Here is a 259,874-nt window from a genome sequence, read left to right on the forward strand (position 1 = left end):
AAGCAATGGGATTTGGATGCATGCAAAGTTAAAAATTTCAACAGATCTGCTGTAAAGGAGTAATGTGATCTGCAGCACTATTCACAGGTATGCCAGATATTGCTTCTTAATGCACTTTTATGTAATTTGTTGCCATGGAAGAATTTTATGCTAGTCTGATGAAGGAAAGTTTTGCCTTTATTATCTTCTAAAAGGACAGTGTCACGCTGGAAACAATTACTTAAGAAGACAATAATTTTATCTAAATATTATAATGATTTCAGGCAAATAGAAGAATGAGACATAGATGAACTCAGTTTTATGTCCAGAGTTTGTAACTTTTGAACGGGACTTTTGGACTAACACTGTCATAAAAGTTTTAAACTCTTCAGTCTCCCATGCTCAGGATACTTCAGCCCCAACCGGCTCTGAAAGGCAGTTATATGGTAATACTGCAGAAATGTGAGAAGTATTTTCTGAAATATTTCATGCTGGCCATTCAAGATGAAAAATGGTAGCTAAAGTAAAAGAAGCACTATGGACTGCCAATCTGCAGTAGTTCCCAAAACTACATGTGAACTCCTAAGAAAGTAAAACTTAGAAATAAAACACTGCTTGCCCACTTGTTTATTTCTTAGATCCTGCAACTATCTTGCAAACGTATTGCTTCATTTACATCAAATACAATAGAGTCATAGAGGGACATATTTTGTAAAAATTGGTGAATAAGTAATGGAAAAATGTCCAAATGTCACTGCAGACACAAGCTGTAGTCTGAGCTAGGCAGCTATTGCTTCCATTTGGCCTGCTGGCTTGCACATTAGCAAACTTGCTAGCCCATCACATGCTTAGCTTGGAGCCAGCCACAGCATGGTGCTCCGTTCCCAGCTGGTGATGAAGAACATTGGAAGGGGCTTAAAATCCTGTACAGTCTTGTGCTATGGTGTGCTGGTGCACGGTAGCTGAAGGATAGCAAGATTCAAGATTCTTGCAGGAAAACAATCTGGATAAACCATTTTCCACTAATCCTGTTTTTCAGAGAACCTCTATTGAAAGATCTTGTTGGTTGTGTGCACAGTTTATGTGTGTGACAAGGATGAGCAACAAATAATAGTGTTGCCAATAATATTTTGTGTAAAACATTACAGAATAGTGAGTTTCTAAATTTCATCACTTACACCCCAGATTCCTATACCTGCAGTTTAGAGTCCTGGAAACTGGATTTGTTTGGGATTAAATTGACAACACTGACTCACCTGCAGTTACTGGTGAGCAAAATTCAAATCACTTGAGAGGAAGACAAAATCTCAGAAGGTATAGACCTACTTTGTGATTCATGCACCCTGTAAAAGAAGCTGCAGTGGTAGAAAACAAAGTACTCTTCATGTTTTGGCTGTTCCACAAACCAGCATCACATTCCACAAAAGTAGTACTAAATAAAATGGAACACGGACCAAAAGGTGACCTGTCATCTTCCCTTTATATTTTCCTCTGAGACAATGTCTATGCAAATACTGAAAGGTTTAAAACTTGTTGTCTTAACGTAAAATCTCACATACAAGTAAGTAAAAAGTGTAGCAAACAAACAAAGGAATGAATCTCCCAAGTCCAAACAAGTAAGAAAAGCCTGGGTTCCTTTAGTGTCTGAATGTAAGTAAACTGTCTTTTCAGTTTTGGGTCAACAGAGTTCTCCTCTTTGAAGATATCTCTTCTAAAATGAAAGGCAGCAGACAAATGGTTTATTTGGACTGGTTGGGGACTTTCTTGGTAATATTCCTAAAAGGAAAGGGATCAAAATTTCTATAAGAAAACAGATCTGGTTGCTACAGAAATGTTTGGATAAACTGATTTAAGCCTTGTATACTAATTTCAGGAAGTCTCACACTCAACCTTTTGCATTTTAGTCTTTAAGTCATGCTTCAATAGTGGTTATTTGGATGTTAGATTGCATTATCAAGGGGATTATAAAAGCTTTTTGAAACCAGCATGTTCTACTTTACACTGTAATAACCTCATCAATGCTGTACCAATCATCACTATATTAATTTTTGCCATGGAAACTAATTTAGCTTGTATGGAGGATTCATAATAGCATTTTCCTTTGGTTGGTTTTCTTTCTAAAATGGTGAGTTGCAATGTGACAAAAAAGAACCCCTGTGAAGGACTTGAACCTTTAATACTCTGGAAGCTCTAGCTTTATTAGTGTTATTATGTGTGTTATGAAAGAACAAATCTTTCCTTTTTTTTTTCAATATGGTTACATGAGAGTGAGTTAATTTTCTCTTCTTCATGAGGGTTTGTGTAATACGAATATCTGCCTCTATTAAAAAGGCCTCAAGTCACAAACCTTTTGTTTTTGAAAATCCAAATATACAGAAAAATATTACTCATTGAGATTTCTTAAGTAAAAAATCCAGGTGTGAAATTAGAATCAGAGTCTTAATTAGGAACATGAGTCTTGTCTCCAAACATTTGCAAATACTCAGATTTGTGGGTTTGAATTGGGGTTCACATCTAGATATAAAAATTGTCCCCACTTAATAAAGGCTTCTAGATTATTTGGGCAAATGTGTATCTCTTTTGCAAACCGTGGCAGAGGAGATTTACTTTGCCCAGGTGGTTGTCATTACAATGGACTGGATCAGTCAGAAACATAGCATCATCTTAGATTATGATGTGCTGTGACCATCTCTTCAAAGAATATACAATATTGATTGAGGCTTTATGATACTAGTCTATTTCCATGTCAGTTTCACATTACATGTCTTTCTCTTCCATGATATAGGACATCTCACTTCTTTTTTTCATAGAATCATAGAATGTCCTGATTTGGAAGTGACTGACAAGGATCATTGAGTCCAGCTGCTGTCACTGCATATAACATGGTGACTATTCCCTGTAACCCCATTATCCCTTGTGTATTTCAGGAGTGACCTATGAAATACACTGACCAGCTTGCCCAGCACATGTGAGTGAACTCCATCAGGTCCCATGGACCTAAGTATATCCAATTTCTTTAAATGTTCTGCTACTTCTTCCCTGAAGCTAAGCCTTCCCTGCTCCAGACTTTCCTTCTCAGGAACCCTGGATTCCCAAAGCTTGTTCTTACCAGGAGAGATCAAAGCAAAGAAAGTATCGAGGACCTCTTCCATGTCCTTTGACATCAAGGAGCTGTAAAATTGTTATTTGACCATAGTTGATCAGCTCATATTTTTAACAGAATCGTAAAGTCATGGAATGTCCTGAGCAGGAAGGGACCCACAAGGATAATCGAGTCCAACTCCTGTCACTGCACAGGACAACTGCCAAAACTCACACCATGCATCTGAGGGTGTTGTCCAGTCTCTTCTTGAACACTGTCAGACTTGGGCCTATAATGAGCTCTCTGGGGAACCTGTTCCAGTGCTCTACCACACTCTGGGTGAAGAACCTTTCCCTAATGTTCAGATTAAGCCCCCTTTGGCACATCTTCCTGCCATTCCCTCAGGTTCTATCATTGGTCACTTAAGAGAAGAGATCGGTGCCTGCCCCTTCCTTCCCCTCCCCTGTTATGAGGAAACTGTAGCCACAATGAGGTTTCCCCTCAGTCTCCTCTTCCCCAGGCTGAACAAATCAAGTGACTTCAGCCACTTCTCATATGGCTTTACCTCTAAACCCTTCACCAACTTTGTGGTCCTACCGTGCACACTCTCCAGCATCTTCACATCCTTTTTATCATGTGGCACCCAGAACTGCATACAGTGCTTCAGGTGAGACCGCATCAGTTTTTGCTCACAATAAGGAGCTCACGTTAGCAGCTTCAGTTTCTGTTTTTCCAAATGAGAGTGAATGAGACTTTAATCAACATCAACAATGCTTTGTACAAACTTAAATTTAAGTGATGTACAAAGAACTAGTGATCTGGCTCTTAGTAGGATAACATAACAACCAAAGTGTTCTATGGAGATCATGATTTATTTGAAGGAAAACATGATCAGTCAAAGACTGCAGCTTCTGTGCCAAACCCATATTCTAATGAACCCAGATAGAAACATTATAAGGTTAAAAAAGGGCTGTGTTTGATGGTACCTTCCTTTTAAGGCAGTATACTCCCCATAATTTGGAAAGACTTTATTAAAACATCGTTTATCTTTTAAGAGCAAAGTGAAAAGTATTTTGTGTTTGATAATTACCCTTGCTCTCCAATACTTAGCAGGGCTTGTCCAAAAAAAAAAAAAAAATTGAAAGGCTTGTGGCTAATTTGGTTGTACTTGCTACATATAGAAAATAAGACCATAGCTTTCTAAGAACCCTGAAACTAACCTTGTGCTTAGAAATTTCAGTTCCCAGACAAAATGGTAAGAATAAGAGCAGTAGTTACATTTTGGGTGCAACTTTGATACAACATGGAATAGGATACTAAAAACCTGCAAACTAACTTTTAGTGTAGGTGTTTTGATATCAAGCTTCAAGAAGAAACCTGAGAGAGGAGGTATCTTCTATCTAGGCTAGAGTATCTGCCTGCTAATTGTGTTGCTGTTTTGGAAACTTTTTCAGGCAGTGAGTGAAAGGAGCTTCTCAAACGAAGACTCTCACATTCAGACTACTGTGTATTTGTGTGATTTTTGTTTTGACAGTAAATGTTAGCTCCTGACATGAAATTCATCTTTCCCAAGGTTGTGCTCCTCTGTACATCTACCTCACCCATTCCTGTGGATCACTATTCAGCATCTGCAGTGGCATTTTGGTGCTGCATGGTCAGCCCAGCACAGATGATCTGTGATGATGGTTGCTTTGTCCCCTGAAAGATCTTTATTTTTATAAATGTTATTTTGCTATATCACGCACAATATGGCACATTGATGGTGCAGAAGAAACCCATTTAAAAGTTGTGTATTTATATCATCAATAGCGAGACAGTCTTTCATACCCATGTAGCAAACTAGATATTGCTTCCACTATGTAAATGTTTTATCTAGTTTGAAGTTTTCTCTTTTGCTATTTCAAAATTGTGCTTGATAATCAACCTAAAGATGTGCTGTATCTGGTAATGCATTTTGTTAGGCCCTTGTACCAAAGGTTGTCGTCTTATGTACAGCTAAGAAGACTAAATTATTTGATAGTTTTCAACCATATGTTGCTGTTTAAACTTTACCTCATGAAGGCGTACCTATCAATTCAGTGTTTTCTACTGTTCATAATGACTCCCTACCTCTTCAAAAACAAGGTTTCTAAAGCCAATAAGCAATGACTATTTGAGCCTCAAGGAAAAACTTTTACCATACAACACTTCATAATTGTCTAAACATATTTTTGAGGATTTCAGCAGCCATTAAGTTAAAGCAATTTTCACATTATGAAAAATGTGTCTAGATCAAGCTCCTTGCTTTGTCTGGGAGCAACGTGGCTGGAGGACAGAATGATATTAAGTTCCAGGCTTTTTTGTTTGGTTATTTCTTTGCCAAAGGCAGTGGAATAAGAGTTGCTCAGGACACTGCCCTGACTGACTCTATCAAACATGCCATCATGGAACAGTCTTTTAATCAGATATCATGTTATCCATATATTTTTGTCAGATTCAAAATTTCAAGAGAGCTAACAAAATTGAAGTCTATTGACAGCTCTAAATGTGTCCCTCAGATTACAGAAGAGAAAGAACACAATAAACCACCTACCCTACCTCTCTAATATTTATGTATCTGAACAGTTCTGCCACTATACTATCAAATTCAGATCATTTCAGATCTTGATTGCATTCCTGACTTTGTCAAAGAATGGGGATCTGACAGGTTGTTGTACTCTTAGGAGAAATGGTGTGAGAATTCAGAAGTGATTTTTCTTTAAAAATGTTATGATTGAGCTCTTGTGGTTTTTTTTTTTTGTTTTTTTTTTTTTTAGTAAGTACAGGAGTAGTTTTATAGATTATCACAGTGATTCATTCTTTATCACTACAAATAACAAGTAAAAACAAGATGTCAAATCAATTTCTATAATGTTAGTCATAGCATTGTTTACAAAATAGAACTCGTATAGCTTATTCTGTTGAATGCCTTAGTTTGAGTTATTTGACTAGATTTGGTTGTTGAACCAAAAAGCTTCTTTGTCTTTATACCAATAGTTGATAACAGATCAAAGAGTCCTGCCAGTATCTGTTCCATCCCTGCCTCTGAGTCCTTTAGCTTATGCTGCTGAAGTATCACATACTCAGCAAGATACCATTAAGTGAATTTTAGATACAACTGATGTTTTGTGTGTTTGTTAGGAGGAATTATTAATTAACAGGTTGATGCTTTCGGTGTTTATTAAATAGCAGGCTATTTTGACTCTTTCCCTAGTTGAAGGACACACAGTAACACAGTGGCTGCACTTCATTTTACTCAAATATTGACATCTCCCATTAAACTTATCTGTTTAAGATTTCTGTTGGTCTAATGCGCTTACCAAGGCCTCTGAAAAAAATTGACCTTTTTGTCCCCTGTGTTCTCATGCTTAGTGCAAGATAATAGATACCTGTAACATAGTCCATATTTGCAGTACATGCTAGAGAAAGATCACCTGCACTGTGGGATAGTCTTCTGAAGTTTTTGATGTAGAGTTTCTAATTAAGTACTCACCAAGTGATTGATGTGGCTGTGATCTGGATAACAACACAGGAAAAAAACAAGCCTTCCTTTTAATTAATTCTGGGTTTATTAACTGCATCGGTGTCTATCACATATGCAAACAATGTTAATCTCTTGATATGTGAATGATGAGATTACATTGTAGTTTTATTGTTAGAAAATACTGAATGTTTTTAGCACAGAAGTCTGCTGCAGTTCCAAAAGTTTCACCAGGTTTCCATGAAAGTGTTCTTATTATAGGAAACAGTTTTACTAGCTCTCTGGAGCAAACAGTACAGTACAGATACTACTCAGAGTTCTAGCTCCTCCTTTGACATCCACCTCTGACAGTCTTCAGAGTATGCCACCATCATACGACTATAGAAAACACCATGCCTGTGATGATCCAAAACACCATGGTAGTTTTTGAATATCTGCAACTCTAAGCCCACAATCCTTCTTCCCACTGCAGCCTTCCCCTCTACCTCATGTAGCCAGGCCCTGAAAAATGAAATACAGGTAGCTGTGCATTAGTTCTGTGGACCGCATCTTTATTTAATCTATCTATCTATACTCTTTGGAATGACATCAGAGAAAGTGAATGAAGACTAACAGAATACCTTTCTATGAAAATTATTTTCTAGAAGACTCTATGCAAATGAAAGAAACAACCTCATTTTGTATAACAATTTTGCAAAACACATACTTGATGTTTCATATATTTCTTACTATTTTCAAATGATACTTACCCTAGTAGATATGTGCCTCCAACAACCCCAGATATCATTAGAAATAACATTTAATTATAACAAAGCTAAAAATATATCTCTTTCTTTCTCCTAAAATCTGTTTTGCTTGAGCCTGTTACTAAAATCGATTATCTTTTTCAGTTCTAGAAGTTATGTGAATGCCCCTTTCTTCTTTTGTGCACCATTAGTATGCTACTTTAGTTGCATATTCTGCTTTCTTGAACAGTTTTCATCCTGCTGTTTCTGTGGAGCTCTGATTTTGGGACAAGACATCTGAGTACAATGCACAAATTACAGTAATTATTTTTAAGACTAACAGGAACACAGCCCTCAGCTAATGGTTTAAACAGCTGTGGAAGGTGTCTCATTCTCCCTGGAAGCCTCAGCAATGGAAAGAGTTTGCAGCACTTCAGCTTACACCTAATGTTATGAGTTGTGTCTTGATACACAATTATACTTTTACAGCCCTCCTCTGAGAGAGTGTGCATATCTGCTTGAGGATATAAATTCTGTGGTCTCTTTAGCTGTCTCTGTAGGACAGGGAGAAATGAAAAAGGTATAAAGGAACACAAAAGCACAAAGTAAATTCAGCACTACTTGAAATCCCTAAGTCAGGATTGGCTTTTCCCAAAGTAGATGCTTCATTTTAATCAAGGCATTTGGACTTAATACAGGGTTTCTTTGTTTTGTTTTGTTTTGTTTTGTTTTGTTTTTATTTTGTTTTATGTAAATGAGAAATAATTCATGAGGAAAAAAAATAGCTAGATAAAATAATATGTGTTCTCCCCTGCTGGCCCAGGAGTAAACACATGATTTCCAGATGTTCTGTGTTGAAAAATGCTGATGATTTTGTTTTGTAACATTGTGGTAATGTTGATTTTTTTTGAGTCTCCTCCTGCTTTGAGAATAGAAGACATAAAATAAATTCTTTGCTCCAAAATTAATTTTGGCATATATGTTTCAAGTCAGAAATAAGCTAGCTTTTTTCATTTTTTCACCCCAATTAAGAAAAGCAATATATAGACATTCAGAAACAAAGCTTTTCATAGCAGAAGTGTTTCTACTCTCTCTTTTTTTTTTTTTTTTTTTTTTTTTCCTACTGAAACATATGGGTGACTTTATATGACAGAACTACCTCAGTTTTTTTCCTTAGCTGCATTAATCCAGTTCACCATTTTTGAAACTGTAATCCACACTTGTTGAAATAAATGAAATTACTTGCTGGCAAAATTTCATGCAAGCATGAGGAAAAAAGCTTTCCCAGAAAACTTATGTATGTGCCAGTGTTTCTATTAGCTCATATAGGTTCTCCTCAGGCACACATCACTAAAGAAGACATTAGAAATTATTTGTCTGGCTTAATTTGTCAGTATCTTTTTCTTTGTCACTATCCCATTTATGGTCACCCAGAAAACTCATGTAAAATTTCAACATTGATGTGTTCTGTTTTTGTTCAGAGCACTGTTACAAGGCCACAGGATCCAAAAAAACTCCTTACATCAAAGTCAGAACACAACGTTTTTTTCTTTTTCCCACAGACTGTAATCCAGTATACAATGCTATGCCTAGTTTTCAGACAACTTGCTTGGTTAATTTCTTTCAGCAAACTCTTTCCTCCTTCTTATTCTAAGAGTATAATTTCAAGATAGGGCAAAATAAAAACACTAGGTTCAAACTTCAGAACAGATTGTAACTCAGACGTATCTTTATCTCATGTCTACTATAATTAAGCACTTTAGTTCCATAACAGAAGTTTGGCAAGAAAACAGCTGAGAACATGTGAAGGCAGTCTTTAGGGATTTTTTTTTTTTTTTCTGCTTCTAAGTTGAGAACTGTTTTAGAACCATTCCTATCATAAATCAGATTATTTGGAGAGGTTGTTTTTAGTTTGCAGCTGCTTACAGCTTTTAAATTGGCATACCAGAGATGTGGCAGAGTAATGTAGAGCAGTCATGATGAAGAGGACAAAACTTGCTCATCCAGTGTATTCCTTTGTGAAGTTTTGTTCTAAGGAGATAATATTTACACTGAAATATTAATTAAGCTTATGCTATTTTTTCAATATTATACAAGACAATTTTATACAATATTTTTGCATATTTAAAAATTTTTATGTTTTACCACATAAATGGAAATCATGTACTTTATTTATAAAATCTACTAATAATATCTTCTAATGTTATTGCTGAGAATGGGTGATACTTAAGTATATCTAACATTTATTGTAATATAATCAGTAGTTTAATGACGGTAGTTTGCGTTAGCACCACAAAGATGTTTGTAAATTACGTAGAACTCTTCATTGCTGTGTTACTTGGTTATATTTCTTTAATATTTGTCCTGCTCTTCTTTAATAGAAGTTAAACCTCTCCTACTTACTGGTCTTAAATCTTGGCAATTTTCCACAATAAACATATGAGTTCCAGGTGTTCACAAAATCTACAGAAAATGACTGCCAATTCTGTTTGTGCCATTGTTGTTTGAGAGATCTTTTTCTCCTTAGAGAACTCTCTTCTTCCAAGGATTTACAACATGGTCATAAAATGTTGTTTCAAGCTACATTTTGCCATATAAGTGTCATCTCAGGAACACAGTGTGTTTTTCACAAAATATAGGACTATTTGGATTATCTTACTCTCCATTTAAAAGCTTATCTTTAGAATGCATCTTTACTACTTTTTCATTCCTGAAACAGAGGATAATTTTTCAAAAATACCTAAGTGACTTGTGACTTTCAAGCATCAAATTCTTTTCACTTAAATATTTAGACAGTCTTACAAGTGGCTATTTCAAAATTCTGTATATGTTTTCACTTGAAATCAAAAATTAGTATCTAGACTGCTGTCCATACACAAATAGCAGCTAGTATGACTAACTACCTAGCAGACAACTTTAGTTAAACTCAAAAGATGGCAATTTTTGCATTTTGCTTCAGTCATGGAAAAATATAAATCTTTCAAGGTAGTTGCCTGTATTGCTGTAAAGTTAACAAGGCCAAGGGAGGAATAGAGAGAGTAAGAGGAGAAAAGTGGGGAGAGAGAGAAATTATGCCATCTTAATAAACAGAGTGGGCAGTATGAATTCCATTGTGAAGTTGTCTTTATACTATCTACAGAAACGGCCTATTTGAATTGTTTGGAATACATGTGTATTCTCTTTCTAATGTCTGGTGGAACAGTGCTTTCTCAACAAAAAAACAGAAATCGTACTTTTTGAGAATGAAACCAATAGTTAATGTGAAATGTCTCAGCTACATTTCCTAAGTGGTAAAAATAAAGTGGGCTGACTGAACTGATTTTGACAAGTAATCATTTTGGTTTGTAAAAATGTTTAATGTGAACTTTGTGGCACTTATCAAGAGGCTTTGCCCCCCTTTTGTCTTTTTAATCACAGTACAAAAAATATTTTTTCCCAGAAGAACTGGTTTCTAGTTAGAAACACATTTTGTCCAGGAAATGTAGGCATCCACAACCCGTTTAGTTCTCATTTTCACTGCATTAGCAGTCAGAAGGAAAAATTTTCCTTCAAGCCCCAGCGGTTCAGACTGACAATCCTTTCATCTGGAAATAAATGTCTCTGGTCACATAGGCAATCCTGAGCTATAGGCACAATGGGCTTGCTTCTGTGGGAGTTCCTCATGATAAAAAATTGAAATGGAGACCCTTAATTTGTTCACATGAATTTGGGTAACCATGCAGCATTTAAAATACATCATATGCTTCTGGCTGACACATTTTTAAAATATATCTGCTTTTCTCCTGTTAGGTAATGAGGTCAAACCTCTACCTGTTTCCACATCCCTAGGTTTAAGCAAATCACAGCCTGCTCTTCTTTTATCAAACCATTTAGAGATCAAAAGAAAATTCTATTCTTCTACTTTATAATTTTAGGGGAAACAATTTTTTGTGTCCAAACACCAATAAGTTTGCTCTAAAATGCACAGCAAAAGGAATAGATTTTCCCCTGTTATTAACTCTTTCTAAAATAGGTACCTACTAGTAATAACTGCATGTAATTTAGAATGTACAAAACATGACTTGACATGCAGAACCCTTGTGTATGAACATCCACTTACTGTGGGCATTCCATATCTGACAACAGAAGTGGTTTACATATACATGTCATAGATGAGAGTGGAATTTCCACTTTTAGGCTACAGAGCTGAATGGTCTGTCTTTGAACTCAAATGGGTTTTCCTTGTATTTCCATTGGCAAAACTATTGCAATGCATGTGTTAAAAGTGCCCTCATTTTCAGTTTATACAACTTTTAAAGATGACATTTTCACTAACTCTTACAAAATGTTAGCTAGCTATTTTGGCAGATGCAATAATTTCAGAGAGCTGTTGTTGCATTAACTTGTTATCACTATAATACCAGTGACCCCACTTTTAGCTTTATTCCAGGGAAGCTGATCAAGATGAGTCATCTCGTTTACAACTAGTGCCCTTGTGGTCAAGCATGCGAATGACAATCTCACTCTACATGGCAGCATAGTGTCACAGCTAGAAGATACTCACTGTAGCTGAGACTTCTAAGTGTAAGGAAATGGTGAGACTAGTGTCCTCTCTCTTTCCTATGCACAAGCTTCCGCACAGTGTTTGAGGGGCTCTGGGTTACTGTGCACTGCACAATTACAGTATATGTATGAAACTGTATGACTCACCTTATGTAAAGGAGAAATCACTAGGGATAGGAATAATTTATCCTAGCCATGCTCCATCTTCTGTAACCATTAATAACGAGAAACCTTGGTGCTAGGTGACAGTGACTGGAGGCAACACCTCCCTCTTGGCTGATCTGCATAACTAGGACAGCAGTGCTTCCTACCTCTACTGGTTCTTGGCAGAGCGATGATGAGCCAAAGAAGTCATAGAAGGAGACTAGAAAAATAAGTTTTACAAGGAAGTCACTCAGCTGTTCAGTTAAGCTGGCTACACTGGCATTTTCTGTCAGTTTTAATATTTTTGTTTAGTATTTTAAAATGCTTCCATCAGTTTTGAAATATTAAAAATTCGTGGTTTTACCCCAGAGATCTCTTTATATTTTCCATTTTTTATATAGTCTGACTTTTCCATCACATGTTCCTAAATTTTTAAATGACCTTTGTTGATATTTTCACGTGTTTTGGTTTTGATCCTATTTTTGTTTTGTTTGTTTTTACCTGCTGTTTTGAATCTCAATATAAGGATATAATTCAGGACACATTTTTATTTTTATCATATATCAAATGTACAACCATTTGAAAAAAAAGTCTTCCAATTCAGGTACATCACTTTGTTTCCAATTATTGTTTAATTGATGTTGGATCCTCATGCTTCTTGAGATTTGTATTCAGAATAAGTGGGAAATCAGACAGTATTCTATTATTCTGTGTTGTATCACCTAAGTTTTTAATGCCTTCCTATACATAAGGATTTGAGGCTCTAGGTGACTTGTCTAAACTCTGATTGTCATATAGCATTTCAGGAGCAAGACTTAAATTTTCAGTCGTATGTTCCTCCTCCGACAATTAAGGTTCCTGGGCTTTTCTAGTTTTATGAATTTTAAGGAATAATACAGAGTAATCAACATCAATAGTGAAAAGTTAATCACATCAAAGAAAGAGATGACATGAGAATAACCATAAGTCTTACAGATGGATCACCATTTGAAAAACGCCACTACATCCCTGTAGCACCCCTTAAGTTCATCAGTATTTTGTATAAAATGGAAGATTTCTAAAAGGAACAATTGAGAAACATAGTTTCTTAAACACTGGGAGAAGCTGATTCAGTGTTCTTCAGCACACAGAGGGTCTGCTGTGAACCTTAGTCTTTCTCTTTCATCTTAGGTAGCTATCTTAACTATGAACCTATTGGAAAAAAAAAGGGGACAGCACACTAAGATTATAGATGGGTGATATGATCTAAAGAGTATACTGCATTAATGAACTGAAGAAAACTATACAGAACACTGAATACTTTGTCAAGATTATTTCTTCTTGAGTACCTAACTGCGATATAAACAAGAACCTGACTCTCAGAAATCTGGTTTTTGTGCTCCTCGATATAAAAAGGAAAAAAAAAAAAAAAAGCTGACTTATTTTCTGAGAAAACTTCATCTAGAAAATAATCAATATCGCATGATATATTAACTAGCTCACTCTTGCAGAGCCTTTTACACCAGTGTGAAAGGATCTGTTTCCAAGAAGTATAAAACTGTTTTTGTTACCCAGACAACAATTGTAAGGGAAGATTAAAGAAGATTAGGTTAGTCTTCAAGTCCTCATTAAATTGTCTAAAAGATTAAAAGTGATTAGTCAAATACATATCTCGGAAATATTTACTAAAGGAGATTTTTTTAAAAAAAGGTATTTGGTTGTAATATCTCATGTTCTTCATAGAAAAGCCTCTCTTTTTACTTTACTTCTCATACCAACAACAATAACAGAATATTCTGCTGTTGCTGTATTGTGTTTTACTGGATGCTTTCAGGATCTCTTGCTCCCCACAAAGGACATATACTAAAAATAGAGAACATGCATGGCAAACTTATTGATTCCATATGAAAATCCTATTATTTTTAGTCAATTCATGGGCAAATACAACTCCAAATGTGTTATTCAAATTCATGTGGCAAATCGTTTAGACTTTAAGTGTTTCATGCACCACAGACCAGGCTTTTGCTTATCAGAGTGATTTGTCTAAGAACGTCTGTTTGTTTTTTTTTTTTTCCTTTTTTTTTGTCACAAGCATGAACCTGAGAACTCCGAGTCTAGCTGAAACAAAACAAACAAAAAAATGACAAAACAAAGCTAACAGACAAAACAAAACTAACCAACAAAACCCCAAAACCAAAACAAAACAGAACACACACACACACACAAAAAATCCCCAGTCATTCTAGAAAGATTTTATGAGGACTCTCTTAATTTCTCATCTTTCTTCTAATATGCTCCTACAATAACCCTGACAGTGATATTACAGAAAATCTATGTGCCCTGAGAATGCAACTGCAGAATAAAAAACTACAAAGAGTGTATTTGGAAATTAAACAGGTACAATGCAATTATCTTCTTCAGAATTTGTGAATTTGTAATGGAAAAACAGGTCGTTTATAAGAATACTAAAGAATTGCCCTAGCACCCAGCATTTATAGTCCTTGGTTTTGCCATGTTTACTGTTTCCAGTTGTAAGAGGAGGGTTGTGTGAAGTTGATAGGAGGACTTTTAAAAGTTTCCTGATGTCTGATCTTTAGACCTTGAGCCTTTTTCTTTTTGTAGCCAGACTGGAACACTCTTTCTGTTTCTGCAGGAAGTGCCACTGATTTAACACTCAGTGGCTGTTCCATACATATCAATTAAAACTTTCAGTTATGTCTTTAATCTTCCATTTGCTACTTCATTTCAGTTCTCACAATCAAGAGTATGCCCATGAAATTGTTTGAGACTGGCATTGCTTGCCTACATTCTGATAAAAATTAAATTATTACCTCCTATTTTTCTACCTGAGTAATAAGAGATAAAAACTTGGATAACACACGGTTTTGGAACATAACTGGTTGCAATGGAGCATCGATTTTGTAGAGCGTTGTGAATATTTCTGTATATCAAAAATTGATAAGTTTGTGGAGAAACTATATTAGAAACATCGCAGTACAAAGTGATATGCCCATTTTGGGGCAGCTCTATCTTCATATACTGGACCCCATACCCCACAGACTGTAGTTTGGCCAGTGCTATGCTGTTTTATACAGTCAATGTGATAAAAAGTCAAACTGATTGCCCAGAAATAAACCAGAGAGACAGTTCCAGGACAGAGTTCAGGGGCCAGAAACATGAATCCTTAGCCAGTGGGGATAAATACATAGAAAGTTAAATACATATATTTTTTTTTTCTCCTTGATATTGAAATCAATTTAAAATAGTAATTTGTTTTATAGAAATAAATTTTATCATATGGTAACAACAGCAACTTTCTATTAGTATCAGATTAAGAACAACAAAGTTGTTAATAGTGACATGCTCCCTACTACTTCAACTCTTCAGAAATTTGCAGATGTTTATACAAAATCTCAACTGTTGGAACATGTGTGAATTCATTATAACAACAACGCAGTTATATAGCTGTTAAAATTAGATGTAACTACTATCAATATATCTATATCTCTGATGATAGATGATAAAAAAGATATTTCTGTAGCTTTTCATGCAGTGATCTAAGAATATGTTAGAAAAGAGGTGTCACAATGACTTTGTTCTGCAGAAAAAAAAAAATTAAGTATGTTTACATAGTGCTATATAGTGTTCTGCTGAGAAAAACTTTTACTTTTTCTAGATAAAAATACTATTAATAGCTCAGATCCCAGAAGCAATGCAATAATACTAATGCAGAAAACTGCCTAGACTAATGCTTCCAGCTTCTCAGTAGAACCAATCGTTCTGCTGACCTGGTTTAATCCGTTTCCAGTTATAGGAATTAACTGTTCACAGAGTCCACTGAGCACAGAAACATCATCTGAAGTTCATGTTTTCTGTAGGCAAAATCAAATACTTTGGTAGGTCTATAAATAGGACACCTTGTCTATGGCCTCTTCCTTTCCCTGTCCCTGTGAAATATGCACAGATTATAGTGAGGCAGCTAAGAATTCACCTTACATTTTCTAATCTGCCTTTCAGCTTTGTTGATAAAAGCACTGCGGTGGAAGAAGAGAGTGCACCAAAAGCATTCACCTAGCATGACAGTGTGGAGCTTGAATGGTAAAGCATATGAAACTAGTGGAGCACTGTGAAGAGGGTTCCTCAAAGAAAATGACTGAACTATCTGATCTTTTTATTTGGTCTGCATCAACTGAGAAGCTAGTGTCTCTGAAATGCAGAGAGCAGTCTCATTGACTACTTGTGACAATCCATACTTTAAGGATCACTATGCAGGCTGTCTGTCAAAGCTGTTTTACAATTTTAAGAGTTCATTTACTTTCAAGGCTTAACACCATACTGATATTAAAGTCCTAATAATTCTTGTGAACTTATCAAAGTAAAATAAAACATGTTTATTTTTTTCAACTTTGAACTGTGAATTATATCTGGACTTGTATGTTTGCATTGTCATCCTCTGTACTAAACAGTATTTGGTAGATTGAGTAAGAAGTTTTAACATTATATGGTATATAGAATAAATGGTTTATTAAGGTTCTCGGGTTTCAGCTTAAGCAGTCTCTCACTCAGCATATCAAGCACAGGATAATTATTTTGAAACAACTTGTTTGATTTTTTTTTTTTTTCCTTTGACTGATATTTCTACACCACTTATCTTAAAATGGAATCTCTGGCTTTCCCTGGATTTGTATAGAATCCTCCTCATTACAAGCAAATAACCTTTATTTATCTTTTTTTTTTTTTTTTTTTTTTTAACTGTCAGTGTAAGATAGATTTGTATACAACACTTTTCAGTATTGAAGCCAATGGATTTTATGCCATCAGAAAATATGACCTATTATACAAGCAGCATGAGAGGGCTTAGATAGTTTCTGGGTGGATTCATTGTGCAACTTGAAAATGCAGATTGTTGAAATGCAGACCCAACAGCCACTCCTTATTTGAGGGTGCTTCTTTTACAGAGAGTCTGAAAAATAACCCTGTTGGGAATGCTATGAAACTAGGACAAAAAAGAAAAGCTTTGTTTTATCTTCCCTTGCTCCTTGGGATATCTGGTAAATCTTTCGGCTTCTCTTTTGTGCTGCAGTCAGAGCAAAGATTACAGCCTGTGTGCTTGTCTGGTGCTGCTTTTAGTCCCAGTCTGGGAAAATCACGTAACAAAATATTCCACTGCCTGATTTCATGGCTCTCATGATCACAGTCTAATTTTCTTTTAACACTAAATAGGTTGTGCAAGATAATTGCGGTAGGAGCTGATGAGTTTAGTGTTTAGTCATTACCTCAGAATTCCACCAGTCAGAGTAAGATTTCAAAGACAGCTGAACTGGCTATTCTAGATGAATCTAAATCAACACACATATTAAAAGAAAAACAAATTAAATGTCTGGAACAAATCTGTGGATTCAACCTGGAAATGACAGAAAGAAAAATTAAACTTAATTTTTTAAGTGTGCATGGTTTGATGTGATGCAGTACAGCAGAAAAGTATAAGCAAGGGAAAATTCAGTCCTATGTGCATGAAGACCAAATATTAATTTTTTTGTGATAAAACATTTTTTCAAAGAGGACACAGGCATCAAAATGTGAAATTTCCATTTGACTCAAAGGTAGATGCTGAAATTAAAATACCTTTGGAAAATAACAGCATAGGCCAGCTTAACATATCTTCACTTTTTTGAAAATTGTGGCTTGCAAGTATTACATATATATTTTTAAAAAGGATGGTTGGTGCCACAAAATCTTGAAACAAATCCGGAGCACTGAGTAGTAGCATGTCATTCTTTGAAGCACGGATGGTGGCATCAATTCCTGTTATAATACAAAGGTCCGTGTACATTGCCCAATTGGCTTGAATTTTCTGCACTTCTATTTGTATGCAATGAATTGCATAATAACACCTTTGATCGGAACTGCAGATACCTAGATATTCTTGTCCTTAATATTTTCTGGTTTATTCTTTTGAGTGTTTAATTCTGTTGTCGAATCCATAAAGCTAAACAAGTGTCACTGAACCTGTCATGGTAATACAGACTACAAAACTGGAGAGCAATTTGTCAAAAATCTCCCACCTCAGTAGTGTATAGCTTTATTTTCATGTGTCAAACACCGGTGTTGATTTGCCCTATAAATTCTTGATGTCACTGCTTATACTACTGTGAGTAAAGGATTTGGATTTTTTTACCCTAGAGGGCACGCATTATTAGCTTGCATGTGCAGCCAAGGATTTGTTGCATCTCCATAGTAACATCCTTGAATACATAGTTGCAAATAAGACCAACATATATAGGTGAACTTGCAGAATTTTCAGAGATTCATGAAAAATAATGTGACTTTTTTTTTTTTTTTTTTTTTTCTATGGAAGCTACAAATGAAGGAACGGAATTACGATAGTTCAGTTAAATGTGGGAGGGATAGGGTAACTTCACCAATTCTTATATCATGGAGCAACAGTTACAGGAGTCACTCAAATGAACTACGCAAATATAAGATTGCTGGACTGGAGAAATCCCCCTCAGCTGCAAAATTGTTTCAAGTGTTGCAAGCACTGAAAGAAAAGCTGGGGGTGTGAAGGAAGCAGAGAAGATTCTCATAATCAACTTCAACAACGTCCGTTGTGAAAAGTTTAGAAACCAACGATGTTTGCAAAAAATCCTTGTAAACGTTCAAAACAGATTCCCATAGTGTGTATTCCTTTTTCACAAAACTTAGGTTAGAAGCAATTGCTGTTTCCACAGTTTAGGAATAACTTTCCACTGGAGTACAAATTCAGACACTATCGGACAAAGTCACAAACAGGTTCCGGTACATCCTTTGCAAATGCACAAGATAAATGTGGCTTCAGGCAGGAAGAAATGTCAACTTTTACATATCATTCAAAATGGGGCAAAAAAATATAGCTTTCTTTACATGTCTATTTAGGTTACATTGAAATTTCACCTTTACACTGTTTTCTCCTTTGTTTTCAAATGAAATACACAACTGTCTTTGAAAGCTAGACCTAGCAAAACATTGCTTAGCCATTCAAAAGTGATAAGGTGGTAGGACCTCTTGCCAATGGTAGCAAATGTGCAAGTAAAGAAAATATTTCATTTTAATCAATAATGTTGGATTTGTAACCCTGCAGTTGTCCCAAGATGATTAATTCTGAGTAACTTTAAGACTTCTAGAATCATCAGTTCACTGCACCATAAAATAAGCCACTTACAAGGCAGATTCTCAGTGTATTAGTTTAACAGACCATAATATAACCACAACTTCTTTTCCAAAATTGTTACTTTGTAATTATTGAGATAACATTGAATATAGCTGAAAATGAATTTTACCACCATTAAGTGAATATTCACATGGAGTCTTTTTTAATTAATTCACAATTCTTTCTGCTGATCCCTGACTCTGCATTGTCAATTAGTAAATAGAGTATAAAGGCACAAACCAGTTAGAATTAAACTTTGGCAACACTGAATTAACAAGTAATGCTGTTTTACAAGCCTAGGCTGACCAAAAATGTGCTTAAAAATGATGCTATTGTGTGTAATTTTTACTACTACACATTAATCAAAAGAAACTCACAGTTATATAGACTACAAAACTCTAGGAAGGATCAGAATTAGTTAGTGCTTTTGTAATCTGTGTATGACTACTTTGTAGGTCCAATGCTTTTATAAGTCTGTTTCTGTCAAGAAAGCAATTAAAAATTGAGGAGTATTATTTGTTCTTGTTTTTTTTCTGTATTTTGATGCTTCACAAAGTACACTCTTACAGAATCACAACAGCAATAGTAAGCTTGAAACTTAATATCCCTGGGGCAATTTTTCTTCTGGTTAAATAACACAAAAGACTATGAATTAGATGCCTGCTTGCCAATGCACAAGACCAAAGTAACTCACCATGGGAGCTTCTCTTATGAAATAGTGAGTGAGATGCTTCAGCATGCTACAACATCTCAGTCTTAGCAGATACTGAAGATTATCTTTCATTTAATGTCACCTAAATCATCATAAAGTTGGTTGCAAAAGAAAAAAAAATGCTATCCCTTACTCTTTCCTCTTTTTAAAGTTATCTGGTAGTGAATAACTAAATGGCATACTTTGGAATGTGGGTTACCGAGCGCACAAGTGTTAGCAACCGAAGATCATGGATTTTGGCATATGCCAGTATCTCTTCATTTATTGTGCTAGTACCAGTACAACATTGTAATAGTTTCAGTATTCAGTTTTTATTGTGAAACTCAGAACCTCTTAAATGAAACAGGAAAATAAAAATCAGACTGAATACAGTCTTTTAACTACTTTTTTGTTTTCAAAGACAATTTATTTTTATCTGCTAAACTTCTGGAAAGAGGGCTAGTTCAAGCCATTATTGATGGGCCCATCAAAGCCTAGAATTTTTGTCACAATCAGGAAAAGGATATAAAATACTGTTCCTTCATCTGCTTTCACATTAGTTTAACAACATTTTCCACTTCTGTGTTCAGTGGTATGTCAGGCCAATCAGTCCAAATGTGAAATTAAGCATTTCTGAATGAGGCTCTTTCCACACAAACCCCTGCATATGCCTCTCCTGATATATCAACACACCATCTGAATTTCATCAGATGTAATGCATTTACATCTCTGCCTCCCTCGATGTTAAATTGTTTGTTAGAAAATAGTCCTCAAAGACAACAAAGTATCACCAGTTTCTCCCAGCCTGAAGGCTAATAGCTCACGCTGAATGATATGGGAAGATTCTGACTGCTTAATTATAAAGCAGTAAGGAGAAGCAGGCTGAGAAAGTGCTTTTCTTTAGCTTGGTATTTCTGCCACCCAAAGTTTTCTTAGGATAATCCATACATATCCACACATTTTATTAATCATGTACTTTTTTTTTCTTTTAGTTATGAATATGTGCACACAAGACACTCACTCCTTTCATTTTTGTAGTAAGGCACTGAGGAGAACTTAACTGTAACAATCTCCTACTGAGTCCATTGAAAAGATGTTTGCAGTCATGTAAAAAAAATATATTTTATTCAAATGCACAGCATTGTTTCCCTAACTTAATCATGACTTTAAGACAGTAAATGAAAACTATAATTAAATATTTCACTAAGTCTGCCCATCTTTTTTTTTTTATCTGCTACCTTTAAATTTCTGCTATGTTTGATTATTTTAATGAGTATTAGAAAACTTTTTCTTTCTAAATAAAGACTTTTTCTAACAAAGAAAAACATTCTTCATCACCTCCAAATGCTTTCATTTTCTTCCCTGACATGTTTGACAAGCCCAAGTATATCTTTAATCAATCTGTCTGGTCAGTGCCACTGGCTTTAGAATTAATTTGGCCTGCCACTTAGAAAGACAGCTTGAAATTGCCTTATTCTATTTACAAGAATGCAAAATAAAACCACTTAAAAATTATAAACAAATCCTTGGAGTTTAAGAAGAGGTTAATTTTGCAAAAACTTCTGTGATGTACCATAGGAAAGGAGCAATTCCAGTCTTTTTAAAGATATAACTGTGACATTTCTATAACTTTTTTGCATTTAGGATAGTAAGCACCTTGCTTTTCATTCAGTAGGTGGCACTTCCGCCATTCCGCATACTGTGTTTATACATGTCTTATTTGTCAGACCAAACCAACTGATGTAACTGTCAGATGTACTATGTAACATGACAATGTAGAGAATTAGTATGAGCCCAAAGTTGTGATTGCCCTTTGAAAAGAAAAAAAGAAAAAAAAAACAAAAGGAAGAATATCAAGTGGTTTGGCAAGGGCTTGTGGTTGCATAGACAAATATAGTACCAGCAGAGGAATATTTTTGCCCCACAATTCAATGTGTTTCTCTTACACAGTTCTATTGTTACTATTGAGAAGGATGTACAAATGACATGAACAGGAGGTATGCATAAGATACAGATATGTACAAAATTCCAGCGAATCCACATAATTGTGTATATACACATTTTTTCTATTCTGCCATATATTGAATGGTCCGCTTCTAACATTACCAATCCTGCCCTCTCTGCCTTTTTGGAATCTTTGAGGATTGCCAGATGCTACAGATTTCAAAAAGGTCTGGGCAGACCAACTTTTTGACCTTTTTCATATAAAAGTGTCACCTGATGTTTCTGTTCTTCCTGCCTACCCTGATCTGTAGTAATTGAAGGGTTGTTCAGTTTTGAATTTTCAAGGAATGAAACTCCTGTGAAACTGCTTTTCCCCTTTTTGGATGACAGTCAAATAAAAAAATATACAATACATTTTTCCTTCTTTTTCTTATCTTCGTGGAAACATTTTATCTCTGGCTTCCAGAGGGAAAAGAAAAAAAGAAAAATTAACCTAAATTAGTGGTCATATTGTATAAAGCAAAAAAAAAATACTGCATTACAATAAATAAGGAGGTGAATTCTGTGTGGTATGTGTATGCAGCATTCTATGGGTAAATACCCACAGTAAGTATACTAAAACTGACAGTTTTATTCAGGCTTGTATTAGTGTAGCTGACAATAGAACTTGGCCCTTAGCAGGAGTCAAAGAAAAAGTTGAGAATATATTTGTGTGTGACCTTTTGCTTTTGGCTTTGAGTAGCTACTATTTTATTGGTGTGATTTACACTCCTAAGAGGCCTTCAGAAAAAAGCTACATACATTGAACACACATTTTCACAGCAGCCATATTCTGTAAATATTTATGCAAATGCAGAATAAAGCTGGATATTTTTCTCTTGAATCAACCTCAAGGTCTGTTGTTTTGTTTTGTATTGTTTTTTCACAACCCTGATCCCTTGTGAACAGTTCATAGCAGCTGTGTTAGGAATAAAGCCAAAAATATGTCTGACTGTGGTTTGTAAAGGGTGCACACAGAAAAGCACTCAGGCTTACAGTTTCATTCAGTTTAGGATTTGATTATGCATCAGTGACCACTAGTTCAGTACACTGCTTCATTCAAATTGAGCAACGTAAAATAAATTATAACAGTGCCTCATATCTGTTCTGGTACCAAGATATGATAGCCTGATCTGTGAGCAAAAGGACGACAGTAATACCAGATCTTTCATTTTGATTCATACCAAAAATCTGCCTAGCCAACTATTCTGTCTCTGACAAGCACTTAAGCCATAGGACAGAATATAAAAACTGGAAGTGTATAATGTGATATTTCTTCCATCATGTGCATTTAGTAACCAATAATCTCAAGGCTTCCTGAGCTATTCATACATTCATCTCATCATGCTGAGACACTTCAGAAATTCCTCCCTGGAAATCTATATGTTCCTGCTATCCCCTTTGCTAGGACCCATACTGCTTTCTCTCCTACCCTCTCATTTTTTTAGTAGAATCTATACTTCTGTTTGTCCCTTTGGTGATTGTGATTCTGCAGTTTTAGGCAGCACTACTTCCAGAGATGTATAATCTTGTCTATGTTTATTTTTGACTTAGAGTGGATAGTAGCATGCAGCTGGCAAGATGGATCCTCATAGGTGATAACTGTGGATAGCAGATAAAATTTAGTTTCTTCTCTATTGTGAAGAGAAATCATGGCCCACAATGTAAGACGCAACATAAATTCATAGTTTTCACTTGCTGGAGCAATCCATTTAGATCCAAACAAGGATCCAAATCTTCTCTGTTTCTTAGGTATCAGCTTTAACTAATGATTCGAGAACTTTCTAAAAGATATGGCTACCCATCAATTCCAAAAGCCTTAGACAGTGTTTTGCATTTTCTTTCCATGTTGTGGAGCCAGATAATATAGTTTTCCCAAATAAATTTTGCAGTGAGTGGGAGGTTGAGCCAAAGAAAAGCAAGGTCATCCTGCAGCCTCCTCCAATCTTAATTTACTTTGTCACAGAAATAGTTAAGTCAAGGATCCTTTCTTTGTGAGATAAAGGATTTTAGCTCCTAGAAAAGGCAAATCATTCCAAGGTATGTGGAAGTTAAGACAACAGGATGCCCAGAAAAATGTGGTGGGATACAAGTAATGCTTTGCAGTGGCCAAAAGCCACAGTGGGAAGCTGATTTATTCTGAATCTGGGTAGTTGGAATCAGAAGAATCTTATCCAGATGTCTTTGTGTACAGGTACCTACAGTTCATAAAAATGAAACTTTTCTGCAGTGTAGGGCAGAAGATATCCTTGACACTGGCTGTCCTGTCCTTCACACAACAAATGTTACTGTGCAGTTATGTAAAACACTGATATGACCACTGAATTTTCCATGTTCACTAGCTGATGCTGTATAAGGAATCAGTATAGTCCAGTTGTAATTCGAGCGGTGGAGCACACTCTTGACCTTAACTTTTATGCACCTTACAATGAAGTCTTCCCAGACCTTTGAAAACAAAGAATTGTGAACTAATCTATTTTATTCTTTCATTTACTTCTTATTTATGTTTTCTTTTTGTATGTTTGTTTGTTTTTCCTCTGTTTTGCAGTCTTTTCAAACCAATTATTTACAGTGATGTTCAAGATTATTTCTGTCAAATAATTTAATGTTCCTGATTGGTACATTAGAAACTAGATTAAAAGAGTGTAAACGGCTGAAAATTGAAACTAATGGAAATTATGACCTTATCTTCCCACTAAACTATATTAGGTCACAAAAAACTGTGTTTAAAACAGTAGTGTGGCTTGTATGACACCAGCTCCCTTTTCATTATAGAAACAGTGTCAAATTTACAAATGACAAATTGACAAATTGGCAATTCTTACTCACTTGGAACCAGACTCTATTACACAGCTTCACAGGGTGAACAGATGAAGTGAAGTAGTGGGATTGTTCCTGGTATAGGGGAGTGCTGGGACTGTTAACATGGGAGCAGAGTCTCTTGTGTGTTAGTACTTCATACTACTGTTTTCATTGCTGGTAAATGTAATATACCTATGTAAAATAATCCTTTTTATTTCATGGAACATAAAAGAACTGTACTTGTGTTGTTTTCCTAAACCTATGCATAAGGAGAGCCCAAGTAAATGGATAAATGATTGTTGCACATGACTATGTAACTACACAATGCTTCAGAGCTCATTTGGTTGCATGTAGTAGAAGAGCTTCCATGCACTTAATTGAACATGAGACTGTGAGCTTTACCGTACAATATTACCTGTAGGTCCTGGACACTTTAGGTACCCGCCAAATTTTGATTAGTGATGGTATCATATATTTTCTCTGTGTCTCTTTGTTTTTGTTCATGTACTTTAAAAATTCAGGCTTCATCCTTATGAATGTATTGCAAGGTATTCCCTCAAGAGAAGGAGTCTGAGTTGGAAAATAAAATATATTCTATCATCATCTGGTAGCTGGTTCCACACAGTGGAGGGTGGTGGTGATAGTGACATTTTGTATAGACAAAAAGAATTTCTGTACAGGTGCAGGATTGTGTTGCAGTCTATCAGCAAATCCACCAGGTCTTGGGAAATTATTTGCATACTTGATTTTTGACACTATTGTCCAGTCAGTTCATTTGTCCTGTAAAACTACTGTTGTTGCAGACTATATTACACTCTCCTATTTCACTGTTCTTTTTAGGAACTGATTTATTTTGAGGAAAAGACATTCATCTGTTTTATGGAAAAGTATTCCAAAATGACATTCTTTATCCTTCTTGGTCATGAGCCTGGTGGTATTATTGCAATAAACATGCTAATCTTTCAGAACTGTGCACTAAAATGGAAAATTAAATATAACACAAACTAATTTCCATTAGTTATTGTTTAGAAAGTATGATATTTTTTGAGATTTAGGGGGTGTTCTCTTGCTCCTTCAAGGTTACACAGTGATTTTACCAGCTCCTCTTTGACCACTTGATCTAGATCTACTTGTTTGGATGGCAGATCTGCATATGTTCTGAAACCTGTTACCTTCAACTTCATCACCAGATCATAGATGTGCATGAAAAATTATAAAACAGGTGAATTGTATAGATATAGTTCTTTTTAACCTAAACACTTCCTGGTGGTAGGGTAGATAAATAATATCAACCAAGCAGATTCAGGCAGAATGCAGTTAGAAACTAGAAGATAAAAATAAGTAGAAGTAAAAGTAGTAGAGTATAAAAATAAATGCTAGCTAAGTTCTTCTTCATTATTTTGGTTACTATACAGAAACTGTTGTTTATCACTCCAAGCTTTATCCAGAGCAGCTAAAGTATGGATCTTAAAGTGGAATGTCGCACTGAAGACAAATGCTTTCTGTAATTAAAGCCAGAACTAGAACTTGAATAATACATGTTTAGAAACAACAAATTTGGCAAGGTAGCCAAGTTTTCAGTCCTTTCATATTGTGAAGTACCCTGGTAAATTTGTGAACAAAATCTGCTTCCAGCTTTTTGGAAGGAACATTTCACATCACTGCATATCAAGATGGGTTTAACATTCCAGTTCTGAAAGTAATTCTGGTTTTTGAAAGTAAGGACCAAGTCAGTTCCTATTAGCAATTCTGCAACAATATAATAATCTTTATTTTGTCTTCTTAGTTTGAAATGATCTCATATGTCACAGCAATAGGATATGAATTAGATATTTCTGGGGATACAATATGCTCTGACACATGCAGGGAGAAACCTTGTACCAGAGCCTTGTGAGAATGATGAATATTAACATGCTGATCTCCTTATGCAATAGAAATTGCATTATTAGAGTCCTTGTGAAATGCAGAGTCTTAGCTAGTTATTCATAATTAAAATCTTCATACCGTCTCCCTTTATTGCAGTTGTTACTGCAGAACTTAGAAAAGTTATTTCATCATTCAGTTAGGGCACTGGCCCTAATTACCAGCAAAAGAGTCTGAGTGAAATGCTCTGTTTTTATACCACAACTGATGCTGTTGTACTTGTGGGGGAAGAATTAGTGCTACTGTGGGTCAGCTGCCAGGTTCCTGTTATTGTTGCTTAAGCTAGTGGTGCAATCATTCAGAGATTATACTACATCTCAGTGTAGATCTAGCTGGTTAACCTGGTAGATCAAGAGATTCTCAGAAGAATCTCTTCTCAAATGACTCATTGAAAGATGTATATGTCCCTTTCTCTCTATAATGTGGCAGCAGACTTTCCCTCTGATGCTTCCTGTAAATCAGTGTTCTTGTCAAGGAGATGGACTTCCTTTGTAAGTGGTCAGTACAGATGTTATCATTTTCCCTACTGTATGTTCTTGTATTTCTTTGTAGATCTTCCACCAAAAAAAAGAGATGTTATCTAGTGCTCTTTTTTTCTTTCAAATTTCAAAAGACATTGTATACAATTCTTATCCTAAAGGTACTGAAGTTATTAACAAATGTCCCACTGCCTTGTTCCTGAGAGACCATAAAAGTAATTTTATATTTGCTAGCAGTCAACATAAAGCACTGGTAAATCTATTTTTATAACAGACCATCTTTCATTCTATTTTGTATTTACATTCTTGTTGTATGACTTCCAGTTATCTACCTATGCAAGATTCTGAATCAAAGAATTAAGTTATCTTAGAATTAAGCAGTTTCTTCTTCTCTCTTTAAAAAGGGACAAGAATTATTTCTCTGAATGCATGTTCTTGTGTTGTTGGCTAGCAAACATCACTGAGACCACTTTAATTAAGAAAATTCCATTTTATGAAATTAACTGATGAGCCAGTTTGATTTACAATTGTCTCATGACTAATTCTTTTAGTAAGTTTTAAACACAACTAAAATTAAATTTTACAGTCCATGTTAGAAATTATTGTTCAGCATAAATCCTGAATTATAGTCAGAATATTTTAGAATCTGCTTTCCTTGTATGTGGATATCAATGTAAATCCTACGAATAATACCTACATTTAATAAATACTGAGTGACAGCAAACTGTATTTCATGTTTTTATACCTCTTATTTGAAACAATTAACACAGCATAAAATTCTAATGGCTGACTTCTTGAAAAATTACTGCCCGTTCAACAAATATGTATTTTTACATTAATATTCCCCTGAGAAGGAAGGAGAAAATAAGTACACTTCATATAAGTGTACCTGAAAGTTTGTAATTATATAGAGTTATTGAATACTAAAAGTGGTAGGAGTCTTTGCTTTATTGCTGAAGGTTTGGTGTCAAACTGTGATAATGGAAGTAGGAAAGGATTGTCACTTACACAACTCCATTATATATGTGTACAGTAAATATAACTTCTTATAAACATAACAATTTATGATACTAAATTTTAAAAAATCAAACAAGTCAAAGCTAGGTTTGCTCTGTAGCCTCACTTTTTCTCCCACTCCAGTTTTTTATTTTATTTTCTTTTGCACGTATGCACTAGGAATCTGCTACTAGTTACATCATGGCATAATCTTTTCCTAAAGAACTTCTGCATCATTCAAAGTACAGCCTTGATATGTAAGGGCAGAAATTTTGTATTAGGAAATAATATACTTGCTTTGGTTTATTTTAATTATTTGACTTCACAGCCTAAGAACTTTTTTTTACATAATTATTTTGATTATTTTAATAGTAGCTTAGTATTTATTTCTTTGATATGTTGTGTGGAATTTAAATAAATGGAGCCCACAGTTTTTCAATAAGTTTTCAGAGAGGTACAATCTTGAAGAAATGATTGCAATTCTCCATTTGAAAGGGTGTTTCAAGAAGTCTTCAATAAGTTATTGAAGGTCAAGAAAATTCTTGAACTGTCTATTGATATTGCCATGTATGTTTTGAGGAATAAACATGTAGGATTTCTACAATTAATAACCAAACAAAATATTGTTTAATCACCCAGTTAGTTATTTACAACAACAGATTTCACTTTTATTCAGGGAAAAAAAAAAAAAAAAAAAAGTCAATTATTTTTCAGCACTTCTTAAAACAAATACATTAGTAGAATTTTTACACATATCATGAAACACAGAGTGAAACTTTTGTCATGGCATCCAGTCAAAAAATAGTTTATATTCTACATCCTTTACATTTTCTTGCCAATTAATCCGTTCAAATATGCTTTTAATGTCAGTGTTTATTTTTCTGGAACACAGGAAGAAGCTGTGTATATATCACAAATTCACACAGTATCACAGAATTTGTGAGTCTGGAAGACACCTATTTAGATTGCCTTGTCCACCCCTCCTGCTTGAGCAGAGTCAGCTATAGCAGGCAGATCAGGGTCATGTCTAGTCAGATTTTGAGTTTCTCCAAGGACAGAAACTCCCTAAGCTCTCTGATTAATCTTTTCAGTGTTCAACTACCCTTGCTGTCATGGGTTGATCTTGGCTGGATGCCAGGTGCCCACCAAGCGGCTCTATCACTTCCCATCTCAGCAGGACAAGGTGGGGAGAAAATAAGAAAAAACAAACCAAACCCAAAATCAAACAAAACACTTGTGACTGAAGATAAAGGCAGTTTAATTAAACAAAAACAAAGGCTGTATACAGCAGCAAAGGAAAACAAAATATTTTTTTTCTCTATTTCCCATCAGCAGGCAATGTCCAGGCACTTGCCAGGAGGTGAGGCTTCAGTACATGTAGCAATTACCTTGGAAGACAAACGTTGTAGTAACGAATGCCATGTCTCCTCCTCCTGTCTCAGCATTTATTGTTGAGCAGATGTCATATGGTATGGAATATTCATTCGGTCAGTTTGGGTCAGCTGTCCCAGCTCTGTCTCCTTCTTCCCTGAAGCTAAGTCTTCCCTGCTCCAGACTCCTGTGGCAGGAACAGAATAGCAAGCAGAATTGCAACCCTGGACTTCAGTGGGGCAAACTTTGGCCTTTTCAAACAATTGCTAGGGGAAATCCCATGGGCAAGGCTGCTTGAAGGTAAAGGGGCCCAAGAGAGTTGGTTAGTGTTCAGGGACTGCTTCTTCCAAGCTCAAGATCAGAGCATCCTGACACGTAGGAAGTCAAGGAAGGAGCCAGGAGACCTGCTTGGTTAAACAGGGAACTGCTGGGTAAGCTCAAGTGGAAGAGGAGAGTTTATAGATCATGGAAGGAGGGGGTGGCCACTTGTGGAGAATATAAGGCTGTTGTCAGAGGGTGCAGGGAGGCAACTAGGAAAGCTAGTTAGAATTAAACCTGGCGAGAGGGGTCAAGGACAACAGGAAGAGCTTTTTCTAATACGTGGCAGATAAAACTAACACCAGAGGCAATGTAGGCCCACTGATGAACGAGGTGGGTGCCCTGGTGACAGAAGATACAGAGAAGGCAGAGTTACTGAATGCCTTCTTTGTCTCTGTCTACTGTGCCAGAAGCTGTCCTGAGGAGCCCCATACTGCTGAGGCCCCAGAAAAAGTCAGGACAATGGAGGAGTTTGCCTCGGTTGATGAGGACTGGGTTAGGGAGCAGTTAGGCAATCTGGACATCCATAAATCCATGGGTCCAGATGGGATGCACCAGCGGGTACTGAGGGAGCTGGCTGAGGTCATTGCTGGACCACTCTCCATCATCTTTGCCAAGTCTTGGGAAATAGGAGAGGTACCTGATGACTGGAGGAAAGCAAATGTCACTTCAGTCTTCAAAAAGGGCAAGAAGGAGGGCCTGGGTAACTATAAACTAGTCAGCCTCACCTCCATCCCTGGGAAAGTGATGGAACAACTTATCCTTGGTGCAATCTCAAGGCATATCAAAGAAAAAACGGTCATTAAGGGAAGTCAACATGGCTTCACCAAGGCGAAGTTGTGCTTGACTAACCTCATAGCCTTTTATGAGGACATAACAAGGTGGAGAGATGATGGCAGAGTGGTGGATGTGGTCTACCTTGACTTCAATAAAGCATCTGACTCAGTCTCCCACAGCATCCTTACAGCTAAACTGATGGAGTGCAGTCTGGACAATCGGATAGTGAGGTGGACTGCGAAATGGCTGAAGGAGAGAAGCCAGAGAGTCATGGTCAATGGGGGAGAGTCTAGTTGGAGGCCTGTATGTAGTGGAGTGCCTCAAGGATCAGTACTGGGGCCAGTATTATTCAATATATTCATCAATGATTTGGATGAGGGAATAGAGTGCACTGTCAGCAAGTTTGCTGATGACACCAAGCTGGGAGGAGTGGCTGACATGCCAGAAGGCTGTGCTGCCATCCAGCGATACCTGGACAGGCTGGAGAGTTGGGCAGAGAAAAATTTAATGAAATATAACAAGGGCAAGTGTAGAGTCTTGCATCTGGGTAGGAACAATCCCATGTTCTAGTATAAGTTGGGGAATGACCTATTAGAAAGCAGAGTAGGGGAAAGGGACCTGGGGGTCCTGGTGGACAGCGGGATGACCATAAGCCAGCACTGTGCCCTTGTGGCCAAGAATGCCAATGGCATCCTGGGGTGTACTAGAAGGGGTGTGGTTAGTAGGTCTGGAGAGGTTTTCCTTCCCCTCTACTCTGCCCTGGTGAGACCACACCTGGAATGTGCTGTCCAGTTCTGGGCCCCTCAGTTCAAGAAGGACAGGGAACTGCTGGAGAGAGTCCAGTGCAGGGCAACAAAGATGATTAAGGAAGTGGAATATCTCCCTTAGGAGGAAAGGGTGAGGGAGCTAGGTCTCTTTAGCTTGGAGGAGGGGAGACTGAGGGGTGACCTTATTGGTGTTTATAAATATGTAAAGCATGAGTGTCACAAGGATGAAGCCAGACTCTTCTCGGTGATAGCCAATGGGAGGACAAGTGGAAATGGGTTCAAACTGGAACACAAGAGGTTCCACTTACATTTGAGAAGAAACTTCTTCTCATTGAGGGTAACAGAACATTGGAACAGGCTGCTCAGGGGGGTTGTGGAGTCTCCTACTCTGGAGACATTCAAAACCTGCCTGGACACCTTCCTGTGTAACCTCATCTAGGCGTTCCTGCTCTGGTAGGGGGATTGGACTAGATGATCTTTTGAGGTCCCTTCCAATCCCTAGCATTCTGTGATTCTGTGAGTTTATTTCTCAGGAACCCTGGATTCCCAAAGCTTGTTCTTACCAGGAGAGATCAAAGCAAAGAAGGTATCATGGAGCATTTCCATGTCCTTTGACATAAAGGATATATAAAATTGCTATTTGACCATAGTTGATCAGCTCATATTTTTAACAGAATCACAGAATCATGGAATGTCAGGAGTTGGAAGGGACCCACAAAGATCATCAAATCCAATTCCTGTCCCTGTATTGGACAGCCCCACTGTTCACACCATGGATCTGAGGACATTGTCCAGTCTCTTCTTGAATACTGACAGGCTTGTGGCCATGACTACCTCCCTGGGAAGCCTGTTGCAGTGCTCCACCACGCCTAAGGTTCTATCATTGCTCACTAAAGAGGAGAGATCAGTGTCTGCCCTTCTTCCTCCCCTTGTGAGGAAGTTGCAGCCTACAATGAAGTTTCCCCTCAGTCTCCTCTTCTCCAGGCTGAACAAACCAAGTGACTTCAGCCGCTCCCCATAGAGCTTCCTCTCCCAACCCTTCACCAACTTCACAGCGTTCTTCCGGACACTCTCCAGCAGCTTTATATATTTTTTATCCTGCAGTGCCCAGAACTGCACACAGTGCTCCAGGTGAAGCTGCACCAGTGCAGAGGAGAGTGGGACAATCACCTCCCTTGCCCAGCTGGCAATGCTGTGCTTGATGCACCCCAGGACATGGTTGGCCCTCTTGGCTGCCGGGGCACACTGCTGGCTCATATTCATATAGTAGCATCTCTGGGAAGTTACGGGGGGTGAAAAAATACACAGGAGGGAAGAAGACTATCAGTTAAAAGAATCATCAGATAAACCTGCTGGCATCAAATGGAGATTTTGCCTTCTTCAGTACAACAGAGTAATACTTACTATTTTAAATGAGGTTTCCTACGGATTTTCACTCTGAATCATTTTCTAAATATTTATTTCTTTTATTTGATCTTTGCCTGTCACTTATTTTCAAAAGCCTAAGGAAGTGCACTTAGGTTATTTCTGAGAGTAAGTGGGGAAAAACAAAAAGGTCCTTGCAATATTAAAAAAACGACCTATTTTAGAAGAACTCCTCTGAAAAAAAGCTGGGTCTTGCAAGTAGAAATATGACACACGAATGGCACTTAAAAAAAATCTTACAGTGGAGGTAATTTGGTTTAATTTGAATGAGTTACAACCATTTAAAATCACATATTGAATTGTGAATCTGTCTCTCCATAGGCTGAGTGCACCAGCAGAAAGTCCTGCAGCATCCACCTATGTGTGAATTATATATGGATTAAGTATTTCTGTTTTAACAGTATCAGGAAGGAAAAAGTCTGCAAAACTATTTCACTTTTCTGCTGGGAAGCAACAAGAGTAGGGGCTAGCCACTGAGAGGACATCAAGGTGAGGACTTGTGCAAGGTCAGCAGGACAAACCTGGAAAAGGTGGCCAGATCCAACCACAAGTCCAGATCATAATATGGTACCATGATCATGAAATGGGTGTGAGGTCAAGCTGCAGAGTCACTCTATAGTGGCAAGGCTAGGGTCAGATTCAGTGATGACTGGACAGAGCTGTGGTGAGAGGGATGGATATGATGTCCAGGGATGGATGGGATGTCAGTGTGCAGGTGGGGGTCAGGATCAGGCCCAGTGAGGGGAACTAGGGTCAGACATAGCCTGTGATGGTCAAGTGGGATGATGGTGACAGGAACAGGCTGAGCCTATGCCAGGACATTAGCCTGTGGATCTGGACTGGTTCAGCAGGGCCAATGCTGGGTAGGGCAGGGCTGTGGGGAGCTGGAGACCAGCCCTGCTGCAGCACTACTGGGGCATGGATTGACAGAACTGCGAGGTGGTGCTGGGCTGGGAAAGGAGAGGCCATGGGGAGGCTCTCAGGGCTGGTAAAGCTTGTTGGTGCTCTCTGGACCCAGAAAATTTTTCCTTTTTTGGATTTCTGTAAAACTTGTGATATGTAATATTGGTCAGCATTTTTGTTAATGACATGGATGATGGAGCAAAGTGCACCTCAAGCAAGTTTGCAGACAATAATAAATTGGGATGATAGATCTGATGGTCATCCAGCTGCTCAGAGGAACCTCATCAAACTGGAGAAGGCATCAGAGAGGAGTCTGAAGAAGTTCAACAAAATTCTGTCCCCAAGGAGGAATAGCCCCAAGGACCAGAAACGGGTTTTCCTGAGCTTAGACACTTATACTCCTTGGCAGTTGCTAAGCAAAAATTAAGTTGATGGCTACATTTTGGGTGAAGTCCTAAAGTGTACCTCTGAGGCCTCAAGCAATCTCAAAACATTGCTCCTGCACCAAATAATTTTAATTTCCAGTCAAAAAAGGCTCCTTTCCCATAGGAAGTGAGTAATGAAATATATTGCTAGTCAAAGCCTGCCTGGATGCCTTGTCAAGTTTTATTACTGATTGGAATCATGGAGTCAATTAAATCAGTTCCATGGCAATAAAATATTATGGAATACATATTTTTAAAGATGTTTTGATGCTCAGAGATATAACAAGCCTTCAAAAGCATTATCTTTGTCCTACCAACAATACTTCTTTTTGGATCAACTAGTGCTGTCATTATACATAATGCAATGTGAGTGCAATCCCAGTTGCAATGTGTGCCATCTGATTGCAATAGCTCATTTGCTGTAATCAAGAACAGAATTAGTTATATGGCACAAAGAATGATAAGATCATAGTGAGATCTATAAAGAAAAGTTTATTAGCCATTCTCTGGCTATTGCTGTAATTTTGATCTTTAATGGAAATACAGTTCTAGTAACTCCTGTGAATTATGTTCTTTTTCAATTAGCAAGGATGCAAAATCAGAACCATGAGGTATATTTTGTTAGATCTGTGTTTGTAAATAGCTGAGACTCCTTCTTGGCATAAGCAATAATCAGCAAGAATCTACATTATTATCCGAATTCAGATTGTTTTCCTTTTAAAAGGGTATTATTTTTCTTCTTTAGGCCACCATTGCATTTTACAAATCAGGAACAATCAAAACTGATGTTGCAAAAAGCTGTTCATCTGAATATTCCCAGATGATTTTCATTTAGAAGTTTATCTTAAAATTACCAAATATTTACATTAAATAAAGCTGGTGAATGTATGTATCCTATTATCATTGGATGTTTCATTCAGTAATTTCTAGAACTACAGGAAAAAATTTAGTATGGCCAGGATCAATAGTTGAAGCACATGTGAATTGTTGGAAGTATCACATATTGCATTTTGTCCAAAAGGAGTAGATGGTAAGTGATAGGAAGAGGACAGCTATTATTTAGGGTCTAGAAATGTTTGGCTTCATACTTTGTTTGGGAAATTCAGGTTGTGGTGTAACAAGTATTAGTGACAGCCTGTATGAAAGTTAAATTTTAAAGAGATGGTAGCAACACCCAAGCAGATGCAAAATATAGTCACACAAATGTGAGAAACAGCAGATGCAATCTACACGGCACCATGCATACTGAATTCTTCTCTGTGCCCAAAAGCAGAAGCCAAATAGATACATGTAACTTGTGTAAAGCTAGGACTTGATTTCTGATGAGACTAGTGCCCTATAAAATGTTTTGCATGGCCTTATTCAAATGTGCTGCAACCTATTGAACAGAATCTCCTAAAATCTACTAGAAGACTTCTAAAGCATACAAATTAGTGATAGGTCAATAGTTTTCCTCTCTATAACTGTACTCCCACTCAGACTTTTCCCTGAGTATTGAGTTGAACTGAAGCAGTGCTACTGGATTCACAAATTAGTCCAGATGGCATTTGTTCTAAAATTCAGAAAGCTGTAAATCTTTCCTCCTTTTACTCACACACTTCTACAGACCTCTGTAGAGAATTGCCAACCCCTCACATGTACATCACCAGAAAAGGGGACAGAGTGCTGTATGTTATTTAATGCTCTATGTAATTTAGGAGATCTAAACATACAAAGTTATTTTGGTTTGAAGCATTTTTAAACTATAGCACTTCACATCCCAGTACCTTAGTTCCTTTCATTTCTTCTTTTTGTATGTCCAATGTTTTGAAATAAAACTTATTCAAATAAAGTATGGCTGCCCTTATCTTTTTAGATTGAGTGTAACCACTACTATCTGTATAAGGATTTTCTTAATAAATTTAAAGATATCAAGAGTGGATATTTTGTTTTCTACACAATTTTAAAACAAAATTATAGATATGTATATGTAGATAAGCATGCAAAAATGTACAATATCAGTAAAGTTTATGGTCTTCATCATCATAGCTTCCAAAACACTGAAGAAGAGTTTCATGAAAACTAACCTATTGAATCCTTGTCAAAAATAGTCAGCAATAAAGTAAGGGGGAACAAATAGATGCCAGAAGGAAATTCCTTAAAACAAGTGTTCATTTTGTATTCTGCTGTCCAGCTGGAAAAATGAAGAAGAAAACTAAACTAGATAGAAACACATTGTGAAAGAATCAGTACAAAAACCCAATGGAAAACAACCCCTATCTGAGTATCTTAATTGGTTAAGATTTAAAATCTTTCAGGAATGATTGCTTCCATTTTTGTTTACTAAGGGAATTGTGTAATAAATCAGAATGAAGTGGCAGTTTATTTCTAAGCAGTGTTGATGATCACATTATTGTGTGGTAAGAGCTGTAGAATGAGTTTGTAACAGAAGGTGAGCTTAAGCATGGCTTGTTCTGAAAATGTCATTTTGCCTACTCTCACAATAAACAAAACCACTAGTGTGTTGGGTTTGTATGGCAAGGTTTTTGTAGTGGAGAGGCTACAGGGGTGGCTTCTGTGAGAGGCTGCTAGAAGTTTCCTCTGTGTCTGATAGAATCAATGCCAGCCAGCTCCAAGACAGACCCACCACTGGCTGAGCCCATCAGCGATGCTGGTAGAGCCTCTGGGATATCATATTTGAGAAGCTGAAAAAAAAACCAAAAGGTGCAGCTTCAGCTGAACATGAGCAAGAACATGTGAGAGAAACAACTCTGCAGACACCAGGTCAGTGAAGAAGGAGAGGCAGGAGATGTTCCAGGAACTGGAGCAGGGATTCCCCTGCAGCCTGTCATGCAGACGATGGTGAGGCCAGCTGTCCCCTGCAAGCCATAGAGAGGTCCACAGTGGAGCAGAGATCCAACTCAGCCTGCATAGCATATCCACACCAGAGCAGGTGGATGTGCTGTGGATGAAACTGTGATCTAGTGGAGAGCCCGTGTTGGAGCAGGCTCCTAGCAGGACCTGCAGCCCCATGGAGAGAGGAGCCCACACTATAGCAGGTTTGCTTGCAGGACTTGTGACCCTGTGGGGGACCCAGGCTGGAGCAGTCTGTTCCTGAAGGAATGCACCCTGTGGAAAGGACCCATACTGGAGCAGTTTGTGAAGAACAGAAGCCTGTGAGAAGGACCCATGTTGGAGAAGGTCATGGAGGATTGTCTCTTGTGAGAGGGACCCCACGGTGGATCAGAGGAATAGTGTGAGGGGGAAGTAGCAGTAGAGACAGCATGTGATGATCTGACCACAACCCTAATTCTTCATCTCCCTGTGACACTTGTAGAGAAGGAGGTAGAGAATTTGGGAGTGAAGTTGAGACTGGGAAGAAGGGAGGGGTTGGGCAAAGTTGTTTTTAAGATTTGGTTTTATTTCTCACTATCCCACTCTGATTTGATTGGTAATAAATTAAACTGATTTCCCCAAGTTAAGTCTGTTTTCCCATTTCCAGTAAGTGGTGAGTGATCTCTCCTTATCTTGACCCATGAACTTTCTGTTATATTTTTCTATCTCCTGTCCACCAGAGGAGGAGAGTGATAGAGCAGCTTTGGTGTGCACTTGGCATCCAGCCAGGGTCAACCCACCACAACTAGAAATCAAGTCAAGAGGAAGAACAGAATTTTCAGAAAAGATGAGTCAGGTTATGCTAATACTGGTGTTAATCAGAGATATTAAAGGATTAGACGTCAGTATTCTTGATACTCATCATGTCAGAAAGAAAATTGAAGTTGAATAGAAAGCCTAGTGAACACTATAAAAATCTGTCAGTTTCTAGATTTCAGTTATACCACCTGTGTGTGTGTGTGTATTTAGTTTGATAAGGGTTTCTTTTCCAAGGAAACTGTTTAAAAATAAAAACAGGATAGACGTGCCTCAGTGGTAACTCAGCAACCCAGCTAGCCAGTGGCACTGGGAGGCGCTCTTCAGCAAGATATCTCAACCCAGGCCAATTTCTGTGGTGCATAGTACTTGCCTCTGTCAATGTGTACACTGTGGATGTTGGAAGGAACATCCCTGCCTATCTCTTATAGACTTATTTTCCATTATCTTGTTTAACGCCTGCTTGAATCTGGTGATACTTCCTCTACAACTGTATTTAGGAATAAACTCCAGAAGTTAGTTAGATGCTATTTAAAAAAGTATTTTCCTTTAACTCTTTTAAACTGATTTGCTTCTCATTTCAATTATTGGACTTTAGTTACTGTAGAATTCAGTGAATGTCACACACCTTATCTGTTTTCATGATTTTGTAAACCCTGATTTTATTCCACTTGACATTTTGCCCTAATTAAGAATGTCAATATTTTCAGTCTCACAATGCAGTTGTTCCATCCTCTGATTATTTTAGTTTTGATTCTGTACATTTTTAATTGCCCTATGTCCTTCATGAGATGTGGAAATCAAAACCACACCGACTACTTAAAATGTTAATGCAGCAAGGTCCTCTATAGGGCAAAATCATGTGCTCTGTCTTGTTCTCCTGACCCTTCTCAGCGATGCACAATATTTTATGGTTTTGGTGTATGGAGGGGAGGCTTGGGGGAGGTTGTTTTGTTTTGGTTGGTTGGTTTGTTGGTGGGTTTGTTTGTTCATTTGTTTTTCATCTGCTGCTGAACATGGAGCCAAGTTTTTCAGAGATGTGTCAACATACAGGGACTTGGCAATTAATGTCCTTTGTACATTTAATTTTGGTAGGTTATTAAGAATCCATTATCAAGGCAATATTGCACATGCTTTGGAACTGACAGGTTTCCAGATTTGGAAAAACTGTCAGTGACTTTAAACTGGAGTATTGGAAAGGTTTACATGCTAATTATGTCCTGACTTATTCTCTTACATTGTACCAGTTTTCATATCACTGACATTGAACATAAACAGATTTTTTTTTTACTGCTGACTATACTGCTCTAAAAATGTTCTGAAATTATAATAGTCTACCAAAGAAGTTGTACCGTACACTTGTATATTTAAACTGGATATTATGTCCTGATTTTTTCCACTTAATTTATTCATTTCACCTGGGACAGTGACATTACCAAATATTTGTACAACTTGGAGTGCTCAGCCGTGGTAGTGTATTTTTAGTGGTAGTTGTTACTTGGTATGCTATATCATACTTACATGTTTAGAATCTTCTGAAAGGGAATTTCATGCTGATGGTAACAATTTCCTACAAATAATGTTGTATAAATAGAAGACAAGAGTAGTCTAATTACCTTACTTCTCATTTTTTTCTACCAATTAGTTTAAAACTCTCACTGATATCTTTGTCCAAAGTTTCCCATCTCCACTTCAGAACTGCTTCAGTTTAACTCCCTGTGGGTTTTTTTTAACTTCCCATGAATCTATCTTTATCAACTCCTCCTCTTTCATAAGTTCTAAAACTACTGTTAATCTTCATCCAAAATCACATGTGTTCTCTCTTCACAGAATCACAGAATGTTAGGTATTGGAAGGGACCTCAAAAGATCATCTAGTCCAATCCCCCTGCCAGAGCAGGAACACCTAGATGAGGTTACACAGGAATGTGTCCAGGCAGGTTTTGAATGTCTCCAGAGAAGGAGACTGCACAACCCCCCCGGGCAGCCTGTTCCAGTGTTCTGTCACCTTCATTGTGAAGAAGTTTCTTCTCATATTTAGGTGGAACCTCCTATGTTCTAGGTTGTATCCATTGCCCCTTGTCTTATCATTCATTGGCTGTCACTGAGAAGAGTCTGGCTCCATCCTCGTCACACTCACACTTTGCATATTTATAAACATTAATGTGGTCACCCCTCAGTCTCCTCTTCTCCAGGCTAAAGAGACCCAGCTCCTTCAGCCTTTCCTCATAAGGGAGATGCTCCACTCTCTTCATCATCTTTGTTGCTCTGCGTTGGACTCTCTCCAGCAGTTCCCTGTCCTTCTTGAACTGAGGGGCCCAGAATTGGACACAATATTCCAGATGTGGTCTCAAAAGAAGAAACGATACGAAAAATAATCTTTTGTAAGATCTTGTCCTTTATTTGCTCACAGGAGCACACAGTCTACCAATTTGTCTCCAGCCATTACAACTGTTCCTTAAACCTGTGCAGCATCAGAAGGCAATTCAATGGTTCTTCAACCTATTCCTGTGATTTTTCTCTCTAAATTTGATCTAATCTATAAGCCTGTAGTTAGTGAATATCTCTATGACAACAACTTGCAGATCAGCTTCTCTTCTCCTTCATCTTCTTATCTAATCTAAACCATCTATTTGTCTCTCTCACTTTCTCTGTTTCTTGATTGGCATTGACAGTACCACCATCCAGCTTATCACTCAACTTTAAGCCCTGCTGCTGATGATAACACACATATCTATGTGCCCTCTTCATTTTGGCCCCCAACAACAAGAGATCTAGGTAGCACAGCTTCACTGTCATTGAGTAGAGAGCAGAGGACTTTCAGCTAGGTTGCAAACAGCAGATTTTCATGCAACAGACCTAAAAGAATTTAGTATCTGTTTATAATGACATATTTTATTGCAGTAATTTTGGAGGATAGAAATCTGGCTGTCTATGTGGATGAGTTGGAGGGAACTAAAGCACATTTTTGCAAATTGAGTACTATGGTCATTTCTGACAGCTCCCTTAATGAAAAATTAGAGGTTGTTTAAAACCAAGCAGATTGCCGAGCTTGTCAGTCCTGACAAGTTTAATGAGACAAGGAGATGAATTTTGATCAAGAGGAAGCTGGCCTTAACTAAAAACTTCTCTTCAACCCCTCAGCTTTTTGCCATGTGGAAGGTTCACCCTCTTAGGAACACTATTTCACCAGCCTCTTAGTCAATGACTGAGAAATTTCTTTTTCAAGGAGATGACTTCTTTTTTTCATTTGCACAGCTGCAAAAGCTGTCTGAAACAGGATGTTTCAGAGGTGTTCCAACTAGGAGTTGACAACTAGGTACAAAAAAGTTTGTCACTGAAAATTTGGGTTTATTCTACAATAGCGTATTGATCTGTGTGCCACCAGTAAGGTCCACATGTTACAGTGGTGCAGCTTCCCTGATAATAACATTAATCTGGTGCTATGAGACGATGAAACTGTGGCACCTGTACTGTTCTCAAAATACATGCAGATACTAATATTTGTAGAGAGAATACAAAATAATGAATATTTCTTCCAGGATTATTCTCTCTCTGAAGATCTAGGGCCCCATTGTTACGTGACAATTGTCACTCTCCAAATCTGCCTCTTTGGTTTGACTCCATGTTGGGGTACTTGTTGACCTGCTTTCTCCAATGGACTCCATTTGCATTTCTTTATTTTTAGATACTAGAGAGATGGATTTTTTTCAATCAGTGCTTTGCCATACAATATAATAAATTTAATTTTCACAGATAGAATCTTTGTTTTATTATTTACTGGGACGGAAGGAAGGACTGAAGGTTTTGAAGGGCTGGAGAAGCACTAAATTATTGCTGCAGTTCCAATTCCTCCTCATTTTCTATCTGAGCCATTTCATGCAGAAACCAGGATAAGGTTTTGCTTCTGGAACTCGATTTATCCAAGTAGCAGTTCATGACAATCAGAATAAACATCATACATAGTTATGTGTTCAGGTCATTGTTCGAATAGGTGTCTTGCTTATCATGGAACATTTAATAATTATTTGGGTTTTTTACACTATTGTTCCAAACCAAATAACACCATTTAGATTATTGCAGCTGTCATTTCAAACAAAGGAAACCAAAGATACAGACTAAACTTTCTGCCATTGTGCAATCAGAACAGAAGGATCTATTTGTTAAAGATGTATCTTTTTTAATACAATAATTGAGGCTTTATAATGCAAATACACCCATGTGGCACAGAACTGTAGTATTTTTATCGTATATATAAATTTATTTTTCCATCAAAGCTCCTTCTTTATGAATGTCATCTCAGGATGTCTCAGAGATGTTATCTCACAGTAGCTGATTTTCATTTTCTAGCATTAGTGATGTGTTTATGCATGGAGGGTGTACTAAGAGTATTTTTGTCAAGACACATATTTATGTCTCTGGTTTCCTGTGTTTTACATAACAGTAATAAGACTTCTTGCACAGGTTTTCTTTTTAAATAATAAGATACAGAATGTTTGACAAGCTTACCAGTTTCATCAGGAAATTAAACCCATGTTCCTTTTGATTCTTAAAATATAGCATCTTCCACTTTTGAGGGTTTAATCCTCAGAATCTGACACAGCTAAAATAGGTATCAAAAAAGTTTTACTAAGTTAAAAACCAGGACAATGTTCTGACTCCATATATGTGGAGTTAGTGAGCAGACACTGGTAATTAGCTGCTCCAGAGAGTCAGGGACCACCACTAACTATACAGTTGGGACTTGCAGCAGGCATGTATTATATAATCCATATGGGCTTGGCAGGTTGCCACCATGAAGAGGCCCCTTGAATATTTTCCTCTTTTCACTTCTTTAAGTAATGTTTAACTGTAGATACACGTGGACAAATTACTGAGTAAGAAAAACAGTGCAAACAAAGAACACATTTTAAAAATTGGAATAATGATAGTGAATCTATTGAAATTCTTACAGCTGAGGACAACTGAAAAGAGTTTTTGATTGCAATAATTTCAGTATTGCCAAAGGAAATCAATATATTATTTGGGCTTGTTTATTTAGACAAATTGTCCAGTTTCTTAAATGATACCAGTTTTGGATTCTTACAATCCCAATAAATAATATAAAATAATTTACTGAATTTGAGTTCTAAGAGAATCTACTAGATCTCGTGATCAGAATGATCACAACAGATATAAATAAGATACTATAGATTTATAACAGTGAAGATGTACTCAGGAAAATTGGAAAAAAAAAGTGGTTTTCATGCCAAGAACACTAACTGCTGAATCCTTTAATGTCTGTGAAGTCACCACCAGAACACTGGAAAATATAGAAATACTTTTGTAGAGGTTATAGTAGAAATTCATTCTTTCCAAACTTAAACAGGAAATGGGGAAACAGAAGCCACTGTGGTTAGAGGATATAAAAGTTACTATAAGCAATAAGCAGAAGCCTTTTAAGTAACACAAAGAATCTGGAAAGGGAAAATATTGGGAGTCATTAAAAAGTTAAAAGACAGAGGGCCAAAATGAAGCAGTGAGTGTAGAATTACAAGACTTATTTCAACCACCTATGAAGGTTTCTTCAAGTAAAGTATATTTGCAGTGAGCAGAAGGAAAGTAAAATAGGCAGGAAAGCAGAAAAAAACTACTAATAAAATAGCTCAAGAAAATCGAGCAAAAGAGGAAAAGAAATGGCAGGCTTGTTCTGTCATTTTGTTTCACAAAAGAGAGCATAAAGCAATTAGATGTATTTAAAATTAGGATCACTTGATCAGTACATTCAGTGAATTGGCTCACGGAGGTGCCAAGGAAAACAATTTACAACATAAAAAACTAAGCAATAGAGTTTTTATTATTAAAAAAAAAATCTATTCAGACCTCCAAATTAGATATTAGTGGACTGCATCAGAGAGGCCTGTAGACAATTCCTGGCAAAACCTCTCACTCCATAAGAGCAGCAGGAATGATTCTCAGTACAGGGCAAGACATATTACTGATCCTGCAAAATAAGGAATGAAAGCATATATTTCTAAGTTGTCATTGACTGGCCGATTATTTGTTAAATACTTGCATTTATACAAAGAGCCTGCCTAAAACAAAATATAACAAAAATCTCCTTTTTGTCACATGATCTGGCAATACTGCACTTAATAAATGTGCTCTGACATGTGTGAGGACTCTAGCAAAACTGAAGGTGCAGACAGCTTGTGCTGTGTGAATTCCCCTTCTCTTTCAAATTAAGTAATTTGCTAAAACATTTTGTGCAATTTAATTTTGTGCCCACAGAGCGTACACCAGAAATGTTTTACACTTAAGCAGTTAATGAAACTTTATTAGCGAGAGTACTCCAGTTCTGACTACCTTGCTATTAAGAAACTATGCCTTTTACCTGTTTGTGTTTTTCAGATTTAATCTTCCCATGTTTTCTGTTTTAAAGTTTTTTCAGTATATTCTTATACTGAAAGTCTCCTAATATGATTGAAATGATTGGTTACTCCTAAATAGTTCACTATCAAATCCCAGAAGCTGAAAGCTGATTCTTTTGTTTGTTTAATTACTTCCATGACCAATGACACTGGTGACTGGTGTATGTACCTTTCACATGCAACTTTTAGACCACAAGCATCTGACAGATATTATAATGTGCTTTGTAAAAACTTAGTGAATTCTATACATTTCAGTGGAAACCAAACAAGAGTGTGTTTATCTACCAAATGTTATTACAGTTGACCAAGTTTTGGACTATGAATGGATGAAGCCATTTATCTTGTCATGTGTAATTCTATGCACAGGAGCAAGCACTTCAATTTCAATGTTTTCTTACTACAACTGAAGACAAACTGTTACTTCATATAAGCACACTCCCTTCTGTTAGGGTTACAGGGGAAACTATTTATCCTTTCTTTCCTTGTAAATGTTTGCCAGGAGGGCAAATAAAAGCTTTGATATGCAAGAATTGTAGACCCTAGAATCATAGAATGTCCTGAGTTGGAAGGAATCGACAAGGATCATCGAGTCCAACTCTGTCCCTGCATAGGACAACCCCCAAAATTCACACCATGCATCTGAGGGTGTTGGCCAGTCTCTTCTTGAGTACTGACAGGCTTGAGGCCATGACGACCTCCTTGGGGAGTCTGTTCCAGTGCTCCAGCACCCTCTGGGTGAAGAACCTTTTCCTAATGTCCAACCTAACCCTCCTCTGGCACATCTTCCTGCCATTCCCTCGGGTTCTGTCACTGGTCACTAAAGAGAAGAGTTCGGTGCCTGCCCTTCCTCTTCTCCTTGTGAGGAAGATGTAGACTGTGATGAGGTCTCCTCTTAGTCTCTTCTTCTCCATGACTTCCCCTCCAAACCCTTCACCAACTTTGTAGCCCTCTTCTGGACACTCTTCAGTAGCTTAATATCTTTTTCATATTGTGGCACCCAGAACTGCACACAGTGCTCCAGGTGAGGCTGTACAATTGCAGAGTATAGCAGGACAATCACCTCCCTTGCCTGGCTGGCAATGCACCCCAGGACATGGGTGGCCCTCTTGGCTGCCAGGGCACACTGTTGGCTCATGTTCAACTTGCTGTCAACCAGAACCCCCAGATCCTTCTTCATGGAGCTGCTTTCCAGCATCTTATCCCCCAGTCTGTATCTACAACCAGGGTTGCGGTGTCCCAGGTGCAAAATCCGACACTTGCCCTTGTTGAACTTGATGCGGCTGATGATTGCCCAGTTCTCCAATTTGTTCAGATCCCTCTGCAGGGTTTCTCTGCCCTCAAGAGTGTAGATGGCTCCCCCCAATTTTGTGTCATCAACAAACTTACTAAACAATCCCTCAAGTCCTGAGTCTAAGTTATCTATGAAGACATTGAAGAACACTGGCCCTCAGATGGATCCTTGCAGAACCCAGCTAGTGACTGGTCACCAGCCTGACATAACCCCATTTATGACAACCCTTTGAGCACGGCTTATCAGCCAATTCCTCACCCACTGCACTGAGTGTTTACCCAGCTGTATGCTGCACATCTTGACCTTTTGAATGTACTCGGACATTTTCCAAACAAACGTATAGCTATATCTTGTCTAAGTCTACTAAATTGTGAGACACATCCCCAGAAGAGACATTCACTATAAGCATGTCATGTCCTGTTTTTAAAAACAGAATTAATTCCATATAGTTTCATGGACCAAATAATATTTTACTTAAAATAAGACCTTTTTTGGAGTAAATATTAATTAAGTATGATTTTTATGTTTTCACAATCTGGATCTTGTGATAAAACGGAAAAAAAAATCCAGTCAATAAAGTAATCTGATTGATAAGAAATATGTATTTTCTTAAATTCCTTAAATGTATCATTTTAAGTGGTGATCACCTGATATGCAGAGCAGAAAAATTATGTTTAACTGCCAGAAAAATATTTTTTGCTCTCACAGAGTGATTCAAATTATTTTTCTACTTTGATTAGAAGGCACAGATAATTCTCAAAATACTTCAAAACTTTTTTTTTTTTTTTTCCTCTCTGTTGTATTCTTATGTGTCAGTGTCTGATCCCAAGGATTAGCCAAGGCTGGTTTAAACACATTTTGAAAAGCCCAGCAGTGGGGTTGTGTCCTGTCATGAAAAAGGGGCTCATGTTCAGTGAAGGTCCTAGAAATTCAGGCTCCCAGGATAGAGCTGAAACTTACAGGGCAGGGACCAGCAGTGCAGGTCTGTGGCCTGGCCCACAGTTCTGCATCATGCACTTCTTCCTTTGCAGCCTGGAAGGGACATTAATGACATGTGGTGAGTGTAGTAGGTTATGAGCACTCACATGGTCTAATGTGCAGACGCTGTAGATCTCTGACTTCAAATGCTTAAAAGCAAAAATGAGCTTTCTGGCCCCAAGTCTGTCTGTAGTGCAGTGGCCTGTACTATGAGTTAGTGCAAAGCAGGTGCCTGGAGTGTATACTAGTAGCATATTGACTTCTGCAAGGTTAAACATGATGCGTGAAGGGATGGAGATAAACTTGCTACATTACAGCTGTTTAGATGCCAGCTGATAACATAGCAGTTGATAACAAAGTGGATTTCCTGTGATGTGGATTCTATGACTTCTGCTAGGAAATAAATGAAACAAATTAATTCCATCTAATAGCACATGCTACAGTAAGTAAAACTGCAATTATTGCTAACTGATATAAGTACAGTTGACTTTCTGTGTTTCTGATTCCCTGTTTTATTGCATTCAGATCTGTTGATTTTGGATTGAACATCCACTGTGCTTATGGTAAACACAACATTTGCACAGAAATACTTTAATTAGGCAGAATATATTCAGAATATGTTAGAAATAGGTAGCCGAGTGATCCGTCTTTGTGCTGAAAGATTTCTCTCTTGTGTCTTGAACCGTGAGAAATTTGATCATGTCACCACATGTTTCCACCTACAGGACATAGCACAGTGTGTTCTCAGTCCTGACTCATATCTGTGTGGTTGAACTGGAGCTATTTCTCATTAACAGCTGAGGTATTACGTCTTTACTGTTCTTCGAATATCTTCATTGCCATGTGAAGAAAAATTGCATGTCTGACCTGAGGGAAACTATCATCCTCTCTTTCTCTTTATTAGCCTTCTCTGATGGATGATTTGACTCCCTAAAATAATGTATTACCATATCTGAGATGGCAAGACAGGGAACTCCTCTGCCCTAGATGGTAAATTGCTAACCATTTGGTAGTGGCTTCATATAATCCTAGGAAAACAGTAATAACATTTTTTTTCTCCAAATTGTCATCCAGTGTTCTTCATGTCAAATGTATTTTGTTCAAATTAGCCAGCATTTTCCAGCAGGAAAAAAAAAAATAAAAATTCACAGAAGGTCTTCTTGTGTTTCCTGGAAGACGGTGCCAGATGCTTTCGCTAATAGAGTATTGCAGCTAACATAAAACTTTCATCAACCTATTGGTTGGGGTAACATTTCTACCCTGTAACTGTTTGCTAGTTTTATCCAATCCATCAAAGAAACATTTGTATGCTACATGGTGCTGCTTGCCGTAACTCAATCATATAAGTGAAATACACCACCAAAGTGATCAAAACAGGTAGTGGATCTGATTCATAAACCTGATTTTTTTTTTCTAAACATTGCAGAACTGTAATATTTCATATTTCCATAGCACTTTCCATGCTGTGGGATGTGAGGGCTAAAATTTCCCATCCAGGAAGGCAGAAACCACAGGTTAAATGAAGAATCAGAGGTGAAGTTTTCTTTAAAGCAGTTTCCTTTTAGATTGGAGAAGACTGTTTATTACTTTGTGTTAAAAAAAAAAATCACTGGATGATAGCCTAATTACCATTTTAATAACTGATAATTATAATGTTTCACTAGTCTTGGGAGCAGTAGAGTCTGGATCATTATGTGTGGAAAGGTACAATTTCCTGTAAAATACTACTTGATTTGAAAATTGTCTAGAAAGCAGTTTTTTAATATTCTTACATAATAAAACAAATTCTGGTTGACTTGTACAGCTTTTTTCTGCTTTTGTTAACATGTGGTACCACCTCTGAAAGCTTAGAAAAAATGTTTTGCATTTTACTCTGCTCCAAACAGATTTATCACTCTCCAGCATCTCCAGAAGATTTTATTCTGAGTAGCTGCAGCTTTCTGTCCAGCTGATCTTTCTTCTAGATCTACCCCCTTTCTTTTTTCTTCTTGTCTCTGGAAACAGAATAATTAACAAAAACTATACACAAATGAGAGGTCATCTACTAACACATGACTTCTATAAGGTCTTAATACCTCTGCAGAGTATTTATTTGACCTAAGATAAATTTGGTACCTTGTCTATTATTTTACTAAGATGCTAAGTTCTTTTGTAGGCCACTACAGATGATCATAATGAATTGAGCTCATTCTGTTCCCACGCTCAGTCAGAAGTGACTTGCAGCTTATCATCCATTTCAGCAACAGGTGCCAAAGCACTCTCTTAGAGAAGCAGAGCTTCCTGGCTAAAAGTCAACAGCATGTTCAAGTGTTCTACAACAAGGGGGGAAATAAGTAAATAAAAATAAGAAGAAAACAAAAAAGATAGTTCATTTTGAAAATATATATAATCCAGTCCCATAACCTATCTCTGACTTTCATCACTTCAAGACTTTTTGTTTGTTTGTTTGTTTTTTGGGGTTTTTTGTGTTTTTTTTTGTTGTTGTTGTTGTTTGTTTTTTTTTTTTTCCCAAAAATACCCTCTCCCAAACAAACAAAAAAATTCTTCACTGGTCTTTTCTATTTTAAATTACTATTATTCTGCAATAAGATACGTTCCCTAGTACATTTCAAAGTACATTTCAACAAGTCTAATAGCATATAATAATAAAAGAACAGGACGTCTGATTACTGGGTCAACATGTTATTGCATAAAAACTTTTAAATATTCTTTTGTATTTGAAGTGGGTAGAATCTACCCACAGCTTTAAGCATTCCCATGTGACATCTTTGTCAAAATTAGAAAAGTTTCTGTTTATTTATGTTAGTTTATTATTCAGCTAGGCAGACATCTGGAGTGTTAGTACGTGTGGTATGTTTCCACCTCCTTTTAACAGCTCTGAATCTCAAAACCAGCATATTACACAAGATGAAAGGACTAGCATCCTTCAGATCAGTGAAGCGCCATATCTATATCATGGACATGGCATTTATTGCTCTCCTGAAGCTTACCTAGCTTATGTGCAAAGACAGCACACTAATATACTGTCTCCTAGGTCAGCATCAAGTAAAAAGTATCAGAGTAAAATTTTCCAAGCCTGGTGAATATGTGTATACAATTCTGGGACAATAGAACAGCCACTTTATTCTCTAAATATACAAATAATCCTTATTTCTGCAATTATTCACTAATTCTACCAGACTATTTGCTGAGTAATCCTGCCAAGGGTTCACAAACCTGAAATGCACATTCAGCTGAGTAGAAATACTTTCTCAGAAATACTTCCTCTTTTTAACCATCCCTACTGCTTGGAATACTTGCAGCAACATGAGTAGAGATGTTGAGAAAAATAATGAGAGCAGATAGATTATACAACCTGCTGACACATACACAATTTTTCTTTCTTGTTGTATAAATTCCCTGTTACTCAGTCTCAAGAATAAATGACCACTGATTTCCATTCAACATCATCTCCTCTCTAACATGCTGCTGCTACTTTGTCTTTTTCATATCCAGCAACTGAATAGGAATTTTGTGGTTTTCATTCCAAAGCAAAATAGAGAAGAAAATCCTTGGAGCACATAGATTCCTTAAAGACAAAAAAATGGACATTGTTTTGAAAGCATGACTGCTTTTGAGAACATGAGAGCTCAAACTTTATTCTGAAAATTAGTGGTGGTGACCGGTTTTTATTTGTTTGTTTTCACATTGCAAGTATTCTTCTCCTGATCCTCTTTCTTTTAGATTATATTTAGTCTTGTCAGTGGTCTCCACCACTTAAATTCCAATATAATTCCTTCTCTCTCCAGAGGCTATAAAAATGAAAGTAATCTAGCTTCAGAAAGATTTTTTTAATGGAATTTAGACTAAAGTGGAAAAAAAAAGAAAGGAACAGCTCGATGGTCTCTCCTCAGCACAGAAGTATTTCATTCTAAAGACCGTGCTGATGGGAAAAAAGCCATACTACAGACTTGATAACTGTAATTTCTGTTTGAGCAAAGACATATGTAACTAAGACAGAGACAAGATCTCTCTATTTCACTCCATCTGTGATTCAAACTCATTGCTGATTCTGAGGACCATGCAAAAACCTTCACATTTTTTAGTCACTATCTGTGGCACGCAGGATCATAAAAGATTAAATTTCTGCTAAAAAAAAAAAAAAAAAGGGAGGAGAAGAGACTGATGCTGATATTGGCTGTTCTTTTCCTAATTTATTTTTTCTCTATTTAATTTCAAGTGTGTGGATTTTACTAATGGCAATCATACATATGGCTCCAGACTGTTGACTTCAGTGTATTATTTAGTATTCTTACACTCAAGGAAAATCAAATCAAAGTATAACAAAAAGCATTTGTATGACATAGAAAACCTGCATAACTTAAAATTAGGGGCTAAAATTCAGCTATATATAATCACAAAACATTGAATAATTCCCCACCATCAAGGCATAAGGGAAGAAACTTATATTTGAATGGGAATTTTCTGTCATTTTGTAACATGTCCAAAGAAAGTTTTCACTCTTTTTTTCTTTTTTTCCCATTTAAAGTGGAAGAGAACAAAGTGTGTCTGGTAGGGAAGCACGGAGAACTTTATTCTTAGTGATAAGCAAGTCTTTGTTTTCTCTCAGTTCTCAGCCTGTGCACCTGACTAACTGGTGGGACTAACTGATGAGGTCTTAAAAAAAATAGATTTTGAACTTTGGAAGATACTAAAATTTTAAAGTTTTTTTTTGTTTGTTTTAAATTGTTAAATATATTTTAAACCTAGCCCAGTAACACACAGGTAGCTAGTGAAAGGTATTCCCTGAGTCTGTGTAAGGGCAAGTAAAATATGCATATATTTCTATTGTTCATAAGTTGAGTCAAATCACATTAATATTCTAGAGTTACCTTCAAAGAGGAGAAAGAGCTATAATGGAAGGTGTAAATCTAACTGGGTCTGTCTGAAGAAGCTTGGCTCTGTTGTGTGTCCAGATCAACAATGATACTATGGGAAGTTAAATGAAATGAGGTGAAGCATTTGAATAAAGGTTAGTGATCTTGTGAGGAAAGAAAATTATGTCTGGCAAGCTTTTAAAATTCTTCGCTAGGTGAGCTCCTTGCTAGTGAGGGACCTGAGTGCAGAGAGACTGGAAGTCAGAGCCTGGATGCAAACAAGACTGAAAGGAGAAACCTGCTCTGGGGACAGCAGCAGAAGTGACAGTAAGTGTATTTCATTAGAATTCCAGAAACTGTTGCTGAGCATCACTACTGATGGCTGTTATGCCATGATGTTTCCATTAACATTCCTTCCATAATGTGTTGGAAGGACTTCTGAGGAAGATTCTTGGTAACTAAAGCTCCAAGTGGAAAATCCTGTGGAGGAAAACTCAAAGCAGTAACTGCATATTTCGCCTTTGTTCTGTGTGGTGCCACTGCAAGATATGTAGCATAGCTTGAATCAGATTTAGTAATTACAGTTTACCGAGGATAAAATACATTGCAGAAAACAAATTTGCAATTCTCCTCTCAAGAAAACACATATGTATGTTCACACACACTTAGACTCTTCAGGAATTTTAAAACACTTACTCTCTTCCTTCCACTCCCCGTTCTTTCACTCCCTCTTTGACTTCTGTGGTCCAAACAATGCCATTATGCCAGTTTCCAGTAAGTATGACAAACTGTTCTAATTAAGTCATTTAAAACAACAGTTTTATTGCAAACACATGTGAAACCAAATGTGTTCCTAAATTACTTTTCTACTGTTCCTTTGTGCGAATTAGATAGCTTCAATCATTGTAAGTGTGATTTAGGAAAGCTGGAGTTGTTGGAACCCACTGTATTGTGACAAGAGGATGCATTCTTTGTTTATAGAAATATATGTGCTGGTAATATGTGTTGATGAGGAATATATTCAGCTTGTTGAAGTTTAATTCAACTAACATGAAAATTGTACATAATACTGCTTAAAATATTTCAGCCTAAGGAAGTAGATAACCTGTGACTTTCAGATGTAATAGACCTTGCCTTCTTAACTCAAGAACTAAAAAGATTTAGTCAATTGGTATTTATGGCATGACAAAGCTATTTAACTATTACTCTAAAGACTTACTAATGCTTTCCTTTTGTTATTTTTTTAACATTTGAAATTTAACTGTTTAAATTTGAGACAATATGTTTAAATCTGCTGAGTAAATATTTAACTTCTGTAAGTACAGTGTTTGGTGCCTGAACTTAAGATTCTAGACATAGAAAGCAAAAGTTTTGTCTAAACAAAATCTTATTTAAGTATGAAGTGGAAGATCAGGAGTAGGTCTGCAAAAGATATTTACCCCCAGCATGGCAGAAATTAACGAAAGGCAGCTAACTCTGCTGTAGGAACTGCTGGCTTGAGTTCAGCATTCAAACTGCCTACTCAGTATTTAGAGACAGGTTAGCACTTTTGAGGTTGTTTCTCAACAGTTCATCTGCTAAATTAGGACATATTTAGTCTTCATCTCTACTTGCCTCTGTAAATTCAGAGATTTGCTCCAGGACACACTTCTGACAAAATCTGAACTTTTTCGGAAGAAAGGCAGACATGCAAGATGCTTATCCCACTTTCATTCACCCAGACATACGAAATGCCTCTTTGATTAAAACTCTCTCCTGGCCTAAGGATACTTAAACCCAATCTGTCCTTCTAGGGCAGCTGTTGGAAGCCAGGACTTGAGTGACTGATCCTTGGGCTAGGTTTTAAAAGAGTTTACAGAATCACAGAATCACAGAATGGCTGTGGTTGGAAGAGACCTCTGGAGATCAACTAGTCCAACCCACCTGCTGAGGCAGGTACGCCTAGAGTAGATCGTACAGCAATGTGTCCAGGTGGGTTTTGAATGTCTCCAGAGAAGGACACTCCATAACCTCTCTGGGCAGCCTGTTCCAGTGCTCTGTCGCTCTCAAGGTAAAGAAATTTGTCCTCATATTCAGATGGAAGCTTCTGTGTTTCAGTCTGTGCCCACTGTCCCTCATCCTATCACTGGGCACCATTGAAAGGAGTCTGGTCCCATCCTCTTGACATGCACCCATGAAATATTTATAAACATTGATGAGATCCCCTCTCACTCTTCTCTTCTCCGGGCTGAACAGATCCAACTCTCTCAGTCTTTCCTCAGAACCCTAATCATCTTCATAGCCTGCTGCTCGACTCCTTCCTTCCCTCCCTTGTCCTTGCAGTATTTCAGATGTGGCCTCATCAGGGCAGAGTAGAGGGGGAGGGCAACCTCCCCCTACCTGCTGGTCACACTCTTCTTTATGGTCCCCCAGATACCATTGGCCTTCTTGGCCACAAGGACACACTGTTGATTAATGGTCAACCTGTTATCGACCAGAACTCCCGAGTACTCTGCAGTGCTGCTTTCCAGCAGGTCCTCCCATAGCCTGTACCGGTGCCTGGGTTTGTTACAGCAATTACATTCTCAAATGCCTAGCTGAAATGGGTCTAATTTTGTATGGTATACACAGAGCAGGCAAGGTTCCTGCTCTAAAATCTGTATGTCAGTGAATGGAGTACATTAGTGACAGGAAAGAAGAAGCAAACTTATTTGCTATATGTTCTTACTTCAAAGTGATCCACAGTCCTATTACTTGCAGCTTCAGAAATGGCAGTTCTTGCTTTCCCCTACCTGCTCAATCAGAGCTCATGAGTCTTTTTCCCTTCCCTCCTCAGCACTCACATCAGAGCCTGCAGCATTCTCTCCTGCTTCAAGCCTCGAAGTGCCAAAGTACTTTGACAGATCTCCATTGGAGGGCCCCAGGGCTTACCTGCAAACTTCTAGCTGCTGATTGCAGAAAAACAGAATAAGGATTCAGCAGAGGCCTTCAGATTCTCTTATCTGGGTTTCAAGCACTCTCTGGATGCTGGCACTTACTGCCACTTTAGCCTTGGCCACTGAGGTCACTTTAAGGCAGCTTTTAATCTGCAACATCACGTCCTTACTGTCTGTCCCCACAATGACCAAATTATACTTCCTTTTCCTGGCAAGAATTTTTAAAAAATCTCAGATACCAGTTTTACCTGTTAAAAATTTATCAGATGACAGACAACAAGAACATGTCTAAAAAGACAAATACATAGTCTTAAGAAGAACTATATATTCTTGCACTTGTCAAAAATAAGAATGTCTTTAGAAAGGTTGAGAATGACTAGTACTTGAAGTGTCTTTTTCCGGTCTTTTCGTAATACACAACACTACTCAATATACCTGCAATATATGTAATACATTCACAAAATAACCTTTACCTGTTAATTCAATTTTCTTAGTTTTTGTGTCTCTAAATCCTGGGTATGGCTTAAATATACTTGCTTGAATCATCTGTGTAAGTCCTAGCTCATCAAGGATAGTATTTCTAAGATTAGAAATGGGTGGTGGAGGATCCTTGCAAATAAATGCTTTCATCATGATGCATGTGTGACTCTCAGTCCTGGATTTCATCTCTAGACATCAAATATAATTATTTCCACAAGTTTCAAAGATCAGTTAATATGCAGGGTCCTCCTGCACAATGGTACATACAATTTGTTTTGCCACCTCTGTGTGAACTGACACAAACTGCAGCTGCAAGAACTGCTTCAGCAGCAGCAGCTCATCTCCAGCAGCTTTCTCTCCTAGAGACTACGGGAGTATCCACTCTGTGGTACAACTCACATCTTGTGACTGTTGTGCCTTGCCGGAGCATTGTTGGGCTTGCCCAAAACATCAACAAAATTAGGTACCATAACACTATGACTAATAGATCTCTTATGGAAGAAGAGGCAAACAAGGTTAAAAGGATGATACAGGTTCTGCAGTCCTTACAACAAGAAAACAAGGGAGATACGATTATAAAATACTTGCTATTAATTCTTGCCTATAAGAGAGCAGTAGTATGTGAACATCCATACCAGACTGCAGGTACAATCTAGCTGACAATATTACAACCATTAATAGCACACACCAATAAATGCTGTGGGAAAGGATTAATAAAGCCTGAAAAAAGATGGCAGATGGGAACGAGCTACCAGAAGCAGAACAATTTATCTGATTTGCAGCTAGTCTTTGGCTCATATCTATGAAAGGAGGAGATCAAGAACCAGCCATAGTTTTTCTGTCTATACCAGCCCATTACTGAGTATCTTTGCCATGTGCATGGATATACAATAAAATAAGTAAATGCTTGTATCAGACTGCCTGAGAAATGTTGAATGAATTGCATGTGCAGTGCATCACCAGTTCCTCATGTGCAGTACACTTGACCTGTATCCTTGGGACATAAGGTTTACTGTCTGTTTGGCCCTCAAACATGAGAGTTTTTGTGGCTTGAAACAGAAGAAAGACTGAGAACCACTGCCACTGATATCCTTGAATAAGGAATGCTCCACAAAGATGCAGATTCAAGTCTCCTCAGACAATGATATCATATGCTCTGAAGAACTTTTTATCATCTAACAGCAGACCTGAAACTTAATCTGTACATGAAAGCCAACAGCTTATATGATATACTTTAGTATCCTAACAGGGTTTCACCTTTACAGACTTTAAGGCAACTTTGCTCCATCGAAACAGATTCCAAAGACATTCCTGATCTTTTCTCATCTGATTACCCTTTGATATGGGTAGTGTGCAGAGTGCAGGTCAGAAAGTTATTCTGTTGATGGTTGTTTGTCCTCAGCTTCTATCTTTCACCCTTGTGCAATAATAGACCTGTCCAATGATGCTGCTAAACCTCTGTCTAACTCCTGAAAAGAATGTGAAGAAACAAAAGTTTGAGCATTGTGATATCAGCTCCAACGTATCTGACCTGTGGAAGGTCAGCAGTCACTGTGAGTTGCAGGAGGACTCTTCTGTGTTTCACAGAGAAAAAGCACCTACCTAACCCTGCTCCCAGAATAACAGCTTTGGTCTGACCATAAGGAAATACTAAGGACATGGCTGTATCCCATGAGAATAACCAACAGGAGTTTTCCCATCTGCTGGAGAACCACTCAAGAAGGTATGGCATTGTGACTTTCTTTCCAAGAGCAACACAGAACTATCAGGATTTAAAACATTGCTAGACATAGTGACCTGTTGCACGTTTTGTCTATGAATGATCAGAGAATTCACTCAAGATGTTGAAGACTGTAAAACCTTCCTGACTAAATTCAGGTATACACCTTTACAGAAGTGTCCTAAGAAATCAGAGGAGGACATTAGACAGAGAAAAATTCAAGATTTATAAAGTCATAAGGAAGAGAGAGTAGTATGATTTTACAGCCTGAAGAGTAGGGCAATGATCTGCTTCTCACTGTTAAAAAACTGCTCTGTAGGTTATTCAATACTTGATATAATAAATTCACAGATTGCCAATAATTTTGATTTAAAGTATATACTTTTATTCAACAAAGCTGTTAAAGATTGTAGCTTAGTTGTTGTGGTTGTATGAACACAATTTTTAGTGTAGAATCAAATTCATACCTGTGGTCAATCCTACTTTTTTTTAATATGTGCACCTGTCACAACATGTTACCTTATCTCGAATGAAGATAATGTACAAAAAGTCAAAAAAATAATTACCATATGGATACACAAAGCATCAAGGTTTTTTTATCCTTTTTAAGGACTGAAAATTCCATATGAATGACAATCAAAGCAAAAGGAACAAAAACAGATCAATAAAATAATTTTGGGAAAAAATAGTACTGTTGTAAGAGCTAAAAAAAAATGATTCTGTGTTTGATGCAAGAAAATTTTATACACTTACTGAGTAAACCTTTTCAGGTCTTGACTGCGTCAGGAGTAAGCTACACACAAACTGGAATAAACCATGAGTACTTGGGACATTTTCCAAAGAATTACATGCCAGGACATTGAAAGTTTGAAAGTATCCTATCTTGCCACACAACTAAGCCAACATTTTTTCCTCTCAAGTCACCATTTTGTATCTAAAAGAAATGGAAGTGTAAGAATGGAAGCGCGTCTGGTCTCATCCAAAAGTGAATGAGTGATGTTGAATTGTTTAGGTCCTCATATGGTTCCTATCACTTAATATAGAGAGTGTCCACCAAATATTTAAGAATATTGATTGGATTTAAAGAATTTCTTCTCACTTTAGAGACTATTCCTCTCAATTTTTGAACCTATCAGAGTATGGCAATAGTATTGAAAATATTTGACAAATGACAAAAATAAACAGTTTAGTGTCATGCTGTTCCATTTCTTATTATTAAGTTTTAAGAATAAAATATTTTTTAAAACATGTTTCCTCCTTGCATGAATATTTCAAAAGCCATGTCTTTAAAAAACAAATTCACCAAGTGCTGGATTGTTCACCCACTAATAGGGAATGTAGTCCAATGGTTAAAGCATAATTATGATAAAAAATATTTTAACAATTCCTAAGTAAAAGCAACAGTAAATCTAAGAACTCAAAACTGATTCTCATGGCTTATCATGTGTAACTTTTGTAAGAAGAAAAAGTAAACAGAAATAGAGTTACCAAGCCTTCTAATGCCTGATTTGTCATCGGTGCAGAAAAATAAAGCTGAGTCACCTTATTGCAAATGACACATAAGAGAGCCACAGTAGTTAATTCTGCACAGACCCTTTTTGTAACATGATTTGAAATCCTTGCCTTTCTATCTGTATGTGTATTAAGTCTTGTCAAAGGCAATGCCAAATCAAAGAGATTATTTTTTATATTTACCTCTGATTATTGCACAGCTTATACTCATACTCCTTAGCTTAGTGGGTGCAAAGACTCAGAATCTATGACATGCAAAAAACATTTCAGCTGTAATAAACTGCTGCTCAGCAGCAACGGACCTGAAGTATTCAGAAAGTCTACAAACTTCAAAAGGCATCACATAAAAGCCAAGGTTTGATAAAAAATTCAACATTCCAGAATAAATGATCATTGGAGACGATCCTGGAAAAGGGGTTCATTTTTCTCCATTTCTTGAATAAACATCCACAGTAATTACATCCTTCCTGTTGCAGAAAACAGAAGTGAATGTTATAAATCTTGAACAAGGCAGAAGTTACAAGTTTCTGTTTCTCACTCTACTGATTGAAATTACATAGATCATTTACTCCCTTATGCAGCCTGCACAACAGTAAAATGACTTCTGTCTTGTCTTGGAGGTGCTCTGTGAAAACAGAGCATTATCTAAGTATGTGCCTTCTACAAATCTAGAGAAAGGATGCTCCATCTGATGGACCTTGAGACCTCAAGTAACACTTTGGCTCCTACACACACAGGATTTAGCATAAAAACCCAATTTTTAAAGGAATCTCTGTACCTTGAATAGTTGCTGTATGCGGTAGCAAATTATTAAGAAACCATTAAATGTTTGGATCCCCAAATCACAAATGCAAGTAATAATTTCATCAAGTTTGTAAAATTTGGATATACATGTGAATTTAAGGGAAGGCATAATCTCATGGAAATTTGTGAATGGGACTCCCTTGATCTCACACAGAAAGAAGAGATGCTTTCCATAGCAGGCTAAGGCAGGCCAAACTAGCTGGCTGAACAAGCTGGCTGATTGAACGAGTTGGCTTGATTGTCCATTTTATCAGATTACACAGATTTAGGATTGTATTTGCTTTCAGTGTCACCAGTTTAAACAATTTCTAAAGCAGAAGGTCAGTGCTGTACAGTATCTATGGAAACTTTAATCAACATTTCACTCCAAACAATTTGCAAATTTGATAAAAGTTTTAAGAAGTTTCAAGAATCCTTTGTAGCTCTTTCTTTATTATTTGCTTGCTTGTTTGTTTTTAAATAAAATACTGACAAAGTTGTTGAAGTCACAAATTTACAAAGGTACATTATACTAAATGGGGCTTATCAGGTCTGTCAGACACACTACTGATGCATTATTTTTCAAGTACAGAGAAAAGAATAGAAATTATCAGAGAGACACAAATGAACATGTTTATATTAAGCCTTATGATCTTTGCCATTTTATCTGTAGATGAAATCTGAGTTGGTGAAATAAACTTCAAAATGATGCTAATGACACAAACAAGTTATCTCAAAAGGTTAAGCTCCTGAGCAAAGGCAAAAGCCAAAGAAAATTCAGATTGTTCTTCCTTCACTAATCTCCGGATTCTAGAGCGACCTAAATTTGCTATCCCAATACAAAATAACGCATATTTTAAACAAGGAACAAAGAATAGAATTATGCCTACCTTTCAAACTGTAAATGATACGAGGGAATTTCTTTTCATTCACTGTGCTTATGTTTATTAAGGTTCTTTTCAGACTAGAATCATTCTGTGTAAAATCTCCTAAAGCAAGAATATTGAATGCTAATTAAATATGGTAATTTACTAAATATGGTACTTGACACCTGTAAAAAAAAAAAGTAATTTATGCATAGTTATTGGCTAGATATCTGTATTCAGCAATATAATTTAGATTGACTCTATGGGTTGCGACCTCAGGAAATCTCCAGAACAAATTCAAAGCTGAGGTAAGAAAGAACAGCCACTTTGTTTGAATGACTGGTGGATGAGACATTCAGATATCCACTGAAAATATTACTTCCTTGAAAATACCTGGCATCACTTCTCAAAGAAGCATTAGACAAAATGTACATACCAGTATGCGTCACTGTGCAACTGACATTTCAAAGAAAAGTCATAGGTCCTGAGAAACTGCTGGAAATGATGTGACTGATTCCAGGTATATATATATATATATATATATAGGTTGTGGGAATTTTCAAGAAAAAATGTTTCATAGAAAATATTGTTTAAAATTAAAACAAAAAACCCACAAACAAACAAACAAAAAAAACAAAAAAAAGGATAGTGGAACAACATTAATATCCAAATTAGTAAGAGATAACACAAACACTACATAATAATTAATGACTACTGAATAATCAATTATGATTACCTGCATTTAGGAGTGGAATATGGGAATGCTTCTCTGTGGACAGAAGATTCTGACTGATGCTCCTGGGTGCTTGGGTCTGTAACTTTATGAGCCCAGTTCAGTGAGGCATGGATAGAACCAGCCTTTTCTCACGCCATCACTTGGAGAACAGTCAGTACCTCAAGGGACTACTTGGCACTCACACAATCCAGTCGTATGTTCATCTTTCAGTAATGGATCCTCTCTATTTATGTTCCTGGCTTCTTTCTCTTAGTTTGTACCATGGCTTTTAATGTAATTTGAATCTGGGGAGCAGGGGAGGAAGTGGCAGAGATTCATTGCCTGTCAATAGATAATTCATCAATCTAAAATGAAAGCCATGCATGCGCAGATGTTCACCTTTGCTCTACAGTGTATGACACAAAAAAATAGTTTTTTAATTGCAGTAGATAGCATGGGATTTGAGATAGAGGCTGTATAAACCCACTGCAGGCCTGCAACTCAGAGAATTGCATTTTTTCACCTTTGTATTCTTGCTACTGTACTGCAGTCCTTTTCTATATTTGGGTTACTCATATAATCTGGCATTTATCTTGCGCAGACTATTCCAATTGAGGTGCTTTAGGAAAAAATCCAGACAGTGTTTTTCTTGTGTGCTCCAGATGTTTGCAATAACATACTACTGAAGTGAATGCCAGTGGTAAAGGTTATTCTTTCACAGGAAATACTTTGCATCTGACAACAATCAATAGCTCCTTAGGGAAAAAAAAGGCACCTATTTGTTAGCAGACAGTTAACCAGTAAACAAAAAAGTAATCTTGGTAAAATCAGACTAAAGATAACTTCCAGTAACTGATTTTGAAAAACAAGCATAAGAAATTACAAATATAAACTATTGCTTTAGGATTACTACAGAAACATATTCAGCCACCATTTTCCTTTCTGTCCTACAACCTGTTTGCTTTTCAGTTTCGAAGACTAAAAAAGAAACTTCTACTCTTTCCAAGCACTTATGCATTATGTATTTGTCACAGAAAAAATATAGTTTATCTCCCATTATTCCTATATTTTAAAAACATTTTGATGGACGTTTGCAAGAGAGATGTAATAAACATTTGTTTTGTTGAACTGTTTACTGTGAGAGTAAATACATTTTTGCATCTTTCAAGGATGTATATGCATATAGGTCAGTTTTCTTCTTCTCCCGTATTAAAGTAATAGATTTTTTTCCTTGCCTATCCAGTGGATTGCTGTCAAGTCAAAGCACTGCAAAGAGAATGATCTCCACAATGTTAGAAGCCATTTTATAATATGAATGGACCAAATTCATGTAACTGAGACAAAGCTCATAATGCCATATCACCTGTAGCTGCTTGTATTCTGCCTGAATTTGGTTTTATTTGCCTGTCTTGCTAGATCCAAAGGTTTCACTCTGTTGAATTTTACACTGAAAACTGAATCTTTTGTTGAATTAAAACAAGTCACATATATAACAGATACTCATATTTTTTAGTCATATGCTTCATTTGTTTATCTACGTACTCAAGGACTAGTTTGCAGAAAATAAATTATTGAAATTATTTCTTTTGTTTACTTTTCAGAGCTTAGCATTTTTGGAGACATATCACTACTTTAATTTTGATGGGAAAAAGTAATTTGACAGGAAAAAGCAAATCAGTGCCTGGGGAATACACAAAACGAAGGATGGTTCATTTGCTATGGTTGTTTTACGCCTCACCAGTGAAGTCTGATAGAACACACAAGTGGTTCAAAGAGGACTTCCATCTTGGTAGTATTCCTTATTTCCCTGTGAAGTGGTAATAAATCTTGGGAGTTGGCATTCCAATACAGAGACATTATACAGATTATTCTTAGAACTGTGTTAACTAATGTGACGCTCCATCCTGGGCAGATTAATGGAACTGAACATGAGTTATATATTAGAGACATTTTATTCACATTTAATAGAGAAATTTTTGCATATATTTTTTAAGTTAGGCTAAAATAACGAAGTTTTTTTGTTGTTATTTTTGTTTTGGTTTTGTTTGTTTGTTTGGGTTTTTTTTTTGTTTGTTTGTTTGTTTTTTTTTTACAGTATCACTCAAGAGAGGATTTGCTAGACAAGGAAAGTAACTTTTATCGTCACCTTGATTATACACATTACAAACGACATGCAATGAAAATAGATTTGCATTCCATAAAATGCTGCTCTGGAGAATAACATAGTCTAAGTTGTCTGTCCAGTCTCTTAAAAACTTAGCTCCATGCTTGTAGCTCTTCTCTATGAATAATCAGCGCTGTACCACCTTTACTGGTATGTAAATTCTTATAAGAAATATGTGTTGATTGTGCACTTGACTGAAAGCACAATATGACTAGTTTCATACCATACATATGGTATGCCTGATTTTTAAAAAATACCAAGAAGAAGAAGGTTGGAGAACTAAGACAAGAACTTGGAAAGTGTGCCTTTGCCTTAATTCTTACTTCCATTATATTTGCTAGTTAATGTTTGGAAAAGAGACAACTTAACTCAGAATTATGTAGTTTATTTCATGAGATCCTGAGTTTCTTTTTAAGGGAATAACTTGGTTTTGAAAGAAGTGAAATAACAAAATGGCACTTAATTATAGAACACTTCAGAAAGTGCTTTTAATTTTTTCCTTAAACTGAAGAGTCTTTCAGTCTCTACCCAAATGAACTACAGTTTGGAGTGTAAGCAGCTAGTGTGATGTCCTCAGAATAACTGTTAAAGAATTCTTTAGGAATTAAGAAAAACACATCATACTTGCTTAAATTATAGAAGCATTTTGGAAAGAGATTAGCCCACTATTCTTTCAGCACAGAAAAGATAATAGATGAAAACAAACACCTGGAATGTTAGTTAGTGGCATTGTGCTATAGCTTAATTCATAGCTATTATTTAACTTACGATTAATTTTGAAGATTTCAATGAATATTTTAATGAGCACATGTCAAATATGCAAGCCTGTTGCAGTTGAATTAAGATTTCTCCCACAATGTAATTTGGGAAGAAAAACACAGGTTTACTTTTTCACTGCTTCCCTATCTTGTATGTGCAATATTTACTTTAGGGATGTATTGGGTTTGCACGGCAAGATTTTCGTAGAGGAAGGACTAAAGGGGTGGCTACTGTGAGAAGCTGCTAGAAGTTTCCCCTCTGTCTAATAGAGGCAATGCTCCAAGACACATCCACCGCTGGCCATGGCCAAGCCCATCAGCAATGGTGATAGCACCTCTGGGACAACATATTAAACAAGAAAAAAATCCTGTGCAAATGCAACCATAGAGAGGAGTGAGAATGAGAGCAACAGCCCTGGAGACACCAAGGTCAGTGAAAAGGAGGGGGAGAAGGTGCTCCAGGTGCTGGAGCAGAGATTCCCCTGCAGTCTGTGGTGCAGACCACGATGAGGACGGCTGTCCCCTGCAGCCTATGTAGGTCCACAGTGGAGGAGGTCGATGCTTGAAGGAGGCTGTGACCTTGTGGGAAGCCTGTACAGGAGTAGGCTCCTGGCGGGAACTGTGGCCCCGTGTAGAGAGGAGCCCAGCCTGGAGCAGGTTTGCTGGCTAGACTTGTGATTGCATGGGAGACTCACACTGGAGCAGTCTGTCCCTGAAGGACTGCAGCCCCTGGAAGGGACCCCACACTAGAGCAGGGGAAGAGTGTGAGGAGTCCTCCCTCTGAAGGGAAAGGAGCTGCAGAGACAACATGTGATGAACTGACCACAACCCTAATTCCCCATCCCCATGTGCTGCTCAGAGGGAGGAGGTAGAGAAAATGAGGAGTCAAGTTGAGATCTGCAAGAAGTGGGGGGGAGGGGACGGCAGTGTTTTTAAGATTTGGTTTTATTTCTCATTATCCTACTCTGATTTGTTCAATAAGAAATTAAACTGATTTCCCGAAGTTGAACCTCTTTTACCATTGCTGATAATTGGTGAGTGATCTTGCCCTGTCCTTAACTCAACCCATAAACCTTTCATTATATTTTCTCTCTCCTGTCCAGCTCAGGAGGGGAATGATAGGGTGGCTTGGTAGCACCTGAAGTCCAGCCAGGGACAACTCATAAATTCAAAAAAGGGATACATAATAATTTTATCATTCCCAAAATCAGTTAGTTTAGTTTAGTAAATTCCTTAACTTCGTTTGGAAAGTTTGAAAATTTTAAAAATAAATCAGAATATTCAGATTAAAGATGTTTTGTTTGACCTAGAAGAATTTATCAACTTTTACCCTTGATAGATAAAACAAACCCCAAACAAAATACTTTCAATGGGCAACAGCAAAATAATTTTTAATTCTTCTATCTGAAATACTAATAACTGGGGAAAGTGGGATGTAGTTCTACATATATAATTGCTAAAGTGCTCATTTGGTTTCTATTCCCATACAATAATAAGTATGAAAGTTTTATGACACTGAATCAGCTTCTCCTAGGTAAGCATTTCGGGCTTTTTTTTTTTTTTTTTTTTTTGTAATGAGAGAAGTGACTAAATATAAAAATAGTTAGACTTCTGTATTTCTCATGTGACTGGTCTGGCTGACCCTCATGAAAGATTATTTCTGTGATTCATGTACATTTTACTATTACTCCTGATTTCTTGTGTAGCTTCCAACTCTCTTTGCTCTTTGTGACTTTGCACATAAAATAAATAGCATAAATAAAACAGCATGATCAAATCACTGCTTTGTGTGGGTGTGTGTTCAGTTCATTCTATGTTAACACTGGGCTGAGATACAGGATAGTTTTTTTCCAAAAGGAAAAGTGCCATCTACTGAATCATCAAAACAAAATTTTGCAGCATATTTAGAGATTTTCCTGAGAGATGTCCTTTCCAATTAGTGATCAGGGCAAGCCTTACATAACTTTTGAGTTTTCATGAAATCACAGCTGGCAATGGTGTGGCTGAGTGCCACATTACTTCACTAAGTATTAATTTATTTTGTTATTTGTTTTTGTTTGGGTAATTTATGCTGGATTAAAAAGTGTTAGTGGAAGATCAGCAAACTGCACTTTGAAGGTCTTAAACTTTTACTTCCAAAAAAACTTCTTCTTCCAAGATTTCTGGGGAGACTTCTTGTGCATCCCCTGCATCTCCTTAATGGCCTACAGAAGGCACACTTCAAGTATAGAGTTACTCCTCTTTTCCCTCATTAGCCATTTCAGGTTTGGTGAAGGTACAGATAGAAAGACTTCAAAAAGAACAAACTGGTAACACACTGATAAATAACATTTACTTGCAGAGGCAGAAGCAAAAGCACAACTATTAGACAGCTTTGCTATGGGACACTACCTGTTACTCAATTGAGACATAGTTTAGCAAGGTAAAACATACTTTTTAAAAGCATAAAATTCCTTTCAAGACCAGTAGGACAGTGAACTTCACTCAGAAAAATTGTCATTTTTTTTTTTTTTTCAGGGATAAGCAGGAGATACTTGTATGAATACAAAATATCAGCCACTATATAATCCTGAACAGCTCTTCGAAGAACGTCACTATGAAAGTGGAGGGACTGGTGAAGTGGACATGATTTATATCTTCAAAAGTTTGCAAGTTTTATAACCACAAGATTATGGGTAAAGTCTTGCCATGACTCAAAACTTACTGATGAGACAGAACAGGAATCAATTTTCGCTTCTTAAAGTAAAAATATTTAGCAGTGAGAGGTGACTAAGGCTGTATACAGAGACAATAAAAAGGTCAGCAATTGTATAGGAAAAATATGTCTAACCATGAATCCTCAGTTAGGGTAGACAAAATTTAGAGGATCTGTAGAGGTCTGTAGAAAATATGTCATTAATTTTGTGACAACATTGATGATTTCTACAGATGTGTGGTAGAAACCACCCCTTACCTATTTAAACCATGTTGTGTATAAGTATGTTATACAGTATCCTTAATTTCTGTCAGAAACTAGACTTTTTTCTCTAATTATATAGTGGATATGTACAGGCTTCTGCATGGATAATTTCACTGATAGCTTTTCATAAATTTTTTTTCTGTTTGTACAACGCCTTTGAGGAATAGTATTCAAACATATTAATTAAAACTTACTAAACAACTTGTGGGCTGCTTTCTTCCTAATTAGCGGTGACTGCAGTTTGGAAATTCTGACTGTATTACTTTGCTAGCTTCAAAAATCATATGATGTTATTGCTCATACAGAAACAGTTAAGCAAAAATAACCATCAGAAATGTTTTTATAAGTCAGTGTTGAAAGAGCTTTTGTTTTGGTGAGATGAAAAAAATCTACCCTGACGCTCGAGGAAAGTCAAGAGGAAAGACATGGACTCTTCTTGATCGTGGCCTCATTGACATTGCTTAAAAGGTCTGTAAAACACTTGGCAAAAAAAAGAAAATTACAACATATACCCACTGACAAATTATTTCAGCCAAACACTGCATGTTTTATAGTGGTAAAAAGTGGGAAGATAATTATACCTAACCCAAGACAGTAAGAAGTGCTGTCAGCCTCTGTCTAGTTGTATCCCAGTCCCACACCCTCCCCAGAGATGAACTGTTCATCACTAGTTGAGATTTTTACTATGTGCAGGCACACTGCTCTGGGCAAGGTTTCTGCTTTTACTCTCCTGCTTTAGCTAGGTTAAAACATCTCCGCCTGCCAAAACTCTCAGAAGCATTTAAAGCATCAGTCAGTTGCAACCATGCAGCGTGATCCTCGAAGCAGGCTTGGCTGCATGCCCTCTTCTTGCTGTTCATAGCTAGTAGGAGGTAGAAACACCTAAAACAATGCCACCTTTTTGCAGTAAGATGGAAAACCACCAGAGGTGAGTGATATCTAGCAATCTCTTGCTTTTGCCCTACATATAAATCTCTTAATAACGCTAGGGAAAGCATGTATTCAGGAGCAGCACTGGCCTCCACTTCAGAGAAGGAGCTAGCTAGCACATTCATAAATGCTGTACTGACTCACGCACATTTTTATTTCTGTCTGATGAGATGCACAACATTTACTTCTTGACTAGAAGGGGTAGAAGGGGGTCTACTGATCACTGTGTTTTTGCACCGCACCACATAGAGGTGGGCATAAACATGCAAGTGCTTTTACCTATTCGGTGGCATTTACAAAATATCGTCCTTCCTATAGCCTCCTCACAGCAGCGAAGTCCAAAATGAGCGTGCCAGGACGCTCGAGTGCAGAGCCGTACTAGTGTAACCTCCCAATTATGACTTTTTTGACCAGAAACAAGCACCATTTTTATCTGCTTCGACTGGAATTTTGAAATGAGCCAGCCACTAAAACGGTTTCCTTTTTCGGAGGCTGTTTTGGCCGGTAAACCTTTTCCTTCGGCAGAGCTGGTGCAACCAGCCACTATGCCCCGGGATCACGGGGAGGCTCTAGAGCGACACACCGCCGTGCTCTCGGCCCCGCGGGCTGCCGACTACGGACGAGGGGGGGAAGCGTCTCTTCCGGAGGAGCCGCCCTGCCTCCCCCGCCCCCCCAGGAGCGCAAGCGGGGGCGATGCCCAGGGAGGCGGGCGCTCCTCCCCCGGCCCGTCTCCCCGGCCGGAGCCGAAGCGGGAGCGGGAGCGGGCGGTGGCGCGGGCGGGGCGAGGCGCAGGCGCGGCGCACGGCGGGCTGCAGCCGGGTCCCCGCGCCGCTCCTGGGAGCCGATGGCAGCTGCACAGCGCGGCCGCCCGGCGGAGCGCGGCGCGGCTCAGCGCGCCCGGCGCGGGATGCGCGGGCGGGCAGGCGGCGGCGGCGGCAGCGGCTGCGGCAGCACCAGGAGCAGGAGGGAGGGGGCCGGGCGGCCGGCAGCCGCCGCGCTCGCCTGACCTGCGTGCCCCCTGGCCGCGCCGGGCTGCCCCGAAGGATGTCCGCCCAGTCCAAGGGGACCGCATCCTCCTCCTCGTCGCCGTCCGAGGGGCCGCCGGCAGCCTCCAAAGCCAAGGTGAAGGAGCAGATCAAGATCATCGTGGAGGACTTGGAATTAGTCCTGGGGGATCTGAAAGACGTGGCTAAGGAACTTAAGGAGGTGAGAAACGGAGGGCTGCGTGGGCGGATCCTCCGTCTGCCCCGTGGTGGTCGAGAAGCACTCGCCTGTGGGCCCTGCTCCCCCCCACGGGGCTCCACTGCCGTCCTCAGGCTCCTTTAGCCACTTCTCGGCGGGTCGAGCAACTGGTGTCCAGGCTAGGCACCGGGCGGTCCCTGGCTGTGCCCCGGGGCTGACGGCTATGCCTCACTGCGGTGCCCGGCGATCGAGAACGGGACGGGGCAGCATGGATGGAGCCCCGTGTCCCGAGTGCAGTGCTCCTCCGGGTCCGGTCATGCTGCCCCGGCTGCGAGGTGGCTCTTCCCGGGGACTTCCTACCTCGGCTCACCCCTCGGAGGTGTTGTGTGCTTTTTTTTTTTTTTTTTTTTTTTTTTTTTTTTTTTTCCCGGGAGGCCGGGGTGACTCTCCTGCGGGGTCTCCGCCGCGTGAGGAGGGCATATGACGGAGCGGCGGGACCCGCAGCCTTGGCTGATTCTGGGTTGCACCGGGCCGGCATCCCGACGGTGGGAGAGGCGTCAGGAGCGGCTCCACTCCCGCTCCAGCGTGTTTAACTTTTCGGCTGCACGGTACAGCCGCATATTCACAGGCAGCAACCCGGCTCGCATCTCGCAGCCGGTGAGGGCTGGGGTGTCCCGGACCCCCCGCACCCACCATCCCGGTTGAAGGGTTCCTGCCCGGCTTGGCAGCACCGGCACGGCAAAGTCTCTTCTGCCTCTGCAGGCTGGTTCACCGGGAGCTGAGCGCCGTGTTTATCTTGCCTTATCTAGCAAGATTGCCTTTGCAATCTTCCTTTTGCCGGTGGCCAGTGTCATCTCCCCTGGGTTAATCTACAGGCAGAGTGCGATTACCGCGGGCATGTTCATGAACAGGGAAATGCTGTATCTGAAGGACAATAATTTGGCTGTCCTTTTGGAGATTTCCACGTTATCTTTATTTTGCTACACAACTGGTCGACAGATGGTTGGATTACGCTCCTAAATTCAAGTCCAGAATCTCTGTGCATTGCTTTATAATCCTGTATTTGACATTTATAACAGTCTGTGGGTTTTTTTTTTTGCTATCAAATATTAGTTTTCTATTTTAACACCATTGTCAACAAGTTTCATTCAACAGACTTTTGCTAATTGAAGCAATCTGAAATTCGCTCAGTCCTTCGTATGATGTTGAAAGATATATAAACAAACAACTCACTAATCACAGCTGTTAGACTTCTTTGACACCCACAATTCCAGATTTCTCCTTTTTGGAAAATGTATCTATGATTTTGTTTGCCGTAATGTGCTGCTCTTCATGCTTTGTAGTTTTTTGAGGTATTTTGAAGTGGAAATAAATACTGTTTTTATGGCAGTTTTTTCAGTGTTTTAAAGACTGATAGAGTAAACTGGCTTCTGTTGCTGCCAAAGCACATTTTCAGGACCTGGAGAGGATGTACTGTGATCTGTCCCATGAATGTAAATCATTCTCTGCACATAATCAGTCCTAGCTTTCCTCTAGTTAGCAAACAAGATCGGTGTAGGTTGAGATCCTATGTCATCATTGACTGTGGCATGTTTTATCTAAGCAAACTTGTCTGTTCTGGTTGACTGCATCTGTGAAAGAGGACTGGATTTACCTCTGCTTGATGGGGAAATGACTTGTGTGGAACTCTTTTCCCAAACAGAGTGAAATTTACAAGGCAAGTTGCAGAGAAATGGTGCTGTAACTGTTAAGTACTATACTTGTGGAAGGGTGAAAGGATTGCCAAGAGCATCTGTTTTGAGAAAATAACTACCTTTTTATCAAAATACTTTAAAATCTTAATAACCACACATGGACTTTTGAGTAATGCTCTTCTCTGTCTTCAAAGATGATAACTGTGATACTCTTGAAAAAAAAAAAAGGCTGCATATGCAATTATCTACTTATTTGCAATATTATAATTATGCATTAAGTACACTTTGTATGACATTTAGTTTGAAAACTAAATGCAGATCTGGTGCATATGCAGATCTGGTCAGTGAGATGTGAGAGGGACTGAAGCTTTCTTGTGATTTTTATTGCTGTAGCTGGGGTTGTGGTCCAGTTCAGGCACTGGGAGCAGGGTGTTTTATGACTAATGGCGTTGCCCATTCCAAAACTTGGTAATCTCTCCAGCAGCAGTCTTTTTTCTGATTTCTTGTTGCAGTCCTTAGTGACAAATGCAATCGTGAACTGTATCTGTGTGTATATTTTAAGTGCAGAAGTTTACCATCTGAGTAGCTCTAATTGTCTGCCTTTTGTAGTCTGGACTAAATCTGTACAAGATCTCTTGATGCATTTGCAATGTAAATTGATGGTATTATAAGCTAAGAATCAGTCTCTTTTATAGGTTGTTTGTAGGTGTTAGAAAGCATTGGCAGATCTCTTGTGAAAGCATATAGGAAGTTAGTCTATAGCCAGGTTTGGTGTATTACACACAGAAGTATACCTGTGCTTTATTTGTGGCTCCTTACTGTAGGACCAGGCAAAGTGATAAACTAGAGAAGCCACAGTTGCAGCAGTTACATTTAAACAGTCCTAAAATTACATTTGGACCTCTGAAGGCAACCGCGAGGCTCATGTGGCCCCCGATGAAAATGAGTTTGACACCCCTGAACTAGAGGATGAACTAGAGAATGTAAGTTTGCACTTTCCATTTTCACTACAAATTGTGTTCTTCTGGAGACACCAGAAAAAAGCCCTTTTTATTCACTGGGTGTTTGCTGCAGTTCAGCTGTTTTGCTACAACCTTTTCTGTTGTTAATTTCTTTTTTTTTTTTTTAATCAGGAATATAGTGTTCTGAAAACAACCTTTCATCATCTTTATTACTGTTATGTCAAAAAAGACTTCATTTATGCTACAGTTGTAGGGCATGAGGGCTTTTTTGTGCAGTGACAATAATATTTAGTTGTATTATTGAAACTATGACATTTTAGAACATTTTTTTTTCCTCCTTATGTGTAGCTGTTTGTTACCCTTAAATAGAAATTATTTACTTATTTATTAGATTATACTTAATGTAGCGCTAGATGTTGAGATAGACTAGATGTCTTCTCCTAGCATCTTTTGCAAGATTTTGTGTTCAAAGTACTGTCAAATTGAAAAATAGTTTCATTGCTTCAAAGTGAAGTGTTCTATAACAGTAAGGATCATGGCTGTACAAGATCTGTATATCTTGATGCATTTAGCTTGTTATAGTTTACTTACACTAATGTATTTGCATCTGTCCTCTATTCCAAAGCTTTCTTGTAACAGATGCTTTAACATTTTTTGTATTTAAAAGAGGGGAAGGGAGGAGTGAGGAGAAGATGGGGTGTTGAATCTAGATGCACAAACCATGAAGCTTATACATTTTCTGTAAAAACACATCACTAAATCATGTGGATTAGAGCAAGTACATGTTAAGAATTATTGTGGCTCAGAAGTGGAACATCTGTCTATATTTTGTCCCTTATTTGTTGGTTTGGGGTGCTAGGGTGGAATCACGAATGACTAAGGATGTAGAAGGGTGGTGACTAGTAGACAAGTTAGGATGGAGTGATGGTAAGTCCAGAGAACAAGCTCATGTATGTCTAGGCCTCCGTAGGGTGCACTTAATTTAGGAGAGACTTGGCCTCTTTTGTTTTCTTGCTAAAAAGAAACACCAGGTGGGTGTGTACCAACAGTGGCATGTGTTTTTGTACTGGAAGAAATGAGTGGATTTAATATGAAGGGAGTTTCTGTTATTTGATGAATATTCCAAAGAAAAATCAAAGGGGTACTAGAGGATTGAGCAACCCTGGCTATTCCTTTAGTCCAGTCTATTTCGAAATTAAATTGGTAAGGCAGCTTTAACTTTGTAGCTCCTCCAGAGGATTGGTTAAAAGACCTTTTTCTCTGGATTCTGTCTAGAAAGAGGGTTATTATAAAGTCTTGCTTTGCAGATTATATTTTTCTGTCTGATACCTAAATAGTGAGGTGATGAGCACTGCTGGAAACCAGAAGATGTGTGCTTATTCAACTATTTTGAATGTAAAATGCATGATATAGCCCTAATTCTCTGATGACTTCAGAGGGGATTGTAGGGGATTTGCATGCACACCTGTGGACAGCAGGGCATGGAGATCTGTGTAATTTTAATACTGATATTAATTTTTAAGACTTCCCTGCTTTTATGATAATGTTGCACCTTTCCGTAGCCTTGCACTTGTTTACGTTAACTAAATCATTTAATAAATACTTTTCATAGTAATAAAAGTTCATCATGTAGAACAAATTCCTGGAAGTTATGTGTGAAACATTTGCATAGCTTTTAATTGGCTAAATATGCTTCAGCCTTTTATCGAAAGGAAGCAGCTGTGTAACTATTGCCAATGTTTAGAATTATCCGAAATGGAGGTGCAGGAGAAACAGAAGCCCTTATAGGCATTGCACATGCATCAGTAAATTTCCATTCTTTTGTACTCTACTACCTCGTCTGCTTTAAATACTCCAAAAATGTCTTACTGACTGGAGTGTATAATCCTCTCTAATCCAATCGATGTGTTTATTTTCCGTAAGGATGTAATCTATAGAATTTGGGCATGGCTTAACAAATAATATTTTCTAAGTGATGATGGAACTAGCAGATGCCAAGCCCACTCCCCTCAAACACCATGGCAAAGTTTGTCATGGGGTAGACAACCTGATTCCATAACCAGGCCAGTCAACTTTCTTTTAAGTGGAGGGTGGCCATGTATTCTAGGGTCTTAATTTCTAGATCAGGCCTGCAGTAGCATATTATGATTTCAGAACCAATGTTTTCCATTCAATTTTTGGTTTTGTGTTCAGCTAACAATCCAGATGGCAGCAAGGCACTTCAGGTTCTTGCTAGTTTATCCAGGAATTAGGAAGCTGCAGCTTGTATCCACCAAGAGGATTAACACAGGGACAATCAATCATGTGTCAGTATCTCTGATGTACAGGCAGCAAAACAAACACCAATACAAAAAATGCTTTGGGTTTCTATTGCTGCATGAAGGTGAGGAGAGTGGGGTATTACAGCACAGGTGTAGAATATACTGTATACAACCTAAGGGTAGGTAGAACAATAGCAAAACATTTTAATATTTTCTTTTGCCTTCTCCTGATCCCCCTCCTCTGGGTTCTCTCCAGATGTCAAGGGCCTGCCACTCCTTTTGCTAGGCAGTGCCAGTTGAAGGGAGAGTTTTTAGAGCGTTCCTACTGTTGGAAATCAGTTTCTTACATGTGGATTCTGAATGCTGGTCTGCTTAACAGTTTTGCTCTCGGAGTCTTCAGTGGATATGCTTTCTGCATATGCAGATCTGGTCAGTGAGATGTGAGAGGGACTGAAGCTTTCTTGTGATTTTTATTGCTGTAGCTGGGGTTGTGGTCCAGTTCAGGCACTGGGAGCAGGGTGATTTATGACTAATGGCGTTGCCCATTCCAAAACTTGGTAATCTCTCCAGCAGCAGTCTTTTTTCTGATTTCTTGTTGCAGTCCTTAGTGACAAATGCAATCATGAACTGTATACCTGGGTGTATATTTTAAGTGCAGAGTATGATTCGTTATGTAATAGAAGCACGGCACAGCAACTTCATTGTGATCTGCCCAGGGGTCCAAACAGGGCCATAAGTAGTCATTGCAGGTAACTGAATAATAATTTTACTGTCCTTTTATTTCTTGTGGTCTATGAAGCATTTATACAGTTATACACAACAAAAAAGTGCAAATGTATTAAGAAAAAAATTCTTATGCTAGTAGAGTCAATAAAGCCAATAGAGCTAAAAGGTAACTGTGAACCTTAAAAAAACCTCCATGTGTTAAGGTTGTCAGCAACATTTTAAATGCTGATAAAAGGTAAGGTTGCTCTTCTTCTGATTTGTAACCAAAGCTACCAAGAGTTATTTTTTGTATAGTGTAACGCAATGAAAAGAGTTAACTGGTGTACATATAGAGCATTGCTTATTAATACCAAGAGGCCTGACAGAGGGAAGCATGCTGTCCATTTATGCTAACTAGTTTGTTTTTATAAACACTCACGTCAGCTACTTCATTCCTTTTATGCAATACTAAGCTTGTGATAGTAATGTGCATTGTGCAACCATGAGCTAAATAGAGCATATATAAATTCAGTTTTCAAATAAAAACAGTACCACAGAGAAAATATATATCTTTGTGCTGAAATTTGAACTTCAGACAGTCCGTGCACTACTGACCATGATACAGAAAACAAAAGTAGTGAGGCATGAACTTCTGTCTGTTGCAGTTAGATTTTTCCATTGACTTCAGTAGGAACAAAAGTAAGTTTAAGAGTGACAAAAGTTAGTTTTTTTCCTGCCTCATTTTTATTAAAACTTCAGAATTCAGAGAAAGCAGTTGCTGCCATGTGTGTGTATGAATGTGCCATACAAAAACACTTAGTTAAGCACCATCATTGAAGTTTTGAGATATTTACCAGTATCTTCTGGAAGCAAACCAATGCTTCTATTCCCATAACTCACACTGGACAAAGGTCTGGAGTAGCCTTCCCACTTCCCATAAGAAACTTCCAGCCAAATTGCTACTCACAGTGCATTTGTACACAACTGATTAGTACTCCTCTTGTGGGAAGGGTACAAATGTTGTCCCTGGGTTTCCAATGTACTTTTCCATAGTGCCTGTTTCACAATATTTTAATGAAGAGCATCACTGTCCTCTTCTAGTTTTCATTCCTGCAAAATGTTGGTGGCTCATAGTTTTCTCTGTGTATTATGCCTGGTCTGTGGAGGGTGGGTGAATTGAGTGGTCAGTGACCTTACAAGCAGTTCATCTGTAGCCTGTTCAGGTCTCCCCATTTTGTTTTTTTTCTTCAGTAGAGGTTATTGCTGTGAGGCAGGCAAAGCAAATGGATCTGTTTTGCATACAGACTGCTGTCCTTGGTGCATAACCTGTGCCTGACTGGTTTACAGTAGCTTAGTTACCTATATGTGGATAGGGCTTTGTCTTATTCTGCCAGTAGACAAGCTTTTTGTTTTGGCTTGGCATTTTGGCTTTTTTTTTTTTTTTTAATAGATGCAGTAAATAGCAGCTAATGTACATTGTTTTCTCAAGATAGAGGTCTTGAGGTAGCATTTCACTGAAATTTCAATTTCATTTTGTTTTACTAAATCTTTACTGTATTAGCCATATATGTGTGATGAGGGCTGCAGCCTACACATGCCTTCTCTCACAGCTCATGCCCAGCTGTGTACCTCATTGACTCTGGTCATTCTTGCTGCAGCTAGCTGCAATGCTTCAAAATGCCCTTTCTTATTGTGCTCAGGGGAAGAAGAAAAGCAGAGCCTGCTTTCACTGTGGAAGGGCTGAGAAAATCCTCCAGCAGGTCTCTCGGTGCCTCTTCCCTGTGTCAGGCTGTGCGTGTGTTGAATGACTGCAGTGGGAGGGCTTGGTGGCTGAGCCACTGGCATTTTGCTTGGGTTTAAAATTATTGTATTACAGCTGATGGGAGCAGTGAAGAGCAATTGCCTCCAAACAGGAGCAGTGCCATCAGTTGTTGCTTTTGCAAAGATTATAGTATGTTCATATGTCTTTAAAGGTTAACAAACTCATCCGTTGTTTCATGCAGCATGTGCCACATCGCATTATGAAGACTGGGAGCACTGATGTTGAATAATTTCCAGATTTCATTGTAGATTATTTGTCAGTAATCTCAAAAATCCTACCATTGTAAAACACCTCTCAGGTTTTTCTACTTGATATTTTTTCTTTGTGATAAATCTGCAGTAATTATTTCAGTCTTTCACCCATGATGATATAATGTTCTTCTCCTTATTGCAGTCTGTTTACAGTTCTTTCAGTGAAAAGCTTCAAGGTAGAAGCAGGGTAAGACATCCTTACTTGCACTGTAATAATTTGTGTTGTAAGAGAAGAAGATAATTAAAAAATTCTGAAAATAATGTGACAAGTTTATTATTTGTTTAATGTGAGACCATCTGCATGGGGCTCCAGGATATTGATGTGGAACCAAAAACTATATTTGGGCTTTTCATTCAACAGTGGAAATTGAGATAAGTGATTAAAATATTCAAAATTTTGCTATCTAATAATATTTTATACTTTACTGGAAATGGCACTCTGTTAAAGCAGGCAGCTAATGTGGCCTGAAAGTTGCAGATTTTAAAAACAAACAAAGTGAAAACAATAACAAATGAGCTGTTTGGGCTTGCTTTCCATTATAATTTATTGGTTTATACCCATGTAACCATATCCTTTCTGTATAAAATCAGTAAGAAAATGTGAAAAATCAAGGTCAGTCTGTTTTTTCTTTACTGTAGCATAATGAAAAACTTGTAGAATTCTTTATTTGCCTGCTTTATAGTTGATTTTTTTTTAATATACCTTTTGCCTTTTCTTGCCTTTTTGTTAGAACTGGGCAAAAATAACACTTTTGTAGTGTTAGTTCTCTTAATTCTTGTAGAGGCACATGCTAGTGAGAGAGTAATTGTCCAGCTGAATGAACTACTGAAAGTTCCATAGTTATTGGACAAATACATGGAACAAATATATTTGTTTTTAAATATAGAATCACAGACTGAGGTTGGAAAGGACCCCTGGAAATTGTTCAACCTATTCAAGAGTCAACTAGAGTATGTTGCTTAGGATCTTGTCCTTGGAATACTGTCAAACATGTTGACACTACAACCTTTTTGGACTACCTGTTTCAGTGTCGAATCACCCTTACAGTAAAAATGTTTTGCCTTGTGTTTAAGTAGAATTGCCTGTATTTCAATTTGTTGTCTGTTGTCTTCTCATTTAATACCACTGAGAAGAGTCTGACTGTGTCTACTTACTCCTTCCCATCATGTATTTATACACATTGGGCTAAGCCCTGAGCCGTCTCTTCTCCAGGCTCAACAGCCCCAGTTCTCTCAGCTGCTCCTCATATAACAGATGCTCTAACCCTTTAGTCATCTTCCCAGCCTTTTGCTGGACTAGCTCTAGTATGCTGATATCTGTTTTATACTGGGAAACCCAGAACTGCATACAATACTGCAGACATGGAATAAAAAAATCAGGTATATATTCCATAATGATACAAACATGATACAACAAATATTTATCTGAAAATTTTAAAATGGCTGAAAAACATATTTTCTACTTTTTCACTCAAGTTGCAGTAATAAATGGTTATGGACTTCTCACTGCCTGTGATACTGAATCTAGATTTTACTTACCTTCAAACAGAAGAATAAATAACAGATTTGCAGTATAATTCCCTATATGAATATAGCAGATGCATACATGAAGGGTTTGAAGCTGGTGTTCATAAGTGTGTGCAGCCACAGGGAATGGAGGGCTGCAACTTCTGCTTTTACAGGAATGCCATTCCCCTGTAACATCCCTCTGTGAAATTATGATGTATTCTTTTCCCCACCTCCAAATGAAATTGTCCAGGCAAACCCAGTGTAATTACTCAAATTAAATTTGTAAATCATTCAGATTAATTTTGTCTCTCTGCTCCAACCTCTGCAGATGTCAATTTTCACTTTGATTTCTCATCTTCTGTTGCATCATACTAATCCCTCCATTCTATGAGGCTTTTTGTTTTGTTTTCCTAGCCCCTTTCCTCTTTTCCCTCTTAACAGTTTCTGGTGCTTCTGGCACTTTATCTACCTCACTGTTAGTAGCTATCAAAGTGACATCTCGCTTGTTAAACATGAGAGTGCTTGTCTCTCCATTCTTGAGTGTTGACTCAGGAAAGTCAACATCAAAGTTTTAAGATTGGTCTTGAGAATTTCAGGTGACTCTGGCATTCATCTTAGTAACACAATTGTTCTCCTCATGCATCTTTTGCTTGCTAATAGGAGATTCTCCTGTGGAGGATTTAGAAGCATTGGTAGTATCTTTTACTAGCTCAAATTTCAATCTGGTATAGCAACTGAAAGCTGTGTTGTTTGGACTGGGAAGTTATCTGGACTGTTATTAAAAGCAAAAGCTTGTTGTTTAAAATCAATGATAGTTTAAGTTAACATTGTTTTCCAGCTTTCCAGTTCAGCATCCAAAGTATTTAAAATTCACTCCATCTTTTCTCAAAATGCTACTGTGCTATCTTTTAAAGAAATTATTTTCAGTTACCAACTAGATGGTACTTTATTCTCTAGGTGTTTTTACTGATGATTACAGAGACCATTTGAGTGGGCTAAGTTTATGACAGCTGATGGTCTCTGCTAGTGCTGCTGAGTTTTATCTGTGGTAACTGAAGTAGTACAGTCTAGACATATTTGACTTATATGCTTATAGGTAACTTTATAGGACAGTTTTAAGGTTCAGTAAAGCTGTGGCATTCGGTTGAAGAAATATCTTGTGTATGGACAAAGTGTCTGCTAGTTTGTCTAATTTATTAAGACTAGGAAACTATACAAGCATATGTACCTCTGCTGAAGTAATAATTTTGTTTCTTGAAATCAAAGTACAGATGGCATGGTAAACCTGTAAGCTTTATAGAAAACTGGTGTTTGACCAAACTGTGAGGTTTATGTTGAGGGAAGAGAATGAGGAGGTTGTGATTCTTAGTTTTTGTTCTTACCTGGTGATAACTGATTTGCGTGTGCTTGTTTTTCAGATGGTGGCTTTTTGATTCTGCCTATTAAAAAAATTTCATAGAATTTGAGTGGTTGGATTGTGAGCACTTTAAATCACCTGGAAACTCTTAATTATTTTCATCAGCTGTCTTAAACCTTTGCAAGCAGAGCCTTTGCTGATGTGATACAGTGTAACCATTAGGGTATTTGACTAAGCTGAGGCTTTAAATTAACTTGATGACTATAATGGAAAATGTAGTGTATTACAAACATGTATGAGACAATATAGCTGCGCAAAAAGAACCCCAAGCCCCAAGGCAATGTATTGCTACAAATAGTAATCTTTGAAGTAGGGAAGGATGGATGACTTGCACAACAAAAAGTCAGAGTACTTCAGGTGCTGAGGATGCTGAACGAGAAAAATGGTCTACTGCAGAGGATTGAGAACTTTTATTTAGTACAGACTTTACATAAACTGTTTATTTCTTCAAATTATAACAGCAAGACCATACAGAAAAAAAAAAAAAAAAACAATGCGTTGAAAATATTCAGATGTCTTTGAGATAGGTTTGAAGGATATAGTGAAAATGAGGACACTACAATGCAATTAGAACAGTGGCTTGAATGAATTTTTTCTCCATATTTCTAAGGTAGCATACACTGAATTAACTTAATTTGACTATGATAGAGCTGTGCCATCTTGTATTAACTGGCCTGTCATTTTGGGAATTTGATATATATGTGTGTGTGTGTGTGTGTGTGTGTGTGTGTGAAGTTGGTGTCTGATTCAAGTGATTCATGTTCTTCATTTCACATAAATTAGAAACCCAGTACTTTTATAGACAGTAATGCATATGAATTGCAATGATGAGTTTCCAATTCTTTTATCTAAGGCTTGAGTTCGTTGTATGTCCATGAATTATAGTCTAAGATTTATTAAAGCTAGACATAGGTGGTAATTTTGTATTTGATGTTAAGTTATTGATGGAAATGTCCTTTAAAAATATCTAAAAATGTCTTCTAAAATCTTAAGAGTCATTAAAAAGTCTTTTAAAATCTTCTGTTCACTAGTGAATCTTTTTCTGAGTGTTTGTTGCAAGATTTTAAGTATTATAGGCAGAAAACTTTACTGTATCTTAATGAATGTCTACTGTATACTATTTCTAGGATATGAACACTTGACTAGCATAATGAATTTCTACTTCAAGTTTCTTGGAAATTAAAAAAACATCAGCTCTGTCAAAGTCAAAGTTTATTTAGTGTACACCACCTTAGAAGTGGGGGCCACTTTTGTAATACTTTCAACAGAATATTAAATGTACCTAGTCAGTTATTTTCTCTGTATTTCGATAGTCTGCTGGAAATTTACATCTGGTTTAGAATATTATTTCTGAAATTGAATGTTTCACAGATATTAGTCAATGAAGGACAAAAAATAAAATACTAAAATTAAAAAAATAACTATATGAATTCTTTTTTTGGGAAAAATGTAAACAACCTTGACTCAGTGCTTTGTGTTACGGACTCAGGTATCGGTGATAATAACCTATTATGAAAGGAATTATCTATATTTCTGTGGCTATTGTGGATAATCTGCTAAATGTGAAGCATGCTTCTGTTTAGTTTTAACCAGTTCTGACAGTGACATCACTTTATATATCCCGGTATTACATGACAACTTTTCAAGAGATTTTGGTTTCTTTTATAGCTATCTTTTGAAAGAGTGTTAAGGCTCAGAGAGAATTTGAAACATTATTGAGCCTTAGTTTTCTAGAAATCAAGTTATTGTTTTAATAACTGCATGTTTTCTACAGGCAGAGTACTTTTCCCATGTTCATCTATTATTTCTCAGCTTAATTTATTAATCAAGAATGAGGCATCATTGTTATCACTGAGAGTTACAGATATGATATGTCTTCCTTCTGTGCATCGTTTCTTGGATTATACATAATGAAACAAAGTTGTCTGTTACATAAATGCTAATATACAGCAAATGAATCTTGATCAAGTGGATTTTATGGTAATCAGATTGAACTGTTTCCTTGATTTTTGTACAATAACTATAGTTTTGCAACAGTTAAGTACAATTTTTCATTGAAGAACTTTGTGTTAAACTTTGTGAGCCTGTATGACTAGCGGACAAGACATCAGCATTGTGCTTTCTTCTAACATAGAGGTGTAGCACGTATATGTGGCTTTAAGGTTTTCTTCCAATGGAGGAGATGTTTTCGGGGTCTTCGCATGCTTCCTACTGCAGGGTGCCATATAATACAGATGTAGGAAACATAGTACAATGTTTTTGTGAATGAAAACTGTTTAAGCAAAAAAACCCTGAGAGGCAAACAGTGACAATAAAATTTTGTTAACATTTTAGTAGTAGTATGGGTTAGGGGGAGGTTTATCACGAAGTCTTTTTCCTCTAGCAGTACACTTATCTTTGTTTTCCTTCTGCTTCTGATTTTTGTATGGCATTTATTTGAGATGCAAAATATATATGTGATAGATTAACATACACAGAGCACTGTGTTGTTGTGGCTGGAGTACTTGCAGGACTTGCCTCCTGTGACGTATATACATGTCTTACATAATATTCTCTGTTCATGCATGAATGTCCCCTAGTGGAAGTAGCTGCAGATAATACACAAGGCATCCTCCTTTTTTAAGGAACCACAGCCTGTTTCTAGCTCTGTAGAAAGAGATTTCCCTGAAGGAATGATTTTCTTTAAGTCCATAAAGGGGAACAAATCACCTTAGTGTTTTCTGAACCATGTCTGTGGAATAATGAAACTATAAAAGCTCTGTAGAGACTCACAGGCTAAGTAGAAGTATTTGCAGGATGATATAATAGTGTGGTCCTCTATCATTGCAGTGTGTACGTTACCAGGAAAGAAATCGTGAAAGTTAATAGTCTGCTTTCTTAAATGAGAAGGCAAAGGTGTTAACTTCAGCCAGAATTTAGCAATTTCCTTTTTAGAATGGTTCCGTGTTGTTGTTTTCCAAAGAATACATTGTGGATGAATGTTGACACAGTGTTGTCATCTTGATTTGCAGTCTGCTCTTGGGCCTCTGCTGCTCATCCTTGCTTTGTCTAACAAGACTGGTAATTTTCACTGCAGGTGTGAAGAAAATCATAACTATCAAAAGTAGGAATAAAAATGATTTATGAGGTGTTTTGTTTTTTTTTTTTTTTTAATTCTTGGTAAAACCTCAGATGTCACAGGTTCTGGAACTGTTGACATAGAATGAAGAAATCGGAGAAAATGCAGGAGGAAAGAAAGGAAGAAAGAGGAGGGATGCTGATGGTTAAGCAAGGCAGATGGTAGGAAAAAATAACTTTGCCTGATAGTTTTTACAGTTAGAAGATGGATGGAAGATGAAATTGAAGTAAAAGACATTCCAGCCATAAAGTTAGTTTATGATGTTATCGGAAATGTTGTGACTTTTCTGTGTGGCGGTCTATGTTTTATTTAAGAATACACAACTGGAAAGAGCAAACTGTCTCTGAATCCAGGACCCCCATGTTGCAGACAGATGACATGTTTTTTGTGAGTTCATCGAAGTCAATTTAAAATATAACCAGTTCTTTTGTTCTTTTCTTTGTACTGTTGCCATTAGAATATTATTTTGTAGCAATTGGTGTAACAATTTTGAATTTATTTATTTATTTATTTATTTGTTAGCATCCAGGGTTTTTTTGCTAGTGCTGCCACTCAGCTCAGGTAGCTCTTTGATATTTCTTCCTCTGCCTGTACTTCTATATTGATACATTAGTAAAGAAAGTCTTCTTCCACTTGTTAATTTGATAGAATCTCTCTCCATTTGATGAAACAGAGAACTTTCCTATCTCTATTTTGATTGAATAATCTTCATAGTGCTCCTCAGCATCTGTTTTCAGTCACTGTTGGAGACAAGGTAATAGGTTGTATAGAGGTTTAATCTCATCCAGGTTAGCCATTTTTACTTAGTTTGGTTGTGATAGTTTAACCAATTTTATTTACTGTCTTTATTTCTTTCTCAGGGGGATTTCCAAAGTTAAGGGTTTCATTTTGGGCTTATTAGCCCATAGCTGCCACCCTTCCACTTAAATATAAGTCTAATATAGTACTTTTTCTCCATCACCTCATATCTCGTTTGACTGTCAAGATTAGAAAGTCTTACTACTGGCCCTGGAGATAACTGTATCAGCATTTCTAGAGTAGCACAGCTGAGTTCATCCCACACTGCTTACCTCAGTGCATTGAGTTTCTGGGATCTGTCTCTGAGGCTTGGGGTTTAATTTCTGTTGTTCATTGTGCTGCTGGATAGGCATAACTGGTATTCAATGTGGGAATAAAAGCCAAATAATTCAATCAGCACTCTTAAAAGCTAATGCAAGTTAGAATTTGAGGGCTACCTTTCTTTAAAGGTGCTGGCAATCATAGTCCTTACTTTTCTTTGGCAAATCTGAAGAAGCTTTCGCTACTTAATATCAGTTGCGAAGTCTAATTTAGTTTTTAGTTATCTCTTTAACAATATATTCTTCTTTGCTGTACAGTCTTTATTTTCATGAAATATTTTCGATTAAGTGGCTGATCTACTTCAGAGCAGTAAAAACTTTGAAACTTTGTTTTGATCATGCTTGCCCATCTTCATGCTTGAAAGCTTTGTATTTTGTTCCCCCTTCCTTTTTCTACTCTAGCAAAGGAGTCTAGCTTTTGCTGGAGTATAGTTTGGTGTGGGTTTTTGTTTGTTTGTTTGTTTTCCTTTTTTTTTTTTTTTTTTTAGATCACAGAAGCCTGCACGACATGACAAGGGGATGTAAATGCCCCCTTTGAGCTCCTATAAAAAATCTCAATCCTGCATTCCAGCTTGTAAGTGAGGAGGAGTTATTTAGTTTGGTTTTTTTTTTCCCCTCCTTCCCTGAGTAAACCATGCCACTCTGCTGAGCTAACTTGGTGGAAAGAAGTACAATTTACTTTTGCATAAGGAAAAGCTGGAAGATGTGGATGGGAAAATGACTGTAAATGCAAACCCAATATGATAATAAGGCTGTGATGAGAGATGTGCATGTTTGAGGGCTTGGGAACAAGATGTCAAGTTTGAGAGTTTTGAGCAGCATCCATGTACTGAGGTCCCAGGATCTTGGAGTCTCTCTCTTGTTCGTTTCTAAATTTGTGAAGCCCTCTAATGAAAGGTCCATTACTCTCTCAGATGCTTCATATCCCAACTGACAATTGTGTTGGTTATTTGTGTACCAGTGATCTTATAATGATCTACATGGTGCCAAATGATGGAGTTGATCTTTTCCCCTTGTTTTGGTTTGCTTTTAAAATAAGAGATGCAACTTAAGCTTAGGGTGTGTATTCTTAAAATGCTTTCTTTATTGTTTTTGATGCAGTTTTCAGTTGCATTCCCATAACTGTTTTTTATGAGACTCTGCCTTACTTAGAGTATTTCATAATGGTTCATGCTTGCACTGTAAATAGCTGTGTGATGCTATGTTGTTATAATTATTTGGTGTGGTAGCCCATGCCTTACACATAGCATGATTTTTCTAAATGGAGAATTAATTTCCTATTGGGCTTCTCTGTGATAAGCATCATCGTGGTTCTTTAAAGTCTCATAAGTGTTTAATGAATTTATTTTCGTAATACATTTATGAGGTGAGGGGGTATTATCTCCAGCACACAGATACAAGACCAGAGGGTGCCAAATGGGAAACAATAGAAACCTCATTTTTCAGTGTATTAAGGACTTCATAGTTCCACTGACTTCAGCTGTAATAGATTTATCTTTGGCAAATCAGAGATGAACATTTTAGGTCAGAAAATAATGAGCACACATCTGCAAGGTAGGTACACTTTTGATGGTAGCGATTTCATATGGCATCACCAAGGTGTGTGGTAGAGGCAGGGGTAGAATCATGGTATTTTTGACACCTGTTTATTGATTTAGCTACTGGATCATTTCCCTCCATCCCACCTCCCTCTCCCTGCCCCCCTCTTTTTTTTTTTTTTTAAGTCTCAGTTTCTTTTGTACCTTCTGACACAGTAGTCCAGGGCTCTCTTATGTAATGAAATCGGTCTAGTCTCAGGCCAACTTGGCATTTTCCATTCAGTCAGGGGTGGCTTATGTTGAAAGTATTGATCAAAGATTGGATCATGAAGTATATGTGCTAGGGGCTCCAACTAAATTTGTAGGGGCAATTCTAACCCAGTGCCTCTAGTTTTTACCCTAATTTTCAAGCTTTAGACTTTGATAGAAAGGACACTAAAGGAATGCAAATTTTGCATTTATTTTAAGTGGTCTAGGAAAACCAAATAATATATACTGAAACTAATATCTAAAACCAAATTCCTGACTGAAATGAGGCCACTAAAAATGGCAAGTTCTGAGTTGGTTTATGCAAAATAAGTCAACAGGTAGCTGAAATTAACTGACTGAATTATGAAGAAGTGTAGTAGTGTGTCTGTCTTTTAACTGTATTCAGCTGAAGTTGAAATCTGTATGCATTAGAGAAGAAAACACTACCAAAAAGCTAGCTCTATTTCGGGGAGAGATTTTCAGCTTTGTATTTTTATTGTTCTGTGTTCTTAGGATCTCTTTCCCAGAACCTTTTGCAGAAGGATCTTCTAGTGCTTATGTAATGCTCATTGATCACAAAAGAATCAGGTGTAAGTAGCTAGATATTTAGAAGATATTTCAGGATCAGTTGAGTCTAATCAGTCTATGGAAATATTTTTACTTGTGATTAAGTGACTGTAAACATTTGTTTTAAATGATCTGAATTGCATAGTATTAAATCAACATTTTTTTACTACTGAATGAGGTATTATTTTTTCTCCTACAATCTAAATTTAAAAAAAATCTCGTGTTTTAAGTTTCAGTCCTGTTTTATCTCACTGCTCACAGATAATCTGAATTATTTTCATTAAAAAATCAGTCATGCTCTTGAAGAAATGTGCACTCTTTAATCACCTTTAAAGATACTATGACACTCAAAGAGAACCTTTTATTCCCTAATTATGGATAGATGATCTTGGTCACTTTCAGAAGAAAGTATTTTTTACATTATTTTAAATTTTATTTTATATTTTAAGGGGGAAAAACCAAGAAAGTGAAATTTACTTTCTCTTCTTTGTGATGTGTGTTGTGGAAACAGACTGGTTACACCTTTTCACTGGAATTTTAATTAAGCAAAGCTATAAAATAATTAGGGTAGATGCTTTATAAAACTGTAAATTGAAATCCCTAAAAAACTAAGCGTATTGCGAAAATGAAATTTATTCCATAAGTGAACTATGTGATACACTCTACTTTGTTTCCACAGCACATATAACTTTATTGTACTGTACTTTTTGTGTAGTAAAAGGACATTGAAAATGAAGATATGAATGTTTTGCAATACTCACTCTATCTCTGGTGTTGTTTTATTTCTTTTACTGGATATTATCAGCATTTTATTTCTTACTATAAAGGCAATACAGCTTCTGGCGTAATACTCCATTAGGGAAGATGCTGTTTAGCTACTGCTCCAAAATGTTTTTCGTTCCTGATTTATGTTGCAGCATAAACCTGAAGTTGGTGATGCATTTCATTTCAAATATGTTGAAAGGATCATCACAACCTGGAGAGACAGGAAAGTGGATTTTTTTTTTGAATGTTTTTGTTATATTTGGAGGTGACAAATCGGTAGGTTACGGAGTTTAGCACAATTTTGATTTGAGTGTACTCCTGTACTCCTGTCTGTTCTTTATGCAAACCCATGCACAAGTGCAGTCTGTGTCTTTCAGATCTTCTGGTCACCTCTCTAGATGATCACTGTGGCAGCGTTCAAGGTCTGGCATGTTCGTGGCTCATTTGTCAACTTTCTTGCTCAACTGTTGCTGTCCTTCCACTGAATGTGCATCTGTTCAGATGCTAGAAAGACCATCTTTACAGTTTCAATAGATGAATGAGAATTAGTTTTAAATTCAGTGGGAGCTGGGCATTGTTATTATAGTAAACATCTAGAACAAGCCCTGGTTCAGACTTCAAACTTGTGCTACAGTAAATTCTTTTTGAAAACCATTTTAACATCTGAAATGGATTTTATATTTGAAATGAAACCCCGAAGTTAATGATTTTTTCCTTGGTTGACCTAGTTGTAGGTTTTATTGCAAGTATAGTGTACCCCAAAATACGTCCTGACAAAGGACTTTGAAAATGAAATGGTGTATAACATTACAGCCTAAACTCAGCTCCACATCTCTACACTTTGACTGTATTTCCCTGACCTCACCTGGCTGTTGTAAAAATAACTGCACTGAAGGTTGTAAAATGCCTATATATTATGGTAATAGGGTCCACGTAAGTACTTAACATAGATGGATAGACAGATAGCATTAGTGCACTAGAGGGTTTCTTGAGAACACTAACCAGATTAAGTGCCAGTGTTCTGCTATGTAGCAATGTTAATTGCCAATTTTTGGCAGTTGCACAGGCACTAATTACTTTTTAATAGAACCAATGGAAGAAAATTTTTCACTAAGCTTTTATGGATAATTATTGCATTTTTTCCTTCCAGGAGCTTGAAAGTTTACTGTTATAACATCTATCAGATCTGTCTTTCAGATAAATGCTAGCAATACAGCACGTGCAAGATTGTATTCTGTAGCTTTATACCATCTCAGTCTGCTTTTTAAATGATACCATTTAGAACCTATTCCCTCACTGAACAAAGAGCTTATACAAATAACAGATTAACACATTGCTTTGTCTTGTTCAAATGCATTGTGTTCCTACATGGTGCGTTACATAACAGCCACATCTGTAGGGACTGTCCACTCTACTCAGAGCTTTTGAAATGAAGCCTTACAACCATACTGAATAAATATACTGGAGTGCTAGGATTTAATGCACTAAATTTACCATTCTCTGTTTCTAAAGGTTTCCAGGATTTACTCTTCCTATGGCTCAGTCTCTCATTATGCGTTCATCTTGTGCTGACAATTAAAAGAAACTGCTCTGTGAATGGTCTCAGAAAGACAACATCCATGTAAGATGATAAACTTTAAATCATGTTTAAAGATGAATGTGTCATTGCAGTTGGACTGAAAAAGTATTGCCATCATCTTAACATTATCTTTCTGTCGAGGGTTTGTTACAGTTCATTGGGATTTTAATGTAACACTCATCTTTCATAATACCTCATAAACCAATATGCTGTGACTTCTCTGTGTTAATGAGTTAGGCTGAATACTGAATACTGTGGCTTCAGTATTCTGCACTGGCTACAGGGCAAAATATCAAGTCTTCAGCTATAGGAGATTCCTTGAAAGACAAGACCAACAGATTTAAAAGGGAATGAGGCTTTGTGTTGGTCAAATTCTGGTAGTTTATCAGAAGGTCCTTAAGGTAACACGTATGTGAAAACAAGACTGTTTTGATGGGCTGTGGGCAGGTGGAGCCAGTGTGCCACAAACCACCCCCTCTATGCGGGTTGATGCAGAGTTCATTCAGGTGTGCATGGGTCCTATGTTCACTCATCTTGCATTTGGCTCTAAAATACCCCTCCGGCAATCCTGGTCCTGTTTGAAAGTTTACCAGAATTCGGACAAAACTTTTTTTTGTATTTTTTTTTTTCTTGAAATGTTTACTGGAATAATTATCTAACCACTATTAAAAAAAAAGGAAAAATACATAAGCAAACATTTATATCTGAAGTATTATTCGTAAGAATTTTGTTCTTAGTGTTGTGTTGTAATACATGTAATAAGTTAAACCTGTACACCTAAAGTTATAAATTACATCGTGATGTGAAATGATTATTATAGAGTAAGAAGTTTTGTAGTTTAAAAAATAATTTAAACATTGGCAATTGCTAAACCAGGTTGAAGCAATGTTTGCTTAGAGACCCATTAAAAAGATATTTTTAGTGTTTGTGTGTGTATAAGGATAATGTGTTTATAATGTAGTATATGCTCTTTCTCCTCGCTAGAGCCATTCAGTTGATTTACATTAATTGCTCCCCCATGCTTCCTTTTCTCTTTCTTTATGCCTACCATCATAAAAAAAAAAAAAAAAAAATTACTCCTCCCCCTCCCAAAGTAAACTTTCCCTTCCAAGCCATCTCTTTGCACTTTCAGCCTTCCTTGCAACTTAGTGATGGAATAGTCACAAATCTAGTTTACAATATTTCATGTGGCATTCATTTACACATTCTAATGGGTTTAAAATTGGAGCTTCGTATTCGTTTAATCGTGATGAAAAATCTTGTTGTGCTCCTGAAATTTAAATAAATAAAACTGTAACTTAAAAGGTTTGTTGCACTTTTTGAATTCTTTTATGGAACAATGATATTTTAATCAGCTTGAAGCATGTTACTTGTTTTGTAAGTCAGTAATTTGTACAGACATGTACAAATGAATAGATGAGAAGGGGCAGAAGCAGCACTGGTCGAAGAGGTTTCCAGGGAAAGGAGAATGCTCTTAACAGTTGGAATACATGGAGGATGGCAGAAACATTATCTGTGTGAAGTTACCTTCAGCATTGGCTGTAACTGAGTTTACTGGTTCCGTCGTCTCCTAGTGGAAGAAACTACTACAGATGGTTCAAACACATATTGTGAGTAACCTGTGCAAGACTGTTTGGTAGATGGTTATGTCTAAAATCTGCCATTTTCCAAGACTGGGTAAACATGAACAAGGCACAGAAAAGAACCAACACCTATCAAAACAGTTAGATCCAAGAAATCCAAGTAGCATTGAGGACAAGGAATGAGAGGCTCTCTAAGTCACTCTACATCTTATAACAATCCAGTCCAGAACTTCCATTAACATCTGACTGTTGGGCTATATGGCTAGCACCGGTAGCACTGATGGGATTTTCCTCAGCAACTGTCGGTTTTCATAACTCATAATTCATTAATGGAGTATTACAGAATGCTGATACTTGTAGAAGTTCATTTGTCAGAACAAAATCCTGACTATGTGATCATTGTCTGAAGTCGGATGTGATCCAAGGCACTCCCTTCAGTTGCAGGCTCTCAATTTATGGGCCTTCTTAAATGTTAGAGCCAATCTGCTGAACATTATGAGATCTGCTGATGACACTGTTCTGCCACTTCTCCTGCAATGTGTATGGGGAACAGTACACCAGGGAATTTGCTATATACACTTTCTTATTTAAGACTTTATATGTTGATTTGGCATTAGTACACAAAGGATTTTGTGATGGATATTTGGAAAGTAGGGTTCTCTTCTACAGTAAGAAATGCTGGATGTGCAGAATGGTCTTAATTCTGTACCATGGCCCTCACTGTTTCAGCAATGAGTTTGTCATTTATTTGAAGCTGTGTTCAAAGGCAGTTCATTCTTAATTCAAATGAAGATAATGAAACTGCTTATGGTTCTTGGCAGGAATGTTTTCTTACAGTGGTAAAATGCTGGTAAAATGCTTACCAAAGTAAGGGCAGTGGATATGTTTCAGTAGTTGACAGTTTCCTAAATCTAAGTCTGTAAAAGCTGATTAGACCACAGCAGCATAGGAAACGCTAAGCAGGTGATGCTAAGTCTAAAAGGGAAGTCTAATGGTGGTGCTCAAGTTGGCTGGTGTTTCTTCTAATAGGGAGATTACATTTTCCTTTTATTTATTAGTGTATATCTACTTTGTATTTTTGTAATTGTAATTTCAAGTAATTTTGGATGGAAATAATTACTAGTGTAAAATTGTTTTACAGTGAGAAGTCATCTTTGATAGTTCAAAATCTGTGTTTCTCTCTTTGGTTTTGATGATAACCAGAAGTTTTGTAAAGAGGTATTTACTTATGGTCCGTTCTTTAAAAGACCCTTAATTAGATTTAATCTTCCTAATTATATCTCATTAGATTCAGAATAAATTTGTCTCTAGTGACCATTTAACTACCTGGATGATTTAGGTTGTATTCTTAGTCTTTTTTTGGCTGTCGCATGGGATAAGAGAATTGGAATGGCTTTCGAGGTTTCTGATTTTTTTAAGGGCAGTTCAGTTTTAAAGAAATACTAAAATTGCTTGAGGCTATGCTTTATAAAATATTTTCTCTTTGAAAAGACAATAGTTTATTCTATAAATCTTAAAATGCTAAGAATTCTATTAAAACATTTCCCTGTGGGTTTTCTTTAAGATAATTGTTATGATGACAGCAAACCTACTTTGCAGCAAAAGTAAACAAGCTTTGGTGGGTTAACCTTGCGTGTCTGCCAGACCCCCACTCAGCTGCTCTGTCACTCCCTCTCCTCACCAGGACAGGAGAGAAAACAAAATAAAAAAGCTTGTGGCTCAAGATGAGGACAGGGAGATCATTCAGCAATTACCATCATGAGTAAAACAGACTTGATTTGGGGAAATTAGGTGGATGGGGAGAAACAAAGGCAAAACCTAAAATGCCTTCCCCTCACCTTTCCCTTCATCCCAAGCTCAACTTTACTTCTGACGGTTCTACCTTCTCCCCTGAAGTGGTGCAGGAGGGATGGGGAATGGGAGATGTAGTCAATCCTAATGCTCTGTCTCTGCTGCTCCTTTCTCCTGATGCTCTTCCCTTGCTTCATCTTGGGTCTACATCATGGCTTGTAGGTCCTGCCAGCAAATGTGCTCTTGCCTGGGCTTCTCTCCATAGGCTGCACCTCCTGTCAAGAGCCTGCATCAGTGCACACTTTCCATGGGCTGCACCTTCCTTCAGATCACATCCACCTGCTCTGGCTTGGAGTCCTCCACAGGATGCAGGGTAGATATCTGCTCAAGGTGGTCCTCTATGGGCTGTAGGGGAACAATGTTCACCAGCGTGGTCTTCTCCTTGAACTGCAGTATAATCTCTGCTCTGGCACCTGGAGCATCTCCTCCCCTCCTTCTTCACTGACCTGGGTGTCTGCAGGGGTGTTTCTTTCACACTCCTCCCTCCCAGCTGTTGTTGGGCAGCGCTTTTACCCTTTCTTGAATATGTTCTCGTAGAGATGCCACCATGTTGACTGCTGTGCTCAGCTGTGACTTGCAGTGGGTCAGTCAGAGCTGGGCAGAGTGACTGTGTCTGTCACGGGGCAGCCCCAGCCTCTCCTCACAGAGGCTGCCTTGGAGCCCCCTGCCAGCACCTGGGCACCTTCATCCAACACAGAGGTCTTGTTCCAGAAAGTAAATGGAGTGTGCAACAGAAAGGGATTGATTGATACATGACTTTTTTTTATAGGAAACCCAGATGCTGAAGGCAAGATGTGGTGTAAAGTCCTTGTCATAGCTCAGGAAGCATGTAACTCTGTTCCACACTTAAAGTTCCACTGATGACTTCAGAATAGGTAAAACTGTATTTTTTTTTGTGTAAGGATTCCTTTTTTTTGTGTAAAGAAAAAAAAAAAAGAATCATGTCTTATCAATAAAATGTTTTTTTTTTTTTTTTTTCTTTGCGTTATTATAGTGTATTTTGGACATAATTCAAAGCAGTATTGAAAATGCAGGGTCTTTACTTTCGGTTTCTAATGAAAGCTTGCTAGCTGGGTAGCCGAGTAGCGCAAGTGGTGTGTGGTCAGCCTGCTATGCTGATACTTGTCAGGTTCCTTTTTAGGTTATTCAAGTTTGTTTTTTTTTAACCTGTGCCCTTCAATTGTATTTGTGTTACAGCAAACTTGTTGTTGTTTTCCATAAATAGTTTCTTTTTATTTCATTTTAGAAATGCTGTAACTTTTTTTTTTTTTTCTTAAATTCACATTGCATTAGACATCTTAAGTGTTATGCCAGTTTCACATCAAGAGTTTTAGTTTTTGGTTGCCATAGGTAAGGGCTGAGTTTGAGCAAGTGCTTTGTTGCAGCTTCAGAGGGACATTTCAAATTTCCTTGCAGGAGCAATTTGCAATTCTGATGCTCAGTGAATGCACTGAATTGTCACTGTGTTGTGATGGCATTTACTGTGGGACCTAAGAGGCTTTGTTAGGGCATGAAGTTTATTTTAACTTTTGTGAAATGTAATCCATTCTCCAGAGACGGAAGATGGTGGTTATTAGTACAAAACGACTATTTTAACAGGTTGGATAGCAACAAGCTGTTAAAGTGAACATCCTGAACAATACTGTATTAAAAGTCTTTATAAAAGAGATGACAGCTTACAAGAAAAGAAAGAGAAGCAATATTAAATCAGTCGTGTCACACTTGTTTTCAAGAAGGTGATTTTAAAATCAATTTTGTGACCCAAAGTGAATTTGATTGATAATTGACTGATTTTAAAGGGGCAAGTATCTGGGGCATTAGAGGAGGGGAAAACCTACAGCTAAGGCAAAGTCAAAAAAGTGCGAGGCAGAAATTTCAGAAATAGACAAGAAATGGTAATTATAAACGTATAAGTGTGACTCCTTGAGTCCCTTCATTTAAGAAATACACACAAAGTATTTTATGTTAAACAAATATGCTGTTTTTCTCTTCATTGAATGTGTTTATCTTGTGAGCAGATGGGTGCTACAGCATGTCCCTGGGGGAAGTGCAAATCTGAAGTATTGAAGTATTGCAGGGGCTGGGTGGGATGAGGCGAATAATGTGAAATGGACTTGGCCTTTTTAAGTTCTGTATGTGAAATATTGTAGTTCAGGAGGAAAAAGCAAAGCTGAAAACAGCAGCTGAGAGAGTCTGTACACAGCTGTCTAATTTTGCTTTAGGGGCAACCATAGCCTGCCACCAGGCTTCCTAGGTTTTATACAAGTATTTACATTGCTGCTTAGAACAAAATACCTCAGGCTGGAAAGTGGAATAGACTCAGTAATTGGGTGGTGAAGAGAAAAAAAATCCACATGTTGCTTCCACACATACTTTGTGATTCAAAATGATTTATATTATTCAGTTACGTATTGGGACCATATTGTACCAGATACCATAGAATATCCCAGTGGTTTGCGGTGTAAGGATAAGACAAAAATCAATGAGTGAGTATTAACTGGAAGCACAGGAAAGCAGTATTAATCAATATGATTAGTTCAGCTATGGCTTTTCACATATTTTGTAGGAGGAGATAGAAAGAAGATAATGGTTTTCTGTGGAAATATCAACCCTACCTCTGTGAGATATCATTAGAGAAAGCTCATAAATTCTCACCTGAAAATTTAACGTGGGGGATAATCATAGATACTCTGTCGTTGCCGTTCCTACTGCGTGGCTGTGTGAGAGCATACAGTGGAAGAGGGGGAAGGGAAAACATATAATGCTTGGAAAGGTGTTCCAGTAGAGATGAACCTCTTTCAAGAAGACTTGTTAGGTTAGTCATCTTTGCAACAACATTCTGGATAGTTCTGGGTAGTTCTGGATGAAGCAAACTTGTCTTTCACAAGGCCTGGGAAAAACGGTGTTGCAATAATCTTTACAATTGCTGGTGACTGCCTTCTCCCTCAGCAGTCACTGATGTTCTTCCTAAGATTTCTACCATTAGAGCATAACAATATCTTTTTGGCCTGTAATGATTATGAAAACTGTTCAACAGGGTGTATGAGTAAGAGCGCCAGGCACAATACGTGGATGTTATAGATCATGGAATAACTACCTTCTTGTACGGCTGCTCTTTCTCCATCAGTAATCACTCTGTCTTGGGGAATGGAAGCCTATATTTGTCAGTGGCAGCAGAACCTGTCTCTGAGAACAAGTGATTGCAACACAGCAAGGACTGGATGCTTGAAGTGGTATTGATGGCTCAATTGCTCCCAGTTAATTACAGCCTTCTCTGCTGAAGCCAGAAATCCTAGTGGACAGATGACATCACTGCCTCTTTCTTTTTTCTCCCACTATATAAATTACATAAACTTGTTCCTAGTAGCTTCTCCTCTCTCAAAACCAGCTCTGCTCTGTTTTTGCAAAGCAATGCCATCCCCAAACACACCAGCTCCCTTTCAGCACTGCTGCACTCTCACATTCCACCATTTTACAAGCTCCCACTGCAATGTCATGTTTTGTGACTCCTGTTTGTCTGGTTTTCTTAAAATCTCCAAATCCAGTGTCAAAGGTTGTCACTCCTGGCACATCTTTCATGGTGGGTGAATGCTGAGGATTCCAAGATTTCTAGCTGTTGTCATTGCAGTAGTGCATTTGCTGCAAAGACCTAAAGGATGTAAAGAGCTGGGAGTAAATATATTCAAATACACTTGAAAAAAAAAATCTTTTTTAAACTATTGTGAATTTTAGGGGCCTGATGTCTTGGTTTGTTGTTCGGGGTTTTTTTTCAGTTCCTTGTTTAGAAGTAAAGATATCCCACATGTTAGGGCAACGAGAACATTTTTGCAATGATCTTATCAGTTCCTCTTCTAGTGTGTTGCCACTGTTCAGGTTTTATGGCTACTGAACTCAGAGGCCACCCTTCCTTGCCAATAAACAATTTCAAAAGGCTGTGAAGAATTTTTCTAGAGGAAGAGGAACTGAGCAGCTTCTGTCAAGATCGTTTTAAGGGTTTCAAAGCAGTGCCATTTGGATGAACTTGTCACAGTGGACCTGATCAGATGGAGCAAGAAAAGAACATGCAGCTGTGATCATGTTCTGTGTCTTAGGAATGAGAATTGCATCATCTGTGGTTTCTGGAGCTGCAAGCCCCATTTATTCCCGTGCTTTCTTCCTTTCTGGGTGTGTAACAGGTTGTTTGCAATATCTATTTCAGAAATACTGTGTTTTAGTGTTCCTAATTTTATGAGACTCTTCAAGCATGTCGTTGCTGTCTTGCCTGTATGAAGGCTCTTATTTTTCAAAGTTCTCCAAGTTTAAAAACATTTTTAATCTTAATTACACTCTTGATTCTTTTTAAGGAGACCTTTAAATGTGAAACTCTGAAAGCTCTACTTTATGGCTGCAGTGAGGTATTACTTTTAGTCAGCTATTGGGACATATTTTAAAGAATTCTGTGTACAGAATTGTGTATATTCTGGGTTCACTTCTGTGTATGCACAGATCTGTTGCTCAAATCTATTGTTTTTGGCTTTTGCATGTTGGTTTTGAGACATCTCCTCTTTATTCAAAGACTCTAAAAATGAAACAACACAAAACAGACTGAAATTTCCTTCTTGGACAAGTATCAGAAATGAATTATGCTCAGCTCCACTGAATAACCAGAATTATTGTAGGGATTAAGTTGGCCACTAATGCCATACCTTTTATTTTTTTTCCTAGACTATGCAGGCATGATCTTTACGTGTGAAACTTCTTTTAAATTCTTCGCTGCTCTAAGTATGGCTTTGATGGGAGAAGTGTTTTTCAGCGTTTCAGTGTATTTGCTGCATGACTGATGCAGCCTGATATGACTTATCACAACATGACTTGTCATCAGAAAAAAGCTGAGAAAACAAACCTCAGTTCCTGGAAGCTAATGCTGAGAAAAACAGTGTTAAAGGCAGAGAAATAAAAATGCATGCTTTTAAGAGTGAATTCTCTCTTCTCTTTTTCCCTTTCCGCTTAAAGGAAAAATATCTGGGCAATAGAAACTTGGCAAGTAGCAAAGTTTTAAATAAGATCCTGGATTTGGAGATTGTTTTCTAGTGTTTAGGCAGTGGAACAAGAAAAGAGTATATCTCTTTGGTTCTTTTTTTTGGGGGGGGACAATTATCTCTTAATAGGGGAGGGAGGCTAACAATTAGCAAAATAACTGTGAAGGTTGTAGATTTGAAATGCTGTTGTAGTCTTAGTGGTTACTCACATTAATTTGAAAGTTGGAGGCATTCATTTGCAGTAGCCTCGCTTTTCAAGATTGTGTTATTAGCATTTATTTTTTATTTTTTTTTTAATTAATTTTCTAAGTTTCTGTTCTTATGGCTGTTCTGAAACTAATGAGCTTTGTGGAAGTCAAAAACGAAGCACAAATCAGAATATGTTCTCTGTAGTCAAATAGAAGTATTTGATCATTTTATACATATTTAGGCATGTAAATACACTGAGGAGCTTAATTAGTTTACTGAGGTTGCACTGCTAAGCTCTTGCAAGATGAAAAAACAGTGATAAAAAGATTGCTAACTGGTGTCTATAATGAGTTGAATTCTGTATTTAACTTGGTAAGAGTGAGTTTATCTGAATAGTAATTATACTGGAAAGAAATTTGGAACGTTTGAAGGTTTTTCAAGGCCTCAAAAGTGCTAAGGAGAGAAACCTTAATGCAGTCCCAACCTGTAACAGCTGTTTTAATGTTTAAAAAATATAGCCTGTATCCTAGCCCTTGGTATTCAATATAATTTTTGCTGGCTTTCTGCTTTTAACGTCACAATCGAAAGTGGGAACTAAGGTAGGATTCTAATGTAAGGGTCTGCTAACAGTAGACGGATATGTAACAGCATGACATCAAAGTGAGTGCTATATTATTTTAGCCAGATACTTTCAGTTCAGGATGAAAGAGAGGGTATGAGGAGAAACACAATGAGTCTCCAAGTCTACCAACATGAAAAAAGCAAACTGCTGGAAAGAAGACCTGAAAAGATACAGCATGAATTCAGTAACCAACACTATTATATGTCTGACATGATTTTATTTTGTGGATCATATCAGTGTGAATATATAAAATTTTTCTTCCTTCCAAGAGGCAATGGGCACAGGGCACAAATAAGAAGGGGTTTTGGTCCAGATGACATCTAAAGGTCCCTTCCAGCCTCAACCATTCTGCAGTTCTGTGATTGTATTAATGTTTGTTGTCAATGAATCCTGAGAGAAGATCCTGGGAGAAGTGAATATTTAAAATGCATTTTAAAAATATTATGTATTATATTTTTTTAGAATTCGTGTGTTTGAACTTTCCTAGCATGAATTTGAAAAATTATTTTTATTACCTATCACTCACCAGAATTTTCTAATTATATACTTAACTGCAATGTATAGAATTTTACAATATATTGTAGTTTCCATTCAGTTACAGAAGAAGAACAGCAGGAAACTTAAGCCATAGCTTGCAAAAAGTGTCTCCATAAGAAACATTTTTCAGTTTAATATCCTATCTGTGCTGTAATTTGAATGTGTTATTTACTAGCTAGGGGAATTAAAGAAAACTTGGCTTAATATTTTATAATCCTTTCTCAAATAATTCGAAGTGAGTTAATATCCTAAAAGGCATGTGACTCATTGGTACAAATTGTCACCTATTTCAATGGATGCGATTCTTGTTACAAAAGCATATCTTTAGTTAGTGAGAGCTGCCAGCTGCCTACTATTTTTTTTGAGCACTTCTAGTATATCATTGGCTAATAATTTCCTTGAGGCTTTAAATAGATTCAGAGTTATTAAAGCTAAATCTCAAACTGTTACTACAGACTTATCCTTTGACTTACACACTACAAGTGCTGAATGTCAGCTCTAGAAATCCTGTTGAACTGTATAAATAAACCAGGATGCATTTGGGCTAATGTTTAGCTGTTTAGTTGTTCTGCAAATGACATGGAAAATGTACCTAACTCAAGCGTAGGTATAAGGTGTTATAAAGTTATAAGTAACTTTTTGATTGGGGAGATGAAACAAATTGCATAACAATATCATATGGTTGAATTTTTTCATTACTTATTTTAAGCCTGGAGAAGTCATCAGCTCAGAAAGTTCAGACAGTTACTCTTCACCCTTATGAATTTGTCCTTTTCTGAGCTCTATGACTTCTCAGCATCGTTGCAGTCAGCTTAATTTCGTTCTGTGAAATAGGCATCAGCAACATGTCAAGCCAGTAACTCGTGAAGAAAAATACCTTTAAGAATCCTATTAAAAAACATAAACCTATAAAAATGTGTCAACTAGAAATATTTATTTTTCAAGTATTTTGAAGTGTGATTGTTCTTTTTCAGATTGTATTTTGGCTCTGTGCAGAATATCTGTGTGGAAAATGGCCTTTTTTTTTCCCCCCAAAGGTTTCATCTAGCTTGAGGCAGGGATAGAAAAATAAAGGGGAAATGGAAGAACATGACTAAAATGCAGCCACAGCTTTGAACACTACTTTAGTGATTTTAATGGTCTAAGTGTTTTTGTAGAGGTAAACCTCCCTTGTCTAGAGTTAATACCTGTTATCTCATGGCTGACATCTCTTGTTTCCTCAGTTGCTCTTCCTCCCATCTTCCTTGCAAGTGGAGAAGAAACATCTGTTCAGGACATACTTTTCAGCTTGCTGGAGTGGTTTGACCATTTTAATATTGCAATAAGTAGTGTTTGAAAGCTCATTTTAGGCACTATCTTCAAGTATATAATTTATTTTTAGACAAAGTAGATGAATACTCATAGAAGCTACCTGTCTTATTCATTTAAACTATCATCTTAGACTTATCATTTACTTATTTCCATCCATGTTCGCTTTCATATCTGCATATCAATTGGGCAATTTAGGAAATGTAAGATCTCTTAGCAGTGCTTAAGCAATTTCTTGAATGCAACTTTTAATTTTTTTTTTTTTTTTTTAACATGACTGATAGTGATGAATAATGCAATTTTTTTTTCTTTATATGATTGGTGAATCTACCTCTGGTATGTTGAGAATGCTGAGTCCTATCAGTTGCAAGTGTCTGTAACAAGGTTATGGGAACCTAAACCTATCGGTGATCACCAAGTTCCCTTTTTCCTTAGGCTAGGATGGAGAAGGAGTGTGCTTTATTTTGGACAATAGCATAATACACTGAAAGTATAATTACATTTGTTTAGAGATTTTTTGTGGGATGCATTTTGAGTGTAAAATACAGGCTAATCATTCAGAAGTTAGGAGTACTAAATGGCGTGCTAAAAGAAGCAGAGGCAATTTTTAATAATTAATGCCATTCCGTATGTTGGGTTTGTTACCCAGAATCCAGTACTGGTTTATCCAGTAAAATATTTTTCTGGATGCATGTACCAGTTGAACAGTGTTTCATCTGAAGACATTCAAAGATAATTCTTTCACATTGGCTAAAGTGTAGGTTTACAGCATGTATGCTAATGCAACTTAGGTAATATGATAAGAACAGGAATTACTCTTTTTGATCATTGGAAGAAAGAAAACAGAACAAGTAAGGGTTCAGTTTTAGTTTGGGTTGTTTGGTTGGTTGGTTTATTTTGGTGCATTTTGTTGTTGTTTTGTAATTATAAGTAATCTGATTTCATAGGTTTTTAGAAATAACTGTTTGGGACACAGGAAAGCAGGTTTCAAGATTAAATGTGCTAAATTTCATTTAAATGCATTAAAAAATTGAAGTATGAAAACCACTCTACTTCTCCATTACTCAAAAAAGGTATATTATTGCGATAGTTAAAAGCATTTGTCTTGTGGCAGAGATCCTTATGCAGATGTACCTCGCACTCCAGGACCAAGATTTCCAAACTTGCCATATACAAGGTGACTAATTAGGGCCTAAAGAAACAGAGTGTTATTTGAGAGGAGAAAAAAAAAATCGTTTTGGAATACTTTGTGTAATCCCCAAAGATAAAGCTGCTGTCTTCCAAAGAGCATTGAATATGAGTCCTGGCTGTGTTTTCCTGCTGTCTTTGTGGGACTCGCTGAGGTAGGCAACTGTACGAAGTATTTCTTTTGCATCCCATGTGTGTTGTCTAAGTTTAACTCATGAACAGTATGACCTCATGCTCATAAAAACAGTGTTAACTTTTTCCAGGAATTAAGTTGTGCCATCCATAGGGAACTGCCTGTCCACTGTTGGAGAAGATGATGTGGGGTAAGGCTGGTGTTTCTGAGTCTTGGCAGTGCAAGGGTGCTATGACGTACCCAGTCTGTAGGGAGTTCCAGACGAGGCTTCCTATGTGGAATTTCTGCCTTGCAAATCAAAGAAAAGACCAGACAGACCTTGTACAACATATGTCCTGGTGGGTTCCCAGGTCTCTGCGGTTGCCTGCACTTTTTTCAATGCAACTGTAAGCATTGTAATTTTGTATCTTCACAGGGTAAGTGGTTTTGGCAGAAATACTCCAAACATTACAAAACATACACCTGACTAGGTTCTGTGTAGCCTTCAGTTTGCTCCCTGGCCAGCCAGAGTGCTTTGCTTGAGAGAGTTTACCCAAAACTGCGGCTCCTCATATGGCTTCTGGTTTTTGTGGAAGTCCTGGCAACCACTTCCTGCTCAGCTTTAATTGAGAATTATAAACCAAGGATTTGTGTGTTATCACACAGGGCTCGTGGAGACATGGAGTACTGTTTCGGACTTTTTTTTTTTTGTTCTGATAACAAATTAAGTAGAATGATTCTTTAATTCATGTGTTACAGAGTATGTGTGAGCAGCATGGTGGTGAAGGAAAATGTGCTAACATATGTATTTCTCTTTCAGAAATATGACTAGAGGCAAGTTAGCAGATACAAACTGAAGGACTTCTGTCTATGCTATCCATATGTGGCTTACTATTTAATCTCTTTGCAGAGTATTGCAGGTGTTCAGTGCTTGATTTTGAAGGTTAAAGAGAAAACGATAGAAGCAGTAATTAAAAAGATTTATTTTCTGAACATCCTTTTTATTTCTTAATTTCCTTCACTTGACCCTGTGTCAGGGATGCTGAATACCTGTATAGTTTGTGAGCAAATCCTGCTTTTTGTAGAGTTCATGCTAGAGGGAAGAACTGAGAGGCTTCATTGGTCCCAAAGGCTGTCTGTGGGCCTGGGTACTGGGAAAGGCTTAATGATTTCCCACTTGCTTGTTGGCTGCATGTTGAAGGTGAAACAAGAAGCATGTCAACAGAGGGTATTCCTGAATGGAAGAGGCATTTTTAATCCCTGATTGTGGTGGGTTGACCTTAGCTGTCCATTAGGTGTCCAACAGGCAGCTCTGTCACACCCCCTTCTGAACGGGACAGCCGGAGAAACAATACAATGAAAATTTTGTGGATTGAGATAAAAGCAGGGAGATCACTCAGCGTTTATTATCAATCATGGGCAAAACAGGCTTGACTTGGAGAAAATGAATGTAGTTTGTTGCCAGTTAATAACAGAATGATAGTAATAAAAACAAAACTAAAACCACCTTCCATCCGACCCCTCTTCCTTGGCTCAGCTTTGCTCCTGATTCTTCTTCCGTCCTGTCTGTGAGCCATGCAGGTGGATGGAGAATGGGGGTTGTGATCAGTTCATAACACTTTGACTCTGCTGCTGCTTCTTTTGCTCCTCCCCTGTTCCAATGTGGTGTCTCTCTCACAGGATACAGTCCTTTACAAACTTACCCAGTGTTGGGCCCTTCCCATGGGATGCAGTTCTTCAAGAACTGCTCCAGCATGGGTCCTTTCCATGGGGTACAGTCATTTGGGAATGGACTGCTGCAGCGCAAGTCCTCCGTGGTGTAACAGATCTCTCTAGAAAACCTGCTCCGGCACAGGCTCTCCGTGGGGTCACAACTTCATTCAGGGCACATCCGCTTGCTCTGGTATGGTGTTCTACATGGACTGCAGGGTGGATATCTGCTCTGGTGTGGTCCTCCATGGGCTGCAGAGGGGCAACTGGCTTCACCATGGTCTTCTCCTTGAACTGCAAGAGAATCTCTGCTCTGGCAGCTGGATTAAGTCCTTGCTGTCTGCAGGGCTTTTTCTCTCACATTTTCTTACTCTTCCCTCACATGTGCTGTTGTACTATGTTTTTTACCCTTCCTTAAATATATTATCACACAGGTCCTACTAGCATCCTTGATGGGCTCAGCTTTAGCCAGTGGTGGGTTTCGGAGCCAGCTGGAACTGGCTGTCTCCAACGTGGGGGCAAATTCTGGTGTCATCTCACAGAAGCCATTCCTGGAGCCACCCTGTTACCGAAAGATTGCCAGGTAAACCCGATACACTGGCAAAATACATTACAAAAGTAACAAAGCTTCCTTTCTGGTATCGAGTCAGTTGTTTAGAGCCTCCTTTACACTGTGACTGAGTAGGGAAAGAGACATGTTGGTTCATTATATGAGCTGAAAATTCTACTTTGGGAAATACTAGTATATGTGCCTTGCAGATACTCAAGTTTTCCCTTGTCATTCTTTGTGTCTTATTTTAAAAGTTTACTGTGAAAGACTGTTGTGTTAAAAAAAAAGCAAGAACAAAACCCAAAACCAAATAAAATTTTCTGTCTTTCAAGTGAAATAAATAAGGTGAAATCTGGTAGATTTTAATCATTTGGCAAGGAGGAGAATAGGGCTGTCAAACCTGGAAGCTTATTAAATCATTTTTTGTAACAATTTTAACACTGGGTAATTAACAGTTTGGTGAAGAAAAACTCTTTTGCAGACTAGAAAATGCTCAGTATATATGTTAATGCAAGTTTAAAGTGATGATAATCCATGTGAATTCTAATACAGAAGAGGCTGTGTCAGAGGCTGTTACATCTTCCTTCCACTACTTGTTCATGGAGTGGTCTGCTGTATGCTAGTACATCATTGTCTGGGTATGTACAAGAATAGTCTGTGCACTTTCATAAGTAAAGCAGTTGTCTTGTTGTTTAGCAGAACTAATGAGATCTTTTGGTGATCGACCCCTTTTTCTCTTGTCATACAAAAATGCTCTTATGGATAGTTTCCAGACATTTTCAGATTTCCTTTGAATCTAGCAACAAGCTAGCTAGATATAAACACACCTACAGCCATGTTTAAACAATGAAAAGTTACTGCAGATATAGGTGAGAAAGGTTATAGTGAATTTTTAAGAGGGGTGGAGTGTAAAATGTCCTGGGAGAAAAGAAGAAGCTATTTTGCTGTTTTATAGCACATTCTAGAAGATCCCATAAAGTTTTTCATGGAAAGTTTTTTTGTGGGAAGACCTGGGACTTTCATGTGGTGATAGTGTCATTCATGCTGCACCACCTATTGTAAGAAATGCAATCTTTCCTTTTCTGTTTTTTTTTGTTGTTGTTGTTTTGAACTTGGAAGTCACAAAAGAGTAGGGTAGCATTCAAACTATAGGTTATTAAAAGATATTTTTAGTAAGTGACATTATTTTCTTTTTTTTTTTTTTGTAACCTGCGTATCCTTATTAGAAGGTAAGCGTAAGTAGCATTCCGTGTTGAAGCTTGCTCACCTGATGCTCTGCTTTCCTTTCCTAGCTCTAAAACAGATATAGACTTTGTATTTTTTTTTTTTTTTAATAGGAATTGAGATCTGTAAACAAGTAAAGTAGTATTTCTTTCTTCTGGAAAGATAGTGTGGTTTCAGTTTAGTCATTTGGTAGTATTACATTAATATAAATTGGCAAGCCAAAATGCCATTTGAAAAATATTTTAAATTCTTTCTGTTCAGGGTTTGTTAGATACCCATAATGCAGATCCAGCTTTGCAGATAGATTCAAGTACTTACCACCCCTCTTACTCAGCAGATATATCTGACTTAATTTCATTACTATTTCTTACTTTTTATATCTTATTAAACATGTTACATTCTTTAGAAAAATCTGTAAACAAAGCCATTTTGTTGGAGTATTTGTGCGAAAAGAGCAAGTATCCAGCCTTTTTTAGTGAAATATTCAGTCCCATTTGTTTTTTATAAGTCAAGACAGTGGGAAGCTTGGCAAACAAGCACAACTTAATTTGCTTTCCAAGACGTGAATGCCTCTTGAAGTGAAAAGACCCACTCTGTTGCAAATCTAAAATTAGATTACATATAATATATTCAAAGCTGACAAAATGAAATTGCTCCATCATGAGTGTTGTTTTGTTGATATGAAACTTATTTTAAGGCCCTTTTTATGTGGGCCTTTTTGTTTAGTTCTAAGCTGGGATTGGATACTTTGGACCTCAGAGTCCTGTTCTCTGATGGGTTTATATATCTTTTATCTTAAAACAAAATAAAAGGGAGGGGAAGTGAGGAAGTGACTGGAAAACTTGATGCACATTCCCATATGTGCAAATTGCTGGATTCTTGACTCAGCTTCCACAGCCTTAACCCATTAGGATATTCAAACCCAGCAATGGATAGAAGAAATTACGTAGAGAGAGCAGAGCTTCCTGCCTGAACCGGGCTTTTCTGCAATAAGTCTGCTCTGTGTTAAACCACATAGAAAATGTTTACTGATACTAGTATTTTATTTTTACCTCTCCTTTATTTCAGGTTGGCTCATGTGTCACTAGAGACTTGGAAAAGCTGAGTCTCTTAGGACATATTAACTGTGATGCGAGTGCCACAGGAACAAGGTCAAACCAAGCCCAGGTCAAAGCAGGTATAGTTACGTGATACTGCACCACTTAGCAGGTCTTACTGACTTCCTAAGGGGAATTTTCCAAACAAGATCTAACAGCTCAGTGGGATGACACTGCTGATTTAAGCAAAATGTTGCAGTCTTTTGTACAAGATAACAGTATCTTGCATTCTCTGTACTGCATTGAAGCATGGTTTACTGAGACTGAAAGCTGTCAACCCACTGACTCAGGTAGGAGTTGAGAAAATGATGCATCTGGTGGGAGTGCACCCTAATTCAAACATGGCTGTATGATGCTTTCTCCAGCCTCACTCTTTATGGCAAAAGAAAATGGAATACAAACATGCTGTTTGGGTGATTTCACACCTACCTGTACCATCTATTTAGACATTCCTTCCACAATGGACTTCCTTCTTGTTGATTCATCTTCCTGAGAGTTAGTTTGCTGTTTCATAAAGATCCACATTGTAAGCATTATTCCACTTCTCAGTGATAGAAGACAAATTAAAAATGAACAGGTATAATATTTTGAAACTTTCTGACTTATTCTTTGTCTTTACCAGATACTGTTTTTGCTAATGAAGTTCTTGCTTATAATCTGATTTCCTTTAACCCTTACTTCATGTAGTTTAAATCTGTATTTGACAACTTGTCTTTCTCCACATAGTCCCCTTTATACCTTTTTTGTATGCTGAGGCAGATATCTGAATGGGTTACCCATGCCACAGCCTGAGTATGAGATTGATTTAGGGACAGAAAGTGGGTCATGTCAGGCTAGCCTGAAAAATATAGTAAGGATTTAGATGACCTGTTTTACCCAGTGTTTTGTTTCAAGTGTGATGTACTAAAATAATTCTTAAAATGGATACTACTCAATTTCACAACTTCTCTAAATGATACCTTTGCCAAGACAAGTATCAATTTAGATTAATATGAATATATATTTCCCTGATTTGTTAAGGAAGTGAGTCAGATATGTTTTCACCTCTAGAGTGATTCTCTTACTTTATTGTCTTTTGTTCAATATGTCTATTAAAAGGTGGACTGTCAGTGGAAAAAAGGTTCTTGTCCACTTGCAAATATATCTGTTTGTATCTGGGACAGCGATAGTGGCACACACAGTAGCACAGCAGTTATACAACCTAGCACAGCAGATAGATTTACAGCTGTAGATTCCAAAGCAGGTGTTCCTCATTTACCAGTAGCAGAGTTCCTAAATTCTATCATTAATTACTTTTCCATATTTACTGTATATACAACAAAGTATGGATTACACTTATTACCCAAAAGTAATCGTAAACCAAACCTCAGTGAACAGTATTGCTCATGTAATGTGTATGGAATATATAGGTTGTATAGTTGCTCCATATATGTAAACATGGTAATGACTTATAAATCAATTAGTACAGATTGACAAGACTTTGTCACAGAAATGTTATACAAAGAAAACAATTAGATAAATGCTTGGCCAGTGTTAGTCATAGATAAATTTTACATTTGTGTAAAATCATCCACATAAAATTTATTCAGGTAAAATCTTTATATTATGTCACATAGTTACAAGTGCATACATATGCGTAAGAGACTTAAATTATGCCTGAAGTAATTGCATTTCCATAGCTTGTTAGTTTTCTTGTTTTTCTCAGAAATGAACGTGTGCATATAATTCACCAGAAAAAGGAGAGCATATTTATGCATCTTACAAAATGTATACACAGGGTGTGAGATTCAAAATACTAACATGAAATAATTACAGTAGCAAAAAGATACCGATGCAGAACTGTATTAGAATGCGTTGTGAGACTGTGAACCTTTGGCTTCTCAGAGTTGCATCAGTCAGGGAATTTCTGTCATGCAGGTTCATGTTAATGCCTCAGAAGAGCGAACAAAGTGCTTGCTCTGTCAATTGCTTTGCACTTCTTTAAAAACAAACAAGCTAACAAAAAAAAACCGTTTAACAAGAATGACAGAATTTTAAAAATATTGATGTCAGTTTAGGTGAAAGGCAGGAGGTCTCTGTCCACCTGCCTGTGCTTCAACTGGCTATAAAATAAGTTATTTGAAACACAAATGTTTTGAGAATTAACAACACACCAATGCTAGTTCCCTTATTTTTCTACTCTGCAAAGTGTAATATAGGTTCTATTCATATTTGATAATAAAGATTTGTGACCTTTAGAAAGCCAAAGTTCAAGAAGGATGAAAGCTGGTATTAAAAGTGGAGGGTTTTCTGCAAATACAGGAAGAAAGGCATACACTTTGAAAACTGATGTTTACATTAAAAAAGCAAAATGTTACGCTGATGTTTATATGATAATTAATTAACATCATGCCAAGGGTAACAATAATTCAAATGACTTGTATATTTCCTTTCTGTCTGTTGTATTCTGTTATTTTTAATACTTGATGACTTTCATTTAACCAACAGCCTTTCTCAAGATATTTTTGGTGCCATACTTAATGAGAGTAGATCAATCTCTTTTGTATGTTTTCTTCCTTTTCCTCATCTCTACAAAAGCTTTCTATAAATTATCTCAAGCAAGTCAACAGTTTTGTAAGACTTTTTTTCTTTTATTTTTGAAGCATGTTTTGACATACTAGATGTAATCTGAAGTGTATGTAGGTAGAACTGATGAGAGGAGAACGATGGCCTACAATCAAGTCTTTCTTGATGTCAGCACATTGTTGTGTTGCAAAATGGAGTGCAGTGCAGAGATTTCTGATGCAATGTAAATTAAATAGTTATTAACCTTAGTTGAGTAACACAGGAGAAATCTTCAGCCTATAAAAATCTCTTCATGTAATCATAAAATGCATGTTTTTGGTTTTTTTTTTTAATTTCAAACTATGAAGTCATACTTTCAGAGGTGGCATACTATTTTGTACACTTCAGTGTCAAGTGTCACAGTGTTAAGTTTTTGTTAAATGGCATTCTGTGGAAACTCATTCTTTGGAAGGGAAGTCATTAGTGTGGTCATTCCTCCTACCGCTCAAGGCATGAGAACATATCGAGGAATCTTCTCTTGACAGCACTGAAACGGGAATCACAAATACAGGAAAACGCAAGCCTAGGAGGTGTCTGCTGTAATTTGCTGATCACAGTAGAGTCAGGCATAGGGTCAGACCAAGTTGCCCAGGGTTTGGTCTTCTCGGAGCCTGAGACACCCCCAAGGATGCACAGCCCTTAGGCAGGCTGTGCTGCCACATACCTGTCCTCTGGGGAAGAGGCTTTTTTAACAGCTAGTCCAGGCTGGTTGTGTCCCTGTTCCTGCTGGTTGTCTACATGCCCTGTATTGTAAATGAAAAGAGTCTGGCAGCAATAATGAAATTCTAGTATTTATATCATCAAAACAAGGGTATTATTAACTGGATCTAATGCATTAAATGTATGTAACAAAAGCAGTTCTTTCTGCATTGACATTCACTTCTATGCATGCATCACTCTCTGTGATGATACTGATGATATAATTGCAATACTTACAGGTTTATTGTTTCCTGCAGTGAAAACATCACAGCTTGATCTGAGCATTAACTACATCTAGCAACAGGAGTTGACAATGCAAGTAGGATTCTAAAATGTGCTAAGAGGAGGTTTGAAACTAAAAAGTATGAAAGTGATATGTTAGAAATTATTAATTTGAAACACTGTGTCCAATTTTAGGCTGCTTTTCAAAGGGGAAAAATAACAGACCTAATAGGATCAGGTAAGATAGATTAGAATGGCTAATGCATGGTGAGATTTACTGCATATGAAAGTGGAGATTACAAATAAATGAAAAAAAAGATCAGGATTAGGGTAAAGCATTCGAACTGTAAATGCTTATGAAAACAAATGCGTCCTTTTTCTTCTATTGTGTAAAGAAGTGAAATTATTGTAGAACAGAACAATTTATCTGCACTCCTGGTCTGTAACAGCCTCTGCTACAGTGTGTCACTGAGAAGTGGTTTACAGATAGTATGTTATTTTCGGTATTAACCCATGGGACTAGGTACTGAAGGTTAAAACAACTATGTTTAGAAGTTTCTATGGTTCAGTCATGAACTGAAGATTGTGGGGTGCTCTGAAAAGTTGAGGTTCTCTGAAGAGAGGATTTTCCACTTCTGTTTTTCTGAAGTTCTTCAAAACACGTGCCTGAGAGCAGAGGTAAAATAGTATGATCAAGTGTGTTAAGTGCAATGCACTGTAGAAGGGTAGTGTTATAAATATTAAGTCTTTTTTGTATCTTTTAACAACAATGAAAACACAAATGTAGATTCTAACCATCATGCTAGTGTTGAGCTAAGTGTCTCATGTTGGCTACTTGCTAGAGTTGCCTGAGAATCCACTTCTGGGATCTTGCATGTTTTTAAAACCTGTGAAGTCTGTGAAGCAACTCTTGGTACTGCCTTTCCCTGCTGCATCCTCTGGCTGTGCCCGAGTGCCTCTGCCTCTTGCCTGCAGACCCGTCTGGGTGCCTTTTATGGGCAGGAGCTCAGGAGGTGCCAAGTGCAAGGTGCTGTCCTTGCAGCAAGGGTCAGCCGTGGGGTCAGACCAGGCTGCTCAGTGAGGGAGGGAGCCTGCACAGCCCCTGAGCAGCCTGTGACTGTGCTTGCCTCTCCTCCCAGGGAAGGGTTTCCTTACAGCTTGTCCCAGCCTCACGTCCGTCACTTTTCTGCCATGCCACGCTGAGAAGAGCCCAGCTCCCTGACAGCCCCTTGTAGGCAATGGGAGCTGCTGTTATGTGCCACTGAAGCTGTCTCCTCTCCAGGCTGAACCAGCCCTGGTCCTCCAGCCACATCTCACAGGGTGAGTGCTTCAGCTGTGACTATGTTGGTGGCTGTCTGCTGTGGTTTATTGATGTTTTCTTTATGGTGGCAGACCCCAAACTTGACACAGTATCTGAGTAGAGGTGGGGAAATCCCATCCTTTGATTTAGTGGCCATCCTTCTGTTCATACATCCCAGGATGCAGCTGACCTTCACTGTCCACTGGTTCAAGCTTCATATCCAAGCCATGCTGAAGAATAGTCTTTCCTAGGGGTGCACTGAAGATTTACATTTCAACTGCTCAAAGCACTGGATTTAAGCAATAGGTGGTGTACATCGTTTACCGGCACAGTATTATCCCTAGATGCTAAGAAAAATTATTGAGTATCAATTATCATGTATCCTAAATACAACTGCCTTATTCAAGATCATTGTTTCCATAAGAGTCTCTGAAGTCTAATGGAGTTTTGGGAGGATGTCACTAGAAAGCTTCTCCAGAATAATTTAAGTTAGTGAAAGTATCAACAGAAGATAAAGAAGTCAGATTTGGCAGTCTTGCAACGTTATAGCCAATTACCTGGGCAGCATCCACATCATCTGAGGTGACCTTTTTCTGTACCTATTCTGATTCCTGACAAACCAGTTTTTCTCTACCAGAATCTAACCTCCATTAAACTACCATTCACTAGTTGTGAAAGGACAGCAGTTGACTAGTGGTCAAGGGGATGCCTTCTGTTGAGTTCTCAGATGTTGAGAACTGCATATCATACATCATGTCATGTCATCATATATCATATCATATCATATCATATCATATCATATCATATCAATCATCATGAGAGTATTTAGAGCTTATGTGTGTTTATAGTAAATGAAATACCTTTCCCCTGATGCTATGAAAATGTGAAAGAATCAGAGTAGTTACTGAATTTGGCTTCTTACAGAATTTGTTACCTAGTCAAACAGCTAACCTTAAAAAATAAACAAACAAAAGAACCAAAACCAACCCCAAACCTGAGAAATCTGTGGTTGTTATGGATGGGGTGCCTTTTTGGGTGGTTGTCAAAAGTCTCAGCTTTAGTTCTCATTCTAGAAAATGTCAGGTAAAAAGTGTGGAAAAGAGTAATTTGTACTACTTCTCTTCAGTTTTTCCTTCTTGTGGTAATTCAGTTTCCTCTGCTTTCTGTAACTGGATAAGGATAAATTAAATGCAAGAGTTAAAAATAAAAAAATAGAATGTAGTATTAGAGTATTGGCAAATGCTAATGGTTTCATTTTTCTTCCTGTTGAATAGAAGCTTTACAGCCATGACAGGTTTACTAGTTTTGATTTAGTTTCCACAAGTAAAATTGACATTTTGAACAATTTATCATTCAGAGGATATTTCTAAATTGATGTTGCCAAAACCACCATCCCAAACTACCTTTTTTTATTTCTTTTATTGTTATTAAGACCAAAGTGCTGTAGTGCTCAAAATTTTACTGTAATTCACATTAAGAACACACAAATGTGTATTTTAATAGAATTTTATATGCAACACAGTCAGTTCTTTCATCTTGTGTTAGCATTCCCAGATACTGCAGAAAATGCGGCATTATTGAAATGCAGATTGGTGTGTCTGATCCGTTTGTCATTTTTTCAAAGGCAGTGCACAACTGACTTACACGTTTATAAATGAGGTTTAGTATTTCCATGTTGCATTTTCATATTCAATACCATTTCAGTATTTCCATATTTTTTAACTTTTATGAAGTTTAAACCAGGATATGGTTTTTGTTTGTTTGTTTGATTCATTGTTTTTTATGTATTAAAAGATACCTAAATTATTTCCTGTAAACTGAAGAAGGCTGCTCTTGAGTAATTTTCAGGTAGTTTTCATGTTTGTGAATCCTGTAATCAAAAGCAAACAAGTATATTGTATCTTAAAATTACTTAAAATATATACTTACAGCAATAGTTGTTAATACACAGTTTGGAGGGGGGCAGTGATGCATAAAGTGTCTTTATATCACAGAATCACACAGAATCACAGAATGTTAGGGATTGGAAGGGACCTCGAAAGATCATCTAGTCCAATCCCCCTGCCAGAGCAGGAACACCTAGATGAGCATGTTGCAGTATTACCATTTATGAAAATATTTCATTTACAAAATAGAACATAATGGGTATTTGAGGCTCTGATGCTTTTCCTGTGTTGGTAATCCTGATTAAAGCAACATAAGTAGCAATTGACACAAGCTGGCATAGTCTGTTATGACAGTAATCCATGGTTTAAGTGTCCCTAAGATCTTCTGCACATTGGTATGAGGGAAAAGTAGTTGATCCATCATGTTAGTGGACTGCAGGTAGATGTTGTCAGTTTCTGCTAAGGATATGTTTTGTGTCCATAGGGGAAAAAGTTTTAACAGGATGATACTGTCTATAAGCAAAACCTCTATAACTAACTGAAAAAAACCCCACAAACAAACAGGTAAATAATCTGTTACATATTTTGCTACCATTAAATAAGTTACTATGAACTATTAAGAAATCTGTTTTATTTTGCAAGAAATAAGGCTTTTGCATTGATTGGTAGACTAACAAAAATAATTGGCAAACACCTATTATGATTATCTGAAACTGTTGCAGTACCTAAGCACAATAAAACGCCAGGAGGGCTGCATGAAAGTATTTGTAATCCTTGTAAGGTTAGTGAAGCTAGATGTTGAAGGCGCATGGTTTAACCATTTACTCCTGCAGCTAACAGGTTGTACTTTTAAGTTAGATAAAGTGTTGACATCTATGTATCTGATTATAGATGCTGTTTGGGAAAAAAAAATCTTAAGTGCTGACATTTGTGATCATCTGTTGTAGATATAAAACTCAAAAGATATTTAAAATAATGGTTGCACTTAGTGACACAGTAGGAGATAGGTGCTGAGTTATTTGAAAATGTCAGGCTTGCATTAGCATACATGCCTTTTTTAAAATAATGTGACAATTTCAGTCTTAAGAGTTGAGTTCCTTGGACAGTTTAAAAAAATAAACACTTGAAAAAGAAAATCAGATGGATTGATTACGTCTCTGTTTATGGGCTTATCTTTATCATGTACTTTGAGCAAAGTTTTGTGATCCCTATATAAAAGAAACTTCATGACTGAAATCTGGAGAGCATCTGTCACAGACAGCAAAGACTGAGAAATGTTTTAGTATAGTAGACACAGAGATTTAGAGAAGATGTAGTGGGAGGTTTTGACTACTCACTAGTTAGGGGAAAATAGGAAAGTCCTTGATATAAATGGTAAGTTGGAGGCAGGCATTTCGGTGTTTTATATGCCACCATCTGAAGCCATAAAAGGCAAAACTGTGGTTTACATGTTTTATGGGCATCTGCTGATTCATGACTTAGTAGTACCTGGGCTTCTCCATAGCTTCTATGTCTGAAAAAAAACATCTGTGAATTTTCAGATGTGGTATAGACATTGTCTGTAACTGGTTGAGCGTGAGTGTTGCTGTGGGTCAGCATCTAAATCAGCATCTGGATCAAGATGTACATATATGACTAATCAGTGTGATTCAGGAATACTTCTGTTTTTTGAGGTCGCCGTGAGTGTGCTGACCATGTTTTAATGCCCCAGTGGAGTGGGAACAGGGTGCATGCTGCTTCCAGAGCTGTTACCCCTGCGAAGGAACCCTGCGTGCATGGGACAGGCTGCTCTGGACATTGAGCGTATGTGGCGGGGAAGGAAAAAGAATCGGCATCTTCCAATTCCTTTATGAATATCTGAACTGACAGACTGTTGTTACACTTCCAAATATTTCTCATGAAACTCCCTGAGTGGTGCTAAAATGATTTGTGTTGCTGAACACAGTAATAAACTTATAATGTAAATTGCTATTTACCTCCCCTCTCTATTGGTAAGGAATTACTTACTAGTTTACTTATTTCCACAGGAATTTCTGTACTATGAAATATGTACTCGTATTTTGTTGTTGGAGAAATAAAGGTGTGTGATCTGAAGCTTGGTGAAGTCACTAGGCTGTTCTTGGGTTTTTGATGACCTAGAAAAGATGACTCTTGCAAAGTGGGGATTTAGCTAGATTTCATGTGTCTCAGTTCTGCTCTTAGCTGTCCCCTGAAATAGACAAACTCCTCAAACGGTCCAAATTCTACTGAGTGACAAACAGGCTCATTGATTTTTTTCCCCTCTATGGCGCTCCCAGAAATTAATAACAGCAGCAGATATTTGAGTGCAAGAGCTGAGAAATATGTTCCCAGAAGCCATGAATTCAAATATACTGTTGAACTCAGAGTATAGTGCAGTCCTAACAAAGTTACTATGCCTACATAATATACAAGGGGCTGGGAAAGCAGATCTCAAAGCCTACAGTAATTTAACTCAACCCCTTCTTTCCCTGTTCAGAAACTTCATGTTTTCACCATAGAGAATTTGTTTTTGGGTAGAAGAACTGACCCACTGCCCAGGAGAAGATGTAAAGCAACATAAATTGCTTTGAGAACCTTTTCAGCTTCCACATACTTAGCTGATACAGCCCTAGTATGAACAGATGCTCTAACAGATGTTGTGTTTCTCAGAAACAAGAAAGTTGATGATTTAAGGTTTTCTTGACTGGCAAATATCACTGGCAGAAGATGTAGAGCGTGTAATGCAATACTGTGTTAGCTGATTACTGTTTATACCCATCTAGATTGCACTTTCAGATTGGTCATTGCCAGCAAATAGGTGATGGGCATAATTAAAAGGAGGTTAGCAGAGATTAAATGCATGAGCACTAAACACAGACTCATTCATTTCCTGATTTCAAGGGTCTTGTTGTATGTAGGATATAAACCATTTTCAAAACAAAATAAAAATTAGGCACAGGATATGGCTTTGAAATTCCTAGCTGCAGCCAGGTGTAGAAGTACTGCACTTCTTCCAAAAGCTTGAAATTCTCAGTGTGCAACTAAGGTAGTCATAGATCCTAACCTTAGCCTGCAGATGTGAATCTCAGTACTGGTGAATGCCCTTCTCTTTTAGGCTCCTCTTAGTGTTATTTGTGATGCAGAGGCAACAGGAAAGATGACCTGTTTTTTCTCATGTAACAACAGGGCATGGCCTTATGGACACAAAGTGCTGTTGGCAAGGAGGAAATGTAGTTTGTAGGAGACAGGTTTTAAATAACTGCTTTTCCTATACTTGAGCCTCCAGAACTGGATTGAAGGCCAATAAGCAACTCTCCATCCTAACAAAACTTCAGAAGATGGCAGAACCTGCAAAGTAGGGTTGCCACTGAAGTTAGGGTCTGACTTCCTATGACTGCAGTGAAATCTATCTCAAGCATAATTGATTTTTTTCTAAAATGAGAAAGTAGATGCTTGTGCTTCATTAAATAGATTGCAAGACTTAAAAACCCCACATTATCTGATAACAGTATGTGTCCTGGTAACTCACTTGAGGATCCCGCACAGCACAGACCATGGGTGTCACCAGGCAATCCTGCTCTATTTTAACCAGTGGGGAAGGCTGTTATTTTCCATTCTCTCAGCTGGTGGACAAGAAGCTGAAAAATTGACTGTCAGCACATGAGACCTAGCACTGTAATGGACTTTGTTAACAGAGAGTTTGTGGGGAGTGTGCCGTGATGGAGTAGGGTCTTAGGCTGTTGTTTCACTCTGTGAACTTGTTAAACATGCCAATCAGCTCATCTGCTTTAGCAGATATGGACAAAGGACAAACAGATCTTTCCAGCTTCAGGGGGGATGATTTAAAGTCATTATAAAGGTTATGTATGACCATAATGCTTGAAGGGAAAAAATCCTATTGAGAGGCACCTAAAGGGAACAGAGGTGGTGACAATTTTTTGTCTTCACAGTGGAATAAAACTATCACTGTGATTTATTGAAGAAAGGGCACTTTTGAGAGCTGACTAACGTGATTGACAGAACTTAGCACTAGTGATGTAGGTGTTCTAAAGTAAACAAATCCCCTTGTTTTGTTTTTGCAAACTTCAAATCCTCATAAAATATGCAAAATTATTATTTTAAAATGGTAAAAACATGAGCTGCTTTTTTGTTTGTTTGTTTGTTTGTTTTTGTTTGTTTGTTTGTTTTTTAATAACTAAGTGAGAGTGGAGAACCTTTTTTGTTAGAATAAGTGAATGAGTGTTTTGTGCTTGTCAGTGAACAAATGCAATGAACATTTAAAGAAATGTTGCTGAGTTTTGTCCTTTCAACTTAAACTGACTTCTATGAGTTAACTGTAGATTTTTTTTAATTGCTTCTTCCTGAAGCAGCCTCTGGGTTTTAGTACAAGTACGGAGGGCATTAAAATAAAGTGGAACAATTTATTTAATTCCAACAGTCAATTTATTTAATTCCAACAGTCTACTACTCCTGTAATTTGATATTAGGCTTTGGTAGCCTACAAACTAAAGATTATCTTTTTAAGAAATATTGTGGAGTAAAATAGTAACTACATATTTTCTGGTTGAAAATAATTTGGAATTTAAAAAATGATACACTGATATCAGAACCAGGCCATATGCTTTCTATATTTTAAGAACTGTAGTTCACTTGGGAGACAACTCAAAGGAATTCAGCTGCAGTAACAAGGCATTCATTGTTAATAACTGAGGTAATTTCTTCACGTTTTTCTTCTACAGGTGTAGATATATCTATGTAGAAGATTAAGTGTTTTCCATAAAGAAATTAGTGCATTGTATTTTACTAATGAATTATGAATATTGATCTGAGGTTAGCAATCACAATGTGTTGTCTGATTCTTCTCAAAGGCAGGTACATCTTCTAATCTTCACTGAAAAGATATGGTAATTCGTTGTATTTCAGATCATTTTGGATCTGTTTCAGGTCATTCCTCTGAAGAATTCCTGTTGAAATTATAGTCAATTGCAAGACATTTGTAGGATTATGATGTGATTTTTCTAAGCAAACTAGCTAGAAATGGAATGAGGATTTGGTATTATGTGAACACTTTAATGTGACATTGGAAGAGTGTACACAAGAGAAATCTGACAATATAAGTCTTATTCTTCATGCAGGTAGAAAATGTGGTTTTCTCATAAAATTTGGAACTACCCTTTCTTGTAGAACAATGTTGAAAAGATGTTACAAACTTACTGGAGACCTCACTCACTCAGGGTCTTTCCCCCATGCGGGAGCGAAATATGGATAAAAACGGTATGTATGGGAGTTGCTGACCAGACCCAAGCCGATCCTGCATCCCTAGCAGAGAACCAGCTGAACTGCAGCTCCATCAGGTGGTCACAGGAAGCAGGTATGGATTTGAGAAGAACTGGGGCAAAATACCACTCTTGTATGAACAGACACCAAAGCAGAATGCCAACAAAGGGCAGTCAAAAAACAATCATGAGATGGACAAGATGATACTAGTGTAAATCCTAAAATTGGATAAACAAGTTAGAAAGAAGTTTTTTTGAGCTGTCTTTTTACATTTTTGCTAGGGTATCCTAATTAGTTTTTGTTTTGTCCTTAGAGATATCAATTTTGCCAGTGAATGGCCAATATCTAGAGGGAAATCAAGTCTGTGCTGGAAATTCAGGCTCTCTGCTTCATATGTGGAGTTAAACTTCACAAAAAGTGAAACAAAAGTGTTCCCATCATTTGTTTAACACTATTCACAAAGGACTCTTGTGTTTTCACAGCTGTTTTCTCTGAGACACTCCCATTCTCTTGGACACCTTCATTTTCTTGATAGTGTGAGGTCATTGAAACATATTTCTTTTTGCAGTTGCTGAGAAATCTGAATTTAATTCAAAAGAAGCATATTTAATCCTTTCCTTATCCCCTCAGTCCTGGAAATCAAGCTAACAACTTTCACGAAGTTAATAAAGGGAGGGAATTTCTCATCTTTTTTAGCTGCTGGAGTGTGATAGTGGGTGCAACTTGTGGAATACATGATGTTACCCATGTTTCACAGCCATTTTCAGTAATTGTGGGTCATTTTTAGCCCTTCTTACCAGCTTTCAGTCTGTGTGTTCAGCTGCAGAGTACATAAGAAAATAAATTGTGAAGAATAAATATTAAAGGGCAATGATAATGTCAGTGTCAGGGCATTTGCTGGTGCTTCATTAAAGTCCTTCCTAGTTCTAAAAGTGGAACATCTAGGAAAAATGCATATAGGGCATGCGTCTGAGGTGTAGCTTTAGCTGGAACAATATAAATGCCCATGTTAGTTATCTACACCAGTGGACATATTTGCTCTTCCTGCTAGACTGGTTAAAGATTGAAACAGCTGAAGAAAGATTGGCTGAGAAGAAAAGAAAACTGAGGAGGAAATCTGCTTTCCTAAGCTGGGAGAGGACGGGTTTGACTCTTTATTTTTAGCACAGGAGGGAAAACTGCTGTCTGTCACTACCACATTTCAGCCTGACTGAGCAAATTGTCTCTGATCAGTAAACCCTTGAACACCTATGGGCATCCTTGGAGTCTGTATTGAATAAGACTTAAAGATGAAGAATTAAAAATGTTTCTTATCTTGCTCAGTTTAACACTGAGAGTCAAAATGAGTCAAATTCTATTACAGTAAAACTTATAGGAAGAACATTATCTAGCATTTAGGCTTTGTTTTCATAGGTAGAAAATACTTAATGTTTGGAAGATAATTTAAGATTCTCAGTTTGATGTATGAAAACTTGGGGAGAGATTTATGTGCACTAATCTATATATCTTTCTGTATGCATGATGCCATGATTCACTTTTATTGTTCTTTGGTGCTGTTGAGCAACGTTTTGATTAACCTTGTTCTGTTCAAAGAACATTGGTGTTATCTGTCATTTGACTGATTATGGAAGGGAAAAAATGGTGTCACAGACTGTGTTTTGAAAAGGCAGCTTGCTTGACAGTAAATTTGATACAGGCTGTAAAGTTCTCACTTTTTCATTTTCTGTTTGGTGGTATGCTCATGTAAGCGTGTTCAACTATTTGTGATTTTTAAATTAAAATTTAAGTTATTTTTTACATTTTATTGTCTCTTGAGATGTTCTCCCTGTGCACATGAGCATTGATCTTCACAGATGCGGTATAAACACAACTTCAATGAGTATGCTTGTAACCACTAAAGATAGCACAGATGTAGAGACCCACGTGAACTATGGATGCTGTATGAGGTCTGGAAACAATTTGTGTTTATCTGCCTGTTGCTGCAGTATAAGCCTTGATGTCAGCTTTTGTAATTTTGTGTGAAGAAGCAGGGCTTGGATGTGTGCAAGGAGCCTTAGGATCTTTACACTCTGCACTGCTATGCAGGGTAAATAAGAAGCTGCTGCAACACAGAAGAAACCACAGATCTGAGTACTTAAGCTTCTTGTGTAACAATTCAGGAGATTTAGGTACATTTAACTAGGGTTTGCAATCGTCAGCAGACAGGACGTGTGCATCTGAAACGGTCAGGACAAAATGCTTTTAATGCTGTGTGTGTTTTAATCTTGCATCTGATCACAGATTGGGTGTCCAACTCCTTCCCAGTGCGAGTGCTTACTTTCATAAACAGCAGAGAGATCACTTTGTTACAGAAAATGTCAGGAAGTGGGAGGTGGCATCTAAAAATAACAGTGATAATTACTTTCTGCTAGTGGGAGGTTTTATTTTGGAACACCGTGAAAGGAAGAAAGAATGGAAAGGCTTCAGACAAGGGAAACCGCAGCAGGCTTTGGCCTCTGTTTGTTGTTACCTCTCAGTTATTGCAGATATTCTCAGTGCTGGCTGCTCATGTTCATCATTGATGTAAAATTTCTTAGCACAAATATCTGACCAGCCTCTGATGAGACACTTGTGGCATTCTTTGTTTAAATCACCACTCTCCCCTGGCCTTTGAGCTGGAGACCAGATAGTGCTGGTTGGCAGGAAAGCAGCTTGCTGTCAGGTGCTGAACAATGTTCAGTGCAAAAACCCCAACCCCAAATGGTACTAGGGATTCATGGTAGGTTTACTGGAGATGTTGTGAGGAAAGCAGGTGAAAAACTAGTAGATGAGGAAGTATGTCTCATGTTTTATTCTGCAGGATTACAGGACAAATGGTTGAGACTAATCTGCAGTACTCCAGTGCTAGGAATAGACAATATTACAGCTATATACCTGTCTGTCTGCCTAGCCTATTGCATCTTTTATAAGCGCTAGTGCCTGAAAGAATAACACTGGAGAAAGCTTAAGAATTTTGGCTTAAGTGGTGATATGTGATAGTAATATAGCACTCTAGTGCATTGCATATCTGTTGATGATTAAGTATCATTGAAAAGGCAAAGCATTTTTGTATTGTTAAACATCTGTTAGTGTGCTTCTTTTTTTTATTCTTTTTCCTAGTACCTTTAAGTTGTTGCAAGTCTGTGTATTTGTCAATACCAAATTGTATTTACCAAAACTAGGTATGCTCAAGTTTGTGACCTGCACTTTTTACAACATTACAACATGTACTCACAAAATGTTAAAATGTGTAGCACAAGTAGTAAGATGCAAAATCGTAGACTTTTTTTTTAAAGAAATTTTTTCTACTCTAAACTGATTTTCTTGGATCCATTCTCCCCAAGTAATTATGTAATTTTGTTTTCCTATCCTGAAATCAAAAGAGAAATCAAGAGATGATCCTTTACAGCTCTAAGGCTGGATTAAAATCATGTCTTCTATCAATATCTCAGATGATGCAGATTACACAAAATTCCCAGCTGATCTGGTCCCATGTTCCATTGTCTTTACCATTACAAAGGTTTCCTTAATGGAGCCTTCTTTGTGGCATTTTAAGTGGGTTACTTTTTCTCTACATCTCTGATGTATAGAGCACTCCTTCCCTGCAGTGTTCTTTCCAGGGATATCTTGCAACATCTTTGGAAGACTGTTCTTGAATATTCCGATCTCTTTTTCTGTTTGTCTGGTGTACTGCACTGGGAATATGCAAGACTGGTAGGAAAGAGATCTGTAGAAAAGAAAAAAAGAAAAGCATGGAGCAGAAAATCAGAAAGAAGATGGTAGAGACAGGGATTACAATGTTACTGGGTTTAGTGTCTGACCATTCAGCATAAAGGGTTGGTAGTTTGGGTGACATCTAGATTAATGCTGATTGGAAACCGTTATCTGGTGCTTAAGTGAAACAGCCTCATGAGTTTTGCTTGATTTATTGTCAACAGGTGTTCGTATCTGAGAATTTGGTGCTTTTTTTTGGTACAAATTTGTTCCTCTTTTGACAATTTTAATGATGATAACAAAGAATTGCAGATTAAAGACTTTATTAGCCTCTCCATAGGTAAGGACTTGCAGTACATTGGCAATGAAATTTCTAGGGCATATCTTTCTGTCTGTGTCAAACATTGTTCTGAATTAGATCCTATTCTGACACTCATCCCACTTTTGAAATTCTGCTGCTGTGGCAGAAGTGCCATATTTCTTTTCTAAGATGGAATATAGCAAATTTTCCTTCCTTTTTGCTATATTAGACTGCTGTTAACTGTAGATTTTCTTAAATCTTTTAACATGATATGTAGTATGTAGACAGTCACACCAGAAGGATATATCTCCACTAAATGCTTCATTTTGATCCCTCCCTGTGCCTCTTTTATTGTTCATTGATTAAAAAGAAAAGTGTTTTCTTTAGCAGATTTATATAGCAAAATATCGGGAGCTGACTGCAGCCTATTAAAAGGTCAAGTCTCTTTTTATCATTGATTTCCATGTGTTATTTCCCATCTTGCTAATTAAAAACAGTAGCAAAACAAGAAAAGAACAAATGAAGAATAGTATATAGCATTAGAAAGAACAATCATATAGGATTTTAAAAAATTGTTTAAATAAGCATGATTTTAGTTTTTAAGTTTGATAATTGTGCCTCTGCTTTGGGAATAATTCTTGTTCTCTCTGCAAATCTCAGAAGTGAAATGGATTGTTGTTGTTGTTGTTGTTTTGTTTGTTTGTTTGTTTGTTTGTTTGTTTTTTAAGGATGTCAGTTTTTCCTGGCTTTGAAAAATGTAATATTCTCCTAATGTCATTCTGGAGGTTGTGTATACATATATGCAAGGAAGCAGAGTTCTGTTTGTGAGATGCTGACATGAGAATGTGCCTTTCCATCCATTCACTTCTTTTATTCAAACAAAATTATAGCTGATGCGAATGCCTAAGTAAACTTAGTTTCTTATCTACAAAATCTCGGCTTCTTTCTTTTCCTGTTCTGGATTTGGGACAGGAATGGAGAGAAGTAGCAGCATCTAAAGTGATATGCCCTACTTCCTGTGGAATTAATAAGCACAACGTCAGTAACAAGAACAGAAAGTTGAGTTTCATGTGTGGTCTCTGAATTTCACATTGGTTTCTGGAAGGAGGAACCCATAACATAGACCTTATACTGGTGTATATTAGTCAATCCTGACATCAAACCCCTTGCTTCTTTTGTGCACAGGAGTGTTGGACAAAGGACAGTGATTGTGTTCTCTGTGCGGCTACTTGGTGACAAAAATTCTTCTCTATGTCTCCTAAGCCATTGTCTGAACTAAGCGTAATTTGAGTCAGGCAGTGGTTTTTGACACTGGTGGGGAATTCCAGCTGTACAGCAGCTCATGGCACTCCCATGTTCCAACGGAGGCTTGTATCCCCTTTTGTTTCAAGTTAAAACAAAGTCAGCCAAATGAAGACTAGGTCTTATTTTATTTTTTCAGTCTGTGCAGCACACTTCCACCTTTTCATTGTGAACTCTTTCAGATGACCTGCTGTGATCCGGTATATCCTGTGACCTTCTAAGTAAGCTTTTTCTAGCCTCCTGGACAGCTTCACATCTGGTGCTCCTTCTTTTACAGTCTCTGAATTTAGCCAAGAGTCTCCTGGATTGTTTTGAAATTATTTTTTTCACCGAATCTTCTAAAGCCCTCTGCATATAGACAGTGTAAATCTGTGCTTAACAAGGTCAGATAAGATAAAATGTTAATATTTCTCTTGGCTTAGAATTTGTAACAGGATTCAAGGGTCTGTGAGGTGTTTTCTGGAAACAGGAATTTCTGAGGATTAATTCAGAAGTTATCTTAAATCTTTAATCTGTCTGCCAGGGTTGGGTAATCTCAGCGAAAGACAGCATATCACAGTATCGTAGGGAGCTGTTTTAGTTAGTATGACTTATTATAAATCAGTAGTAGTGAATATAGAGTGGAGAAAAATTTTTCTCTGATACAGCATGGCTATGTGTCAAAACTTCTTGTATTATTTAATGCTGTAGTATCTTTAAACATTGATGAAAGCTTGTTGCACCTGAAAGTTGGCTAGACGGTGAGGTAACTGAGGTTACTGTTCCTGTAAATATCTGGAGATTGTCATATATATCTTCTTTATCTTATTATAGAAAAATACATTTAAAAAAATTATACATACTTTTCATAGATAAAGAGGGAACATATTACTGCATAAATTTTATAGTAGCTCTACACTACGTCGAGTCCTGGTTTGGTCCAATGATGCCTTCTGTGAAACACAAATATTTATTGTTTTGCTAAATCTCTTGTTCACTTCAATGATTTATAATTGCTGAAGGCTTTTTATTGCCAGGGAGAGGGTGGGGTTGGGAACTGGTACTTGTGAAGGGGAGTCCTGTGAAGGTGGAGCTTTTTATGGGCATTTGTAGCCTGGCTAGTGTTAGAAACTGGGAAAGAATATTTTAAAAACTGAATTAATTAAGTTGCTGTCGCTTTTATGAAGTCTTTTGCATTGTTACTGGAGATACTTTTTGTTGTAACCTATTTCTGATATGTTAGGGATTTTGGAGAGGTTTGTGTTTTTTCATTTGTGGCTTGTTGTTTGTTTGTTTTTGTAAACAAATGCTTTGATGCCTAATATATGATTTACTGCAGATTCAAGATCCTTTCTTCAGATTTAGCTGGTTCTTCCCAATCTTGTATTTGTCCAGCTGATTATATTCTTATCTAGAGGCAGCACGTAGTTGGCTTGCATCCTATCTATTTCAGATCACATCTCAAGCTTGTGTTCTGAATTCTAATCCTCTCCTACAAAAAAACCCAAGTTACTAGTCTCTGCAGATTTAAAAAGGATGCTCTCCCTTTCTCTAAGTTGTTAGTGAAAATACTGAATAGCAGCAGACCTAAACTACACACATGAACAATCCCATTTGGTCAATTTTTCCAGTTGGACAATGACCTGGTGGCACATGCTACTTTATTGCTGTGATCCAGAGAGTTTTGCTGTCAGTTTGGTGGGATCCCTCTACGAGATGGTTTTGGACTCTGCAAATACCTGCTGGCAAGCTTCCCAGGGTGCAAGGATCATTCTCCCAGGACTGTCTGGTGTTCAAACTTATCCTACACTTCATACTGTGGGACAGCAGGGGTGAGTGGGAAGGATTTTGTAAGGCACTAGGACTGTGGCATTATTTCTGACATGGCATTTCTTCTTGTCTTATGTCTTTTACTTTGGACTCCAGCTTCTGAAATGGGAGCCCTTCATTGAATACTTCCTAGAAAAATGGGCAGAGGAGCATAGGCATAACTCATGGGCTTACAGGATCAGTATCAAGCGGGTATTCATGACCTTGATACATTGTGCAGGAAAAAATCATGCACAAATTCCGTACCACTGGGTGTTTTTGCAACACCTGTGTCAGTGTCATGCAATAGACATTATCTGGATTTTTCTGAGATATCGTAGTCTCCCTTCTCTTTGATTAGTGAAAATTTTATTTTTGTGTTCCTTTATTAGTCTCGACCCACATAGGCATGTGAGGGGAAAAAAAACGTAATAAAACTTAGCTGTATCTGTTGCAGACTGTGTTCTCCTAACTAGCTTAGGAGGATGACACATAAGGAAGAAGCCAAGAGTTATTGCTTCCATGCATCTTTCCCATCCATTATACCTGGTACCCTGTCACAGAAACAAATTAGATTTGTTTTGACATGGTTTGTTCTTGACAAGCCAGCATTGGCTATTACTCATCATTTCCCTGTTGTTTTGTCTCTGTTTACAAGTAGTTGGTCTCACTTTTTATTCTAGTAGTTTTTTAGGAATTGAGGTGTTTTTGGTAGTTCCTTGGATTGCAGTTCTGTGCATTTCTAAAGGTAAGTATTATTTTTGTCCCCTTCTAGTCATCATGGATCACAAGTTTTCAAAACAGTTATTAAAGGGCTATGTCATTACTGCTGGCAATTCCTTAGATGTTCTAGGATGGTTTTTCTTCAGGCCCAGGTAACTCAAAAACCTGCAGTTTAGCTAAATAGACTCCAGACTCTCCAGCTGGTCTAAATTGGATTCTTATTCCCTGTTATTTTGTTTATTTAATTACACTTACTAAGAATGAAGTATGTTAGCCTTCTCAGGGTCACATGCTTCTAATTTTTTTTGTTATTAACTGATGCACTGTTTCCTTGGTCTTCTGTATGTTAGTGTTCTCATTCTTTCCTTTATAAATTGTTTCCTTGCATTGGGATACATTGTACTTGTAGCTTTCATATTGTTGAACAAATTAAGAATTTTTTTTTTCTTTAATCTGTTATTCCCATAGGATCTTGCTTATTAATTCTTAGAGTTTACAGAAGTTTATTTGCCCAAGATTATTCTCTTTATGCTTAATTCTGCCCCGCACCCTGGAAAAAACCTCACACCTCCAAACAAACAAACAACTCTGAAAACAAACAAAAACTCTGAAAGATCTGTAGAGGCCACTTGGCCTAACCTCCTGCTCTAAACAGGTCTAGTTTCAAAGTTTCATCAGGTTTCTCAGGTGAGGTTATTTTTTTTCCTTAGGATAATATGTTGCCTGTTGTGTGAGCTGCCATTTATGTTTTGACCATCTCTTCCCTTCTATTCAGAGTTAAATCTAGCAAAGCAGTTGTAGCTTTTATTTTCAGTCTTTTCTATCAAAAATTTCCAGCAAGATGCTGGTTATGCATTTTGCACTGCCATATTGTGTTTGGAAAGATGTTATTAAATGATAAAAATCAAGTCCCACAGTCCAGACGATTCTGCCCATGGTTCAAGAAAAGCCTTTCCTGTGATGGCTCCCTGCTTGGTGTGCTGACTTCAAGTCACTGCTGTACGGCACTCTTTTTCTTCTCTTCTGTCCAGAGATTTGGGTAGTGTAAGATGATGCCTTGTTGCTTTTCCTTCTTGTTTCCCACTTTTCTTTCTTGAACATGCTCTATTCTTGTGCAGCAATTTCCAAACATGCTAATTATCTCATCTGTTACTGTCATGCTAGCTAAATTATCCAGTTAACATGTTTCTAGTGTGCCATAAAAGACTGCCCTGACCGTACTTGTAAGCGTCAACCAATTCAGCAGATTGAACATGCTCACCTACAGTGACCTGGGATTCACATACTCATGCTAGGACATACAGTTCTTCATTCTTCCATGTTCCTCAGCTTCCTATTTGCTGCCACTTGTTTGCTACTGACAGCAGGTTTGCAGTGGCAGCCTTACGGAAGGGGAACAACAGAAAATGCAGCAAAATGCAGTCAAAAACTGCATGTTGCTATAATATTTATTTCCAGTCAATAAAGATTAGGTTATATTTCATGATAGGCAAGACACTGGGGTCAACTCTTATCAGCAGAAAGAAGTTGTGCATTATAGAGGGCAGTTCAAAAAGATGGACCCAGTTTCAAAGCAGTGTATTTCACACAATGGCAACATGATACAATTATACAAACATTTACAAATGATTTAATGAGTTTTCTAGCAGTGATAATTTGAAACTCTGTGGCCTGCCCTTTCATGTGCTAAGAGTTGCATTCATGGGTGGTTCGTGATTGCAGAGGTACAGTTGTTTCAAATTTGGTCCATCTTTTTGAAACACCTTGGATATGGTTATCTGCCATTTTTGGCAGTAACTACTATGGACCAAGCTAGCTATCATATTCGTTATTTTGTCACTTCACTTTATGCTGAGAATTTTTTTAAGGCAAAAGTGCTGATGTTTTCTGTCAAGGATGAAAAAAAAACAAACCAAATCCAAAACAGAATAAGAAATTACAGGCCAGGCATCAAACACCTTAGCTTCCTTATGCCCATAGAGAAGTCATGAATGCTGCATAATTACACATATATTCAGCTGCACAAGTCTGATGTTTCACGAATAACTAAGCTCTTAAAGTAGGGATCCAGTTGGTTGTTATAATACTTACTTTATATGTGACTGTTTCACCGTCAAGTTGGACACAGAACTATAGACGTAGACCCTAGGTTTTCCAGATGGAAAATGGTTTTCTGTACAACCAGTATCCCTGTATCCAATTTGAAATGTAATGCTTCAGAACTAATTTTAACATAAAGTAGAAGCTGTCACCAGCATGTTTAGCAACTTGGTGTTGATGGTGGTACCTGAATGAGAGCTGTCTGATAACTTCTGCTGTATCAGATTGCATTCTTAGCCTGTGGACTGTTAGGATCTGACCAAAATGCCAACAATAAAGTTGGAGAGTTTTTAGGCTCTCAGTGAGGTAGTTAAGAGGTTTTCTCCAGTTTTTCAGCTTCATTCCTTAACTCTGTCTTGTGTTTGAACCATTGAACTAAAATGGCTTGATAGTTTTACAAAAATACATAAATTAGTTTCCAAGAAACTAGAAGAAACTGTGTTTTTTCTGAGATGGATTGAAAACTTGTTCACAATTTTCATGATTTCAGAAAAAAGGGAAAATTACAAATTTCATGTGACTCTGAAGCCAGGCACCATTATTGACAACAAATCTTGCAGATTAATTAATGAGTAGTGTTTATTGTCTAAAACAATAAGCATGCCTACCTTCCTACCAAAAAAAAAAAGTAGATTTAACTAGGAAAACAGGTAAATTTTGAACATTGTTTTCATTCTCTTTTTTTATACTCTAAACTCCCTTAGAGAGATTAATTTGATTCTAAAGTTGTACTTATTTACAGTGCAGTCAACTTGTCACGTGTTAAATAGCTAATATTTTTTTTTCCTCCAAAATCACAGTTTTCCATGCAAAGGTGAAATGCAAAAGTTAAAATAATTTCAGATTAATGATTTTCTGAAGACCTGTTAACTGACAAGCTATGGCGGTACTGATTGCTTTCAAATCTCAGTTCTTTCACTGTGGGTTCTGTTGTATTACCTTAAAAAAATAACCTTAATTGAAAGAAGACACGAGGGGTAATAGTACATAAGGTAAATTTCCTTAAGAAACTACGGAAGGCTGAATTAATCTCATGGGCATTTGAAGTGAATTGTCCTGCTTTTGCTAGACAAGAAGGCAAGAAATGTAGCTCTTCGGTGTAAAAAATCAGATCCCATGAGTAGATTCTTCTTAGGAAGTTATATATGCTTTCTGTGGCCCTCTAGTAATTTAGATATGTGCTGTCTTTAAAGTAGAGGATGTTTCTGTGCATCTGTAGCACTCGCACTCTTCTGAGGGGACACAATCCAGTGTTTTTCAAGTGACATTTGCAGTATAACTGTTAGAATTCTTACCTGGAAAATACTGTGTTCTAAAGTGACTTTAGAATTATGATTAAGCTGCTTGTTGCATACAAATTAAATAGTTCCTTTTTACAAGAGGATCTGTATCTGTGTAAAATATCATAAAACATTAGTGTTTATTAATAAAACATTTAGATGCTTAACAAAAGTGCAGCACTCACACTTTTTCCAGCTGACACAGGAGACTGATGTGTTGGCTCAGGTAAGAAGCACATGTGTTAAGCAAATGACACAATGAGAGAGGAACTGCGCTTATAACGTGTCTATATCTGGAAAAATAAATCTTTTATCCTCTGAGTATGGCAAAGCTTCCAGGATAGTGACGCATTATGGTTTCTTGCTTCTTCTGTGACCTTGTTCTCCAGATGAAGCTGAAGCTCATTGTTGGGGCCAGGCAATGGCTCCTGTTGCGTGAGGTCTCAAAGCATAAGGAAAAGGTTATGAGAGCTTGCAAATGCCCAAGATACAGTAGGATGTGGGAGGTGCAGCAGGGAACTGGATGGTCCTGTAGCATATGAGGCTATCACATTTGGAGCATCTGGTTACTGCATTTATGATGCAGGGAAAAGGCGTTTTAGCTGGATATGGCAGTTTGAATAACTTGAAGACATACACCAGTCTTGGGTTGATTTCCGATACAATCTGCAAGCAGAGGGAAAACACACAGTGGGGCAAGACTTCATTCTCTCCCACAGCTTGTGTCTGTGGTCCCACCAGTTTCAAAGGACAGCAGAGCTGCATGGCAGCACCAAAAACAAACAAAAAAGTTATGCAAAAATACATTGACAAGTTGTTTCTTATGGTTTATCATGATCTAAATTCTCCTGGTTTTATTCAGATAAGTGTCTAAAAAGTTGCTTGGCTTGCATTAGCTTTAGTTTGGGCCCTGCAAGCAGCATCACCATATTCACACAGAGAGCAATGCAGGTGCAAAACCTATCCAAGTTTTATGTAACCAATTTGTTAGCTGTGGAGATGGTTTGCAGAGGCTGAGCTGTGTGTTACCGTGGAGATCTTGTTAGCAATTTAACTTTAAGCTTTATTGGGTACATCCATGTGAGCTTCAGTTGCAGCAGTAACTGAAGGGAAGAATACCCTGACGGGTGGATGATGGGATTTTTTCTTTTTTCTTAATCTTCAGTGCAGTTTTCTCCAGCTCCTTAATGAACAATGGTAAAAATGTTTAGCTTCAGTTCTTCCCGTTCCTGGGAGGGGACTGTATTTCATTATAGTGTTTGTGCCCCCATAAATTCTGGAATTTTGCATGAGCAGGTTGTTCTGCTCATGGTGACAAACTGCTGCTGCTGCCTCACCTCTGTGTCTCTGTATTGTAATGTGCTTTCCTGTGCATATCTGGTCTCCTGCAGCTGTGCTGATGAAGACTAATGCCCTATTTCAGCACTTGCCTGGTTTCATATGCCTGATTTCAAGATGAGCAGTTGTCATACTGGCTCCTATTTACAGACATTGTTCCTAGCTAGAGGAGTGTGCCCAAGAACTTCCCTGAATCATAGGCTGAGATGTACATAGGGAAGAAAGTGACCTATTTTTGCCCTCCAAAGGTAACTCCCAGCCTGTTCACCAGAACTGTTTTTTGCTTTTTAAAGAGAAAGTTGGTTTAGACTGCCTGAAATATTATACCGAAGGTAAATTTGCTTGCTTTGTGTCTAGGAAGTTATTATCTGCAAACTCTTGACCACCTTTTAGAGACATGTGAAATGCACAGATGGAAACAAATGTTCAAAAGGTGCAATTGCTGCTGGATTTCTATCATGAGGCAGGGAGACTCTACTTCAAGTGTGACTGGTTTTCTGTATTTCCAAACAGCTTTGGAGCCATCAGTTTGTGGTATGTGTCCTCAGATAGTCTCTTGGTATTATTATTTCCATTATCGTGTCTATCGATGGGAGTGAATTGCTGGTTGTTCATGGTTGTACTCATTTTGTGTGGTTGTGTAGACTTCGGCCAGGTAGTAGCCGTTCTGAGTGAGTCACTTGTTCATTAATGATTCTTACTATGTCTTATGCAGTAATAAAATCATAAGTCTTGCGACCTTTTCTGGCAAGAATTTGTATTTTGAGTAGGAAAACATCCCAGTCCCAGTATGCCAGACTATGCTTATTTTCATAATCTTTTCCCTTCTGAAGGATCACACTTGTGTTTAGATTGTAACTGCAGAGTTGTTCTTAGCTGGCAGAGGGCCTTTTACTTAGTTGTGCAGCTGTCAGATGATTAGTGAAAACCTCTTACAAAATATAGCCTTAAACCGGTGTTGACAAGCTAGCATTCAGTATTGTGATTGACAGCCTCAAAATTAATTTTCATCCAGGCCCTCTTGTCTTCTCCACACAATGTAACAATTTGGGGAGAGTTTAGCAAGATTGGCTAAGAGCAATCCTGCCTGCTATAGCCTCTGTAACTGAGAACCTGAATTCTGGTTAAATTTTATGTGGTAAAATTTACCAGTCCAGCTGCCAATTTTATTTAAAGCCTAACAAATATACATCTTTCAGAAACAGTACAAAGTTCTTCCCCAGTATAAATATTTTGTAATCAGATGTCAAGAGAATGACTTCACATAAACTCTTCAAAAACAGTTGTCTTTGCAGTTATCCCATTCAAAATCAACAAAACTGAGTCTGCAGCACAGTAGGGGAAATAAACTTTGAAGTCTGTAGCAGGCCAGCATGATTGACATATATTCTTCTTAACAATAAAATTTTTATAGATACCCTCCCTCCTGTCTGCCCCTTTCCTTGGTGTTATGCTCAACTTCTATTACCACAGTGTGGGTGATCCCCAAGGTGCATGTGCCCAGAGGGGTATGGTGTTCATAGTGCAGGTTTCTTCCTCCTTTTTGCTGTGGGAAGCATGATGTTTTTGGTATCTTCTCCCTTCCTCTGGAGTCTGAGGGAGGCTTCCACCACACTTCAAGCCAGGCTCATTTTTCTTTGTTTGTAACTTCACTTTACATTGGAATTTGATGTATGTGGTGGGTTTTATGTATGGTGGGCAGTCATTTGTTCCCTTTGCTGTCCCTAAGAAAAATACTTTTCCCAGTTTCCTGGTTTTCAATGCCTTTAACTGATAGTGAGACAGTTGCTTATAGCCGTAAGATCTCCATTGTCATCCTCTACCTTCACTTATCGTATAATGACCATGCTGCTTTGCACTTCGTCTTCATCTTGTGTCCCCGCTTTGGAAGCTCTGTTGTCACACTGTGCTTTTTTTTTTTTTTTTTGCACGTGACATAAATTATGGCAGGATCATAAGTATTTAATTCTGTGCAATCTTAACAGCTTGTTACTATTAGCTGTATAAAAACTAGGTTTATACCATGTGATTATGCAAAGATAATTAAAACTGAAAAAAAAAAAAGTAGGCAGTAGGCATCTAGACTTTTAAAGCTAAACCAGCTAAAACAAATTTCTACGCAAGCCAAGACATACTCAGACAAAGCCTGACAAGTCCCGAGGCCTTTCAGAGTCAGTATGAATTCTATTACTAGCAGTGGTGATATTGTAGTCACAAGGTTACAGAGCGACAATACAAAGGATATGCAATACATATTTCATATGATGAGTAATTTGTTGTGTAACAGTCTTGAAGAATTCTGAGCAGTCAGGAGATCTCTTAAATTAGTATGAAAGCCAACTGTGAAGCAATTGAAAAACATGATGGAGGCAGAGTAATAAGAGCTCAAAAACTCTGCCATTTTCCACCTTGCAACCCAACTTCAAAGGCAATAGACAGGGGAGATATGCATCATCAAATCATGTTTTTATTAAATAGGAAGCAACGCCCCCTCCCTCTTTCATATAAAAAGAAGTAGATCTGAAAAGCTGTGTTAATATTGGCTCAAAAGCAGAGCACGAAGACAAAAGCAGAGTAAAGAACAGAAAACTGAACACAGACTAGAAATGCTTGAAGGCAGGACAGCAGAGCACGGGGAGTACGTCACTAGCTTTTGAGCTAGCTTTGGGACAAGATTCAGAAAAAGCTGATAGTTATGCAGACAAAATCATAGATCTGGTGACCAGTCCATGTCTGCTGGACCTTAGATACGAGAAAGCTAGGAGTCTTAATGCTAGAAAAATGTAGGTAAAGATTGAATTTGCATAATATTTTGTCACTCTGTTTCCATTCTTATAATTGAGGCTTAACATTAGAACTTCATGGGATTTCTTTTACTCTTCAGTTTGTCTGAAACTGCAAATGAGTCTGAATGTGATCATTATGGGTGCCTTTCTTTAGAGAAAATGGATCCAGGCCACAAGTGTTTACTGCTGTATTGTTAAGTTTGATATGTGATCAGATTTTGTGAAGGGTTATGTCCTGCAAGAAGAGTATTTTGGAATGTAGGCAGATGGCAGAGACCCTTACTGTCATAATCAAACCCTCAAGTGTCATAGTCATATTAGGCCTACATTTTCTAATCCTAAGTAGCTCTATCTTTTTACTGCCCTAGAGGAATTAAGAATGTCAATGATGGGTTTACGTGTATGTCTTCATTCCTGATGGCTTCAGCATCTTACTCTTCCTTTTTTTTTTTTTTTTTAAATTATTTTCAGCTGCAGTCTTTTCACAAGTATGTTAAACCCAAATTAGTCTCTAGTGGAAGTAATCTTAAGTGTGTCGTTTGTAACTGTAGGCTCAATTTCTCTTTACATACTGAAATATATAGATGCTGATATGACTCTGTAGGGATGGAGAATCAGAGGCTTTGGAAAGGAGAGATTAGAGGTAGCATAGGAATGAGCAGGCAATTCCCGTTGAGTAGCTGGGAAATTTTGTATGCTCCTTATGCTAAATTAATTTGGTGTAGAATAGCAAAACCACTTCTGTTTTAAGGTTCCCTGAACTTCAGAGTAGATAACAGTATCACAGGAACAAAAGCAGTGTTTTGTAGAATTCTGTTTCCCATTTTTTATATGCATGTGTACTCTTGAAACTGTAGCAACAGATTTCATTTGATTTAATGATTCTCATTGCAAACTGTCAGGATGTTGTGGTTTTGTTTGGTTTGGTTTGGTTTGGTTTGGTTTGGTTTGGTTTGGTTTGTTTTTTTTTTGCCCACCTATCCTTCAGAACCAGAGTTTCTGTGTATGTGGTGAAACTTGAATCTTATTTCCTCATCAGCAACATACTGAAGTTGTTAATTGTTTTCCTCACAGTGTTTCTCTAGCCCTATGTTTGGTTCCCTCCTTTTCATTTTATTCATTGTGAAGACAGGAATTTTCTTTTTTCAAATGAATACAGCCATTTAAGTATAGTGTCCTAGAGCAGACAAGGCATGTTGTGAACGTTATCATTTCCTGAAAGCCTTCTAGTGAAACCATACTTTAAGTAAAATAGGACATGTCTGGGTTGGGAGAAGTTCTGCTATTATAGGACAGCTTTGCCTTCAGTGGTACATTAAACCTATGTTCACACTATAATAGTGGATTAACTAAGAGATATTATGGGAAAGATCTCATTACCATGGGCGAGGGGATTAAAGGAGAGCAAGCCACATGCGTCTTTACTTAAAATGAGAATCAGCTACCAGACTGCTCTAAAGGAGTCACATTTTAGCCCAACTGTAAATGGGACAGATGTACTTATACAAGACAGTTGGGACCACTTAAAAATAGAATTCACAGCTCTCATAGCTGAAAAAGTCTAACCCAGAACCCCTAGTTTTGATGTGTGTATTCTTTAAGTTGACTGATGTCCTGTGAATTGACTCCTAGTTTGTCTTCCCAGACAAGTTAGACTATTAAACAACAAGGCTGTTATGAAATTGTCATATTTTGTCCAAATATATGGATTCTTTTATGGGAACACAGGACCTTGGGTATGAGTTTAAAGAATGTAACACAGAAAATAAATTACATTAGTGAAATGCAGTAATATTGTTCCCCGTGGGTGTTCTCCTGGTGGCGGGAAGCCTAAAGTCTCTTGACTCCTTCCTGTATCAATGGGATAAACTGCAAAAGTCTCGCTGGTGATTCATCAAGAGTTTCTACACACTGAATTCCTTTGTTCTGAGTTCTCAGTGCTTTTGAGACACCAATGTTAAGGGGTTTGCTGTTTTGATTCATGATTTTCTTCAATAAAAACAGGAAAAAATTTGTTTTAAAAGTGTTTATTTTATTTATAAACTTCATCTAAATATGGGGTCAATGTTGGAAAAGTTTGAAAAAAAACAGAGTAATACTACAGCTAACATTTTCTGCATGATTAGATAAATAATGTTTAGATTTCTGAGATACTGTCTATAAACATGCTATTTATTTCAAGGAAAGCAGACAGTAATATGATTTAATGGTTCCTTGTTGAAGTTCAGGTAAATAAAAGCCTTACTAGTCTTGCTGGAAGACCAAATACTGCTGGTAGCTCTTAACCTTCCTCAGGAATTCCTGTGTATTCTCTTATCATTTTTCTGTCGTTGTTAATTATCCAAAGATTAAGAAATATATGATGGAACATGATTATAAAGCTTTGGAAACCAGATATTAAATAAAAAACAGGTATTCGAATGTCATGAGATCTCAGAATATGTGTAACAGTTTTCCTAAGGATCTTGAAATGTAGTTTAAACTTAAGTACTGTTGTGTACAGACTGTTCTGAGTGGTAGGGTTAACTGTGAAAGTTCTCCAAATTAAGGATTGCTGGGTTAGAGGTTTAAAATAATTCAGTGGAAATACCAGATTCCTCAGTATTACTGACATAAATTTTAAGAGTCTATCCTTTGGGTTTTTCATGTTCATGACAAGTATTTTTTTCTTGAGTGTCTTAATATCAGTAAATGGGGAATGACAGAAAATGATAATTCAGAAGTGCCAAAATGTGAAGATGACAGGGAAATCAAAAACTTTCTGGCCCCAAATCAGCATCTACCAATGGAGGCTATGAAAGGCTAAAATGGGATAATATAATAGTTTTCATGAAAAGTGAAAGAGTTTTGGAAGGCAAACTAGCTTGAAAACTCTATATTTCACATTTTGGTTTATGTCAGCTGAAAATGAAGCATGTGCTTTTCAGGACAGAATACACTGAAAAGGAGAATCACATTGGCATGGTGAAAACTGACTTTTTATGAGAGGTTCTGACTAATGAAAGAAAGGACAGGGTATATGTCTAGCTGAAAGCTAGTATATCTCAGTTGAGAACTCAAGATTTTCTCTCCTACCGTATTCACAGTCATTTTATATTACAATATTTGCTTGAGTTTTATATGTAAAAATTATTATTTTGAACACAGAAATTTTGTTCCTGACCTGATGTATTCCACATCTTCCTGAAATTACCCAATTTTGTGCTTCATACCAACGTCCTGTGAAGCTATATTAATAGAATCTGTCTGAAAACCATATGCTGTGTTTCAAAATAGCCTTTTTTTTTTTTTTTTTTCCTTAGAAATATAAATGGCTAGAGACCTTATCAAATGTGTCTGAAAATCAGGAAGAAGAAATTCAGGCTATTGCTCAAGGAGCATATTGAAGCTTTCAATTCAAGACTATGTATTATTTGAAACATGAACACTGACCTTTTTATTTTTTTTTTTTACTATAAGTATTAATGTATTAAAGGGAAAGACATGAAGACAGTGAAATGAGAAGAAGTATCCCCCCCATTTCTTTTTTTTTTTTTTTTTTTTTTAAATCACAAAGCTCACAAAAGTAGGAACTGTTAGTGACTTGCATTACTGCCTTGGGTTGCTGTATCTATGCAGAGAAATTTCATTCTTTGCTCTTCTGGTTATTTGTTATATAAGTGAACCTCACTGTATGTCTCTGCAAACTGCAGTATTTCTGAAAATGTCACTTCAGTTCCATCTGTTGTTATGGTATTTAGGTGTGCTCAAAAGTACTGAGCATGTGACAATTAAAGAATTATTGCTTATTTATGCAGTATTTGAATCATATATCGCAAATGTGGGCAAAACATGTTACAAACAATATTTAGTAAAACCGTGAAAGCTGCTGAGCATTTGAAATGCTTTTTGGCTTCATAATATGTGTAAAGGTCTTCTGTTCAGTCAGCAGCACCCTCTGAGGTCTCTGCTCCCGAAAGCAATTTGAAGCTGTAGGAATTCTACTCTCGCAATTGCATCTCTTGTACCTGAGGGAGGCTAAAGCTGGCTGCCTCTGTAAATCACATTGGTTCTCCTGCATTTGGTGTTTACTGTTGTTCTTCTTTTTTTTTCTTGGCAAACGATACTTTGATAAATTCAGTTCAGCAGGCATGCTTGAGGAAGAGTCTTTGTATTTATCACTCCTTTATATACATGATTTATTTTTCTCAAAATCAGCTGCAGGCATCATTCCCAGTTTCCTCTCTCACTCTTACCAAATTACTCCTGATAATATACATCAGTTGTAATTGTTTTTTAAAACTTAATGCTGAGTTGCAATCATAGCCAGCTATCTGAAAGGAAGCTGTTTTATGAACAGTATCAAATGGTACTGTTGAAGCTAGAAGTGGCTAGTAGTGCTGCAGTGTATCAGAGCACGTCTGGGCTTCCTTTGTCCGGTTTTGCTGCCACAACATGAGAAGACATTGATAAATTGGACAGAACCCAGAAGGCTTTCTGGGTGATAACATGGGGCATGAGGAGGGATTGGGGGGAACCATGGTCCTTTTTCCTGCAAAGGAAAAGCTAAGGGTGGGCAGGTGGCACCTGGTGAGAGTCTTCTGCTACCTTATGGGAGGTTTTGAGAAAACTAGAGCCAGACTCTTCTCAGACACACATAAAAAGAGGATCAATGACAACAGGCAAATTGCAAGAAGAGAAATTCGAACTGAGTGTTAGGAAAAGAAATTTTACAATGAAGGTGGTGATACACTGGAGCATGGGATACTTACAGATTTTTAAAAACTCATTTATTAGAATGAAAAAGGTCTAAATAATGTTGTAATCAACCTCAAACAAATAGTGACTTTCAATTAAAAATTGGTTTTGTTAGAATTTGTTTCTAATTGATCCTTGGTGAGGTTATTTAACAAAGGTATTTGGACAAGTTCTAGTAAAATTTTGCGGTACCTATAGTAGTATACTTAGGGACTAAAACTGCTTATAGATTCTGTGACTCACAAGCCCTTTTAATTCTTTCATGAGGAAATAGCTTTGGTGAGGCTTTTTTAATTCAGGCTGTAGAATCCTTCTGTTTTCTCTTAAAAAAAAAAAAAAGTTAAATCGATTTTTTTTTTTTTTAATTAAACTGGTCCAGTAACTCTGAAATAGAATGGATTTTTTTTCGTATGGCTGTTGACTTTCACTTAGGGTTATTAAGGTAATCTACCAAAAAAAGGTATCATAGGAGTACAGTTGAATGCTTTCTGATAAGGACAAAGTTAGTCCATACACAAAGGAAGAGAGTATGTCTGAAAGATGTTTTAATATTATCTGCTAATAAGGATACTGGTGATGTGTTAAGAACTTGTCAGTATATTCCAGGCATGTGGGGCTTCCTGTGCTGTGGAATTAAAACGGTAAATAAGTATTGAGAGAATGTGAACATATTGAGGAACAGCAATACAGGCACACAGTTGAAGAAGATGCTTTAGTCATCTTAAAATGTGAGTCTACAGTTATACTCACAGGCTTCTAGAGATATTTTCTCTTCAATTCTGAACACATACATGGACTTTCAATCCACAAAGCTGAGAGATAATTTATGGCGGTCACATTAATGCTTAATTATACTTTGAGGCTACATTACTTTTCTGTGCCAGACCACAGAAGGCAAATAAGTAAAATTAAAAAAAGAGACATCACATCCAGTTGCTGTGTACAATGCCTTGTCATTAAGCTAAATGAAACAGAATTGATGTTAGAGGATTATTTTTTTTTTTTTTTTTAATTCATTTAAACCCTGTCTAGCATTTCTGGGCCCGACTATGAATTGCTTGTCTCCTGGGTTCTGCATAGTGGTCTTAAATGAAAATAGGGTGTGGTTTTGTTTTTTTTTCTTATTTATTTATTTATTTATTTATTTATTTATTTTTTAATAATGAAGATGAGTCTAGCAGTTATTTAAAAGAAAAGGAAAGAAATTTAGGAACTGGGTGAGGTCCAAGAAATTTATAGTTCAATCGAAAAAACTTTCTAGACAATGTGAGCCGAAAAAACCCACCTTATTCTAGTCCATCAGAATGAGTTTTGTCAGATTCAGTTGGTTAAAGGATGGTTAAGTTTATGATTGACTTCAGTTGCTGAGTACTTTAGCACTCCAAAAATGCCTTTCAGATTAGCTTCAAAACCTTTTAAATTAAGAGGGTGTAATATGTAGTGGAAGGAGGTGAGTTCTTGTTATGGTAATCCAACAATAAATGCATTTTTATCCAAAATTATAACTCAAATTTTATCCAAAATTGATGTACTCTAAATGGATATATAACAGCTGTGCTGGGTAAGGCTATATCCAGCTCAAGAACCTGCCTTCAATAGCAGCGAACACTGAATGTCTAGAAAAGTGACATTTGCCTAAAATCAGGTGAGATTCAACCATTTTTGTTATGAGATTAAAGATCTTTCAGATATTGTGTATTTCAACAACATGCTGTCAGTGTTTTCCTCTCAGCTGATCAGAAAGGAAGCTGCTGCCATAATATCATAGTTTTCTGGTTTCTTTCTGCAGCAAGGCTCAGCCAGCCATGCCTTAACCCGGCCAGCCTTTCTGCTGGTAACTCCGTCTCTTCTCGCTATCGTATAAATGAAACCTAGGCTTGTCCCCTGCTATCCTTACTGATCTCTCCTCTTGTGAGTATCAGAGCTGGTTAGGATCATGTGTGAAATGGCACACTGGATCTAGGTCACTTCCACCCTACTGCAATGTATGTAAAGGGAGGATGTATATATAATGCCATCGGACAAGTTGCTTCTAGCAGTATTGCAGCAGAGTACCTTCAACTGGAACTTACATGGGAACCCTTATATTTACCAGCATTGCTATCAAGCATTTACTAATGATGATGATGATAATAATAATACTTGACTTAAAAGAACAAAGCATTTAACATAATTCTTTTTAACATTTTTCTGTTCTTCCAGCTGAAACACTTAGAATTTCATCTTTTGCCAGGTTGCCGTTCAGCCAGGCAGCATCTCCTGCCATGTTAATATGAATCCTTTGCAGTAACAGTTAAGCTAAATGAAACAAAACCCCACAACAAGACCCACTGTCCTGTACAGGGTGTCCAGCACTGGGCCCTAAACTCCAGCTGTATCTCACCAAAGCTGAATAGAGGGGAAGGATCACCTCTCAGGAGGCTGCTGGCTTTCTTTGCTATAAGGGCACACTGGTAATAATCATGGTCATGGTCAGTGTGATGTCTGCCAAGACCCTGAAGTCCTTTTCTGCAAAGCTGCTTTCCGGCCGCTTAGCCACCTGGTGCCCAAAGTCCTGAGTTTCCAGCTCCCTTCCTGATATGACTCCCACCTGGATAATCTTGGACTTTGCCAGCTGCTCCTTTGGTACCTTCAGAGGTTCAGGCCTACACAGCCACAAGGGCTTGGAGGAGATACAGTCCATCTTCTCACCTTTGATACTGTCCAGGCTGCTGACCTCCTCTGTGCCACAGATGGCCCACCAGTATACAACTCCTGCAGGCTCTCTGAACATAAAACTTCCTTGTTGTCTTCACCTACTAGGAGGATGCAACCAATGCTGGTATTTCATACTAGTTTGAAAAAAAGTGAAGAATGTGTTTAATTTCAAGTGTTCTCCCATCCTCTTACACCATGTTTTTTGACTGCATGGTTAACCTTGTGTTTTGCCATGACTAAAATAATGAATGCATCATTGCAAAATTTGACTTCTTTGTGATTTCAGGACCTTCTACATTTGTCAGTCTGTGAACATGGTGAGATGCATTTGTTCTTTTTTTTTTTCTGCCTTTGAAGTTTCACAGATTTCACAAAAAGGTGGTAAATTGTTTTCCTTTTCTGTGCAACTAGAAGCCTTCCTGGTCACAATGTTGTCTACTGTTGAGGCCAAGAATGTTTCCAAACTCTCAGAAGAGTAACTAAGTAACAAGTTGCTAGATGGGAGGAAATGGCAGTTATTGCACCTCGGTGCAGAAGTTCAGTGGCTATGAGCTGAGGGGAGATCTGTTATACTATGACTTGAAAATAAGCTTCCCCATTCATGTAAAATTAAATAACAAAAAATAGTAAATAATCTGAATTTATATTAGAGCCCGTTTTCCTGTGGCATCTGACTGAAATTATGTTCTACTCTGCTAAATCCATTTGTTAGCGTAGCCTGCAACTACGAGGAAAAATAAAAGTTCTTTAATGTTATGTGATGGAAAGTTCATGCCTTTAGCTCCAGAAACTGGAATAGCTACCTCTCTGTAGAGGTCAAATAATACGTAATGCCAAATAATAAATCATATAAAGGATGATAATTGCTGTCAGCTTCCATTTATAAATGTATGTGCTTGCTAGCATTACTAAATTTTTGAATTAGAAAAGCCTTTTCAGTAGAGAGAATTCATGAGGCATTTTATTTCCATGCATGAGAAATTAATTAGGTAATTTTATAATGGCATGTAAAGATTGTTGATTCTAATATAAGCTAAGAATACTTGGCTGTTGTAGTTCCGTTGTAGTCCTTACTATATTCAAAATTCCAACTATCCATTTTTGTACTCTTTTTTTAGTCTGATAGCACTTTACTTGCATATCCCCATTTCTGAATGCACAGCCAGCTTTTGAGAACAGGCTGCAATCCTGAGAGGCTCTTTAGCCTGCTTTCCAGTAAGTATTATTTTTGAAACCTGAGATCAAGTACATTATTTTAAAATACTAAATAAAAGAAAACAAAACAACACATGCACACACACAAACACACACACAAAAAAAAAGAAAAACCCACAAAAACCAATCCAAACAAAACCAAACCAAAAAAACACCCAAAACAAAAGCCAAAACAAAACAAACCAGCAACAACAAAAAACCTCTTGCCTTTTGTGCACAACATAAGGAAAGCGATGCTACGGGCAAACTAGGACAACGGGGAAAGACCAGCACTTTCTTGGGAAGTTTCAGCCATGCAGACATCACATTTGTTCTCTAACAATTGAAATGATGTCACTAAGGATTATGAAGTTATTTCTTCTCTTTGTTTGAATATTTCATATTATTGAACATGTCACATTTTTCCTTCTACAGACCACAATGGTCAAAATATCAGCCTCTGAGTATATTAAATGCTATGTTTCTTTTTATCAAGCTATTGCTGTTTTTGCTTTTAGGCATAGTCTGGGTTTCCCACTGTTTCCCAAATGTGAAAGTCCATGTTAAAGGAACATTGAAATGTGGTATCATAAAATTTCTTCTCCCATATGAGAGGTAGAGGGACTTCATAGCTAAAATCTGATTTTTTCTTATTTGATCGCTTTGTAACCTGAATTGTCTTTAGGGATAATTCCTGTACATTGTGGCCAAGGCACCCTGTTCTGCCTTTCATGGGGAATTTTACAAGAAGATAGTATTATTCAGTTATGGCATTTAAAATGGAGATTTTTTTTTTCTTCATTTTGTAAAGTGTTTACTAATTCAGAACAAATTAGGCAAGAAAAGGCATAATATACAATTATGAAAATAATCTGTAGACTTAACAGATGTGATTTTAGGGCCAAAGGAAGTGACAATCAAGATCACTAATTTTCTTCTTTTCCTCTTGCCAAAGGTACATAGATAAAGTTTCAGGAGTAACACTTTTCTTTCCATCTGCTGTATAAAGGGGAAGTGGAAGAAGTACAGAAATTGTGTTTATTAACTGCTGCTGTTCTGTGGGAAAGGTACCTTGAAACTCACCAGCTGTAAAATGAAGTCTAGGATTTTATTGCCCTTTTAGCAAAAGCGTAGAAGACACCTGGGAGAGAAAACTAAATGTACTTGATGTTTACAAGGTCTTTATCTCTTCATGTCATCAAGTTGTGTTTCATCAAGTTTTATAAAATAGTAGTTTTCTGGTAGTGTTGCAAAAATCTCACCACATGATCCCAGGCCACATTATTAACTCTGTAAATTGTTCCTTACATCTTGTATTCTCCACTTCTAGAGCCCAAGCATTTAAAAATGCCCACAATGAAAAATATAGTGGAGCAAACTTGGGCCGGTGCTCCCTTGATCTTTTCTAGGGACCTCATCATTACTATTCAGTTTTGCTACCTTTACTTTTTCATTTAGGTGCATTAGAAAATAGTCAGAGCGCTGACATAGTTTCTGTCACAAAAACAAAGAAGGAAAGAGTTACAATAAATTTTGCTGTTCTCTGAAACTGTTCTATAAGTTCAAGTGTGGCAGACGTAGTATTCAATCTGGTAAATTCAGTATGGTTCATAAGTTTGAGATGGCAGGGGATGCTGCAGACTTCTCAGCCTTCCCTTTCACAGCTGAAACAGGCCCTGATTTGTAGCTAGTAGTGGTTAAATGGGAAACCACATGGATTTCCACAATTAACTTATGCAATACATATGCAAGAACATACTTCTAGTAATACTTTTGGAGCTTGATTTTTATGGCTTTTGAATGTGAATTAAAATCTCAATATATTCATTCAGGGTTATACATACTGTATGTCAGTTAATATTTCTGAATATAAGAAATACGTAATCACAGAGAGTAAACGTTTAAAAAAGTGTTTTTGTATAGGATGCCTTCCAGTGTTTTCTTTTTAAAAGTCATCTGTAGTACAATATTGTCTTTCAATATTTCTAAGTAAACTTTTTTATTTTCTCTTTTCAACTGTTACACCCTGATATTTGTTTCAAACAAAGCTAGAATTTTTAAGGCCTCTTCCTTATTCTTTTATATGCATGGGCTCCATCAAAAATACTATTATTACTAAGGGAATAGTACCAGTCAATTTTTTCTTGGCACTGAATCTACAATGGAACTGACACATGCTTTTGCCGACCCTCATAAAAGCAGAGGCTGTTAATGCACTTGCAGGTGTTGTTTTAGTTTCTTCATGGAAGAAGAAAAAGTAATTTTGTATTGCTTTGAAAGAAACTGGTAAATAGCTGATGTTTTAAGATTAGTGGGGAATGGTTTGCCTAATTATGAGATATCCGCAGAGATGAGAGTTTCCATTGGTAGAGAGTTCTGCGTTTGCAATGCCTTGGAGTGGAGGACAATATTGCATAAAATAATCTCCGGATTGTTGTTGTTTGAAGTCTGTTCAAATTTCAGGCAAAGGGTATACTATGTAGAGTTAAAGAGTCTCAAATTGGATTCATTTGTCTTCATTCAACCGGGACATTTTATTTTACAATATTTCCATTCATTAAATAACAGCTCTCTGAGCATGATGGGCACAGTGCCTTGTATTTAGATTTCCAGTGCTCATTTGTTCTGAAGCCCATTTTTGTATTTAAAATCTTCCCTGAGAGGCATGAGAAGTTAGAAACCTGAAAGGAAAGTGCATAGGGCTTTAAGTAAATTAGCAAATACCCTCTGAAAATGACATGTACAGAGGTATGTATATCTTAACTTTCAGTATTCAGTATTTAACAACTTGTTGGGTTTTCAAGTAAAAGACTTATTTCACTTTTTTTTTTTTTTCTGATTTTTTTTCTGTTTCCTTCCTTCCATTACAGAAAAAAAAAAAAAAAATAAAGAGAGAAAAAAGAGACAAGAAAAATAGTGTATTTTATGCTAGGAAGTCACTTTTTCTGAAGGTAGCCAATCAAAGTGTGACAAATAAAGCATATGTTCCCCTCTCTGTGTTAACCCAGAATAATTATATTCCCTTAAGATGTGACTTAATTTACATGAGTGAACATTATAATAAGTAAAGCACATGTACTATAAGTAGCACTCTTCTTGCATCTGAACAGTAGGGTTTTTTCAGTATTTATATAATGTTTTTCTGAATGTATTGATATTGCAGATGAAATGGCACACAACTTCATCAGGATGAGCTGCTTGTATCTCATTATGCTTGAATAAAAGTAGAATATCAGTTGGTAGTTTTTAATTTCATGCAAGTGTATTTGATTCTTCAATTTTAACATCTGAAAAGTATAGCTGAACATGCTCCTCTATTTGTCCTGATGGACATCTGTCTCTAGGCTGCATGTGTGCAAGGGTTGTTGCTAATAGAGGCTGCTGGACACATCAGTTAGTAAGTGTCCTAACATTGTCTTATCTCTTGACGATGCAGTTTATTTTTTCTTTCTGTGAAAAATGCCAAAGGGATGTAAGATGGAAAAGACACTCACCTGCAATTCCTAGTTGTATGCATCTTCTCTCTACCTTCTCTCGTTCCACTGTGTCGTCTTTAGGATGGGGGGGCAGAACTGAGGATGACAGTCCAAATACACTACATTTTGGATTTATTCACTGGCTTCCTGCTGCCAGTAACTAAATTCTTGTTGCAGTTAAGCTTCTTCACCTTGTTAGCTCTCTTGGTCTGGGGAATTGTTCAACCTGTTCTGGAAGTCCCTCTGCTGGATTTCTAACATCTCCTCTTCAGTGACGGAGGAAAGCAAGGAGAAGAAAGGAAAGGAGAAAAGGGGTAAACGTGTGCATTTCAGCTAAATGCAGTCATGTTGAAGCATTCAGGGAGTTTAGTGTTCTCTGTTACATGTATGGTTAGAGTTTATTTGGAAAATAGCTGCTACAGTAGTGAGTTTATTAATCTCAAAACAAAAAAGTGGTGGGGGCTGCTCCTCTGATTCTGAATTTTAATTCTTACTGAAGAAAACAATAGAAGTAGCGTGAAACCTTTTATCACATAACTGTTGAAATTTTAGTTATCTTTTTCTTTACCTATTCTGGGAAGATTGTAGGCATTATTGAATGTTCCTAGGGGTAAACAAAACAAAACAGAAAGAGAGAAAAATAATTTAAAAAAAAAAGAAGAAAACAAATAAAGCAAATAAGAGAAGTTATAAAGGAAGATTCCACCCTTGTCAAGTTTCTGCTAGGAAGACCTGTCACACCATGCTAAACAGTTGTGTGTGGAGATATGTCTTACTGTAAAACTTATATATTAACTTATATAAGTTAATATATATTTTCTAACAAATCAGTGTTGCAGCCTGTCATTTTAGCTGAAACTTGACAATAAGGAATACCAGAACTAAATAAAAGATTAATCTCAGTTGTCTTTCTCCTGGTGGGCAATAATCTTTCATTGATTCTTAGGAACAAAGATATTTTATTCTAGGATTGCAAGGTGAGTGTTTATAGGAAAATTTATGTACTGATATTCTTAGTATTTCTAGAGATAAACTTATTGGATTTTCTTTTCATAAACTTCCATGAGTAAATAAGTCATTTATAATCACAAGTATTTATAAATTAATAATTGCCTATTTGTGAATTCAATGTAATAATCTAAACATGGAATTGCAGTAATTTATGCTGTTACCATAAAAGTAGTCGTATTATAACCTGAACTCAGACCTCAGCATATGGAAATCAGGCTTATTAAGTAATTTGTAATGTTCCTGCATAAAATTTTACTGCATAGATCTTGTTAATTCTTTGTCAAGCTTAGTTTTTTAAGTGCCCCTCTCTGCTGCACTTTTTACAAGCATTTCCCTTGGCTGACCTTACTGCACACGTTTTAATGTTTTCTGTATGATGAAGTGCACATAAACAGAGAAAACATTCTGATTTTGTCAGCTCTTCTCCAGAGCAGAGGACTTCCATTCATGTTTTCCTGTGTCCTGGGCTGGGTCTGTCTACATTCCTCTCATCTCTTCACAGTACCTGATTCCTCGCACCTCTCTCTGTACCTTTCTGTTAAATTTGAAAAACACTATGGGAATCAGGCCTGGAGCTCCTTATATAAAGGATACTTTAGATCTATTTGGTGCTTTAATAATGTAAACACTTTTCAGAAGCTATTAATTTCTTAAAACAATTTAGGTGGTCTCAAATAATTTATTCTGCTGCCTCATTAAGCACATTATACATGTCCTGTACCCTGAAAAGCATGCACATCTTCAAAAGATGGGGTTTTATTTTATTTTTTATTAATGAAGTAAAATAATTTCTGGAAGACCATGTTTTTTTCCTTACTGCTACCACAAACCAAATTTTTCCTTATGTTTCGTTCTTTGTTAATTGGCATTTTATGCCTCTATAAGCTATTATTTTGCAAGTACTTGCACAAAATTAACAGAATATTTGATATGATTATACGTATATGTATGTCATGTATATATATGTTCATAATAAACTATATCTAATATGTGTATAAGTTGAAAAATTAACCCGTTTTTAGACAAAGTGCATTTGCCATACACAGGAGAAATGTGATACAGGTGTTTGAAATAAGGCAGTGGTTTCAGTAAGGATGAAATACTCTAAATGGCTTACTCCCACTTTTGTTGAATTTGAAAGCACTTAAAATTCCCAGGACTTGACAGAGTAACACAGACCATATCCCTGGACATGCACAGCCAGTCAACACTACCTCAACCATGGGGCCTGTTTGGTGAAACAGGTTTTGAGCCTTGTGGTGAAACAGGTTTTGAGCCTTGTGCCAGCACCACCTGATGCTGCTGAGAGTTGTCTGGATCTGAAGTTATTGCATGTGATACAGAAGTTTCATCAGGAGAGCGTGGTGTATGGGCAATCCTGGTGATTTTAATCCCTGAAGCTTTTGCCATGTCTTCTGAGGATGTTAAAGTCAGGAATATAGAGTTTGCTGTGAAATCAGTGGAGGATCACTCATCCTTGGGTGATCAAGTTGTATTTTGGGCCAAGCATACTGAACTAGAGGTCTGGGTCGTTTGTCTGTAAATGTCAGTTGTTCGATTTGGGGATTCAGGATAAAGCCTTATTTTTTCAAAACAACTGGTCTTTTTTTTTTTTCAAAGCTGCCTGCTGTTTTTATCATGTGGGATAATACAAGCATGAAGAGTGAATGGCTATTTTAATGATATTTTCAGTAACCAGGATAATCACTTTCATTTTCAGTCACCTCAAAAGTGCCATTTGACCAATGAAATGTATTAAAGAGCTAATTCGTGTTCGGCTGTATCTCCTTCTCAAAGGAAATAGTAATCACTGGTCTGAATACTCTTTAGTCTTGTTCATGTAAATCTTCTTTGACGCATAAGAAGCTTTGCAGAGAAATAAACCCACATCATAATATTTTCAAATACAGAACTAGGCCATCATTTCTTGGACTAGAAGTACAATATTCTGTTCATCATTTTTCTGTTGTTCTCTAAAAAAATTACCTAGCCAAACACATTGACAAAAGAAATATTTTCATTGATGGGTTAACTTGCATAATTCTGTGACTTCTTTATGGGCAGATACTCCCTCCTTGAAGGTGAATAAAAGTAATCCAAATAATTTGTTACGAAAAACATTTTACATACAGAAAATCTCCCTTAAATTTATTCAGTAGCTTGTTTCATTTAACGCAGTATTACTCCCAACACATCATATTGTTGTTAAACCTGGTATGGAGTTAAAAACCAAAGTTATGTAGCATTAGGAGAATGAAAAGCAATTACAAGAAATAAACAACTTTTTAATCGGAAATACTATTTAGTGGAAATATATCTGATGAAGAGAGATAATAAACAGTATTGAATTTGAACACAGTAAACCACTATGGAATAAAGGAAGTACACCTGCTCCTCTCCAGAAGAGGGCTACGAAGTTGGTGAAGGGTTTGGAGAGGAAGCTGTATAAAGCGTGGCTTAAGGCTCTTGGTTTGTTCAGCCTGGAGAAGAGGAGACTGAGGGGAGACCTCATCATGGCCACAGCTTCCTCACAAGGGGAGAAGGAAGGGCAGGCACTGATCTCTTGGCTGACCAACGACAGAATTTGAGAGAGTGGCAGGAAGATGTGCCAGGGGAGTTTTAGGTTAAACACTAGGAAAAGGTTCTGCACCCAGAGGGTGATGGAGCACTGGAACGGGCTCCCCAGGGAAGAAGTCATGGCCCCAAGCCTGACAGTGTTCAAGAAGAGACTGGACAACGCCCTCAGACACATGCTGTGAACTGTGGGGTTGTGATATGCAGGAACAGGAGTTGGAATTGATGATTCTTGTGGGTCCCTTCTGACTCAGGACATTCCATGATTCTTTCTTCAGGAAAGTAAAAAACCCTTATTTTGTATGTTAAACACAATAAATTGTAGTTGTACAAATTCTTTGATGAGTGTTCGTCAAACCTATATACCTATATTTTGATACAATGCAATTTTTATACATTAGAAAGAATTAGAAGACCTGCTTATTATTTTTCAGTAGAGACACTATTCTTAGAAGTTTTTGTACCCTTAAATAGACAAATCTGTCATTCAAGGCAGCCAAATTATTTTCTACAGCTTAAGATTTAGAAGGCAGTAAAAAACATGTTTATAGAATCTTCCCTCAGAAAAAATCCTGGGCTTGAGCTATGAGGTAGTAAGGGGCAAAGTAACTTCTTATTCACTGATCTGTCCCCAAGCCTGATAGATCAATGATGCAAGAGAAGCTGCAGTGTTGTTCCTCAATAGGATATCAGGTGGAAAGGGGTATCAGTTCCACCTCTTAGTTATCTCAGGAGAAATAGTGGAAAATGTATTATGTTTCCCAGGACTGGGGGCAAAATCTGCAAACATTCCATTACTCTTGCTGATCCACAGCAAGCCTTGGAGACTGGAGATTTTTTCCAACTTACATTTCAGTTCATACTTCTTGATGACAGAATCACAGAATGGTTGGGATTGGAAAAGACCTCTGGAGGTTCACCTAGACCAGGTCATACAGGAATATGTCAAGGTGGGTTTTGAATATCTTCAGGGAAGGAGACTCCAGAACTTCTCTGGGAAGCTTGTTCCAGTGATCTGTCACCCTCAGAGTAAAGAAGTTTCTCTTCATATTCAGATGAAGCCTCCTGTTTAAGTCTGTGCTCATTGACCTTCATCCTATCTTTGCGCACCACTGAAAGGAGTCTGGTTCCATCCTCTTGACATCCCCTTGAGATATTTATAAATATTTATGAGATCCCTTCTCAGCCACCTCTTCCCCAGGCTGAACGGACACAGCTCTCTGAGTCTTTCTTCATAAGAAAGATGCTCCAGGCCTGTGATCATCTTTATAACCTTTTGCTGGACTCCCTCCAGTAATTCCTTGTCCTTCTTAAACTGGAGAGCTTAGAGCTAGACACAGTACTCCAGATGTGGCCTCACCAGGGCAGAGTAGAGGGGGAGGACAACCTCCCTCAACCTGCTGGTCACACTTTTCCTAATGCACCCTAGGATTCTGTTGGCCTTCTTGGCCACAAGGGCACATTTCTGGCTCATGGTCAACCTGTTGTTGACCATAAATCCCAGATCTTTCTCTGCAGTGCTGCTTTCCAGCAGATCCACCTCTAACCTGTACTGGTCCCTAGTTATTCCTCCCTAGGTGCAGGACCCTACACGTGCCTTTGTTGAATTTCATCAGGTTCTTCTCTGCCCAGTCCTCCAGCCCGTCCAGGTCTCACTGAATGGCAGCACAGCCTTTTGTTTTATCAACCCTTCCTCCCAGTTTGGTATCATCAGCAAACTTGCTTAGGGTACACTTAGTCTCTTCATCCAGGTCGTTGATGAACAGGTTGAAGAAGACTGGACCCAGTACTAGTCCCTGGGGAAGCCCACAAACCACAGGCCTCCAACTAGGCTATGCACTGTTGATACCCTCTGAGCTCTGCCATCCAGCCAGCTCATGATCCATCTCACCGTGCATTCATCCAGCCTGCACTTCCTGAGGTTGCCTATGAGAATGTTGTGAGAGACAGTGTCAAAAGCCTTGCTGAAGTCAAGGTAGACAAAATCCACTGCTCTTCCCTTGTCTACCCAGCCAGTCATACCATAAGAGAAGGTTATCAGGTTGGTCAAAGATGATTTCCCCTTGGTGATTCCATGCTGACTACTCCTGATAACCTTCTTTTCCTCCACATATTTGGAGATGACGTCCAGAATGAGTTGTTCCATCACTTTCCAGGGATGGAGGTGGGGCTGACTGGCCCCAGTTTCCTGGGTCCTCCTTCTTGCCATTTTTAAAGACTGGAGTGACACTGGCTTTCTTCCAGTTCTCAGGCACCTCTCCTGTTCTCCACGACCTTTCAAAGATGATGAACAATGGCTTAGGAATAACATCTGCCAGCTCTCTCAGCATTCATGGATGGATCCCATCAGCGCCCATGGATTTATGAACGTCCAGTTTGCCTAAACAATCTCTAACCTGATCCTCCTCAACCAAGGGAAAGCCTTCCTTTCACCAGAATTTCTCTGCTGTCTCTAGGGTCTGGGATTCCTGACGGCTGGTCTTAGCAGTAAACAAGAGAAGGCGGCATTCAGTAACTCTGCCTTATCTGTACCCTCTGTCACGAGGGCACCCACCTCATTCAGAAGTGGACCTACATTTTCCCTAACCTTCCTTTTGTTGCTGATATGCTTCAAAAAGCCCTTCTTCTTGTCCTTGATATCCCTGGCCAGATTGGCTTCCAAGTGGAGCTTGGCCTCCCTCACTGCATCCCTGAATATTCTAACAGCCTCCTTACATTCCTCCCAGGTGGTCTGTCCCTTTTTCCACATTACATAAACATCCTTCTTCCACCTGAGTTTTTACAGAAGCTCCTTACTCATCCATGCTGACCTCTTACTTTGCTTGATTTCTTGCTCATAGGGATGCATTGGTGTTGAGCTTGGAGGCAGTGATGTTTGAATATTAGCCAGCTCTCTTGGACACCCTGCCTTCTAGAGCCCTAACTCATGGTATTCTTCTTCCAGGCAGGACCCTGAAGAGGCCGAAGTTCACCCTGCTGAAGTCCTGGGTTGTAATCCTACTTACTGCCCAGCTTCCTCCATGCAGGATCCTGAACTCCACCATCTTGTGGTTGCCGCAGCTGAGGCTGCCTCCAGCCCTCTTGTCTCTAACCAGTTCTTCTTAATTTGTTAGTACAAGGTCCATCAGCACACCTCTTCTGGTTGGCTCCTCCACCATCTGTGTCAAGAAGTTGTCATCAATGATCCTCCTGGACTGTGCATGCTCAGCTGTGTTGCCTACTCAGCAGATGTCAGGGTGACTGAAGTCTCCCATGAAAACCACGGCATGTGATTGTGAGGCTACTTTCAACTGTCTGTAGAAAGCCTCATCAACTTCCTATTCAGGTGGCCTGTAGTAAACACCCACAACAGTGTCCCCCTTGTTAGCTTTTCGATGTTCTAAGTAGCCCCAAAGCTACAGTAAAGTCTCCTGCTTTCTTTATGCCTGGTGTCTTGGCAGCAGAGACTTTTCTAGTGCAGTCAGAGCAGAGGCGAACAGAGGAAGCTTTTCTGCAGGCATGGCTGAACACCCAGTGCAGCAGAGGCCACAAGCCAACAAAAGCTCCGTTTCACTTGCACAGTACTGCTTTGATGGCAGAAGAGGCCAGGGAGGGGGTGACTGGTCCTCAAGGTCTAGGTAACGTGGTTAGACCAGCAAAACTTTATAGCATGCAGCTGGTCTGAAACATGATGCCTGATGTTACACCATTGGCCGCAGGGTGGGCAGCACAGGGAGGGTGCTCAGGCTTGACTGTTACACGGGTCTCTATGGTGTTTCCTGATGGATGTGCATAGTGCTGGTACAGGAGCTACACTCTTTCATGCAAAGATGCATTCTTGCATATTCTTCTCACTGTCTTTTAGAAAGTAAGAATATTATCTATCACTCAGTGATACAGTCACTACTTTAAATGTTGTGACCTGTGTAGCTTTGAAGCATGGAGCAGCATTAGGACAGTCAGCATATTTCTTCTTGGAGTTGGGTGCTACTAATGATTACTAAGCTTTGAGGACTCTGAATTATTCTTACACTTTCACTTGCTAGGTGGGTGTTGCACATGCGTGGTATGATTAAATATGAAATTTTTAATGGCTAGTTTAATATTACGAGAGCAGTTACTTTGGTACCTTGCAGAGGTGCAATCTGGAATAGTGATGTCTTGAAACTGTAGCAATTAGTAAATCTCCATGTTCAGGTTTTATGAACATGAACACAGTGGCTTGTGCCAGTGACCAGAACAGGAGCTCAATGGAAAAATAATTAATTTTCTTTTATTACTGCATATTAATGAAATGATTTTTATTCATTTTAGCTATAGCTGCTTTAAAAGTTGACCCGTGTAAATGTCAGTTATGCTTTGAACCAACATGGTTTTACTTTTGCTTTGACTCAAATGTTAAATATTTTGTACTGGACCAATGACTGCAGGGAAGTTGTTTGGCAAAAGATAACAGTGAAATATCTGAAGAGCAAATAGGTATGTGAAATGTCAGATACTGAGATCATGAAAACTGTGTTTAATTTTGTTCACATGTTTAATCAAAACAAGGTGGAGGATTATAAATAATATGATAGAAGTGAACAGTGTAATGGACAGTTGCAATATCTTCAAATAATAGATTTCAAAAGATTTTACAAGGCAATATGAGTCAAGAGAAAATAGAATTCAATTTGATTTTCATTGAACATTGCTTCTCTGATGAAAATATTTCATAGCTTGTGGATTTAAGACTGCTGTGTCTTCATTTTTCACAATGAAAAGAAATTATTTTTCCCCTAACTTCTGAGATCAGAAGAATTAATTTTCACCTTTTTTGGTAGAATACACAAAATGAAACGTTGGAGCATAGTGTATGTTTTTAGTAGAGAATTTGGATGAACCCATCTGCTTTTTTTCGTCTTTCTTTTTCAAAGTTTTCTTTTTATTGAGAGAATGAAGTAGATGCATAAAGGAGCTGAACTGCGTAGAAAGTTGGAAAGATGTAAAACCTAAAATTCTTTTTTTTTTTTTTTCCTTGCTTAGTAAAGATCCTGTGTGTTTGAAAGGCATAGTGCTTTGTTCCAGCCGTTAGGCTGGTCTTATAGAGATATTACTGCTTGCTTCTTTTTGTAAGTAAACATATTAATCTGAGAGTGAGATGCAGTTGGTTTTCTAGCTAAGCTGAGAGTTTTTTAAATTAAAGTCTGATGTATAGCTTTCAGTAAACTCTCTTGGTTTATTATGAATAAAACAAATAATTGCAGCCTGCCTTAAATTTGTATTCTTCAGGAGATTAATTCTCACAGCCTGGATTTATTTATTTGTATGTTCCTGAATTCTCTTATCTAAACTGTGCCCTTATATAGAAGGATTAAAGGTAACTCTACTGCTCTTACTAGCCATGGAAGGAACTGTGTTATTGATGTGTTATTGTTGGTTGGTTGGGGTTGTTGTTGTTGTTGTTGTTGGTTTGGTTTTTTTTGGTTGTTGTTGTGGTTTTTTGTATGTGGTTTTGTTTTGTGTTTTGTTTTGGTTTGTTTTCACTAGGATTCACCACTTCCTACAGCCCAGGGAGAAAAAAATAGAGATTCTTTTGCTCAGCAGTTCACTCTTCCACTCCACCAGTAAAAAATGCCAGCATGGATGAATATGTTGCATATCTCCACAACAACTTAGCTCATGTATTCCTCTTATTATTGCCTACTTTATGCCATCATGATATTTTCTTTGTTCTCTTTCTGATTTTTTTAGATAACGGTGCTAAAATTTGAGATTATACATATTGCTGTGAGGATCCTTATTTTATCTGTAGACCAGAATCTGATGTCAATGAATAGAAACATACTGATTTAATTAAGGGAACTATGTCCTTATTTCATTATTTGTAATGTGGTTATACTTTTTTTTACAGAAATCATAGCACAGTTGCAATGCATAAAAGGTTCAGTCTTTTAGCTGTCAGGACTCTATTTTGCCTATTAACTGCATTTATTCTAATAACCCTAGAAAGCCCATAAACAGCAATTAGATAGCACATATTTTGCAGGGAGGAAATTGCGCAAGAGGAATGTCAGTCTTGTTTCAGAGTGTACAGTCTAAATGGATGAGAGATAGAGTATGGAGAAAAATAGTATCATGTAAAGATGAAGCTCCTTTCTTGACTTAACACAACAGTTACATCTGTAGATCATGAATTATTTGAAGACGTAACAACTACATTGAAAACAATTGTGATTTTTTTTTTTCTGTCACAAACAGAAAACAAGATGAAAAACACGTTATGAATTATTCCTTCTGCTGCATTATCTGTGATTGGATAGGAGCATGTTCAATGAATTAATAGTGATTTTTTTTTACATCATTGTGGTGTTTTTACACTTCTTGATCTGGAGGAGGGGGGGAAAATTTGACCTTAAAAATACTTGAGGTAAAATCATGAACGACAAAACTACCTGCTGTAGTTTTCTAGAGAGTCATCATCAGTGAACGCCTTTATTTTTTTAATGGCTTTATCAATGCCAAAAGGCCGGTATTGTAACTGTTTGGCTAAAAATGTAGTTCAGCCCTCGTATGTTACTAACCAAGTGAAAAGAACAAAATACAGTGATCACTGGGTTAACCAGACACATTATAAATATTTAATGGCAGGTGTAAAATATGCATATAATATTGCATATACTCATTTAACAATACTTGTATAATAATGTATATAAAAGAAGAGAGAAGAGTTGGGGAAGACTTGAACATCTAAAAATCTTTGTGATGTTTTGCAGAGCTGCTTTTGTCTTAACTGTTCTGATGTTAGGAATAGTAGCAGTAACTATGATCCTTGTTCATACATTCAGGTTGTGTGTTTTTATCTCCTGACATTTTCTGTAGTATGTTCTGTTAAGAAGGTCATTGGTGTATGTCATTATCACACTACACAGAAATAAATGATGAAATTAGACACAGATATTAAATAGCTATATTTAGTACATAGTACTAAACTAATTTAATAAATTTAATTCCATAAGGGTTTAAATGATTTTCATTTAAAACTTTAAAATAATTTGCAGACCTTGCTTTTTCTTTAAGTGTTTCAGAATTGCTTTATTTTTCAAGTAGAGATTATATTTTTGACTGGGTTTGCAGCACTTTCTTGTGTAAGGCTTATATTCTCTTTACTTTGGTTTACAGGCCTGTTTTATGAGTGTGAAGCCCAAGTATCTACATTTGCATCGTATGTTTGCATTGCTAAATGGGCAAACCTTGGCTCTAAAATTCTAGGTCTTAGTATCAAAGTATAAATTAGAGATGTAAAGCTTAATTATATAATTATCCTTTCACTAGTAGCCCAGAAAAGAAAAATATTATTTCTTCAGTGATAATTGATTATGTTGTATACAACAGATGAGATTTGTGATAAAATGTTAATGCATATACAAGAACTGTTGTATGTAACCTCTTTTTTTTTTACTCTGGCCATGTTTTGTTGAACAGTAGCACTGCATTTTTAGTTGAAATAAAGCAGACCAAGATGACCTCCACAGGATAGCAGCAGAAGCCGGCACATCGTCTTTCTTCCTAGTGCTTCTCTGTGCATCCTGCCAGCAGCACTGGAAAAATTCCACTATTTACATCTAAGGACTGCTTGAACACAATAGGTACAAAACATTTCATTCCTGCTGCCACAAGTACTGCAATTATCAGAAAGGGATTGGGAATTTTAAGGACAGGATGTGAGGACTCTTCAAAGTGGATTAGTAATGTGGGTGGCAATCAAATAAATTATTTTGTACTTGAAGGATTGCATAATTAACCAGAGTAGAAGCTGTGCTGCTTGCCTGTTATATTTACTAAAAAAAAAAAAAAAAAAAAAAAAAAAAAAAAAAGTATTCATGTCTTGTAAATTCCAGAAGACAATGCAAAAGGAAGGTCCAGCAAACACAGAAGACTTATTTTTTTATCTAGTCTCTCCATGGAGTTTGAATCAGATTTTCCTCATATTGACATAGTAAATACAGAAGTAATTATTAATATACATAACTTTAACATAAGTATTGCATAGCTTTTTTGTTAACAACGTAACTCAACTGAAAATGCTTCTATAGGGAAACCAAAAACCAGAACAAAGCTTCCAAGACTAATTCTCAACAATTTGTTTCAAGGAGTGAATAATTTTGACCTTATATTTGGTTGGAAATTTGGAGTAGCTTTGCTGTATCTTAACTACAGTTTGCTACCCTGCATGACTGAGGCAGGGGGTTGCTCCCCCATCCTGCAAACCAGTGTGTTCTGCAAATCTGTTTGGAAGTGTTGTTCTGTTCTGTGCATCAATGTAGTCTATAACTGCAGTTTCCTGTTGAAATGCAACTATTCACTTACTGAGGGAAACACACCTCTCAGATTTCACCTTCAGCCTTTAACTAATACTTCCGATAAGTCGTGTCTCTGTCTTATGTTAAAAATAGCAAAATTAACTTAACCCAAGGGAAACCTATGCCGCAGATGCTGAGACATCTGAACTAAGTACACAGGAGAGGGACTGGACCACAAGCAGTAAAAATACAGTGTCATGGTACTGAATGCACCACCACATACCATGTCAGATGGCCAGATTATCTTTTGAAAGTTGTGTGGTGCTGGGAGTTTAGATATGTTACAGGCATAATAGGCCAAGCTTCTTTGCATCTTGTGCAAAAGCAAGGAAAAACTTTCTGTTTTCTTATGTTATAACCTACCTGATGTTTAACTAGAAATAAAACTAGAACAGCATGTAATAGTGCCAAAAACATGAGCTAATGGTCTTATAAGGACAAAAATTTATTACTTGTTGCTTGAAAAACATCCACAGTATTGTGTTTTGGTACACTCTGAAACAATTACCTCCTTCGAAAGTACCGGAAATACCTGAGCTACAAATTTCCTGTTTGTTTTTTTTCTTTTTCTTTTTTTTTTTTTTTCTGTTAGGGTGATTAATATTACAAATGCAAGATTTGGAAACAGAAGACTTCCTAAATCCTGAAGGTATTAGAAAAGCATTTTTAACACTCAGCAAATAGGATGTGTATCTCATTGCAAACATTAGCTGTAAACTCTGCTCCTTCACCTTTGCTTCCTATGTATCCTTAATTTATGGTATTTATTTCAAGCTCTGAAATAAGTGATTTTGATTAAATTCAGCTTTAACTGTACAGTAAGCAAACATCTATGTAAACATGTAACATTAGATTACATTATTTACTTTGAATTTTTTTAAATAGCTGTCTCAGCAATGTTCATATTATGCTGATGGGAATACTGTAATTATTGCAAAATCATTTAATTATATTATTTACTTAAAAAATCCTCAGCTACAGTTTGCTCTCATTCACTGTTTAAAATACATATAAATCGTACTTATAACTTGAAGAGGTCAGAGTTATATATCTGCCTAAGGGAACAAAATGTTGAGAAGACTGTTTTGTTTTTGTCTTTATTCAGATACTCAGCATATTGAATTAAAAATGTAGTTGAGGTCAAAGCCATGGAGAGCTGAGACTCGATGAACTTTTAGAGCATTTTGACATACATAATGTATACAGAACCAAAGATGAGATAAAACTTACTTTCATTATTTCCCTTATGCACATGTATAATTTTATTTGAAATAATATGAAAAAAATGTTATCCATAAATATTAAGATAGAATATTCTATAACTTTTTAATTAAAGTCTTTAAATATGTTGTGATGCATTGTAAACAGAAGTCATTTAACTTGGAGCAATAATTAAAAGGCAACCAAGTATTCATTTCAAACCTGCATGGTTCATAGCAATTACTCTCTTTAGTAGCAGGGTTTAGCTGATTCATTACTATTATTTATTAATAGTGTAAGCTCACCATGGGCTATCTCCTGTCGTGTATTCTGCCACTACAACTAGATGGAAAAAGTCAAATTGAGTCCCAAGAAGCCTTCAATAGGGTCAATACTACACATCTTTTTTGTTCTATTATTCTTGGAACAGTGTCTACAGCACACTTAGTTCCAGATGTTGCCAGCAGCTCATTGGGAGCACAAGAGGGACAATACATCTAACCCATTTTTAGAGGTCTCAGATGAACAAGTTATACAATTTTTTAATAATAATCATCATTATCAAGAACAGGGTTTTTTTATCCAGCCAGACACTTTAACCCATTGCATGAACAGAAGCTCTTCCTTTCAAATAAACCATATCAATAGAAAGAGTATTACAGGTATATCTGAAGAAAAAACCGCTACTGTATTAGTATGTTTTCACTGTAAAAAGCAGACAATGCTGTTTCTTAATCTAAAATTTGCTTTGAACTTTGGATTTGTTCAAACTTTTAATTAGAATGAAATTTAATGGCTTGCGAAATTTGAGGTCATGTTTTGAAGCCAAGAGAAACTAGTCTGAAATGTGTCAACTAAGCTAAATCCTCCAGTTCTGTTCAGCTCTGTTGAAACTGTATTTTAATAAGTGTCCAACAGGCTTGGAATCAGTACTTTCAGATTAATGTAAATTCTTTGCACAATTTCACTTGGACTTAAATGTGGCTTTGGAGCTGTAACAGAAATGGTGCAGAAATATTAAAATATGGAGGCCATCTAGACTCAGAGTAGTATTTCACTAATAAAATCCTTTCAGTCAAAAAATCCACCAGCCAAACATATAGTCTCCCAAAAGATATACTGGCTGTTCTTGGGGAATGTCTTTTTGGTTTTGGAACAGAAGGATGTTAAACATTCATTTCTGGAGTCTCTGTTACACTGTCAGAGGAAAAGGAAGGGTGACAATTAATATTCTGCCTAGTGGTTCATGTAAAATTGAAGAAGCATACCTAGTGCTTAAGACTGGAGTTAACACAAAAGAATAGTAATAGAGTTGTTTACTAAGTTCTCAGAAAATTCTTTTGCATGTGCTACATATTTTAAATTATTTTTCAGGGCTATAATGTTACAAGTTGTTTGTTTGTTTGTTTGTTCGCAATAGCTGTTATTAATGTATCTGAAGAGTACCTAGGAAACTATGTGATTACTTGAACTTTTAAAATTTTTTAATCCTACAGGGCAACTTTCAGTTTCCATGGTGAGCATTAATAGTTTGGGGATACACATACTTTAAGGAACTCCTGCATGCTGTTCACATTAATAGTTAAGAGCCTAGACAAATATTTAGCATTCATTTAAATTAACATTATCTGTGATTAGGCAAATCACTGTATTTGTAGTCATTATGAGCCAATGTTTGTAGCCGAGGTTGTTATGTAGGGACTAAAATCTGCAACATTTTATGGTGCTGCATTTTCAGCTGGCATAACATTTTTATTTAGAAAACACTATAAATAATGAGAATGCACAGATTAGCCATTCCTTAGTTTTTGTCAGCATATATCTATTTTCAGTTGTGTTACCTGTTTTGAGAGAGAAAAGCAGTAGTAAGCTGCAGCTTCTAAAATGCTGATTCAGGAAGATATTTCTGATTCAGAAGACACACTGAAGTCTCACAGCTGTGGTATTCTCTGGCCTCATTATATTAAACAAAAGAGGTCCACTGACAGAGAGTAGTACTGAAACATGTACACAAGAGTTCCACGTCAATTCTCTTGAGTTTTCTACAGGGAAGCATTTGTACTTGCATTTACACGTGCATTTAAGCATTGAATGCTGATTAGCAGTTTGTCTTCTAAATTTCTTGATTTGTGCCAATGAATTAAAAAATTATGTATGCAGAAATAGTGTGTACGTACCTGTCCATCTTCATCCTTTTCAATGTTTTGTGTTTTCTTATCTAATAGCATAAGAATAGAGGTCTGTGGTCTTTGTGTTTTCAAAAATGTAATTTGTAATTCCACGAATTTGTGAGAAAATGTATGAAAACCAAATAATAATGTAGTTGGACATTCTCCTTACAATAGTCTTATATTGCCATATTCAGAGACAGGATAAAAAGTAGATTTCAGTGTCCCTAAAATGAAAATGAGAATTTTTCCAGTACTTTCACAAACTTGATTATTCACACAGGCTATGCCTACACTATCAAACCTAAACTCGGAAGAGTACAAATAAAATAATAATAAAAAAGTATAATTGACATCAGTGTAACAGTAAAGGGAAAATTGCTGATTTCCTGTTAAATTGCAGTTTTCTTTGTGAGTCATATGAAATTAAATTTTTTTTATATTTTATTATCTAGTCCTAATTCATTTCTCCAGTATTTAAAAACCTTTTTATTTAGTTGTGAGCCTTTTGTTGATGTTCAGAATGAGCTGTTCCAGGTTTGTTGGGATCTGTTCTTGAACAATTCTCAGTAACACTGCTGCTCAGAGAGATATGTCTCCTACATATTATTTCAAATATGTGGATTGATTTGCTATGCTTACATAGTTTTGGGAACTGCCTCCATATGGATAAAGAATGGAGCAAAGGAAAGTCATGGCTGATAACTCAAGGTGAGACTTCTTACAGTTTGTCTTTCAGCCTCAGTAATGAACTATGTATGAAATCATTGCACTCCCTTACCAGAGTTAAGACAAGTGTCGTTTCTCCGAGTCTCTAGATGTGACATTAAAACAGAATTGTTCCTCTTTACTGTTGCGAAATTAATTACTTTCCTATATTGCCAAATGCAAGATGATTTGAGTATTTCACTGAAAGTGTGAAATTCTGTTACCGTTCATGAAGAATGCTGACTTATTTCAGTCAATATTTCAGAACAGCTATTTTTTTGTTACAAATATTCTTTGCACTTGCTTTTCTAGAAAGGGATTTTTTTTTTGTTCGTTGGTTTTTATTTCTCGGGGTTTTGTTTATAATAATTTTATCAAAGTTCTTTTGTGTGTGACAGGCACTGTAACTGTACTGTTCTTCACGCCACATACCTGCCTTTGTCTCTCTCTGATCTTCCAAGGAGTTTCCCTAGCAAACTTCATCCAAAAGGGTACACAGAGGATTTACCATGGCTATGTTAAGTTCTTAAAAGGGAACACAGAGAGCAGCATACTGCCTTTTCTATTTCTTTTTCAATTCCTTCGAGGAAAATAAGCCTTTCTGGTGGAAAGAACAACTGCATGTGGTTGTGTTTTTTTCTTTATGTATGTAGTTGTGAGGTGTGTAAGCTTACATAGGATTGTGACAGGTCTCGCAGTAACCTTGCCTTTTGTTGGTGCTGCAGGGTGGGTGACTGAACTGTCTGAGATGCTACTGTAAGAGTCATCCCCTGAAAGCTCAACTTTGAACCTGCCTGAAAGTGTGTATTAACTGAAGTATTGGATTAATTCCTAGTGCTTTTCTAGAATATCTCAGCATAAAGTGTCAATATTATTTATTAATACAGCTTCAGATACAAAGATTCTGTTGGATACACAGTAAAACTTTTATTATAACTTATTAGTGGTAGCAGAAGGACTGCTGGTGTAGCCAGCTGTTTGATTCTTTTGTTTCCTTGTGTAGGGCTATTACTCTTTGTTCTACAAGATTGAGAAGGCTTGTTGCATAGCTGTAGTTTTACAAAACAGCTACAGAATTAAGTATCATGCAAGTCCATGAAACACTTTGTCTATAAAAGCTTCTGTGTTTTTTTCTCAAGCAAAAGAGGAGTGGGTGGCATGTCCATGCAATAAAGGTGGGAAACTGTAGGATATTGCAGATGCTAAAAGCTTTTATGTGGGTTCAAGCAGAAACAGGCATGTTCATAGTAGAGAAATATGTCAAGATCAACTTAAATCAAAATCTGTTAAGAGGTCCTCGAGATTGAAATTATTTAGACTGGTATAAGATTCTGCAGAAATATTTCTGTGTGACTTTTCTATTCTTGTGTTTTTGCACAAGCACCTGCTTTGTTGTAATTTTTCGCAATATTGTACTAAGTAGACCACTTATCTCTCCTGCTACAGCTCTTTTGGTTTCTATTTGCAATTTTTTGGATTACACAACTATATAAACTTGTTTCTAGTCTAAATTTGATTCCATTTCTCTTTGACTAGGAAGCTATATTCACTGGGGATGGCAGGGGGGCGGAGGGTGATGCACACACAGTGTAAAGAAGTGAGCTGTGGCAAATGCAAAAGATATGACTGATGCTGTAATATAAGACCCTGAGAACAGAGTCTTATTCTAATGTTATGCAGATTAAACTGTACTGGCCCTCTCACTGTTTGTAGGGATCTCCCTTCTGATTGTTTTTAGCTCTGTGGTGGTTCAGGTTTTACAGGCAAAGACTTGGTGGGGAAAAAGCTTCATTTATGTCCTGAGTTGTATCGAGTTGATGGGAAGGTACATAGTTTGACTGCTGGTCTTAAAGTTTCCTGTAGTAATTATAGAAAGCTAACAATTTCTGGTAGGATTAGAGATGCAATTATAAGATATTAGAGCTACTGACATAGCACGTTTGTCAGTGCCTTACTTAAATACAGGAATGGCCTCTTTGTGATAGAACTGATTGCTATTATATTGTTAGTTACATGCTGCTGCTTCTGGTTTGTTACACAGTTAATTTTTGCATGTACAGTGCAAAATTTATCCATGTCAAATTTCACAAGTTTTTGGAATTGCTTCAAAAATAATGGAATTAAGACATTTTTATTGCACTTATTTAAAATTAAAGAATACCACCTAATTTTGTTCCTTCCCCAGTAATTTTTTTTTAGTTCCAAGTAAGAAAGCAAAAACTTGTGCTAGTCTCATGACCTAACTTGATTTTTATTGATTTACAATCCAGATCAGTAACTGCTTGTAACTGTCTGTTTTCTAGAAAACTTTCAACAAACTGTTAAATCTCGCAGCTGCATACTGCTGTGGTGTAGAACTAAACAGTAATGTATAGATTATAAATATTCCATCTCAGAAGTAATATCACAGCTATGTACCATTTCCATTTTGCTGATGCAGCTTTTTTTGGGGAGGAGCTAGCCTGTAGAGAAGCAAGTCATTCTAAAAAAGAAATCTTACTTATAAATCTATATGAAACTTTGAAAAACTTATGCAACAGTGAAAATGGCTGGACTTCTTAGGAAAAAATCATAATGCTGGAGTTCTGTGAACGTACAAGTTTATGAATCTTTAAAAGTATATTACTTTTCTTTCAGAAAAACAATTTGGTTCTTTATTCAATGATTGCAAAAAAGCACAATTGTCTGTGGTAGATTGAGTGCAGCTAGTGGTTTATATATTCATTGAATATCAGTAATTTACTGCCTTGTTTCCTGCTGCCTTTAAACCAGAGAAAAGACAAACCCGGTGAAAGATTTATTGTGAGGAGATAATGAAACTCTCAGTAGGTTACATATGCATTTGTGGATGCGTATCGCATAATCACACACTGAGAAACACTGCAAAAAGTGTTTGTGACTAATTCTAGACACTCTTTTCAGACAAGTTTAAGGATACAATTAAGAAGTAAAAGAAACTGTTACTTTCTGTGTCATGTTTAGTCTTACTGCCAAGTTAGATTCTTATAATGAGATCCTGGCATCCAGTAAGAAATATGGAGGTTTGAGTATCAGTCTAATAGACTTAGAATATTCACCTACAAAAGTGCCTTAGCAGAGGAGGTAAAAAACAGATGAAACTTGTAAGTACAACTCAAACATGGAGATATTAGCTGGCATAAACTGCTTTTGATAATCACAAGACATTTTATTGGACAAGATTCTCAGTTGCTTTAAACAGGGACTACAGTTTAAACTCAGTGGAAAAGCTATACTTTTCTGATAGCTCTATATTTTTAAGCAATTTAATATAAGGGTTTCCTAACACTGAGGAAGGGGGATAATTGTAGGATATCTTTGCATTGCAAATTGTTTGCAACTTTAGTGTCTTCCCCTTTGTTTTTTGAATTTTTTATTTGTTTTGGTGAGTGAGTAGTATTTATGTCATTTTGACCTCCTTATTTGGACAGTACTGATGCCTTCTCCATACACTGATGGTTGAAGCACAGAATTTCTGAGTCTGAATGCACATTGGGAAGGATTTTTTTCAGTAGTAGATAACCTAATCTTACTTCTGTCTACAACAAGGAGATTTAAATTTTCTCTAACAGTTTAATGTGCTGTGCACTTCCAGAGAGAGAAAACAGGGAGGAAAGTTGTCTCCAAACTGTAATCTTCAGTCTCAGTTTACTTATGGTTCTGTCTTACAAATATCACACAAATTATGTTCAGGTTTAATCTTAGTGAAGCGGGAACAAAAACTCATGTAATGTTACTATCCATCTTACATATTGCATAAATTTTAAAGTTGCATGTATAAACTTCTGCAAGCAGTCTTTCTCATAAATGCTCATAGAACTTTAGCCATTAACTCAAATATTTTTCAGCTCTTTATTAGATGTGTTCTTACATGGCATGGCTGCCTTTTCTTTCCTAGCTTCTTTTACACTGTTTTTTTTTACTCCTGGGTGTCATATTTTACAACATTCATCCACTATTCACTTTGGTTTCTTCAACTCCCATGTGTATTACTTAAATATATACAGAATGGAATCACTAATTTATTTTGCAGTCCCATTTTAACATCTAGTGATCTTGCCTCATTGCTTGCTCTTAGTAACTACTACCTAGTGATTTGTCAGCCTGAAGCAATCCCTGGTTACTTCATGTTTGTTTTTCTTCTTCCTGGTGGCTGTTTACCTGCTCCTGCACAGGTTCTTTATTTCATTTGTGTCCTCTCTGGAATATGGATTTTCACTTCCACGTATCCTGTTTGATGAGCTTCTAATGATTTCTTATTGTGGTTTTCATTTGTACTTCTTTGGTGGATATTATTCATACCATTTATTTAGCAGAAAAATAACATTAAAATTATCTAACAAAATTAAGAACAAATTCCAGATTTAACCACAGACCTATAATTTTCCTTTTGGCTTCATTTTGTTCTCATTCTTTAGTTTTTTGTGTCCAACACAAACCTGAAAACTCTTGAAGCAGAGAGAAATGTATTATTTTGCTCGTCTGTAAAACATATCAAGCATCTTCGTAAAGATCTGGATTTTGCTGGTATGAGGAATGTATCCCTGATTACTTTATAATATCTTTTCAAGTATGTATTTCTACACTATTTTAATATTCAGTTTCTTAGTTTAGCCATCTTGAGAAAACCTTTTGAAATACTGATTTAAAGAAAAAAAAGTTTAAAAATGTATCTTAAAGTATAAAAGTTAGTGCATTGCCAAGGAAGAACTCAACAGCAATAGTATTCATTTGCTTCACAGAAGATCTCTTGTCTTCCTATTGTCATACAACACTATTTTTTTTTTCTTGAAGCTGTTATTGTAGTTAGGTACTCAACAAGAAGGAAGCTTACAAGGTGAGTTAGTCAGCCCCTCTCACTTAAGTGTTTTAGAAGCACTGGTGCATTTGAGTACTTGATTCCTAATTTGAATGATTTTTTTTTTTTTTTCCCCCAAATGAGTGTGTATGTAAAAACTCAAAAGAACATGAAAAAGCAAAATAATTGTGAATCATAGCTCGAGTTGTACTTTTGTTGATTTTTTTTTTTTGTAAATTGCTGTTATATAGTGTTGATTTTTTAACATAACCCTGCTGTTTTGAGATGAGATTTAATTCACATCAGTTGATTGCTGATTCTAAATGGTGATTATAAATTATTATGTACATGTTTTATAAATGCCATTCTTGTTGATCTTCTGCCTAGTTTAAGTATTACTGGAAAGAAAAGCTTGAGTTACTACATAAAAAAATAAATTAATAAGAAAATAGAAAATAATTTTCAATCAGTAAACTTGTGGTGAAGGATAAACATAATATCTACATCAAATTTGGTTTATCCAAACAATTTATTTTTTCAGCTCATCGTGTAGTAAAGATATCCCATTTTTGTCAAAATAAACAAACTACTACTACTAACAAAACCAATAATAACAATAATAATAATGACAGAAAAGCTCCACACATGTTTCTAAGGATAAAATGATACTATAAGGAGAGATCTGACTTGAACAATTTATATTTCAGCATAAAATATTTTGACTCTGTACAGGTATTAACAGACTTTGGTTAATTTCTTGGGGTCAACTAGGGAAATCCAACTCCATCCCCACTGGGCACCTAATGTTGTCGTCCAGTAACAACTCAGAAGGGGGTTAGGGATTATCTGATTTCCTGATTCATTCAGGAGTGTCACACGGGATCCTACAGAGCTTGAAACCTCAGGATATCACTGCCAGGGGAGAAGTGGGCGTCTCTGCAGGGCTCAAATCAGCTTAATGGCTAAGGAGTTCCTCAGGCTATAAAAGAATGTCTCCCCCATGCTTGTACATGTGAATCAAGTCCTGTTTTATTCCAGAACTAAAAATGGACAGATACTGCACAAATAGAGCAGCTTTTTTGTTTCTCAGTATTTTCTTACTTTCATAGGAAGCATGTTGTGAAATGGAGGCTATTTTTTCAACCAGTTTTTTTGCTTGTTTTGTTTTGTTTTTTAACTACATAAGTTTCGCTGTGTCAGTCACCAGTTCTCTGTTGCGTTTTCATCTTATTTGATTTTTTCCTTCTGGGATGAAAACAAACAAACAAAAAAGAAATAGCAGTAAACAGAATCACAGTTTATGGTGGGAATCAATCTGGACAGATAAACTCTGTTGTTATGTCAGAGCTATTTCATGCTGATTTTGTTTTACAAATAGGTAGGTGACCAAAAAAAAAAAAAAATCTGATGTGTACTATATATATATGCCCAGAGGGCAAAAGATAAACTCTGTAGTCATTTAATTTCAAGACCAATTAATAACAGATTTTCCTGTTACTCTTGAGAAAATTTTTGCACTGTCAGAACAGTCTGAATGGATGCAAATTTTCTCATCACCAGGGTCTGCCATTTTGTGATACAGGTGTGCTGCATAGTTACAATGTATCATCACACTGCCAGTGGAATATCACCTTTAATGTTTCTGTCTCAAATAATGACCACCACATTTTATTTCTCTAGGATTACATTGCATGGACTACACTGTACTTTGTACAGTGTGGAACAAGGACAATCTGTGTTGCAGATGAGGCGTAAAGCAAAGATGTCATCCTTTGTGACTGCCTCTACTGAAAAAATACATAAAATTATTAGAATTTTATGTATGTCTTAAAATTGAAATGCATTTTTATTATTTTCTTCATTAGGAATTTGGTATTGGAAATCATGAGTGAATTTTACTAAGGAAAATTTACTATGTTATTTGGGTAAATTCCATGAGATTTATCCGTAGCTAATTTTGCAATAACCACATCAGCAGTCCATGGCTGGTTTTTTCCTCACATGTGTGATGTTGATTTCCAAGGTCCTGTACAATTACAGGTACACTTTGAGGGAGCTATCATCGTAAACAATGGAGGAAAATGAAAATTTGTTTTTGTTGGGAAAATCCAATTGAAAAACAAACCAATTCTTATTCTTGGCATTTTAATATAGCTCTTATTAAGCAATGTGAATCAACCAAGTATTGTAACTTAGTATTGTCTAATAGTGCAATATAGGCCAATGTACTGTGACATGTACACACTATCCAGTACTCCTGTCTTAAGCATTCTTACGGATATACCTTTCCTTTCTCTCTTGCCTGCGGCTGTTTATCAGGGTCTTTTTTGTTTTTTTACTTGCCAACGAGTTTGTTTGGTTTCTGTTACAGGTTATTAAAAGTTTACATATTGGATTCCAGGAGAAGATTCAATAGTGTATTTAGCCATATTTAGGGAGACCCTAATATTTACACAAATCCATGCTAAACTTGCAGAGGGGTGTATGAATTTCAGGCTTAGTGCCCAGAACATGACTGTATTTTCCTTGTACCTTTAGATTCACTGTTTCATTTTGAGAAGTTCTCTCTGCCTTGGTTTGCCTAAGTAAAGTAAGGTGATAAAGTTAGTTCTGTGAGTTCTTTTTCTTGTAAACTGTCTTTCCTCCAATGAATTTTGGGTCATTTTACTACAGATGTGGTTTATCTGCCTTTCTTCTGAAATTTCCAAGAGTAGTCATGTGGGAGATGTTTGGGATCTGACAGTTACCAGAGTTCAACTGTACCTTTTGACTTCTAGGCTAATACTTTAAATCCTGATTATTTGAGTGAATTAATGTCTGTCTTTTGAGGGTGTAATTTGTCTTTATTCTTAGCAAATAAATGAGTATTTTAGTTTTTCTTCAAAGATGTTTGAAAGCTCTCTTTCTGAATCATGGTTATCTGCATATTTGCTGGTTTCAGAAAAAGGAAAGCACTGAAGTCAATTCTTGCTTATGAATTTTTATAAATTTTATATTACACAACTGTTAGCTTCTGTATGCACAGTGGAGGTTAAAGTGCTCTTTCATTTTATGGTGGTTTTGCTTTCATTATTTACTGTTTACCACTGGGCACATAAGTGAGTTACTGGTTTGACTGAATAAAGAGTTGCTGCCTTCAGTAATGATTTTTTTTTTTTTTTTTTTTTTTACAGTTAACATATGGCTTATACTGCTCTAAAATAGACTTACTTTGAAATCAATAGTATTAGCACCAAATTATTGAAAGCAGGAAGTAGAAATAAAAGTCTCAAAGGGGTAAGAAGGATTGATTCAGTGGCACAACTGGAGGCATCTAGTTTCATTTCAGATACACTTGGGTGCCCCCTCCAGTTCTCCCTCCAGTGTCACAGGTCTCTCATAAGGACCCTATGCGGTGTCACAAGCCTTCTTCTGTTCATGTATCAAAGTTAGCTAGTAACATTTCAGCTGTTGATTACTTTATGTATTATTTTATGTAATGTATAACTTTATGTGAGGATGTAAAGGATAAAGAGCAGTTTTTAAATGTGTGCGTAGTTCCTGTGGTGTCTGTTCTAGTTATGTATAGAATATAACTACAGTTGTTCAACCAGGTACTGAGTGAAAAGCAGTTTTTGGGAAGGGCTCTTAAGTGTTGTAAGGCAAATTTTTGCTACCTAGTAAAAGCACCATCAGTTGCATATCCTCTAAAAAATTGAACAGAAAAAAGAGTCTGGAAGACTAGAAGAGATCTAACATTGTAGAAACTACACACAGAAATATGGGATGTAGAGGAAATCTTGGGATAAAGTGCACAAATTGATAAATTCCGGTAACTTTGGAAACCAAGCTACTTTTCTTATTTTCTTACAGCAAATGCTATTTCAGGATTGCTTCAGAGGATCTCAGATCTTATGGAAAATATTCGTAAATGGAAATGTTGCAGTCTAATACAAGAGGGCAGTTGCTTTTCAGTACCTTATTTATGTCAAAAAAAAGGAAAAGGTGTACCCAATTTATGATTGTAGGTATATAATATCATCTATACAGAAATGCATATTTAAATCTAGACTGTGTGAAAGGTCAGAGTTAAAAGATATTCTGCAGAAGATTTGGATTCAGAAGCTGTTATGTAGCAGCTAAAGTTAAATAATTCAGTCTCCTCCTGCACTGGAGGGCAAAGCATAATATTAAAGGATTACAGTTCACTTACAATGATACTGCCAAGTAAAGCCTAGAGGGAAAGAAATGGAATTTCATTCCAGAGTGTTTCAAGTTGTATTTTTTTCATATTCAGGTGATGAGTTAGCAAACTAGCCATCCCTATGAGTATGAGTATGAGTATGAGTATGAGTATGAGTATGAGTATGAGTATGAGTATGAGTGTGAGTATTCTATTGATAAAAAAAAAAAGAAACAATGATAAAAAAAAATGGATGCTTCAGTTCTGGGTAGGACAAAACTGATAGTGGAGAGAGTGCTTCTGTTTTTCTATGCCTTCACTGGGGCAAGCTTTTCTCACCATTTTCACTCTGACTGTTGCACAGGTGGTTGACCAGATTGACACGCTGACATCTGACCTGCAGCTCGAGGATGAGATGACAGACAGTTCCAAAACGGACACGCTCAACAGTAGCTCCAGCAGCACAACAGCCTCCAGCTTAGAGAAGGTGAAGGTGCGGGGCAGTGCACCGCTCATCAAGCCACCCGTGCACCCCTCTGCCATCCTCACTGTGCTGCGGAAGCCGAATCCACCCCCACCTCCACCGCGGCTGACACCTGTCAAGTGTGACGAGCCTCCAAGGCTGCCTCCTGTGGCTAACCCTGTCAAGACTAATGGTACCCTGCTGCGAAACGGGGGCTTGCCAGTGGGGCCTAACCGCATCCCAAACGGAGACATGTGCTGTATAGCAAACAGTAATTTGGACAAAGTTGCAGTGCAGCCTCTGATGCACAGACCTGAGAAAGAGCGATGTCCTCAGCCAGGAGCACGAGAACGGGTACGATTTAGTGAAAAAGTGCAGTACCACGGCTATTGCCCTGACTGTGATGTTCGGTATAACATTAAAAACAGGGAGGTGCACTTGCACAGTGAGCCTGTCCATGTTTCAGGAAAGCTGCCACATCAGTGCCCTCCTCTGCCACCTCCACCGCCTCCGCTGCCTCCATTTCCTCTGGAAAATGGAGGGTTCGGGTTAAGTTCCAGTAATAGCTTTCCTCCTCCGAGACCTGCGACTGTGCCTCCACAAACTGCACCAAAACCCCAGAAGACCATCTTGAGGAAATCAACCACTACAACAGTGTGATGTATGCCACTTGAAACAACTCTTTGTTTTTTTCCTATATATAAACATAAATAGGTAATGAGCACTTTCTACTTGAGCAATAAAAAGACCCAATATATTACTCCCTGTGTCCAGTGAAGTGGCATAAAAATCACATGGTAAGTACAAAAAAGAGTGCTTGTTGTTCTTGTATTCAGGAAAAAATATTATTATGGCAAAGGATGCAGAAAAGTTTTTCATGCTTCAGTTCATAGTTTGTAAACATCTATTGGAGTTTCATACCTGTAAAATGGTTTAAAAGACATTGAAAAAAAAATTCATTTTGAAAATGCTAAGTGGTGATTCATGATAGATTTTGATCTGTCTGACATAAGGGAATAACCATTGCCTCTGAGTTTCAGGAAACTTCCTGTTTCTAGCAGGTACATTTTAAAATGTCAATTTGATGGAACAAAGTGGAGTGCCAGATAACAGCTTTTGGTTGAATTTGAGCAAATGCATTTCTTTCTGTCTGACTGCTTGAGTGAAGGCATTGTGTGTGGAGTGGTGCAATAGGAGGCGCTTTCAGGCAACATGATGTTTGGACGAGAACTAAAGAAATAATTGAATGGTACGTTGACATGGATTTGGAAGACTGATCTCACATTGATTCTAACTTGCTCAATGTACCACAGCCAAGGTGAAGCAGAGAGTTTTCAGGTGAACAGGGATAGTCTCATTCAGTTTCCCCCTATTTCCACTGCTGCATCTACAATATGGTAGTAATATTTTATCTTACATGTGATGGCAGTAGATTAAAACCACAAAGCCCAGTCCTACAGTTTTCACAAAGCCTTTGTCTGGTGCAAATCTCTTTTTGAAGGCGAAGAAAATTTTGCCTAAGGCCTTCAGGGACAACCACTTAATTCATGTAAAGAGCTTTGAAGTTGAAAAGCTCTGTGCAATTACAAAGCATTAACATGCAAAACAAGATATTTTACATGTTATCACATTTTGATGATGAACCCAATTAATACTCTTACTAGTTGAAATAAAGTCCTCAGTGCTTTTAATTTTTTCATCAAAAACCATTATTTTTTTCTCACAAAGAGAATTGTTGGGACCTAGAGTTGAAACACATTTGATCAGTGAAGAAAATCTGATAATAAATCTGTTATTTACAAAAGTCGTGCCAAATTAGTCTCAAATGGCCCAACAGCAGATGCTATATAAAAGCAGTATGTTTTTTCAGCTGAAATGTAAAACATAGTCTGTAGCAAAACAGACAAAACTAGACCAAATAGATTTTTAATTTAGATTTCCGTTTACATGCAGGAATAAGTATTAAACTGAACACCAATCTTCCCTGTATACACATTATAGTATGTTTATAGTATTTAAACCAAAATAATATGAATAACCATGACAAATTCTAACAGATAACTACCCTTTGAAAACCTTTGCAGTAAACAAAGATAGTATTTTGTGCAAAGACACATTTAGAGTCTAAAGCTTCATGTTGTGTTCCTTGCGTAGAAGTGACAAAGCAAGAAAATTGTCTTAAATGCTTAATCGTGCTTTCCGCAAATGCTCCTCACATGCTTTTCATTATGCTCTTTACGTTTTGTATTGTTTGACAATACTTAATCTCATCGGAGCTGTTGCCAAGTAAAGTCCTAGCACTTGCAGCAGGAGGGCAGTAACTTGTTCTTCATGTGTGTGAGATCTTTGTTGACCAAATGAAGTTTCTGTTTACTGGATTCTGCTCACACCCTGGAACTCCACAACACCTGCCTTGCTCACACATTGAAAATTACATTTAAATTTATTGGAACAATGTGTGAACATACACACATTGTGTATCCACAGGTTTTTATTTTAAAAAGAAAACTGTTGCTGTATTTTTAACTTTATCACTACAGTGGAGAGCATATGCCAACTGTTATAAACTATTTTAATATTTTTTTCCTTCTTAAAAGAGCTACTGTGTACAGGAAATTATAGGATAATGCAAATGAAACATCGTGTATTGCATATAAAATATTCCTGTTTCATCTTAAATTAGAGAAGGTAACAGTGAATAATTTGAGGCGGGGAGGGAGCTCTACTTCACATCTTACCTCACTTGGCTCAATTTTTCCAGTATAAACTCATCTCTGATAGCATAGCACAGTATTGCTCCTCTGGATTCTATCTCTGGGCCTGTTAGAGCCTCATGAACATGTTAGTACCTGCAAATTAGATGGTATGCTCTATGGATGTTCACTGATATACGTGTAAATTTCAGCTTTGTTGCAGTGTTAAGTTTATGATTCTCAGCTCTGAAAAGTTTAAGTGGCATCTGATTTTCAGCAATTCAGCTTTGTTTTCCATCTCAGGCTTTTTCCTCTCCTTCTGATAAAAATCAAATAAGAAATAATACAATACTATATTCAGCCAGCAGTGGTTTTTACATTTGAATTATGGATGTAATCTCTGTTATGCATTTTTTAACACCTATAACATAGCATGTCTCACACATTAGTGAGGAATAAACTAACAATAAACTAACAAGAACTAGACAGGAGTTGTGTGCCTTTGAAACTTAAATGTAATGACTTTGAGATGATACTTAGTGTTTGCAAAGATGTTAATACCTAAAGAACTGAAAGGCCAGTAACAGTGCTCAAAGCTTCAACATTTGTCAGCATTTCAGACTGCTGCTCAGTTTCAGTTCCCCAAAGGTATTTTAAAGTTTGAATTGACCAGATCTAGACTGCTTAAATGCAAATAGAAGGAGAAAGTGGTTTCTATCAATTTAATGAAAGGGATGAGCTTAGTAAAATGGAAATAAGCAGTGAAAGTTGCTTAGTTTGTAGTAATGGCATTGCTTAATAATAGCTAGCATATGAATACTTTTTAAGAAAGGAACACTAGGAGAGTAAATTTCAATTACAATTCCTTTTAAGGACATAAGAAAAGAATCTTCAAAAAGATTGTGGAAATTTTTGTCACCTAATAGAAGTCACCATTCTTTCTTCTTTTGTTTTCTGGAGTTGTTTCACCTTTCATCATACTGTTCATCACACCATCCATTGTTCACTGAAATTAGAAGAGATTCATAATTTTCATCCTCCTTTTTTATTATCAAATCAATATTTTATTTAAAATGTTACATGAAGGAAGCGAATGAGACTAAAGGTCTTGTTAACTTCCTTCAGATAATTTCATTATTGGTTTTGAAGCAAACAGAGTGTAGTGTGCAGTCTTTAATTACGGAGAGAATTGTGTCCCTGATCTTAAATGTCTTTACATCTAACTGCCTTACGTTGGTGAAAGAGCTGTCTTGTTAGCTGAGGCTGGAGCTGCTGGGGTAAATGGACTTTACCAGGCATCCTGCTGTAGGAGAGTGGTCTACACTCCTGTCAACCTGTGCAAGTCTGGTACTGTTCTCTGTTTTTTCACATTTGTTTACGTATGGCGAAGTCCCCATGTTGCTAGGTGGCTGGAGGGTTTTGTTACAAAATTGCATCATGTGCTGTACCCATCAGCTGGGCTGCATTATTTCAGTTGTGTAAACAGGTGCAACCACGGCTGTATTTAGGTTGCCCACTCTTTTGTGATGCTGAATCTTTGGAAATTATAAGGCAGGGGTTTCTATTGTTGAAACAATCAGTGTCCTGTCAGGTTGTAAAAATAAGGTGTGAATCTCTCATGCAGTTATGACCAAGAGGAACTAGAACCTTTTTCTCTAGGACTGTTTTTGTTATTGCAGGTCTATGTACTTTCGTGGTGTGAAAATGTTTTTTATAGATATGTGAGGAAAAAAGTCAGGTCTAATCCAGTAATAAGAAGTAGAACATAAATTTCATCTGATAGCCAGTCTACAACAGTGCTTCAAACAGGGAGTAAGACCAAGACCATTCTATTGCCTTGCCTGGGGAAGATAAAGAGAAGAGCTCCAGAAACTGCTGTCTCTTCTAAAAAGAAGGGTCTTTGTCTTTCATCCTGAAATATTTGATTTATATACTAAGAGTCTTTAAGGAACTGAGCACAGTAGGCTTCACTGTTGTTGTAAATTGTGTTCATAGTAAGAAATTATATTTTTATAAAAGTTTTCTGATCCCAGATCTCTCCCTTTGTGTTGTTTGTCTGATCTTTTGACAGACTTATTTTGCAATCTTTCAAGCAATAATAGAAAAAAAATACATTACAAGGGAAAAGTAATAGGTAAATTATTAAAAAAAAGGAACTTTGAACAAATGTTTCTAAGTATATTCTTCAGCCGTGCTTCCATGATGATAACTACATCAATCCCAGAGTTTGTTTTTTCTCTAAGTAGGGTTATTATCATTACTTTAAACTTAATCTGGAATCACTTTAAGTGCAAGAGAGCAAGAAAAAAGCCATTCAGTGGCAAAATTTTTTATAGAAGTGTTTATTTCCTTTCCAGTTCAATGTTGACTTTACAAAGTAAAGGTTATTAATGCATGTCAGTCTCCTTCCTGGATAAATTAGAACATGATGATAGTATCTTTTGTATAAATCTCTAATGCCTACAGAATATTTTGGTTTTCATTTTTTGTGAATACAGCAATGACTATATGCTACAAATTACCTTATCTTCTGTCACCAAGGAGTAACAACATGCTGTAATTTTAATGGATTGCTGTTTCCCTCAATTTCACAATTTCAACATGATTACATAGTTCAACTTTATAAAGTTAATTTTGGACTTCAGACCCATGTGAGACAAAATATTGAGTTTAGCAGTTGTTAATCTTAGCAACTACAGTGAGCTACAGCCAACACCAATGGAAGCTGACTTTTGAAACAAAGTCAGTGTACTTTCCTCACACCCAAGGCAAAGGAACTGGTTGCAGAATCTTTCTGATACTACATACCAGCTATTTGTATGTCTGTATGTTCCAGTTTCTTCCTTGTTTATAAAAATCATTCCACAGTGACATCTACTTTGGTAAATATTAGATTTACAAATATTTGATCTTAGGAAATACTGGGTCATTAAAGATAATTCAAAGCAAAAAAAAAAAAAAACCAACAACCAACCAACAACAACAACAACAAACCCCCACATTGATTTTCACAATATCATTTATTTACTCTTATGAGAAAACTATAGCAGGTATTTCTCTACAGTGTATAACAACACTTGTATGAAGAAAGGCAATTATGCTACTCTGTAGTAATTGTTACACATGAAAATGCACTTCTTTTAGATCGGTCAGCAGTACATCTCTCTGTACCGATTAAATGTATGAAGGAAATGGACTGGAGATAACTTCTAAATTTATCCATATCTGTGTGGACCAGCTTCCTTCTACTGTGTTGTTAAGCCAGTCCAATTGAATCAGTACCAAAAATGAGCAGATAAAGTGATTTTTGTTTTGCTTGTTTTACTTCTTTTGTTTTGGGTCATAAGGCAGTATGGGCCTTGCTGTATCTATAAGAAACAGAGGCTTATTCTTTTTTTTCATTTATTTAAAACATGTGACATGCATGCACTTCTGAAATCAGTCTCTCACAGTGGGAGCAGTGGTTATAGTGTAGGCAGAATCAGAAATAATAAAACCAGGCCATTCTGCCTATGCTGGAAACAGCAAAGTTCACCTGCATTTGAAAGCTGCCTCCTTTACTCCAGAAGTTTTGAAGTACAAAGGTTTTGAAGAATGTTCATAAACAAATCTTCTGGTAACTTCACTTGTACACATTACTAGACAAAAAAGTATTTGAAATTATTCTCTCTTTTTAGCTTACTGACTAAATAAAGGAATAACAGTTATTTTTGCTGTTTATGATATAACTGAAAAATAAGGGTGTTACCCACACTAAAAGTAAGTTCCTGTGCTAGAACTGAAGACAGAGAAATAATGCAGAAATCCAAGTGGCATTCAGTAGGAATTTTATAATTAGCAGTACAGGGGACTTCTATTATTAGCTGTCAAGTGAATATAGAACCTGTTGATGAATGCATAGAGAACATGAGATGTAATAATATATAATAAACAAAAATGTTGTTTAGTGCTTTAAATCCTGTCCTGTGGAACAGAAAAATGATAAATTTGAAGGAGATCGTAGTGAGTTAGTAAGACTTTAATATCTCTGTGACTTGTTCTTTAGATATAGCATGAAAGAAGGTATGATGCATAGCTGCACTGCCCAGGAGGAGCACTGGGAGGCAATGAAAAACTTCTTCCTGGAGGACTGTATTTCTAGCAGTGCAGAATTTCTAGACCTGATACTAAATCAAATGTAAGGGACATTTTTTCTCCATATCCCTTGCATAGCCAGACACATCTGCAGATCCGCGTAGTAAGAAGGCAGTGCCTCAGTGCACTGTAGATAACAAAAACCACACAATTTCCTCAGCGTAGAGTTTAATTCTAGTAGAATTATGTAGTATTTGGGTAGTCTGAAAGATTGGCTTTTTGTACCCTTCATTATCTTCTCCTTCCCTACTCCAATCTTTATCCACAAATGCACAGTACCGTAATAAATGGATAAAATTTTGTGTATTAAGTGTTTAGCTTTATTAAATGTGGATCAATATTACTAAAATTTATTAGATGTGACAACAAAAATGCTTGTAAAGGATATTCAGATACTCTTAAGTTCGCTTTTAACTGGAAACATGCCAATCATCAGCAGTTGGTACTAGGAGTTGAGCAAGAGAGAAAACAGTTTACCTTCCCTGACTCAGCATGCATTGACTGATACCAGACAGCCAGTTTGACTCCCAAAGCTATCACTGAGCTTACATTTAAGCGGATGATTGAAACTAAGGTCTCTGCCATTGTCACAGACTAAAGATGTTTTATTTCACAGATTAAAGGGCTCCTTGATATGTCTGTCACAGATGAAAACTTTTACAGCATTGTAGTCAGTACTTGTCATCCTAAATATCTAGAATAAAGAACCTGACATCATCCTTCATGCTTGAATATTGGTGGAGTGAAGAGAGTGGTCATTTTTTATCATCGAGCAACATCAAAAGCTTTCCGTCAGAAACCTATGTAGTTTCTTGTCAGAACTGGCCTGGCCTTCTAGACTTATTTTAGCCTGAGGACTAAAAGGACTAAAGCTCCAGTTCCCTGGAGCTCTCAACTTCCCACCAAAGTAGTGGTAACTCAGGATGTCTGATTATATAGAACACAGTAAATCTGCCACAAGATCAAAAGAAAACACTTATTTCAGGAAACAATTTTAATGGTGTATGTGTTTCCATGATTTTTAATAACTCTTTATTGTTCCAAACTGTAATAAAACTTCTATCAAAATGCTATAATTCCCTGACAATACAAATGCTCCCAGTTTATGTCCAGTCAAGTCTTTCAGGCAGCATATTTCATGGACATGAAAATCTTACAAAGTGACTGCTGCAAGTCTAAGAATGATTTTGTGTGTTTGTTTAGTGGAGCATAAGATTGTTTGCTGCTCTCATATCAGCCCTTGTTTCCCCAATGGATGTTAACAGGACACGGTGTACAAATTTGCAATCACTTTTTTTTTTTTAATTGGAAATCAAATCCTTATTTTTTTCCTCTCTTTCCATAGAGCTGCAATATTCAATGTATGGCTTGTGCCAAGCAGTAAAATGCAGGAAAGCAAGCTTTGCAGATGCCCCTGCTCATTTCAGGGGGTTTGGACAACATGACCTTTGAAAGTGCCTTCCAACCCAAATGATTCTATGATCCTACTCAAAATGTCCTAATACATGATCAACATATATCTCCTAAAATATATTCACTGATAGGGCTTAAACATGCTTACAACTTTGGTTGAATGGAAAGTAGGAATCAGGTTTTTCAAATATCATAACTCTGCTATTTAAAAATGCAAGGATAAAAATACTGAGTTTCTTTCATTCAGCAAGGTCTCCACTTGTCCAAGTTTTAACCTCAAAGTATGCAATACTCCTGATAGAAATGGGTAATGACAGTCTCTGCCTCTAGAGGATTTACTAGTCTAGATTCAGGAGCCATCTGACGCCATCAAGCTAATTTTATACTAGCTGACTTAGGAACAAGAAAGTATTAAAGCTGGGTGAACTGTATAGAGTGCAGTCCTCCAGTAAAATATGTTTTTAGTTTAGAGGAACCTAAAGGAATGAAAGGATACCAAAGAGATAAATTACAGACTTCTTATATTTAGCTATGTATACAATGATTTTAAAGTTCATTCTTCATCGGTATTGAGCCAAAATCAAGTGGTTTGGAAAACAAACAGATTAATTAATGCTGCTGAATAGGTGTCAAAAGTAGGAAGAAGTAAAAGCAAAATAAAATCATTTTACCAGCTGGCCAAAATACATATTATATTTTAGCTTCACAACAGTAATGTGTTAAAAATGTAAAGGTTTGTGCTTTACTGCAAAATAGATGGTAGAGGTAGACATACATAGTGGGTCAACACTGTGGAACAGAACTAGACAAGACTTGGAAGTGGATGGTATGTCTTGGCTTTCCTGGGTTTTGCCATTGGAATAGGTGTTGCTCGTTTGGCTGTCCTTCTGTGATTGTGTATAGTTTATGTGCTTTTACAAAGCAGCTTTGCAGCTGTACAACGTAGGTCTGGTGCAGTTGTGTAGACCTGATGACATTTCAGTTGACTTAATTTGTGTTTCTGAGTGCCTGTGTCAGGTTGCCATTGTTGGGTGCACAAAGTGCTACCCACTGCCCATTTTTCCCCAGCTGAAGTGGCAGGCCTTGGAACAGCATCCCAGGCACTCCAGATCCTATCTACCTGCTGTTCTCATGTCTCAGAATCGACAGAACCAAGCTTCTCATAGAAAGAACAAGACTTCTTACTGTTGGCCTATTTCAGAGCTTTTCCTCTCTTCTTCCACTTGCGGACAGCAATATCGGAAGAAACAGATGGACTCAGTCTATTAATACATGGCTCCGTGGCTGGTGTCACTGCCAGAATTTGGGGGTTTTTGATAATGGGATGGTCTACAAAGCACCAGGCCTGCTGGTGTTGAATGGGATTCTTCTTTCTTAAAGGGAGAAGAGGGTGTTTGCTCACACGTTAGTGGGGCTGATTGATAGAGGTTCAAGAGGGATTATATCCGGCTCACCCATGGCAAGCTGTGAGATGGCACACCAAGGTTAGAGAGATGAGATGCTCACAAGGGCCCTCAGACTGTTGCCGTGAGACTTGCAGGTACACTGCCGCACACTTGAAGTTTTACAGAGGTGCACCAGGGCCTCCTGAGGCTGTAGAATCCAACAGGGAACTACGGTGCAATACCTCCAAGGAATTCATTTGTGTTCCTCTAAAAGGTAACATGGTTGACAGCCCAGCTGAAGTGCTTCGTGGGACAAATCTGTGACTGGAGTGCAGCTATTGATGGCTACAAGCTGTTCAGAAAGGACAAGCAAGGAAGGAGGGACGGAGAGGCTGCCCTCTATTTCAATAAATGGACAGAGTGTGAAGAGCTGTCCCTGAAGAACAGCCATGTGCAGGTTGAAAGCTTATGGGTAAAGACCAGAGTCTGAGGCAACAAAGGAAGTCTTGTGTTTGGAGTTTACTACAGTCCTCCCAGTCAAGGGGAAACTATTGACAGAGCCTTCTTACTCCAGGTACAGGAGGCATCATGCTTGCAGGGTCTTGTCCTGCTGGGGCACTTTGGCCACCCCAACAACTGCTGGAAAAGTAGCACAGCAAGCTGTAGGCAATCCAGAAGATTCCTGGAGTGCACTGAAGATAACTTATTTGCCAGGTAATAGACAGCCCTATCAGAGAGGATGCATTACTGGACCTGTTAGTCACCAACACAAGTAAGCTAATCAGTGACATCAAGACTGGAGGCAGCCTGGGCTGCAGTGATCATGCACTGATGGAGTTCACAGCTTAATGGGTATGGGTCAAGCAAAGAGTAAAGTCAGGACCCTGAATTTTAGGAAAGCAAGTTTCCAGCTGTTGAAGGAGACAGGCAATGGGACACCCTGGGAAACAGCCCTGAGAGACAAGGGAGCTGAACAGTGCTGACAGGTCTTTAAGGTCTCTTTCTGTATAGTGCAAGAGCTCTCAATCTGCACGTGTAAGAAATCTGGAAAGGATGGCAAAAGACCAGTATGTCTGAGTCAAGACCTTCTGGTCCAACTAAGGGGCGAGAAGGAAATGCACAGGCAGTGGAAGCAGGAACAGGTTTCCTGGGAAGAGTATAGGGACACTGCCCAGTTGTGGAGGTGTGAGGTCAGGAAGGCCAAGGCACAGCTGGAGCTAAACCTGGCAAGGGATGCAAAGAATAATAAGGGTGGCTTCTGTAGGTATGTCAGCCAGAAAAGGAAGGTCAAAGAAAGTGTACTTCTGATGAACACTACTTGTAAAGTGGTAACACGAGATGAGGAGAAGGCTGAAGTACTCAACAATTTTTGTGCCTCAGACTTCACTGGTAATCTCTCTTCCCACATCTCTCAAGTGCATGGACCTCAAGGCAGGGAAATATCAGAACCTGAGAAGATCATGGAACAGACCCTCCTAGAAGCTATGCTAAGGCATATGGAGGACAGGGAGGTGATTTGAGACAGCCAGCATGGCTTAACCAAGGGCAAGTCTTTCCTGAACAACCTAGTGAGTGGCCTTCTATGATGGAGTAACTACATCTGTGGACAAGGGAAGAGCTACGAATGTCATCTATCTAGATTTCTGCAAGGCTTTTGACATGGTCCCCCACAACATTGTTCTCTCTATATTGGAGAAATACTGATTTGATGGATGGACTGTTCAGTGGGTAAGGAGTTGTCTGGATGGTTGCATCCAGAGGGTAGTGGTAAATGGCTTGAAGTCCAGATGAAGACACTGCCACTGAGGGGTCTGTACTAGAACCAGTACTGTTTAATGTGTTCATGAATGACATAGTGGCATTGACTGAACCCTTAGCAACTTTGTGGATGACACCAGCCTGAGTGGTGCATTTGACACATCTGAGGGATTGGATGCCCTTCAAGAGGGACCTGGAAAAGCTTGAGAAGTAGACCCATGTGAACCTCATGAGGTTCAAAAAGGCCAAGTACAAGGTCCTGGGTTGGGGCAACCCCTAGTATCAATACAGGCTGGGGGATGAGAAGATTGAGAGGAGCCCTGAAGAGAAGCACTTGTGGGTACCGGTGGATTAAGAGCTGTACATGAGCTGGCAATGTTAGCCCAGAAATCTAACTGTATCATGGGTTGCATCAAAAGGAGCATGGCCAGCAGGTTGAGGGAGGTGATTCTGCCCCTCTGCTCTGCTCTGGTAAGACCCCACCTGGCTTACTGCATCCAGCTCTGAACTCCTTAATACAGGAAAGACACGGACCTGTTGGGGGAGATCTAGGGGAGGGCCACAGAAATTATCAGAGGGCTGGAAGACCTCTCCTATGAAGAAAGACTGAGAAAGTTGAAGTTGTTCAGCTTGGAGAAGAGAAGGCTTTGGGAAGACCTTACCACAGTATTTCAATACTTAAAGGGAGCTTAAAAGAAAGATGGGGACAGACTTTTTATCAGGGCCTGTTGTGATAGACTAGATACAAGGAAGAAATTTTTTATAATGAAGGTGCTGAAACACTGGAGCTGATTGCCTGGATAAATGTTAGATGCCCCATACCTGGAAACTTTTCAAGGCCCAGCTGGATGGGGCTCTGAGCAACCTGATTTAGTTGAAGATGTCCCTGCTCATTGCAGGGGGGTTGGACTAGGTGACCTTGGGAGATCCCTTCCAACCTAAATCATTCTATGACTCGGTTCATGTCCCCGGTGCCTATGCATGTCGCTAAGGATAGACTTTGTAATTCTCATGCTTCAGAAAGCAGGGACTTGGTTAGATGCTGCTAAAAGTATGTAGTGACATCAGCACTATTACCTGGTGTGTGATGAGAGGAGAAGCAGTTATATTATGATTAAAAACTCTTTAAGACATAGTAGAGTGCAGGTAGGATCAGTTTGGTACAGAAGCCTGGAGAAATGAGCTTCTGTGGGCATAGTATAAATGTCACCCTGGGTTATGTCCCTGAACAGGAGTGAATGGTTCCTCTTCGTGGTCTTTTAGATGATCACCCTAAGATATGTTTGTGCTATCTTACATGACTCATGGTGTACCCACAGTCATGTATTTGTATAGGGGTAGTATGGTAGCTAGTGGTGTAACTCTTGGGTTAAATACAAAAATAGTTCTTCAGCTGAGTGAACATCTCCCATCTTTTGTTATCTTTACTAGTTTAGAGCACAACTTTAGAGGAGAAAATTATTAATAAATCACAGCCATCACAATACCAAAGTTAATAGATTATAATAAGGATAGGAGTGTTTTAGCTATCATGCAAAAAACTCCCTAGGCTTTGGGGCAAAGATAGGCAGTAGTACTAAGAGAAGTAGTACTAAGAGAAGGCTCTTCACTCAGAGATTGGCCAATTACTGGAACAGACTTCCCCAGGGAAGTGGTCATGTCACCAATCTTGTCACAGAGCATCTGGATAATGCTCTTAGTCATATGATTTAGTTTTAGACAGTCCTGCAAGGAGCAGGGAATTGAACTCGATGATCCTCATGGACCCCTTCCAATTTGAGATATTCTATGATTCTATGAAAAATGTATGCTGAGTGGCTACTACAGCAGGCAGTTATTAAACATTTGCAGATGCCAATATTGTCTGTTACTGCTTTTCAAATAAAGAATTTAGCACAGAACTCTACTGCTTGAGTATGAAAGGGAATTCACTCTACAGAGGATTGGATTTTAGAGTGGTAAAGTACAGGCCAGGCTACACGGCTGGCCACCTGAGTTACCCTTGCTCACTTTAGTGGCTGTATATTGAAGCAGTGATTCCTAGAGACTAAACAGTACTGGTGAGCAAGCTAAACAGCAAATCTGGTGTCTACAAGTGCCAGGATCTAGTGAGGTTGTTACTGGAAAACATCATTTCCTTACAATCAATCTTCAGAAAAGATAATGCAAGTTAAAAATTCAGGAAAAATAGTTAGAAAAAAAAAAATGTGTGTGTGGGAAAAGTTATACTCTTAAAGCTTTCTTACAAGGTAAATTTTATGGATATGAGTTACTTTAACTTAACTAATACAATATTTACAAGGAAGCTTATTCATGAATTCAGTGGAAATAAGGTTTCCGACACCAGGGGGCCCATTAATATAGTAAAAACACATTGTACTGTTGCCTAAGTTAAGCACACTAGAAACAAGCTGAATATTCTTCACAGTGGGGTGTGTAGCTATGGGAGCAACATACTTAGAAAAGTAGTCAGTAATCCCCACTATGGAGTTTTTAAATCAGTATTGGTCATTTCTTAAAAAAGAGACACTAGGTCTGAGGAAATCACTTTGAGATCAACAGTGGTAAGCAGGAGGGCAAAGTAATTTACCCTAACACTCCCTGTTAGCCATTAAAAGAACTCATACAACTTTCATTGAAACAGAGAAGACAAATACACCTTTCTGATGTTTTTAGCAGGTGCAATTTTGTACTTGACAAAGAAGAGAGATGAAAAAAAACCAGTTAAGCGTGCCAGAAGCAACGCAAAATTATAATGTCGAACTTTGGTTTTTATAAAGAGGAAGGACTCAGTGCAAATTGTGCAGAGTGTTAATGAATTGCTTCTGCTTGTATGGTGACTTGGAATAAAGAGATTGCATACATTTTATGGAAATATATGGAAATGCCTCTCTACTGTTTAGGATTATGATTTCAGAACAAACCATCTTTCTGTCTCTGTGTGTAAAAACCACAGCAGAATGGCATACTTTAGATCAACCATAGTGACAAAGCCTTTGACAGCCAAAGTGATAGTTGGCCGTGCAGGAAGCAGCCTCAGAACCAGTCTATGCAGATACTCTTTGGTTCCCAGTGGTGTGGCATAGTATACAGTTAACCATTTCTTTTTTTTTTTGAAAAAACCTCCTAACTCACATTTCCTGCTCATTCTTGTGTCATCCCTACAATAAGTCAACTGCAGACATTTTTGCAGTGAAGCAGTGAACCAGATGGGTGACCCAAGCTGTCTGAAAAATGTTTATCCCCAAAACTGGTGAGTTAGTCAAGAAGACAGTCTATGAAAAAGGAGAGAGTGGATTTGATTTTTTATTTTTATTTTTTTTAATTTTTTTTTTTTGGTGACGTCTTTGGTTTTTGACACTAAGATTATGCCTATGTGAAGTTAAGCCAAGACCAAATGAACCCTTTAAATACAAATAGACATCTTAGTGTCTATGCTTCTACTTGATGTTACAGTTAAATAAAGGAGAAGAATTAACCTTGTCACACAGATGTGGGGCTTTTTCTTGGCTTGCCTAGTATCTAAGAAACACATAACCATGCACGAGAAATGTTTTCATATATATATACCATGATACATTTCAAATAGGTGGTCAGGCTTCACCAGTGTAACTGAGGAGAAAATATAACTAAAATAGCAATTTAAGTTGCATTTTGATATGATTTCAGTAATCATAGTAAAATCTCTCTTTTCATAAGAATTAAGTTAAACTGCACTGTTGTCATAATACCAGTAAAGTAATAAATACATAAGGAAGAGCTTCCCATGGATGTTTATTTTCTAAAATATAGTTCCTGCAAATATGCATGAAACACATTGGATTTTTTGCAACAGAAATAGCATCACTCATATTTGCATTAGTAAGACAGTAGTCAAGCTTTTTCTGCTAGGGACTTGTTTGGTTTGGTTTTTTTTGGTTCTTTTTGTCCTACCAAGTATAAGAAGAAGGAAGTTTTGTATTTTTTATTATTCTTTAAAGAAATCTTTCATTCCGAGCTCTATCTAAAACTAACTGGGAGAGGAGAAATGGGTGAGAAAAGAGAGAGAAAAATACCTCTGATATTTTGAGTTTCTTTATCATATGCAACACAGCATGTTAAGGCATTTTGAAATAAATCAGTAATACATTATCTCCCCCTGAGAAACACTGGCAATTAAACTACTAGTGAAAAACTGACATCCAAAAAGAGGAGAGTAGCAATCAAAATAGCAATAAATTCTCTGAAATTTTCATAAACATATATCAATAATTACTGAAGAGGTTGGGCAAGAGGTCCATCTGATAAAGATTCAGTGCTCTCATGCTTTTTACAAAGAGGGTCATGTTTCACAAAAAGAAATTGTAAAACTCCTCCAACAACTTATGTGGAACATTTTGTGCTTTTACCTGCATTGAGATAGTAACTGATTGGTAATATTGGCTACGAGTCTCTGTTGGAAAGCTGTGTAGAGCAATAGGCCAAATTTTGATGATGCATTTATTTTCATAATTCGTAATAAATTTTCATAATAAAACAATTTTCATTATCAATGTACTATATTTTTGCAACCCTAGTCATACTTTTTTACTGAGAAATTAAAGTATATCACTCTGTAAAAGATTTCTTTAAAACTTTTCAGTAATCACACCTCCCAAATGATAAATGAAAAAAATACAGCTGTGATGATTCATAATCTATAATTTATACATTTGACATCTATATAAACAACTGAATATGATCCTGAATACTTTAAGAGACTGGGTTTTTTTTCTGTGGTGACCCGATTTTTAAATATAAAAATAGTATTTAAAGAGTATGTTTAACCTGTAGACTTATAATTATGCACTGCTTGTAGACTAGCCATGCCATTTGAAACTATTTGAACTTGGGTTTTGCCCAAACTTGGAAAACAGTCATAAATACTAAAACAACCCTTTTCTTATGATATTACAAAGCATTTTTGTAATTAGAAAAATCTTTGATTAAAATATATTGAGCAAATTATGTAGGTCCATGAAAATGTCATAGGAAAAAGATATTGTGTCAGTGGCAGGAAAACATGAGAAACTCGTGGTAGAAAAATAAGAATGCAGTGTCTTCATCTGAAAGCCAGCAGTGAACAGTGACTTCATTTTGTTGGGCATCTTAAAATGCATATATTTACATTTTGGTTTATTGTCATTTAAGTTTGAACTTATCATTGTGGTATACTGGCCAATTACACCAGTGTTCAGTGCCGAAGTATAGAAAACGGAAGTAATTTATAATTTGGTTTAATCTGAGGTCAGTTCTGATTATATTCACAATTAAGAGTAAGCCTACTAAAATGTTTCCCATTCTTGCATGTGGGAAACAGCTTTTAGAGCCTGAATTGCATTTGTGAGACAGAAGAAGCTTTAATCAAAGGAAAAGTTGAAGCAGAGCAGTAAATATGGTAAGGAAAACTTCATGTAAACTCAAGGCTCAACATGTAAATTTTGTAGTATTAATGCATTTTACATCCATTGTTCATTTTCTGCCTCTTCTTTTTTCTGATACTCAGCTACAGCTCTAAAAAGACACACTGTTTGGTCACTTCTTTTAAGGCTAGGAGAACAAGAAATAAAATTGTAAATAAATTACAACTGACTCATTAATTTCTAGAAAGAAGACCGCAAATGTAACAAGTTTCAATTATGGTCTTACAGTCTGAAATCACAGGCTGAGGCAGGAAAATTATTAGAAAAGCAATTATATATACTAATGTCTCTTTTAAGAAGTTTGTTTCACTATCACTCGTTAACCATACATGCTGGAGATTATTTCTCTCTCAGACATGTAATGAATCTTTTGATTTCTTTCTCAGTCATGCAACGACTCTTTTAAAACATGTTCAAACGTATACTTCATGAGTTTTCAGCAACTGTGTTTTTTGTGATGTGTTTTCAAGGAAAATTTAATCTGTGAATGGAAGTTTTAAAATGTCTGAAATACAGAGCAGAGCTTTATTATAGTGCTGTAAGATTCGAGGACACAAGTCAAATATTATAAAGTGCTATGGGTAGAAAGGTATTGTACTGGTTTTCTGTTTAACAGGAAATTACTTGTTTAATAGACCAACCTTGCACCACTCTGATTCATCAATATTGACTGGAAAAACTATGAACTGTAGATCTGATTCAGTTGCCTACTCTTGTAAGTAGTCTCATCCCTTGTCTAATTTGGCCTGTGGCTTTCTGACTTGGTGTGGAAAAAGAGGACCTTCCAGTTGTGTTGATGAGACCACTCATGGTCAACTGTGACCTATGCACCCTGTGTTTTCATTGTGTAGAAACTGGTGCATGGGAATAGGAGGCAGAGGAGGAGCACTGCTGCACTCTTGGCTTTTGCCAGGTAGTGATTTGGCATAGTTCGTACATAGACTTGGAGTAGGAAACTTGGAGTGCTCCTAGAATCTCAAATTTAGGTTGGTTGAGTAACCACATGTATTGGGTTTATGCAGCAAGGTTTTGGTAGTTGGAGGGGCTGCAGGGGTGGCTTCTGTGTGAAAATGCCAGAAGCTATCCCCATGTCAGACACAGCTGTTTCCAGGTGCCTCCAAGATGGACCTGCTGCTGGCCAAAGCTGAGCCTGTCAGCAGTAATGGTAGAGGCACTGTGAAGACATGTGGTTCTTATTTCCCGTTATCCTACTTTGATTTGGATTGGCAGTAAATTAAATCAGTATCCTTGAGATGAGTCTCTTCTGCCCATGACAGTAACTGGTGAGTGATCTCCATTTCCTTATCTCAACCCATGAACCTTTTGTCGTATTTTCTTACCCCTTTCTTCTGGCAAATTTTGGTGGTGGGGGGACTGCAGGGATGGCTCCTGTGAGAAGATACCAGAAGCTGTCCTCGTGTTAGACAGAATCATTTTCAGCCACGTGTTGGAGCAGGACCTGTGGTGCCATGGAGATGGGAACCCATGCTGGAGCAGATTTTCTGGCAGGACTTGTGACCTCCTGGGGGATCCACACAGCAGCAGTCTGTTTCTGTATTAAGAGGAATCAGTAGAAGAAATACAGAAAATAGTTTTTCAGGAAATAGTTTTTCAGGAAACTTTTGGTATATGTATGGCTGATTATGAAATTATATACTGTATAATCTCTTATTTGTGGTGCAATAATAAAGGCTTTTCAAAACTAGAGCTGCCTCTTCCCTTTCTAAATAAGGGGTCTGAGGTCAAATTTGCTCTAAAATTTTTCAGAATAGGGCCGATGGATGGTCACCAGGTGATAGTTGAGAGAAGCAAGTGTTCTTTGCTTTTGGTTTGGTGTTGTGTTTTTTTGTGTGTGTGTGTGTGTGTTGTTGTTTTTTGTTTATTTTTGTTGTTGTTGTGGGGTTTTTATGGTTGGTTTGGTTTGGTTTTGGTTTGTTTTGGGGGGGGTTGTTTTTTACATCTGCAGAGAAACTACAGTGCAAACTAAGTCTATAAACAGTATTATATTGTTGCTGTAGCTTACAAATCTAGACTTAATATATATGGGCAAAGAGATTAATAGCGAATATAGTTTTCCTCACAGCTTTTTTTTTTTTTTTCTGGAGACTTGGAGTAAATGGCAGCATAAGCCCTGGAGAATTAATTCCTGGGCAAACGGGATCCACCTAAAAGCAAGGAGCAGTGAGACCCAAAGAGATTATGAGGTAGAGTGAAAATGCTTCCCTGCCCTGTTTCCCAAGGGAAAACCGAAAAGGAGAGACACACAGCTGTTGGGTGAACAGAACAGTTCATGTGCCACAGGCACCTGGGATTTAGTGGTTCACTTTACTCCTTACTTTCTTGGTTTGGATCCAATTTATTGCAGTAACTTGTTTATCACTTACCATCTGTTTTGTATGAGGTACAACACTGAAAAGTTTGTTTGGCCTCTTTTCTTTTGAGAACTTTTTGGTCATTTATCATTATTTATTCATGCCTTTCTAAACCCAAGAGCTTAAAGTGACTTGAGTTATCAAAAAATAGGACCTTTTTCTTACTGACTTTTCATCATTTTTGCTTATCATCAGAGAGTTTTTTGGCTGCCCAAATGGCACAGGTGCCACACTCATTTTACATTAGAAGCTTTTTCGACATGTTCAGTAGCAAGTATTTTGGCATGGTGCTGAAATTTTGATTGTTTTCTTTGCGCCAGCTATTATGGCATGCCCATGTTTATATGCAAGCAAATATTTAAATGTAGCTAAAAAAGTATTGGAAAAACTAGGAAAAAATGATTCTTTGGTCAAGGTTTCAAAATATGAGACTTCTTTCCTAGCACATAATTTTAGAATTCTGCTTTAATATTTTATTTATAAAAGCCAAAGTTTCAGCTTGAATGGAAGAGCTTGCTACTGCTTCAAACATTAAAAATTGTGTTGGATCTACATGATCTTTAAGGTGTCTTCCAACCCAAACCATTCTATGATTCCATGATTCTATGATGCTATGAAATCTACAAACATTTATAGCATTTATATGTATGCAAGTCTGTACATAACAGTGCTGTAGCACACAACTGCAAGCTTATGCTTTTATTTCTTTACATTATTAAGACATAATATTTTATTGGGCAGTTATTTCTAAAGTCTCTTTAACACCTGTCAAAGGTTATTAAGCATCACTTTTCTGGACCTGAGGCATTGCTGAGGGTTACATTTTTTGAGGGGCTGCTGATTGCAACTGCACAAAACGACAGGAAGTTGTCTCCTCATCCCCCCTCCAAAGGTCCAAACCTTGATTTACAGCACAGAAACAGGGTAAAAGAAACAGACATTGTGCTGGCCAAATGACTGTTGTCAAAGTCATGTCATGATGTTGCAGGGCTGAAAAGGGGAAAGCTTTGGAGAAGGTGAATAAGGAAGGTGAAGAGGCAAAGAGAGGGAGGACCCCTCTGAAGTGGAAAGCAGAGGAGGAGGTGGAGGTGAAGAAGGGGTAAAACAAGGATGCAAGAACAGGAAGCCCACCTAGAAAATATTCTGACTACATCAGCACTGACATCCCAGCATAGATCAGTTTTACAAGTAATGTATACATGGTATCTTCAGAAAATTTCTTTCCTGAAGGCAACATGGCGTGAGATGGCAAAGGATATAAAATTTGTGTTTTTCTATTGAACTTCTAAGGAGTGGGCAGGGAACATTTGCTTTACTTTCACATCTTAATGTGTTTGCCACTTCTTGTTTGTTTGTTTATTCATTTATTTATTTACTGTTCATATAATACCTGGAAATCCTTGTGGCTGAACAGGAAGTTTTTTTCTGACAGACATAACCACGGGAAAGCTAAAAGCATTGTTGGGATTTCAAATAAAAGAAGTGCAGCATGAAATAGGTAACATGTCATAAAAGCCATAGAGGTGGTCCTGGGAGTATGTGGAAATTATAGGAGAAGTACCAATGCATCTTACAGAACATGACAGTTAAGAGGAAATTGCATTGAAATGTCATTTTAAATAGCTTAGATAGAAATTAACCCTCTGAACAGACAAGACCAAAACCATGCCTAGAGCCAGTGGCTAGATTAGTTACATCATGGGTGAAGTGGGCCCACTGTACTGATGATAGGATATAGAGCTTGAAAAGGGCATGAAAAAAGATGAATTGGAAACAGATGTCAGAAAGAATTTTTAGAATCATGCATTTATGAAGTAGCTACTGGGCAAAGCAGTTGATGAAAAACACAAGGGGACAAGATGAGAAGGAGAGAGAGACTGACATCTCTTAGTAGCTACTTCAGAGAAAGATCTATGCAGGTGAAGTCTGATGTCCCTAATGGCTGAGATGTAAGCTGGCAATATTGAAACTCATTTAATACTTACTCTTCAAAACCTGCTTTGTGTATCTGTCAAATTAATCATAGAATCATAAAATCATAGAATAGTTTGGGTTTAAAGGTCATCTAGTCCAACTCCTTCTGCCATGAGCAAATCAGCTAGATCAGGTTGCTCAGAGCCCCGTCCAACCTGATTTTGAATGTTTCCAGGGATGGGCCATCCCTCTCTAGGAAACCTGTTCCTGTGTTTCACCACACTCATTGTAAAAAATTTCTTCCTTATGTCTCATGTAAATCTACCCATTACCCCTTAACCTGTCACAACAGGCCCTGCTAAAATGTCCGTCTCCATCTTTCTTGTAGGCCCCTTTTAAGTGTTGAAAGCCTGTAACAAGGTCTCCCTGGAGCCTTCTCTTCTCCAGACTGAACAACCCCAACTCTCTCAGTTTGGCCTCATAGCAGAGGTGCTCCAGCCCTTTCATCATTTTTGTGATCTCCTCTGGCCCCTCTCCAACAAGTCCATGTCTTTCCTGTACTAAGGGCTCCAGAGCTGGAGGGTTTCATCAGAACAGAGCAGAGGGGCAGAATCACCTTCCTCGACCTGCTGGTCACTCTTCATTTGGTGAAGCCCAGAATACCTTTGACTTTCTGTGTTGCCAGCGCACGTTTCCAGGTCATGTAAAGCTTTTCATCCACCAGTACCCCCAAATCCTCCTCTGGATGGCTGCTCTCAATCCATTCATCACCCAGCCTATATTGATACCAGGGACTGCCCTGACACAGGTGCAGGACCTTGCATCTGGCTTTGTTGAGCCTCATGAGGTTCACGTGGGTCCACGTCACAGCAGTTACTTAAAACATTCAACATGTGCCAGGTTATTAAGATTATGGAAGTAATTTTATAGCTATTCTTCATAACTCCAGTTTGAGAAACATTGTGCTCACAGGACTTCAGGGAAACTAACTGCTTACACAGCATAGTGAGCCACAGCAAGCCTCTGATGGAAGGAGACTTGTTAAGAGGATATACTTCTAAGGGGTACTTACCAATGACTACTGTAAATAACGTATCTAATACTGATACTTCCTGACGTCACCAGGTGGCCATCAGATGAGTGGCATAAATGGGAGTCCCACTTGTGAGTTCTTAGTATGAGTAAAAAGTTTGGATTCAGCAGTGTTGAATGTTGCACAGGAGGACCATGGAAAGTATATATACATATACATAACTTCGAAAGACAAATAGGGCGGTTTGAGTTAGAAGCTACACGCTGTGTGTTCAGGTACTGCAGTGATACATAGCAGATTCTGAAGAACAAATATGTAAGTTTTATATCAGTGTTTCTAGAGATCTTCTAAAACAAAGCTTAAGTAACCTTCGTATCAGTTAAAATACCATGCTATTTTGAGGGTCTGATAGTAAGATATGGAGACTTATTTTTCCAGTTATTTCTCCTTTTTCACATTGCTTTGAGTGCTTTCTTTCATACTAGCCTTCATATAAGGTATACCTTCCATAACCATTATATTCCTCCACTACTAATAACGTTTTCCCCTTTTGTAGTCATAACAATACACAGAGATGCCGTTGTCACTGATACCTCTTGATTATTTGTCACCAAACACAAACCACAAACTACTGGTCACCCAACAGATATTGTGTCTCTCTCTCTTTTTAATTGTCTGTCTTTCAAAGTTGGGCCATTCCAGGTAAAAAATCACTGTTTCAAGGTGTCCCAGATTGTCCAAAATGGGACTGAAACTTTCACATATATATTTGAAGCTATGTGCCCTACTGCCTGTGGTGAGAACGTGTGAAATGTTTGGTTTTTTTTTTCCTAGATAATGTTTCTGATTAGACTGTTTGCTGTATCCAAATCTTTTACCATTTAAACCATATTGTATTCATCTAGTAAAAGGATAAGCACTTAAAATAATGTCAGATATTTTCTATAGGGACAGAAACTTCAGCCTGAGCCACTCTCTTCATCATCTTTGTTGCCCTGAGCTGACACTCTCAAGCAGTTCCCTGTCCTTCTGGAACTGAGGGGCCCAGAAGTGGACACAATATTCTAGATATGGTCTCACCAGGACGGAGTGGAGCGGGAGGAGAACCACTCTTGACTTACTAACCACACCTCTTCTAATACACCCCAGGATGCCATTGGCCTTCTTGGCCACAAGGGCACAGTGCTGGCTCATGGACATCCTGCTGTCCACCAGGACCCCCAGGTCCCTTTCCCCTACACTGCTCTCCAACAGGTCATTCCCCAACTTATACTGTAACCTGGGGTTGTTCTTGCCCAGATGTAAGACTCTACACTTGCCCTTGTTACATTTCATTGAATTTTTCCCCACCCAACTCTCCAGCCTGTCCAGGTCTTGCTGGATGGCAGCACAGCCTTCTGGCGTGTCAGCCACTCCTCCCAGCTTGGTGTCATCAGCAAACTTGCTGACAGTGCACTCTCTTCCCTCATCCAAGTAACTGATGGATATATTGAATAGTACTGGCCCCAGTACTGACCCTTGAGGCACTCCACTAGATACAGGCTTCCAACTAGACTCTGCCCCGTTGACTACAACTCTCTGGCTTCTTTCCTTCAGCCATTTCACAGTCCACATCACTACCTGATCATCCAGTCCACACTTCTTCAGTTTAGCTGTGAGGATGCTGTGGGAGACTGTGTCAATTGCTTTCCTGAAATCAAGATAGACCACATCCACTGCTTTGCCATCATCTATCCACCTGGTTAAGTCCTCATAAAAGGTGATGAGGTTGGTTAAGCATGACTTCCCTTTGGTGAAGCCGTGTTGACTGCCCCTAATGACCTTCTTGTCCTTGATATGCCTTGAGATGGCACTGAGAATAAGTTGTTCTATCACCTTTCCAGGGATGGGGGTGAGGCTGGCCAGTCTGTAGTTACCCAGGTCCTCCTTCTTGCCCTTTTTGAAGACTGCAGTGACATTTGCTTTCCTCCAGTCCTCAGGCACCTCTCCTGTTTCCTATGACTTAGCAAAGATGATGGAGAGTGGCCTAGCAGTGATTTCAGCCAGCTCCTTCAGCACCCGTGGGGGCATCCCATCAGGACCTATGGATTTATGAGTGTCCGGATTGGTTAATTGCTCCCTAACCCAGTCCTCATCAACAGAGGCAAACTCCTCCATTGTCCTGACTTCCTCTGGGGCCTCAGGGGTACAGAGCTCCTCAGGACAGCCTCCGGCAGAGTAGAGACAAAGAAGACATTCAGTAGCTCTGCCTTCTCTGTATCTTCTGTTACCAGGGCACCCATCTCATTCATCGGTGGGCCTACATTTATCTGCCATGTATTTGAAGAAGATCTTTCTGTTGCCCTTGATCCCTCTCGCCAGGTTTAATTCTAAGGAGCGCTTATCTTTCCTAGTTGCTTCCCTACATCCTCTGATAACAGCCTTATATTCTTCCCAAGTGGCCGGTCCCTCCCTCCATGATCACTCTCCTCTTCCACTTGAGTTTGCCCAGTAGTTCCCGGTTTAACCAAGCAGGTCTTCTGGCTCCCTTTCTTGACTTCCTATGTGTTGGGATGCTCTGGTCTTGAGCTTGGAAGAAGCAGTCCCTGAATGCTAAACAACTATCTTGGGCCCCTTTACCTTCAAGTAGCCTTTCCCACAGGATTTCCCCTGGCAATTGCTTGGAAAAGTCACAGTTAGCCTTTATTACTTTTTTTACTGTTGGCTTTTTTTACTTTGGATATATGGCTGCAAAGTGGAAAGTACTCATGGGGAGTGGCAGATTGTATATTTTAAGTCAACTTGAAACATAATGATAAAACAGTTGGAAAAATTACAAACAGAGAATTATTATTTGGTTTGAAGATTTGGGTTTTCTTGTTGTTGTTTTAAATTTAACTGCTTGAAGGGACATTGTTAGTTTTGAGCTTTTGTGCTGGAAATTGTTATATAGCAAGTTGTAAAAGGCTAGAGACTGATAATTAATCCATAGTTTTTTCCCTGTGTTTTTTTCCTAAATATCATATGCTTAAGTTAAATGCCCAACATAGTGGAATTGTAATTCCATGAATCATACTAAAAATATAGTTTTATTTTGTAATAATTGCAACTTCAAATCCGCATGCTAGTCTGTACTGGAATAATATTTTATATTTACTCTGCTCTGCTGTAAATTTTGCTCAAGGTTTACAGCCACGAGTAACTGTGCCCTGCTAGTTTTTAATCATACCCTGCACTTTGAACAGAGAGGTTAATGACTGTTTTTCATTGTTAAAATACTTTCCACTGTAGAGTCTGCTGTAAGTTTCAACCTGTTGCCTTTGTATGTTAAAATGTTCATGGCTGTAGCTCAGGGCAACCCCTTGATTATAAACCTGTAGCCAAATTCAGCAGAAGCAGGCAAATTTCACCTGTATAAGCATAATCATTTGTACAAATAGTGATTTTGGTCCTTTAAAACCATGAGACGTATTCTCGGCTTTCATACAATTTGAGTGTTCCTTAGTTGTCTTGTAACAAAATGGGAAAGTTTCTTTAAGCTGTTAAAGATTAATTAATGCAGTTTTCCTCAAGTTCAGGTGCCTTCTCTCAGTTGTTCACCTGAACTGATTTAAAAGGACATTGCTTTTAAATATTTTTTATGCCTGCTTAACATAAGGCTGTTTACACTACCATCTCTAGGAACCATGAATCGTATTTGAAATGCTGCTGGTAAGCAAAATTTCATGTTCTGTAAAGCAAAATTTTGTTTCTAGAATTAAGCTGAATAACATTAGTTAAATGTACACTCACAATTTTTTTTAAAAAAATGCTTATTTTAAAACCTCAAGATGTTAGTGTCTTTAAAAAAGGTTAATTCACAGGACAACATAAATAAACTATTTATTCTTCTCCCTTTGTGATGATAATCTTAGCTCTGTGCAGTTATAAAAACATTGCTTCTTAAGAACTACTGTTATATTCAATTATCTGTTGAAAACTGAGCGATTCATGTTACAGGGTCTGTCTGGAACATGTTATGTAATAATTAGGAAAAGGGGGCCAAATTATGTAGTTGAGACATGGAGTGGTGGGGTATTAAATGATGTAAGTAATAAATTATTTGTTGAAACTAGCTATATTCAATTGCCGCACATTCCAAAATATTTGAGACAACATGTTTGAAATCTCCATAGTAAAGTTTTGACTATGTTGCCCATTTAAACAGAAAGACTTCCTAAACTAATATGTCAGATTAAAATAGCTTTTCCTATTTAAAGGAAACTCTTCAAGCCTGCAGCATATCTCTTTAAGTTTGAAAAGTGGAAGTTTGTAAACATCTCGTAGAATCACAGGAAGGTGCTGCGCATCTGTATTCCATTGCAGAGTCATTGGGAAGTGGAGGAGAGCCCCTTCTGGGGTCTAGCCTTTGGCAGCAATTGCATAAGGTACCTGGATACTCTTTCCTGGCAAGTTATGCTGCTCTGTTCTGGCAAGTCTGTAAGAGATTATTCTCCAGAATTAAGCCAGACTTTTCAGGTGTGAGTACACACAGATTAGTAGTGCTCGAGTGGATAGATTATGCCTCAGAAATTTCCAATATTAATCCCGAAGATAAATTAATAAACCACAATATCAGTTTCACCCCACCTGGAGAGATTAAGACATTTTTGCTAAACTTGTAATCTTTATTAGACTACTTTAACAAAATACTCTTTTTTTCAAAAGCAGATTTGCAGTGACTCACAGACTATTCTGGACCATGCTGATTTTTGTCGGATATGCAATTTGCCAGGGTTATAAGCAATATATTACTGATCTAAACCTTATGCAGATTTGTAAATTAGCAAGGCTGGTACTATTTTACATAGAAACAATTCACTTCTATCAGTGGGAATTATTCTTCCTATTCATAGTTGCTCTGTATATATATATAAATATTTTTAACATTTGCCTACTATATAAAAAGAAACAGTAAGGGAGAGTATATAACTGGTATTGCTTAGTAATGCAGACTGCTAGATATTTCTTAGCTATTTTCATTTTATAGGTGAAATTCCTATATACTCTGAAAAATTTCAGGAATATAGACATATTTTGAAAAGCACACTAAAATGTCAGTTCTCAAAACACAGATCTGTTTACAAATGCACATAACAAAAATGAAAGACATGTTGAGGATTACAAAGCTGTATACATTTCAGGAATGTAACTCCCTTTTATACCTTTATTTTTCAAAGGACTTGCTACAGTATCTAGAATACTTTCATACATGTTTTCCAAGGCCTAGGAATAAACTTGTATTTTGCAGAGTTACTGTATTTTTCTTTTTATAATTTAGGAACATCTCCAAACGTTGCTGTAACCAACTTTTCTTCTTGTATTCTCATGTGAATACTGTAGAGATCTGTGTTTCTACTGAAAACTGTATTTAATTTGCTAGAAAATAATATTGTAAAGAAAACAATTATTGTTTGTTTGTGGTAGGGGTTTTTGTTGTTGTGGTTGGTTGTTGTTGTTTTCCTCCTAAATTCAAATTATGTTAAAACTCATACTCTGAGGAAGAAGAAAATATAAGGGGAAAGAACAGAAAAATAGCATAGTGAGCTGTGGGTAAAGGAAACATGGAGAGTGGGTGGAAAACAGGCATGATTGAAAGGAAAGACTAAAATTTTGTCTCTTCCAGCTATGTGTTTTTCACAGGTACAGCAGAAGTTCAATCAAGAATCATGCAAAGAGTTTGGCATAGACAGTGGAGAAACCAAATAGGCAGGCTACTTACTATAACAATCATTTTTTTTGAAAAGTAGAAGAAAATGAGCATGTCATAAGAGCTGTTAGCATTTTTTCATAGCAATAAATTAATAATTCCATTATGAATAGTAATGCTATTCAATTCTGAAAAGGTTTCCTCTTATTTCATATCCTTCGACAGCAAGTAATACTGCAATCGTATTACTCTAAAAAAGTGTTTTTTACAAGAAAACAGCAGGTTCGTATATGGAAAAACTCTTGACCACTTGGTTGACTGTCAGCATATGCACTGTAGAGACCTTCAAAGAAATAATCTGTATGGAAACCCCATCATACTATGTTCAAAATCGCTTTTCAGAAGACAATAGACATACAAAGTCTTAGTTTTAGATTCCTTTCTTTATTAATTATTTTATTTCATAAGTACTGTCTTAATGATATCCGAATGTCATAGAATCATAGAACCATAGAATGGGTTGGGTTGGGTTGGGTTGGGTTAGAAAAGACCTTGAAGATCATCTAGTTCAAACCATGGGCAGGGACAGCTTCCACTATATCAGATTACTCAAAACCCCATCTAATCTGGCCCTGAACACTTCCACAATTAGACAATTTCGAACAGTTATCCATTGATGCGTCAGAATACAGAGGTATTTATGGATATTTCTTCTGTGGAGAGCCAGTAAGCACTGGAGGCAGATGCTCACAGTGCCATGGGCCAAGAACAACCTGGTCTAACTGAAGTCTGCTCTGCTTTTGGACTGCACCTATTCCTTCAAGCTTCAGTATTTTTCTGATATTCTTATCTCAACAACCTGTTTGGAGGTAACTAAAATGATCTAAAGAAACTGGTTTAGAAAGTTGCTGCCTATCCAGTATCCGTCAACATGTGGTTTTCACTAATGGACAGACACTAAAAATATCTGGTTTAATTGTGAAATCCTCTCCAGAAGAGAAGTTTGAGATTGTTAAAATAAATTTTCTAACAATGTATTAATCCGTATTAATCCTGGTTTTGCTCAGAGATTGATGTAGCATGAAAGGTAGTTATTGATGCATGGGTATGCTATGGGCTATTTCAGATTTAGCACTCTGGAGAAAGTTATTGTAGAATTTTCTCATGTAGGAAGTGGTCCTGGATGGTTTGATCTTAATTTTCTTGAATTAGTTGAAAAGTGGCAAGAAGATGAAATGTATGTTCTTGTGAGTCTGGATTTCCCTCATAAATTTGCAGATTGTGTTTCTGTCCTTTTATGTTAACCCTGAGTACTGTCTGAAGTCATGTTTAGCACCATTATTTTTCCAGCTCTAAGGATATCTGCTCTAAGACTCTGTCCCTTCAGCCTGCTCACTGACTGCTTTCCACAGTTGACTCAGTCTTCTCACCATCACATACATTCTCAATTTTGGTGCTTTGTGAATTGAAATGAAAAGACTGTGTTGCTATATAATTTCTACCATATGTCACTGTTGTTTATAATTGGAGCAGAGAGCATAACCATCAGAATTTTCATTAGTTTTAGCTAATGACACTATCAGCTGTATTATAATTTGACATTCACTTGCTTTCTTGAGTTACCATATAATAATGTCTTTGAACATAATCAAGCCTTTCTTTCAATTCCTTGACACACAAGGATACTAATGTGCCTTCTGTCTCTTCAGTATTTGTTGATGTTGCCAGTGTATTATCTGTAGGTGGTCTGGCCCACTGAATTCATTTAGTGGTGTGCTGAGTTAGTGACAGGATGTGGTTTCTGAGAGACGGGTACTATATAGGAAGTAAATTGGTCAAAAACATATGCTTTTTTCTGGACTATTTTTTTCCTATAGGAAATATTTCCTTTTGGGGTTTACTAATGAAAGTTACATTGAGTATAATTTTGTCATATCAGTATGCCAGGTTTGAGTAAAATATGTGCACAGTAAAAAAAAGTGGCTTTGCTTTTGCCTGTATTGGAAACTTAAGGAACAAATAAAATCATATTCCTGTTAGTCACCTCTGAGTCCATTTATTTCAATAGTGATTTGACCATTTTTGAAAGTGTTGGACACTTAGAATTACTTTGTAAATATTACCTCTGCATTCCAGTAGCATTGGCAGGCATTTTTGTCTTGAATATCATATGTGATAAAGCATCGTGGTAATGCAACGTGTTCTTTTTACAGATCAAAATTATTGTAGTTTCTAAAGCAACAGCAGATCTTGTAGGATAATTTTTCATGAAAGTATTCATTTACTTTGCACTCTTACTTGCCTTGCAGAGAGAGAAAGTCACAATGACTCATGCATTTTTTTCTGGAAAAATTGCACAGCTTAAGCAAAAGCAATGGGGGAAAATCCCATGCTCAGAGTAATTAATAACTGGTAATCATGGTTGTCTTCTAAATAGAAGATTCGAGTTAAAATCCAGGAGGGCAGTGAGTATTGCTTTTCTCACCACTAGAAGGATATTTTAACAGTTAAAATTTGTTTTCATCTCTTCCTTCCTCTCTTTTCTCCGTTCCCTGTCTCTTCCATGCGCCTTCTCTGGGTGTATTTCAAAAGTAAAAAAAGAACAATCTGACCTGATCTGGTCAGTTTTTACTAGGAAAATGTATGTTCACAGGGCTTGTTTCTGAATCCCAGTCAACCATGACTGTCAGCTGAGCAAACTTGCTCAGACCTGCAAAGTGCTTTTGTATAACTAGAAACTCCAAAATATGTGGGTTGGAAGCTGCAGCTTTTTTTAAGTAAAGGCATCTCCAGGATTCAGTAGTCACAACACAGGGATTTTACCTATGTTGTTTTCTGGGCCTCTGCGCCATGAGATTTAACTTGAGGCATGTTAGATAGGTCTAGATGAACTTCACACGACCTTTCTAAGATAAGCCAGTGGTTTTGTACTGCATCACTGCCTGAAATCCTAATAATCTTTGGAAAACTTCAGATGGATCTAGGAACAAAACTCAAATATTTCCTTTTTCTTTTTTGCTATTCTTCACTTTAACAGAGCAGTGATCCTCTCTGCTCAGTTTTAGTTGAAGTGACTACTTTAATATCTGTCATAGTCTACTCTGCAAGGAACATACATTGCAGAGATTGTACTTCCAGTTGGCTGATACCTTATACCTGCCTCTAAAAGCAAAACTAAAGTCATCATGTGACATTTTATTTTAATATACTATCTTACTCTTGGAAATTTTACTCGAGAATATGTAGAGAATTTGCTTTCTTTAGAAGAATTCAGCAATAAACATTCCTGTTCTGGATATTAACTTCAGATTCCCTGAAAACTGTTTTGATTGGCTTACACCTGTATTTTTATATATACAATCAGAATAAATTCTGTCCTAAAGACTTATGATTAAAATCAAGTTACAATTTGGGCCAAGTAGACTTTTTCTCCTTCTCTCTTCCCATATACTTTAGTTTCCCAACAGTTACAAAGTCCCCCACCTCAGCATAATGCAGCCTTGATTTATGCTTTTGAATATGTAAAGATTTTACTTTGCTGTGGACAGCTTTCCTTTCTGGACCTTGGTAGTAATATTACATACAGTTCTGGTGTCATGCATATGATTTAATGGTAATAGCTCTATTCTGGTCACCTCATTACATCTCTTTCCTGCCCTGGCTCACTGGAACCGAAGGCTGGGTTTTGTAAAAGACGGTGCTCAGATGGGCATCGCTACCCTCCGGTTGATGTCATAGCCAAATGATGCCTTCATTCTCTTTGCAACTGGGGCGAGTTCTGCAGCTCATCCCTGCTGGTGAACACTCTGAAGTCAAGAAGGTACCCAAGATTTCTCTCCACAAGCTGTGTTGGCAAGTTCAACAGAAAATTTTGCTTTTAAAACTTTGTATTAGAAATTGCTGTGAAAATACTGTGCAATATTTGTATGGCTGCTGCGTTCAGCTCTGCAGGGTCCAGTAACCTCTCAAGTTGTGCATTTACATCCTGAACAAGAAGTTGATGTTGCTGTTTCCTTCAGAATAAGTTATAGGATGGCCTTTTGCCATTTTGAGATTGTGGGGGATTGGTGGAAAAATAGTGGACAACTGTTAGCATCTACATGTTTCAGGAGTTTTTTCATTTCAGGAATACCAGTAGGGATGGGAATAGCACAAAGGCTTTCCTTGTCTTGGGAACCGGCCAGGTCGCATAGAAAACAGTGTAAGTAGTGGTCTGGGGTGTTAATGAGGGTGCATTTAAGAGCAAGTCTGGTCAGAGGTGCGTATTAATTCGATAGCAGACATGCACTTCAGATAGTCCACACTTCTATCTTCTTATGGATAAGGCTGTGAGAGGAAAAACATCCAGAATTTTAAGAAGTATTTCTTTTCAACTGAGAGCTGATTACATGTGACATATTACCTGTCCTCGTGTCTCTAATGTAGACAAAGAAACATGTGGTTTGTAGCCCAGAACATCTTTAAAAAAGAGGTGTGGTATAATGTGTAATGTGATACTAGCTGTATAAAATGTAGGCATTTGGGGTATGCACAAAGCAAGTTCAGCCCTGTGGCCATGATCAGAATTGTATAATTTAAAAAAACAAAACAAAACAAAACAAACAACTTAAGAAAATGCCAGTTTTGAAAATGTGAATGATTGAAGGTCAAATATGAGAAAACATTAAATTTTTGCTGTTGCTATACTGATGGTCACAAATGATAACATTTACAGAGGATGATAGTCATGTTAGTATGCCAGGTATTCTTTCTGATAGTACAAATCTTGTGTGATCTACAAATCTTATCTTCAGACACATTGCTGGCACTTCAAGTAGTTGAAATTTATCTTTAACAGAAATCTCAGCAGTGAAGTAAAAAGCATGGTGTCTAAACAGAAATACTGTGAAGTTTCAAGGTGACTAGTGGCTCTTTTGAAACTCAATGCAGGTAGAGGGTTTAAGGCAAATATAATCATTGTACTATTGGTTTTAGAAAAGTCTTCTATTATCTTCATATTATCTTTAAAATGCATCAATATAATTGTTAGCTATGCATTCAATGATTTTTATTGAAATGAATTAGTGGCTAAGGAAAATAAACCTCTTGAAAGTATAATTAACCTTAGTAGGTTAGTTGAAGTCACAGAAAGTGAGTTTTAAAAGCTGAAATTGTAAGTAACCTAAGCATTTCTTAACTGAACCGTGGGTTAGATGTCAAAGCATCTATTTCAATCCTTTGCAGTTATATGCATTTAGATATTGTATGAAAAAAAATATTAAATACATTATTTAACAAGGTCTGGCGCTCTATTTGATTTGTGCAGTGGATACAAAATGTGATGGCTTCATGAGTATGAAATACACCTTAAAGTGATTAATTATGTATAGTCATTAAAATCTCATCTTCTTTTCTATGTTCAACCTAGGATTTCTTGCTATAACCTTCTTAAAATTAATGGATAACTCTCCTGAGCATTAGGATTTGAGCATCACTGGTTTATGTATTTTCTGTAATAATTAATGCTGTGCCATCTGACACCAAGGCAGGATTGCATTGTTACAGATAGCGAACTTTGCAGTTTAGAAAAGAAACTGATTTCTGTGCATGTGCCAGAATTAAACAAACAGCAGCAAAAACACCTTGGAAGTAATTTTTTTGAATAGTATTTGAATTGTGAAATATATATGAATTCCATAACCTACAGGAATGTTACTTGGACACAACACTGCTTCTTCTCCTTTTCATTATTTAAATTCCAGCATGTCATATATTTTATAAAAGAAGAAAAGAGAATGTTCTGCTCATTTTCTTCCATCGATCTATTATTGCTTTGAGATAGAACTGACCCATAAGAAACACTCTAGGTTCATTATGTCATAACATTTGTGCTATAGAAAAAAAATGTAGTATTTTCAGCAACTGTAGATCTTGCATGCTTAAATAAAACAAGTTCTGAGTTCAGGTCAGCTACTGACCCCATGCAGCATCAGCATCAACTGCAGAATTCTTCAGGAGCTGCAGGAGGAAGTGCGGGGAGAGTCTAAATGACGTTTCCAGAGATCCTTGAGAGTCCATAAGCAACAGGAAGGATATGTCAAAAAATAGAGAAGATGAATTATTGGCTGTGTAACTGGTGAAATTTTTATTTTTGTAAGTCATTAATGAGTAGAACTGTATGAAGAATGTACATGCATGTAATAGAGAGGGAGCATGCTCTTCTCTGTGAAGCTTTGTTGGAACAGTCAACAGGCATTCAACGGTGTAAGAGCAGAGGCATGTAGAAAACAGGATTAGTATGATTAAGCAACTGAAGAGAAGGCAGTTGAGTGAATATTATGAGTGCTAGAAACCTGGATAACTAGCAAAATAGAAAGGAAAATTTCCATTTATCAAAAGAAATTTAGTATATTTTTATCATTACCTAAATGTACAGTTTATATAACTGGAACAGTACATTTTGAGGTTATCACCTCCCTAATGTGTTGGCAAGTTCACATGTATTATGTGTGAACAAAGACATAAATACCTAGATTTAGAATAAGTCATTCTAATGTTCAGATCATAAATGCCTATGGAAATATTAGAGTCTAGAGAGTTGAAATGAATAGAGATGAAAAAATGTTATAGGCCCATCTGTACATGAATGCTTTTTAACAATGTCTGAATCTGTCTTTATTTAGGAAAAGAAAAGAAACATTGGAATGCTTCCTTGTCACTTGAAGTAGTCATGGAAGAATAGTAGATTGGACCAACAGATTGGGAGGGTTTTAGGAGTATCAGTGTACATTTCCATGAAAAGAAAATTTTTCATTTTTCACAAAGCAAAATTGGAAGCATCATGTGGCAACAATATATTCCAGCTCTGTTAAGCAATGCCTTGATGGAAGTATTTCAGTAAATACCAGAAGAAATAAAATGACAAACCACTACTCACTGTTATGTGCTGAGGATTTTTCAGATGATCATTTTCCCAAGTAAAAGCAGCTACTGTAGTTAAAATGTTCCACCCTGACTGTGACTCTGCCTGCCCTCACAGCAGCTTAGACTCTCCAGACAAGTGGGAAACAGGATGCTGTTGGGGCAGGAACATCACACCCCAGCCAGCCATTATGTACATACCCAGAGGTTGGGGATGTAGACACGCTCTTGGGTGTCAACTAAGAGACAGTGCAAGTCATCACTGTCTCTGCCATGGGATTATGTCTTCAGCTTACATGTAATTAGATTTCTTGCTGATGAAGATATCCCACCCATGGTCCAGGTTATATGGCCAGGCAAGTTGCAGGGCTTCTGTAGTTGGGCAGGTATCCACCTAGTGTGAGACATCACCAGAAGTAATAGAGTGGCCTTTCATGTAGTTGTTGTATTACAATCTCATTTAAAGGTGCAAGTGAACCTGAAGTACACCACAAGGAGCATAACTGATTGAGCAGTAAGAGAGATTAAATTATATGCTTAATACATATTTTACTTCTGTATCTTCCATCAAAATGCACCAATTTAGCAGTAGTAAGGTATCACAGAAGAAATGAAAAGTCTTTTATAAGAGCATCAAATCAAACAGTGAATCTTTCAGTTGATTTTTGTTTGGAAACAGTTCTTGTAAGTGCCCAGGTATTTCTTAAGTACTTACAGGTAGCAAATATTTGTATGAACAAGTGTGATTTCTGAATATAAGCTAGGTTTTAAGATTACTAAAAATTTGGCACCTTAGAGGACTTTTTATACATAGGTTTTTTTAATTGCTGAAAAATTAATTGAGAAATCTAAACATTATTAATCATTATTAATGTACTGGCTGTTTCTTATAGAATCCAACATTAGGAATTGCATTTTACTTAATACAGGTAACATAAAAAAACACCTTGAATTTTTTCTTCTAATTTCCTCCTAGTTAACAGGCCATTGTTTCAAAACCCTGTTAAACAAAGGGCTTTTATCTGTTTGATCTTGTAATTTTTTGAGGGAGAACTTTGGGGTATTGTCTTTGTCAAAATCAAGAGCATATTGATCCAGCTTCAAAAGTTTTGGTGTTACTTTTTTTTCTGATTGCCTATTTTTTAAAGGAAAAATATTCCAAGACACCATTATCCCCCTTAGTTTTTGTACTGCTACTATTTGACAGCTGCAATAAAATAAAATTATTACTAATTGCTTCTACTCATAGATTTATTAAAGAATTGCTGTCTGAACAGCAGCAGACTTGTATTTCAATTAAAACTTCTAAAGCAGAAATTACTTTTTTGTTACTGCTGATGCATTCTTATTGGTTACTAGAGCATTCAGCTAACCCTTAATCAGTTTGCAGTTTTTGAACTTTCCTATTTATGGGAGCTGTTCAAAAGAGGGAGGATGATACATGGAAAGAATTATTCACCTAAAATCTCTACTGTAGAAAATCCTTGTATACAAGATAATTCCCTTTTTTTAACCAGTGTATAGTTGGACTTCAGCCCACAGGCAAGGTAGAAGGTTCCCTTTTTTGATTGCTATCTGTAGCTCTACTGCTGTATTTCTATTAACATTAGAAACATGAGAGATGTAGCTAACACAGTACTGGTCTTAGAGTCCAAGTCATTAAAAAAAAAAAAAGGAAAGGTGACAGTTTTGCTTTTCCACTATCATCACTATCTGAGTTAGCCACTAGGCTACATTATTTCAAGCAATGCAACCCAGCAGGGCCTAAAGTGTTCATTTGTATTCATCCTGTTTAATTATAACTCTGGAAAAAAAAGCCAGTATATTTTGATTCACACTGGAAATAAAATGTGGTCTGTGTATTTGTATGGCCAAAATAAAAAAAACCTGAAATCTGCCATTCCTTTCAGCATTTAGATATTCTATTTGACACAAATCCAATTGCTTTTCATTCACTCATAAATAAAGCATGGCACAGATGTGCTAGATTTACAAATTGCTGGAGAAGAAGATGGTGTTTGTAGACTGCCTTTCTTGTGCCCTTTGTTGCTAGAGGTAAGAGAAATCCAAATTGAGTTGCTTCCTCTGCTTGAGGCATTTTGAACTCTCAGCTTCCCATACATCTGAACCATGCTCTGTGTACTGCACTATGGCTTCAGCTGCTCATGGCTGCACCTCTAGCTTCTTTGGGAATTTGGTAGAGGAAGGTGCTCCAAGAGAGAAGAGCATGAGTGCTGGGATGATTGTTTTTTAGAAAAGCAATGAAGCACCACACAAAGAGGACAGAGTATCCCTTTTTCATCTACTGTATCCCGTACCTGGAAGATGGATTGAACTCCTCTTCTACAGCCTCCAGAAACACATACCATCTTCAGTTTATCTGACAGTTATGGATGCACTGCCAAGGACACTCCCTATTTTGAGGCATCACAGCTACAGGCTCTTCACTGCTGCTTCTGCATACGTGACTGCTTTCTCCCTTTCTCAACATTCATGAATACCAAAAACAGCAAGCAAAACCCTCACTGAATTCCATTCTCTTGTCCTTCTTTCTCAAGTCCAAAACAAGAAGCAGACTTTTCTCAAGCCACAAGGAGGATGTGAAGCCTTCTGACACTTTTTAACTTTCTCCTTCTTACCTCCCCATCCCTTTAAGGGATCCCTCGGTTACCTGATGCTCATTGCAGCAACAAAGGCATTTGAGTGTCTTTTCACCTGCTTTCTGCTGAATATGTTTAGACGTTCCCTAAAATAGTCTAGAATTTAGTTCTTGAAGAACAATAAGTTCAGTTATACTGGGACTTTTACTGGAAGATTGCAGGAGAATGCAGCTAGCAATTTACCATTCAGCACATACTCTGTGTTGGTGGGAGGAGTGGTAAGACTTCACTCAAAATGGAGGCTGGTGTTGTGAAAAAAGAGTTATCAGAAGTGAGCTGTCACTTGTCATTTGTCTATTATGTACTTTGCAGGTTTGACATGGTATGTGAAGGTTTAGTTAAATCAGCAATGAGCTTTTAGCTCAAAATATGTTTCCTAGATTAAAAAAAAAAAAAAAAAAAGTATTAATGTGTAAGCATCAGTGAAAGTGAAGACAATAAATCTATCTTTGTAAACTGTTTTACCCCTGCCATAGTGATTTTCCAATAAGAAAACATGGAAATACAAAACCAGGAAGAAATATAACAAGTTCTTAGCATGTGGGTATATAAATGAGCTAAAAGCTCATTGCTGACTTACAGTTGTCATTTATATACCCAGTAAAACAGTTTACAAAGGTAAATTCACCATCTTTTTTTTTAGTGATGCTTACATATTGATGCCTTTTTTGTTGTGGTTTGTTTTTTTTTTCATCTAGGAAATGTATTTCAAAAGTTAGTTATTTCTTTGTAAGCAGTAAGCGTGTACTTCTACTTATGTGTGAGATTATGTGTGAGAATTTACTTGTTTTCAAACACGGGAAACTGAAGGTACAGAGATCATAGGGTAGGATATAAAGAACAATGGTCTACATAATACAGTAAATTCAGAAATTCTGAAATTTGTGCATATAACTTTAACTGTAACCATAGACTTTATGAGATTGGGCAATCTTTGTTCGAGATTAAGAACTTTCTTCTAATAATTTTGACAAGTTCAGCAAGAGCAAACCATTTCTGGATGCACTGGTTACAGAAAACAAAGCCAAGTGTCTTTGTTTTAAATCATGACAGATAGGAAGTCCATCGTATTTGAAAAAGAATTAACAGTGATTTTTGCCTTCTGTTCCATGCAGAAAAGTAAATGCTTGAAAAGATGTTTCAAATAGGCAGGGGACCATCTGTGACTTATCTGAGGAGCTGCAAAGTCTTTTAGTTTGAACTGTGGCTTGAAAAACAACATTGGAGAGGACCTTAGCCAACTCAGCAGGCTCACAGCAGGTTCGGCACTTCAAACATAATCCCAATCCACATAACCCTGGCCATGTACCATCACTCTGACTGGAATCAGAATTTTGCAGCAGACTTTCTGATATATCTGACTAACAGATTTAGATAAATAGATCCAAAGGTTTTATTCTTGTTTTCAACTTTAAGGCAGTACATTAAAATTACTAACAACTTTGGTGAAGAGGTCCCAGCATTGCCGATCCAGTAGTTAGTGCTATTTTATTGGCCAGACAAACACTGTATTTTAGGCCTGTGCTTAATGTGCAAAACACTGGATTACACGTTTTGCTAGTAACATTTTCCTGAATAGCATTAGCAGAAGATTTTAACAGGCTGTGTTTGAATTCTGAGCTGCCTTTGTTAAGCAAATCACTCCAAAGGCAGATGACTATGGATACTTGTTTTGAAGCAGATATGGCCAGTGATTTTCAGTCAGCAAGCCAGTCTGCACTGGCAAAGGTCTTGTGTTTAAAATGTCTGTTTAAAATGTTTAAAAATGTTAAAAAAAAAACAAAACACACAAAAAACAACCAGCCGACCAAAAAATAAAAGGAGGATTTTATGTTCATTGTGAGCCAAGCGTTGAAGCATATTTGATGGATGTTATAAAGGGTCCAAGGCAGAGATGCTTAATGACTTTGAATTTCTCCTGTAATAAGGAAAGAGATCTGAAAAAGGGATACGTCCTTGCCTGTGTAATCATCCCATTTGCCTGTTGGAGCTCACCACATGCTGCTACCTGTGCACTTGAGGTAGTTCTTTACTACATTTTTCACATGTATAGATTTTGATAGGGATATCTGTGCTAATAATTGAGAGAAATCAATTTCCTTAAAGGCCAAGTGGAGGTAAGATTTGTTGCTGAGCTTCTGTTTGTCCAGTTGTATATACCATTATAGATAACTAGAGCTGGATGGAGAGAAACATTGATCACTGAATTTGTCAAAAATATTGTTTCATTCAAGTCTAGACTTATGGGCTTCCGGCTTAGAATGCTAAACACACTACAGAAGTAAAGTGTTGCATGCAGATCTGCAAAATGAAAAACTGAAATGTTGATTTTCATTTTCTTTACCTTTTTACAGAGATACAAAAAATTATGTATTTGTTTCAAATACAACATAACAATTTTGGAAACTCATTCCTAGGATTACTCAAATTAAAAGGCATCATTCTGACTGCCTAAGAAAAAGATAAGTTCTGATATTTTTGATAAAGTAGTATCTCTGCCTTTTAAACATCAGTTGCATATGGTTTGTTATGTTTGGAGTGGTGGATAAGTGGGAATAAGACAACTAAGAAGTAGGTTTTAAGAGAGCATGTATATGAGCATGTCATGTTTTATATACAGGCATTTGAAGAAGCTGTTGAAACAGAAGCTGACATCACTTAAAATGATAGTTTGCATTGATCTGTTGTATATTTGCAAAAGTTTTAGCTTTCTGTATGTATATTTTTATAATATACAAAGCAAGAACATTCTGGAACATAATAGAGTATGTACCACTTCACAAATCAGAGCTCTTTACCCAGATTAACATTAATTGCTTTTGAATATTGTCAGAAAATACATAGTGCATTCCATCTGGAGATTCTTTCATAAATCTTCCATGTAAATGTTGTGTTAGTTTGATCACTTTCATGCATGTTATTTCTGAAAGTACAACTGATGCTTAGCCATGTTGTTTGGGTTTATTTTCACCTTCCAGTGTAAGAATAGAATCAGTTACATTTTAAAATATATTTTGCTGTTTCCACTCAATTTCTTTCTGATATGATTTCCTTGGTAGCTCAAGAAAGGAGCTGGTAGATGAATGTGTAGAAGTTTCTGTATGTTTCTTTTGCAGTACATTAAGTGTCAAGCAGTAGATACACCACTTTCTGTTATGCCCTGTGATGGAAAAGGGCTGGAACTTGTGGTTAGGAAGTCTTCCAGTAGGCTGCTGAAGTGTGGAGATTTGTAGTGTATCCATGCCATTGCTGCGTGGCCTAAAGGTCTCTCTTGCATATATAGGCTTCTGCCCAAGATTCAGCTGTAAGCTAGTCAATAATTTCTAGCAGCTAAAAATTCCTAGCTATAGAAGCAAAACCTCACAGTATCCAGAACCATTACAAAAAAACCTTTTCTTTTGTAAGGAAAAAAAATGAATTTGAGTGTGTTGACTACTCAGAATAATGAAGAATCATTGTGAGATTTTAGTCACATTGGCACTTTTAGGTAGAACTGTCGAGGGTTAAGATTGCGGGGTGACAATAAAACCCTGGCAGATGTATTGTTAACCCCCTCTCCCCCCCCCACTTCCCCTTTTTTGCCCCTCCCTCTCCCCCCTTCCACTCAGGACAGGCGATCGGGAGGGAAAGAAGGACAGAGAGAAGAGAGTTGGAAAAATTAAAGATGTTTTACTAATGCTACTAATAAGAATAGAGAAAATAATACAAAATATACAAAACCAATCTTGAATGTCTCAGCAACTGCAGAGCCGGCAACCAAAGTCCTGGATTAGACTCTGTAGCCAACCGGAGCTGGATTCAGTCTGTCACTAGGCCTCAGTTCTCAGGGACGACCAGCAAGATCCTCTCCTAAGGTCGGCCATAAGCAGAAGGGCAAAAGGGAAAAAGGGACGAGATCCTTGTGATCTCCCACTTTTATATGAAGTATTCACGTGAATGGAATGTTATACACAGTTGGTCAGTTTCTTAGTCACTTGTTTCTTGTCGCCCCTCTCGCGACATGTCCATCCATGCTTATCAATAAGTTTGCATTCCATTGCTAGGTTTACCAAAACGTGTGTCTGGTTCTCCAGGAAAATGCAGTTAATATGAAGGCTTTAGCTGACAGGCAAAATTCACTGAAAGAGAAACTTGTTTTTAACAAAACCAGGACAAGAACAGGATAATGTAGTTTCATCTCTGTATCTCTACTGCCAGTGAAATTATATTTTTTTCTTTTTTTGGCAAAATATTTGTGTCAAATGATAAAGGAAAAAGTAAATCCTGTAACGCACTTGTTAGTGAACATCATGCATGTTGTCAGGTACAATCATAAATTATTTCATCCCTCAATAGGCAAGCCTCCAGAAAGGCTGCACCAAAGTATTTACAAATATTTTCTGATGCCTTTTAACTACTTTTGGCTTGCAAAGTAGGCCTTATCGTACAAGGCTGCTGGGTTGCTTGAGTAATTTGAAATAGATGAAAGATCACTAAATGTCAAAAAAAGCAGGAGTATTGATAGTTACATTGTCTACTACATGAATCCTTTCACCTTTTTTTTTTTTTTTTTTTTTCCTCTTTTTCAAATAAGCAAGTGAAGGGCTGCCAGCTCACTTATCATCCATCCTTCCTAGCTTCAGGCTGAATGAGAAAAGGTTACACCTGTCAACTGGAAGAAGTACTCTAGGGAAAATGATTTTCAAACCATTCACATGTCACTTTAAGACATGTAATTACACAAAAACTTCTACACTCTAGAAACATGAAACTCAAAATTTTAAAATAATAACAGATACAAGTCTTTTAAAGCATTTAATTATTCTGTGTGAACTGTCACTTGTCCTGAGACTAATGTCCCTTTCATTGACTAATAAAACCTTTGGTTTGCTTTGTTTTTCTGTTGGCACATAGATTACGCTGTACACTCAGAAATTATTTTTATTCAGTAAGTGTAGATTCACAGGAATTTGTATTATCATCGTGTTTTCTGTTAGATAACCAGCTTCTGGAATTGATTGATTTAAAAAGTAAACCACAGGAAATCTGAAATTTTTACAGAAAAAATGACTGACAAATGTGGGGTGTGGGTACACTGGTGACTTTTAGCACTTGGTGTTGCGCTTTCAGAGGACTAGACTTGCAGGAGTCTTTTTCTGGGTGTCATTACTTTCAGCCACTGAGTACAACTGCTGGGACTGAAGTGCTCCCATGTCTGAACACCAAATAAGATTTGGAGATCTGGAATACAGTGAATCAGATTACAGCTCACAAAATATCCTATTTGAAAAGGTATCTGGGTGCTGGAATCAGGGTGTAAGAGTGAATGCCTTACTGTATCCAGTTTAATAATACTTGAAGATCTCTATTTTCCCTCTCATCTTTGTATGCATCAAAAATAACATCAGATCCTGAACTATAAAATCAGGGAAAGTGACCACACTTCTTCTAACACCCTCTAACCACTGTTCTAAAGGGAACAGCTTCAATGCTGAGTGGTCAGTCTCAGTGCATAAGACTGAAAGCTTTATCAGAAATGCTGGATCAGTTAATAAATAGCACACACTGCTTTTGGTTTGGATGACATGTTCTCAACACTTTTTAGAAAAAGTTGGATAAGTATACGTAAAATAAATTAAAGCAGACTGGATAGTTGAGATAGTCCGGTCTCTGCTGTGGATTGGATTTGTGGATCTGCTGCTCATAAAAAGAGATGATTTAAGAGATTTAAAAGTAAACCACAGGAAATCTGAAATTTTTACAGAAAAAATGACTGACACATATGAGGTGTGGGCTGATGGTGTATTTTTTAACCTGTCAGACCTTCCATCTCTTTCTGTTTCTACCAACAACGAGAATGCAATAAGGCAGTGATGGCAAGGTCCTTAGATTAACCAGTGAGGTAATAGGCACAGCATTGATAGGAAACTTCTCAGCACTAGGTTCTGGATATGACATTCTTCAGTAACTCATTGCAAATACAAAGCTACTTCATACTTAATATTTTGGTTTCATTATTTGCTTGCTTTAGCATCACCTGTGTTAAACTTTGTAATCAACTCCCCAATTGGGTTACTAGCTGATTTTTCACTAATCATTAGAAATAGAAAGTTACTTCTGTTAAGGACTTAGCTGTCTTTTGCATCTTTTTCTTTTCCTAATCTTTGTTATACCTTCCTTTGACACAGATGTGCATTCAAGCTAATTAATGAAATTTGCTTTGACTCAACATGAAAAGGAGGGCAAAAATAAGGGCAGGAAGATTAAAATAGTATCACATGTTCTCTAGCTCTTATGTTTAAAAGCCTATTTTTAAACAAACAAACAAAAAACCAATAAGAATGAATAGGTGGGTTCCCTGGACCATATTGTTTCCATATCACTATAGAAGATTGTCTTTGCACGTCTCAGATACGGACCCTCAATTTGGTAAAGAGACAGTAGGCCTCAAGTTTCCTAGCCATGCATCACCACTTCTCTGACATTCAGTAGAAAGATGCTGCGTGGAATAGGAATATAAGGTTTATTTTTTTCTGTTGTTTCAAGAGTACAGGTAACCCTCAAGGAGCCTCAAAACTCTCTTGTTTTACTGTTTGTGCTTGTAATTTTGGTATTTCAGCATATTTACATTCTGAAAAGATGAAGCAGAAATCTGTAGAGTGTGAAAGGGACAGAGTTAAATAAAATGCTGTTGATGTGTAACACATAGATTAAAAGTGTTGCTTGGATCTCAAAGGAAATCTACAGTTAAATCAGAAAGTCAACCCAAATTTCCTTTTATATAGCTAAGTGCCTCATATGCAAGGCTAGCTTTATGCTTTAATTATTGTCCACTGAATGCTTGTTATAAATTATTTCAGTTATCCCTCATAAATTAATACTCAAATACTTTCTATATTAAAATACCTTATAGCTAAAGGATATATACTGTTTAAGAACTATGACGAGACATTAGGGTGGCTGTCAGCACATCATATCCCTTCTTCTAGGGATGCAAATAAGCTGAAGTGTAACTATGTCCATAGAGAGAGACTCAGTCACATTTTCACATTGGTAGCTCAGCTGCTGGTGTTGGTACAACTGCACTGGCCACTTGAACTGTGGCTTTGGATATGACCTTGCAAACTGCATTCTGTTTGCATCCCTGTGGATATTTTCCAAAATCTGTCCTGTAGCTAAGCCAACTCTGTAGAAGAAAGACAGAATTAGTATATATGTACAACATATGTATACACATACATAGGACTTGAACAATGCATAAATACATTTATGTTAATATTTACATATATGTATTCCATTACAGCCATCAATAAGCAAGCAAGTTTACTTGGCCTTGCTTTTTAAGCAAGTCTACATGAGAAGCCTAACTGTAAAACAAAATCAGGAAGATCCACAATTTTTTTGAGAAAATAGCTTTTCTGGAAGCTAGTAAACATGTATCACAGAGGCAAAATGGAGAAAAAACACCCTCCAATAAATGTTTTGTAAGTACTTGTCTCATGAAGGATGCATTGTATGATGAAAAAAAGAAGTAGGCTTCCTAGAAATCTATTAATACTTGGTATAACCATTTCTAGCTTAAGACATGTTTTCAGATACTGCCAAAACAATTTTCTATTATCTAAGCGGATAAGTGACTGAAAAGGCAAATGAAAAGAAAGTCATGTCAAGATAAATGACTTCATAAAATAATTTCTAAATGTTGAAAATCCTGAACAGAAATGTATTGTCTCAGCTAAAAATATATCTGAGGAATTAAAAAAAAAAAAGCTTATTTATATACCTTTTCAGTACATGCCAAGGAAGTAAGCTTTTGCTTCTCTAGTTAAATGTATGGATGCTTCTCTTATCAGATGAATTGCCTCTGACCAGTGAACAAGGCTGCCAGAGTTTCCCAAGATAAATTATCAGGACTTTTTCCAGTGCCATTCTTTCTTTTAGCATTTTTAGTCAGATTTTTGACATTTTTGGCATTCATCATAGCAATCCCTAATGTAGGCCATTGACTTCTATGGTGTCAAGATATCACCCGGTAAATTTAGTTACATAGATTTCAACTGTGTTGGAAAATAGTGGTATAAGCAAAAAAGGCTTAATTTTATATTGTCAGTCCCACAAATTGCTTCTCTGAAATCCAAATTTTTTGGAACATTATTAAGAAAAACATCACAGCAATTTGGCCAGCAGTTCGTAAATCACAAACACAGGAAATTTTATCAGTTTCATATATTGACAAGCATGATGCTCCTGACATTCATTGTACCTTTCTGCTACCACAAATTTTAGTTATGAAAAATCAACTAGAATAGCTCTCAGAGACAGTATTCTCATGGTGTTCATGTTTTTATTTTTTATGTGCAAACACATAAAGACAGTAAACTACAAATAAATTATTCAGGCAGTGTAAGTTCAGGTGGAAAAGTGTATTTAATAAATGCTTTTCCTCATATGGTCTCTGACATAATTTACAGATTTCCATTTAGTATTATCTTTATAGAACTGTATCTAGAACTGTTATTAGAGAAAGCTCTAGAGATATCAAAGCTGGAACAACGGTTAACTTGATAATCACATTAGAGAAATATTTTTAGGAGAGTTTAGTAAGATGATAAGAATAATGCTATTATAGAAGCCAATACATGCTCTCAACATATAAAGGAATTACAGTGTTAAAAGGAAAAAAAATTGGAAATGTATACGTTGAGGTATTTTGATTTTTCATGCCATTTGCAGTCTCTTTCAATGCTTTGAAAGAATAATAAAAACTTTCAATAAGCAACTGAGAATTCTTGTTTGCTTGTTGACAAATAAATTATTTACAGACTGAAGCAGTAGGATGAGGCAGTCACACAGAAATAAATATTCTGGAGCTTCTGAGGAAAAAAACAAGAAGAACGACAAAGAAGTGTGGTGGTGGATTTGTTAATATTCTGGTTTTGGATTTGGTTTTAGTTTTTACAGAGAAAGGTGTCTCAACAGTGCTATATCACAGAACACAAAAATGCTAAAATTAACTTATGTAGTTAAAATGTTGATGGAGAAATAAAATGCTTGGTAAAAACATTGGTTTTGCATTCAGCAGAATTGCTTTAGTCATAAAACATATACATTTTTATCAGAAATGTTCTGGCTTCTGACCAAAGCTGTGTGTCTTCTGAAATCCTTTACTTAACCTTGCACCTTAAAAAAAAATACATCAAGGGTAATGATGAGGATTTATTGGACAATAGCAACAAGAGAAAAATAAAAACAAACAAACAAAAAACCTACAAAAAACATTCCCTTCCCTTTCTTTCCCTTCCTTCCCTTCTTTCTTTGATTGAAAAAATTAGCATAATAATGAATCTTGTCTGAAAAGAGTAAAAAAGCCAAAGTAATGTAGTTAAAACTGTCTATATCTGGATCTAACTATTTCTGTATCTTTCAGGTGTAACTGAGTAACTGAAACAGACGTCATAACTACTTAAACAGTATCTAGAAAATACGTGCACTATGTTTAGGAGGATTTATTACTCTGTAATTCTTTTTTTCCTTAGGAACATTGGTTATACACTCAAATATGTGAGTACAACTAATAGCTTGGCATGTGCTCTGACTGCCAGTGTGCTGATGACAGGTAACAACATATGTCCAAATTATGCTGTCTGTGCTAAAATGTCTCAAATAATGGAGATTTTAATTAGGCTACTATTTAATCATACTCTCTAAATTATGTGGAAATTATTATATACAGCTTAGTATAATTCAAGTAAATCTGTCTTTCTCAATTAAATGTGATATGCATTTCTTAATTGTTTTCTCCTTTTTCTTGAGAAAAGGCACTAGACCCAGCACAGAAACTAGCATTTAAAGTTTCTTTTTCTGTGATCATTGGCAGTCACCACTGCAATCAGCAGTTCAAAGTTGATAGATGTCCTTTATAGAGTTTGTTGATGTCTTCCTGTCATGCCACTATAGAATCAAACTGCATTGATTATTCTTTTAAATACTGTAAGTTGAACCTGAGTATCTCTGTATCTGAGTATCTTTAAAATAAAATGCATTGCTTAATCAACTAAGTTTAGGTAAATGCCCCCTTCTATCATTTTCCTGTTTTGTACCAAACCTGTATATCACTGTTCATTTTATGCTAACCAGTGTACATGTGTCTGTCCCATAGGTCTGAGGTGAAAGCGTCATTTCCATTAGTAGCCTTTTCCCTTAATATTTTCCATGCACAGCATTCTTCATAGCACTCTGTGCAGCAATGCTATGGTCACAGCCATGATAAGAGGGTGTCATGGTAGATTGGACTGGACTCACTTTCAGTTTTTAATAAAACTCTGACAAACAGAAGGAAACAGAAGGGAGTAGGTGTTTTTCATGTCATACTGGCAGAGAAGTAAAATACTATTTTTTGTTACAGAAGTCTAGTTATCTAGTTTGGAATGGGGAAAACAATTACTGATTTCTCTAAGTCTGTGGGTTTTGGGACTAAATGTTTATGCTGTAGAAGGAAGAGAATGACATAATGATGTTGTGAAAGTAAGGAAATGGAGGAGTAGGGGTGTGAGTGGACAAAACCATCTCCTGTAAATTGTACTCTAGCTCCCTAGTAAAGTCATTTTTTTTTCACTGTGAGGAAACTGACAAGGCATGGTGTAATTAAGGAATATTTATTTATTAATTAAATGTAGTGATCTGAATGTAAAGCCTGGCTGTAAAATAGTAAAAACTGTAGAATGAAGAACTACACAGTTCAAAATAGGAATCTGTAATTAGTAGACACTTTTTTCCAATGACTGGCCTATTTTGTCTATTTGCCTCAATTCTTCTTGTGTAAAATAATGATTTGTACTTATAGGTTAGAGGTGTGTGGTTTTTTCCCAAGAGGAACTTCCTCTTCTGTTTTTAATGCAGGCATTGCCACCTTCTGAATTTTTCACTGAGCAAGGTTAACCATAATCTTCTAATTTGAACGAATTCTTTATTAATGGGGAGAGGTACATCACATTTTTCACAGTGATGTAATTTGTGCTTCTTAGCAGAGGTATTATAAAGAAAAAAAAGGCAAGCTCTTCTTTGGTAGAATGTTTATGAAATGAAGGTGGCTGTCGTGGTTGTATGACTGGGAATGAATCAAATTGTGTGGGTTGACAACTGAATTAGGGAGATGCTAGAGGAACCCAGGCATGCCTGTTACATGACTTACCGGTTTTGTGGGCTTGATATTGAATATGTTTATGAATTGCAACTCAGAGGAAAAGAAAAAAAAATATTGCTTTTCATGCCTTCAGCTGATCAGCATTGTATTGTACTGCATTCAGAATAAGTTTGAGGAACAACTTTTCTGATAGAGAACAAATAATATTTGTATTGTTTCTTTTTAGATTATTACTATTATTACTTTTACATACATACATGCATTCATCCTATTTCATGAGCTTTAAGCTGAGTTAAAGGGCAATACCATCTTTTTGTGTGTGATTTTTATGACATGTTAACGTACACGAATCATTAGTCCAAATGTAATTGAAGCCAGAAACCGTGACAGCTGAAAAAGGGTTGTGTGTTTCTAGTAATATGAAAGCTGTCCTCAGTTAAAAAATAACTTGCTAACAGATGCTTAGGAAACTCATATTTTCAATTAATTATGTGAACCAAACCCTACATAGTTGATTAGGAAAAAAAAATGCCTTCCAGACCAATTTTTTCATAAATTTATTACACCATGTTTGCTAGACTGTTGGTTTATATTAGTCCACTGTTACAATCCTGAATGTTAATTAAGTTTTTCTGAATAATTGATATTTCGTTTCAGTTGCGAGGGGAAAAAAAAAAAATAAAAAGGGTTCACAGCAGACCATTTTCAATTTTTTTTTCCCTGCCAAAGTGAAGTTCTGTACTGCCTCTCAACTATCAAATTGGAGGATTATGAAGTAAGAGGAAATGAATGAATGGAGTGAATGAAGGGCTAGATTCATAAAACTAGTGGTAAAGAAGTAATTTTCCTCCCCCTTGCAGTATGTAGCTCTGGGTGTAAATCACCAACCCTGGAAGAGGAAGTTCTCATTGTTTTCCTCAGAAGGTGTGAATTTGATCACTTAACCCAAGTTAGTGGCCTAGTTACCAACAGGTAAGTATCCCAATGTCTCTCTTTTTGATGCTGCTTTATCTTTTCTAATAAATAAAGGAAATTCAGTGAGTCAGTGACCTCAGCAGTAGATTGGAGTATTATTCTCTTTCACTAACTCTAAGACTATTTTAGTATTCTATACAAATATAAAGCATTTTCACAAAAAAAAAAAAAAAAAAAAAAAAGACACAAATCAAAATTTTTATAGCATTTTACTAATTAGGAAACTTAGTTGTCAGGTGATAAACTGCTGAATTCACTTTCTCTTTAGTTTGAGAACAGGTACTAGAATCCAGATTCTCAGATTAAATTAGATTTAACTTTTAGACCTTTTTTTTTCAAATGCTTAATGTATAGGTCTTTAAAATAAAGATCTCAGGAGTTCTTGTGCCCTAAGGCATACTGAATTATTATGTTAGCTAGCTTAATAAGGGTAATAAGGGTAATCTTCTTCAAAAGAATAATTAAAAAAAAAAATATATATATATATTAAAAAAACATAATTTCACCATCGTTGTACACTCTGAGGCCTAGGATAGTAATAATTGGTTTCTCAAGTGGTGTAATACAATACGATTCCAAAGACGCCATTGAAGTTTAACCCATTTACCCCATCAGAGAACCAAGCCTTGTATCAATAAGAAAATATAGCTATAAAAGGTCAAGATTCAAAGTATCGTAATTCTTTGAACTCTTGCTTACATGAAAAATGGAATGATCATTCAAAATTCTGTTTTGTTTACTATTCACTTTGTCCATTTAAAGTAAAATTTTTATAATCTTGTCCTTGTCTTCTTTTCTCTTTAACAGCACCTTCAGGCTTAAAGGAATATCTGTATCTGGAGGCACGTCAGTTAATTAATTGCGTATCAGATTCGTCATTGTGACTTCTTGCAGACCAGATCTGAGAAGTTACCAGGAACCTGACCCTCCATGGAGAATGGAAAAGCCCTTCAAGTCAGAGCACAACTGATCACGAGTGTAATCTGCATTGAATAATCTTTCTCAGATCTGAAAGCTACAAGCTGAGTCCTGGCAAAAGCCACAGCCTTAAATTCCATTTAGTAGGAAAGAAGCATAAGGAGGACTAAGTGTCTTGCCCCATTGCAGAAACTGCTCTCTCCAAGCCTGACACTTGAGTTTTGTGCTGAGCAACCAGAGTAACAAACAATCAGTTTTTCGTGGGTCCAGCCAGCATCCAAGAGTATTTCAATATGTAGCCAAAAGGAGAAATGAAGCACTTAGGTGACAGCAGAAAATGAATGCATTTACTGTAACAGAGGAATGTTTCTATCTGTGGGGAAAGAAGACCTCTGTCATCCCTTGTACATATTCAAAGCCATACAGGAACAGGGCGTCAGTGATTTTAAATTGCTTAAAAGGATGCTGTCTCCTGTCCTCCACCCAACTTTGAAGAAGTTCAGCTGTTAGAGATTGCATCTTGATGCACTTCTGGTATTTGCACTGTCACTTCCATTCAGGGTAATGATGTGCATCACCATTTGCACAGATGGCCCCAGGAGATTTTTGACTGTAACAAGCTATATTTTGTCGGGCCTCCAAAAGGAATTAAAAAGTTAGAACTGAAGAAAAACATTTACATTCTCTTTCACTATGGGGATCTCTTCACAGAAAGGACTATGGTCCTTTCTTAGGTTTAAATAAATACATATACATACATATATATATATGTATATATATGAAAAAGCATCAACATGAGAAGGTGTATTTAAAAAGGGGATATAATCTTTTTAATAGCATCCATTTTTTATCATATTAGCAGCCAAGAAACTTAGTCTATTGAATTATACATCCAAAATGTTCCTATTGAACATTGACATTATAGCCCCAGTTACTGTTAAGGAAGTCATTTGTAATATGTATTTGACATAAATTTTTTCTAGCCATTTGTCTATACTTCATGGAGAAATCTAACAGAGAAACAGCATTTTCAGTTTATTTTTCTAAATAAATGTGCCGTTTATATTATTTGCAGTCACTCATTTTGGCTGATTTTCATTATCTCCAAAAATGATTTAAAGACAGAACCAAAACAGAGGAGTTGTTTGTTCATGTTAAGCTGTAATGATTTGCTGACCGAAAGCTTTAATATAAATACTGTAATTTGTAAAATGATGAAGTATATTTATACAGGCAAATATGTATGGAAAACAAAAGGAGGTATTTTAACTCTTAATTTCAGAACATAGTTTATTTTTAATATCCACATGAAATATGAAAATATAATGGGATAATTTTTTATTATCAGTGAGTTTTAGCAAATGAAGATTTGGATGTTTAAGAGTGAAAGAAATGTAGTTTAATAATTGTTGTTTCCCAAATTATGCAAAGATCTTTTGTCATCTGTCTCATTTTTTTCAAAAAGTGGTTTAGCTTTTGGGTTTGGTTGTTTGGTTTTGTTTTTTTCTTTGGTGTGTGTGTGTATGTTACGGCTTTTTGTTTGGTTGTTTTTTGCTTTAGCATACTGTCAAGGCCATGAAGTTAATACTATTTGATCACAAACAATTTGAGAAGCTACAGAATAAGAGGTTGTTCCTTAGAATACTCTACAGTTTATGGTTAAGAACAGTTGTTGTTAGCCATCTACGGCAGTGTTTTGTTATCGAGTTATTGAACATTTCAATGCTAGAGTCGTTTTGAATAAAAATGTTTTTCCTGTTTTTTTAGGCCATTAGCCTGTGTGTAATTTTAAGAGAAAAGTAAAGCATGTGATTCCCAGTTCACTTAAAGCATTAGTCTTAGATCCAGACATATGTATCTGATTTATAAACACTGAATATATTTTTCTTTATTTTCATTGCTTTATGGAAGCTGTTAAATGCTCACTAACAGAAAAATTGTCTTTCAACAACAAAAAAATGGAAAAGTCAAGATTTTTTTAAATCTGTGAGTTAACTTCATAAAGGGAAGATACTTTAAAAATGTGTTGCTCTGCTGTAATGTACAACCTAGTATTTGTGTGTGTGTGTGTGTGTATGCATGTGCACCTTATCTGTTGATGAATGAAATGACAGCTCTGCTGAAGTAAGTGACAGAGGTCTTGTCACTGCAAAAGTTGCTCATGTTATTGTATTTTTTGGAGAAAGACCAGAGCTCTGCCTTTGTTTGTGACTCTGAGGTCATAAGTAGCTTTTACAGTTTGTCAGGAAATCGAAAATGAAAAGATTAAATGAATGTTAGCCTCCCTCTTTTGGCAAAGTTGAGATAATCTCATGGTTTGATTCTTTTTAAGCAGAAAGTTAGTGGTCAGTTTCCATTGGTACAATGGATAAATGAAACCTTTGTATTTGTGAAAGAATGATGGCTGTGTTTTGTTCCCACACATTTTAGCTTGTGGTTCGTTTATAGTCTTTTCACTGTGATTTCATTTCTGTGTCATTAGAATCACGGATTTGGACACACAACTTGCATGGGTTTGGTTTTGCTCCCTCTTTGAATAACCTATGTATTAAAAAAGGAGAGCTTACTCTTTGAGACTAATTTTCAGAGTTGTTTAAAGAAGGGACAACATTATCAAAACAACAAGAAAATTTCAGAATGATTATTTGAGCACTTCCATTATTATATGATAATAATATTTGGAAAAGCTCTTTATTTTTGTGAACAGGATGAATTCATTTATATTTGAAAGTAGCCCAATAAAAATCTAGTGAAATAATTCATTACTACTTGCAAATACTTTTCTACTATTCTGAGTTCTAGATCAGCTTCTATGTGAAAGTTTTATTTTACAAAAAACACCAGAAAAAAGTGCAAAATTTTCTTCAGAAACATACAGCAGGTATAAAAAATAAGGACATGTTCTCACGAGTGGTTTTACACTGTGTGTGTAATGAAAAACTAATAAACATAGACCAAGATGTAGGCCTAACTTAAGTGACAAATGTAGTTTTGAAGAGGACACTGCAAATCTGTTTCTCATCAGTCATGTGCTGTTATTTATAGCTTTGCATTAACTAAGGTTTCATACTGGAAAGTAAATTTCAGTGCATGTACACCTACATGCACTCAGGTGTATTATGACTTATTCTACTACCAGTGCACTGGGGTAAATCTAGATTTCTTGATTTTTGTAGTTTTAAATAATTAAACCTTTAACTAATTATTCAATTGTGTGATATAAGTTGAGCTAATGTCTGTGTACTGTGCAGATAATATACTGATGTACTAATGTACTGAAATAATACAGGATAACAAAACTCTACTGGGGTTTCAGGAATTATTGGCAAATAATTTGCCCTGAAATATTTGTTCATAAAGATTAACTCCAGAGGAGACAGTTAGATGATCTCATCGAACAACAAGATGTTGTGGTTTTTTTCATTATCTTAGGCTGGACATTTTGACAAGAGCAGGAGAACTTTTTCAGCAAAGATGACATTATGGTGACTGATGGGTCCTTTTGTAGGTTTATGGGTGTTAGGTACATAAGAAGCACCTGCAGAAGTGGTCCTAGAATGGTGCAGTGTTTTGTTATCTGGCATCTGAAAAGCTAGCTGAAGCAGCCAATATGCTTGAAATGATGAGGTGTGCAAAACAAAAAGCTGACAGTTCTGGATGTGTCTACCACGCATGTTTTCAGCACTTGAATTTTTTTAAAGATAAGGACCACAATAATTCATGAGAAAACTAAGTACATGTTAAAATAGCTATTTTGTAAAGTGGAAGTGAAAGATTATGAAAATCTCATGAACACCATGATGTTATAAAAGTGTCCCTCTCCTGACATAAACAATTACCTCAAGGGTCACATGGTATGAATATCCTCAAGGGACAGATTTTTTCCTCTGATGGGATACATACTTGGTCCATAACAAGGCTCTCCAATTACATTGTAAATAAAACCTGTCCACAAGATAACCAAGACAGTTTGGGAAGGGTATTGCCTGGAGAGGAGTGGGAGGAGGGCAACCATAACTCTGCCCTGGGGCTCATGCTGAAAGTACGAGACTGTTACCCAGGCATCTGGCAGACCCAGAGCCCATTGCGGGCAGCTATATGGGAGCGTGCCTGCCATCTGTGAGGTAACACATATCATCCAGCATAAGAGCCATCTGCTAGCCAACAGTGAGGAGAAGTCAAGGGATGCGCACCCTCTGGGTGTCTGCAGCAGAAGAAAAGGAAACAGCAGCAGATCCTTGAGCAAACTTTAAAGGATATTGTGAATGACGCTGTAAGTTTAACATGATCTAAATCACAAGAAGACCCTGGGAACTACCAGCCTCTCAGACTCACCTCTGTGCCTGGAAAGAGCATGAAACAGATCCTCCTATAAACTATTTGAAGGTACATGGAGGACAGATAGGTGATTGGGACAGCCAGCACATCTTCACCAAGGGCGAGTCTTGCCTGACCAACCTAGTGATCTCCTATGATAGAATGGTATCAGTGGATAACAAGAAGAGCTACAGATATAATCTATTTGGACTTCTGTAAGGCCTTTGACACAGTCTCCCACAACATCTTTCTCTCTAAGTTGGAGAAATATCAATTTGATGGGTGGACTGTTTGCTGGATAAGGAATCAGTTAGATGGTCACATCCAGAGGGTAGTAGTCAATGGCTTGACGTTCAGATGAAGATTGGAGACAAATGGTGTCTCTCAGGGGTTCGTATTAGGACCAGTATGGTTTAATATCTTCATGAATGACATAGACAGTGGGATTGAGTGCATCTTCAGCAAGTCTGCAGATGACACAAAGCTGAGTGATGCAGCTGACATGCCTGAGGGATGATTTTCATGGACTGGATAGTCAAAGATCCTGTGAGAGAGGAAGTAAAAGACAAGTGGATGTGGTTCAAAATAACTCATCTGAATCTCTCTGTAGATTCAATATACTTGCAGGGCTGCAGAAGTCAAGAAATCTCCCTACGGCTGTGCTCAAATTCAGAAAGGACAATTATAAACACGGACTCTTGTAAGGAAGAATCTGTAAGGAACAACTGAGATTTAAGTCATGGCAGATGGCACGAAGACTATTTAACATACTGTATTGAAGGCAGAGAGCAAACACATCCTGCTTAGCAAGAAAGGCTTGAGAAGGGGAAAAACGGATCCTGCATGGCTAAGCAGCAGGGTATGAGAGACTGCTGAGGGCAAAAATATGTACTTCAGGTAGCCGAAGGCTTAAAGAAAATGCAAGGACTATACAGTTCTTATGACTAAGTATAAACAAAACTTAAAAAAATCCTTAGCAAGGCAAATCAAAACAATTTCAAGATACATGAGACATTTGTTAACCAAAGTAATTGCAAGAAATATAAAAATTAAGAAATTATCTTTCTACAGTAGCAGCAACAGGAAGTCTGGCAGAGAGTTTGTAGTGCCAAAAGATAATTGAGGAAAACAAAAGCACTCAGAAGACATTATGGGAACAATATGGTCTTAGCATTTTAATTCTGTTTTTTTCTGTAAAAGTGTTTTGGTAGATTTTCATACATTAATTTTCCACAAGGGGGAAACTTGTTTGAAGACATATTTTGCCTGTATGAGCTGGTACAAAACAAAATGAAGAGAATAGCCAAACTAGATGGCATACACCTAGGATTTTTAGAGGTATTCAGGGGTGAAATAATCAAAATGGTAACAGTGGTGTGAAATTGGTAGTTTAACACTATTTTGATAGCTTTTGCGACATAAGGCTGCAACTATGTTGCCAATTTTACAGTGAATTTGAGAGAGGTTGAAAGAAGAGCAGAGACCATGTGTCAGTACTGGGCAAATCAGTCAAAACTAAAGTAATACTTTTTTTGTTTGTTTGTTTGTTTGTTTGTTTGTTTGAACTAGAAAGTATTTTGCAGTGTCAGTGACACCAAACACTGCAGGAAGCAGGACAGCTGGCTAAGAGGAAACACAGAGGAAATAGTGCAGCTTGCTAAGAGGAAAGTTCCTGCACTGATAGAAAAATTGTTAAAATATGGGATAAAAGGGTGATTTTTTTATGGTCAGTTTTCACAGGGATGCATACCAGAATCTGTGCTTCTCAAAATACATGTAATGGTTTTACCCCAGCCGGCAACTAAGCACCATGCAGCCATTCTCACCTGGTGTGATGGTGGAGAGAATCAGAAGAGTAAAGTGAGAAAACTCATGGGTTGAGAAAAAGGCAGTTTAATAAGTAAATAAAAAGCTATGCACACAAGGAAAGCAAGACAAGAAATTCATTTACTGCTTTCCATGGGCAGGCAGGTGTTCAGCCATCTCCAGGAAATAAGGGCTCCATCACATGTAACGGTTAATTTGGAACACAAGCGCCATAACTCTGAATGTCCTCTCTTGCTGCTTCTTCACCCAGCTTTATATACCTAGCATGATGCCATATGGTATAGAATATTCCTTTGGCCAGTTGGGATCAGCTGTCCTGGCTAAGTCCCTTCCCAGCTTCTTGTACAGACCCAACCTGATCACTGGTGGAGTGGTTTGACAAGCAGTAAAGGCCTAGTCTCTGCGTAAGCACTGCTCCGCAATAACTAAAACATCCGTCTGCTATCAACACTGTTTCTAGCACAAATGCAAAACATAGCCACATATAGATACTATGAAGAAAATTAACTCCATTCCAGCCAAAACCAGCACATATGTGAATGAGAGAACATGCTAGAAAAGTAATAAATAGTTACTTGGAAAATTTGCTCATCACACTATGTTATTAAAGATATTAAATATGAGTGAGCTGCGTGACTGGTTATTAAAATGGCAGCTAAAATTAAAATAAAAGTGAGATTATCTATACGAAAACCAATTTTTATTTCACATATTTCATGTAGCTTGATATTTAGCCATTAAATATTTCTATAAAAATGTCAGTCCTGTGATTAGGGGTCACAAGATTACAAGTACACAGGTAGGAATTATTGTGAAAACAAGGCAGAAAACAAGTGATTATCATTGTATCAGTCAACAGATGTGTGGTAGACCATGATATTTAACTTTTTAAAAACTATGTGCATTCCTCATCCACATCCTGGGCGGGGTGGGGGGGGGGGTGGGGAAAGGATGTAATCAAACTGGAAAAGCTTCAGGGGATGGTTGACAAAGGTAGTCAAATGGTAGGATTAGATTCTGTCTGAGGAGTGACTGCAGGCAATGATTCTTCTGCCCAAAAGAGAGGAGTGAAAGGAAAGTGCAATAGAGAGCTATAAAGTGACATTTAATATGCAGCAGTAGGGGATATCAAAAAAGCTAGCTATTTGCAATCTCAAAAGCAACAAAAAAGTGGTTATTTAGGCAATGTGGGGGGAAACTGTGGAACTCTCAACACATTACACATGCTGAAAGTTTATGGGACTCAGCAGAGTCTGTGAGAAGTGAAGCAAAAATAGTCATTGAGAGCTACTAAATGAAGCAATCCCATTTTTGGCTCAAACATGACCCATTGGTATCAGGAAGGGTATCATGAAGATGCATTTCTACATACACACTCTTTTGATCCTTGTCAGCTGCTTTTGTGGCCCAGCTACACCACTTACGTAAGCTGAAACCCTTGGTAAGAAAATTATGGTTTTGTAATGTTTAGTGCTTATTTTACAGATCCACCATTATTATTCCAAACAAATTGACAAAACTATCCAAGACTGTTCATATGCAAAGCACAACAAAAAAGTCTTAAGACAGGTAAGGGATGGTGTTCTGAAAGTTATGCCATGATTAAAAATTCACTTATGTACTAGTTCATTACCCTGTTATGTTGATGTTTAGATATTGAGGTTTAAATAGTCACATGTGGTAATTAAGAATAATGCCAAGGCGAGAGATGCGTGCTTCAGAAAGTAAAATGTTCCTTTATTAATATAGCTTACAAATTATTGATTAGTGCTGTTTATTTATTTAAAGTAAATGGATGTGTTAATTATTTCCTTAGTTTTATCACTGGAATAAATATACTGATAAATGCAGAGACATTGTAAATTGTGAATGGAAACTATTTGAATAATCAGAATGAGGAGCTTATTCTTCTGAGACCCATGCTGATTGAACAAATTCACTTTTAATTACCTGTATTTGAATAATTAGAAAGTTTATTATGCTTATATCAAACTGACAACAGTTCGACCTATGACAAACCTTTTATTTATGGTGAAAATTTTACTTAGAAACTTTATTTTGTTAGTTATAGGTTTTTGAAAAATAATTGTAAAGTAATATTTTTTTCATAGACAAAAATGTGTTTAAATTTTTGGAGCATTGAAAACCAGTAAATAATATCTATTTATTGCAATTGAATAAGAACAACATTGGGTATTCTTGTTTGTATTATTGTTACAGTGTGGTGCTATTGCTGAAATAAGACAACAGATTTGGTTTTAAAACTGGTTGTCATCTATCTGTTCTTAGAACAAATGCTTGCTTTTTTTCTGCTTTCTCTTAAGGCTAACAGAGGCCTCTGTTTGTTCATTCTTTTTTCAAAGAACAGTTGTCTTCTGTGGCATAATAACATTAATTTAATTCACGTGTTGGTAATTTGTTGCCTGTTGATCATATGCCCTGTCCTTTTCTCTGTGAAGCAGATATTTCAGAATGGTGTTGTGTTAACAGACTTAGTTTAATGGAGCTTGAACTGATTTTATCTTACAGAAAAGTACATATTCTGTGTCTGTATGGAAAACCTAACTAAAGACACTGTCTTTGCTGTAGGCTATTTAAACAGCATTTTCTAAGAAAAGCTAATTTAAACTAACTTGGGAATCAATGACAAGTGTTCCCCTATACCTAGTTGTGGCTTTGTTCCATTTGAACTAGCAGTGTGATGTTTTGAATTGAATGAATTGAACTGAATGAAATCACCACTATATAACTAATCTGTTTCTAGTTTGTCAATTTTTTACTTTTCAGAGAGCATAGAGGATCTTAACTCACATTAAAACAAGGTTCTAATTAAGATTTGAAATTTCTTAATGCTTTTATATTGTATGTAGAGAAGAGAGCAAACAAAGAATGATAAAATGTAGAGTGGCAGAAGTGAGATATTTATGAAAAGTGAAAACAAAAGAAAAAAGTAGGAAAATTCCATTTGTTTTGGAAAGATTTAGTCACAAATGAGCTGAAAATGCATTAAAAGACTGATAGGTAAAAGAACTATATTATGACATAGAGAAAAGCAACAGGAAAGTTCATACTGACTATTAGGTTCCTGGAACTGAGCCCTGCAAAACGTGAATTAATAAATGGTAAAATATAAAACCTATCACTCTGCCTTCACACTTTCAAACTTTTGCCATTAGGGTAACTGCGTCCACACAAAATCCAAGGAATTATAAAAATACTGTTTAGAAGGGATTTCTGGATATTATTTGTTCCAGTTTCCCCATGGAAGTGATCAATCAAAGCTTTGTCTTCCTAACCTTCTCTGATGGTGTATCCAGACTTTCTATGAATATCCTGGTGTAGTACTGTACTGTGAAGAAGTGGAACCGCTATTCCATGCCCTGCATAGCGTGGACCTTCTCTACCAGTTAAACTTCTTTAATTTTCCAAGATTGTGCAAGCTTGAATTTGTGCTGTTCTTTATGTCAGTCACGCCTCTTAATGAAACATCATCCAGAAATTTGTCAAGTTTACATTCAGTGTCATCATTCAGGTCCCTGAGGAAGGGCCACCAGTACTGATCCTGTGTGTCGTCATGGAAGTCATTAAGGCTAGAGGAGCATGATTAGCCATTGATAAATCTGTGTATATTGTTCCTGATGACTGCTTTGTCTTCCATATGTTTGGAAATTAATTCCAAATGAATGTCATCTGTGATCTTTCCAGTGTCTAAGGTGAGGCTGCCTGGTTTAGAGTTCTCCTGATATCCCTTCATTCTTAAGATGGACAGAATGTTTGCCTTTTTCCAATTGTAGAGGACCTTTCTTGATTACTGTGATTTCAATAGATGACAGTAGTCTTGTGCTTACTTCAGCCATCTCCTTTAACATCTTCGGATTAATTTGATCCAGAATCCTGTACTTGAGTAAGCCCAGATTCTTTATGTTGTTCGTCTTCGAACTTGATCTTCTGTCTGCCTTCTCCCAAAACCAGGCTGGTACATGCAGAAGTTAGAAAGTAAGCTTTGCCTTCAAAGACTGAGATGAGCAAAGCATTGAGTAATACAGGTTTTTCCATGCCATCTGTCATTTTTCTCTCCCATTCAGCAACATTTATTTTCTCTGAGCTTCCTTCTGATACCACCATACTTGTAAGAACTCTTCTTCTTACCTTTTATGTCCCTTACTAGTTTTAGCTCTAATCAAGTCTTGGTTTTTGTGATTTTTATCCTTAACAGCATAAGCAGTGCTTTTATAGTCTTCCTTTCCTGCCTGTCCTTTTTTTCACTTCATGTATAATTTCTTCTATAATAGCATTTGTTTAAGAAGTTCTCTGCCCAGCCATTCTGACCTTTGGTTTAAATTCCTGGTCTTCCTGCAGGATGGGGTGGTTTGCACCTAAGGTTCAACTAAGTTTTCTTTAAAAGTCAGCTAGCTATTTAGAGTGTCCTTTGTAGAATATTCCAAGAGGATTCATCCAGCAATTTTCTACATAAGCCAGAATCTGCTGCCCTGAAGTCTGGAGTGCAAGTTCATGGCTTACCTTCTTGACCTTTCTCCAAATCTCAATCTCAGTCTTCTCACAGTGATTGCAAACTAAACTAACATCTGTGATCATGTTCACAACCATTTCTTCCTCTTTGAGCAGCAGGTCAGGTAGAGTATTTCTGTGGCTGGCCTCTCTGGTGTTTGCACTAGCAAATCATAAGTAGTGCCCTCTAGACACTTCTAGAGTGACTTTAATAATTGTATTGTCTATTCAGCAAATGTCCAGGTGGTCAAAATCTTCCATACGGATCAATGGCCGCTATCAGGGGATTCCTGCTTATTGTCTGTAGACAGCCTCATAGATGTCATCTTAGTCAGGCAGTCTGTAACAGAGCTCCATCACATCATCAGTGTTGCATCCTCTTTGACCTAGACTTGGAGTGTCTTCACAAACACCTCCTTGGTTTCACACCAGCTGTTGCTCAGTCAAAGATCTCCTTCACATAACACATGTCTCCTCTGCTTCTTTACTTCCTACCTTCCCTCAGCAGTCTTTAACTGTGTACTCTGTGAAGACAACCAGTTCAGTCTGCTGGAAGCAGCAGCCCTGTGTAACTGAAGGGGACAAGAAATAATTGCCAAATGGCATGAAGACCTGTTCAAGCTGAATATAAGGAGAAAGTTTAGGACAGAAAAGCATTGGAATATGTCTCACAGTCTTCATCTTTAGAGGTCTTGAAACATACAGTAATCTGACAGGAAAGGTTTATGCATGGTTGTTCAAGCACAGAGGCAGGAGAGTGACTTAAATGACCCTTCTATAAATGGGTGAGAAGCTGTCAAATGGGATATGAGGCTGGGAATTTGAATGTTACTTAATAATCAGCTGGAGGCAAGTAACATGGTACAAAGAAGGTGGGCGAGACCCCAAGAGTAAACGTGAAAGTAATGCTTTTGACATACATCAGGATTTCAGAGGTTATTATGGCACGCACAAATATTACCAAAGAGGCTACCTGACACAGGAGGATGACTCAGGCAAAAACATTATCAAGTTTTGTAAAATACATAAAAGTTATAAACAAAACACTGTAGAAAAGCTTAAAATAACATGAGATTTGTAAACATTGAGTATTACCTGTTCTGTTGAATGAAGCTTTGAGACCAAAATAGTCTGTCAGGCAGGCAAGCACAAAACCCCTTTGAGCACATTCTCTGGATTTGCTTTTAATTCATTTGTGCTCAGCCCATATGCATATGGAAATAGATGATTATCTGTGTGGACAGTATCATCATGAAGGGCAGAAAAAAATTAAATTGTTTGGGACTTGGTTATCACTTCCACTTAATGTGGATACCTAGCAGGGCGAACATATGCATGTCCTGCCACAGATATAAAGACAATTTGTTCTCACTCTTCTTCTACTTTCTGGTGACAGCATGGTGCAAGAGGATTTTCTTAAATGAAAATAAGACTTTCTCTCCCCTCCACTATTATTTTGTGCTAGTCTAGAGCAAGCAAATTGAGTAATTAAGGTCTGTCTACTTGTAGGACAGCTCCCAAATTAAAGAAGAAGGATCCTTGGTTCTTGGGAGGATCACAGTGAAATGTGAGTGGGAAAAGGGCTGAAAACAAATAATGTTTCTTTCTCATTATTTGAGATGTATCATGTGAGAATTACAAATATCTTCTGGATAAACACAAAACATGAGCAGATGGGAAACTGATTAAGATTAAACATTTAAGTTAACTGCATCTACATAAGATGAATCCTTCTTTGTTCAAGAAGATCACTGAAATAAGTTTTGAGCAATGATTCATGGTCTTTTTTAAAAATAATTTAATAATTTATGGCTAGATTCACTGAACATAAACAGTAAAGGCAACATGTAAGCTCTTTTTTACCAGGACTTCTATGAAACATAGAGGGAAAATAAAATTGTTATTATAACTTGGTCATATTTGCCATAATCAGAAACCACACTGATGCTAAAAAGAAAAAGTTTGCCCAGATTAATAGAAAATAAAATCTTTGTAGCTTCTCATATTCGTTAGATTCCAATAAATATTACTAGCTTATAATTTCTACTTGCCTGCATTAATATTTAATAGGTCTTCTTTCTAGACCCTAGCCAAGCAACTAGTATATTTTTCTTTTGAGGGGATCATATTGACAAAGTGGAGACAAGTACAGATGAGTTTACTCAGAATATGTAATTTAAGTGTGAACATTTCTGAGCAAAAATATGTCTTCAAAATGTTTTCAGAGCTCCATTAGTATAAAATGGGCATCAGTATAATCCTTGAGGGATGATATTTTAATTTTGATTGAAACAGAAAATGCAATTTAATGGTGTCTCTAAGGACAAAAAGATTTGGGCTTCAGGCAGAAGCATAAAGAATATAGGGAATTTCAAATGCATGAACTGCAGAGGTAATGCATTCTATTCTTGTACCCTCTAGACTCATGTCTTAGATAAAAATGTGCTTATTACATAGATGCACAAGAATGAGGACTATAGACATCACCTGCTGTTCTCCTTCTGTGTGTTAATTTACTCCTTTGTCTTCATAGAAACAATCAGCTTACCAGAGATGTCTTTTAGTAGTGGTAGTAGTAGTTTTGAAATTTTACCTATTAAGGATTTAATATTATTATTTTGTTAACTATCATTTGTTCTGATATCTGAAATCTCCTTTAATTCTCTGGTACAAATACATTGAAAGTGTTTTGTTTTGCAGAAATATTGAGTTCTCAAGTACAAAGAACACTCGGAAAGCTAATGTGGGTGGCCAGCTTTATCCACATAAATTCTTGTCTATTACTTTTGTTTTAGTATAAATCAGATCTCAGGTTCTTTTTTTTGCAGTTTTTAATTTAATTTTCCTTTTAAACCAAAATAAGATTTATTTGCTTAACTGTTTTGAATTATCTGCTTGCCTGTTCAGAGCTATCCACCAAGACAGCACCATGCCAGTTTTTGTTACACTGGTATTTAATCTGTTTATATAGATGTATATTTATACAAACATATTCTGTACTAAAATAGTAGCTACATAAAAATACAATCCTAATGTTTGAATTTTTTAGATAGTATGTTATTTGGAGCCACAAAGATTGCAGGCATAGAGCTTACATGTTTAGATACTTGTTTATACTTTTGGATGAAGCAGTTTTGACATTTATCTTCATTGTCATCATGCCAAGGGCAATTCATTTTGTTTAATATCTTGCTGAAGAATGGAATGACAACAAGTATTGGAGTCAAGTTTTAGACATTATACATACTGCAGTAAAGAGTATTCCTCCAGCAACATTAATGAATCAATAATGTGTTAGAGTACAAAATTCAAGGCAATTTTCCTTTAGAATATATAAGGATATTTTTTTCTCCGTTTCCAATATCCAATCTAGAAATGAAGCTAAGGGTGTTTACTGAACCTTCATGACACTACAGTTCCAGAATTAAGTACTCTTCAGAGAGTGCTTGCATAAAAATTGTGATCATGTGCAGACAGAATATGCTCAATATGAGTTAGAACTGAGAGTTTCAGTATAACTGTGAACAACCAAATCCCTGAACATTTACTCTCTGGAAGCCATAACAGTTATTTCTTTGATAAGGATGCTTTTTTGGGGTAAGTGTTTAGTGAGCTAGTGACCTATGCAAACCACTCATAAAGAGGCGTTTTTAGCACTGCTAAAGAACTACCAAAATATTGTGAGTGGCAAATAAAATAAACAAATAAACATGAAAATTTATTTTCTGAACACATGAAGAAAATTTTACTTTCTCTGCTAATGGAAAAATGTCAATCTTATGTTAGTACTGTAACATCCTTTAAAGCAAGCTCAAGGACTTACAACTTATTTGGTTGACTGGCCTTTACTATATATATATATATATTTATTTATTTTTTCTTTTTCTCAGTGTTCTGCTGCTTGGAAATCTGTTCTATTATATGCTAGTGAATATCTGTGGTAATGCACCCCTATTCTACTTAATGCCTTAAGATCTGACAGAAAGAGTAGTGTCTGTGAACTACACTGGACTTCCTTAGATCATCCCCCTCTTTTTTTGTTTGGTTGTTTGGTTGTTTGTTTGTTTGTTTGTTTTGTCCTCAAGGACTCTCACAGCCCTAGTTTCTAAACTGCATCCAAAGGTCTCCCCTGAGCCTTCAAAAAGCTCAGGATTATAATGACAGCTAAGTCTGAAAGTGCCAGTACTGTTTCTTACATTATTCATTAAAACTATCATTGATTTGTGTCTTTTGAAAAGAAAAGGTCCTTTGAAGCTTCTGAGAAGCAACTGCAAAACATCTGGTTTAAGTCCACTGCAAGTGCACTAATTTTCATCTTACGCTTTTTAAGGAATGATCCTTTGGACTACCTGCATTATACAGTTTTGATATCACTACAGGCACGACATTACTACTCATATCATCTTCTTCTGAGACAATGTGTGTGATTCTGACCAGGTATTCACAGAATTTTCTCATGCTATTAAAAATAAAAAAAGAAGAAAGAAATGGGAAAAAAAAAAATAATTAAAAAAGAGAAAAGCAGAGAGCCTCTATATGAACAAAGATTGTGCGCTTAACAATTAAACACAACTCTAACATAACTTCTGCAGCATCTAGACTAAAACTGGAGACTTAGTGTGTTTCCAAGCATCATAGTTTGACGCACTTTCAAGATAAAGAATCAGTGTACTTTCTGATAGCTAGTAATTCTGCATACAGAAAGGACTTCTCATAAACAGCGCTTTCAGTAAATTTTCAGAGGCTAAGAGAAGTTCAAATACACAAATAGGTGTTCTATCCCATATACGAAAGCTTCCTGTGCCTCTAAATCCACATCCAGTTTGTCCACAACGTGTTTTCCTGTGTTTCACATACGAGAATCCAAGAACCTCAGGGAAACCCATAAATCATTTGGGAGAAACAAAGCTCTAGGCAAAGGCAAATTATTTAGCAGTATTTCAGAATGATAAATATGAGAACATTCTTGAAAATGGCATATATGCTAACTGGGGTCTTTCGTAGACATATAAAGAAACCTCTCCTGGAGTCTGAGAAATAATGCATATCTTAATGGATGAGTGCAGGATATAGAAGGTGGCCATTTCAGAATGGGACCATAAAAGTCAGAATACACAGTAAGGTGCAGTCTCACAGAAATACTCCACTCAGGGGCAGGCCTTTTATATGGGTGACAATATATGAACTCCAATTACATATGCACGTGGGATTTTGATTGTTGCTATTTCCACTTTAAGGTCTCTCCCTACACTTAGGTATCTTCTTGTTTCTCTTACACTTCTTTTCAGGCTGATTCCTTCTTCATGTCAAAAGTCTCTAATTTCCTTCTTACTGTTTAATTCAGCTGATTGTGATTTTGCCACTAAGAAACTCAGTTTTGTGTATTCAATCCAGATACATACTATTTACACTTAGATTCTTCTCTTAACAGATGAGGTGGTGTTATCCAGATTACTTGCCAAGGATGGACCCTGTAGGTATCCCGACAATATACTGGTAGAAGAGTGTGTTGCTAATACCCAAACGTCTTCCTGAAAATAGAGATTCTTTCTTGAAGACTCCTTTCTTGTAAGAACTAAACAGATAATATTTCTTGAAAAGAAAATACACAACTTCTGTGGCTATGTCCCTGATGTAGAAAACTTGCTTTCAACTTTTTTCCTTGCCTTCTGAGAAAAACAAGCAGGGAACAGGAAGTTGCTCATTTCTTAGTAGATGGGAGATCTTTGAGACAGCTTCACTTTGTACAACACAAATCTTTTTGAAAGAAAAAGAGATGGCACGGTGTTGCTTGCCCAGTGACACCTGCTCTCAAGAGGCAAACTTTAAAACTGTCCTTTGGGTATGCCTAATGCAATAAATTTTGGATACATTTTTGAAAAATGGCCCTTATTTATGTCGTGGAACTCTGCTCTCCCAAAGAAGATAGGTCTACTCATAAAGCATGTACATCATAAGTACTTGCAATGAGCTGGGTGTTATAGAGACCTGGCAGTAGAATGGGCTGACTGTCCAGAATATGGGAGTCTCAAAGAATACATGCAAACAACTGTTATGTCTCTACTTCCCATGATGCAACTTCCCTTGTTGAAATAAGTACTCTATACATTTACTGAAGGCAAAATATATTGAATTTTATTTATGAAGAGGGTTGTGCCATTATTGTTTGGAAATAAATCAGTACTAACTGCTTTCTCACATTCAGCTTTCCTACCATGACAGCTAGATGCCAGGTTTTATTATTCTTATAATTTATTACTCTTGTGACATAACTCTAAAGCTGTATTTTTACATGCCAAATAAGAGAGAAGGCTATCAGAGGAACAGCAAACAACATCACTGATTTTGTAAGACACTTGCACTGATCACTACTACTTCCTTAGCTTGTAAAAAAGTCCTACAACATTTTAAACCATCCTGCAACATATGAGATGGCTATCCAGGAAGTACTGACTCCATCTGTCTTAATTATAGAAGCTTGAATAAGATAAACACTGAGTCTCAGGTATCTAGATGTAAAAAAGGGATTAAAAAAAAATGGGTTGAAGAAAAACCTTTCTGGCTTGAACTCTGTTGTATTTACACAGTTGAATGTTGCTTTACTTTATTCTTTTTAAAGTGCTCAATATTTTGTCACAGCTGTAAAAGCAATTTGACTTCAGCTGTTCCAAACACATGCAAAAGCCTTCCAGCAATATGGCACAACTAAGTAGCATGTCACTCTGTAAGTGTTGTCTTCAAGGAAACATAGTATACTTTTGAGTTTACAAGTAAGAGTTTAAATTTGACAGAACCCTGTACTCTGGTTGGTTGAACATCAGGCCCTTGATGTAAAAAAGAACAGATTTCCACTGTTCCAAAGCTTCTTGTCAGTGTATTGTCAAAATAACTTCAGGTACATGAAAATATTTGGAGACTAGTTTTTTTTAAGATTAATTTTATTTGGTCATATTGGAATGTGGATTAAAGTACCAAGTTCCTTCTCTTGTGTAGATCTTGACAAGTGTAAAGGGCATAAATATTGCTATAAGTTATTTTGCAAATTCAGAATTCTTGCATATTTACAAATTATCCACTGAGAAAATAACTCTTTTCTTCCATTTCCTTTAATTGTATCTAATCCATTCCTTGTAAGGAAAAGCCTTTTCTTTTTCCAGGTCCAAAACTAATAAAATTTCAGCCCTGGGTTGTTGCTGAACTTTACTGAGTGAAATAATATATTTTGCTGAACTTCATTAAGACAGCAGCTACACACTAGCTGCAGAATTACAACATGTAGTATAACTACTACACATTTGGGCATATGAATCTGTTTGGGCATCTAATTTACAGCCTGTGTAGAATTGTGTTCTTGTCAGTCTGTCCACCTGAATGAATTCTGACTATCTTGTGAATCTGTTTTTGTCTCAAGACTTTCAAATTCACTCCGTTTTTGCTTTTTTTTTTTTTTTTTTTTTTAGCCTGAATGTGAGAGAAAAGACATTTGCTCTTTTAGATCACTGTCATTTCCATGGCCATTAGGAGATTTGGAAGCAGGAGTCACTCTACCAGACCCCAAAATAGTGCACCATCTTCATGGTCAAGGAATGCGTGTTCTATATTGCCGAATTGTTACAAGTACCTTCAACAATTCGCAACAGCATAAATCCCAGATAAGTATTTTTCTTGCTGTCTATAGGAAGCAAAAAGACTGTAATCAAAATGGCTTCACTGACCTGAATGTCAGTGATATTTTTATGATAGTGCGTTCGAAAACATCTTGCCCCTACAGATAATGAAGTTGGTAAGAAAACACTGCTTCAGACAAGAATCTGTACTGACTAACTGCAAACCACAGGCAGCCGAAACCGAAGAGATCTAAAAGGCTCATGCACCTCTTTTCTCAGTCAAATGCCTGTCTTACAGGTTATTTAGAGGATGGTTTTTTTTTTTCCTCCTTTTTTTCTTTTTTTTCTTTTTTTTTTTTTTTTTTAGGTTTACAAAGTGTTTTTAAGCAGTCTGACAGTGCCATTAACACTGAAATTATATTGTTTGCAGTTGCATGGCATTTCTTAATTGCACCACTCTGCTAACCTAGCACATCATCATCTTTCTGTTAAAAAGTCTGTATTTCATGTTAAAAACCCATTATGTTCTTACGTAAATCTTTTGGTGTAATAACAATTGTTATCTTTTCTTTGGCTTTCAGCCCTTAATTTTCCCAACAGATTATTAATTGAACTGCAAAATCATATCCCTCTACAGACAAAAAATTGAAAGCATAATGTATTGGTGACTTTGCAGTAAGTGTACAATGGAGCTATAATAAAGTCTGTCATCTCTGTCTGCAGCCAAGATACTTTGTATTACCACTGTAATAAGAGGCAGAGACAGTTGCTATGGTGTAAGAGCATGAAAATCAGGCTGTGTTTTCAGACAGTGTACTGTTTTTGAAATATAATCTCAAATAAGTGATCCATAGAGTATTTTCTGGTGGTTTGTGCAATGTTATCTCATTATAAGATACTGTCATGCTTCCTGGATTTCAGCTGTTGAACTGCATTTTAAGATAGCTTAAAAAGCATAGAATACGTGCTCAATATTCCTTTAGATGTTGAATACTGTTGCTTAAACCTTTTAAATATGCAGATAGGAAAAGCAGCATCCATCGAGTACTCTCCCTTTTGGAATGTGAACTATCCGAAAAAACCTTTGCACTTCACCACTACCATATTTACAGTACATGAATTTTTTTCTTTCTTATTAAAAAAAAAAGTGCTCAGCACATCCATTCTACTGTGTTCTTTATGAAATGGTCTATTCCGCTAAAATGAAAGTGTTTAAAATGCTTCTTTTCTCCTAGTGTGCAGAAGCTTCAGAAGAGGTTATTGGCAAAATGCTTGAAATAAATCACCAGGTTTACTGTGCAATAGCTATCAGCATTGTTAAAAGGATAAATGAATTATCCCAATATACACCATTTCTGTCACGTAATGAGTATGCTTTGGAAAGAGTTCTTATTGACTTACAATTCTGTAGTTGTTAAAATAGAGGTTTTCCCAGATAGAGCACCAACTACTATTAATGGGAGCAAGGAACTTCTGCACTCCACTTTTAGCTCTGCTAGTGGTTACGCTGTCTATTTTGAATGTCAACATGCACCATCATGCAGTAATATGACTGTAGCTTTTCAACCTTTTGGCCACTGAACACTGATCACAGTATTTTTTCACCCCAAACAGTTTTGTTTGGATTATATGTGGTCACTATGTCTCCTGGAGTAATGTTCATCCCAAAGTTTGAGTGTCTGTAGAATGCAGTTATTCCTTATGGCAAGGAGTTGTAACACCACACCTAAATTTAATTTTACCCAAAGTTCTTTTAGGCCAGAGTAAAGTACATCCTCATCCACTTACAAGGAGACTGGTTCAAAATGTTGGAAATCAGCTGTTCTGGTTCTTTGTGTTAAAATAGAAAATGAATCTCGTAATGATACCGTGGGTTTTAAAATAATGTTAAGAGCTAGAAAGAAAAGAGTATTTCAGTGAAAAATATTGCTTTTAAGACCAATGTTAATACAACCTAAAACATATCATTCTGGAATTTAATGTTAAGCAGAAATGAACTAAAAGCAATGTCATGGTATTTGTCTTGCTTTAGGAACAAGCATATTGCCTGTAAATCAATAAAATGAGGGTAGTCATCCTGCAGAGAGAACTGTATAGCTCTCTTGTACTAGATGGTATGCTATATAACAGGAGAGGACATATGGTTTAGGGAGTGAGAGGGCATAGGGATCTGAAGCTTGGCTTCCAGATGTTATCACAGTGGATCAGGTAGCTGGTCCTGACTTTGGAATCAAAGACTCTTCATTCCCTTTATTTTTACACTTTTCAGCAAATGAAGCAGAATGGGCATTAGTTCAGATTATTTTACTTAATGATTGATCTTTTAAATCCAGATGTGTTTATTTCAGGCTTTGGGTTGTTTTCAATGCAGCAGCCAGCCATGATAGATTAGATAAAATCCAAACCATCTGTTAAATCTCTGCCTAAACCACCACAGATTAAAGACCAGTAATTCAGAAAAATGCAGGTCTGGCCCTAGAAATGATGTACTAATCTGTGTAGGTTTGAGTATAGCTTTCTTCTTCGTTTGTTTGTTTGGTTGGTTTTTTGTTGTTGTTGTTGTTTTGGTTTGTTTGTTTGTTTGTTTGTTTGTTGTTGTTGGAACCTTCAGAGAAAAACACCCATATAAATCTTCATCTACTGTTCAAAGTCTGTCTCCACTGAGTCAGCTTTCACATACAGATTCTGTGATTCCACAGTTTATTATATTTTAGTTGTACTTTATGCTCTTCATTTGGTTTCCTGCCTAGTTCCCTGAGGAAACAAGACCTGTAAAAATTGTGTTACCTGCCTGTGTGCCTTGCTTTTTGAACTCTTGGCCACCATCAGCACGACCTGACATAAGGCAAGAGGCTCAATTATGTGAAATTTACAAGGCTCACAGAGAGGGAAATGCGACATTGGTGTCACTGCTCAGCTCAGTCCTGGGATGCAGCTGAGACACAGTGTGTGCTGCATCCTCCCTGCCAGGAAGGTAGGGAAGGAGGTGGGAATAAGGAAGAAAAGAGCAGGCATCCTTTGCAAACTACTAATTGCTGATTTATCTATATAGGAATCACCATGTTTCCTAGCATCCCAAATTTTGAAGGTTGCAGTGTGACTGTGGTTCAAATAATACATCCCAAAGGAAATTAAGCTGGCAGAATACCAGTGTTTTTGTCAATACAAATTAACCTCTGCCATTTGAATTAATTACAGTATCTAACTTTCTTTTTTTTTTTTTTTTTTTTTTTTTTTTTTTTTCCCACTGAAGTCTCTACAGTTTCAACATCAAGAGTAAGCAAAGAAAATCACGGCAAATGAGACAAATTCTTTTGTCCCATAAGGAAACAAAGCAATTGCCAAACTTGTGCGATGCTATTGTACACTTTTTAAACTTCCATATCAAAACAGTGCAATGCTCAGATAGAAATGAAGGCAGACTTGATTCTTCAGTGAAAAAGTCCTTACTAGCCTTTTTCATTACCTATTTCTTTTATTTTAGACAAATTGCATAAAATCAGTTCACATAAAAATAATAATAAAATGTATTTAAATTTCATATGATTTCTTGTATGAAAATATCATAAGAAAAATCCTAGGTTGGTAAGAAACACTAAGGGAATGAGGACTGGAAGTTATTTATATGGTAATTTTCCTTTATCTGAAGTATATTTTAATGTAATGAGCATTTGTAAATGGTGACCTGAGATCAGTACAGAGATATTGAGTTATATAAAGGGTCATGCCCCAAATTATCCTAAATTGTACCTGGGGTAATACTGAGTGATGCAGAGACAAACTTTTTTGTGCATAATTTAGTCTATTTTTCTCTAGCAGGACTATTGATTGTAAACATAATTTTCCATAAATCACATTGGACTTGCAGCCTACATTTGTCTGATAGATACATAATCCCAGAGAAAATAGGCTATATTCTCTGGATTACAACTGAGCAAAAGTGGTGCAGGAAAATTAAATATAACACGTTCTGCAAGAGCTCTTCACATGATAAGTGCCTGCAATGTATGAGGCATAAAAATGCATGCTGACCAAACAACAGGGTCATATAGCCACCAGACTTCAAGTAGCAACCAACACAATATTCAGGGTTACAGATAATACAGTTAACTCCAAGTGAGAGAGAAAAAGGAATATGATGAATACAGTCTTGTCACATCTTTATGCTATACTAAAAATTGCAATGTTGCAATATCAATGTATTGAGGAACCCTTTGCCATCTCAAAGTCTTTGCAGCTCTAAGAAACTGTGTCAAGTATTGGAAATGTTTCCTGTATGCTGAAATCAGAGTGTCACTCGTTTGTATCAAATCAGAAGCCAACAGTGTTCTAGAGGAAACTTGTGCCTGAGTTGATTTGCTGCCAAAACTAAATTTAATAGAAAATTCTTTGATCAATGTTGTTGAACTAACTCAGCATCCAAAATGAATGCTTTGTATCTTTCAGTGGTCTGTGAGAAGATACAATTGCGCAGCATGAAGTAGAAGCACCAGAAGACATTCGTACATTGTAAAACGTCGCTTCCAGCAGTACAATTAGTATAACATAAATACAGGAGTGAATTTCTCCACAGTGTTGAACAAGCAGTTTGGGCTCTCAAAATGCAAATGAGCTTCAGCTTACTAGGAATTTCCTGTCCTGTATAGCCACAACTGGCAAGTCTGTATGTACCAGTACCCACAAGGAATGCTGTTGCCTTAGGAGACCAATGTGATGCTGTTTTTTAAATGACTGGCACATTCTGTTACATGGGTAGTTTATGTCTTTCTGTCATCACTGACATCTACATCAGCTTCCCTCAGTAAGAAAGATGAAAAATGGAAAAAAAATGCTTCTGGCTCCTTAAGAAAGGAGTGTTCTTTACTATAACTGTGAATTAATTTGATCAATGGGAAGGCATCATGATGACAATGGTCAATTTGGGTGAATACGGACAGGAAAATATCAGCTGTCTTTTAATGAACATGATGCCTGCTTCTGTGTGCATATTCATTTTGGCGGGTTATTTGCTACTTGGATAGTCATTAGAAGAAATATACAGGCAAGGGGTGGAAAAAAAAGACTAAGTGTAACTGAGCAGAAACAGGTAAATTGCAATTTGTCTACAAGACAGGTGAAGGTGCGTGATTATTTATTTTTCTGATTTTAAATCTAGGATCTATGTTAGGCCATTACAAGTCCTCTAATCTAGAGTAGGGGAGGAAGATTTATGAAGGCCAGAGAAGCTGGCAGCACAATGTCAGTGAGGGCTTTGTGGGGTGTGGACTTCATCTGTCCTAACCCTAGCCTGGAAAGTGCACAGCAACATAAAGCAGAAACACTGAGCCGTCAGGTGTAATCTAGGTTATATTTAAACATGATGCAGAGATGTTACAGTTCTGGATCCCTGTTGAGATTTGGGCATTATTATTTCAGATGTAATTCTTGAGTTAATGTGCATTTCGTATGTCTAAATCTGATCTGACATGGCATTACTTCGATCTGTGTGAATTTGCTAGTTTGGGATTCTGCAAGATCAAATGCTGAATCTGCAGCAAAAGGTCCATCACTTGGCTTGCACAATAGTTAAGGACATAAATACAGATACATGCATAAAGAATGGAATGGAATGGAATGGAATGGAACGGAACGGAACGGAACGGAACGGAACGGAATGGAATGGAATGGAATGGCAAGCACACGTGAGATAGTTAACATATAAAACTCACATATAAACTTACATGTAAAACTCACTTATTTAAATTATTTTCTTGGAGATTGTACACATTTTGGCCAATACACTTTGTGAACAGTTTTTAGTGTGCCTCCACATTACAACTGCCATTCACAGCATTTTCTGGGAAAAAATTGGAAATGCCACCTCCCTGGGGACAGCAACATATTACAACTAAATATCAGGTAAAAATAATCCAGAGACATCAATGAAGACAGTACTGGAGGGGGCTCATAGATTGCTTTCTCAAGAAGAAACTGAAAAGCAGATCTCTCATTTCAAAGGTATGTACTCTGGAGTCTCAAAGGAACAGTCTCAGAAGGGGCATCCTACCTTTTAGGGAGAGATACACAGGATCTGATTGCTTTTGTTGGATTATTAGGAGATGATATTCAGTAGCACATGGCAGTTTTATTTCCTGACACCATTACAAGCCAAGCAGAACAAAGTACTTGGGGAAAAAAATGAATCAGGGAAGAGCACCAACATTACAAAACACACAGCTATATTTTTCAACAGCTGCATTTGAAATGTTTATGTCACAATTTATTTTAAAGACAGATCTTTCTTAGTTCTGAGTAGAATTCACATTTTGTGGACTCTTTAGAAGTCTTGATGCAACCATGCAGGTCTTAAGAAATTACTAAGCTTACAAATTGTGACAGAATTTAGCAAAGAAAGACAAAAATTGGTCTGCTTTAAAAGCTTATAAAAAAGTTTAACTTAAAAATTCACAAGCTTTTACTTTCTATAAACTTCTACAAAAGCCTGTAAAAAATATTTACCATTTCAGTAGAGGCTGTTTCATAATTTTGACTAATCAGATTGGTAAAAGAGTTGCTGTAAATTCTATTTCAATACTTACCAATTAACATGAAGGAAACTGAGATATACAGAAAGAACTCTCCCCTTCAAATGGAAGAACTAACTTCACATGACAACAATTACTGCAAAATTACACTGAACAAAAATGGCTTACAACTAGAAAATATTTTACCCTTGTTTTATGATACATTTACATTCCCAGGCTGACCAGGAAGACCAAAACAGTGTTTCAAATCATTCATCAAATTAAGCAAACTAGAAAATACCTTAAATAAATCCTGAAAAAGTACCTAAAATAATCTCCTTTTTGGGTCTCTCTTTCAACTTGCTCCACATGCTTTATACCCACCCTTTCCACTTTTCCAGCAATTAATGTTTTGCCTTCATCCCTGCAGCAATCAGACTTTATTCATCAGCTTGACCTCTGTTCATAGCAGTCAGCAGAACCTCTCTGACGTCTCTGAGCCAGATCTGTTCTCCAGTCAGTCAGAGCACTGTTGGATTTGATTGAGTTTTTAGTCAAAGTAAAAACAAGCTGCATGACTTACTAGCAAAGACTAGTCTGAGAACGAACGCCTTAGAGTAAAGCTGGTCCAGGAAGAGCTGTGAGCCCGGTAAAGACTGTTAGTAGAAGATGCATCTTCAGAGACCAGTGCACACATACAGCTATCACACAGGTTCTGATTTCAGGTGTGAACCTGTTATTAAAATATTCTCAACCTCTTTGCCCAAGCTCCTAGTATGTACTATATTAATGTGTAAAGGAAGTGGTGATGCTTACAAGGTGTTTAAAATTAAGAGGGATGTATTTTTATTTGCAGCGATATTTGGTAATGTATACAAACAGCTGTGTTCCACTTGAAAGACAAAAATGCTCGCAGAAAATTCTGCAGTAGCTAGTTCTGTATTTTTCTGATGCAGGTTGTCTTCAGAAGACTGCTTTACCACTATCAAAGAAAAAAGCTGCACGAAGTAAAATTCTGCAATTTTAAAAATTCGAGCACAAAAGTGTTTCTGCAAGTCCTGCCCTTACTTGGTCTAGGTATGTCAGAAGTAGACTGGCTCTTCTGTGAAGGGTTTTGTGAACAAATCCGAGGCTGTATTTTCATAAAATTACTTGTGCTAAATAAACAGCTCTTCTACACCAAAAGATGCATGACCTGTTCCCTTCTTTCTTACGTGCCCACCTTATTTTATCCTCTCTGTGGCACTTATCTGATCACATAATGATTCGAGTCAGCTCTCTAAAAGAGCAAGAAACTAACTTGGCAAGAAAGAAAGATAAAGAAACATTCTTTATTGGCCTGGTTATTTTAGCTCATCATGTGATCAGAAGAGTAGCAGGGGCAGTCTCCTCCCATGACACCCCCTAACTCACTTGAGACTCCACCAGCTTTCTTCTGATGGGGACTAGCTGTGCTCTCATATTTATTGTTGCGTGTATCATCAGTTCTTGTCCTTCACTTATATCAGTGCTGATTTATATTTCTCTTTTTTTCCCAGCTTGTATTGAGACACATAATTCTTCTCTCATGTAGTTTGCTTTTTACTTGTTTAACATCCTCCTGTCTCAGCAAATCCTTGTCAGTCCTTTTCTTATGTTTGATTTCCATCCGTTTTATATATTAGTATTATTTAAAACATTAAAATTTAGTCTGAAGAGATGGTAAAATATGTCTAAGCACATATTATAAGTACATTGGAGGTTTACACAATTTCTAGCTACAACATAGGTCTAGATTAATATTAAATAAATCAAAGGCTGATTCATTTTTCAGCAAAGATATCTGCTCAACTGATAGAAGAGCTTGTATTAGAAGTTTTGTAAAGCTTAAAAAAAAAAGGCAAAATATAATACAGCTTGCTGTTATGGTACAAAGCAGAATTTAAAAAAAAAAAAAAAGCAGTAACAGCACAGTAATGGATTACTATGATTTTCAAATACTTCAGCTTTGATTTCATCATTCAACTAACTGACATTCACCCAATAATGTGCAGCAAATAATGTCTAATTTATTTTAAAACTCTCAACACTTTTTTTTTTTTTTTTTTTTTTGCTTTCAATGCAGGAGTCGAGCCTCTGTGAAAGCCAGGCTTCAATTGTTTGTGCCAGACAGAGGTGAATAGGGATTGCCAACTGTGCAGTGAATGATGCTGTGGATGGTACATAGCAGCAAGCAGCAATGCAATAACACCATCTGGGCCTAAACATATCCTCACTTTTCTGTTTGCCAGGACACAGGTCAGCCTGGGTGCCACAACCTGCAGTACACCATCCCATCCCCATGTCCGCAGGAGGGGGTGGCACACAGCTAGGCCCTAACATGACGGGGAAGAAAAAGGCTTTCCTTAGGTCTAAGAGTGAGAGGGCACATTTTTGGAGCCCTGTAATTTACAACTGTTTTCCAGCGAGCTATTTGGAGTCCCCTTATGTTGCCTGGGTTGCTCTTTCTTCGTATCTTGCTTTCCGTGGGCTGGGAGGAGTGAAACACTACCATGATGTTTTGGAGAGCTGATGTCAAGGAAGTGATACTGGCAGATTCCTAGCTTCTGGGATTTTTGGTATATAATCTTTCTCAGAAGCCTGCCTCTTTCTTCACTTTTGTGGCGAGAAGGGAAATACAATCCAGCACTGCAACTGATTGAAAAATATAATGTAGGCAAAAAACAGGAAACTACATGCCTACATAAATTTCTATCCCCTTATTCATCAGTATGTGATACTATGGAGTAACAAAATCTGTGAAATCTACCAGGCTTTATTTGTTTAAAGTTCCCCATGTGAAAGAATACCTCAATTGTCCTTAGGAACAATGTTTCTATGTATTTTAAGAAACATTTGATGTCTTGAGATTCACATTTTCAGGAAATGCAGGAATGGCCAATCTGGTGGATTTTGCAACCTGAAAACTGAATACTTGGACTGCAAGCTAAAGTTATTGCAGAAATACTTCAAATTTTAACACTCAGTGTAACATAACCTGTTTTTGCCTTAGCCAGTTAAATATGCAGCACTTCTAACAGAGTTGCACAGATGTGATGTGTGTATGGGTGAAAAAGCAAAGGTAGAAAAAATTTCTTCTTGGGGTTAAAAATACTGAAGGTGCCTGTATATACATTTTTTCCTAGGAGAAATCTAAGTTATCACCACACACAGGGAATGGAGAGCTACTCCACTGTAGAACGCTACATTATGCCAAACTAAAAGCAAGTCTTTGGATGGGTGGATTGACTGAACATATTACTGAGAGCTTTGTGAATAACAAAGTTTTCAGCTCATTAGCCATCAGGAGACTGTTTCTGATGGTCCAGAAAGCTGTTTTCTCTTTTATATCCTAACACTTTTCTGACACATTCAAATTCCAAATGAGTTTGTAACCTTCTGCTTGTGGTTCTCCTTTCTGCAAATTTGTGTATGTGTGTTTTTTATTGGTGGTGGTGGTGGTTTTGGTGGTTTTATTTGTTTGCTTTTGGTCTTTACTTTTTGTTTGTTTGTTGTTGATATGTACAAGTCTCCTCAGTTTAGAACCATCTACAGATTTGAAACAGCTTTCTGCATCCAGGTTTATTTAATTGATACTCTGCAATGGGATTAAGCTGTTTCAAATCAAATCTGTCACACTCAGCTTTCCGATTCTAGTCTTCATTGTTTTTTATCATTTTCTCTGGCCACCACAAATGTTATAGGGAAGTAAACATTTTTTGCTCTCAGAATAATTGAATAGAAAGTACAGCCTATTTCTCGCATGGCTGAATAAATTATATAAGAATTTTTTTTTCTTTTTAATTACTTGATTGAAGGATTAACTCTCAGAAAAGAATAGGCCAAAAAGAACACTGTGGGGAAAAAAAAAAAAAGCGCCTGAATAGCAGAGTTATTTTTCGAAAAATATCTCTTCCCCCTCATATGGCACAAGTGTAACCTCTGAAACTTCTTTTTTTGGTCTTCTTATTTTGAGTATCACTGTGAATCATCATGGTATCTAAGCAAATGTAACGTTAATTTCAGCACTGTCATAAATGTCTGTAGAGATGGAAGCACTGTGAACCATGTAGTTCATTACAGTCTCCTGAGAGGGTCTACCATGTTTTTTAACAGAGTCATTTACAAAATATATTGCAACATAATTGCGATGATAGCAGCCAATCTATCCAAAATGTCCTCCTAAAATCAACAATCCCTTAAACAGCTTTAGTCCACCATGGTGTGACATAGTGATAAAGCATATGACATTGCCTCCTAACTTCTAAAGAGTTATTACTAAAGTAAGTAAAACTTTCATAAGTTGAACCTGAGAAAAATACATTCATTTTCACATACTTCTGTTCCTGGGGACAGTTTTATCTAAGTAAATACAAAAGATAATGCCTGTTATAATTTCAATCATCTCCCTTATGAGGAAAGGCTGAGGGAGCTGGGTCTCTTTAGCTTGGAGAAGAGGAGACTGAGGGGTGACCTCATTATTGTTTATAAATATGTAAAGGGTGAGTGTCATGAAGATGGAGCCAGGATCTTCTCGGTGACAACCAATGATAGGACAAGGGGGAATGGGTGCAAACTGGAACAGGGGAGGTTCCACTTAAATATGAGAAGAAACTTCTTCCCAGTGAGGGTGACAGAACACTGGAACAGGCTGCCCAGGGAGGTTGTGGAGTCTGTAGACATTCAAAACCCATCTGGACACATTCCTGTGTAACCTCATCTAGGTGTTCCTGCTCCAGCAGGAGGATTGGACTAGGTGATTTTTCAGGGTCACTTCCAAAACCTAACATTCTGTGATTCTGTGATTTTTTGCTCAGACTGAACTCTCTACTGGGATGGGAAAGGAGACTGCTTTGTGTAAGTGAAGAAGTCACAAGATACTAATTCAAAGGTTTTCAATGATGATACTTAAATAAAATAATATTTCTGATGATGAGCCTTACAGAGAAGAGCTATTCTGGTGAATGAATCTCAAGTATATTAGTGGCTTGTGCCATATCTCATATTCTTTAGATAAACTAAAATAGTCTGAAAGCAATGGATTAAAGTGTGTATGTCTGTGAATGAACTCAGTTGTAAGAGTTTTTCTTTGGCTTTAAACAACAGAAATCTGAAAGAAATCAGACCACTAGGAGTATTTTCTGAATTCGTTGAGAAGAGAAGCAGACTCTTCAAACTCTGTCTGAACAGCAGGTAGAGGTAAATGAATCTTGGTTTAATATGTCTTTTGAAACAGTACACATCTAATAGTGCAACAAACTCCTTTTCTTTCACCCCATATCTACTACAGCAGCATCAGCAAGTTAAATTCAAATCCTCTAGTGCAATTAAACTAAGTGGAAAAACTAATCTTGATTTTTGGCAATACTATTTGCTCAGCTGGGTGAGTCATCTCCCAGGCATTTATCTAAGGAAATTGGCATTGAAAACCATTAATTTTGGAAAAATTAAAAAATAAATCCTATAGTTCTACAGAATACAGAGCAGGAACTGTGTCACTGAATTAGCTGGTAGTAATGATTCATGTCATGAAGGGAAAGATTAGCCCAGTCCTTATCTTTGGAATATTTATCTTCCTCTTTCTTTTTCTCTCTCTCATACACACACGTACATATGCCTTGGGTATGGCATATGAAGAATCCTCTGCACATTTGGTTTGCACTCCTTGCAAGGGCATATGCTCACTTTGTCTATTCCATTATCTTATTATCTGTGAAGAGCTGAACAGTAGTAAACTCACAATTTGATGCCCCCTTCATGACCTTGAATGGCAGAAGGAAATTTAAAACAAAGAAGAAAAAAGGGGAAAAAAGTACTTCAGTATTAAGGCCCGGATTCTCAAATCTTCTGTTGTGCCTAATTTTCACAGAAATATTTAAAGTAATATGTATTGTAAGACTTAAAAAAAATGGGTTCTAAACAATATATCTGCAAAAGCATTGCGCTGTAATCTCCAAGTTATGCTGTAATACATACTGTGAAGTTTACACACTGACTTAACAATGGCTAGGAGATGGCAGTCTAAAAATTCCAAATTATTTCTTCCTTTTTATTATTTATTTATTTATTTATTTATTTATTTATTTTTTATTGAGCTAGTTGACAGCCTGGTGTACAGAAATATGTTTTCAAGCATATCGTCTTCACAATTTATGTGCATACAGGTTCATCTAACAATTAGAGCCATTGCATACTGTACAGACTGTACATAGTTTTTGCTTTATGCCAGCCACATGCAGTTCTAGAATTACAGGGTTTTTTTTTAATCTTAAAGAGATGTAACCCCCAATTGAGTAAAATAATGAGCTGTCCTCTTCAAGAAAAGGTACCTAAATTCCATATGGCTTATCTTCTGTAAGTGCCAAACTGAGGCTAGTTTAATCATAAAGGTAGTACTTAAAGCTCAGTTTTCCACTGCATACATATGTTTTAGGTTTGTTTTTTTTTTTTCACTGTCCTTGATACCTGCACTATCCCTCCAGCTTTCAGAGGCCGGAATGCTTTTGTCAAAGAAGATCTGTAACACAAACAGGAGTGTTGAAAACATCAATTCATGGCTCTAAATAAAGCTTTGATTGTACCAGCAGTAGAAGTGAAAATGCAACAAACTCAAACCTTGGTCTCTGTTATTCTATAAAGCTTTATGGTTCATGTGTTCTTGTGAAGTGGTTAGAATTATGTGAAAGCTTTAAACTGATCCACTTTCCTGTTTATAGTGACTTGGGAAACTCAATTGTTAGCCCAGAGTAGTTAATTCTGGAAGGTTAGTTGGAAGATTGTGCTTCAGAGAGAAGGAAAGGAAGCTCTGATGAAACGTCAATAGCTGTGCAGAAATTTCTCATGCATATATGTCATCCTTTATTGTGGATTTCTAAAACTGCTTTGGGTGAAAGGTTCTTTGTTCCAAAAATAACTCAAGCAATTTGAGAATTTTATATATTGGTCATTGGTATGAGACATAAATTGAGTCTACTAAATAGCCAAACAGCCTGCATTCTGCCTTTTAGCCTCCTTGTCCATCCACACAAGCCAGAAACTCATATAAATAAATTGGCAAAGACTTGACTCAAAATGTAACATTGTTGTATGTATTTTTAGACATTCTGTTTTAGGGAGATAGGAAGGAAAAGAACTATTTGTATTTTCAGAGTCTGTTAAAAAGTGGAGCATCCTAAGAAAAAAATCTAGCATAGTCCAGTCTGTTTATTGTGATTTAGCTTTTTAAATAAGGGAAAAGAACATATATTTTTTCAATAGATTTAATACATTAATTCAGAATCTTTTCTTAATCTCCTGAAATATGTCCCAGCCTTTTCTGGACATTCATCTTTTTGGGAAGGACAAAGGGGCTGTTGCTCAGACTGCAGAACAGACAGAAGAAATCCCACTTGTTTCAGTGTGAGACTATAAGGTGCATTATAGTAATAATGAGAAAAAAGGTTGTAGACTGATCAGTTCTAGACAGTACTATTTATCTAGCTAAATAAAAATTAACACGACACAGTTTACTCACCACACCAGAGGTAGTAAAATACAGAACATTGAGTTTCATTAGGTTCATAGCGGACATGAGAACTCTAATGTTAATGTAAGTAAAAATACAGAAAGCAAAATAGCTTCATAGGGTGTAGGAGCGAGATAAGGACTCAGCAAAACCAGTCAATTCAATGTGAATCACGCTAAGCCATTTATTACAGAAACAAGTCTCCTTATATACGTAACTATATTCTAATCACGCATCCACGCTCCAAGCATGGATTCGCTAAATGAGTATCGTGGGCTGTCCGTGCTCTGGAGTCTCACTGATGATATGTTCAATGATTCACGCCACGCCAGGACCCCGGTGATTGTGGAACGCCCCTCTTTCTCACAGCAGACTCTGCCCTCAGCTTCCCGAAGCAGCCTTGAGACTCCTTTGAGCCTGACTAATTCAGCAACAGATCTTTATCTATCAAAACCCCTCCACAATAGGGTGCAGTTTGTATTGCTTAATGCCAGTGTTCATAGTAATGAGGGTAGATGGGAAAATTTTAACAAATAAGTACAATGGAAAAAACAAATTAATTCTCCTCTCATTAGTCTGATTTCACTGGGGCTGCGTTGCCTTGCTGGCTAAGGATGCAATTGTAATATCATCCCATACATATAGGTCTGGAAAGGCTTGAGCAGAGAAGAGGAAAAGGCATGGGTGTCAGAGTTAAGTCATGGAGCTGTGGACATGTCTCAGCTGCTGTGTGAGTAAAGAGCCCTGGTAATATCTGTGTTCTGATTAATCTGGTTGTGTTTATCCTTTTGGAGGAAACAGGTCGAATGCTCCCATCATAAGAAGCTTAAGAGAAAAACATATTAAATGAACCACATAGGGGAAATCAAGATTCCCAACGCAAATCAGTTCAAATAAATTAGTGTTTGCAAGCTGAAGTAAAGCAAAGTGGGCCACTGCTGTTTGCATTTCAGTAAAACACCTATTCCATTCCACAATCCTGCAGGCTGAATAAAAGCTATTTATACTGAGAGGCCCTGAGGCTGACTCTAGTCTTTTACAGTTGCAGAGCTACATGGAAAAGGCCAATAGTTCCTTAGAGGCACATTTCAAAGAAAGTCAGGATTTGTGCACACAAACCTTATTACTTAAAGTGCAAGTTGTGCTCTGAAATTCATTGCATAACAGCACAGAGTAAGAGATCTTAATATTTATTATTTCAGAGCACATTGTATGTTGAATATCAGCTATTTCTAAGTATTCAAAATATCTTCCCATGACCAGTTATCTAAGATGCTATATTTTCTACCATCATTAGTAAGAAATGTGCAGCTGAAACTAATTGAAAAATTACTGTTAAAATATATGCCAAGAAAATACTGTAGCAGGCTCTTCCTATATTTCATTGACATTACTGAATTAAAAGACTGAAAAGTAGCAACATCTTTCTATTTCTCCTCCTCACAAGAACAGCAAATGTGAACCTGAATATTTATCAAGAACAAATTCATGCACCATTTCAAGGTATTTATATATCTATAGATAGATAGATAGATAGATCTTATTTGTGGTGTTTCTATTTGCATTTACTCCATTTTGTGTAAAATAAGTGCACAAATTGGTTTAGGATAATGAACTCATCAAAATGCTTCAGAATCTGTAGATACGAAACTTGGTGTAGCTGGACTTCATTTGTCAGACTATACTGGGTTTTCAAGATGCCTAGTAAGGATGTGGCTGTATAGTTGTAGTGGTGATATGTAAACAACTTTCACAGTTGCATGTTTGGTACTGATTATGGTCTAGAAACCTCATGCTTGCAGCTTTTTGAAAGGACATGTCTAAAAAACAGAACTGAAATGATTTTATTTTATTATGCTCTGGGCACACTAGACCACACTGAAGTGTTCAATGTGTTGACTGAAAATTTGCACTAACTGACTTTCTGACACAAATGCTGGTGGCAATGTGTATTTGGGATTGAAGGAAAATTAAACGAAAGCAAGAAGGACACTTAAAACATGAGTGTAGCTGTTAACATATTTTATCTCCTCTGTAAAAAAAGATGATGAGACCAGCTTCATTTGCACCAACGCTGAAATGTAATATGATCTCTTAGGAGATTTGCACTAATAAATACCATAATGTCTTGTCTGTCTAGAGACAATTCCCTTATCTTATACTGCTTTGATTTTGTATTATGTAAGAAAGAATTGCTAATAATAACAAATCAATCTCTGTGGCCTTGAATTTTTTTTTATTATGAATACATTGTAGACAGGCATGAATTTGATGTGAGAAATAACAGAAGATGTTTTCCTTTGATCATTCAAAGGATCCAAGTCCTTCTTAATTTTTTTTTTAAATAAGAAGAGATTTCCTCTATTTTGACTTCATAGAAGTTTACAGTTGTGCTAGTGAGAAAGCATACTGATTGGTTTGTTGTTGTTGTTTTTTCTTTTTTTTTTTTTTTTTTGTTTGTGTGTTTGTTTGTTTTTGTTTTCCACTTTTGCTGGTTTTCCATTGTCAGCCTGAATTTATAAGAGGAAGTCTCTTAAAAGGGACATTTTTAAAAAATTCTATTGAACAATCTTGCAAGGATATAAGAAATGATAGCTACTATAGCAGCCAATAAATGCAGACTGCATTAAGTGGCAAGCTTGTTAGTCTTTGGTAATATGCCATTGCATTAAGGGGCTGGGATCTGTGTGCCTGCTGCTTGTTTTCTTGCAGTTGAATCTCAGATGCTTCATGAAAACCATCTTTCTTCCCCTTATGTATTATCTGATCCAAATATCTTCTGTTAAACTCACTGTAATCTGCTTTAGAAATGCCATTGTCATCTGACTTCTATTTATAAGAATAACTTTGAACACTTTGAGACAATGACAGGCAACCAAAGCAGGAATCAAGGACCTGGAGGTTGTGAGCTTGTCAGTCAGACCACAGGAGGATGACAGTGAACACTCCCTCGTATTTCTTTTTCAAACATGCAAGGGACAGCAACATTACAATTATACAAAATACAATCTCAAAATGACCACCTTAGAACAGGAGTATGCAACTGGTAAAATATTCCAGAACACTTCTCATTTCCTCTTGTGAAAAATTGTTGAGGGAAGGACCAGAAAAATGAGGACACAGTGTTGTTACTTATTATAATATTACAAAATAATTGCAAAAAACCTTCATGCTATAAATAGACTTAATTCATCCTAAAACTCCAGACCTACCATATAATATTTACTTAATTGTAAGGTCTATTTTTGGCTACTTTATGTATTAGCCAGTTTTTAAGAAGAAAATATGTTAAGAATATTTAATCAAGATGAGGAACCCAGCCCTCACTCACTCTAAATAGGAATGGCCTGTCTGATAAGGAGCAGAATGTGGTGAGGGAGTGATGTTGGATAATTCACTAGGGAGTTTCTTAGTCACATAACTTACCTCTGACACCAGGTTCAAATGAGAAGCCATATGCAATGAAATGCTACTTATCATGGATAATAATGGCAAAATTTGATTTGGTGTGTGCAGAGAGTTTCCATTTTTTTTTCTTGTTTGTTCGTGTTGGGTTTTTGTGTGTATGTGTTTTTTTTTGTTTTGTTTTTGTTTGTTTTTTGTCTCCAGAAAGATGTTTATAAGAAGCATCAGACTATGTTGCCTATAATCCACTATACAAATAAAAATGGTAAATTTTCACCAGCCCTCACTTCTTAATTCTCTGATGATATTATTTATTTTACCCAACAGAGAATAATAATGCAGAAGTTTCTTCAGAGAGTAACTTTCAAGTAAGGGTTGAGTCAAAGTCTCAAACAATGAAAATAGTAGATATATGTCTTGGTAACACACTATATTCTTTCAAATAAAACAATATTTATAGTAGGCCTAAAACAATTGTCTCTTATTTTTCAGTTCAACTCCACTACTGAATATATAGCAGAAAGATCTATCCCTTGCTCCAGTTATAAGATGATGCTTTGTATTTTCTCTTAGGAGTTTGCATTTACATGGAAGAGCAAAGCAAAGTCTTAAAAGAAAATCTTTAGCAGCTTGAAGATTAAACTGGTATTTGCTATTCAAGCTACCAACAAAGCATATTGCAGGAAGGAAATGAATATTCATTAAACATAGAACATTCTCTGTCCTCATGGAAATCTAACTAGTATTCATATGTCATGTACTTAAAAAGAAGAAATAAGACAAAAAAAGATGACATGTTCTAATGAAAGTATGTATTTCTGCTTATTAAAGTGGAGACATTTTCTATAGTTAATTAGTGTTTATCAGAATAAACAGGTGCAGGTGTTGACATAGGCATCATGAATTTTGCAATTATTCCATAATCATGTTTGGAAGCAAATGTAATATTTTATTACATTCACTTATTGTTTCATTAATTTTTTGACAGAACAAGGTTACCAATGTATTTTATGGTTTTCTATTGTTTTCTGCTTGTGTTACTGCCTCTCTATCATAATAAATCAGTTTACCTTAATAGGGCAAGTGCGCTGTCTAGAATACACTGGCTGAGAATTAGGTTGTATTCCAACTTATTGGTTGAAACAGGGGGAAGTTGTTTATAACTGTGTCAAATTTGTCTTGTCAAGAAACCTCCTCATTTTTAACTGATGATGATGATGGTGATGATTATCATTATTATTGTTAAACCTAGATAGTCACTTGATTGTGAAAGAAAAAAACAGCAGAAATCAGGATTTTATGCTGTGTAATCTTTGTTACAAGAATGATAAAGTAGTAACTGAAATTTTGAAACAATATATTATGATGAAGGATCTGCTGAGTCTAGATCGGAAGTAACTAGAAATAACATTTTTCTTAACCACTTCACAGAATCACAGAATGTTAGAGATAGGAAGGGACCTTGAGAGATCATCTAGTCCAATCCCTCCACTGGAGCAGGAACACCTAGATAGATGAAGCTACACAGGAAGGTGTCCAGGTGGGTTATGAATGTCTCCAGAGAAGGGGACTCCACAACCTCCCTGGGCAGCCTGTTCCAGCGTTCTATCACCCTACCTGGAAAGAAGTTTCTTCCGAAATTTAAGTGGAACCTCTTGTGTTCCAGTTTGTACCCATTGCCCCTTGTCCTGTCATTGGTTGTCACCGAGAAGAGCCTGGCTCCATCTTCATGACACTCACCCTTTACATATTTATAAACATTAATGAGGTCATGCCACTGTCTCGTCTTCTCCAAGCTAAAGAGACCCATCTCCCTCAGCCTTTCCTCATAAGGGAGATGCTCCACTACCTTCATTATCTTTATGGCTCTGCGCTGGACTCTCTCAAGCAGTTCCCTGTCCTTCTGGAACTGAGGGACCCAGAACCAGATACAATATTCCAGACATGGTCGCACCAGGACAGAGTAGAGGGGGAGGAGAACCACTTTCGACTTACTCACCACCCCCCTTGTAATACACCCCAGGATGCCATTGGCCTTCCTGGCCACAAGGGCACAGAGCTGGCTCATGGTCATCCTGTTGTCCACCAGGACCCCCAGGTCCTTTTCCCCTACACTGCTCTTTAATATGTAATTTCCCAACCTATACTGGAACCTGGGGTTGTTCCTGCCCAGATGAAAGACCCTATACTTGCCCTTGTTATATTTCATTAATTTTTTCCCCATGCAATTCTCCAGCCTGTCCAGGTCTTGCTGAATGTCAGCACAACCTTCTGGCATGTCAGCCACTCCTCCCAGTTTGGTGTCATCAGCAAACTTGCTGACAGTGCACTCTATTCCCTCATCCAAGTCACTGATGAATATATTGAATAGTACTGGTCCCAGTACTGACCCTTGAAGCACTCCACTAGATACAGGCCTCACTCTAGACTCTGCCCCATTGACCACAACTCTCTGGCTTCTTTCCTTCAGCCATTTCACAGTCCACATCACCCGATCATCCAGTCCACACTTCTTCAGTTTAGTTGCGAGGATGCTGTGGGAGACTGTGTCAAATGTTTTACTGAAATCAAGATAGACCACATCCACTGCTTTGCTATCATCTATCCACCTGGTTAAGTCCTCATAAAAGGTGATGAGGTTGGTTAAGCATGACTTCCCCATGCTGAAGCCATGCTGACTGCCCCTAATGACCCTCTTATCCTTGGTATGCCTTGAGATAGTGCCAAGGATAAGTTGTTCCATCACCATCAACTTAAGTGAGACTAACCAGTCTGTAGTTACCCGGGTCCTCCTTCTTGCCCTTTTGAAGACTGCAGTGACATTTGCTTTCCTCCAGTCCTCAGGCAGCTCTCCTGTTTCCCATGACTTAGCAAAGATGATGGAGAGTGGCCTAGCAATGACTTCAGCCAGCTCCCTCAGCACCTGTGGGGGCATCCCTCTGGATCCATGAATTTATGGATGTCCAAATTGCTTAACTGGACCTTAACTCAATCCTCATCAACTGAGGCAAACTCCTCCGTTGTCCTGACTTCCTCTGGGGCCTCAGGGGTATGGGGCTTCTCAGGACAGCTTCCAGCAATGTAGACAGAGACAAAGAAGACATTCAGTAACTCTGCCTTCTCTGTATCTTCTGTCACCGGGGCACCCACCTCATTCATCAGTGGGCCTACATTGCCTCTAGTGTTAGTTGTATCTGCCATGTATTTGAAGAAACTTTTTCCATTGCCCTTGAGCCCTCTCGCCAGGTTTAATTCTGAGGAGGACTGCGATTTCCTAGTTGCTTCCCTACATCCTCTGTCAACAGCCTTATATTATTCCCAAGTGGCCAGCCGCTCCTTCCATGATCTGTAAACTCTCGTCTTCCACTTGAGTTTGCCCAGCAGTTCCCTGTTTAACCAAGCAGGTCTCCTGGCTCCCTTTCTTGACTTCCTGTGTTTTGGGATGGTCTGATCTTGAGCTTGGAAGAAGCAATCCCTGAATGCTAAACAACTACCTTGGGCCCCTCTACCTTCAAGTATCCTTGCTCATGGGGTTTCCTCCAGCAATTACTTGAAAAAGCCAAAGATACTGAAGGGCTGTGATTCTGCTTGGTATTCTGTTCCTGCCACATGAGATCCTGAACTCCACCATTTCATGGTCGCTGCAGCCAAGGCAGCCCTTAACGTTTACCGCTTCAACCAGACCCTCCTTGTTAGTGAGAATGGGATCCAACAATGTTCCTCTTCTGATTGGGTCATCCAACATTTGCATCAGGAAGTTATTAGCATCAGTGCACTGAAGGAACCTCCTGAACTGTGGATCGCTGGCTGATTAGTCCTTCCAGCAAACATCAGGGTAGGTAAAATCCCCCACAACAACCAGGGCCTGTAATTGAGAGGCTGTTCTCAGATGCCTCATCAACTTCCTCATCCTGATCTGGTGGCCTGTAACAGACATCCACAACAGTATCACCCCTGCCAGCCTGCCATTAATTCTCACCCACAGACTCCCAACTTGCTCCTTATCTGCCCCTGGACACTACTCAATACATTGTAATTGCTGTGTCACGTAAAGAGCAACTCCATCACTTTGCCTTGCTGGTCTGTATTTCCTGAGAAGGACATAGCCATCCATAACCACATTCCAGTCATGTGAGCTGTTCCACCGTGTCTCTGTATTTGCCATCAGATCATAAACACCTGACTGAAAAGAGGTTTCTAACTCCTCCTCCTTACTCCCCATGCTGCGTGCATTGGTGTACA

At 37.2% G+C, this 259,874-nt stretch overlaps 1 protein-coding gene across 3 annotated transcripts; it reads left to right on the top strand.

Annotated features, from left to right (window-relative positions):
• Window positions 1–67,923: 67,923 nt before the first annotated feature.
• On the top strand, window positions 67,924–223,335 carry PRR16 (proline rich 16). Of its 3 annotated transcripts, XM_082074838.1 has the most exons (5): window positions 68,133–68,171; window positions 91,906–92,011; window positions 169,458–170,353; window positions 218,910–219,021; window positions 219,832–223,335. In XM_082074838.1, the coding sequence occupies exon 3, from the start codon at window positions 169,509–169,511 to the stop codon at window positions 170,214–170,216; it is 708 nt and encodes a 235-aa protein (XP_081930964.1). In that variant the 5' UTR covers window positions 68,133–68,171; window positions 91,906–92,011; window positions 169,458–169,508; the 3' UTR covers window positions 170,217–170,353; window positions 218,910–219,021; window positions 219,832–223,335. The 3 variants fall into 3 exon arrangements, with proteins under 3 accessions (XP_081930962.1, XP_081930963.1, XP_081930964.1); XM_082074836.1 differs by lacking the exon at window positions 91,906–92,011 and having other exon boundaries at window positions 67,924–68,171; XM_082074837.1 differs by lacking the exons at window positions 91,906–92,011; window positions 218,910–219,021; window positions 219,832–223,335 and adding exons at window positions 208,043–208,187; window positions 208,856–208,938 and having other exon boundaries at window positions 67,924–68,171.
• The last annotated feature ends 36,539 nt before the right edge of the window (window positions 223,336–259,874 follow it).

Source organism: Streptopelia decaocto (assembly GCF_964273445.1).
Source record: "Streptopelia decaocto genome assembly, chromosome: Z".
Lineage (NCBI taxonomy): Eukaryota > Metazoa > Chordata > Aves > Columbiformes > Columbidae > Streptopelia > Streptopelia decaocto.

Excerpts from the sequence above, each read along its gene's own strand:
- PRR16 (XM_082074836.1), top strand. The coding sequence starts at position 68,010 with ATGTCCGCCCAGTCCAAGGGGACCGCATCCTCCTCCTCGTCGCCGTCC. Across the intron at positions 68,172-169,457 it reads TGGCTAAGGAACTTAAGGAG|GTGGTTGACCAGATTGACAC; the intron begins GTGAGAAACGGA and ends ACTGTTGCACAG.